The sequence below is a fragment of the Neophocaena asiaeorientalis genome, unplaced genomic scaffold (genome assembly GCF_003031525.2).
Source record: "Neophocaena asiaeorientalis asiaeorientalis breed wild unplaced genomic scaffold, Neophocaena_asiaeorientalis_V1.1 scaffold134, whole genome shotgun sequence".
NCBI classification, from domain to species: domain Eukaryota; kingdom Metazoa; phylum Chordata; class Mammalia; order Artiodactyla; family Phocoenidae; genus Neophocaena; species Neophocaena asiaeorientalis.
This window is the reverse complement of record NW_020185339.1, coordinates 4,639,071-4,864,695: the sequence shown is the minus strand read 5'-3', so window position 1 is coordinate 4,864,695 and position 225,625 is coordinate 4,639,071. Positions and strand designations below refer to the sequence as shown.

General features: G+C 36.6%; 1 protein-coding gene and 1 pseudogene across 6 annotated transcripts; one reads left to right on the top strand and one right to left on the bottom strand.

The window, feature by feature from the left end:
- Positions 1–44,079: 44,079 nt before the first annotated feature.
- Positions 44,080–193,038, bottom strand: PPP1R12A (protein phosphatase 1 regulatory subunit 12A). 5 transcript variants are annotated; one of them, XM_024737127.1, is made up of 25 exons: positions 192,802–193,038; positions 134,357–134,487; positions 115,693–115,811; positions 105,908–106,067; positions 101,339–101,483; positions 99,872–99,946; positions 98,948–99,036; positions 98,625–98,782; positions 93,295–93,419; positions 85,719–85,934; positions 84,363–84,457; positions 83,407–83,511; positions 82,321–82,488; positions 81,747–81,923; positions 75,307–75,397; positions 73,686–73,886; positions 73,275–73,443; positions 70,614–70,735; positions 66,551–66,616; positions 60,893–60,909; positions 59,501–59,636; positions 57,388–57,492; positions 52,036–52,083; positions 49,024–49,074; positions 44,080–46,260 (listed from the first exon to the last, which is right to left on the bottom strand). In XM_024737127.1, exons 1-25 carry the CDS (start codon positions 193,036–193,038, stop codon positions 46,174–46,176), a joined length of 3,093 nt encoding a protein of 1,030 aa, XP_024592895.1. In that variant the 3' UTR covers positions 44,080–46,173. The 5 variants fall into 5 exon arrangements, with proteins under 5 accessions (XP_024592895.1, XP_024592896.1, XP_024592898.1 ...); XM_024737128.1 differs by having other exon boundaries at positions 82,321–82,452; XM_024737130.1 differs by lacking the exon at positions 81,747–81,923.
- LOC112394351 (protein S100-A11 pseudogene) lies at positions 177,456–178,015 on the top strand (annotated as a pseudogene). Its single transcript, XR_003002117.1, has one exon. The product of XR_003002117.1 is annotated as a protein S100-A11 pseudogene (transcript).
- Positions 193,039–225,625: the final 32,587 nt, after the last annotated feature.

Sequence of the window (225,625 nt, the reverse complement as noted above, 5' to 3'; positions counted from 1 at the left end):
CCTCCAGGAAGTCTGTGGTGCTGCCGCCGCTGCCGCCGCCGGTCCGGTAGCCACCGGTCGCCATATTCCCAGCGGGGCCGGCCGGGCTCTCACCTCAGGCCGCCCGCCCCGACTCCGGCCGCCGCCCCCTCTTCCTTCCCGCCACCCGGAGGAGGCGAGGGAACGACCCCCGGGCGCGGGGGTGGCCGCGGCTCCCCCAGGGACCGGCTGGTCTGCAGGGAAACACAAAAGGGGGCGGAGAAGGGAAGCGTAAGATCCTCGCCCGGCCCGAGGGTCTGCCCCGCGGCCGCGCCCCTCGGAGTCCCACAGAGAGCGCGCCCACTCAGCCCCGCAGGCGAGGAGCTGCAGAGTCCCCACCCTGCAAAGTTTCTCCGACGCACCTACACGGCTGGCCCGGACGATCACCGCCCCTCGAGGGGTGGAGAGAGGCACGGTCCCCACCCCCGGCCCGCCTGCCAGCCCGCCCGCCCCATCCTCGCCGGGGTCCGAGCCTGCGGCGGTCGGGGGACACGGACCAGACCCCCCACCTGTCGACCCGTCGCATGGCCAACCCTCGCTCCGGTCCGGGGTCCCCGCGACCGACACACTCATTCCCGGGACGAGGCGCGGAGTCCCCTAACCGACTCGCGGAGGAGGCGGGACGCCTCCCGACCCAGCAGTCCAGCCGAGTCCAGGGGGACGGGTGCGCGTGTGGAGCGCGGACCGACCGGGCGGCCCCTTACCTGGGAGGAGTTGAGGGGACGAGGAGCGGGACTGGGTCCTGGCGCCCAGGTGAACCGAAGCAGCCGCGCGGAAGGACCCGTAGTGGGGGCAGCGGGGCCCGCCGACGCCCCGCCCCCGGCGCTCAGGTGCGCGGCGCCGCGTCCAGCCCGCTGCTGCCGCCAGTCCCGCGCCAGCAGATGCGACCGCACATTCCTGGGCGCGCAACCTCGCGGCGGCCGACCTGCCGGCGCCTCCGACGCTGGAGCGTGAACCGCCCTCCACGCCCTTCTCCCCGTTCCTCTTCTCCGCCTCTCCAATCTCCCACCACTCTTCCTTTTAAGTACAAGACATATTCTTCCAGGGAAAATCTCAAATACTGCTGGCTGAGGGGGAAAGTGCATGATTCAGGGCCTGACTAGCTAGGATGGAAAAATACTCTCGCGTCCCTTTTCCTAGTCGCTGCCCCCTTTTCAGATGTACTGGGGTGGCAAGCAGGAGAGTGGAAAGGGCTGAAACCCAGGCCCCTCCTTCTAAGTCTGTGGTCTCAGGTGAACGTGTCGCCTGAAAGGAGAGACTTCAACTGTACGTGTATTATCAAGGCTTTACTGTTATCTTAGGCTTGCAGCGAAAAATTTTAAAGCTCATTTTAAAATGTATTGTGTTGGCGATCCCAGTCCTACTTGGAGTTTCCTCTTAACCCTGTCTCTACACCTCCTCTTCACAGGGAATTTAGCAACAAAACTCCCTACCAAAGTCCTAAAGCTGCATTGAGGCTGATTTGATATGAGCTGGGGCGGTGATTGTCTCTATTCTTCTACCCTTGACACGCCATAGGGTAAATCTTATCTTCAGAGGCAAGTCATCTCCGATTTCTGGATCAGGGCTGGGTGGACTGCCACTGTCAAGCACTTGAGCAGACAGACGTCACTGTATCCGAGTAACGCCAGGGCACATCACTGTCATAGGGTACAAATGCCTGGTCACCATTTTGCAAAAAGTAGGCGAGCCCTGAGTCACATTCTTACCTAACATAACTCTTTCTTCCTACTTAGTACCTGTTTTGCCTAGGTGGCACACGGTGGGTGAGCCGCCAGCCTTTGCCTGCTCAGGAAGGAGAACAGGAAAATGTGATTCACATGCTATTTATTTATCAGAGGGGAAGGTCACACAGTTCTCGTCTTTTGTCTGCCTGCTGGAGTGAACTTGTGGATAACCCGGATTGAGTTCTGGAAAAACTCTTTAAAAAATTAAAGGCCTACGTTGGGAATCGGTTTAAAAGGCTGAGCCTGGCTGGTACCAACCTGGGTGTGCCATCTGAAACTCCTCAATTAATGATTCATTACTTTGTTTTCTGAGTTTTAAGGTGGGGGGAGGGAGGGTTGAGCATTAAAGAGATTCACATTAATAATCTTTATAACTTACCAGAGGATTTTCTTTTGGAGGGACTGCAGGATATAGTGGAAAGAGGATATAATGTGCCTGAGTACAAACATCTAAACAGCTGAGAGATCTTGGGCATGTTGTTTAAATTCTCTGAAACTCAGCTTTCTTTACTATAAAACCAGTAATAACAGCATATGTTTTTATGTTGTTATAAGAAATGACACTGTGTGCTTGGTCAAGGAAAGCACTCAGTAAATATAGTCTCTTTTATTAATAGGATATTGAACAGAGTCCTGGGTTTCTAAGGGGGGCGCAGACGAAAAAAGATAAGGTACTAAATACACAATATTAACTTGAAAACAATAGACTTTGAATGAACTAGGATAACACTCTGCCACATAATTTATCAGTGCATCTCTTTGACCAGTTCTCTTGGTATATTAACAAGCGCTGAGTCAGGAATGTTGGCTACTATGGACTTGTGTGACTTTCGGCAAGTTGCTTACCTTTTGTGCCTCTGTTTACTTACACATAAAATGGGGATAATAATACTTCCTACATTGTGAGAGTGTTGTGAAAGTGTCCGAGATCCTTAGGTAAAAGGTAGTATGGGAGTGCCGGAGTAGTTGTTATTAGTCTATAAAGTGCCCTAGGAACCATGGATGAAAGAGATTACTGAGGTACAAAGCGCTGTGTATCATTATTGTTATCGCTTATTATACCTTTTGTCTTTACCTTACCATTCTCAATATTCCCAAAGGTATATTTCACAGCCAGACAGCTTCCAACATTGCATCAAGATATTTAGCTGAGTCAGTTCTAAATTGCTGTGTTTGCATGTCGTCAGTCTTCATGTACAGCGTTCTGATGAAATAATCCTTAAAGACTCTGAGCCTGGTTTCTCAACTGCAGCACTACTGAAATTTGGGACTGGATAATTCTTTGGGGGTGTTGTCCTGTCCATTGCAGGACGTTTAGCAGCATCCTTGGCTTCTGCCCACTAGATACCTCCCAGGAGTGTCCTCCACCCCCAGTTGTGAGTTTGCCAAGTGCTTCCTGGGGGGCAAAATCTTCCCCAGTTAAGAACTTCTGAGCAAACCTAAAACAACTAATTTGGGTGATACACTTGCCCTTAATAATAAAGGGAAATAAGATGATGATAACAAAACAAAGATTCATTTTAATATGTCAGAGTCAAACTTATTCTAAATGTTAAGTCTTACTTAATGTTTTCCAGGCAGTGGATTAGCTATATGTGAAATAGCCTGTTTGTATGTGTTGGAATAATTAATAGGATATTAAGAAATAACAATTTGCCTGCAATGCAAATATTTCTGGAAGATATGCAATTCGCCCTCTAAAATCAAAATAATACGTGCACATCGTCTTAATGGTTAAATACTTCAGTTCTACAAGGATTATAACAAAAGACAGCAATCCCCTACCTAAAACCCTACCCAGAACTTTGAACTCTTATAACTGTTTCTGCTAATATAGATCTTCCTATTTATATTTTAATGCCCTCACCTGCTATTCTACTTCTTGATTTCTCCATTTTTTAGACATCCATTTTTGGCTTGCTGATACAGAAGAAAATTTAGTTCTCCTCTACTTAAACTACACCTACACGTTTCTTACTCCTAAACTCCTGCTATACTTGTATTGCAATTTTTATTGAATAACCATTCAATGTTTATAGTGTTATGACTATGCAAATATTGTTCACAGCTGAGCCAGGCAGTGTACTATGTTTGCTTTTCTTTTTTTTTCTCCAACTTATTTTCTTGTTACACAAATATTTCTTTTTCCTGCAGTTAAAACTTGCCCCTTTTTTGCCTTATTTTTCTGTATATCAGTCACAAATTTACACCCAGACTTTCTTCCTGTCGATGCAGTTCACCACGTCAGATGATCTGTCAGTTCTATTTCTCTTTTTCTTGGAGGTATCTCTCCTGGAGCCCGCCACCCTCACTCTAGTCTGGATTGATTTTAAGGCTCATTGCTCTGTGGTTATTCTGGGATTATACTTCCCTAACATCCTGGGAATTATTTCCTGTGCAGACTCCTTGTTTCCTGAATCCCATATTGTCCTCTTTCTTTTCCCTTATTTTAGTTGAGTACTTCTTCAGTATTCTCTGGAGATCGGATTGCACATTCTTCGAGACCATGTGTGTTAGAAAATGTTTTTAATTTATCTTCACACTTGGTTAATAGTTTGGTGAGGCATAGACCTCTACGTTGGAAATCATTTTCCTTTATAATTTTGAAGGCATCACAATATTGTCTTCTGGTTTCCAGAGTTGCAGTTTGGAAAACCAATGGCATTCTGATTCCTTTGTATTTTCTCTCTGGAAGTTTTTGGAACTTCTTACCCAGATCTACTTGAATATCTTAAAGATTTGCCATGATTTGTCTTTTTTTTCTATATAATTTATTTATTTTTGGCTGTGTTGGGTCTTCGTTGCTGCACACGGGCTTTCTCTAGTTGTGGCGTGAGAGGGGGCTACTCCTCATTGTGGTGCGCAGGCTTCTCATTGCAGTGCGTAGGCTTCTCATTGGGGTGGCTTCTCTTGTTGCAGAGCATGGGCTCTAGGCGCGGAGGCTTCAGTAGTTGTGGTGCACGGGCCTAGTTGCACGGCATGTGGGATCCTCCCAGACCAGGGCTCAAACCCATGTCCCCTGCATTGGCAGGCGGATTCTTAACCACTGCGCCACCAGGTAAGTCCCAGCCATGATTTGTCTTTTTTCATTATTATGTTAAGCACTCAGTGGGCCCTCTAAATCCGCCATGTGCCTTTCACTTGGGAAATTTCTTTATCCTGTATCTTTGGTAATTCTTCCCTTCCATTTTCTCTTTCTGGAGCCCCTGTTAAATAGATATTGAACTTCTAAGTGTTTTCTAGTAAATATTTGTCTTTTCTCTCCTAGTTTCCGTCTCTTTGGCATGTTATTATATTTTCAGTGAAACTTCCTGTCTTATTTGCCAAACCTTTCTGTTGAATTTTCTGTTTCTGCCACCATTTTTTCTTTGATCTATTTCTTAGACTCTAAATGTTCTTCTTCTATATTATCCTATTTTTGTGTCAGATTCATCATATTTTCTCTTTCTAAGGAAATTCCTTTAACTTTTCTTCTGCTGGTCCTACACTTTGTCTCATATTTATTTGCTCCCTTTTATCTTTTTGATTGTTTTAGTCTTCATCTTTCATGTTAGAGGATTTCCTTGTCAGTCTGCTGTTCATTCATTTTTTTTTTTAATTTTTTTTTTTTTTGGCCGCTCTGCATGGCATTCAGAATCTTAGTCCCTCGACCAAGGATCAAACCCGTGTCCCCTGCAGTGGAAGTGCGGAGTCTTAACCACTGGACCACCAGGGAAGTCCCTGTTCATTCATATTTTAGACTGAAGCACTGAAAAGTTGTTTGAGGGACTTCCCTTGTGGCACAGTGGTTAAGACTCTGAGCTCCCAATGCAGGGCACCGGGGTTTGATCCCTGGTCAGTGAACTAGATCCCACATGCATACCTCAACTAAGAGTTTGCATGCCACAACTAAGGAACCTGCCTGCCACAACTAAGACCCATTGCAACCAAATAAATAAATAAATGAAAAGTTGATTGCTTGCTCTTCTTTCAAAAGGCAGAGCTTGTTGACTGATGGTCCCAATTTAGGGAGCTGGTGTTTGGACCCAGGCATTTTGTGGAGGCATGTGTCCATTGTCAGCCTCTATGAACTGATCTTGGCCAGATCAGTTTCCTTGAGAGAAACTGTGTTTCTGCCTGTATTGCTAGTTGTCAACTCTTTCCAGTTCCAAGTAGAAAAAGGGGAACTGGGGGAGCCTTAGTACTCAGCATGCAGGTTTCACTCAGTCCCTATGCTTGGATGCCTGGGGTGCTCAAGTTCAGTACATTTGTAATTCAGCAACTTCAGAGTGTGAACTTCCAGTCCTCTGCCAGGATCAGGAGAGACAGCCTCCTTGCTCCTGGGCCTTACAGTGGGGACTTGAGAATCTAACTGTCCCTTATATAGATTTTTAACAACTCCAGCTGTTTTCACCCCCATTCTTTCCTCTCTTTCAATATATGCTGCTGCCTCTGATTTCTGAGCTTTCTTCAGGACAAAAAGGATTCCTTCTGGCTGGCTTTGTCTCTTGCAGGTGGTTAGAATTCACCTTTCTCTTCTCTGCTAATGTCTATCTGTTTTTCATCTTCCATCTTCCAAAATTTTGCTCTCATTTCCCATCCTCTTGGTTGTTACTGGTTTATCACTTTACTTTTATTTTAGTGAAGTTACTTGAAGGTGTACAGGTAAACATGTGTGTTCAATCTGTTATGTTTAACAGGAGGTCTAATCTGTCCATTTTGCAGATTTCTAGATATTTTGAAATCTAATCTGTGATGAGGCTAGATAAGTAGAGACCTCTACCTCTTATTACATCTTAAGCCCCTATTGATTGACACTATTAGGAAGAGTTCTGTGAAATGTATTGTGTTTTCTGGAGGCTGTTTATGAAGATGTGGCTCATTACATTACATAATGTCCCCAGGAAAAAAATGTCTGACATTACTACTAAGAATAGTTGTATGTATTTCTCTTTTGTTACTTTTTTTTTTTTTCATTTTTTCCAAAGCCTTTTTATTTTGGATGTGGACCATTTTCAAAGTCTTTATTGAACCTGTTACAGCGTTGCTTCTGTTCCATGTCTTGGCCCCTTGGCCCCGAGGCACGTGGGATCCTAGCTCCTAGACCAGGATCGAACCTGCCCCCCTGCCCTGGAAGGCAAAGTCCCAACCACTGGACTGCCAGGGAAGTCCCTTTTTGTTACTTTACTTTTTTAACCACAATAAAACTATGTGTTTTATAGCTGGTAAGTTTTCCCTTCTTCCATCAACTGCTGTTAATCTTAGGCCAGATTTGTGGCCTATCCAGGAAAGATCTAGGTTTTGTGGTGCCTGAAGCTTATAAAACTTAGGGCACCTTCTTTAAGAAAAAGAATAGGTTAAAAAAATAGTTAGAATGAGCAATTTTAAAGATTATAAATTTTAACAAATTGAAAAGTGCCATAAGCATCACAAAAATCCAGAAAAACAACCTAAATTATTCACTATTACTCTCTGACATATTTCTATAATACTGTTTTATCTGCATTTTTACTATTTATTTTATTCTATTTTATTTTATTTTTGCCTGCACCACACAGCTTGCAGGATCTTAGTTCCCCGACCAGATATTGAACTGGGGCCCACAGCAGTGAAAGCACAGAGTCCTAACTGCTGGACCACCAGGAAATTTCCAATTTTATTATTAATTGATGCATAAAATATCTGACTTCATACACAGATGTATCCTCTATTTGTAGTACACAAATATATATATTTGTGCATCATAAGCACAGGATCTCTATTGATCCTACCAGTTTTTCATTATCTGTCACTCCTTTCCATGTCCTAACCTCCTTACTCAGATTAAAGCTTATCATTATTAGCCTCCTCTGTGCCTACTCTTGCTCAGCTAAAATAAGGCTAATTAAAAACAGCGCGGTGGGTGGGCTTCCCTGGTGGCGCAGTGGTTGAGAGTCCGCCTGCCGATGCAGGGGACACGGGTTCGTGCCCCGGTCCGGGAGGATCCCACGTGCCGCGGAGCAGCTGGGCCCATGAGCCATGGCCGCTGAGCCTGCGCGTCCGGAGCCTGTGCTCCGCAGCGGGAGAGGCCACAACAGTAAGACGCCCACGTACTGCAAAAAAAAAAAACAAAACAAAAAAAAAAACAAAAAACAGCGTGGCATCCTTCCTAACTCTCCTTCAAATGCATGACCATAGTTTCAACTGGGCAGTGCATACTATCTGGCAATCCTGCAGTCTTAGTAAGCATGTTCACCTGTGCTGCAGAATGACTAGTTCACATCAATCCCTTAAACCTCCAAAACCTCCTTATCCAACCCTCGCTCTCAGTTGATGAACTTGTTTGTTGACTAAAGTAGGACCTATGTGAGTGGGGCTCCTCATCTTGCCCCACACCTTTACCCACCTTCCTACATCTGGATCTACTCTCTGCCTCCTTACATTTAGATGAAGTTCTTAGCTCCTTTCGAAGGCAGTCCTGGCAACTGTATCTTTCCCCTTGCAAGAGCTTTGCTCCTACAATTAATACTCTTCTCTCATGCATGATCAATTTCTTCTCTTTTAAATAATTCCTTTCAACATACAAATGCACTCTATATTAATTCCCTCTGTATTAGTCTTCTACTTACTGCTGAAACAACTTAACATCTTAAACAACACAACTTTATCATCTTACAGTTCTGTAGATAGATGTCCTACAGGGATGGGTCCCATTGGGTTAAAATGAAGGAAGCAGCAGTGCTGCACTCCTTTCTGGAGGCTCTCTGGAAGAATCCATTTCCTTGCCCTTTCCAGCCTCTAGAGGCTGCCCACATTCCCTGGCTCTTGGTCTTCAAAGTAAGTAACGTCCCATCTCTCTGTGCCTTCCCGCCAGAGCCACATCTCCCTATGAGTCTCTTCTGCATCCCCTTTCCACTTTTAAGGATCCTTGTGATTATATTGGGACCACCTGGATAACCCAGGATGCTCTATTTTAAAATCAGCTGATTAGCAACCTTGATTCCATCTTCAACGTTAATTCTCTCTTGCCATATAACTTATATTCACAGGTTCCAGGGATTACGGCCTAGAACTCTTTGGGGCCATTGTTCTTCCTACCACACCTTCTTAAAGAAAAACATTTTCCCAGACTCTAGAATCTAATCTGGTCCATGTCCTATTTCTCTGTTCATGTTCACAGTCAAAAGTCTTGGAAGAGTTATCTTCATTCACTGTTGCAGTCTTGTGGGAATGAGCCATTAACCTGTGGGGTCTGTGCTAACTCTGGCTAGCTAGTGTTGTAACTGAATTGTAGGACATTCAGTTGGTGTCCAGAGAGTGGGAGAATTGGTTAGTGTGGGAAAACCACGCACACATTTGGTGTCAGATATGTTGAGAGAAAGAGCACAGTGTTTCCCCTTTTACCTGGTTGAGATGAAGATGTGATTTCCTGACAACCCAGCAATTGCACTCTTAGGTACCTACCCTAGAGAAACTCTGACATGAACACAAGGACACATGGACATAAATGTTCATTGCAGCACTAATTATAATAGTGAAAAAATGAAAAAGTACTTGTAGTTAGCAGGAGAGTGAATATATAAATTATAGTTTATTAGTATAATGGGACATTTATACCATTTCAAACCAGTTTCAAATGGATATGTAGGGACTTCCCTGTCAGTCCAGTGGTTAGGACTCTGCACTTCCATGTTAGGGGGCCCAGGACCTGATCCCTGTTCGGGGAACTAAGACCCCCCAGTGCAGTGAAAAAAAGCAAAAAGAATATGTAGAGTATGACGTTGTTCATATAAATTTCCAAAAGTTACAATAGTATATATTTTTAACAGGTACACATTTGTAATATAAATACAAACATACCAAATTCAGCTTATTAGTTACTTCTGAAGACAGATGGAGGGAAAAGGTATAGGAGCTGTAATGTTGCTGTTATTGATGTTTTATTTCTTTAAAAAGGAAAGAGATCTAAGATAAATGTGCATTAACATTTGTTAAATCTCAGTGTAGGGGGTACCTAGATTATTTGTTATATTACTTTCTGGACTTTTGTATATTTGAAATATGCTAGAATTTAAAATAATTTTTAAAGGAAAAATACTTGGACTTGTATAAATAGTTTCATAAGAAAAGTTTTGACTTTAAAAGTCTGAAACTTTAACAAAATTGGACTTGCCCAACATGTCTTTGGGCAACCTTAAAATGTCCCCCTTTTTTGCCAAGCAAAAGAAGCCATAAAATTGTAGAAAACTTAATGAAGCCATGTACCCTGGAAATATTTGAAATGGTTTATGGCTTGGGGCAAAGGAAGAAAACTGAAGCCATGCCGATGTCAAAAGTCACAATTCCCTTTAGAATCACCGATCTTTCTTCTAATATCTGGACACAGATCCTTAAAATGGCTCCTAAACCACTTTCCTTCAACAGGCAAACAACTGCATGAAACTGCTGATGCCTCTCATTTTAACCAGCTCTTCCACTATCATTCTTTTTTTCATACACGGGTGCCACTATTTCTTCCACTAAAAATTGGAAGAAATATTCCAATTTTTCTGATCCCCTTTTGGAGACTTGGCAAGCCCTTGACACTTTCCGAATGGTGAAAAAACGTCTTTGTCCAGGAAAACTCTGTGTGAATGGAACATTTTGGTTCTCTGGGCACAGATGGAGCACCTGAGCTCAGTAACACGCCTGGTTGAGCAGCTTTGCTGAAGACGCTCCACACATTGTCATGACTCATTGCTCTCAGCATCAACAGGAATTGGGCTGTGCCAGCAGATCTGAAAAGAAGCTTGTCTACTGCTGTGAAAGTCGGTGACTTTCACAGAGCCTGGTCCTGATATCAGCCTTTTCAAGAAAATTTAAATAGAAAAGAGATCAGAGTAGGAAGCTCTTCTCCATTACACTTAGTCCACTTGTGACTTTCCAAAGAACAAATCTTAAAGTATGTGATTGAACTTCATGCCTAAGTTGTATGTGTGCTCAATAGAGAGAGAGAGAGAGAAACAGAGAGAGAGGAAGAGAGAGAAAGAAAGCCTTCTCAGAACAATTTAACTGGGAGGTGTTCATTCCTAGTTTTGTTACGTCATAGGTGTTTTTGACCATGAGACTAAGATAAATCTTTTGATCCAAGGTCCTACATATAGCATTCTGGATGCTGCTAAAAGAACCCCATCAACTCTTATAGCTCAGCTGCCATGTCAGGAAGTGAAGATAGAAAGCAAACGACATGTAAACTTTCCAATAAAGAGGAAGGACTTTCTGTGGTCTGAAGCTCAAAGTCTTGTTTCTCTGCAAGCAGAAATCTTCAATACCCCAAAACACAATAAAATTCTTTTGAATGTTACTTCTGCTTAGATAACTTTAAAATTAAATCATGAATTCATCATCCTTTTTGGCCCACAGAAAGCTTCAATGATGTACACCTCACCCAAGATGGTTCCATTGATTCACAGTGGTGATGAGGCATGAATTCAACTCAATCTTGGAGTATGTACTTTAACGTATAATTAAGCTAATATTTTCAGAGCTTATTTCCATTAAAAAAAATTGAAATTAAATGGATGACATAGATGACATAACATGACTTCTTATTCAAATCAAAAGCAGCCTTTCACTGGAATTCACTATTGAGTAAAGCTGAGATTGCCTTTTATTTTGTAGACACTTGGGTTTAATTTAAATTAATGAAGATAACATTTTGCATAATAATACTTATAGCAGTTATTTATTGCTTACTACAAGCTAAGCACCATGATATTACTTCGTATACAGTGTCTAACTTAACCCTTTAAACAGTCCTATGAGGGGAGCATCAATATTACGTCCCTTAAACAGATCAGAGAATTGAGACATTAGAGATTATGTAACTTACCCAGTGTCCCACAGCTAGTACATGATAAAACCAAACATTTCAGCACGTATCTGTCTGATTCCAGAGCCCATCCTTATATGTCAAAGGAATTAATTTTAATGCAATAAAATAAACAGCTTGACCAGCTCAGTTTCTGTGCATTTTCCTGTGAAAGATTTCTTTTGATTTTATCACAAGGTTAGGGCTTCGTAATCAGTGAATCTTAGGGCTACGAACAACTAGACCAGACAAACCAGGCAGCATGGGCTCCCTGCACAGCCCCTCCCCTCTCTGTCTTTGCATCCTTGTGTCTGGCGCACAGCAGGTATAAATGTTTGTCAAATGGCACACAGGCAGGGCGGCTGTCCTAAGGTGGCCCTGGAAGTAAGCTGACTGTCTCCCAGGGCTTTACTTGGGAGGTGGGGACAGTTTGGGGTAGGGAAGTACTCCTTGGTGTTTGTGCCCTAGCCAGCCTTTGATCCTCAGCTTTGCAGATTCAGAACTCTGATTTTATCAGCATCTGAAGCACTTATTAATGTCTCAGGGACACACAGTCACGTTAATGTAGCCCGCTTGCCTCGGCTACATTTGTCTAAGAGCCAAATAACTCAATTTATAATGAAAAATATGAAGGTCAGAAACCCAGGAATGTTAAAGTCATCGTGAACAGTGTGCATTCTCCAAGAAGGCAGACCTACGTGGGAGTGAAAGCAGGACTGTAAGCTTACTTGGTAAATATGGAAAATGAACAGGAGGGGTTAATTAGAGGAATCCAGTATTTACTGGCCTCTGCTAAGAGAGCTTGAGACATTTATCTCCACAAATAAGGAGAGCCCTGCCAAACTGAACAGAACAGAATGGCTCTCCCCAGGACCTTTGCATTCCAACTCTTTTTTGCTAAGGAGGCTGCTAACTCTGCTACCGAGGGACACATTCTTCCTTTGCATATGCTAATGACTTTAATCTGCTTACGGTCCTGTTTAATTGGTCAGACCTCTTTCAGGTGAATTTGCATATTGCTGCAAAATCCATTTATTGAATTTTTTTAAAGTTTAATTCCCTCAAGGCAATTTTATTGGTGGGCATTCTACTATAACTTCAGTGTACTAATGACTAGCATTTTCTAAGGCCACTCAATAGATCTTCCAATAGAATTTGCTCCTCCTAATTTTAAAGTCAATATATAAGCTATATGAAGAAGAGGATTACAGTCATTCATTCAATGAACATTTAAGGGGTTACACCTACTATCTGTCAGGCTTGTTCCATGCAAGTTACTGTTTAAGCAATAGAGTACAAAGGCAAATGACATCTCCTACCTTCAAGGAGTCTGCAGGTGTGTAAACACATATGTAAACCAAAACAGATACCATAAAAGACTACCTGAATAAAAAGACTTATAAACAAAAAGGTGGTGTTTAGTTCTAAATAGAAATAAGAACAAGTTGTTATAAAATAGAAAACTAATAAGGACCTACTGTATAGCACAGGGAACTCTACTCAATACTCTGTAATGACCTATGTGGGAATCTAAAAAAGAGTGGATATATGTATATGTATAACTGACTCACTTTGCTGTACAGCAGAAACTAACACAACAATGTAAATCAACTACAACTAAATCCCTGGGGGCGCAGTGGTTAAGACTCTGTGCTCCCAATGCAGGGGGCCCAGGTTCGATCCCTGGCCAGGGAACTAGATCCCACATGCATGCCTCAACTAGGAGTTGGCATGCCACAACTAAGGAGCCCACGTGCCACAACAAAGGAACTGGTGAGCTGCAACTAAGACCTGGCACAACCAAATAAATAAATATTAAAAAAAAAAAAAAAAAGACCAAGTTGTTGTGCAAGCACAGACTGAGGAGAGATGCCTTCACCAAGAATGAATGGGAGATTTTTTTAAGTAGACAGGAGAGGAATATGCATTCCAATAGATGGAACCACTTATGGAAAGGTACAGAAATATAAGTGCCTCCAAGGAATGGAGAAGGTGCTGCCTCTGGAAGGTTGGGAGTGGACACAAAGGTGGGCTGGAGGGGACACAGGCATAGGGATGAGTCTACTTGAGTCTTCAGGACCAAAGGAGACCTTTCCCACCTTCCCTCTTCCCGCTGGAATTCTCACCTCTCCATGTTTGCCTCTTGTGCCTCTGGCTATTAATTCTCTGTTACTTTCAGAAGCCTCTGCTTTCCTCAGATAATTCTTTAAATCAGCGTTTTTTAAAAATTAATTTTTTATTACATAATGCATAAGTGTGGTACAATATTCAAAAGATGTAAGGGCAAAGTGTGACAAATCAGGTTTCCCTTTGACTTATGATGGCCAGCCACATAGTTCTGCTCTTCTGCTCCCAGGGACTACCTCTGGTACCAGCTTCCTGCATATCCTTCCAGAACGTCTCTGCATAGGCATGTATATGCACATGTTTATACACAAATGCATGTATGTATATAAGTTTTTACACAAATAATAGACTACTGCTACATCTTGCTTTCTTTGCTTTACAATAGATTTTGGGGATCTTTCCATTTTTATTTATCCTTTTATTCATTCATTTGACAAGTCTTTATGGAGTGCCTACCATAGGCCAGGCACACTTTGGTGGTGAGGATACAGCAGTGGGCAAAATAGGTAAAATGTCTGCCTTCGTGGAAATTATATTCTAGTAGAAGGGGTACAGAAAAGACAGACAAAAATCAAATAAGCACTGAAACATATAGTGTGCCAGATGGTGATAAGTACTATGGAGAAAAATAAAGCAGAGTCCTGAGAGGGTAGAAGTTGGAGAGTGGCTGCAATGGTTGCAGGAGAGACAGAGACTGACAGATCTTGTTCCCTATTGGTCCAATAGCACTCTGTCAGATGAATATATCATAATCTGTTGAATCAGTCCCCAACTGATAGAAATTTACATTGTTTCTAACATTTTGCTGTTACAGTGATGCAATTCTTGCACATATGTCATTTGACACATCCAAGAGTATATTTGTAGCTTAAATTCCTAGAAGTGGAATTGCCAGATTAAAGTCATTAGCATATGCAAAGGGTCTGTGCAGTTTTAATTTTAAGAGATTTTGCCGAATTACTCTCCGAAGAGTACCAATTTACAGCCCTTTCAGCAATGAATGAGCGGACCACATCTTCATCAACACAGTGTGTTGTCAAGATTCACGATGTTTGCCTATCTGATGAGTAAATCATGAAATCTTATAAGTCTAATTTGCATTCACTTTTTATGATTGAAGGTGAGTTTCTTCTCATGTATTTAAAGTCCATTTCTACATCTTGTAAACTATCTGTTCATATCCTTTGCCAAATTTTCTATTATGTGTGTGTGTGGGGGGGTGGGGTTGGTTGTTTTGTTTTGCTTCATTTCTGATTTGTAGAAACTCTTTTCAGTAAAGAATTTACATCCTCTTTGGGATGTGAGTAGCAAATATTTTACTGAATTTGTCAGTTCTTTTGACTGTTTATAATAAACGGCTTTAGTGATACAGAAAATTTTTGTTATTATGTAGCTTAATTAAACCATCTTTTTAATGGCATCAGAAATTATTATTCTTTTTAACTTCCTGTGTTTTCTTCTAGTACTTTTACAGTTTATTTATTTATTTATTTTTGCGGTATGCGGGCCTCTCACTGCTGTGGCCTCTCCCATTGAGGAGCACGGGCTCCAGACCTGCAGGCTCAGCGGCCATGGCTTACGGGCCCAGCCGCTTTGTGGCATGCAGGATCCTCCCGGACCGCGGCACGAACCCGCGTCCCCTGCAGTGGAAGCACGGAGTCTTAACCACTGGAGTGCCAGGGAATTCCCATGAGTACCATATTTTAAATGTTTCAGCTTATAAAATATATTTTACTGTCTGATAGAAAAACGCATCTCATTTTTCTTATTTTTTTTTAGACTTTCCCTGGCTCTTTTTATTTGCTTGTTTTTCATTTGAACTTTAGAATCAGTTTTCTAGTTCCAAATAAATCATCTTAGTGTTTTTCTTGGGATTACCCAAAATTTTATAGATTAATTTAGGGAGAATTGACATCTTTGTCATGCTGAAATTTCCTGAACAAGAGCATGGGATATCATTTAGTATGTCTTTTTGTGTGTCCCTCACTAGTTTTCATTTAAATCTTTCACATGTTCTATACATTTTATCCTTTCTTTCAGTTTTTGTCTTCTTACTGGTTGTATAATAATCTTTAGTTTCTATGTACTAATTTTGAGTTCTCTTATTGTTTCTGACAGTTTTTCATTTGATTCCCTTGAGTTTTCTGGGTAAACAATCATAGCATTAACAAATAATGATGATTTTGCTTCACTTTTTCCAATTTTTAAATTTTTATTTATTTATGTCATCTAATTATGTTGGCTAAATAATAGTGGTTATAAAGAAGACCCTTAACTTATTCTTGATGTTACTGGGAATGCTGCTCTTTGTCATAGCTAGAAGCAGGAGTCTCCATTAGGTATTTTAATCATAAAAATCTAGGGTGCTTACCAGAGATCAAACTCTTTGAAAGAGATGAAGTTTATACAAAGATTCTTTCTAGTGATGGGGAGTTATCATAAGGCTATATTTAGACAAATGAGGGAGATAAGAAACAATGATGGTGTGTTTGCTAATTACTCTGTTTCACCCTTTTTTGTTAGCCCAACACTATTCTAACAATTTTATATATACCAGATTATCTGAAATTAATCTCATCAAGGATTACAGGCTTTACACAGAGGCAAAATGCCCCAAAAGGAAACTTAATTGATAGAAGTTTCAGTGTCTTGCTCTGACATTGCTCATTCTTTAAGGGATGTACCAGAGGAGAATTAAATAGCCAAACAAAAAGAATAGGAAGGGAGTATGAGATCCAAATCACCTGGTAGTACAATAACTCATCAGCCAAAATTTGGCCTTAATTTAGAGGCTATTTTTTTTTCCCCAAACATACAAAAATTTGGCCCCTGCCTGTCTATCAATACTCAAGTTTTCCTGTCTAGAAAAGTTGCTTTGAGATTGTGCAAAGGCTTTCACCTTTATTTTCCACATCGCCTTAAATAAAACAGATCTTTAAAAAGATCTGTTGAGGGCTTCCCTGGTGGCGCAGTGGATGAGAGACCGCCTGCCGATGCAGGGGACACGGGTTCGTGCCCCGATCCGAGAAGATCCCACATGCCATGGAGCGGCTAGGCCCGTGAGCCATGGCTGCTGAGCCTGCGTGTCCGGAGCCTGTGCTCTGCAACGGGAGAGGCCACAACAGTGAGAGGCCCGCGTACTGCAAAAAAACAAAAACAAACAAACAAAAAAAAAGATCTGTTGAATGTGTGTTAGGTAATTAGTGCATCCTATGTAGTTTTATATTACCAATATGTTGCAATGTCTCTTGAACAAAGGAAAGGCTTTAGTTAGTCTAAATATACATCAGCTTTTAAAAAGATGATGAATGTAGATAATTTCCAAATGTCATATTACTAGAAAACTATGTTTTTGGATTACTAACACTTGGATTTGTACTGAGTCTTTATCAATCACTATGGTTAAAATTTACTCTTTTGCTATTTTATTTTTCATTTTCCTTTTAAAACACCCAAAAGGCACTGTAACCCTCTAAATCTGTTATTCATTAACAAAACACATGTTGAGGTTAGGACATTTCTAAAGCCCCAAATTGCTGACTTTAAGAGGGTTTAGTCTGTTTGATTTTTTTCAAGGATGCAATGGTGGGAGGAAAGAGTTGAATAATTTAAGCACTGTTCTACATGTGATAAGACAAAACTAGGACCATTTTAACAGCCTGGAAAAGGTTTGTCAAAACAACCCCTTTGCTTTCATTCTCCAAACTCTATTTAGAAGATCTGATTAATTGTCACAATATAGTATCACTTTCCTAAATGGATTAATTCTCATCTCAGGTTCCTGGCTAACCTGTGGATCAGCAGCTTCCAGGCATTTTGACCACAATTCATAGTAATAAATATATTTTACATTGTGAACTTATGCATGTATGTGTATAGTTTCTTAAGATGATACTTAATCGATCTACAGGTTTTACACTCCTGTATTTTCTGTTCTTAATCTAGCCTATCCCCTTCTGCTCTATTCATTAAAAAAATTGCTAGCTGTAACTTCTAACTCTGCAGTTTGAAAAACAATGCTATAGTTCACTGCTTCTCAGATTTTAATCACCTAGCGATCTTGTTAAAGTGCAGATTCTAATTGGGTAGGTCTGAGATACTGCATGTCTAACAAACTTGCAGGTGATGCTGATTGATGCTACTGGTTTGTGGAGCACGCTTTGGAGAAGTAAGCCTGAAGATATTTATCTTTGGTTCTTGTGGCCCAGTCTCTGGTTTATTCTGCTGAGGCAACGGTCTTAGAATCTTATTAAGTCCTTCTTTTTGTATTTTACATTTTGTTGGGGTGAACAATTAAATCTATAATTTCAGGTTGTGTTAAGTGCAGTGAAGAGAAATGACACAGGCTGAAGGGAAAGGTCATGGCAGCGAGGGACGTTGGATGTTTTAGGCTGGGTGTTTAGGCAACACCTAACTGGGCCAGTGACATTTGACAAAGACCTAAAAGAGGGGAGAAAACTGTGGGAAAATCTGGAGGAAGGACAGTCCAGGCAGAGAGAACAAAAAGGACACAGGTCCTGAGGTGGGAAAATAATGGATATTGTTGCCGGGTACACGCTTCACAGACAGCGTAGGGACAGGTCTGACTAGAGGGGGGTAAGAAAGGAGAGTAAAAAGATCAGCGCACTTAGGTGAGCAGCCCTGATCATATAGGACTCTGTAGGCTGAGTTAAATTTGGATTTTATTCTAAGGGTGATGGGAAATACTGCAGAGTTTTGAGTAGGGAAATGACATGAAATTTCGGTTTAAAGTGATACGTGGTGAATATACTATAGAAGAATAAGAGTAGAAGTATGGAGACTGGTTAGGACATTATAGCAGTGGATCGTATTGACTTCTTTCCAATGACAGAATTGTGCTTATTTATTTTCTAGAACAGCTAGAGTTTCTACTTCCAAAATCTCTTAAATTCTTGCCCCTTCTCCCATTTTGGAAACCTCCTAATTGTTCTAGCCTGGATGACTTCCTTAATCATTCAGGTTAAACAGAATGATATTCCAAAATATAAATCTGATGATTAGACTATTAAATAAAAATCCTTCATTTTTTTCTAGTTTGCTTCAGGATAAAGTCCAATCTTAACATAACCTAAACATACTTTTGAATCTTGTCTCTGATTCCTTTTAAAGTAGGTTCAGGTACATGCAAACAAGCTAACATAAAAATTTTATTCTCTCCTTCTGTAGTATCTTCCTCTGCTCCCTTTTCTGCCTTGAAAACACCTACTTATTCTTCGTAAATCAGTTCAGATGTCGCCTCCTCAGACTTGGATACCCTCTGTGCCCACTCTCAAAGGAGCTAGGTGCATATTCCTCTGTAGCAGTTGACTCACAGACCCCTACTTTAGCTTTCATCATATTTTATAACTGTTTGTACTTTGGGATTGTGAGCCCCTCAAGGTCAATAACTATATTCTATCCATTTTTATGTCCTCAGCACATAGCATTGGCCCTGGCACATAAACAGGCTCTTAGCAAATATCTGTCAAATGAATAAGTGATGGACAACTGAAAAAGAGTCACCCTTAATAAACAACATGAGATGCAAAAGTTATGCAATATCTATCACTCTAGCTTTGAAGACGGAATCAGGCCAAAGGGAAGGCTTGGTCCCTCTTGCCCTCCTCAGCCCGCACGGCAAAGTCCACTGATACTGTCCCAGAGAACTATGGAGCCCTGATCTTGGGACCCTTTGTGTCTACAGTGTTCCCTGAACCCACATTTGTGAGGCCAAGCAACCCGGGTGACCACAGACCTTGAAGTGCCTTTTTGACAGCCACCTCCATATTCAAGAGAAGGAATCTAGATTTACAACCAAATTATTTTAACTATCAACCACCATTTCAAAAAATCAAAATCGGTAATTTGCAAAGTTAGTCAACAGTAAAGGAAGAAAGCAATAGCCCCTGGCATATTTTTCTGTATACATAACTCTCCCCTAAGGACAGAGGTCAGAAACCAGAAAATTCCAAAGAAAATTTGATAGTTAAGTATATAAGCTGTCCTTTAAATTCTTCTAGAGCCAAGATGATGATTTTTTTCCCCATTTTAATCTTTCTATACCCTAGTGCCTCATAGAGTGCCAGTACCTTGTGGGTACTTAATACATGTTGATTAAAAAATGTTGAACGGAGACTCTTACTTTGAAATTTTTTTCCAACTTTATTTTTGCCTTGGGCTTGTTTCTTTCAAACTGTATAAATAACAAGGAAAAACATACTCAATAGTTTCTAAACCAGTAACATCACAACTGGTATTTCTGTTGCCTTATGTTACTATAAGTATCACAATAAATGTACAAAGCAGTGTTCAGAAAGAAACAGGCCTGTTATCACAGGGAAGCAAGGCCCAAATTTCTTATTCTTCCACGGTATTAATCTAGTTGTATGGCCCATAGTGTCGTTAAAGATTTGAACAATAAGACATAGTATAGGCTATTCAAGAAGACAAGGGAGGGGAAAGAAAAGAGTTATACTGAGAAAGTATGGTATATTTGGCCATTTTGTAAATGGCTGAATATCACCCGTTTCATATGGTTCAACCTAAGAGCAAAAAGGAAGGGAAAATTGAGGGAAAGTATTTCTAAAATAAAAGATATGTCCATGCCACGTTAATGCTTTGAAGGACTCAACAAAAATGAAGATGGCCCTTCAGTATCAGAATCACCCAGGGGCTATATAGCATATTAGTTAAGATATGAATTTCAAAGTCAGACTTCATTTAATTGAATTCTGCGTATACGTATACCACTTACGGCGTGATCTTGTCTTCTGCATCAGTTTCTTTGCCTGCAAAAGGGAAAAATAATAATACTTACCTCATTGGGGGTTTGAGTAGATTAAATAGAATAAAACTGTAATGAGCTTAGAAATGTGCTTTAGTAGAAACATTTCCGGGACTTCCTTGGTGGTGCAGTGGTTAAGAATCCGCCTGCCAATGCAGGGGACACAGGTTCAATCCTTGGTCCAGGAAGATCCCACATGCTGCAGAGCAACTAAGCCCGTGAGCCACAACTACTGAGCCTGTGCTCTTGAGCCCGCGAGCCACAACTACTGAAGCCTGTGTGCCACAACTACTGAAGCCCATGTGCCTAGAGCTCGTGCTCCGCAACAAGAGAAGCCACCGCAATGAGAAGTCTGCACACAACGAAGAGTAGCCCCTCTCGCTGCAACTAGATAAAACCCATGAGCAGCAATGAAGACCCAATGCAGCCAAAAATTAATTATTTTAAAAAAGAAACCAAGTTTCTACTAGATGCGTGATGTTATTTCTATCAGTCTTCTTCAATCAGAAAGGAAACCATGATGTTAGCAGTCATTTATGTGAGGGCAAATATGAATTTGGAGTTCCTAAGTATTTTTATGTATTTACTAGAGGAGATCAGGCTTTGGGGTCAAAAGGATCTGGATTTGTCTTTGGGGGAATTTATTTACCTTTTCTAAGTATCATCTTTTTCATCTGAAAAGTGAACAAAAGATGTACCTAATTCATATGGTTGTTTTGAAAAGTAAATGAAATTATTTATGTAAAATCCTCAAAGAAAAGTCACAAAGTACTTAATAACTCATAGCTATTACTATTAATAGTAATTAACTACATTGACCTGAATGTTACAAATAGACCTTCTTACAGTTTTCTAAAATTAACCAATTCAAAAAAGAGGTTAAATTTTTGTTTATTTTACAAACTTATCCTTGAATATTATGTAATAGTCATTGCCTAGTTAATTTGTTTTAAATTGAATTAGAGGGACTTCCCTGGTGGTCCAGTGGTAAAGAATCTGCCTTCCGATGCAGGGGACGCAGGTTCGATCCCTGGTCGGGAAACTAAGATCCCACATGCCGCAGGGCAACTAATCCCGTGTGCCACAACTACTGAGCCCACACTCCTCATCTAGAGAGCCTGCGTGCCACCCCCGCGCTCTGGAGTCCATGCGCCACAACTAGAGAGAGAAAACCCGCACACCACAACTAGAGAGAAGCCCAAGAGCCACACGAAGATCCTGTGTGCTGCAAATAAGATCCGATGCAGCCAAAAATAAGAAATAAATTAATAAATATTTTTAAAAAGTGAATTAGAATTTTAAATAACACAAATTCTGTAGATGCATTCAGTTTCATATAATTCATCTGTATAAACAGTGTTGTAATTTCAGGATGAGTTAGATAGAAACATTAAAAATATTATTTAATGTATCTTAAAAATTACAGTGTCTAGTTGTAAAGTTCTATGCAACGAAAGTGTAAAAAAAATACAATGAAACAAAAATTGTTTGGTCTTTTGGTAAACAAAGGCGTATTTTGTTGTTTATTACAATAAAGAGGAGGCAACGAAAGGACTGACAGAGCCTAGTGAAAGGGGTGTCATCTATCTGAAGGGATAGCTTAAGCTCCATTTCCCTTCCTTAAATCTCCATTTAGCTCTGACACAGTGGTGCTGCCATTCATAGGCTTCAACTCTAAGGAGATATTCTTCCAATCAGAATGTTCTTATAAGTGATGTAATTTAAAAGGTGGGGAAGAAAGAGCAAGCATATTTGCTAAAATGAACTCAGAAGATTGAGAGAGAAGCAGATAGAATGTGAACAAGAAAAGATCAGCTCAGATTGAGTCTTCAAGTTGTTGTGAGAGGCATTTGTTTAGAAAGATACTCCTAGGGATCCATGTGTTCAAAGAGAAAAAGAATGAATTCAAAGATAATGTCATTGAGATATATTTGATTAATGTAAAGGACAACACTAATGGTTATAGAAAAAGTGCTTTTCTATAACTTGGAAAGATAGAATTGATACACAACTTCATAAAACTTCATTGACCAGGAATGTATTTTCCCCTGAGGCTCAAGAGCTTTAAAGCCACATAAAATATTTCATTGTTTTGTGATTCATGGTGCTGGCACATCTTACATCACATTCAATTAAAGAACAGTGCGGTTTCTTCACATCATCTTCCCACAGAGAAACTGAGGAACACGAAGGCAAGTGACATTGTCAGGAGTAAAAATCTTCACTTCTATATTAAATATTTTTGTTCATTTCTTGTTTGGTATCTCCATACTCACTTTGAAGCTGTTGCTTCCAATGTGACTCGGTACTCATATTTTTCAATGTCTATCAGTCTGCAACAGTTTAGTTTTGGTCTGAACTAGACAGATGGTGCCTGAAGGTTCCTTCTACATGCATTGTTTTGACTTTGAAAGGAATGAGTCAGTATGACAGAGTGGTTAAAGTTCAGTATTTGGTTTCAGACAGGGCCAGTTCAAATGCAAGACCTGGCTTATTTAGTTCAAGTCTTTAAGTCTCACTTTCCTTAACTGTAAAATAGATAGCTTTTATAATGCTTACTGCATTTGGTTATTGAGAGCATTAATTGCATATAAGACAACCAACATAGTGCCTGACACATGATAAAAACTAAAGGTGCAATAATTATTTTTGAGCTCTTTATTAGATAATGTTTGGAAAATTATAGGACTAGCATTTACTTATTAGGATGGGAACTTAAGTCCTTCTTGATTCATGAAGTGTCCTTAAGCTATAATGATCTCTTCTGCATTTGCCACTAATTGCACACTTAAGATACCTTTATTATTATTTTCCATTGCAGGGTAGAGATTATTGCCTCAAAGCATGAGATAAAAAGACAAGCAATGAGACTTCTACTTCTGGGAAGAGGGAGGAGATAAACTTTTCCCTACTTCTCTCATTAAGTATAGCTTAAACACTCTGCACATTCTCTGGAAAACAAACATAAATAGACTCTGAAAGGTGGAGAGAAGAAGCCAGACCAGATAGGAACCTTGGGACCCAAGGAATGACATGGCGGTAAATACCCTGAGTTTTCTTTTTGCCTTATGTATGCTGGACTGGGTGATGGAGAAGCCCACAAAAAACAGAAACACCAGTAGGTACAGACCATATATATATGTATAACTGAATCACTTTGCTGTACACTTGAAACTAACACAATATTGTAAATTAACTGTACTTCAATTTTATTTATTAATTTATTTACTTTTTTTTTTTGCGGTACGCGGGCCTCTCACTGTTGTGGCCTCTCCCATTGCGGAGCACAGGCTCCGGACGCGCAGGCTCAGCGGCCATGGCTCACGGGCCCAGTCGCTCCACAGCATGTGGGATCTTCCCGGACCAGGGCACGAACCCGTGTTCCCTGCATCGGCAGGCAGACGCTCAACCACTGCACCACCAGGGAAGCCCTGTACTTCTATTAAAAAAAAATACCATAGATAAATAAAAATGGAATTCTAAAAAAAGTTTAAGTAACCTATAGGAAGACAGGAAAGAGAAAACAGAAATTGTGCATGATAATACTTTCCTCCTAAGATCGGGAATAAGGAAAGGATGTCTGCTCTCCCCACTCTTCTTCAACATAGTTCTAGATGTTCTAGCCAGTGCAATAAAGCAAGAAGAGGAAATAAAAGGCATACTGATCAGAATGGCAGAAGTAAAACTGTTTCTATTTGCAAATGACATAATTGTCTACATAGAAAACCCTAAGAAATCTACAAAAATCTTTTACAACCAATAAGTGAGTTCATCAAGGTCACAGGATACAAAGTAAGCATATTAAAATCAACTTTGTTTCTATATACTAGCAATTAACATGTGGACACAAACATTAAAATATAATATTACCTACAATAACTCAAAAAATTGAAATACTTAGATGTAAATATTACAAAACATGTCTACATTTTCTATGCTAAAAACTACAAAACACTGGTGAAAAAAATGAAAAAAGATCTAAATAAATGGAGAGACATACTGTTTTTGTTGATTGGAAGAATCAACATAGTAAAGATGACAATTTTCCCTTATTTGATATACAAGGTTAATGCAATTGCTATCCAAATTCCAGTAACACTTTTGTAGATATAAACAAGATTATTCTAAAAGGTATTGGGTTGGCCAAAAAGTTTGTTTGGGTTTTTCTGTACGAACTTTTTTTGCCAACACAATATACAGAAGGGCAAAGGAAATAAAACAGTTAAGACAACTTTGAAAAAGAAGAATGAAGTGGGAGGAATCAATCTTTTCAATTTCAAGATTTATCATGTAGCTTCTTTAATCAAGACAGTGTGGTGTTGGTGGAAAGATAGATACATAGATCAATGGGATAGATTAGAGAGCCCAGAAAAAGACCCACATAAATATGCACAACAGATTTTTGACAAAGGTACAAATACAATTCCATGGAAGAAAGGTAGCTTTTTTTAAAAATGCTGCTGGAGTAATTGGGACGTTCATTTTATTTTCTTATTATTTATTTATTTATTTTGGCTGTGCTGGGTCTTGGTTGCAGCATGTGGACTCTTAGTTGTGGCATGCAAACTCTTAGTTGCGGTACGCATGTGGGATCTAGTTCCCCGACCAGGGATCCAACCTGGGCCCCCTGCATTGGGATCATGGAGTCTTACCCACTGGGCCACCAGGGAAGTCCCAGACATTCATTTTAAAAAAAGAATCTCAACCTAAACCTCAGATCTTATCCAAAAAGTAAGATCATGGACATAACCGTAAAATATAAAACTATAAAACTTTTAGACAAAAACATAAGAGAAAATCTTTGAGATCTAGAAATAGATAAAGCGTTCTTAGACTTGACACCAAAACCATGATCTATTAAAGGAAAAACTGATAAATTGAACTTCTTCAAAACTTAAAAATTTGCTTTGCAAAAGATCCTGTTAAGAGGACGAAAAGACAAAGACTAGTGTTTAGAATACATAAGGAACTCTCAAAACTTAACAGTTTTTTAAAAACTCCAGTTAGAAAATAAGCAAAAGACACAAGGAGACATTTCACCGAAAAGAATATATAGGTAGCAAATAAGCACATGAAAAGATGTGTAACAACATTAGCACCAATAGGGAAATGTAAATTAAGATAAATCACTACACACTTACCAGAACAGTTAAAATAAAAAAGAAGTAGTGAAGATCCTGGTGAGGACAAGGGAAAACTGGATCATTCCCAGATTGCTGGTGGGAATGTAAAATGGCACACGCTCTGGAAAATAGTTTAGCAGTTTCTTTAAAAAATAAATATGCAACTACATAATGACCCAATAATTGTGCTCCTGGGCACTTAACCCAGGAAATAAAAACTTAAGTTCACACAAAAACTTGCACACAAATGCTTATAGCAACTTTATTTATAAGAGCCCCAAACTGAAAACAACCCAGATGTCCTTCAATGGATGAGTGGTTATAAATCTGTGGTACATCCATATCATGGAATACTCTTCAGCAATAAAAAAGAATGAACTCTTGATACATGAACAATCTAGATAAATCTCCAGAGAAGTATGATGAGAAAAAACATAAATCATAAAAGGTTATGTACTATATGATTCCATTTATGTATCATTTTTGAAATGATAAAATTATAAAATGGAGAACAAATTAGTAGCTCCCAGGGGCTAAGGAGGGGTTAGAAGGAGGAGGGAAGTGTGTGTAGTTATAAAAGCACAACATAGGGATTCTTGTGTTGTTGTAATTTTTTTGTGTGTGTGTGTGTTGTTGTAATTGATCTGTATCTTGACTGTATTAATATCAATATGCTGGTTGTGAAATGATACTATAATTTTGCAAATTATTACCATTGGGGGAAACTGGGTAAATTGTACATGGAATTTCTACGTTGTTTTCTTACAACTGCATGTGAATCTGTAATTTTCTGAAAGTAAAAAGTTAAACTGAATAAAAAAAAAAACACCAGAAGTCCTAGATTCTGATCCTATGTCTAGGTGATTTTTATAAAGACATTACATCACTCAGCTTCAGTTTACTCATCTGTAAAATGGAGGAAATGATACCTGCACTATATCCTGGAAGTGGGCAAATAAAGAGAAAAAAATTTTAAGAATTTGCACATAGCCACATACTCGGAATCAGACTTCTAGAACAGAAGGGACGTTAGTAATTTCCTATTTCATTGGTCTCCAAATTATTTTTTTCTGGACCATAGTCCACAGGTTGGACATTGTGCAGAGTGATGGGAAGCTCTTTCTAAAGTCCCACCCCCACTCCCCTCACCACTTAGCCTTGTTTTCCTTTGTTTTCCATATTAGAATTCTGAGGGATTTTGTAGGAGAAAAGTGTTTCTTAAGGCATTTTGAAAACAATTCTTCTAGTCCCAATCTTTCATTTTACTGACCAGGAGACTGGTAACCAGAGAGGTTTAGTGACTTACTCAAGACACTAAGTAGTTGGTGGTGGAGCTGAGAACAGAAATAGGGCTATTGACCCTCAGTCCAGTTTTTTTTTTTACTAAATCATGGTGCAAATAGCTTAATCAGGTAATAAATTTGCTAATGTAATAACATGTATTGTTGTTTAGAGCCGTAACTTTATACAGTCTTCCTTAAACAGATGGGGTGAATTTGTAGACATGTTGGTAACGGTGGTGCTGGATATTGTTTATAGGTGGATGGAATTCAAGGAGTGTCTTAAACATACATCAGTTAGAGTACATATTTGGAAAAAGCTTGTTGGTGCCACCTAGTGGTTCAAGTGATAGATAGTAATAGTAGTACTTCAGAAGACATTTTAGAACCCCACTTTTGTTAATGCTATTTTTTTAAAAATAATATTTTATTTATTTATTTATTTACTTATTTATTTTTGGCTGCTGTTGGGTCTTCGTTGCTGCATGCGGGCTTGCTCTAGTTGCAGTGACTACAGGCTACTCATTGCGGTGGCTTCTCTAGTTGCGGAGCACGGGCTCTAGGCGCGCGAGCTTCAGTAGTTGTGGCACGTGGGCTCTAGAGCGCAAGGCTCAGTAGTTGTGGCGCATGGGCTTAGTTGCTCCGCGGTATGGGGGATCTTCCTGGAGCAGGTACTGAACCCGTGTCCCCTGCATCTGGCAGGCAGATTCTCAACCACTGCACCACCAGGGAAGCCCAATGCTATTTCAGTTGATACACTAAAAGTCATTGCCAGCTACCTCAGCCACTTTATGATGTTTTAGGTGAAAATGCTTTTCTAAATACAAAATAAGAGGCTCACTTTTGGTTTAGCTATAAAGTTTATCTCTGCTAATTAAAAAGTTTCTTCTTGATAGAGCAAATAAATTATTTTCAAGCCCAGATTACTTGTTAATTGCAACTAATTTTTAAGTCAGAATAGTGAATCCTTAGTACAGATCCTTAGGATTCCTGTAAAACTAATAGTCAGGCTTAAAAGTATTAACATTCTTTTTTACAAAATCTGCAATTTGGATCTTTTACTAAATCAAGTATTACTCTGTATAAAAAAACCTTGTGACCATGTTAAAGACTAATGTCATAAGGCCTGCAATTAGAATTAAGTGCACAATTTAACCATTAGAAGGGTTTCAACTCTTTGAAGTTTTCTAATGAACGTATATTTCTTTCAATGAAAACTTATACTTTAGCAGATATAATCCTTTTCCTAACATCAAAGCAATTATTTGAGCAGACCAATACCTCCCAACAACTGCTGAACACTTAAAACACTTAATTACTTCTACATTGTTCACCATATAACAATTTTCTTTCTTTTATGAGGGGTCATGAAAGGAGTGAATCATAAAATAATTTGTTTGCTAAAGGTGTTATTAACTTTGCAAATTTCTGGTCTTCTGGGCTGGCCCACTTACCAAAGCTATTTTCGGAACAGTGATGACAATGATGAGTAAATACACAAGTACACAAAAGATATTTGGTAGACAAGGATAAGGGAGGTTGTTAACAAGCCTGTGGTGGGAACCTGAATAAATCTGAGAAAAGCAGGATACAAAAGCAGACATGGAGAGAAATGGAACCAATGACAGAAAGAGAAGAGAAAAATATTTAAGGAACAGAGGTGAGGTACCATCATGGCAAAAGCAAAAAAGGTCTGAGATAATGCTGAAAAAGTTTAACGAACAGGAGAAATTTGGAAAGCAAATTTACATTCCCATGTAAAAATATCAACCTGTGCAAAATTATGCAGTTGTTCCAGATTTTAGTAATTGAATATTTTTAACTATTGAGTAGAGGTACATTTTCACAATGCCAATTCAAAAAAGATTTTTTAAGAAAACATGCAAATGTAGCCCATTTCCAAGGGCTTGGATCAGAGATGAAGGTTATGGGTAGCACTCATTAGTCATGTCAGGTAATATTAAGTTCTTCATTTAAGTTACCCACTGACTAATTGAAGCTCTTGCCTCCTTAAAAAAAAAAATCTGGACTCTATTGGAATACCCTCAGTTTTTTCCCGCAGAAACACTTCAGACTGAATGTTGAAGACAGGTGAGAACAAAAGGTTTTGAAGGAAAAGTACATGAGGGCTTTTATGTTGACTTCCTGAAGTCACATGAAGTGGAATGTACATTGAGTCAGATATTATTCTGATTCTGGCTTCAAAAGCCCTCGCTCAGCTCATGACTTCAGTTTCTTCTTCTGTAAAGTGGGCATAATACAGCCTCTGATGGTTGTTGAGAGGATTAAATCATATATAGATTAAATCATAGGATTAAATCATATATATGTGGGTAAGGTGCTTATCAATGCTTGGCACACAGAGGGTGATTAAGAAATGGTAATTTATTTTTTCAGACAATATTTAGTAAAGCAATCAGCAAAGCATTCCAAGTTCTTTCCATGGTCTTTTGGTTTCACTGGCAGCATAGACTTGAACTGGCAAAGAAGTCACGAGCTATTTTTAATGTCTCACATAAAATTCTTAATGCCCCAAGAATCTATTATTATATATAATTATAACAAGTAGATTTTGTACCTAGGGACATATTTTAAAATCTTTTAATAATTACGAGATAGTGAAACTCACTTCTTCCATTTTAACTTGAGGTCGCAAATTTTTTAGTTTAGAGCCAACGTGGAGCTTTTTAAAGAATAAGGGAATAGTAAGTACGTAGGCTACAAAAAGAGCACTTCTATTTTTAGGATTAGTATCGACCAAATGTGAAAAGCTGGTGACTTCTAAAGAGATTTTTGTACCAAGATTTGAGAAAATACTCTTGCTCCTATTAACATTTACAAAGATGTATAAATGAATACAGACTATAACTTTTAAGAATTCTATTTAAGACTCACTACCCCTTCCGTTATTACTGTCCAAAATCCAGAACATAAACATGCCATAATTGATAAAGTGTCACTATTGAGATGTAGTGTCTACATGAGGGCTCCTCAACAACAGTTTAAAACTCACACACTCTCACATTAATAAGTTGTGCCTGTAGGCATCCTTTCTTAACTCAGGGGTTTACTGATGAAATTAGCAAAAGAAAAAACAATGGTTGGCATATTGGTAAAGGGCAAGTTCAGCCCTTATTTAAAAATCTGGCAATTTAAAGTAAAATTATAATGGAAAATTTAAATAAACTTTAAAAATTTTGAGTACTAACTATATGTAAGAAATAGTACCTAAGCATGCCCGTTTATATAGCTTTGCCATTTGAAATCTTGCTTAATATTTCTTATTAAGCCACTAAATGTATTTTGTCTGTTTTTTCCAACTAGATTATTTAAAAAATTAAAGCCCTTCAATACTGTTCTTTGCTTTTTCAAATTCATATTATTGTCACTTTATTTATATCTAATATTATTCTATTTAGTTTGTTATTCAATCATTCATTTGCTCACTCAATTTGGGCAAGGTTTGGATTTGCCTGTGTTCCTTATGCACATATTCTAGCCAGGGCTGCAGGAGAAACACTTAGAAGTGCATTTCTTTTTTTTTTTTTTTTTAACATGTCTATTGGAGTACAATTGCTCCACAGTGGTGTGCTAGCCTCCGCTCTACAACAAAGTGAATCAGCTGTACATATACATATATCCCCATATCTCCTCCCTCTTGCATCTCCCTCCCACCCTCCCCATCCCACCCCTCTAGGTGGTCACAAAGCACCGAGCTGATCTCCCCGTGCCATGTGGCTGCTTCCCACCAGCCATCCATTCTACACTTGGCAGTGTACACATGTCCATGCCACTCTCTCACTTCGTCCCAGCCCACCCTTCCCCCTCCCCATGTCCTCAAGTCCATTCTGTAGTAGGTCTGCATCTTTATATATTCATCTAGAAGTGCATTTCTTTAATCTGAGCAGTTATTGAACTTTCCTTCAGCGTGGTTACAGTTTACCTCTTAGCCTCCTCTCTCTCTTCTATCTCAGGGAAAGAAGTATGTATGCAAGTGAGTAGAAGGGCTTCCAAATGTTGCTCCATTCCCCAGGTCCAGATGGAAAGAAAGATGGGGTGAGCTGCACAGTTACAACCACAGCCATGTGCTCAGGGGCTCTGAAGGTATGAGAACAGAGAGGGCCTTTCACACCTGTGATGTAAGTTACCAGCACCCACTGTCCTCAGCTCTTGCTCTTCATTCATCACTTATGCCTCTGTGATATCCTAGCCTATTTGCCCAAGGATTCTCTGGTCTGATTAGGAGAGGCAAACTAAAAGGCAATCCCAACTCTGCAATTCTATGGTGTTCACTAAATCTTTTTATTAAATTTCATCAATGACAAAATGCTTCATTAAACCTAGATATTACTATCATATTTTTTGTTAGATTCAATGAATATATTTTTTTTCCTATGTCATTGAACTAGTTTTACCTTTTAGTATATCATACACATTGTTCTTTCATGCTTAAAATAGCCCCTAAAATGGATTCAATTTGCACAAGTGTTAAGGGGAGGAATGACTCATTTCAGGGCCTTAGACAAAAATAAGACGTGCTGCTTACTTATGGTCTAGTGAGAGGAACTGATGTACTCATGGCCAATTATAACTACTGTGGCGGAGGCAGAAAGTAGTGCCATGAGAACCCAAAGAAAACCAGGCTTCTTGAGAAGGGTGCTATTTTAGATGAGTCTTGACAGCTGCCTAGGAAACAAGGTACATGGTGGGCAAAGGCCTGGAAAGTCTGAGGCCTGTTCTGAGAACGTTTGGTTTCATGGGTGCAGTGTAAAGGGGGCAAATCAAAGTGGGATCAAAGAAGTAAACCTGGCACAGTGCCTGGCATATGGTGGGTGCTCAGCCAATGTTGAAAGAAAAGAAGATGCATATGTCACTCCTGTGCTCGAAAACTTCCCATTATACTCAGAATAAAATCCTGGGCCTTACTCTGGTTCATGGGGCCCTGTGTTTCCTGCCCCCTTAACCCTCTCACCTTATTTCTTACCACTTGTCACCTTGGCTAATGCTGCCACTGGCTCCCTTCTCTTCCTCAAGCATGCCAAATCTGTTTCTGGCTCGTGAATGGCAGTTCCCTCTGCTAATACCACTGTCCTTTCAGATATGCCCACAGCTCCATCTGTCACTTCCGTCAGGTCTCAGATCAAACACCTCCTCCTCAGAGATGCCTTCCTTGACCACCTCTTCTGGAATAGTCACCCCAGTTACTATCCACTTTCTCTATTTTGATTTTTCTGTGTAGCACTTATTCATGCTTGATACTACATCCTTGGTTTATTTGTTAATATTCTATCTCCCCCACTAAACTATAAGTTAATTCAGTGAGGATAGGGACTTTATTTTCTTTACCTCTGTATCTCCAGTGCCTCGTATATAGTTGGTTTCAATAAGTTATTTAGGGAAGGAAAGGAGAGAGCAAGGGGCCAGTTGATGGAGGGCTTTGAATACCATGTCCAGTTATTCTGCAGGACACTGTCTCACTAGCCATACCTCTTTACTCATCTCTGGGCTTACATATGGACCCTCCATAAATTCTTAACATCTTTTTCCTCATTAAAGAGGAATATATTAAATACCTAGCAGGTAGTTAATATATTATTATGCATGCGGGAGAAAAAAAAGAAATCAGTGGATGATTCTTTAAGTCTATAAAGGGCACTTATTATTGCCAGGTGCTGGGCTAGGTGCTGGGAGTATAGCAATGAACAAGACAGATTTGCTCTCACAGAGCTTAGAAGCAAGTAGGGAGAGCTGCAGTGAAGCATGACCAGCGTTTTGTATAAGGGAGAAGGGTAGGTACTCTTATCTGCTCTTATTAGAGGAAAGGATGTTCATGCTGAGACCTGAGAGGTGAGTTAGCCAAATAAAAGGGGAACAATAAAGAGTACCTCAGAGTGAGGAAGCAGAATGTGCCAAAGGGGGTGGGAAGAAATCAAAGAAGTCTGATATGCCTGGAGCCTTAAGTACTCTGTCTTCCAGGTATTTACATTCCAGTGGGGAGGAAAGACAGGCATTTGAGGCAGTTAAATAAGAATACAAGGATCTACAGGAGGAAGACCACTGGTCATAGTAACTGAGTGAAACAGATCCTATAGAAGAGTCTTAGAGGAGAGAAATGAAGGGAGAGTGTGGGCTAAAGGTAACTACAGGTCTTCAAGGAGAAGAAGGGATGCAAGAAGAACATGGAAAGCTGGTTGGGATGTAGCTAGATAGACAGAGGGAATGGACCTTCTGATCAGGAGAACTGGTGTTTGGAGGAATAGGATAAGACAGGACTGCTTAGACTGTTAAAGTGGGAGAGGACGAAGTGGTAAGTCTTGGTAGCTAGATTTCAAAAGGAGGCCTTGGAATTTATTTGAGAATGATCAGGAGATAGAGAAAGTAAAATGTCAAGGAACAAGTCATTTAATAACAAATATTTACTGAGCACCTACTGTGTGCCAGATACTAGGCGGTACCAATACAGCAGTGAATAAAAGTTCCTGCCCTCATGGAGGTTACATTATAGGAGAAAATATTAGGTGATAAAAATACACAGGTTAAACCAGGCAGGAAGGTTACGACTCAGAGCCAAGAGAAAGTGATGCAAATGAAATACTATTTAAAAGTAGGGAAAGAAGGACTTGAGCAAGAGATTAAATATGTTGAACAAAGGCGAGACAAGAGCTCTGGATTTTTGCTTTGCTTTACCTTCCTGACTTCCAGTTTGTTTATCCTCATTATTGAGAAATTAGTCTGAAGTTAAGACTTTTAAGGAATCCAGTATTGACTGAAGCCTGATATATTCTAGGTTAGTAAAAATCTTAATTTATTTTGCATGCAACTTCGTAACAATCTAAATGATTTAAAACAGGGATTCTCTCAGTCTCTCTGCTGCCTTACATGAGTGCCTTACCTAAACCAGTCATCAATTCTGCAGTCAATAATTCTCAATAATAGTTGAAATAGAACTAGTATATTGCACGTGGTAGGCAGTCAGTAAATATCTATTAAATGGATGAATGTTTACACATGCACTGACCACATGCTAGTTGAACAAATCTCTGTAAGACCCTGTAGAAAAGGTTTTGATTTGAAGCGACAAGATTCTGGATCTTAAAGGAAATTGGATCTTTGGAAAAATCATATTGCAAAAGGAAATACTGGAATGTTTCCACTGCTGCTTGGGCTTGAGAGTGAGGAGGTATATCATGAAGTGTCCAGTTTTATTGAAACCACATGGAAGAATTGCAGGACAAAACTGAGGAGTATTTTCCCTCCTTTCCAAAACAAGTGTGACTCAGGGAGGGCCCCTTTCTCTAAATCTTCTGCTCAGCTCGAGAATTTGTGAGCTGCAGTCTGTGCACTGAAGATGAGATTCACTAACCTGTCCCTAGCCAACTTCTGGATTCCTATTAAAAAAAAATCCTTTCACTCAAAGGAAAATAATGGACATCATGCTGCAGTTTTCAACTCCTTACATTTGTGAACAGGCTTATTTATTTCAGGTGAAAATGAAATCTGTCCTTGTTCTAAGTTCATGCCAGAATTGAGAGCATACTAAAGCACATTATAAGCAACACATGCGGTCTAAGAATCTTATAATGATATGGTCTTAATTCTCCTCTTCCATCTTTTGTGCTATTGTCATACATTTTACTTTTACATGTTATAAACCATCAATATATTGTTTTTACTTTTCATATAGTCCATTATTTTAACAGCTATTAAGTATAAGGAAAATGTCCTTTATATTTACCTACATTTTAAGCACTTTCTCAAATCTTAATTTCTTTGTGGAGATCCAAATTACTGTCTGATATCCTATTACTTCTGCCTCAAGAACTTCCTTTAGGACTTCCCTGGTGGCACAGTGGTTAAGAATCTGCCTGCCAATGCAGGGGACACAGATTCAATCCCTGGTCTGGAAAGATCCCACATGCTGTGGAGAAACTAAGCCCATGTGCCACAACTACTGAGCCTGTGTGCCGCAACTACTGAAGCCTGCGTGCCTAGCGCCTGTGCTCCCCAACAAGAGAAGCCATCGCAATGAGAAGCCCACCATACCGCAGCAAAGAATCGCCCCCTGCTCGCCACAACTAGAGAAAGCCAGTGTGCAACGAAGACCCAACGCAGCCAAAAATAAATAAATAAATATATTAAAAAAAAAAAGAACTTCCTTTAACATTTTTCTGTAGCATAGATATGCTATTGCATTTTCCCAGTTTTTGGCTGAAAAAGCAGTTTTCCTTCATCTTTAAAAGATAGTCTTCTTGGGCATAGAATTCAGAGTCATCAGATTTTTTCTTCTCGTACTGTAAAGACATCACTCCACTGTTGTTTGGCTTGCACAGGTTTGTATATAACACTTTTTCCCCCCCTTTGTCTACAAGATTTTCTCTGTAACTTTGGCCTTTCAGCAGTTTGAATATAGTGTGTCTAGTTTTTGTTTGTTTGTTTTTTAAATCCTTCTTGGCATTCTCTTGAGCTTTGTGCAACTGTGGTTTGATACATTTCAACATTTTCAGAAAATTCTTGACCACTATCTCTTCAAATATTTCTTCTGTCTCATTTTCTCTCTCCTTCTGGAATTCAAATTACACATATATTAGACCACATGATTTTGTCCCACATCTTTTGAGTGCTGTGTTGTTCCTGGGTTTTTTGCTCTTTTTTTTTTTTTTTCTTTTTGAGCTTGAGTTTGGATAATTTCTATTTACCTACCTATCAACAACTTCACTCTTTCTTTCCTTGGCTGTGTCAAATCTGAATGTGTCTGTAGAAGACATTCTTATAATTTGTTATCCTGATTTTTTTATTCTACCATTTCATTTGACTCTTTCTTATAGCTTCTTTTTTTTCTTTTTTTTTTTGGCCGTGTCACGAAGCATGTGGGATCTTAGTTCCCTGACTAGGGACTGAACGTGCACCCCCTGCAGTGGAAGCGTGGAGTCTTAACCACTGGACAGCCAGGGAAGTCCCTCTTCTAATTTCCTTGTCTGTTCATTCCTGTTCCTCACCTTTTCCACTGAGAGTTAACATGTTACTCACAATGATTTTATTTATTTTTATTTTTTCTCATAATGATTTTAGATTTCCTATCAGATAGTTCCAATATTCATGCAACCTCTAAATCTGGTTCTGATTGCTTTGTCTCTTGACAATGGGTTTGGAAGAGCTTTTTTGCTTTTTTCTATCTTGTACTTACTGATATCTTGCTGCTCATAATGCGTAGAACGGTAGAGATTGAGATACATAGTATTTATTACTGGATATGACACCTCTTCTGCTGGCCTGTAGAGGTTGAGTCAATATAGTTAGGAATTGAGGTGGGTTTGTCTTTTGTTGTTGCTACATTTACCACTGGTTTTAAATTTCACTGGATTTACCTTGTGGTTAGGGTGAGAATTGGTTTACTAGAGACTTTTTCTCAATGTTCTGCTTCTACCTTAAGTCTTCTCTATTAGTTTGTTCCTCACAAGTGGTCTCTCCCTGCTCTTGCGCCTTCCCCCCACCATACACTTCTGTTGCTTGTTACCTGGTACTTGTTATTTGGTGCTTGCCGGGGGGTGGGGAGGGCAGTGAGAGGCTGGAAGAGCTTTCTGTATTCCTGCTTCAGCCTCAGGTTCAGCCAGACCCTGTATCTCTGGTCTCAGGAATGGAGTTTTCTCAGTGATCCTGTACCTCACCCAGAGGTAGGAACCTGTAATGGACGGAAACTTCACTTTTACTTGATAAGCACTGAATAATAAACTCATTTTATAGTATAACATTATCTTCCCTCAAACAAAAATCTCCTGTTGGATTCCTTTTGTAGGGATCCATTAAAGGTGATGCTTTCTTCTTTGAGGTGAATCTGCTCCACTTCAGATTAATTTTATCTGATTATGAACCTCCCCACTCCAGTTTCAAGAGTAAAAGTAAAATCTTCCTTAGTATTTTTAAGATTGAGTGGAACCAGTAATATGCTCCCAACATAGCTAGAGATTTCTCACTCCCCACTGATAATCCTTTTCATTCTCTACTAGTAGTCTTTGAGAATTTTTTTTTTTTTTTAACATTTAGTTCCATTTCAGCCCAGGTGATCTAGATTTGAAACCTATAGGCCTATAGGCTAGTAGTTCTCAAATTTTATCTTGCATCATAATCCCTTGACGGCTTGTTGAAAAAGACTGCTGGGCCCTATCTTCAGTTTCTGATTCAGCAAGTCTGGAGTGGAGCCCCAAAATTTGCATTTCTAACAAATTCCCAGGTGATGCTGACACTATTGGTCTTGTGAAGTTCTCATGATGATCTACTGATATAGATTAAATAAATATACATATATATATATGAACTGGTTAAGTCCATTTTCCTTAAAGGAGTTTAGCTATAGTAAGTAGTGACCCTGGTATATCTAGTCACTTAAGATATGCAGCAAAAATGGATGCATATTTTTAGATATAGCTGAGTCCCTTCAGAATGCTGTGCAGTGTTTATGATGCATTGTAGGGAATGCAGGCAGCTTGGGCCTGAAATGTAAGAAGGCAGTTGTGTTGCCTTTCCTAACTTAAACTTGCAAGAGACTTGTATTTTAGGACATTTGCCGCCCTATACCTGGAGTTTTAGGCTTTTTATCTCTCTAGCAAGAAGAGAAAAGGCAAAGTAAGGCGATTGGCTACCCCTTTTCTGATCAAATGTATGCACCTGTCATCAAGGTGCTTGTTTCATATGAAAAAAAAAATCCTTTTCCATTTCTATTTGACTTCCTGGTAAACTGGATTCGATTGGTCTGCATGTGTCCTTTTTCCCAGCCAGGTATATGTGGTATGATTGGACACATGATCTTCTATTTTTAGACTATCCCTGGTGTTACTCAAGGTTTGGGCTATATGATCTCCTTTTAACTATTAACATAGGATATCTACATTTTAGGTTCTCACAAGGGATTTTACTTTTGAATTCTCCATTTCCATTTAGAATATGAACACGTGATATTGCAATGCAGTAGGTCTCAAAATATGGTCCCTGGACTAGCAGTATCAGCACCATCTGCGAACTTGACAGAAATACTAATTCACTTGCCCCATCCCAGACCCTAAATACTGAATTAGAAAATAAAAGTGGGGGGCTTCCCTGGTGGCGCAGTGGTTGAGAGTCCGCCTGCCGATGCAGGGCACACGGGTTCGTGCCCCAGTCCGGGAAGATCCCACATACCGTGGAGTGGCTGGGCCCATGAGCCATGGCCGCTGAGCCTGTGCATCCGGAGCCTGGGCTCCGCAATGGGAGAGGCCACAACAGTGAGAGGCCCACGTACCGCAAAAAAAAAAAAGAAAAAAAAAGGAAATAAAAGTGGGGCCTAAACTATATTCGAACAAGCTCTCCAGGTGATTCAAGCTTGAGAAACTGCTGTAGGGGAATAATTAAGCTAACCAGTCCTGGGACAAGAAAGATAGTGAATACTACACACTTGGATTATAGTACTTTGATCTCTCTTGCAACTATGTCATAACATTTGTGGAAGCATATCTTATATTCTAGATTTTTCTTTTGAAAGCAGAAATAAGAAACGACCATCTGAAGAGAAATACTACCCCACAAAGTAGAAACAAATGAGGACAATGTACATTTGGTATATAGACCAACTGTAAAACCCATAAGAGAATTCCTTCCTGAGAAGTGATCCAAAATGTTTATTTTGCCCAATGAACTGATGGGCTTCTTTTACATAGTAATGATGTTTGTAATAATCCATTTGTCCATTTCTAACTTGGTTGTCAAAGAGTTTTAGCAAATGTTTTACATTTAATTGAGTAAGTTTCCCCTTAGGAAACTGAGCCTAGATTTTCTAATATAATTATCCTCCCCAATTTATAATCCAATTCTTATCTCTTGTAAAAAATAATTTTACAGCTATAGAGTATGTGGCTTTATTATAAAGAGCTACAAAATATTCTTGAGAAAAGGGTATGGACAAAGATAGTAAAGCTCTTCAAGGAGCAAGTCTAGTGCACAGCATGTGGTCAATACATGTCTAAACAAGTCCCTCATCCAGCTCTCGCTGCCTCTCCGACTCTCCGACGTTCCCTCCTACTATTCTACTTCTTGCTCACTTAGCTATATAACTACAATAGCCTTACCGTTTGTCAAAACACTCAAGAACATCTGCACCTCAAGGCCTGTGTTTACGCGGCTCCGTCTGCCTGGACATGCTCTTCTCCCAAACACCTGCAGTTTTTGCCCTCCCCTCCTTCCAGTTTTGGCTCAAATGTTACCTTCTCAGTGAGGCCTTCTCTGACAAGCTCTCCCTCATTCCTGAAATCTCTTATCTTGCTCTATTTTTTCCATAGTATCTGTTGTCTTCTAATATTGTGTAGCTGCTTATTTTCAATCTTCCCATTCCTTGAATGTAACCTCCACAAGGCAGGGATTTATCTTTACCTGTTTGCTTCTGGGTGTATTCCTACCCCATAGGGCAGTCTGGCTTGGAAGCGCTAACAAGAACTTGAATGACTGAGACAAAGTCTGCAGGAATCAGAATGCTTACATTTAACACGTTACAAAGCTTTCTTAAAAACCTGTCAAGACTTTTTCCTCCACAAAATGTAACACAATTATTGATTCACTCTTCCCTTTGAAAAACATCAAGTAAACATCTACTATGTGCCAGGCACTATACTAACTGCTGAGAACGAAGATGAAAAAGACTTTGTCCTTTTATGGAGCTCATAGTACAGTAAAATAGAAGAAACAGATTAAAGAGAATTTAAAACCAGAAAACCAAGGTATGTATAGGGTGTCTGGAACATAGAAAATACTAAAATTTAGCTCCCCTCCTCTCTGGTTTTTCTACTACTGGTCACAGTAAAGGAAGTAGTGTACATCAGAGGTGCAGTCTAGCATGGAATAAGAATGAGATGGGCAGGACTCTAAATTTCAGACCAAAAGAGTAGATGAGATTATACAACTCTTATGCAGAAGATCATTATGCAACAAGGTTAGCTGCATAACCTTGCTCTGTAGGCTGATAAATGGCCCGGATGACCTCAGGATATTTTCTGGGAAGTATTATGTAAACTCTAAAAACATCCAAAATTAGGGATAATCCTGACGTTCCAACAACTATGAATTTTAATGAAAACAAGAAATATGGGGTAGCGACTATCATTAAGTATTTACTAAAACACTTACTAGCCCATACTTACCAGCTGCCTCTTCTGTGGCAATTGCATTTTGCATGGCACACCTATCCACTTCTTGACACATCCCCCCACTTTTGGTAACAGGAACTGGGGTCCACAGATGGATTAGATGCACACGAGTAGAGAGTCAGTGTTCCTGGAATCTGTTAGGATAGATGTGGCATGGTTACAGAGGTGTACTTTTTCCTTCTTTCCAATGGTTGAAGGAGGTCCTCTGAAATCCACCTCATTTCTTTCTCCCTTACTGACCCAGAGTAAAAAAAATAGGTGTTTATGGTTAATTGGGTACATTATTCTAAAATTTTGCTTTAATATATTCTAAGAAGAAACAATCCTATTAAAAATGTTTACACATTAAAGGATTCTTTGGAAATACGTTATAAACATTTATCAAATGATCCCAGAAAAAGTAAATTACATTCTAAAGTAAATTAGTACTTTTAAAAGCCACAAATTATTAATGTAATTTCTTCAAAGTAATAATATAATAATTACATTTGTTGGGTATCAATCCACTAAGCTCAAGAACTGTTCAAGGCACTTTACACAGACATGTCATTTACTTGAAAAAACTGAGTCTGAACGGATAAATGATTTGACCAGCATCAATTATAAAGTAGTGTAGGTGAGATTTACATCTACATCTGACTGAATCCAAAGCTCCTTCCACCCTGTCAAGTGTTTAAAAAATCAGTACCCCATAGGTTTTGAAAAGATATGCTATGGATCCCACAAAATTTTGATTCAAATTGTTTGCTAAAATGCTTTCCTCAAATTTATAAATACACTCACATACATGTCAAATTGTAAAACACTGGAGAGCACATACACACTAAGTTATATTGTCAGGTTATCTCATTTTTGTGTGGAGCTTATGTCCTGTACTTGGTCTTGATTTTCTTTAGGTCAGAACATACACTAGAGTATACTGCTAGAGCACATGTTTAGCACGGTTATTGTGAAAGCAACTGAAGTTAAGATGCATCTGCTCAGTAAGGCTCTGATCCTAAGAATTATATAATAACAAGTGAGAGTCATGCTGTTGTCACACATATCTAATACAGACCTATTTTATGTTTTGAGTACAGGCATCCTTCAGTATCTGTGGGGGACTGATTCCAGGACTGCCATGGATACCAAAATCTGTGGCTACTCAAGTCCCTTAAACAAACTGGCATAGTACCATTGGCCCTCTGTATCTGTAGATGCAGAGGGCCAACTGCACTTTCTTTTGGGTTGGGGTCATATCTGTGAGTTAATGTGAATACAAATTTTATCTGTTTTATATATTGGTATTCCACACATTTTCAGTGGGGGAGAAAAATTTGCTGCTAAAACCACAGCACTATCAATGTTGCCTATCTTACTTGGGAATAAGAAAGATTCTTGGGAATTAAGCTCCCATCACCAATTAAAAAAATCTATTTTTGAAGGATGCAAAGTTTCTTTTGCATGTAGGTATATGAAAATCTTTTACAAATTTATGGTCTACTGGGCATAGGTAGAATTTGCACCAGGAAATCAACTAGACACTTGAGCATTAAAAGCATTAATCTTTTAAAAAATCCCATTACAGGGCAAATGGTTTAGTTAATAATAAGTCCTAAGGAGAGAAAAAATTAGTGGGTGTGGGGGCAGGGATGTGGGATTAGAGAAAGAATGTGGAAGAAAAAAACCAAGAAATGCCATCCTCAAAGTGTAAAACGATCAAACTAAGTGATATAGGGGGAAAAGTCCTAGATTAGGATCTGGGGAAAAAACAATGGCAACCACCACTAAGTCTGAGTAAGAGCTCTGCTTTGTACTAGGCTTGGGATGTTGACCCAGTTAATAGTATGTACATCTCAGCTTTCTCACCTGAAATTTCTCACCTTTATTCACCCAGCCTGTTGTAAGAATCAAATGAGGTATCCTATTGAAAAAGACTTGTATCAGAACAAACCTATAAGAATAATTGAGCGTGGGGAAGGGGAGAGAAGGTAAATTCTTCTCTTTCCCACTCCCATTGTCACAGACCTGTAAGACAAAGTACAGGCCCTACAAGCTGAATATTATTCAGGACAAAATCTACTAATATTTTTCATTTCTTTACACATTTCCTCCGTTTTTTCTCTTCAGCCTTTTAAAATTAAAATATAGTTAATTTTTGTGACGTAAGTTTATTGGAATTTAAGCAGTGACAAGCTGTGACAGCCGGGCTCAAAAATGCTTACTTCTAATACACTTTAGAAAACTTGTAGTAAAATTTCAAATTATAGCAATAAGATAGAATTATTTATGTCACATTATAGAATTTAAAATTTCTGACTCCTGTGTTTTTAAATTTATTACGTTGTAATCTGCTCATTTTGGGGGTTTGGAACAGCAATATGACACTATGTCACTTACCTAAGAAAGCACTCTGTTGTTTCATAGCACATAACCCCAGAGAACCTTTCTAAAAGGAAAGCCACGAAATGTATTTAGGGACTTCCCTAGTGGTCCAGTGGTAAAGAATCCACCTTCCAATGCAGGGGACGCGGGTTGGATCCCTGGTCAGGGAACTTAGATCCCACATGCTGCAGGGCAACTAAGCCCGTGTACCACAACTATTGAGCCCGCATGCTGCAAACTACAGAGCCCACGTGCCCTGGAGCCTGTGCCCCGCAACTAGAGAGAGAAAACTCACACACCACAACTAGAGAGAAACCTACGCACCACAACGAAGAGCCCAAGCCACAACAAAAAGATCTCGCATGCCTCAACGAAGACCCCATGTGCTGCAACTAAGACCTGATGTAGCCAAAAAAGAAAGAAAGAAAGAAATGTATTTAGCTATTTAGAGATATATAATAGGAAAATAAATACTTCATTCTACACCCAATCCTTTTTGGACAATGGCTCTCATATGTACATTACCCCTGTGGAACATGCAAATTCAGACACACAGAGACCACACACAGCGTAAAACATGGAACATCACAGAAGAGACTGCTTATCAGTCAGCTTTCATCTTTTTAACCAAAGGTTTTCTCTAGCAAGATATGGCTAATGGATTGTTAATAACTGTTAACAGAGTTTGCTCTGTTTTCTGCTTATAATGACAAAGTGAAGGACAACCTACAAGGCTGTTATTTCCTACGGGAAATACATTGTCCTAGTTTGGAGACAATTTGACCTCTGGATATTTTCTTCTTACAACAACACTCAGTGAGTGCTGACACTGGGAGTCATGACTGTTTCAGATTAGCCAGGAAAGACTAAGTGGTAATAAACCTTTAAGCAAAAGAATAAAGTAGCCTAATGGATTAGTGAATATCTACTTTACGTATGAATACTCTCCTAGATAATTCTATCTTTTTTTTTTTGATAATTCTATCTTTGCATTTGGTTTGAAGTATTTGCATGTGAAATTTTCTGTATGGAGGACAAAAAACAGTTAATATCTATCATTCTGTGAGCATGCACAGGGAAAGTACTGGAAGTAGAAACAAGAGACACAGGCTTACTACAAGTCTTTTACCAAAGTTCCCAAATCAGAAATGCCTCTTATCTACTTACAGATGTGCAGTAGATGGGGGTTGAAACTTGGACAAATCTAGGTTGGAGAATGATCTACTATTTTACATTTCAATGGAATATTATCTTTATACGTATTCCCAAGCCTATGTTTGCAACTACAAAAAAGCATAGGTTTAATTTGGAAGCCACAAAATATTTAGGTAAATGAAATCTTTTGCTACAAAGCTACTATCTTGAAACTCACTTTTATCATTATTTTTTACCCACTTATTATCATAAAAAAACTAGTTCTCAGATTCTGCACACAGACAGCTTTATGTAAAATATATAAACATTTGTCCAAATTGATACACAGATTGCATAAATACGGCAATTAAGGTTGCATTTACAGATGTGCATGTACAATGTTGTGCAAATTATCACAATATTACAATTTCAAAAATTATTCCAATTGGAATCCAAGTAAAGCAATTAGTGAAAAAATACCCATGCAGAATTTAAATATCTCAGAACAAAGTTTTAAATGTTTTCAGTAAAAGTTCACACATTTAAAATAGTTTTATTCATTTTATTTGTATATGTCAAAATACATTTTTATTTCCAAAATAGTGGGTTTTGCAACTAGTTTCATGCAGAAACAAGGTCTGCTCAATACTACCAATAAAATCAATATAGCACAGTAGCTGTTCAGTTTTAGATACAAAGAATAAATAACCTAAATACAAAACACTAAAATATTAGAAACATGTATTTAATCATTCTTCACAGGCATCCAAACTTCACAAATATAATCCTTAGCATGCCTAACTGTTGTGCAACCAGAACATGTTGCAGTCACTCAAACTGACCAATTATCTGTATATTTTACGTCCACATAAGACCATGGAAATTCTTTATATTCAGACCAACCATTCATACAGTTCAAATATAACCAAAAATAAAATTCCCACAACTATCCTTGTACCTTTAAAAATCAAGAATCCTGAGCTTGGTAGTAAGAGCATAACCTTATATCTTCATAAAACCAATCAAGAAAGAGAGGACTTAAAATCCTGCTTACCAAAACACCTTTTCCCAACCCCAAAGTAATCTAAAATAGGCAGTAGAACACAATGACCTTTTAAAATGAAGGGGGTACAAATTCACATTTAATATAGTATACAATACAATCAATAATACAATTAGCTACTATAAGCTTTACAATGTACAATTTATTCAAATGGCTGAACTGTTCAGTGGTTAAGGAGACAGTTATGTGCCAGAAAGAGTATTTTTTGCATGATTTAATGAAAATATAAAAGCTATTTGTCCAAATAAAAGCCATCTTCATATGTACTTGGTTTTACTTTTTTTTTAAAAAAGGCCACTGAAATGTATAAAATGGTCTGAACATGATGGTGGTATCAAAGTCAATGCCTCTTCACATGGCAATAACAGTGCATTTAACACGAACTCACGTTAAGTCTGCAAATGATTTCATAGCATTACTTTGGCTAGCACAACAGTTATAGACAGCACTCAGATAAATACAGGTATGTGAAATGTGAAGCAATTACCTTATGGAACTTTAATTATGGTTGAATACTATCAAATGAAAACTGCAAATAAAAGTAAAAGCATTTTACAGTAGAAAACTTTTGTAAAGATAGGGCTCCACATAAACGTGTTATTTTAAAAGTCTTTATATCACATTGTTAGCAAATTTTGTTTTTAACACTATTATGGAGTAGCCTACTTTGCATTAACAGACATTTGAAATAAGAAAACAGTCAAGCATGCCATGTGGTGGTCTAAAAATCAAAACAATACACTTATTTATATATACAGCATCACTCAGTACCTGCTAAAATGAATGTGAAGATTAAAGAATCTAACATCTTATACTACAATAATAAAAAACAAACAAAACAAAAGTGACCAATGAAGGCAGAAAACAGGACTTAAAAGAATCTAATCTCAACTGACTTTAAAGCATTCATATAAGGAATAAATGCATATTGCACAAACAGTGAAAGCAAATGTTCCACCAAGCAATTCAGTTCCAGGTGGGGGACAACACAGCATTAGCCTAATATATGACAATGATCTCAGAAGAGCAAGTGTTCTTTTCTGTAAATGAGAAAGCTGTGAGACAGGAGAAGGGTCTGCCACATGAAGAGTTAGAAAGAAAAAATACAAACCCAAACTCAGATGTAAAGCAAAAAAAAAAAAATTAAATATCGAAAAACTGGAAACTGTGGCACATCAAAAAATGCTGAATAACTGTCTTCTGTGAGAGCTGAGTTTTTGTTGACACAAAAGTATTTATGTACAACTAAGGCTTACTGGTTAAATATCTGAGGCATATCTGGCCTTGAACACTTTCCTTATATGCTGGAGCTGTAAACAAGTTTTCTCAGTCATAAAAAAAAAAATCTTCTCAGCAGCTGCATTAACATGAAACAATGGTCTTGATACAAGGAAAAAAAAAAAAAAAGAAAAACACCAGAAAATTAAACAAAACAAAACTCCTAGATAAGAGGGCATTTGGCAGGATATCCAAAAATGACAGTCTCCAAGGATTCTTCCCAGGCTTCCAGTGACTGTCAATTATGGTCCACTGGGTTACTAATATGTGCAATTCCAATTACTTGCTGCTTTTTCTTTTTTTATTTGGAAAGTTTGCTTATAACTCTGATCAAGGCCCCATTTTCATCCTTTAGCCTCTGGTTGTCTGCTTTTAGGTCTGGTAACATCTATGAGAGGAAAAACAGAAGAGAAAGTTTTAATTCAATAAAAAGATAAAATATGATTCTTAATAAATGTTATATTTTTACCACAAGACACATGAACAAGCTTTGTCAGTTATATATACTTCTAGTGACTAAAACATGTATCAGGAAGAACCTCCCCCATTTGTGAAGCTAATTAGTTTAATAAATGATGAAATGAAAGGTTTATTCTCCCAAAGTTATCAATTGAAATGTACTAAATCACTTGACATTATGAGTCACGAGCACACCATATTAGAGCAGCCAAGGAAAGGAAGCCTATTTTTGTTAGGATAGGCTCTTAAAGGGAATTCCTTTAAGAGTTCCTGTCAGCCTAAATTAAGGCCTTTTGCTTTATTTATGTCAGACCTCAAACCATACTGTTATTCCACAAGAAAACCAGCTTATTTAGGGAAGTTTTGAGGGAATTAGACTTGTTCTAAATTATTAAAATTCCTTAAATGATTTACCTTGTACTAAGTTTAAGTGCCTAGTACAATGTCTGATCCAAGATAAGTGCTCAATTAAATGGTAACAAAGCAATTATTACTATCATTAGAATAGTATAAAATAATTTATAAGCCAAAGTAGTAAGTCTGAATTTATAAAAATTTTCAAGCATAGAAAAATATAAGCAGTATTTGGAGTAAATAGAAAAACACACCCTTACATCCTGAAAACAAAACTATTTTTTGTTTTACAGACAAACTGAATGAGGGGTGGAATTATTATAAGTTAATTGGATTTTCTACTAAGAATGATTTAAATCACATGTGCTCTGCCAGATTTGCTTGGAAATGGAATAGCTTATATTTTAGACATTAAAATATACTTTCCAAGATATTTAGGTCTCTTTCCTCAGCTTTCAAAATGTACTAGGTTATCAAATTAGATAAAAGTAAAACTACTTGCAAAATTACCTTAAGCAAAATCTTTATGAAGAGTTTAATATTATGTGGAACCAATCAATTCTTACCTGTGCTCAGAATGCAGGGATATAAAATACAGTAATCTGAAGTTTATTAGGATAAACTAATAAGTTTATTAGGATACCGCTGTTCATAGAGAACTACGTGAATATTAACGAAGATGGTTCTGACTGAAAATGACATTATTTTGAAAAGCAGATAATTCATGTTTAATCTTCGGCTTCAACATATATTATGTGTAAAATACATGTTCCATTTTCTTTCTAGTAAAGAGTTTTAAACAGCCATATTTTTAAGTGCTAAAATATTCGTAGAGCCAAAATGTGCACTAGCTTTGCAAAAGTGCAGACAAGTCTTTTATCTAAATGCCTCGATCATTCCCTCAGTTTACTGCAGTTTATCAGTCACAATACACAATTAGTGACACTTTCTAACATTCTGAGAAGCCATGCATAATTAAACAGTTATATGATAAGCTCCAGACACAATGGCATTAATTTGTAAAAGTGAGCTCAAGACACGCTTACTAATACAAAAACACCTGCCTGGCTCTACTAAGAAGAAATGATGAAACTATAAATTATAGATTCACAGACTGCAGTTGCCTACAGAACCCTGAGCGCTTGGCTACCACTCTTGTCAAGGCCCTATTCTCAGTCAGCAGTCGCTCATTTAATTCTCTCAGAGTTTGAATTTGCTTTATTTGGTGCAGATTCTGCAGGAATCAGAACATAAAGAAATAGAAAATAAAAAATAAGAAAGTGGAAAAGAGTACAATGAAAACATAAAGAATCACAGATAACAAATGTAAGAAGAAAAAAATTAAGAGTCTTAAAAGAATATTTCATGAAATTTGCAAAAGTAAACAGTGTAGTTCTAAAATTCCTTATCAAACAAAATACACAGGTAAACAAAATCCAAAAACATTTTCTCCAAAGCCATTCAATAATGTTTTAATAAGAAACTAAATAATTCAATAGAAAAACATTTAAATCTTGAAATTCTAATTCTATGGGCATAATTTCCTATGCATTAGTCCATTAATTCATAATGTGATAGATACTTTATGCAAGACAATGTAATAAGAGGTAATCAATTAACTATGTCATTCTTTTTTTTCCTGAGAAGAATGTACCTTCCAATATTCAAAATGAACTTATTTTCACAGGTGATGCAGAGTTTGATAAACTGTACCTCTGACTGCCCACTACTCTAATGTCCTTTATTTTTATTTATTTATTATTTTATTATTATTATTCTTTTTCGCGGTACGTGAGCCTCTCACTGTTGTTGCCTCTCCCGTTGCGGAGCACAGGCTCCAGAAGCGCAGGCTCATCGGCTATGGCTCATGGGCCCAGCCGCTCTGCGGCATATGGGATCTTCCCGGACCGGGGCACGAACCTGTGTCCCCTGCATCGGCAGGCGGACTCTCAACCACTGTGCCACCAGGGAAGCCCCTAATGTCCTTTATTTTCAAAAGAGAACATTCCTATAGTGATCCTTCCTCACCAGTTATTCTCCAAGGAACAGAGTATTTGAACTGCAACAAATAAATGATAAATCCTAAATCTTATAGTCATTATTGTCCAATTTATTCTATACCTGAACATCAAAAGTGCCATGAAAACTGATTAACAAAAAGATTTGAGTTTTAAATACTTTTCTAGCTCACCTAAAACCTGGATTTAGGAAGAAAGAAAAGCACAAGATATAGATAACTCACAAATTGTATAAGCGGCTTTAAGAACAATTAATGTAAACATAGTATCTGTAATGGTACTGTAAAATTTGAGTTTATACTGCAGCATGATTTACTTACTTTGAGCTCTTCTTCCATTTCAGATATTCTTCTTTCTAGAGCTCTTCGTTCCTAGGTGAATTTAAGGTACTAATGTTAATGATATAAGTATTATATTCTTAAATTTTCTTCTAAATTGTGAAATAGTGACACTTTAGAATAAAAAATTAAATCAGGAGCAGTGTAGAAAAAGATGCGATGCCAGTGATGTGTAAAGAGCTTTCCAAAATTTGAGAGAAATAAATATGAAGATCATTATTTTGTTACTTCCTGTAAGCTCTTTCTTTAAAGCTTTGACTTTCTGGTAAGATGCTACATAACACGTTTAAACTGTTTTTAGTTCACATAAAACTTAGGTTAGGGATAGAGTAAACCAATACTCAAGACTGAGGATTGAATAGAAAAGAAAAAAAAAAGGAAACTCACACAAAGATGCAATTACTCTATAGTGATAAAAAGCAGAAAAGCAAGAAGCAAACGTGCCTAAAATATCTGTACTTTAAATTTCAAAAGGATCTAAGAGATGTTCATCTCCTCCACCCACAATGTTAACTAGTCATTATTTGTCCAATCGACTTTATAGCTTTGTATTTAGTTTGATACTCTACATAGCATTAATGCAGTGAATCTAATGAAGAAGCAACTGTAGCATTTATTTTAAACTACCTTGTTTCAAAGAGTGATAGGCAAAGGCAACATACAGTATATTACTGCAGTGTACAGTTTTATTCTCCCTTAAATAATAAGCATTCTAAGGTGTTATGCAAAAAGCAAGCAGCAGTAATTAATGTGCTTAAAACTTTGGTTAGGTCATACCGCCCAGAAGATACTGACTCTTGCCGGTCACCTTTCAGATACAAACCATTTAAATTTAGTTTAATCACACTGAAACTATTTCTAAGACATTCTTTCCCAGATTAATAATTAATGTTGATATTTAGTAAAGCAGTACATTTACTGTAAATGTTAACGTTTTTAGAGTATGTGATTTTAAAAAATAGATGAAATCCTACCCATAGTCTTATAAGTACTGTGTTATTCTACTATTAGCATGTTTAAACATTATTACACAGACAAAAATGTTACTTTTGATAAACAGACCTTTCTCCTATTTAACAATACATCCATGACACATTCATAAAAACCACTGCACTTCTCAAAATACTAGGACATATAGTATTATATTTGATCCTCATAACTTTGTGAAATATCAGCAACAGCATTATTTCCTCCAACTGACAGGTAACAACCCCATCATTCTCAATTTTATTATGTGCCTTCAAGATTTTAACTATGTAGTGGTAAAGCTAGACAAGAGCACTATACTGAACTGCCTCACTGCCAAACTGACAACTGTAAAGTTGCAGGAAATTTCTTATATTTAACAAATAAACTTATTACCATTTAAAAATATGGTTAAGAGGTAAAAAATGCATATAAAGTGCTTAACTCAGTGCCTGCCTGGTATGTAAAAGAGTGCTGAATAAAAGTTAGCAGTTATTATTAATACTATGATTACCAATGTCTATTAAACTGAAAGTAGATTAGCTACTTCATAATTTATCTGCATTTGACAGGCAGAAAGAGGAGGTCAGGTGAGAATGTCAGAATATGAACATGTATATATTGTAGGTGTATAAGCCTAGATGAAAAAGAAAAAGATAAACATTAAACCATCACTTATCTCTACATGATAGGGAGATTTTATTTTCATCTTTTGTTAAAATTTTTGTAATAAATACATTACTTTCACAAAAATAAAATATTCTTAAAAATGTGACTATCTCAAAAATAAATAATAATTTGATTAAGTATATGGTTATCTATGTCTTTCATCTCAACTATTAGTATGGATAAAAGAGAACTGAAAACATTTCTTTACTGTTTCACATATCTTGGACGTAAAATTCAGTAAGTTATATTGTGGTATAATAATCAACATTAAATTTAAAAAAATAAGTGATTCCAAATTTTTAGCAATTATAAGTTAGATCAATAGTTTTTTAAATGGCCCAGAACAATGATTTTTAAAACCTCATGAAATCATAATAAAACTAGGAGTTATTATACGTTACAATTTAGTAAATGACGTAGACATTAACTATTATGTTTATATATTTGGTATTTTTATCATTTCTCTCCTTTTTTGGGGTCAACAAGGTAAATTTTTAAAATGGAATGGAAGAAAATATTCTCATATCAAGTGCTCTTGACTATTTATATTCTTTGATCTAGAGATCAGAGCTCCACAGTATGTAATTTCTTCTCTGGCTGAAACCTTCAAAATCTAGCCACTGCTCAGCTGTACTACAGGTACTCTTTGAGTTAATTTTTCCACTAACTTTTGATCATTTATAGATCTTCAACTGCTCAGACTAAACTTGTGGAGTTTTTCTTATGCCCACTGCCAAATCCCTGGGCAATAATAAGAGGAGAAAAATACAAGTGAATATATCACAGCCAGATAAAAAATTGTAGAAAGACATAAAATGGTAAAAGGATTTTCTTGTAATCTTTTTTTTGTTTTAGAAGAGCCTACTTAAGTTAAATATTTAAACTCAAAATTAAATAAAATATTGTTAAATTAACTTTAAAAAGAATTTGAAAATTTGGTCCCCAGATCTTTAAAAACTTTAAGAATGGAAGTATTTTAATTTTGTAAAGAATTAAACTAAATGTATAGATGATTAAAGTGTTTTAAGTATATCACCAGAGAAAATCAAAGAGATAAATGGCATTTTAAAAATATCAGATTCACTATCACAATGTGTACATTTCATAACTAAGGCAAGATTTTTTTTGTACAAAAGAATAACATGGTAAATTAAATTTAACAAGGTAATTTCACCCCATAAGACTCTATAAAGAAGGTAAGCTAGAAAACATTCATAATCAAATTATTGAATATTAATTTAAACTAATTAAAACTACCATCTATAAAAACAAAACTAAAGAAAACCAAAAAACGTACCATTGCTTATATAAAAAACAAAGGGGGAAATTGATTACTTATTCAGTAAGATGGACACTTACCCTTTTTTCCATTTCCAGTAGTGACCTATCAGCAAATCTTTCTTGTCTCTGCAAGGAAGTAAGAAATATAGAAGAGATGTAACTGCAATAAAGATGGGGAAAGGGAGAGGACCACAGTAACTCTCCTCTACTGGTATTCAAAGAAATCACACTATTCAGGAGTAATACACAGGTGTAAGCAAAGAACAGAGAAAACAGGATTTCTACTGAAATAATAAAGAGCTAGAGGAATGCTTAGGAATACAATGGTCTCCACAGTTCTCATCGTTTATGTATCGTTTTTCCTCGGGTCTTTACAGTTGAGCTGAGAGTAAGGATGGGTGAGTACTATGGAGCAAAGCCAAAAATATCCTAGTTTTCCCTCCGATGTTCAAGCTCTCTCTTTTCCTACACCAGGAAGAATGGCTAACCTTAGTGCTCAGATTCCACGACGTTGACTGAAATGTACTTTGGACCAGGTTGTGTGACTGTATCCATGCAGTCAGACTAGTAAACTGGCCTTTTGGTCCTCTTTCACAGCTACCTTAGTTTTTTGCTCACTCCTTCTCTAGAGTATTTTTCCCCAATCATCCATGTTCCAAAATTGGTCAGAAGGTTCATATCCACTGTCACTTATAAGAAATCCTAGCCATATAGCTTTTCTTCTCGTAAGGTCAGGTCTCATTTGTTTCTGCTTCGTGTACTATACAATCAACTAAAGTTGATAAATACTGAGATCTGGGGGATGAAAAGGGCCCTTGGGGTTTTAAGCCACATGCTGCACTCAATACCAGAGAGCTGTGCATATGGGTATTGAGAACAGGACACAAGTGCTTAGTTCTCATTTACGTTGACCTCTGTTCATACATCTCCCTTGGGATTCCTGGTCTACTTGCTGAAAATGAATTCATCAAAAGGCTCATTCCCCAGAAGCCAATCTGCTGAATAACCAATTTAAAAAATTTACCAAACATGGTTTTTGACAACTACTTAGTAAGAATGCTCTGCTATGATCATTAACCACAAAATATACTTTAAAAAACTCTCTCTACATACACATATATGGTTCATCACTGATTAAGCACAACTTCACTGTTTACTTTGGTGATTTAAAAAACATTTCTTGGGACTTCCCTGGTGGCGCAGTGGTTAAGAATCTGCCCGCCAATGCAGGGGACACGGGTTCAAGCCCTGGTCTGGGAAAGTACCACATACCGTGCAGCAACTAAGCCCAAGCGCCACAACTACTGAGCCCACATGCCACAACTACTGAAGCCCTCACGCCTAGAGCCCATGCTCCACAACAAGAGAAGCATGTGGAGTAATAAGAAGCCGTAATGAGAAGCCCACGCACTGCAATGAAGAGTAGCCCCCTGCTTGCCACAACCAGAGAAAGCCTGCACGCAGCAACAAAGACCCAAAGCAGCCAACAAAATAAATAAATAAATAAATTTATTAAAAAATAAATAATTAAATAAAAACCATTTCTTTAGGGGACTTCCCTGGTGGCACAGAGGTTAAGAATCCACTGGCCAATTCAGGGGACATGGGTTCGATCCCTGGTCTGGGAAGATCTCACATGCCGCGGAGCAACTAAACCCATGCACCACAACTACTGAACCCCGTGCACCTAGAGCCCATGCTCTGCAACAAGAGAAGCCAACGCAATGAGAAACCCGTGCACCACAACGAAGAGTAGCCTCTGCAACTAGAGAAAGCCCATGTGCAGCAACGAAGACTCAACTCAGCCAAAAATAAATAAATAAATAAAATAAATAAACAAAACAAAACAAACATTTCTTTATATAATTTTCTCTTCTGTCAACCCTTTCAACATTCATATTTTTGTATCATCAGGGCTTGTAAACCAAGTTACTTTTTGACCCTTTTTTGCACAATTTCTTTTTTAACGTTATAGTACATAAATAAAGATCTAAATCATGGCCATCTAACTTGTTTTATTTAATTTTTTTTTTCCCACACTGCACAGGTTGCAGGATCTTAGTTCCCCAACCAGGAATTGAACCCGTGGCCTCAGCAATGAAAGCATGGAGCCCTAACCACTGGACTGCCAGGGAATTCCTAATCTGTTGTTTTAAATGATTTTGTTTTTTTGTGCTTACTCTTCCTGGAAAAATAGAAGTTAATGTATTCCCATTGCTTACTGTTAGAAATCAAATTCAGAATTTCAAATAAGATGAGACTTTCAGGGATTTCCCTGGTGGTACAGTGGTTAAGAATCCACCTGCAAGGCAGGGGACACATGTTTGAGCCCTAGTCTGGGAAGATCCCACATGCTGCGGAGCAACTAAGCCTATGCACCACAACTACTGAGCCCGCATGCCACAGCTACTGAAGCCCACGACCTAGAGCCCGCGCTCTACAACGAGAAGCCACCGCGATGAGAAGCCCGTGCACTGCAGCGAAGAGTAGCTCCCACTCACCGCAACTAGAGAAAGCCTGTGAGCAGCAACGAAGATCCAACACAGCCAAAAATAAATAAATAAATTTTTAAAAAGATGAGACTTTCAGCTAATTCTGATATACTTTTGATTTTTTATTTTATTTTTAATTAATTAATTAATTTTATTTACTGTTTTTATTTTTGGCTGCGTTGGGTCTTCAGTGCTGCTCGCAGGCTTTCTCTAGTTGAGGCGAGCAAGGACTACTCTTCGTTGTGGTGCGTGGCCTTCTCATCGCGGTGGCTTCTCTTGTTGCGGATCACGGGCTCTAGGTGGGCATACAGGCTCAGTAGTTGTGGCTCACGGGCTTCGCTGTTCTGCAGCATGTGGGATCTTCCCGGACCAGGGCTCAAACCTGTGTCCCCTGCATTGGCAGGTGGATTCTTAACCACTGCGACACCAAGGAAGCCCAACTTTAGTTAATATTTTTGGTAGATATTCTAGTTAAAGCTGTTAAAATAACAATTGGTAAACCTGGTGAATTGACATTTGACAAAATCATTATTCATCAACTGGTTTCTGGTAAATTAACCTATTTCCCTCCCTTGGAGACTGTACAGGGAGTAGGGTGGCTGGGTTAAGGCAGGATTCAAGGATTCTAGAGTCCTTGGCTAAATACTATCACACAGACCTAAACTTCAACTTTAATTCTTTTGGCTGTGCTGCACCTTTTGCACGATCTTAGTGGATCTTAGTTCCCCAACCAGGGATTGAATCCGGGCCCACGGCAGTGAAAGCACGGAGGCCTAACAACTGGACCACCAGGGAATTCCCAAGATTAATTCCTAACAGGATGATCGTTCCCTTGGAAAAATTCCACATGACTATCAAAACTGCCACTACTATGTATATTCATGAACAGTTACAAAAGAAATGTTAAAAAAAACCCCCAAAACATCAGGTGGAAAGATTCACAGTAGACTTAAATGCTCAGGATAAGTAATTCTAAAATTGAACAGAAAGTTTAATGTCCTATCAGTTTTACTTTTACATATATCCCTAAATTTTTCAAATGACATTTACATAGTGTAAGATACTAACTTTGAATATTTACTCAATATCTCATACTCTAATTACCCCTCCTATTATTAATTCAGTATACTGGGCATGATACTTAGAATGCCTGCTAAGGCAGAAGCTGTCATACTCTTTAATGCAGTGACTTATTTCTCTGGTGACAGTCAATGGGATCAGAAATTGGTACCTGACCCAAAGGAAGCTTGCAATAGTTGTCCAGTGTCCTATGAAATGGTCACTAATAGGTCCATGGGCACTAACAGGACTGCTTCACATTGATGATAACTGGCTAATTCTATCAGTTCCCCTTTCTTCTAGAGTTTGAATGAGAAACATATAGGAAGAATTAGATGACAAGAGAGTAGGTAGAAAAGCAGAGAAACATATAGGAAGAATTAGATGACAAAAGAGTAGGTAGAAAAGCAGAGAAACATAGAGATGGCAACAAGCAGTGGAAACACAGATTAGCTGAATCACCATAAGACAGAATACTACAGTAGGGAGCAGTGGACACTTTTATTTAGAAAATATTTATTTAGAAAATTTATTTAGAAAATATTATGACCAAATCTCTAGAGCTGAAACTAGTTATAATATTTTGCAGCGGCTCACTAAGCTACTAATGCAACCTGAAGAATGATGACATTCCAGTTTACCATGAAGCCTAAGTGTAAGACAGCAAGTTTAAACTTGTGTGACAGTCCAAGTTTTTATGACACCTCACTATGAAACGTGTTCTTGTTCTGTACTTCACTGTGTATCTTCATAGTAAACCCTCATTACCTGATGGAATCTGAGTCTTCATAACCTCACAAGGTTAGCGTGATACCTGCAAATTTAGCACAGTCTCCACTGTACATAGACAATTGCTTCACAATGTAATAGTGGTTAACAACAAAAAAGGACCTGGTAATAAGTGTAAGTTCAACATAGAGAAGTAATTTTAAAAATTATGAGAAAGATGAGTATAAAAGAATGGTCACAGAAAGTATGCAGTCTCATTTATAGAACTGAGGATGCCATTTTAGATCTGTGTTTTCAAACTGGATTCTAAAAGTTTAGTGCAGAAATGTGTTTATGCTAGAAAGTCTTATGTTAAAATTAAACAAGTTTGTTTCCTTAAAAATTACAGGACTCGTTAGAGCCTTTAACATATAAATAAACCCTGTAAAATCTCCAAGATATAGAACATATAGTATTTCTCAGTTTCTTGGATCACAAAGCTCTTTCCTCTTTTTTTTTTTGTTTTGAAGGGGGGCAAGAGAAGGAAGAGGGAATGTTTTATGAAAAAAGAGCTTGGGAAACAATTCTTAGATCATACACATCCTAGATCATATGTACAAGGCTGTGAGTTCTGCTTGGCTATCCTAGTTTTCTTGTCTAAAATTATCTCTACTAGGTTGTTGCACAGAAGGAAGGTAAAAGGAGTTATGACTAAAATTATCTTCTTCCAGAATTATTGTGTCAAATTATGTCAAATTATTAAAAAGGTTCCTTTTATTAAACAGGAAACATTCATAATGAATAAAAATTATTATACAAAATTTTATGGCTTTAAGAAGATTCTGTATAGATAGATGCTTTGCCTTGCTACACTTGGTATGCTGTAAATAAGCATTTAAAATCCTCCATGTACCACAACATGGGTATTAAAAGGCTTAAAAATACTTTGACTTTCTACCGTAAGGCTATATACGTTCATATTTTAAATTCACTTTAGAAGAAAATAAATTATCGGTAAACTGTATTATCTTGATTCTGTCCTATTAATAAATAAGCTTTTATCAATAACCAAACTTATATCTAGAACACAAGAGAACATTTCAATGCAATTTTCAGATAGAATAAATCACAACCATTATCTTTAGAGTAACAAAGAGAAAAAGGTACAAACCTGGGTGGCCTTTTCCAATTGTAATTTAAGATCTGTCAGTTCCATATTTGTATCATGTAGTTGTGCTTTCAGCTTTTCATTTTCAGCTAGAATTTGTTCATAAAGCTATACAAATTAGGGGAGAAGAACAAATTACTTTTCTGCTTTTTTACTATTTTAAGAAGATTTCCCATTGATTACAATATTAAAACAGAAAGATTAATGTAACATATGAACTATTAAAAAAAGCATTAAAAATATTTTAATGCTTTGTGGTCTCAAGGCAGAAATTTTTGGTTATTCAGGTGTATTTATCCCACATAAACTCTTTAAAAACTAGTTCTGGTATTTAAAATTTATTACTTCACTGAAAATCCTGACTTTTCAGTTTGATTAAAAAAATTCAGTTATCTGATAAAGAGGGACCACACAGTGACCACAGCTGGAGTTCAGGAGCATTATGATTTTTATTTGGGGCCTCTGAGCTTTTCTGCCTATCATTCACTCTTTAATTCCTGATACTGAGATGGGAGTATCAGTTGCATTTATCATTATACTTGTATTATTTTTACTAAAGGTAAAAGGAAAACAAAATATTTCTTGAACACTTTCAAAGCACTTGAATCTACTACTTTTTTCCTCATCTCTACTACTACAACCACAGATGTCTACAGTCATCTCTTACTTAGATATTTCTATTATTAGAATTGTTCTCCTGACCTCTCTTTAATCTGTTTTATACAAAGCAGCAAGAGTTAAATTTTCAAAATGACAATCTAATAATTTTCATAGGCCAACCATTCCATTAACCTCCATATATTAAAAACCCTTGAATGGCTTCCCAATGTTCTCAGTATAAGGGAATCCTTAAAACAGCCTGTAAGGCACTGATGGTTTGGTCCCAGCCTACACATCTGTAGGTGCAAACTCACACCACCATCCCCTTCGCTCTACTAGCCATACTGAAAATTTAATTACTTCAATACATCATGTACCCTCCCACCACCAGGCTGGTTTGTGTGCTTGCCCTTCTCTCCATCTGGAACACTTTTTTCTCCCATTTTTGCCAGTTAACTACTAATCATCCTTCTGTTCTTGGCTGAAGTGTTACTTCCTTAGGAAATCTATCCTTAGGCCCTGTCACTTTCTTTTGTTACACAATTTTATAAAACCGCTTATTTCAGGATAATGGTTTCAATTTAAAGATTATCCATTGATTTGTATCATTATATGATAAGGTCTGTCTGGAAGATGCTCATAAGAGCAGGGACAGGATCTCCATCTCCACTGCCCATGAGCAGAACTTCACTAATTTAAGCACAATTCAGTGTTCAGTTCTTTACTGAACGAATGAATCTTATTCCTAACATAAACTGACCCCCTACCTTCCTTTTCTTGTTGATTTGGCTTGTAAGAAAGTGGGTGATTCAAATAGCTGCCAAATACCTGGGGACATGTACAAATACCACACACCTTTTTCCTCCACAACAAACTTCATTAGGTTTATTCAAAGCTTACAATATGAAGAATCATGATCTTCAGAATTCTAGATTATTTTGTTGCCAGGACTTATTTCTTAATTAGTTCCATCCTTAACCCTTAACAGCACTTGAACTATCTCACAAGTTTTTCGGTTACCTAGGAAATACTATACTGTCCTGGGAAAAGCTATATTCTTTGTTTGGCTGCTTCCTATTAACAAATAAAGAAAAGATTTCACACGCACGCACAACACCCTCCCCCCCCACCCCAAATCTACTCAGTGCCCCCTTTTAGCTCAACCACAGTATTACAGTACTGGCCTGAGAGACTTAAATGTGCAGGAAGTCCTGGGTACTTTCCCTTTTCCTTCAAATAAACAAATAGCTGGTTTTTTTGTTTTTTTTTTTTTACATTTAGGAGGTGGGTCAAAAAGGATCTTGCTGTGATTTATGTCATAGACTGTTCTGCCTATGTTTTCCTCTAAACAAATAGCTTTTTAAATTCTACTTACCATTAATTACCAAAAACTGAAAATTTGAGTAAGTTATTTCAATAAACTGATTTAATTATGAGTTTCCAGGAGTAATATCCAAACATAAAAATCTCAACAAAAAGATTATTTTAAATTAAATATAAATAAATAACCCAGTACCTTTTTAAAGTCAGTTGAATCATCCTTTTCTAGCCTGCTACTGTAAGGTTTTCTTTCTTCTGAGTAACTGTATGATCCAGAGCGACCCAGCAAGGAATCATACCGATCACTAGCTGATGTAGAACTGATTTCATATCTTCAAAAGATGAGTTTGAGTCAAAATCTTTATTATAGGCTTTCACAACTTACATTAACATGCATCCTAGTATATTAAACTAGATATTCCAAAATAGTAGGTAATATTCTCCTTCATCGGTTATCTAATTAACTTTCATGATATATAATAAATAAATGGGAAGTTATTTTTAACACTAATTTCCCTTAACTGAGAAGGGAAGTTCAAAATCTCTATATGTGAAAGTCAAAACTGGTTTTACATCATGATAAATTATTTCAACAATTTTAAACTGTACATTTCCCCCCCCACATTTTAACATCTCTAAAATCAGAACAAGGCTTACAATTGATGGGTATTATAGTTTAACTGGTAGCACTTTTCCTTTTTTTAAGTGGCATACAATTGTATTTTAAAATTAGTAACATTTTAGATGATGAACTAACTAGAGTCTATCCGAAGTGATAGATAGTACTATGCCATTTTATATAAGGGACTTGAGCGTCTGTGAATTTTGGTATCCGCTGTGGAAGCCAGGGCGGGGGGTGGGGGGAGTCCTGGAACCAATCCCTTAGGGATACCGAGGGACAACAGAACAGTTTGTCCTAAACAAGAAGAACATATCTCATTTGAAAATGAGGATCCTCTTATTATCTAGTTCTGAATTTGCGTTACTTTTTCTGATAAATGCTACTGCCTCTACACTTCAATTCAATAGAATCATCAGTATATAAAAATTTGTTCTTAGTTTTTACAAAGCTTTGGTTAACAATTATGGGCAAGAGGAACAAAAATTAGATTCAAGGGTATTGTGGAGGTTCTCTGAAAAGATGAACAATTTGAGCTAGATGACACTTTTAAAAAGTGTCTTCATTGGTTTTCTTTTATCTGAAGCAGGGATAAGAGAGAAGATTCTGAATACCTAGTGAAATAAATTTCTGGTGGGTTTCATCAGTCTCTGATGTGAATAATGAGATGGTCAGTGTTGAAGTAACTTAGGATGGTTAGGAAAACTAAGAAAAGTTATCACTGTTGCAAAGATCTGAGAAAAAGTCTTTCTTAGTGACTCACTATAACTATTGAACTAGAAGTAAAGCCATTGATAAAGAAAGCTATTAACACTTATCAGGTCATCTAAATATCTACAGATTTTTTTATTATTAAAATAATTCTACCAACTTAAAAAATTTATAAATATCTAGCAATATATTTTTAGAAAGGACAAAAATGAGAAAAAGGTCAGTAAAAGAAAAGAAGAAAAAAAAAGTAAAACATACCTAGAAATGGAATCCGTCTATAAAGAGAGAAAAACATAAGCATAACTAAATTTTTATGCTTTCATTAAAGTAACTTATTGATTAATCAAGAAAATTTAACATCAATACTATTTTCACACTATTAAACTAACACCTATTTATTATATACACTTTAATGTAGTTGTTCTTACAAAGAAATTCTAGAACAGTCACTGTATATTTCTACTTGTCTAATGTTATACGATTACATTTGCCAATTTATAGTCATATTTTGTGAATTTCTACAAAATGGCACCATACATTATTTTTTTAATTAGAAGGAAAAAAAAGAGAGACTAAGACATATCCATTACTTACAACCTGCTTAGCAGGAAAAAGCAACATTTATATTAAGAAATGCAAGTTTATTATGGGACATCTCAAAGCAATTATCTTTCCCATTTTTGTTTTTGAGGCCATCAGAGACAAACAAATGAATGCCTAAAGTATTTTATGTATGACAGTATATACATATTTTGCTTAAAATTTATTTTCTGGAAATCCAGCTATACGTTCCTTCAAAGTTTAGCAATTAGGAGACAGGAAATTATAATTAATTTTCTTAAGCAAGTGGTATGCTATACTGAAGTTCCAAAACTCTTCTTATCTAAATGGTGAAATGATTAATAGGATAAAATAGTCTTATTGAAGTCAAAGAATTTTGGGGGGATGGTCATCTTTATCTCTTTCTCTTTCTACTAAAACACGCAATCTATAATTTTCTATAAAATAACTGTTCAGAAATGGTTTGTTAAATTTCTGAATTTAGATATTTATACTTACCCTTGAATGCACTGTGAAATTACTGGGGTCCTTTGGGACTGTCTGAAGTCTCATTCAGACTAAAAATGTCTTCCTAAGTCTACTTAAGTTTCCTTTGCAAAACCAATTTCTTACCTGCTTCCTATTTTTTTGATGTAATGCTTTACTTTATTGATTTATTCTTTAGTTTTATAATAATGAACAATTTTGAAGTTAAATTTCAATTTTCATGATATCATTCAAATTCATAAGCTGCTATTTTGAAAGTTCTTATCACAAGAAAAAAAATTTGTACTTATGTGTGGTGATGATGTTAACTGGACTTATTGTGCTAATCATTTCAACAATACACAAATATTAAATAACAACTTTGTACATGTGCAACTAATATAATGTTATATGTCAATTATATCTCAATTTAAAAAAGAGCAGAAACAAACAAAAGATATTATTTATCCAAATTCAGGAAACTAGCCACACATGAAATAAAATGTATACATATCAAATGAAAACATCACATCTCACCTCACAGTCTGCACTCTGGTTCACTGATTTAAAATTTAAGAATAAATAAAAACTCCAAGTAGTCACAGAAATCACTCAAATTCTATTTCTTTGCCTTTAAAAAGCATGGTTTTTAAAGTATTGGTTATGTTTTATATTTTAAAAATTGTAGTAGAAAGCACATAAAACAAAACATACCATGTAAGCCACTTTTAAGAGTATAGTTCAGTAGCGCTGACGATATTCACACTGTTGTGCAACAGCTCTCTAGAATTTTTTCATCTTGCAAAACTGTGATTTTATACTCATTAAACAAATCCCCACATCCTCCTACCCTTAGCTCCCGGCAACCACATTCTACTTTCTGTTACCCATGAGTTTGAATACTCTAGGTACCTCATTTAAGTGGAATCATACAGTATGTGTTTCTTGTGACCTGCTTATTTCACTTAGCATAATGTCCTTGTGGTTCCATGTGTTTTAAAATTATTTTTCCAAAGTAAAAATGCCCTTTAAGTTTTTCTGATTACAGTACCATAAGCTCATATAAAATACCACAGTATAAAAAGTTCCTCTATAATTCCCTATCTCTCAAACACCCTAGATAACCACTGTTAATCTTTTCTGTATACATATCTTTGTGAACACATAAAATATCTATCCATGCAAATACATTCTGATATATTCCCAACTAATAGACAATGAGGATGCTTTCAATATTTTGCTTCAAGAGCCATGGTGCTGTTAACACTTTAGACTTGTTTTTCCAAACTTAAGTCATTTCATTGGGAATAAATTTCTCAAAGTGGAATTGCTAAGCTAAAAGGCACGAACTTTTTCTCAAGCCTTCAGATTTATACTGCTAAATTGATTTCCCAAGAAAACATATTATAATTCCAAAATCTTATATGAAAATGCCTATTTCAATACTAATCACGCCAAACCTAAGCATTATTAACCTTTGCCAATTTCACTTTTGTATTAATTGTTCGGTTATTAATGAGAGTAAATGTACTTTAAGCTTGTTGGCCATTTATATTTCTTCTTTTGTAACATTTATAAATTTCATGGATTCTGCCTCTATTTTACTGTCTTTTAAATAGTACAAATATCTTTTAAGTGTTACAACAGAGGGCTAAGCTTATTTACTTTTAAAAATTTTATTTATTTATTTATGGCTGCATTGGGTTTTCATTGCTGCACACAGGCTTCCTCTAGTTGAGGCAAGTGGGGGCTACTCTTCGCTGCGGTGCGCGGGCTTCTCACTGCGGTGGCTTCTCTTGTTGTGGAGCACGGGCTCTAGGCGCATGGGCTTCAGCAGTTGTGGCTCACGGGCTCTAGGGCACAGGCTCAGTAGCTGTGGCGCATGGGCTTAGTTGCTCCACGGCCTGTGGGATCTTCCTGGACCAGGGATCGAACCCGTATCCCCTGCATTGGCAGGCGGATTCATAACCACTGCACCATCAGGGAAGTCCAGCTTATTTACTTTTTTTTTTCTTTTTGTGGTACGCGGGCCTCTCACTGTTGTGGCCTCTCCCATTGCGGAGCACAGGCTACGGACGCGCAGGCTCAGCGGCCATGGCTCATGGGCCCAGCCGCTCCGCGGCATGTGGGATCTTCCTGGACCGGGGCACGAACCCATGTCCCCTGCATCAGCAGGTGGACTCTCAACCACTGCGCCACCAGGGAAGCCCCAGCTTATTTACTTTTAACTGAGCAAATGTGTCTCAATTTTAATAAGGGCGTCTTTTTTGCCATTTTCTAGCTTTACATGTTTAAATAATCAAATCTGCTAATCTTTTCTTTTTAGTTTCTCCCCTTGGTGTGTCTTACTTAAATTTTTGATTTATTACTAATGTTCTTTTCATGGTAAAAGTTTTATCATCCAATAGTTTTAATGAAAGCAAATTATAATAACCCAAGCAACAGAAGCCTCATTTTTGGAAAGAATGAACCATATTATGATAAAGTAATTCAAATTTCACCTTAATTTTAATTTATATCCTGAAGGTAGCTTCACAGGTAATTCAAAATATTTAACAACTTTTCAGCAACTTACAATTTAGTTTGAAGCGAAAAAGTATATGCCACAAAGCCATTTTTCAAATTGGTGAACTGGGATTCTATAAACTGAATACAAGTTTTGTTATCAAACACACTTCTGAGGTAATGATAAAATGCACCGAACAATTGTATTGCTCATACTTTTTCACAGAAAAAAAAAAGGGCTGATGCTACAAATTTTCATAAGAGAGCAAGACTTATTTAGTGGAAGCACTTTTCTAGTCTATTGTAAAGACACTATGGGTTAGTGTCTTAACCTCCACTCTTCATTTTCCTCATGGTACAGCAGTCATTAAGTTTAGATGAGATGGTATGTAGCCCACATTAGCAGCAAAACGGCTGCAATATATCAGTGGTAGGCCTTGTCTGACATAGAGGGTTGTGTAATATAACTGAATTATAAAAAATTCTCTTTGCTTAATCCAGTTTAAGCTGGGTTTTGCGTTACTTGTAAATGAAAAAAATGCTAGCACAAAGTAAGATCGAAACAATCCTCTATTTTTAAAATGAACAAAGACTATTTAAATTGTTTGGAACTAAGAAAAATTTTCTTCATAGAAACAATATTCTACTCAACCTTAATGTATCTCATGTATAATTTTAACAGTAAAACTTAAATACAACATATATCGATATGCTTCAAAATTTGTAAGCCAGAAAACTTTGTAAGCCAGAAAATCTTTCCCCTCCTATCCCAGCCTGCTGGGATAGGGGATCTGGGTGATGTGGCAGTGAGAAGGGTCAGCTGGAGATGGTTTACTAATTCCTTTGCTTTTGTTTACCTGTCCATTGTTTTTCCTTGAAAGATGGGAGTTCATAGTGTACCAAGGGGCAAGGAAGATGATGGACAAGTTTACAGAATATAATAAAGAAGAGGTATAGGTGAAATGGGGGAGTGCTGACAACTGATAGGCAAAGGGTTTAAAAATGACAAAACTTTTGCCCTGCAAATCATTTACCCTTGTTAGTAATTAATTTCTCAATCTGTCTGGCTATCTAAAGGTAAAATAAAAGTCACTTTTGGGTCAAAATAGGCCCTAAGAGTAATGTCCAGAGTCACCTAGCACAGAGAACCAACTTCTGGGCACTTCACATTATTGTAGATTCCTGCGATTGAAAGTAATTTTAACAGCTTTATGTAGGAACGCCAAGTCAAAATGAAGAAAATATGATTAGAATACGATTTCAGGCTAGACAGTGCTAAGTTTAAAAGATTAAGACTAACTTATGTTGTACAGATCTACCCTTATGTGAATACAGCTCTTCTAAGTATGTCAGCTTTGTGCACAGCCAAACAATAGGGAACAGAGGGGCAAAAAAACTAGTGGGAAGAAACTTTCATCATTTGCTAGCTATGCAACCCTGTCATTCAAACTTGCCTTAGTTTCTTCATCAATACTGAGGGGGCGAGGTGGGGGGGCTTTTCCTGAAGATTATTGAGGAAGATCAGCTGTGATAATGAATGTAAAATCCTTTAGACACTACATTTCTAAACAAATGTAAAGCAAGTTAAAATGACCTATTATCTTCTCCAGAATACAACTTTGCCATCTACAAAACTAAAATCTGGATCTGGTAAGGTATGCACTACTTCTGGATATTCTTTAGATACTTTTCTTTGGTCAAAGGTTATTACAGGTAGCCCCTGCTTTTCAAAAGTTCGTTTACGCCACTTTGCTTTTACGAAAAAAGGCAAAAAGTGCAAACAGTACTCAACATGTTTTACAGCGAGCCATTATAGAGGCAGTACACCCTCAGCAGCAAAAGAGGCACCGCCAAGCTCCTTCCCTGGGAACTACACTCAGTTTAAGCTGCCACAGCTTTGGACTGTGTCTTTGAGCACCGCGATTTATCTCAATTTATCTCTTGCATCCGGTAGCAAGATGTGTCGTAAGGTAATTCCCTCTTCACATTATGTGGCTTACTGAAGATTATGGAACACTCTACTTTTGGACAGCAGTGGAAAACTGTATTCTCTTCTTTGTTTTTTCTTTTCAACTTTGAAGGTTAATTTACATACAATAAACTACATCCACTTAGAGAACACAGTTTCATGAGTTTTGACAGGTGTGTATATCCAAAAAAATACCTCTACAATCAAGATCTAGAACATTCCCAATGTCTCTAAAATACTCTTTGTGCCCCTTTCCAGTCCCTCCACGCCTGATTCCAGAAAACCACTGATGGTCTACCCCCAGCAGGCAGGTACAGTGTGCAGTAACTGTCTGACATGAATAAATATAAACACAAGTAAAAAGTAACCCTTAAAAAATACGAATACTTCTAAATACAAAAAATAATGTTATTTACCTGAGTTTCTTTCTTATTGGATCCCTCTTCTGTATCGGATTGTTGTTCTTGCTCATTTTCATCACTCTAAAATAGATTTTAGAAAAGTAAAGATAAATTTCAAACGGTTAATATTTAAATACATTAGGGTTTTTGTAATTTAAAATGACCCTTGAGAAAAACCTAACAGGAAATGGATCAAAAGGAAAACTGTTTTTTAAGTGTGACTTTTTTGGCCTTATTTAGAGGAAGGCTATTTTGTCTGCATGTACAATATAAGTAGGTTAGTGTATACGGTGAAGAAAGACCATCTACCTAACATTCTGATTTAGGAAACACATACTGGGGATGAGGAAGCTGGAGGCTTAGCATGAAAAAGATGATACTCAATTTTATATTGTAATGTTACGGCGTGTACTTTAATAGTCAATATAGATACTATGTAGCTGCTCAACTATAATGAGGGAGCAAAAATAGGAAACTCATTAAGTAAGAAAAACTCTATTCTATAAGCTTGGCAAGATTTATACAACGGTCCTATTATATTTAGGTAGTTCAGCTATCTAGAAATTTTTTGGGAATTTACAGCACACCAAATGGAAAACTAAGGTCTCAGTAGGCTAAAAACCTAGACTCCCAGACAATAGGAATGTTCTACTAGAAGGTCTGAACATCTCAACAAACCATAAAGGATTGAAAGAAAAGGGAAATTTGCAATCAAACATATCTGGCTCAGGCTCACTATAAAAATACCACAGGCTTTAAAACTAAATCATCCTATTTCACACTGGTACAGCTATTTTCAGCTCTGTGACTTAGTGTAAATTTATTTAAAAAAATTTTGAGCCACAGTTATCTCCTCCACACGTGGGGATAAAAACCTTATAGAACTGCCCTAAGGATTATAGAGGATCTTTGTACAAACTATCATGTGGTACCTAGCAAAAATGATATGTGAAGTTACTAAGTGAACGGGAGAAATTAATGCTCCTAATGCCAGTATTACTTATTAATATAAATGTATTAATTCCGCAACATGAACTAATTGTCTTTATGCGTTACTGTTTCATGGAAGAACACAGGAACTGGAAATTTAAAAAGTGGGGAGGGGGACTTCCCTGGTGGCACAGTGGTTAAGAATCCGCCTGCCATACACGAGTTTGATCCCTGGTCCAGGAAGATCCCACATGCCATGGAGCAACTAAGCCCATGCGCCACAACTACTGAGCCTGCGCTCTAGAGCCTGTGAGCCACAACTACTGAGCCCACATGCCTAGAGCCCGTGCTCCACAACAAGAGAAGCCACCGCAATGAGAAGCCCGTGCACTGCAACAAAGAGTAGCCCTCACTTGCCGCAACTAGAGAAAGCCCGAGCGCAGCAACGAAGACCCACCGCAGCCAAAAATAAATAAATTTATTTAAAAAGAAAAAAAAAAAGAAACCTAATAATATAACAGAGTAAAAACACTACCTTATCTTTGACAGAGCCCTTGGTTCTTTTTGTATATTTTCTGACATAGGTTCAATCATGAGGCCATGAAAAGGGAAGGAGACTTGTGCTGATGGTTGATTAGAACACAATTCAATGCAAGCTCAAATTAAAAAGATGAGTATTGCCCATATGGATCTCAGGAAGAATTCTTATAATGCTGGTTAAGTGTATGACTCCAGAAAGTGGATTTTTGAAGGGAGAGCTGGTATAAATAAAATTGGGGAAAAATAAATACTATATAATAAAACTTTGCCTGTTAACCCCCTAATACATGTAAGTTATTAAAAAGATAATTTTTAAGTAGTAAGAGTTACTATGTTAAGGTGCTAAGACTGTGAGGTTTTATGTTACTCCTATTAAAATGTTACTGGGCAATCAGTGAGAATCAACCAGACATCATGTACTTCCTGACAGAGGACAAAACACCCTGCCAAGAAAATACTGAACCAAAATCTGATCATTTCTCTACCTCAAACTACCAATTCATAGGAAACATAAAAAGCTACATGACTGTGTTAAACTACAGTTCAGGGATATAACCCAGTTCATTAAAAAATAACTGTAAGAAAAAAAGAGATGGAGGACATAACTGATTACAAGAGACTTTAAAGAAATAACTAATCATAATGTATGGTCCTTATTTGGTTCCTACTCAAATTAGCAAAGTATAAAATTAGAACAGGGACTTCCCTGGTGGTCCAGTGGGTAAGACTGTGCTCCCAATGCAGGGGGCCCGGGTTTGATCCCTGCTCGGGGAACTAGATCCCGCACCCATGCCACAACTGAGAGTTCACATGCTGCAACTAAGAGTCCTCATGCTGCAACTAAAAGACCCCGCATGCTGCAACTAAGACCTGGCGATACCAAAATAAATAACTATTTAGGACTTCCCTGGTGATGCAGTGAGAATCTGCCTGCCAATGCAGGGGGACACAGGTTCAAGCCTTGGTCTGGGAAGATCCCACATGCCGTGGAGCAACTAAGCCCGTGCACCACAACTACTGACCCTGTGCTCTAGAGCCCCCAAGCCACAACTACTGAGCCCACACCCCGCAACTACTGAAGCCCGTGTGCCTAGAGCCTGTGCTCCATAACAAGAGAAGCCACTGCAATGAGAAGGCCGAGCACCGCAACAAAGAGTAGCCCCCGCTCACCACAGTTAGAGAAAGCCCACGCGCAGCAACCCAACGCAGCCAAAAATAAAACAGTCTATGGCAAAACTGAGAAATCTAACACTAAATGCCTACTGAGGAGGGTCTCGCAACAGAGCAAATAAGTTCTAGTCATATGCCCAGAAAGATTCAGGAATTGTAGATTTTAAAAAAAACAAAAATAAATAAAGAAATAAAATAACTATTTAAAAAATAAAATAAAATTACAACAAACCATTTATGGCAATATGAGTCAACAGGACATTAAAACTGACTGAATATTCAATATTAAGGATTTATTGTCAATTTATTTAAAAATAAACATGATCATGGTATTGTGATCACTTATTATATGATAACGTATTGTGGTTACTTTTATTATTTTTTAAAAATAAAATTCTAATATTTTTTAAAAAGGTGTCCTTATTTCTTAAAAATACAGACTGAGGGCTTCCCTGGTGGCTCAGTGGTTGGGAGTCCGCCTGCCGATGCAGGGGACACAGGTTCGTGCCCCGGTCCGGGAGGATCCCACATGCTGCGGAGTGGCTGTGCCCGTGAGCCATGGCCGCTGAGCCTGCGCGTCCAGAGCCTGTTGCTCCGCAGCAGGAGAGGCCACAGCAGTGAGAGGCCCATGTACCGCAAAAAAAAAAAAAAAAAATACAGACAAGTTTTTACATATAAAATGATATTACTAAGATTTTCTTCAGAATAATATGGGAGTTGAGAAAGTGGTGGGGATTTAGCTTAAACAATAAATACCTGGGGTGGGGCCATATACTTTTTTATGTTTGAACTTTTCTGTATTAAAAAAATTTTTTAATGAAAAAAAAAATCAACTGGCTAAAAAAACAATCCTCCCAAAACCAAATTATTTTTGCCTTCATGTAGGTATATGTTGTATTGAAACAGTATAAATTTCACTTTAACCACGTTACCCCACAGCTCTTCTTTCTCTTGCATATGAGTATCAATGTCAGGCATACAATCAGGGATCAAGAAAAAAAATTAAATTTATAGGATTGTTATAATTTGATAAGTAAAGCACTGCATCTATCCAGCATCACTTGAGATGGAAATAATTGTTATGTATATCATAATCATATTCATGAAAATAGGATTAAATATAAAGCATCTTTCTTTCAAGAACCGCTAAGATAAATGAGCAGTTTAGCCATTATACAATAATCAACATTTGTACACTGAGCTGCAGCCATTATTATTTTTATACCAATATTGGGACAGTATTCTTACTTTTAATACCAGAAATCTAAGTAGTTGTTTATTCTTATAAAGGAGAACTCTTCTGATTTAAATAAGTCAGCTCAAACACATAGTGATGATCTAAAGAATATATAATCTGAGGCATATAAGAAATCATTAGTGTACATTCTTGGAAAGATTAAGCATACTATCAAGTAGTTATATTTTAATAGGTTCTCACATCTTGTGTCCAGAATGAAACTCCTGTAGATCTTCTTTTCTCTCTTGGTCGCCGTCGTTCTCTGATTGATTTAGGTTGTGATTTATCTTCTCCCTCTTTTTCTTCTTCTCTCTTTTCTCCCTCTGTTAAGGATTAAAATTATTCATATGGCAGCCATGTATCTTGATAGTATTTTGCAGTGTGACTTAGAAAATAATTCTAAGTCAACCTCCTTTGTGAAGCCTTCTAAAATTCTCTAATCAGAAATAAATTTTGCCCCTCCCAGTGCTCCTATAACACGTGGCTTAAACATGTATGTGTATCTCTCATTAGATACGTTTTTGAGAATCAAGATAAGAACTGATTTAAATTACTTCATTTTTCTAGTGCCTAAAACAAAAATTTTGCTAAAAAGACACACTTACTATTTGCTGAACAGAAAATAATTGAATCCTATGAAGAGAATGGGGTCCCAGTTATTAACATCTGACAGGAAGATAGTTATTATACCTAACATTAACGCTTCAAGATGAGTTATTATAACCAAACAGTGCATAATGATGGAATAGCTAGTGGGCATCATACAAATTTATCAGTTTCCGCTTCTACCATTCCCAGTCCTCCTTCAGCAGTAGAATGAATACAGTAGTCATTGAATTTTCTATTAGTATCTAAGAGCAAACCTTTTTTTGTGTTGCTGGGAAAAAAATTATCTTTTATTAAAAACAAATCAATGTAAACAAATGTTAGTCTTCAAATTTGTTCCCTTCCTGGGATAGTTAAAATAGCTTCAGAGTCACATACTAGAAGAATATTAGGCCCTCTGAATATGCTGTAAAAAGCAGACAGGGCTTCCCTGGTGGCGCAGTGGTTGGGAGTCTGCCTGCCAATGCTGGGGACATGGGTTCAATCCCTGGTCCAGGAGGATCCCACATGCCGTGGAGCGGCTAAGCCTGTGTGCCACAACTACTGAGCCTGCGCTCTAGAGCCCGCGAGCCACAACTACTGAAACCTGCGCGCCTAGGGCCCATGCTCCAACAACAGGAGAAGCCACCGCAATGAGAGGCCCGCACACCGCAACAAGGAGTGGCCCCTGCTCACTGCAACTGGAGAGAGCCCTCGCGCAGCAATGAAGACCCAATGCAGCCCCCAAAAAAAAGCAGATTGTAAAAAAAAAAAAAAAAAGACATATGGAACAAAGTAACGTTAAAAATGATTTTTAAAAGGCTCCTTGTGTCATTGTCTCCTTGCTGTGAAGAAAAAGAAGCAAAAGAAACCCCAAAATTATAGTATTAAGAGGGGTTTTAAAGTTGCTTTTAGAATTAGTTTACAGCAAAGGTCGCAAACTCCAACATAGAGAGTGGCCATCCAGGTTACATAAAGAGGTAAAATGGGCCAGGAGGGCACTACTCCAAAGGGGTGGGGGTGGGGCTGCTACTACTTGGCTCTAATCAATTGTTGACCTGTGAGAATTCAGAGCCAGCGTTGCCATATCTTCCAACTTTTCAACAGAAGACAGAAATATGAATTTTTATGCAGACACCCCTAATTTTAAATGTTTGCTCAAAATTTTTACAAACATTAGATGGGTTTCACACTTAATGGTTTAAAGAACTGAAATATCTCAATGACCAACAAAAGAAAAGCCAGCTGGAAGTTGAAAAAAAATTAATTTTCTGAAGTTTATTCCTACATGATTACTGATATTATCATGACTAATACTATGAAATTTTGCTTTTTTTAAAAAAAATTTTAATTAATTTTATTTTTGGCTGCGTTGGGGCTTTGTTGCTGTGCGTGGGCTTTTCTCTAGTTGCGGCGAGCAGGGGCTACTCTTCGTTGCAGTGTGCAGGTTTCTCATTGTGGTGGCTTCTCTTGTTGCAGAGCACAGGCTCTAAGTGCATGGGCTTCAGTAATTGTGGATCACGGGCTCTAGAGCGCAGGCTCAGTAGTTGTGGCGCATGGGCTTTGTTGCTTGCTGGCATGTGGGATCTTCCCAGACCAGAGCCCGAACCCGTGTTCCCTGCATTGGCAGGCGGATTCTTAACCACTGAGCCACCATGGAAGCCCGAGATTTTGCTTTTAAAATATTAAATACCTACAATTAGGAATAATTTATTTAGTAGCCATCTCTTATTTAAAGGAGGAGTTAATTAGTGTTTACATAGGAAGCTTATATGAAATAATAGGAAATGTTAATAGCATCAATATGCCAATATACAGCTGAAAAAGAAATCTATTTCTCAAGAAATAAGCATAAAAATAAGTTTTTTTGGCAAAGACATTACATATGTTAAATGATTTTTGTTTAAAACAATTTCACAGAAAACAGTTAAAAGATATCTACATAATATGCAAGAAATGACTTGAAACATTAATAGAAATAATCAATAAACTGCTCCTAGAAATAATCACCCCACCAGTTTTTCTATACTAACTTTTCTATGTTGATGGACATAAAGATTTTTGAAGGCAATAAAGATATACATATCAATGCCAGACCACATTATTTTCTGTTTTTATTTTCTACTTTTCTCATTCTCAACCATCATGTTGTTTCTGGTTAGGTAGAATGAGTCCCAGTTTAGGATGTTGTTACTCTTCTGTTAAACTACTAGGAAAAACCAAGTCAAAGAATTCATCTGAAGGAAACAAAGTGTTTTCCAAATCTGGTCTTCTTACCTCTTTCATTTTCCTTTGTTAATCCTCTGGAGTAAGCAGAAGTTATACCTACAAGACTATTTGGCCTGTTTAGTTGACTTGAAGCATAGAGTGAACTGCTCATGGTAGAAAGTGAAGAGGATGGAGTGGTTGAACTTGAAGTTGATACTGGTCTGTAGCGTTGATAAGTCTGTGAAATATTAAAATTAACAACCATTTGAAATATAAACATAGATAAAAACATATAAGACACTTAAATTCATTTCAAAGGAAAAGTAACGTTCTAATCATGTCAAAATAATTTAGATTTCCAGTTAAAATCCTTATGAATATTTGGTATATGGTTTGTTAGTAAATAAATCTCTTGCATTTTGAGAATCACAAGAACTATCCATGCTACCTGACCTAGTGCTGTTGTTGGTATACTATTACCTCATCATATGTTCTGGAGTACTTTTGTTTATATTCATCTTCTCTAGATGTTTCTGACTCCTTCTTTTCTTCTTGCTTCTCTTTATCCTGTTTTTCTTTTTCCTCTTTTTCTTTTTCTTCATTTTCTTGTTCTCTGGTTCGGGTAGAACGACTCCTTCCTATCGTTTTCTCAGCTTCCTGAAGATCAGTCAATGTCACCCCCTGCACACAAAAAAAGATAAATTTAATTATGAGAGGCATTAAGGCTCATTTCAAAGGAATATTTTATAAGTAGATATATTAAATACGAATGTATTAAAAGTCAAATATGCATGTTTGGAATTGGTTTGCAAATTGAAACAGAATTTCTAGTCACATTCATTCTATGAAGAATCATCATGAGCAAGCACAATAATAGGTACTGGGAAAGAAATAAAATGTGTGCAAGAAATTGTCTCTGTATTCAAGAAATTAACAGAATAGCACAGGAACTGACCATATGAATATAAATATTCCCAAGAAGTTCAGAGAAAGAAGGAAAAGCCAATATATGCATTATTTATATATTAAATTTATATATATTTATGTTTCTATATATGTATATGCACACAGAGAAGATTTCAGTAAAGAAGTAATTTTTGAAGGTTAAGTCTTGAAAAGAATAGGTTGGATTTCAAGAAGCTAAGGCACGAAGATAGAAAAAATATGTTAAGTAATGGCAAGGATTAAACACTTGAATCTAGGGACTTCTCTGGTGGTCCAGTGGTAAAGAATCCGTCGTCCAATGCTGGGCATGTGGGTCTGATCCCTGGTCGGGGAAATAAGATCCCACATACCGCGGGGCAACTAAGCCCGTGTGCCACAACTACCGAGCTCGCGTGCCTCAACAAGAGAGCCCACGTGCTGCAAACTATTGAGCCCATGCACTCTGGAGCCTGTGCGCCACAACTACAGAGCCCATATGCCCTGGAGCTCACGCGCCATAACTAGAGAGAGAAAACCCGCACACCACAACTAGAGAGAAGCCCACACGCTGCAACGAAGAGCCCATGTGCCTCACCGAAAAGATCCCACATGCCTCAATGAAGATCCTGCGTGTTGCAACTAAGACCCGAGGTAGCCGAAAAAATAAATAAAATAAATAAACAGTTGAATCTGGACTTTGGAGCCCCTCAACTGTAGGAAAGGGAAGACACGAGAGATATAGGAGAGAGAATGGCAAGTGGGTAAGAAGATGATAACTAGCTTGAGTGACATTTTTCTCATACTTGTATATCAGCTTTTTGATATACCTAATATAAAAGACCTATTTCCCATACCTTCCAAATACGCATAGAATTCTTTAATAATTATGCGACATCATATATGATTAATTTTAACACTGATCAAATATCCTGAGCCAGACACTATATTAGGAATAGAAAAATAAATACTTAAAGAGATATAAAGGCATATGCTACTTAGATGAAATGTAACATTAACAGTATAGCCACATAAAAAGGCTACGGTAGGATTACTAAGGCAACTTTTATCTTTTAAGATTTACTCATATTATATAGTGACATCAGTATTTTCACAGAAATGTGAAAAAGGGAAAGATAATTTATTTTGAACTTTTATATATTTTACACATTAAATATACCTGTGTTGATCTTCTAGACTGTCTTGCTTGTCTAGATCTTGCTTTTCTTTGGGATTCAGACTCTTCATCTCTAACAGGAGTGAGGTATGATCTACAGTAATAAATAAAAATTGTCACTTGGAGATGCAATACTTGTGAATATAATTATACATGAATGTGTGTAAGTGAAACATTTAAGTTTAGCATTTTAATGGATTTTAAGAAAGAGTCCTCAGAAAATGGTTAAACCCACTCTGAAATTCAACAATGCAATTTGATAGTTTTTTAGATTGGAACTACTCATATTAACATATTTTTAAAGTTCTTCCTAACCACAGTTTTGGTTTTTTTTTAAACCATGTAACATCATTCCTCTTAGCTCCTTTCTTGATTTTCTACAACACCATCCTAGATGATATGTGAAGTTACAAGGCTAAACTATAGACTGTCAATGTCTTCTTATGGTAAAGGACTGAATGTAATATTTAGGATATGGGATGACTAGTGAGGAAGCAGCACTCCCTGCATTCTTGTCATTGTGCATTTACTAATAATGTTTTTGGCAGACATCGCACTCTTGTTCATACTTTAAGTTCTCTAAAAATTCAAGTGTTTTTATATACGAACTGCTTTAAAATCAGCATCTTATTCTTGGGTCACTGATTTTCTGATACAGAGAAGAGGATTTGGCATTTATGTTCACTAGATTTTATACTATAACTCTAAGCCTATGTTCCATCCTGTCACACGGTATGCACAACTTCAAAAGCATGCAATCTATGTCAAGAGGTAAATAATGAATTAAAGGGTTGAACAAGCAAAGACAAGACAGAGCCCTGCAACATAAGAAAACTTCCCTCTAATGAACAATATTATTCGGGAAGTTCAATAGTTAACAGTTTATCTAGTTATACTACTACCATCTAGCTCACATTTCTCAGAGAACATTCTGAACTTGAGTATCTCTATTTTCTGTTGTTCATTAAGTTTATCAATAACCTATCATCATACCCCTATCCCCAAATGCTATTTTTTAAAAACTCTCATGTTAACTTTAGTGTTCTTCTCAATTTGTAATTCATTCTGCTCTTTAACCTCCCTGACGCTATTCACATATTCATAACAAACTTTAGAATTTATTCTTTGTTTTATGCCTTATGTTTTATTTCTTCTGTGTCCTTTAAAGCTCTAAGTTCAGAGAGTATAACACATCTTCAAACACCTTACAGTTATTCACAGTTCCTTCAGAATTCTTTTTAGAGAACTCTCATTCTTTTTGATACATAGGAATGTGTCTTTCCCTCCAAAGTCTTGAATTTTTTGGAATCTGTCTCTCTAAAACTAGAATACAAGATTCATTATTCCTAGGATTTGTCTCCTTGGATAACTAACCCTAAGATGACATAGTCATTTCTCACCCAAGATCCTGGTTGCCTCAATTTCATCAATTAACTACTACTTATTGGTTAAAGTTAGTTCTAGAGGACTGGTTCTTCTTGCTTCTACTCTAATCACAGATAAACTGTAAAGCAAGGTAAGTCAAGAAATTCTCAAGAGGGTGTTTTTACTTGAATGAGACATCCAGCAAACTTAGATGAAAATCCCATCACTTCTATATTCTGACTTGTTTTTATCACCTGCTTTGAGAAAATATCACTTGTGTTCTCTATTCGGTTGAATAACTTATGGCACTATATCATAAGGATAATATGTTTTTTTTCTCTTTATCCGTATGTTTTCTATCACTTTTTACCTCTAGGTTTCTAGAATATCCTGAATGATTATGTCTTTTTGCTATCATAATAGCACTACATTTATCTCACCAATAGGCACAGCTCATCAAATTGAAGCATTTCGAAATTGAAGCATTTCATTGAAGAGCTCTATTCTACCAAATTTTGATTCTATTAAAAACTAGTACTGACTTAAGTTCATAAAATAAAATTTTAATTTTTTTAATTAAAAAAAATTTGTCTCCCTAAAAGTGAAAGGCAAGGGAGAAGTCACTAAATAAAACATTTTGCTTATCACCATTTCCGTAGTTTAACTTTCTAGTTGAAATTCTGTATGGCTTCATCTGTACCAACACACAAACCCAGAGATGAATACAACTGGTAGGATACCTGCCCTCTCTCCATTCTATGATGCTCAAAAGCTTGATATTCCTTTTTCTCCCATTGTTTTATTATTTCTATTGTCTATATATCAATTTTCTTGAGTTTTAAGGTTTTTATTCAGCTGTAACAGATACTTTCTCATTTTTATTACAACTCCAGTGATTTTTCTGGGACAAGAAAGAGGATAACCAATAAATTTGTTATTAGAGTTTAAGAAACATTAACTCTGGAATACGATTTTTGTATTGTTTGTTGTAGAAGTTGATTATATAAATGTGGAAAATACTATACATTCTAACCTTCTCCAGGAAAATAACAACATATTAAAGGGTCTGAAAAGGACTAAGGGAAGAAACCTGTTTAACTGTGCTTAACTCAGCATTTTCCAAGACCATTTAAGCAGGAAAAAGTTTTTTTTTTCTTTTGTGGTACATTTTTAAACGTGTAAAAGTTCTCTGTGAAATATTAGCCTGTAAAATGGCTATTTTTTTCATCCATTCATTTAACACTTATTTATGCATCTACTGGTCCTATGCAATTTACTGCCTTTTGGACTTCCACCAGATGAGGAAAAAAAAATAACAGAAAGAGAAGAAACCTAAATGTGATAGCAAATCTAGTTTAACAAAAGTTTATAGCAGCCTAGACAGCTGCATGTATCACTTCAGCATTTCATGAGCTGCTCTGAAAGTACAAATGGACATGAAAGACTGAATTCTTATTTCCACTATGTACAAAGTTTTCATATATAGTTTAAAACAACTGCATTGTCACTATGCCCCTTTACCCCATGGCAAATAGCACTATCAACCATCACACTCTCTCCCAAGAAGCCTAGATTGTTTTTCAATACTTTCAAGCTGCCATGAAAGTTAATAAATCTATTTATCATATCTGGTTTAACATATGCAGGTTAGGGGCATAAAAATTACTAGCTGAAAGACTTGTAAAATCTGTTCATTTAAAATTTCCATACAAACATTTGCTCCAAATTAGCATAAAAACCTAACCTATCGATTTGTAATATAGGAAATATATTTGATAGTCCCCATCTGAAATTCAGTTCCTTTCTCCTCCTTGAGGTGTCTATACAGAGCAGATCTCTAAGAACAGGATGTAGAGAAAACAAATAATTCATATTTTTAATATGTGTTTAATTCCAAAGAGGTGATCATCAAAAAGATGGCAGAACATACCAAATTGCATTACTATATCATACTGTCACACTGATCTCTTTCGTGTAACTGTATAGGGTATATAATTTTACTTACTAGTCTTAGATTGCCCACTATTTTCTGAACAATCCAAAGGTTATTCTTAAATTAAGGTTTTTTCCCTCAGTAAGAGCAATTATTCTATATATTATTTCCCTGACATTTATTGGTTGAAATATTTATATTTATTTATAATATTTATTTTTTGGTTAGTCAACCAAAGTACATCTCTAAAAAACTGAATACCAGCCCTTGCTTCTCATTCAGCATTTTTCCTTCCAGAGGGAAAAAATAAAGTAGTCAAATGGGAGCTGGCTGAGCCAAGGGAAAATGGTAGAAAAGAGCAGTTGTACCGAACCATGTGAACTCATACTACAAATAAGAAGTTATTAGTAAGGTACTGTTTTGCAGTTTGAAAAGACTATAGAGAATTAGAAATGCCTAAATAATGAAAGAATTTGCCATCTTGCTCCACCTACCTACCTATCTATCTATCTATCTATCTATCTAGATATTCTGCCACCCCGCGAGGCTTGCTGGATCTGTTCCCTGATCAGGGATTGAAGCCAGGCCATGGCAGTGAGAGCCCGGAATCTTAACCTCTAGGCCACCAGGGAACCTCACCATGCTCCATCTATTTAAAGCTAGCTTCTCCTCCCTGCTCCCCAATGCCTCCTCCCTCCAATTAATCAATTGGAAATCTTTATAAAAACAGAAAATTTTCATCCAAACCTGATCAATAAAAACAGGAAAATTCAACAATAATGTGGAATTTAATAGTGTACACAGTAACTTTACATAATATCTAAAAGTACATATGTAAGGGTACCTAAAAATGGCATAAATGTATTAGTATCTTTTTCAGCCACAGTATATTCTTAAATCACCATACATACATTTGGGGGCAAATTTTCAACTATATACATTTTGAAACCATTAATGAAATTTAATTAAAAAGACAAACAGGGGAATTCCCTGGCAGTCTAGTGGTTAGGATCTGTGCCTTCACTGCTGAAGGCCCTGGTTCAATCCCTGGTTGGGGAACTAAGATCCCACAAGCCAAGCAGCGTGGCCAACCAAAAAAAAAAAAAAAAAAAAAAGACAGACGAGGCCAAAATTGCAAACAATTATTTGACATGAAACAAAACACAAACATTAATATTATTGCACACATCACTGAAGCAAGTGAGACAAAATTTCTGTAATGTAGACCCGGAAAAATGTCAATAGACATATTTTATTTCTTATGATATGAGAACCTTCTCTGTCCTAACAATATCACCAAATATTTAATTCTCAATCTTAAAGTCTTCCAGGATTTATTCTAAAAGATGAAACTCAATACTTTCCAACAATATAAAAAATAAAGAAATCTGAGGTTAATCATAATTTGCTTGTTCTGAAACAACTGATGATTTTGGGGAGACATTCACTGGCTTTGTCATTGGAAAACCTTTTTTCAAGTATGGAATGCTAGATAGAAAGGATTCTAGAAGTTAAAAACTATATAAATTAAATACCTCATTTTACAGAAGAATAAATTCTAACCCACAGAGAACTCTTACCTTAGGATTAAGGCACAGCAAGGAGTAAAAAACCAAGACCTCCTGAACCTTTTCCCCTTCAGCTCCCCACCTCCCAAAAAACCAAAGCCCTCAAATTCATTTTCACTACAAGAGAATGATGAGTGCCTATGAAACTCTAATTTCTGTAGGCTATGTGGTCTCATTGAAAACACCTCAAAAACCTAAAACTGACTAAATTTAAGAGAAAAACAAGAATAATTAAAATATGATATGACCTATACTGGTATTCAAAAATCACAAAATGCTAACTGCTTGTAGTGCTGTTAGAGAAGTATCATTAAATTTCACCATAAAAATAGAAATGAAGCATAAATATATTGACAGAAACTAAAGATGTAATGATAGGAAAGAAAACATTTTTTTAATTAAAAAAGTTTTCAAAACATTTAACATTTTGTTACTTTTCATATATTCACCACGAATATTACAATAAGGATGCTACTACTTACAACAGGCCACGCACTTTGCTAGGCATCAGAGACAAAAGATGTATAAGACTGTATATGAATACTATGTGCTAGAAATAAAACCAAATTAATCTGGTTGGTATTTTAGTTAAGGAAAATATCAGCTATGTAGCTAATTTTTCAAGAATAAAATATTTAAAGAGGTTACGTTTAGTTTCCTAAGATGTTCTTTCTCAAGAGGGAAAACCAAATTCAAAGCTAGGGACTATGCATGATATAGCAGACAGAACCCTGGACTGATTCTCCTGTAATATTGGGCCTAGCCTTAGCTCTCATACTTACTAACCACATAAAAGTGGAAAAGTCACTTAATATCTCTGGAACTCAGTTTCCTTCTGTAAAGGATATCATAAAAGATAATAGGTAAATTCCTTTCCACATCTATGATTCCATACCAATTGGCTGCAACAGGAAGAAGTGAGCAATGCTCATAAAAATGTTTTAAGCACATAAAACAAATTCACAGACCCTTTAAAAAATTTAATTAACAAGTGCCTTCTATGTACCAGAATTAAAACTAAGTGAATGTAGTTAACATACTTAAAATTATTTGGCTTACACATATGCATAAGAAGCCATTCTTCACCAAAAGAATTTTAAAATGAAATTCTCAAAAATAACAACAAAAATCGCTAAACATGCATCAAACTTCTTAATAATGAGGTGGAAGGGGGAAACAATAAGAATAAAAAACCTGTTTTTGTCATGTTACATCTAGTTTTCCATGAGTATGAGTTGTTTAATATGTGTTTAGAGTATGCGCTTAGATCTTCATCACAAAAATGTTTTGAATTAAATAAACCATTAAAACTAAGATGGCTAAGTATGAAGACAACTATCTGGCTCAGTGCCTTTAAACAAGAACATTAATTCTGTCAGAGGTGGGTTACCAAGCCTAAAGGCGAATAATTGCTAATTGTATCAATTTACATAGTTCTGAGCTGATCTAGGTTATCTCATGTATTAACCTACTGAAGAGATAGTCACCAACTTCCCAAGATTAAAAAAACAAGCAAAACAAACAACTTTCATCATTGGGCAAGATATATCAGTAGTCCTATTAGGACCTTTACACACCTGCGTCTCTCCCTGACCTCTGAAGTGGAGGAGACAGTGCCAGCAGTAGTTGTAGTCAGGGTTGTGGTAGAGGCTGCAGCATTTACAACAGTTGGAGCAACAGGAATGGTCACTGCCGTAGGAACACTGTCCTTTTCTTTTTCAGTACTATCCTCAGCCCACAAACGATTTGAGGTACTATAGCATCATAAGCAGCAACACAAAAAAGAGAAAAGGAAAACAGCTAAACAAGGAAAGCACTTTCTAGCAGCTGAAAACATGTGACTACAGGGATGGATTTTTTTAAAACATAAGGTGAGACATCTTTCATCTATGAACCAAAAAGTTCACCCAGAGCTGTCAAAGAGAAATTTACACTTTAAGCAGCTTAATGCAAGGAAAGTTCATAAGTTAGGAACTTAATATTTTTTCCCCAGACATGCATAATTGCCTCTTTTTGGAACCAATTTTTGTTTGTAAATCATTTTAACAAGGTCAATGAAAAAATCCAGAGCCCCACAATCTTCTAAACAAAAATGCATGCACATACATAAGCACACAGTAGGCCTGAACACAAAATGTATCTGTGACTCACCTGCTTTGTGTGCCTGCTGAGGAAGAACCCGTTGTAATCTTTGTAGTAGTGCTTGTGCTGGAAAGCAGGCTTTTCTGAAGCCCAGCTGCAGAGGTAACTGTTGGTGTTGATGTGGTGCTTGGAACACTAGAACTAATCAAATCATCTTGTCTTCTACCAAAGGAGCAACTAAAGGAAAGAGTCATATCTATATAGAATGTGTTTGTATGTGTATTCTATAGTCAATGCCTATACATTATACAGATTCACAAGGCTAGGAAAAAATCTAAAAGACTGTGTTCCTAAATACGCCACCGGCTCCAGCACCAAGAGTTGCATCTACAACTTGCTAGAGTCTAGATGACTTCCCTAATTTGGTAGTGTATCATTTTACTGCATCCCCCACCCACCAACAAGATTCAAAGATGATCTGATAGTTTACATTTCTGGAACTGTTCCAGGTCATATGGTCACGCCAGGTTGGGTCTGGAAAAACACTTTGGTTTGGTTTTACTTGGGGAAAGTTAAGACTTAAGCATTTTCTAAGAAATTGTTTTGGCAATGGGTCACATCCCTAGGGGTGACCCATGCCTATATTATATTTGTTGATCTTTTAGTCTTTTTTTGGTTGCTTTTAGCAGAGAAAATAACACATAGATTTTCCACCCCCTCTCCAATATGATATTACCAACATTCCAATTCAAGGCATTTCCATTGCTCTGAGTTCTAACACAGGTAGAAACTTTCCAGGTCACCACATGAGATCAATTAATTAATCTATTTCAACTGCTCTAGTCAATTATATAATTGACTTATATATAATTACATACAGAGTTCCTTTTTTAATATGCTATAATCTAAAAGATACTTCTTAGCATATCAAATTTAATTTAAAAATATATAATATAATAGGAAGGCATAAGTAGGAGCAAATTTTCACCCATCTTTAAATATATATTCTGTGTCTTTAAATGAAGTTTTATTTAAACAACAAAAGATATATTTAATAAAGGCACATTTTTAATGTTATATTAAATTGAGAGCTCCAAACTGGCTCATATTTTGATAAAAGAATACACAAAAGTTACTTAAGAATTATATTATTACCTTTTATGATAAGCTGATCCTTCATTAATTGAGCTATTCTTTCTGAGATCATCTTCCCATTTTCTTCTTGTATATGAACTACTTGTTCGCAAACTTGAAGAATCTCTGTGAAAAAAATATCTTTCAGATTCTGGTAGATAATTTTAAAATAGGGTTAAAGAAGCTGTATTTTAATAAACATCTGTAGAAGCAGAAACTAGTAAAATCCCTTAGAAAAACAGTCTGGAATACTTATTAAGAAATGAAAGTAATTCACTAAGATTCCAGTTCTAAGATTCTATCCCAAAGGTATAATCCTAACTATAGGGGGGGAAATTTAAATGTTTGCAGAAGTTTTATTTATGATGACAAAAACATTAGATAATTTAAATGTCCATAGTTTGGGGAGGGGAAATGGCTACTTTAACCTCAGCAAATCTACTCTATGGAACACTATGTACTAATGAAGAACAATGCTTATTGAAAATACATACTAACATATAAGACATTACGAGATCTTAAGTGAAAGAAAAAGTCAAGACACAAAATTGAATATTATAACATGATTACAATTATATTAAAAATTCTCATACTCTATATGTGCTGAAAAGTAGGAAGAAACAAATTAAAATGTTGACAGTGATCAAGTAAGGGCTTTTTCTCCCTTCTTCTTTCTCCTTTTCTATTATGTTCCAAATATTTAGAAAGCATATACTAGTCTGTGACCTCATCTGCCACCACTGCCCCCTCACTCCGTTATAACCATAATGCCTTCATTTTTTTGGCTATTTCATGAACATACCAAGCCTGCACCTCCTCAAGTCCATGTACTTGGTGTTCTTCCTATTAGGAATACCCTCCATCTCTTCCTGAAATCCATATCCCACATAATTACAACAATGCTCATGTTTTAACTCTTATGCTAGATAGTAAAGATTTTATAGTTAAAAAGATAAAACAAATCATAATGAATCCACCTGTTTTCTTTCTCTTCAATGTCAGATGTACTGGCTAGTCGTCTTGGTATTGTAGGTGCAACATACGCAAGCCTAGTTCCTTTACTATCTTTCTCCTACACAACAGGGAGAAAAAAGAGTGAAAATAAATCTGTGATGACTATAAGTGCTGCTAAAAGTATTAGGTAAAGAGTATTCAACAATGTATAATTACACAGCCATCATAGTTTATTTTATAATATTTCCGTAATTCCTAGCTAAACTCCAAAATTGATGTCTATCAATATTCAAGTACTATAAACACTAAAAGACAGCCTGTTCAAATTAATTTTCTTTTCCCTCTTCTTTAATCTAGAATTAGCTCTTTTTTAACATAAGAAAAATTCCTCTACATTTTAATGACTTTTTCTGAAACTTCTAACATTTACTGTAATGTAGTATTATAAGATAAAATATCTTTACTTCTTTCAGAGAAATAAGGTCTCAAATACAGTTCACTGATAAGTCTCAATTACTTACATTATACAAGCTATTTACTACCTTGATATACTATGTTTTAAAAATATAACATTAAAATATACAAAACAAAAGGTTATTTAAATTATATTTAACCAAATCTGGCTGAGAGTGTAGTGACAATGACATCTGTTACATTCTCATTATACTGGCATCAAGTACTTGGAAAACAACTGGAAAATAAATTTATACAAAATAAAAAACATTAAAATTACTTAATGAGAAATTCATTTCTGAATTTCTGATACATGTAAACACTCCTGTATAGAGCAAGAAAACTGTAAGGAAAAAAATGTCCAAGCACTAAAAATGCAATAGAAAATAAATAATCCAATTATACAAGATAGCACTGAATGAACTGTGGTGCATTCTATTTAATGCAAGTTAATACTGCCTTTCAAAATATAGTTATTAAAATTGCTCACTAGGACAAAGCTGTGATGTATCAGATGAAAAAGTAGGTAAAGAAATTGCATATATTGGATAAATTTAACTTATGAGTATAAGCACATTCTAGAAAAATGTGTTCCTAAACTTTCAAAACCCTTCTTAATAAATAAAATTAGCTTGCTCCTTGATACGTTTTATTGTAAATTCTCAAACAGAATAAAGGATTCCTTTAATTGAGTATAGTCTCTTAATTTATGTTTTGGGCAAATACATCTGATCTTCCCAATAATTATATCCCATATAGATATCTGCGTAAGGTAGGTACATTTGTATTATCATGTAACTCATTAAGTCAGGTGAATTAAGTTGATACATAGATCTAATGATACATAGTAGAAAATCCAACACATCTGATTCCAGGAAAACAAATTATCATAGTTTTTATAGAAACCAAATTGTGAAACAGATTACCTTTTCTTTATTATCCAAAGAGGAGGAAAGTCTGGGACTTGAAGCTGAACGCATAACACCTGCAGTGTCTTTTTCTTTCTGAGCCTCTTTAGATGCTGTGATTTCTGCAAGTGCGCCATAACTACCAGTCTTTCTAAGTCCTAACCTCCAAGATGCAGGAGACTCATCTTTTCTCTCTTCTTCTTTGGGAGAAATTTTTGTAGCTGAAGTTGGAAACTGTTTTTATTTTATTTTATTTTTAAGGAAAAGGAGAAAAATTATACAATACTGATCAGTCCTTAAACTGAAAATGAGAAGTTTACAGATAATATGTTTAAAATTATAGTTAATAGTTTCAGGAGAAACACTTTTACTAAGCAGGTTAATGTCTTAGTAAAAAATGTAAAGATCTAAAACTGAAGAAGGAAATACTACCTTTCCAGATGTTAGATTTAAGAACACACACTCCACACTTTGTATCACACAGAAAAATTATGATGCAAATACAGAGAACAGAAATGAGCACACCATAATGACTTAAAACCATGCATCTTTGAAACCAATATTCATATTAAACTTGTTATGTTGTAACCTAATATAAATCCTTGCACATCGAAATGCCTCACCATAGATTTTTCACCTTTACTGGGCACAAGAACAATGCCAGTTTTGCGCAAGCCCTGCCTCCATGATGCAGGATCTACTGATTCCACCACAGGCATGATAGGAGCAATGAAATCATACTAAAGCCAATTAAAATAAGACAGGTAAAGAGATAAAGATTGAAAGCATGAAAACAGAAAAGGAAGTTATGAGCAAAACAGACTTTTCTCTTTTTAAAAGAATTTTATAATAAATTAAAACCCAACAACTGGGTAATTATCCAATCTTTAAAAGTCACTGGGAACAAGTTCCAGTTTTAGCATGAGAGAATCTGAAAGAATCTAATACAGAAACTTCCAAGGCAGTTAAAGCCACATAGAGCTGATAGTATTATAGTATGAAGTGAAAAAACTACTGCCCTTGAATTTTGTTTTTATTCATTTTGTACTTGGGTTAAAAAAATTTTAATCCATCATCATCAACAAAAAAGTAATCAACAACAAAAAAGTAATCATCAGTATATTTCTAATTATAATATTTAATTCATTAATATTTTAAATATCATAGCCTTAAATTTACTGTTTGATTTTTCCACTAAACATTAAACATTTCAACTAAAAACTGTTTTTGTACAAATATTTATTTCATTTTCAGGGCTTTCCAACTAACCTAAAATGAAATGTCTGTTGTCTGTAACTAGTTCACCTCATTAACTTCACTTACAGAGTTTAAATATTCAACCACAGTTAAATATAGATGGTAAATAGAGCAACTATCTAGTTACTACAAGCATAGGATATAGATTAAAAAACAAAACAAAACAATCTTTCTTTCACACCTATTACCAAGGTTTGCCATAACAGCAGTTTAATAGAGCTTGTTAAAGCACCCATAATGTTGGAGGGCTAATTCCTAGACAAAACTGCTACAAGATACCTCTAATAATTCCAATAATTAATTCCTAACAATAAGGTTGCAAAGAGACTCAAGATATACAAGCATTTTTCAGTTCCCAAAATGCACACTGAGGCATTCCAGGGCGCAAGAACAAAATCACAGGGGTGCTGTGGGATATTTTAAAGTTTTGAGAGAAGTACAGTGACATCTGTCGGACACTGCACAAATTGCCATTATTAACTTATTTGTACCTAACTACTTAATAAATGAAACGAAGAGGTATTTTTTTTTGGCCAAATGGCACTGTGAAAAAAAATCAGTAAAACACTAAGGTCTCCATTGACTGAAAAAGTCCAGGAAGCTGTAATATTTTACATAATATGATAGGCATTGAGATGATTCCTTACTGATTTCAGAGTTTAAAGTCATGGTACTCGAGAACAGAGGTTGGCAAACTTTTCCTTCTATAAAGGGCCAGACTGTAAACTTTAGGCTTTGTAGACTATAGAGTCTCTGCTGTAACTACTCATCTATGCTGCTGTAGCACAAACCCAGCCATAGGTAGTACACAAATGAATGAATGTGGCTGTGTCACATAAAACTTTATTTAGGGGCAATGAAATTTGAATTTGTGTCACAAAATATTCTTTTTCTTTTCATCCTCCCCTGCCTCTGCCGACCATTTAAAAGTATTAAAACCATTCTAACTTGCAGGCTGTACAAAAAACGGGTAGTGGGCCACCTTTGGCCCACAGACCATGGTTTGCCAATCCCTCCCTACCCCAGAACTTTCCCCAAACTGGAAACAAATGTTATTCCTCCATGATAAAATCATCATATAGCAAATAATATTTGCTGAGTGTTACAACAGAAGCTAACATTTAACAAATGTTTACTTGTGTGAGGCCCTAACCTAAGTGCTTAATATGGGTTATCTCATTTAATCCTACAATCACCCAATGAAATAGCATTTTACTATTATCCAATATTTTAGAGTTGAGAAAAATGAGGCAATATTATCAAGTTTGAAATTTTGTTGCACTGTTACGACTGATATACCTCCTCTCCACCTCACATGGATTTAAATACTGGTTTATGTGTTTAAAAGCATCTTTCAATTTTTGGTATATAAATAAACCTCTCTGAAAAACTCAAGTATACCTAGTCTCTGAAATTCTTCTTTTGGTTTTTATAACCAGGACACTATTTTGACTTTCCTACTCTCTGATTACCCCTTTCCTGGTCTTTTTGTTGTTGTTGGTAGCAACTATCCTTGTCATAGCCCTGTAACATAAGCACTCCAAGAGTCTGTTCTTGTATCTCCTATCTTCTCTTTATACTTTCTTCTGAATGTTGGGAGTAGGGTCTTCTTATATCCTGAGGCTAAATATTAATTGTATTCAGCTTATTCTCAAATTTGTTATTCTCCAGCTCAATCTGACTCCTAAATTCCTAGTCCTGAATTTCTATTTACCTGTAGAATGGACTATATGTAACTAAAATTGGAACCTGAAACTCAACATGTTTAAAGTCAAACACCTTTCTTTCCAAACCAACTCTTCCTCAGTTCCCTATTTCTGTTACTGGCACCAAAAATCTCTTCAATCCCCTAAATTTCTTTTTTTTTTGCCCGCTCTGTGTGGCATGTGGGATCTTAGTTCCCTGACCAGGGATCGAACCTATGCCCCCTGTGCTGAAAGCACGAAGTCTTAACCACTGGACACTGGGGAAGTCCCAACTCCCTAAATTTGAAACTTCGCAGTCATGTTAGACTTCTTCTCTGTCATCTTCCTCCATCTACAAGTTAAGTGCCAAGTCTCTAAATCTCCTCTCCTTTATAAGTCCACTGCCACTTCTCTGGTTTATATTCTTATCATGCTAGGCAACTTCAATGACTTTCTAATAAACCTTCTCTCAGTCAGTCTCTTACCTTCAAATACACCTGTATGTTGCTGCCAGAATAACATTCTAAAATTCTCTCATGGCCTTGTTCAAACATCTATGATCCTCTACTATCTATCAAATTATGAAAATGTTACCATAGTAATGAAAACATTCCAATTTGGCTCTACTTTTCCTGCTTTACTTCGTATATATATCCTATAAATCAATCAAACTAGACAACTCATTTTTCCTGCAACACTCCACATTATCCCTACTTTTTTTTTTTTTTTGCGATACGCAGGTCTCTCACTGTTGTGGCCTCTCCCGTGTGGAGCACAGGCTCCAGACGCGCAGGCTCAGCAGCAATGGCTCACCGGCCCAGCCGCTCCGCGGCATGTGGGATCCTCCCGGACCAGGGCACAAACTCGTGTCCCCTGCATTGGCAGGCGGACTCTCAACCACTGCGCCACCGGGAAGCCCTATCCCTACTTTTGATCACACTGTTTCTCTTCTCTCTTTTTCAACAGACTGTACAAACTCTCCTCTCTGTTAGTTGAAATACTACCTCATTCTTCAAGATCTATCTCAAATGTTCTAACTCCATTACCTCAAATTAAAAATGATTTCTTCCATTTAAAAACTATCATTCTACAATTATACACTTTTACCGGTATATTTCATATACCCACAGCACATAGTAGTCTTTTACTGAATTTTATTATGATGTAGGTTCAATTAGCAAGAACATGTAATTCCAAGAAAACTGAATTTTTACCATCTAGCAAAGAAAATATAGTTTATGCTTATTGGAATATATGTGTATACAGCAGAGTAGGTAATCTTTTTCAGAGATCCCAACAATATTTATTTTGACTAGAGAGTTATATATAAACATTGTTAGTTAAACTTAATGTTAGTTGAAACTTTAACTAACAATAAACTTATTGTTAGATAAAAATTTAATATAAAATGTATATTATTTAACTTACTGTAAGTTAAATAATGTGATAAACTTACTATTTTTAGTTAAAATAAATCATAAGATCAAACTAATGGTTTTATAGATAATATATCCATAAATCATAGGCCTGATCTCACTGCTACAGAAATAGTTCTATAATTTTAGCTGACAAGTTAACAACTTAAGAGAAGATCATTTAAAGTGAATATACCTATGTTTCTCTGTAGTTATCATGAGTTATTATAGAATATAAGTGATATTTAATACTGTTTTAGAGCTTCCAGTTTCGTGATCTATTCCTTGCCACGAATGTTAGAGAGAGAGAGAGAGAGAGAGAGAGTGTGTGTGTGTGTGTGTGTGTATGTATTTATATACATAGTTTATGTACTGCTGGAGGAAGCTAGAGAACTTAAGATAACTTGTCTAGATAATAGAATCAGAGTAGTAAGTGGCAACCTAAAAATAGACAGAACTCTTAATTAATTACAAAATCTTTTACGATGCATTTACAAATTAAGAATTCATCCAAGGAAATTTCTGTTAGGTCTGTAAGTTGCAAGGAAAATCTTGAAACAAATGAAAAAAAAAAACACTAAAATGCTAAATTAAAGTAAATACAGTACCACTGGCACTGGTACCATGGTAACAGGCTTTAAAAGTCATATAATACTGATAAAACTTAAAAATACTTCATTTTTTTGTACACCATGACTTTATTACTTTGAATAAAATTTGCCCATAAAACTCTAAGAACAAAGACTGAAACAATGTAATCTTTAAATGGAGAATAAAATGGAGTTTCTAAATATGCAAATTAGAGAAACAGTTGTCATTAGATCAATTTAATTACAGAATCAAAGTAATTCTGAATAAGAACTTTTATAGCAAATAAATTACTGGCCCACTAATCTAATAGAGCTATTAAGTATTTGCTTTCAGTGAGGGCAGTTGGCATAAACTGAGAAGTAAACTGCCATAAATCTAGGGTTATGCTTGAGAAAAATATAATTGATCATAAGAACCCTACTGTAATTATTTGACTACAGTAGGAAAGAGATTGCTTAGTTAAATACTCAAAAGACTGACAGCCGGTTTCTTGGCCAGCTATTCCAGGGGGGATGGGGCTTTTGGGAACTTGATAAATCTACAGTTCTAACAGATAATCAAAAGAGCTAAAGTTTAGTATTCACTGAAGAAGTATAAAGGGGTTCTAGAATTAATAAATCTTTAGTTAAAGCAGCTCATGGTGACACCAGTTATGGCATGATAACTATCTTGAAAATTTTTCAGATGACTGCTTCTGGCCTTGAAAAGGCCAGAAATTCTCCAGAAATTCTGGAGAATTTCATTTTAAAGCATATGAAATTATGACCATTTGAGAATGGGTTCTAATTGAATTCAAGAAACCCTCAGTTCTAGAATACAGCAGGTAATAAGATAATTCAGTCACAGAGTCTTCTGATATTCAAATTGTACCAGTGAAATTCATATATTTCTACCACTAAGAATTCATACTACTGCTTTCCTTTGGAAGAGTTTTAGAGGAGGATTATTAATAACAGTATGGATTTTTAAAGAATTCTCTAGTTTATGATTTTAAAAGGTTCAAATTTTGACCACTTGGAGCCAAATCCAAAGATTAGCAAAACTGACAATATGGTAGAAACACTGTGGGGATTTAAAATCAGTCCTCAAACCCATGCAAACCAAATAACGTCAGATAAGCAACAAAACAAGAAGTCCAAAGGCAGAGACTTAATAGGTAAACACAATGTATAATCCCTGAGTGGACCCTTAATTTGAAAAATCAAACAGCTAGAAACATGTTACTAGGAGGACAACTGGGAAAATTTTGAGTATGGTCTGTATATTAGTGAACGTAAATAATGGTATTATATCAATGTTAAATTTTCTAAGTATGATGATTTCCGTGAGGGAATGAAGGATTAATGCCTTTGTACTTAAGAGGTACGTACTCAAGTATTAGGAATAAAGTGTTACAGTGAGAGCAGTCAATTTTTTTTTTTTTTTTTTTTTGCGGTACGCGGGCCTCTCAGTGTTGTGGCCTCTCCCATTGCAGAGCACAGGCTCCGGACGCACAGGCTCAGTGGCCATGGCTCACGGGCCCAGCCGCTCCGTGGCATGTGGGATCCTCCCGGACCAGGGCACGAACCCGTGTCCCCTGCATCGGCAGGCGGACTCTCAACCACTGCGCCACCAGGAAAGCCCTGAGCAGTCAATTCTTAAACGGCTCCAGGAAAAAAAAAAAAAGTATGTGAGTGTGAATATGTCTACGTGTGTGCATGCGTGCATGTGTGTGTTACACAGAGAGGGAAATGAGTTTACTCCTAGAAGTTAGGTAAGGGTGGGGAGAAGCCTTTAAAAAGAGACCAGTAGGTTAAAAAAACCCCACAGAAAACCCTTAATCTTTAATTAGAGTTAAAAGAAGTATAGGTTCTGAAACAGCAGGGAAAAGAAAAGTCTTTAACAGATCAACAAGAGAGTAAGGATGAAGAATAAATGGAGAACAAAATAAGGAAGAGGAATAAATGAAACTAACAATTTGGGAGCACTCAGTCACTAGCCAAGCTCTCTCAATTACCGCTTAACAATGTTAACCTATTTTCTCTTTGTTATTATTTTTGTTTTGTCCTTTTTAGGAGGAACAGATAAGGAAGATAGTCACTTGCTCAAGGTCACAAAAACTAACGAGGTGGGGTCAGCAGTTGACCTCTGGTTTGTTCTGACATACCTGGTGCTTTGTAAATGAATTAGAAAATCTAGATTCCAGTTCTCTCAGTAACTTGTGGTAGTACTTTTCGTGCTTAACTTATACACATGTGAAATTACCAAAATGCACCTTTACTCAACAGAAATAAAGGATACAAACCCCATGCTTCTCAAAAGTTCAATGAAAATAAAAAACTACCATGATCAGTAGTTTTTCATATGAAAAATTTTATCTTTCTGCTATTTACTGGGTTGGCCAAAAAGTTCGTTTGGTTAATGAATATGTTGCTCAATAAAGTTCTTGGTGAAAACCGAACAAACTTTTTGGCCAACCTGATATTTTTGTTAATGATCAACTGCAAAAAGTACTTGAGAAGAAGAACATAATAGATTCAGAGGAAATAAAGAAAAAGACATTCTTATTCTAAAACCTTAAATAAACTTAGAACTGTCTTAATGCTTTAGCTCAAATGGTACTTACACAGAATACATTTATTTTTAACAAACACAATTTTGGCTTACCTTTTTAATAGGTGATGTAGGTGTTGCCTGACCAGATGACACAGTAGGTGTTGTAACAGCTACAGGAGCTGCTTGAGTACTAGAAGTATTGGCATTAGTTACAGAAGCCATGGATTTTGTCTTATCTTTAGGGAAAGGAAAAGGAAAAAAAAGAACACTAAGAGTCATGATTCTAGATGAATTCAGTTTCAATGGTATTGAAAACAGCATTTTATACTGTATTTTTGCTTAAGGTTTTGTTAACTCAGTCTTTTCCCACTATTATCCCTTTTAACAAGTGACATTTTCAAGGAGTTTCTAGAAATGTCTCAGTAGGTATGAGACTTAAATAAGAACACGACACACAACCAGACTTTTAAGAATAAAAAGCACAAATAAAATATGACTATATGACTTGTGTACTTTTAACACTATGGAAAATTTTAAGTTTTAAATTAATATTTAAAACTTGAATATACGAATACAACGTAACTTCAAAAATGCAAGAGCTATGCAGTTTTCCAATGAATAAACAACTTACATTGCTTATCTAAAACATAGCTCTTCTTTATTCTAGGAAATCTAAAAGTGCTCTTTGTCGATAATGACTTATATTCCTGTCAAACAGTATGCTTAAATGTCACAAAGAGCATTCCTTCTCACCCCCCAAAAGTCTAGAGTTAAATGGGCACAATATCAGCTAAATTAGGTTAAATCTCTTCTCACAATGTATCAAGACAATTTCCAACTAGTAATTGATCACTTAGAAAAAGATTTTTGAAATATTAGGAAAAAATCAATATGATGCTAGCAAAAATTCAAAGACTGTATTTGAACACATAAACTGGCCTTTAGCAAAAGTCACATATAAATTTAAACCTTTAAATTAACTGTAATTTATAAATGGGCTAGAAAAGTTCACTTTTCAAATGGTCAAAAGTCATTTTATCCAGTTTTAAAATAGTCCTTTAGTTTCAAAATGGGATAGGACAGGTATCTTTCGATACTTTTGTGAAGAAGTATACTGCTTTTAAAGCCCTATGAGATACTCATTTTCATTATACTACCTCTCTCCCTTCTTTAGGTCAGTTGTGCAAAGAATCTTCCACCATAAATTACCATTATGAGTAAGCAGACAACATTAACAAATCCTTATCTTTAGGGCAAATACAAACTTCCCACTAATAATTCTGAATTTGCAATGATTCATTGAGTCCTATTTGTGACTAAGAAAACATCTGTAAGATGTTAATAGGGTGAAAAGCATAATCTTAAACTGCATCAAAAGACAAGGCCAAACTGGCATATTTAAAAATCACTATAACCACAGCTTTTCAAATAAACTGAATGAGCGAAACTCAGTCTAATAAACGTTTTTCTTGTTGTTAAATCCCTCTTTTCATTCAATAGAAGCTAAGCCTATTCAGCACAGTTAAGTACAAATCATGTATACTCTAATTAGACCATCCTCCTGGAAAACAATCCATCCAACCGGAGAGAGTAATTCAACAAATATTTATTAAGTGTCTGATACCTCAAGTACTGTCCTAGGCACTGGGGATATATATCAGTCAATGAAAAGACAAAATATCTTAACTGCATAAAGCTTACAGTCTAGTAGGAGAAATAAGTAATAAACTAAAGCTCAACATGTGTTTTTTTCATTTTATTTTCTCCTTCTCCCCCTATTTTCTCCAGGTGTAAAATTTTTTTATATTATTGAAATCTATACATCGAAGAATGTATATGCACGTATGCAAACATTTATGTTTGGTTAAAGAATAATAATTAAACAAACCTCAGGTGTTCACCATCTAACTTAAGTAAACATTATCAGTGTTACTGAAGCCCTTTCTATCCATTTGATTTCAATGAAGAATAAAAACTTCACGTCCTAGAGAAAAAAAAGAAAAAACCTAAAAGCAAAACTATGCATCCCTATTCTCATTCCTTCAACTACCTCTGAAAAATTTATATATCATTTGGAAGGAAATTAAACTTTTGGTTGAGTTCCTATTTTCAATCTGATTTATAAGAAACTGATTAAAATATGGTTTGGAAAATATTTTATGAAAGAAAATTCAGCAAAATAGTTATTTAACATAAAACAGTTTCCCAAGGAAATAACCTTACAAAAAGAAAAAAGAAACAGCTTAGAAATTGTCAGATCAAGCTATACCTCTACAGGGAAATGGCTGCTTTCTCAAGCTTGCCAAATAAAGTATGATAAAGCCTTGTTGATATTAAAAGAGTGAGAGAGAAGGAACCACACAGCATTTACATGGATTAATTCTTGAGATAGAGTTAAATTTTCCTGGCACAACTGGCTACTAGCAACAGGAAGAACAAAATTATCAAGTACAATGCTTCAGAGGAACATTTAAAGTTAGCGCACTGAGAAGAGATTGGTATGCTTAAAGTCCAAATTGGGAAATTAATACAATACAATTTGATGGTAATTAATTCTATTCATACTTATAGAACAGTTTAAAGAACTATCCAGATAGCCTAGTCCAATACTTCTCATTCTACAAGCAAGGAAATTTCAACCAAAGGTCAGGAGACTTGCTAGTTAGTGGCAAGACTGGCCTAAATCTGAAGTCTTTTTCTGTTTTAAATAGCTCCCTGGTGCCTAATACTGAACAGTGAACTGTATAGAAGGGACAAATTAAGAAAACATAGGTAGAAGAATCTCAGGAATCTCTGTGAGATATCTGGACTTCCAGTTCTTGAATTCTACTACATGAGCTAGGAGAGGGTGCTGGTCCTGGCTTTCATGTGCACATGTGCATATAGTTTAATTTGTAATGATATATTTTACTAGAGACTGGGGGCCAAGGCATGTCTCACAGAGAGGAGATTAACTACATAAAAATAACTTTAAATACTTGCAAAAGTATCTGAGTCAATTTAAATTTCAATGATATCATTTCATCTTTCAAATGAACTGAACAAATTTAACTGAATGTTATTAGGTAAGCATGTACATTAATCTTATTTAAATTAGTAGACTTTAATTTTATACAATTATTACATGAAAATTAACATTCATTACAAAGCAATTGATTGTTATATAATATCCATGTAAAGCAGGTATTATTACCCTGATTTTACAGAGAAATCAGAGATTAAATAACTTACCCACATCTACAGTTACATGCATGCATCAGTCCATGTTCTTGAACACTGTACATGCTGATTCTCATATAATTTGTTTTTATAGTTAGAAATATTTTAATTAGCATGTTATACAAATAAATTATAATATTCAATGACTACCTGTTGTTCTACTGCCAATTTTACCTATATTACTGTGTCATCAAGGCAAAAGATATGCTGACTCACTTGATCAGCAATGTCACAGCAATAAATAAAAAATTAAATCCCTAAGTGACTAGAATCTAGTCATTTATAAATTTCAAAAATTCTTTGTGTATTTCCAAAAAATAATTTACTTGTAGCATTAGTAAGCTTCAAGAAAATAAAGGAATCCATAACACATCACCTGGCAACAAAGCTAGCCTGTGCCCATTTAGCAATATCTTGTTTTTAATGGAAAACAGAATTATTAGTACGTTCCTTGACATGTTTATTTAGTAAACTTTAGCTTCTCACATTTTCTTAGAAAAAATATTTTATTGAGTGAGTAAAAAACCTGATTCAAAACTGTTGCTGTTGTGTCTAGAGGAAATATGGGAGTCCAAGAGATTCTAGGGCTCCATTTGTGTTTACTAATGATTACCAAACTGGTCCTGATAATGATGACAGTTTTTTCATTGATAAAAACCTTAATGAAAATGAAATACCTTTTCTGATAAATACGTTAAAATGCCAAAATGCCAGGTTATACAACTCAAAGATAGCAATCCTGGAATCTTATGCTCTCAGAAGGTTTTTTTTTTGGTTTTGTTTTTCTTAAGATTTTTTTGATGTGGACCATTTTTAAAGTCTTCATTGCATTTGTTACAATATTGCTTCTGTTTTATGTTTTGGGTTTTTTTTGGCTGTGAGGCATGTGGGATCCTAGCTCCCCAACCATGGATTGAACCCGCACCCCTTGCAGTGGAAGGCAAAGTCCCAACCACTGGACCACCAGGGAAGTCCCTCTTCAGAAGTCTGAGTGATTAGCCGATACAGAATAAAAGCAATTCAGTAAACAAAATCTATAAAAACATGTGACCCAGAGGGAAAAAAAAGCAGAAAACCTATCCTTGATAATAAAAAGGGAAAGAACGTAAATTGTTAATTGTTATAAAAAGGGAAAGAATGTAAATAGTAAAGCAATTTGGCAGCATCTATGAAAAGTGAAAATATGATTCAATAGTCCAATGTTTAAGTGTATCTATTAGAGAACCTCTTGCACATATACACAGGGAGGCAATTATAAAATGATTGCTGCAGCATTATTTATAACACAACATTGGGAACAAGGTAAATTTTTATCAAAAGGGAAATTAATGTATTTAATGAATACTATACAGCAACTAAAAGGATAAGTTACATACGTAAAGACATAGATAGATACAAACAAACCTAAAAAATACAACTTTCAAATAAAAAATGCAAGTTGCATAACAACTCCTAGGGAATAATAAAAACACAAAACAACCTTATAATTACTATATATTACTTCTGAATATAAGATAAGAGTATAAAAATAGACTAGAAGATTCAGAAAAAAACTCATGATAGTGATTTGGGAAAGAAAGGAAAGAGAAGTAGATTAGGGTTGATGGTTAAAGAAGACAATGGTAATGTTTTAATTTTATTAAAAGAAAAATTATAAGCAAATACAGCTAAATGTCAACAGCTGTTAAGTTTTGGTAGTTGGAATATGAATGTTTATTATATTATACTTTTCTGCATCTTTAAAATTGCTCAAAACAAAGTAAATTTCCCCACACCTCTACAGGAAAAAATCTTGACTCCGCCCCAGCTTTCTAAAACTTTAGTATTACTGAGGAAATATTTGGGATGCTGTTGCAGCCAGCTTCCTGTACTTTCAGGTCTCAGAAAGCAGCAGGAGCATTCTTGAGCTGCTGGGAACCCATCTAACCCTATCTGCACCATCCAAAGAGAATCTTAGAAGCCGCTTCATTTTCTTCAAACCTAAAAATATAGGTCAGTAAAATGCAGAGGTGATCAATTACCTGCCTCCAGGTAAGCAGAGAACAATAAAATCACAGCTATACTTAAATTTCTAACACTCCCTGAAAGGCAATTTACTGGCTTCGGAGGTATCTTAACAAGTAGCATGTCAGTCTGAAAAGTTTCAAAATTAAAGCCTGACCTCATCTTACTTTAGACTTCATCAAAATTCACTGAAAATCCCTTTATCCTTCAAATTTTACCTGTTTCAGCTTCTGATTCTGAGTCGTCTTCCTCATCTTCTTCACTAGAGCAACTAGATTCATCTTTTTTTCCTTCTTCTTCATCATCAACCTTTTCTTGTTCCAGAGATTCAATACGGGATGCGTTTTTCTCAGGCTCAATAATCAATGTCTCTTTGCTGTGAAAGGAAAAAAGCCTTGAAATAATTATAAACACAAAAGGTGAAAATACATAATGAATACATTAATTTTTCCCAGAACCACAAAATCTAATAATCATACTTGTGGCTATCATGACAACTCATTTAAAACAATAACAAAACCTACTTTAATATTTTACTTACTTTTTAAAGGTTTTCTGTGATTGATTATTGTCCATATTGGCTGTTGATTCAATCAGTGGAGATTTCTTCTCCCGTTTTTCACTATGGAGCTTTATAAAAGTTATGCAAAGGAAAATAAGAATACTATTAAAATAACATTAATGAGCAAAATACAGAATTTAATAACAAAGTAGCTTCCCAAACACTAAATGAAAACAAAACAGACAAAACAAATAAAAGATTTGTTTTACCTAAAAAGAAAAGGGCTTGGATAAAGAATAAAAAGAACTAGACAATTTAAAAGCTCCACAGAGGGGACTTCCCTGACAGTCCAGTGGTTAAGACTCTGCACATCCCCTGCAGGGGACATGGGTTCGATCCCTGGTTGGGGAACTAAGATCTGCTGTGCGGTGCAGCCAAAACAACAACAACAACAACAACAACAACAACCACTCCACAAAGGACGAAGTTGGATTTGTTTTTTTAAGATCCCTCCAACTTTAGTTTACTGAAAAACCAGGGACCATTAACCATTTAGGATGTCTGATAATATTTTACTTAAACATCTGCTTCCTAGTTATGTAACTCCTTGCTTATCTAGCGTATGCTATTTTAGAAATCTGAGATTTTATAGTCTCCACCCTCTAAGCAAACTTTCTTATGAAATTACAAAAAGATACTATTATTGAGAACATACACATTATAGAAGTATTCATTTTGGGAAAGGGATGCTAGAGAAATGGGGATAAGCAACACAAAAGGCCAAAAAAAAACCCCACCACTACCCCTTTATTCTCATTCACTGTCATTTAATTTGATCGCTAGGAATAACTTAAAACCAAACAGTACAAAACATCACAAGAATACTTTTCCAGCTGTCTAAGATTCAAAGTTATTAAGAGAATTCACTAACAGAGACAATTTTTAGACAATCATCAAACATACCAGATTTTGTTTCTTTTGCAACTCTTCTAAATATCCTAAAATGTCTTCATCTGCTACATCAAAGGCTGTCTGGCCCTACGCAGGAAACAAGAGCGTTGGTGATAATAAAAAAATCAATAAATTATAAAATGCTTTCGGTGATTCTGTATGATTATACAGAAAGAAGTTAGATAACATTTTTAATGGTAGGTATAAAACATGGTACATATGACTTGAAGGAGATGTATGAGAAATCCCTGTGAGAGATAAGCAGCTGATATACCTCCCCTTACTTTTTTTGGTAACAGCTTTATTGATCTATAATTCACATACAAGTCACCCATTTTAAAGTATGCAATTCAATGGTTTCAGTATATTCACAGAGGTTTACAACCATCGCCACAATCAATTTTAGAACATTTTCATCACCCCAAAAAGAAATGACATACCCATTAGCAATCCCCTCCCCACTCCCCCTCCCCCTGTCTGAGGCAACCACTAATATACTTTCTGTCACTACAGACTTGCCTATTCCAGACATTTCATATAAATGGAATCATACAATACATGGTCCTTTGTGACTGGCTTCTTTCACTTTGCAAACTGTTTTCAAGGTTCATCCATATTGTAGCATGTATCTACTTCATTCTTTTTATTGCCGAATAATGTTCCATTGCATGATCTACCACCTTTTGCTAATCTCTTCACCAGATGATGGACATCTGCTTTTGCTTTCTGGTACACAATCAATAATACTGCTATGAACATTTGTGTATAAGTTTTTGTGTGGACATCTGTTTTAATTTTCTTGGGTATATTGTTATGAGTGGAATTACTAGGTCATGTGGTAACTCCAAGTTTAAACTTTTTGAGATCTTATTTCTACTTTACCGCCATAAAAATTAATTATAAATTCTTAGTAGAGTAATAAAATAAACATATGTATTTCTAAACTACTTAAAAGTTCAGCCAGCCACAGGTATGACTTAGTTTCAAAAAGTAGTCCAGGTGAACATCTGTCAATCTATTTTTATTCATAGTGGAAAAGAAAATTTCAAAGAGCTGTTGACCAAAAATAGTAAGGATTTTTCCTGCTGCCAGCTTAGTCCTTATAATAACCCTACTGGTACAAGTCTCCAGAATGCCAGAAAGTTCATTATTTAGAATATATTCTACCTTATATGCATGCAAAATTTCTTAATTTATGAATTTCTAAGAATATAATATCAATGGAAGCACCCAAATCTACTCGACACATATGGTAATACTATTACAGAAAGAGTAATACTTCTTTGTCGAACAAGGCCAAATCACCTCATAAGTAGCTGGAAAAGACTTAATAATAAAAATGAATAAATGATTCACAAAATGTTTTACACAGTTAATAAACCTTAATAGAATTAAATAATTTATATTCTCATAACATTTTTTAGACTAAAACTATATTTCTAGAAGTTGAAATATTTAAAGTACATTTGAAAGGCCTACCACTTTGTTGACCATCTCCATATCACACAGACTGTCCACTAAAATTCGACATGCTTCTTCTTTACCCCAATGAGCTGCAGCATGAAGAGGTGTCCAGCCATCATAATCTTTAATATTAACATCATAGCCTGCCTGTATTAAAAGTCTAAACAAATTACAGTGAATTACATCATCATTAAAATCTAGAAATGATTGGACATAATTAACAGCTATATACCATGCAAGTTAACAAAAATTTGCAATATATTTCTTTTCATAGTTCAGAATCCCTCCTCCCCTCAACAAATTAACTAGGACAAAAGAATTCTCAGAAAACACTGGCATAGAGGATCTTGAGTTACTGCCATAATAATGAATTCAGTTTTAATTAATTCCTAATGACTATGAGTCTTATGGTTTGGTATGACACTGATTAATTCTTGTTAATACGTTTCTAACTGAAAATTTTGCAGGAGAGTCTATCATTTTTCAAAACTATTGGATCAATTTGTATGTTAAACTGATTTATTGTAGGGAATGTCTTCAAGTGTCCATATGATATATCATCTCAAGCTGAACATGTTCTAAAAATATACTGGGATCAAACAAAGTTATTTGTAGTGTCATTGTTGCCTTGTGATTAAGGAACTGGTTTGTGAAAGCCTTCATGAACCTTTATGATCTACCATTGGAAATTTTCATAGGAAAATGACTGTTAGAAACAAAACAAAGCAAAACAAATATTCCGAGGGGTCGAGTCTACTTTTCTGTAGCAGTAGAAAGCAGATATTCTAATCAACAAAGCTAGAAAACAGGAATACATTTTAATACAATGAAAAGAGTTGCATAAATGTTAGTATGCCCTTATAACTGTATATTGACAACAACCTTTATTTTATTTAGAAATTAAGCTCACAGAGAGCAAAGAATGGGTCTATAAATTGCACACAGCACAGCGCCACACACAGAGGCGAACACTAAATACTTTATAACTCAAATCTGGTTAACCTTAACCTTACTTTCCAAGATGCTGACCTTGAGAAGGGCTTCTTTTTACCTACAGGAGGTGGTAGTGATAGCTAATATATAACCATTTATTTATGTTTCAAGAACTGATCCCCTATTTCCTAACAATATCTAAAGCAGATGTTTTTAATTATGGCTCCATAGCAGAACCATCTGAAAAACTTGCTATTAAAAAAACGAAAAAAAGTTTTCCCAGCTCCACCCCAGTTCCACTGAATTAATCACTATCTTGGGAGATGGGCCCTGTCAATCTGTACTTTTAATAAGTTCTGCATATGATCTCACATCACTGCCTGTCTCCTGCCTGCAGATCAACATTTAAGAGCCAGTGATCTAAAAAACACGCTAATAGATATAAGTCAGAAGATTTAAGTTAAAAAAATATGGCAACTAACATAAATATTATCAGATACTTTATTAATAGAGACAGAAATAATACTGGAAGATAATAAAAATATACCCCCAATAGGAAATATGAACTATAATAATGTTAAATATCTTGAGCAATACAAAATTCTAAGTACTTGAGAGTCTGTGCGGAGAGAAAGGTAGACACACACACCCCGCCCCCCAAACATAAGGCTCTCTATATGCCAGGCCATGCAAGGATACTCAAAAAAATAAGACAGTATTTATTATGCTCAAGAAACTTCTAATGGAGGACAAAAGTTAAGTAAAACAACAATCAACCCTCACAGACAGGTTCTAAGATGAAGCTGCAATAGGAGTACAGAACTGAAAAGCATAAAAATCAACTGAAAGGGGTTGTGTGTGTTTGGGGGGAGGGGTAAGTGGGGAGACAGTTACATTTGAAATGGATCTCTTCTATTTATCTTTGATTTAATATTTTCTTTCCTAAGTAAAATATTCACAAATTTCAAAACTAAAAAAGAATAAATGGCTAGATAGCAAAGTCAATTTCCCACTGCTGACCTTTAGCCAACCAGTTTCCCTGCCCCAGAGATAACCATACTACTACTTTTGATTAGATCCTTACAGAGAGATTTTATGCATATATAAATAAATACAACTTAAAGTTTTAAAACATAAACACAAATGAGGCATAGTTCTTAACACATCCTAGTGCTCTTTCCATATCTATAAGTAGTGTTTTAATCACTATAGAGTATTCTAGTGAAAGGATGTATCATGATCTATTCAACCATTCTCCTACTCCAATTACAAACAATGCTGCTAGCACATACCTATTTCCTATGTGAGTGAGAATATCTGTAAAAAAATTCCTAGGGATTTCCCTGGTGGCACAGTGGTTAAGAATATGCCTGCCAATGCAGGGGACATGGGTTCGAGCCCTGGTCCAGGAAGATCCCACATGCTGCAGAGCAACTAAGCCTGTGCACCACAACTACTGAAGCTTGCGCTCTACAGCCCCTGCTCTGAAACAAGAGAAGCCACAGCAGTGAGAAGCCCGTGCACCGCACAGAAGAGTAGCTCCTGCTCGCTGCAACTAGAGAAAGCCCGCGTGCAGCAACAAAGACCCAACGCAGCCAAAAATAAAATAAATAAATAAATAAAAAAAAAAACAATTCCTAGAGGTAGTGCTGCTAAGCCAAAGAATAACTGTTACTTCGATAAAATTTGCTCAATAGTCATTTATACTTCCACCAATAATGTAAGAGAGTGCCTTTCCCCAAATTTGCCAACAGTGTGCCAAACATTTTGATCTTTGCCAATATGATAGATGAAAAATGATAATTCACTGTAGCTTTATCTGCACTTATTATGAATGAAGTTGAGCATTTTTTTTTCATGGGCTTAAGAGCCTTGAACTGAGTCAAAGGATAGAAAGGAACTTGCTTCCAAGTTGAAGAGATGGTGAATGAAGGTATCTAGATAGAAACAAGAGTAGGCATTAAGGCATCATGAAAGAACTTCAAGTAGATATACACAGCTGGAATCATGCATGCCTGAGGAGCAATGGTAGCAGCTTAGCTTGAAAGAGGAACCAATGGCCAGATGACTAATGGTCTTATGTGCTAAGCTGAGGAGTTTAAAATTCATCCCAATTCCTGCTGAGAATCTTAATAAAGGATTTTAAGAGCCTGGACAACTGAATTACAAAGACCACTTGGAAGCAGTCTAGAAATCTATTTTACAGTGCAATCCAGTACTCATATATGTTTATAGAAACAAGAATTTTAAGAAACAAAATACCTTTACCATATGTAATACTCTTTGATATTTTCGATTTTTTTCTTTTTAAATGCTGTTCACAGCTCACTAAGTTCATTTCATGACCCACTCTGATGGGGTTTGAAAGTCTGAAAAGTTTTGGATTAGAGAGAAACAGATGGGACAAGGAAACTAATTACAACTTAACTGTAGCGGCTTCCTAGTGGCACAGTGGTTAAGAATCCGCCTGCCAACGCAGGGGACACAGGTTCGAGCTCTGGTCTGGGAAGATCCCACATGCTGCAGAGCAACGAAGCCCGTGCACCACAACTACTGAGCCTGTGCTCTAGAGCCTGCGTGCCACAACTACTGAAGCCCACATGCCTAAAGCCAGTGTCCACAACAAGAGAAGCCACTGCAGTGAGAAGCCCGTGCACTGCAATGAAGAGTAGCCCCTGCTCACCGCAACTAGAGAAAGTCCGTGTGCAGCAACGAAGACCCAACACAGCCAAAAGTAAATAAATAAATAAATTTTAAAAAAAGTTAACTGTACTATTCTAGGAGAAGGCTTAAATTACTGAAGTGAGTAGGGATTGAAATAGGAGGAAACCCGGAATAACTGACCCACTTAAACTTCTTCACTGTTTTTACTGAGGAGAGGGAATAAGGAGAAGGGATTGATATAAGAAACCAAAGTGGAACAAAGGTAAAATAGAGGGTGCAGTAGATTTTGCTGAGGGCCAGTCTTATTAGCCTTTACATAGATATAACAAAAGTTATGCACTGAATTGTTTTTTCCATACAGTTGCCAACACCTTTGCACTGCATAAGTAAAAACCAAAACACAAATTTATTGTGACATAAAGGAGCTTTGCCCCAAAGATATTTGTTGATCAGTATATAACCCTATATTGTCTAAGTTGCTTATGGTTTAATATTTAATATTATGCTAACAGCACTCTGAATTCCAGTGTTCATGTAGTGAAAATCTAAAACAAAATCAGATAAGTTACATGTAAATAAACAATCAGTAGGAATCAAGCTCTCAGAATTTGATAATATGTTTATACACAACATTGTTCTTAGTCTCTGTATCCAGAGCTAACCTATCTGGGAATCTCAAAGTGACTCTAATAATTTACCAGGCCAGAAGGTAACATATAATGGTTGTCTGACACTTAAATTTCACTTATTGGAAAACTGCAATGGAAGAACAGTAGAATACTCAAAATTTGAGAGTGAAAGAAAGAACTTTAGAAATAAAGCAATAACATTCAAGGTAGTTTTCTCTTTCTCCCTATAGACAGACATTAAATAACTTACAAAAGCTGTTTCAAAATAATGTTAGCAGGTATCTTAAAAAAGGAAAAGTGAAATAAAGAAAACAAATCAAAGCAAAGCAGAAAAACAACTGTGAGAAGCAATACTTACTTTAAAACTTCTGTATAGCCTTTAGCGGCTGCAACATGAAGTGCTGTACCTCCAGATTTTGCATGCCGGACATCATTTATATGGCCACTATTTAGCCATTGTCTTGCATCTCTAAGCATTATTCGTTCTTCTTCTTTTCGAGCTGCTTCTATATCAACCCCTGATAAAATAAAATATTTTTTTTCATTTTTTTCTCTATAGTAAATGTTTTTGTTCGGAAATAAAATTATCCAAAACATTCCAAGTTTAATTGAAAATTAAAAGTGAAATTATATTTTTGAAAAATGGGCTGCTTAGAACAAGCTGGTTAAATAAAGAAATGTAGGAATACTGTAGATGTTTTATTAGCATTCTCTATTGACTATTTAATTTTTGCCCTACAGTATTATTTTGGCTTTCTTTTTACCTTTTCTGCTTATTCCTTTTGTTTTTGAAGATTTGAATACTCCCCAAGGTATTCCCCATCCTTTGGTCTAAAAAAAAAGTTTGTTGTTTTAAACAATCATATGTATTTAAGTCTCAAATTTTTATCCACTGCTTTGACCAGTTCTCTGTACTCTAGCCTAGTAGGTACAAATGTTTATTGAACACTTCAACTTGGAGGTCCTGTCCTCATCTAAAATTGAATAGACCTTAAATCAGATTATTTTTCTACCAACATCCCTTTCTTTTTCCAACATAGTACACTGTTCATACCATCAGTATCAGTTTTATAATTTTAGTAAGTTATATAGATGTTTATTCATTTAAAAGCATTAAGCGCTATGCTAGGTTGAGGTGATGAGTGGGGAGAATTCAAAAAGGGAAAGGACCTTCAAAGCGCTCAACATCCTGAGAAAAATATTAAAATAGAAATGATAATCCTGAAATTCCTCAGTGATCTCATGTTATCTTATGGCTTCAAATGCTGGTTATTTAATAAATAGCACATACCATGATGCATTTATACTCCAGAAGACAATGAGCTTATTAAAAAAGGTAAATATACTGCTTTTTTATCTTGTATCCCCACCATATGGATGGATACCTGATACAAAGTAAAAGGGATCAGTAAATGTTTACTGAATGAACGATGAATACATAAATACATGAGTAAAAAATAATTACACATACACACAACTCCTCAGCTAAGATCTCTTCTATAATTCATATCCATGTATCCAATTGGCTGGCTGGAATTTTTCATTCACTCATTCATTCAATCAATCAGTCAATATGTACTGAGTCTCTACTATATGTCAGGTACTTTATTAGGTGTTAGGGGTTTAGAAGTGAACCTATTACATGGCAGATGATACATCTGTGAAGGAAAAAAAAGCAGAGTAAAGGTATAGAAGGTAATGAGAAAGAGTTGTTATTTTATATAGGTTGGTAAAGAACAGTCTCTTTGATAAGGTGACATTACAGCAAGAAATAAAGTGACAGTCATACCATAATCTTAGAGAATATTCCAGACAGAGGGAAGTACTACAGATCTTCCTTGACTTACAATAAGGTTACAACAAAAGTTGAAAATATCCTAAGTCAAAACTGCATATGATATACCTATCCTGTCATAGCTTAATGTAGCCTACCTTAGACACGCTCAGAATACTTACATTAGCGTACAGTTGGGAAAAATCATCTAACACAAAGCCTGTTTTATAAACAAATTATTAAGCGCTGAATATCTCATGTAATTTACTGAACACTGTATTGAAAGTGAAAAACAGAATGGTCATATAGGTATAGAATGGTTGTTTAAGTGTATCAGTTTGGTTGTTTACCCTCATGATCATGTGGCTGACCAGAAGTTGCAGCTTGCTGCTGTTGACCAGCATCACTAGGGAATATGTGCTGCATATCACTAGCCCGGGAAAAGATAGAAACTCAAAATCTGAAGTATGGTTTCTACTGAATGTGCATTGCTTTCAAACCATCATAAAGTTGAAAAATCATTAAACTGAACCACTATAAGTCAGGGACTTTCTGTATTAAGCACTGAGGTAGAAGTCTGCTTGGAATGTTCTTCTGATTAGGAAAAGGCAGGTTGTCTATAGAGTAGTGAGGACAATGAGCGGGGGCAGGGTGACAACATCCCACTCAATTTAAGAGGATCACTTAAGCTGAAAAGTTAAGAGTAAAAACAGGTAGAAACTGGGAGGCTATAACAATAATTCAGGCAAGAGATGATGGTAACTTGAACCAGGATGGTAGCAGTGAAGGTAGTAAAGAGGTTAGATTCTGCATTCTTCAAGGCAAACCAACAGAATTTGCTGTTAGTTTGGATGCAGGAGAAAAAGAGAAGTCAAGGATGAATCAAAGGTTTTTAGCCTGAGCAACTAGAAAAATTAAATTTTCAATTTCGGAAATGCGAAGTTTGAAATGCACTAACAGACATCTAATTGAGTTAGCTGGATATCTGAGTCTGGAGAACAGAGAAGAAGTCAAAACTAGGGATGTAATATAATACATAATAAAATGATATAACACAGTCACCTCAAACTCAAGGCTAAAACCTTAATTTTCCCTAGCCAATCTGCTTGCTGTCTGTCTTATATTTCCTATATTAGGTTCCAATACTTACCCAGAAACCCGGAAGTCACCCTTAATCCCTCCCTTTACCTTATCCCCAGCCTCCATCCAATTAGTCAGCAGATTCTGAGTTGCCATTCCTAAAATGTCTTCTTTTCCTAAAATGTCTTCTGAATGGCCCCTAATCACTATTTTAGTTTGTCTTATGTCTCTCACACTTTGACGACTATAGCTGGCCCTTAATTCATTCTCCTCAGTTCCTTCTGAGTCATTCCCCACATCATCGCCAGACTGGTTTTTCTGTAGCAAAATACAATCATCTCTCTTTTCTATAAAAATCTGTCAATGATTGCTCACCTCCTGCAAGACAAAGCTCAAGCTCTTTAGTGCAGCAGACAGAGCCTTTTATGATTTGGTCTCAATGCATTTTTAATCTCTAGTCTTTCTCCTCTATCATCACCCAGTGTTCTAACCATATAGATCTTCACATAGATCAAGTACATCATGTGCCTGTGCTGTTGTGCAAGCTAGTATCCTCTATCTGGAATGTATCCTTACCTTGCTTGCTTAGTAAATTACCATTTATTCAACATACAACTAAACTGTTCAATTGAAGCTCAATCTCAAAAAAGGAGGCCATGACTGAAAAACATTTTTAAAATCCCGAGATTAGGGGCTTCCCTGGTGGCGCAGTGGTTGAGAGTCCGCCTGCCAATGCCGGGGACACAGGTTCGTGCCCCAGCCTGGGAAGATCCCACATGCCGCAGAGCGGCTGGGCCCGTGAGCCATGGCCGCTGAGCCTGCGCGTCCGGAGGCTGGGCTCCAGAACGGGAGAGGCCACAACAGTGAGAGGCCCGTGTACGGTGTAAAAAAAAAAAAAAAATCCCGAGATTACAGAAGTGCAGGTTAAGTCATCTTCAAACTAGAGATCTCATTGTTTTTTCCCAAATGTTTGCTCTTGGTGCTAGAACCAACTATTCTCTTGAATTTTTCTTTTTTTTCCTAAATATTTACTTATTTATTTATTTGGCTGTGTCAGGTCTTAGTTGTGGCATGCGGGCTCAGTAGTTGCGGCGCACAGGCTCAGTAGCTGTGGTGCATGGGCTCTAGAGCGCATGGGCTTAGTAGTTGCGGCATGCAGGCTTAGCTGCCCCATGGCACGTGGAATCTTGGTTCCGTGACCAGAGACTGAACCCACGTCCCCTGTGTTGCAAGGCGGATTCTTAACCACTGGACCACCAGGGAAGTCCCTCATTACTACATTTGAAAGAAACTTGCAATAAAGTTTTCCAAATAGACTTTATAAAAACAATTATATACACTATATATGTAATGGACAAAACCTATTATAATCTTTAATTACAAAGTATCACCATTTCTATAATAATGCGATTTTATACATATATAAATTTCCTTTCAAAAGATAATCTGCCCATCTTATTTAAAATGCCTTCTAATGTTATTCATAAAAGAAATTATAAAGCTGTAATTGTTAATACATTAAGAATAATCTTTCTACTAAATGACTTTTCTCAGACTGATTTATTTTCTTATGCTTAGTTTTTTTTTACCATGTCTTTTAATACATGAACATCTTTATTATCATTATCCCTTTTCTCTTTATCATCTTAAATAGTCTGACTTTTATTGTCTTTTATTATTCTAAATTTCCTCTGGACTTGAAATAAAAAAACAGCTACTTCTTCTGGATTTATCTAATTTCATGCTATCTTCACCTAATTACAAAGCAGTTACCCTCTGCTGCCACCAAATTGTGCCTTTATATGAATTATATATAAATACAACTCAAGTTTAAAATTAAAGTACATGTGAAGAGAAACTTCTTATGCTTAAGAAAATCCAGTTAGAAAAAAAAAACACTCTTGTTCTTAAAATCTTTCAAAAATACCACTGATTAGAGCAATAGACCATTAATTTTTGTTTAAACCCCACTGGACTATGTATTACGATACCTGTTTTCTAATTCCAGTGCTTTAACTAGGCTAGCAACCTTTGAGAAAGCCATAACTTCTTTGAATATTAGTATAATGGGTTAAGAACACAGACCTGAACCTAGGCTGCTGGGTTTCAATCCCTGATTTGCCACTTACTAGCTCTATTATCTTGGGCAAGACACAATCTACACTAATATTCAGTTCTTTTATTTGTAAGATAGGAGTAATGAAAGTACATACCTACCCACAATGTTGTGAGGATTAAATTAATTAATATTGTATGTGAAGTGTTTAGATCAGGAATAAGCACTAAGGTGTCAATTATCATGATCAGTTCTAAAAGTCTATGATTCTGCTTCTCTTTAACTACATTGTGGTCTAATAGGAAGAAGATCTTATAATGAATTTAACTGGTCCTTAATCCACCTATAATTGCAAGGTTTTTAAACAACGAAAACAATGTATATTGAACTAAATTGGGTGTGATATAATAAAGTGATTAGACTATTTAACATCTGTCACTGCTATAAAAAACAGTAGGGCTTCCCTGGTGGCGCAGTGATAGCGAGTCCGCCTGCCAATGCAGGGGACACGGGTTCGTGCCCCGGAGCGGCTGGGCCCATGAGCCATGGCCGCTGGGCCTGCGCGTCCAGAGCCTGTGCTCCACAACGGGAGAGGCCACAGCGGTGAGAGGCCCGCGTACTGCAAAAAAAAACCAACAAAAAAAACAACAAAAAAAACCCAACAACAGTAAATGTTAGCTTGAAATGTAGCCAATTCTCATTGGTAAGAAAAAATAAAATCAAATTGGAATTTTGTTAGCTAAGAAATGCAAAAATTGACTTGTGTCCCACACTAACTAAAGAAAATTGCATTAAAACATAAATCAGAAATACTTTCATCTACTATTCAAACATTACTACTTTCAAAGGCAATCTACTCAAGCATGACTAGTTGTTAATCAAATATATTAGAATAAGAAATAAGAGCCAAAAGAGTGATTAAAGAACTTTAAAATATTAAATAATAACTTTCTTACCAGGATAAATAATTTGAGAAATCTTGTCATTACTAGAGATATATTTAGGGTGCTCTTTTTATAAATGTTAAACTCTATTAGAGATGCCTCTATCTTTTGTTTCTTTGGAATAAAGTTATGCTATATAAATTCATGTACTCCCATTATATGAATAAAATGAATATCATGAAATATTTTCTAAGAGATATTCCTAATAAAATGCAGTATGGTACAGTGATGAAGAGTGTGGGCTCAACGTATCTGTTACACTGTTTGGGACTGAACTACATACAGCACAACTTCCTACATGTATGACCTTGGGCAAATCACTGAGCCTCAGCTTCTCATCTGTAAAATGGGGTGATAGTAGTATTAACCTCTTAGAATTGCTGTGAGAATGAAATGAAATAATGCATGTAAAGCCTTTTGCTCAATGCCTGGTAAACAATCGGTATTTAATAAGAGTTAGCTATTATTTTTAGTATCAGCTCTTTACTTTTCAGTTTCAGGGTCACACTATATACTATTTTCTAGAATTTCCCCATACCTATTATTTTCCCAGATTTACATTTTCCATCCTGACATTTCCTAAATTCCAACAGTGCACTGAACACTGTCATCTAGATGTGCTTTAGCAACCAAACTCAATATATCCCAAAACAAACTCATACATTCTCTAAATCCGTTCCTGCTTTGTCCCACATTTTCCCGAGTGAATTTATCCAGTCATCACTTCTTAAACTGGAAACTTCAGGAGGCAAATTAGCTTGCTTCAATTCTTCCTTCATCTCCACATTCAATTCTCCACCAAGCTGTTTTAATTTTACCTTAATATTTTCTGAAAAGTCCTGGCTCTTTGCTCTTTTCCATCTTAAGTGTAACCATTTTGGCCCTTTTCATCTTTCACCTGGATTAAGTGAAGAATCTTCTTCAAGAAAGGCATGCCACCATGTATCCCCCACTCTAATACATCCTCCAGATTACCATCAGCTGCTTTATTACTAAAAACCAAATCCAATCAGGTTAATTTCCTGCTTGGGGATCTTTGTTGCATCTGTCTAATGCCTACAAAAGAGATGTCCACCATCTGGCTCCAGCCTAATCTTTTCAAGCCTCAACCTCATACTAATTCCATCCTGACTTTTTTTTTTTTTTTTGCGGTAGGCGGGCCTCTCACTGTTGTGGCCTCTCCCGTTGCGGAGCACAGGCTCAGGACGCGCAGGCCCAGCGGCCATGGCTCAGGGGCCCAGCCGATCCGCGGCATGTGGGATCTTCCCGGACCGGGGCACGAACCTGCGTCCCCTGCATCTGCAGGCGGACTCCCAACCACTGCGCCACCGGGGAAGCCCCCATCCTGACTTTTTACTCCATTCCAATTCTAATGAATTCTCCACGTATGCTATGTCTCCAATTCCTTTTCTTTGCACATGTTGATACCCCTGTCTCACATGCCTTTTTTGTCCACTACCCCCCTTCTTTGCCAAGTAAATTCCCTCTCAAATGTCATCTCTCAAACCCTTCCTGACTACTGCAAACAGTTACTCACAGGCTTTTCTGTTCTCCCACATCATTCTGTTCCTACCTATATTTTAGCACATAGCACACTGCATTGTGGGGCTTTGTTTATATATTTGTCACTTCTATACATTGTGAAATCCTTAAGAACAAAGTGTGTCTCTTAAAAAAAAAATACCGAAAAATACCCAGCACTCAGAACATATGCTGGCACCTTAATCAAAACTGACTGAATCATTACAACTAAAATCAGCCTTGCTAACAGTTTCCTTTATATATAGAAGGAAACTAAAGACAAGAAGTTTTCAGTACATATCCATCCCTTTCCCAGTTCATAATAATTGCTAACTACTATTAAACAATATTGTTGCTATCTATCTGGGCACTCACCAGGGCAAGCTGGACAGATAAGGGACTCTTCATCCAGGCTGATGCTTTATACCCATTCTTCCAGCTTCTTCAAGTCTTGAAGATCCCATTACTCCAAAATTGCTTGCTTAGGACACAGCTGTTAAAAGCTCTTCTGTGTATCTATCCAAGTTCCAGTTATGACTACTTTCCTAATGTGTGCCTTGTTTCTCCTGAGCTCCAGGTACCTTCAGCCACTTGTTACAATGTCTCAACTCTATTTAGGCATTTAAATACTTCTTCAGTTTCAGTGCCTAAGATTTTTTTTTTAACAACCAGGTAGTCATGAATTTTCCTAATCCCAAGGAATAAAAATCTCTTTTCAAGGAACTGACTTAGCTTCTATTTCTCTGCTTTTATTTCCTGATGAACCACATTTTAGCTGGAGTCAACCTTCTGAACCAATATCCCATACCTAAGGAAAACACAGTTCTCTTCTGATAATACCCATTTAATCACTGCCTAGACATAATATAGTGGAAATCACACAGTAATTTATATATATGTGTGTATATATATATATACATATGTTTTTTAAAGTTGTATATTATATATATAATATATATATTAGTTTTTTTAAGTTGTAGTAAAATATGCATAACAAAATTTACTATCTTAATAACCATTTTAAGTAGACAGTTCAGTAGTGTTAAGTACATTTACACTGTTGCTCAATCAATATCTAGAACTCTTATCATTTTGCAAAACTGAAATGCTATGCTAATTAAACAAGTCCCCATTCCCACTTCCTCCTAGCTCCTGACAACCATCATTCCACTTTCTCTATGATTTTGAGTACTTGAGGTACCTTATGGTAAGTGCAATCATATAGTATTTGCCTTTTTGTGACTGGCTTACTTCACATAGCATAATGTTCTCAAGGTTCATCCAGGCTGTAGCATATGTCAGAATTTCCTTCTTAATGCTGAGCAGCATTTTCTGTAAGTATATACTACATTTTGTTTATTCATTCATCCATTGATGAACACTTGGTTTTCTTCCATCTTTTAGTTATTGTGAATAATGCTACAAACATGGGTGTACAAAAATCTCTTTGAAACCTTGCTTTTAATTCTTTGGTATATGCCTAGAAGAGGAATTGCGGTATTATACAGGTTTATATTTATTGAGATATAATTCACATATTATTTAAAGTATACAATTCAGTGGTTTTAGTAAATTCGCAGAGCTGTGCAACCACCATCACAAACAGTTTCAGAACACTCATTACTCCTGAAAGAAATTCTACCCATAAGCAATCATTCCTCATCTATAAATTGACATCTCCCAAATTTATATCTCCAGCTTGTATCTCTCTCTATTGACATATTCAACTGCTTGGATACCTAATAGGCAAAACAAACTTAACATATCTGAAAAATGAACCCCTGAACTCTCCCTACAAAACTTACTTTTCCCACAACATTCACACCTCTCATAAAAACTTCACCCATCTAGTGGCTCAAACCAAAAATCTTAGAATCTTCCCTGCCTTCTTCTTTCTCACACACTGTAGTTTTAATCACTCTATAATCTTCTTGGCCAAACCTTCAAAATATATCTAAAATCCAATCTTTTCTCATCACTTTGTCTACTACCACCCTGCTCCTGCCCTTGCCATTCTCCTACTTCTGCCCTCACCTTCCTATAATCTATTCTCAACACAATAGCCCCAGAGATCCTTTCTAAAGCAAGTCAGATCATGTCACTCCTCTATCTCAATCCCTCCACTAGCTCACTGTTTCACTCAAATTAAAAGCTAAAATCCTTCCAATAGACCACAAGGCCCTATGTGGTATGGTCCACTGCTACTTCTCTGACCTCATCTCCTTCCAGCCTCTTCCTTGTTCTGCCTGCTTCAGTCATACTGATCACACTCGCTGCTTCTCTGAAAACACCAGGCACCCTCCCATCCTTGAATTCATTGGTTCCTCTGTTTGCAATGTTCTTTCCCCAGACCTACATGATTTATTCCATCACCCCAGTAAGACCTTAGCTTAAATACCACCTTATCAGTGACAACTTCTTGACCACTCTTTAAATTTGTAATGTGTCTCATTCACCCCATACACTTCCTTATCCCCTTTGCCTGTTTTACTTCTCTCCAAAGCTTTTACTGACAGATAATTTTATGCCTTACCCTACCACTCATGATACTTCTTTCAACTTTAAAAACATTAAAAAGACGTAGAGTTAAGAATCATATATTTTTTCAAGTAGAACCTTACTTCACATACTGTTAGGTAAACTGATTTTTTTTCCACTCAAATTAAGATTGCCCTTCAATGTCAACAATCATTTACTGAAAAAGTCAAGTATCATGTTCTTTACAAAACAGTTTTAAACATATTTTACATCTAGGTTGGTTACATTACCTTGCCGATTAACTTCATTTTGAAGTAGCTCTTCCATTGCCTCCTCCTCAGCTATATCTAAAGGTGTGTCTCCTTCACTGTTGACAGCTCCTACATGTGCTCCCTGACCAATCAAAAACCTGTAAAATTAGAGGGAAGAGAATTAAGCAATGACGGTATCATCAAAATAAGACTGAATGCATAGCTAATGAGGCAAGCTCCTATGCAAGAGCAGCAATAAAAACCAAGGATAGCATAGGTATTATTTAAGTTTTAAGAAACTACCATAAAGCATGTTTTCTTTCCTTTTTAAAATTTTATATTTCCTAAAATTTTTCTATAATGTACACACATTAACTAAAACAAAAATGTTATTTTAAAATAATTACAAAGTCTTTCACAGGATTATTTCAGACTGTCTCCATTAAGATTTTTCATTATCTCCATATTGACTAGTTTCCTAACTGAACTTCATGCTCCCAGTCTCATGCCATAAGCAATAGTTCTTAACTTTGGGCTCATGGGCATAATTCAGAAGGTCAGCTGATACAGATATATTAAAATACTGTGTATGTTCATCACTATTTTGAAATTAAGGTAATTATTAGACCAACTACTGAGTCTTTTTATTTAATGTGTTACTAAAGAAGCACATACATACTTTGTACTCAATATTTTATTTTATGCATCCAAAACACAATACTAAGAACATATTCACAGGCTTCATCAGACCTGACAAAGGGATCCAGATACAAAATGGTTGCTAATCTCTTTCACTATGCCAACTGCACATCTCCCAGAATCACCTATTTAACACAACCAGAGTCAATTTCCAACTTAAAATTCTTTGAATGATTGTCCATGCTAGGAGAAAACATATCTACATGGCCCTTACTGATCTGGTTTTGTCTTCTTTTCAGCCTCATTCCTCTTCCTTCTTGTACCACACTTTAGACTCCAACAATATGGAACTGTTTGTAGTTCCAGATTAAGCCATGTTCTTTTGGCATCCCTGATTTTACTTTTCTATATATAAAGAATGGCTCCCTTTTTTCCGATGTTCCTAATCAATCTAACTCTTATTTGTATATATATATTTTTACAGGCTACATGACAATATTCGCATTATCAAAACAGTGAAGGACAAAAAGCCCTCAGAGTTTTAAAAAAAGAAGAAAAAAAGAAAAAACTCCCTTATATCTCTCCTTCTGTTATCATGTTCCCTCCCCAGAGATAAACACTATCAACAGCATGGCAAATATCTTTCTGGTACCTTTGCTATGAATTTATATGTGTGTCTATAAAGAAATATATACAGTCACTTTTGAGGTTCTTTTTGTAAAACAAAAATTAACGGGATTACTTTAAATGTACTGGAGTGCAACACTTGCCTTCTAATAGCTGAAAAATATTCCACAATATGGCTGGATCATACTTTTATTTAATGCCACCCTCCTAACGGATGTGTTCTTAAATGGACATTTGACATTATCAATCTTTAAAATTTTTCTCAACGTGATGAGAATAAAGCATCTTATCATTGTTTTCTTTCCTGATTACACATGAGTTTGAAAAAAAATCTGGATATGTTCACTAGCATTTGTATTTTCTCCTTTTGTGAACTTCTTATTTACTTCTTTTGCTTGTATTTTTAATGTGTGCCTTAACTCAACAAATACTTATGGGGTGTTGTTACAGATTGAATGGTTTTGTGCTCCTCCAAAATTCATGTTGAAACCCCAAACCACCAATATGATGCTATTAGGAGGTAGGGTTTTGGGGAGGTAATTAGGTATAGATGAGGTAGAGGTTGGAGAACCCATGATGGGATTAATGTTTTTAAAGAGGAAGAGAACAGAGCTCACTGTCTCTCTGCATGGAGGGCACAGCAAGATGGCAGCCATCTGCAAGTCAGGAAAAGAGCCCTCACCAGACACAGAATTAGCCAGCACCTTGATCTTGAACTGTCTAGTCTCCAGAACTGTGAGAAACAAATGTCTGTTGTTTAAGCATCCCAGTTTATGGCATTTTCTTACAGCAGCCAAAGCTGACTGAGACAGGTGTCTACTATGTATCTACCACTATGTTACATGTCAGGCATATAATAGTAAGCAAAAACAAATGCAGATCTTCCTCTCAAAGATCTTATAATCTAGAAAGAGAGCTAGATTAATTCCCTAAATACATGTAAAACTTTGATGTCTTATAACAGTGAGTTATGTCTACAAGTGAATAACAGAATAATTTGATTTAGTAAGGTCAGAAAAGGATTCTCTGAACAATATATAGGTACTAGCAAACACAATGGAAGGAGAGTATGTTCCAGGAAAGAGAACAAAAGGCACCAAAAACCTGTGACAGGAAGTGTGTATGGCTAGACAAGGGTTTGGTTCATTCTCCTGAGAGTAAATGAAAGAATCAATCTCTATATGTCAGGTACACCCCAAAGTCAGTGAATGTTTATGTTGTAAGATCTGTAAATGATCAACTATGTGTTTCAAAGAGATCACTTTTGTGAAGTATGGAAAATAAATGAGAATGGAGAAAGAATGAAAGTAGTCAGACCAGCTAATGAGCTACTGCAGCAGTAGACAAAAATTATGTTGGAAGCTTGAATTTGATGGAGGAAATGGATAAATTCCAGAGATATCTAGGAGATACTAGAGATCAGCTGGATATGAGAAGCGAGGGTGAGGAAGGTGTCTATGATACACTGAAGTTCTTGACTTGTCTGTGATAGATGGACGGTGGTACTAATAAAAGATACACAAAAAAATAAGTTATTCCCTCCTTCTGACAAATAGATGTGCTGCAAATATTTTTTCCATATTGTCACCACATTAAAAAAAAAAGCAAACCTTTTCTTACAGCATTTTGTATTTGAATGAAATTTAAAGGTTGTATGAAGTCAGGTCTGTCAATCTTTTGCTTTAAGAAGGACTTTACCAACTAGCTATTGATATCTGTGTGGAGATGTAACTTTTACAAGACACACACACATAGAAAGAGAAAGATAGAAAAAGGGAAGAATATACACTATAAAGTTAACAGAGGTAGCATTAGGAGGAATTTGCTTTTTTAATTTTTTTAATTTTATTTTTTAGCCGCACTGTGCGGCATGTAGGATCTCAGTTCCCGGACCAGGGATCAAACCAGCGTCACCTGCAGTGGAATTGTAAAGTCTTAACCACTGGACCACCAGGGAAGTCCCACATTAGGAGGGATTTGTATTAGTTGGGGTTTTCGTTGGGGGGAGGATTTTTTTGTTATCCTAGTTTTCTGCAGCAAGTTTATTTTGTGTATGTATATTAGACCACAAAAATGGCTACCATGCCATTTTGTAGCCTGGTATTTTTACAATTAATAATATGTTATAAACATTTCTCCTTGTGCAAAACAATTTTTATGATCTTCACGGGGACTTCTACAAACAGAAGTCATATTTGAATTGAAGAAACTTTTTCTGTTTCACAGTTTTAAAAAATGTAATATAAAACTAATGAAGAACATTTATATACTACAAATAAATAAATAAATGAATCTGGAGCCAAAAAAAAATAAGATATTATTGGAGTAGAACCTGTGCTATGCTCCAGGGGAATATGTAGGTATTCTGCTAGGCAAAATCTCAAACAATCAGAGATATTTACATAAAACCACGTATATTTTGCTTAGGTATTAGAAATCATTCACAGGATGTAAAGACAGAATAAAAGGAAGACCTCAGAGTGGCTGCAGTGCTAGCAGAAGGAAGCACAGTCTCAAGGAAATAACAGGTCAAAGCCAAAATGAGACAATCCAAAATTTATATAAACAGGAAGGATGTTAAGAGAAACTAACAAGAGTAAAGTTCCGAAAACTGCTGGCAGGAAGTAGGGCCTGGAGCAATCCCTGAGCCAAAAGTTTAGGTATAAATATGTATGCATACAATTCACAAACCTCTCCATGACTCAAGAACTATTATTTGCAAATATAAATAAAATAAATAAATAAAACCCCATGGCATTAATTCTTATTTACCATGAATAATCTCAAAAAGCCATTCAAAGATTGGTTGGGTGAAAAAAAGCATAAACATTTAAATTCTGCGGACTTTGGGTTTGGTTCCCATCTCTGTTTCTTGACAGCTGTGTGATATTCATCAACTTAAAACATTTGAAACCTAGCTTATAGGTAACTTACAGGGCTGTGTTATGTTTAAATGAGTTAATGTCTAAAAATAAAATTAAATTCTATCTGTTATCACATCATGCAAAATCATCACACTTAGAAAGCAATATTTAAGATAATGTGAAACAAAATACAGGCTATCTGGAATACCAGAAACTCACTTTGTGGGACCCTTGGAGATACTGAAAACAGATGGTCAGATTTCCTTCAGAACAAAAAGGGCTGGGGTATTAAAAGCAGCTCATGGGACTGCTGATTAGGAAAAATACACTATATTTACTGTAAGATTTCTTGGGGGCGGGGGAACTATGACGATTTCACACAGGAGTCCCAAACTGAAAGTCAGAATATTAGGCTGTTTTTCAGATGGGTAACTTTTTTGAATGCTTCAGGGTTTAAAAAAAAAAGGGGGGGGGGGCAGGCTTTTATTTGCTTAACAATGGTTAATGATGTCCTTAAGCAATACAAAAGAGGTCAACATAGGAGATGCCACCTATTGAATGATGAAAATCGTTATAAATTACTTAAGTGAAAAATGGTAAACTGCTAGGTTTACTGAGATTTATAATAACCTACAGCTTGGAGTCAATAAATAATTTTGGATAATTAATAAACCTCAAATTCAAGACATGATCCAAATGGATTTCTACAAAATTATTTGCATATGTGTGAATTTAAAAATCTAATAAAAGGTGTAAAACTTGTTAACCAAATTATCGGGTGCAACTTGGATGTGGTATATTAGATGGACAGGATTCTATCTGGATTAGAATGATTCAATGTTAACTGAATTCAGCAGACAAATTTGACAGTCTCATAATTATCTTGGATTCTGAGTTTTGTCAAAAGCCAAACCACAGAAGAGATTGAGAAGGAGAAATAGTTCATTTTAAAAATTTGATGTGTTAATTAAAGCCCTTGTCTTTAAATTAGAAGCTAATGAGAACATAGTAATCAAAGAGACAAAGAAATTTCATCAGCAAGAGTTGAATATATTTAGTGTTCAAACTTAATGTACATTGTTTTATTTACTGTAGAAAAACTAGTATCAAGAAGTTGTTTTAACCAATACATGGATTTTTCATGTATTCAGTACATGAATTTTTAAAATTCGAAACGTCAGTGCAGCCTTAAAAAAGAAGTTCTGGCATACAGGTGAATCTCAAGGCCATTATGGCAAGCAAAATAAGCCAGTCACAAAAGGCCAAATGCTATATGATTCCACTCATATGAAGTGTCTGAAGTTGTCAAAATCATAAAAACAGCAAATAGAAAGGTGGTTACTAAGGGCTAGGGGAGTGGGGAGGGGAAATTAGTGTTTACCAGGTAGTTTTAGTAGCACAAGATGAAAAATCCTAGAGATCTGCCGCAAAACAATGTGAATATGCTTAACACTATTAAACCATACACTTTAAAATGGCCAAGATGATATATTTAATATTATGTTTTTACCACAATAAAAAAAAACCCCACAAAGTCAGAAAACCACTGAAATAGTTGTTTCTTGAAAATTCAAATGAATTACTCAAAGCCATCCAATGAGACAGAAATTATGAAAACTAAGCTACCTGAACTTTTCAAAGATGGGTAAGAGAACATTGTACTATTAACTTCAAAAATAAATGCAGACTTCCTTGGTGGCACAGTGGTTAAGAATCTGCCTGCCAATGCAGGGGACACAGGTTTGATCCCTGGCCCAGGAATATCCCACATGCCGCGGTGCAACTAAGCCCGTGTGCCACAACTACTGAGCCTGTACCCTAGAGCCCATGAGCCACAACTACTTAGCCTGCGTGCCATAACTACTGAAGCCCACACGCCTACACAGCCCGTGCTCCGCAACGAGAAGCCACCGCAATGAGAAGCTTGCGTACTGCAACAAAGAGTAGCCCCACTCGCCACAACTAGAGAAAGCCCACATGCAGCAACAAAGACCCAACGCAGCCAAAAATAAATAAATTAATTAAATATATTAAAATATATATTAAAATAAATAAGTAAATAAATGCTATTTTCTTTTGGAAGCCTCTGAGCAACATAAAATCAGTGTAAATAACCTTATGCATCTTTAGTGGGAATGCACTTTCCTATTTCATATTTGAAGTTCTATATCACAATAAAAAACAGTTGAAAGTAACTATAACAGTAAGAATCCAAACAAAAGTTCTGACCTGGAACTTTTGAAAGTTTTCTTTAAAATAACAGTTCTTTCCTTCAGCACCTGACAAATGTTGTGCCACTTCCTTCTGGTCTCCATGTTTCTGATGAGAAGTCTGCTTTAATGCAACGCCCCCTGCCCCAATGTTATAGTATTTCCTTTCTCATTGCCTTCAAGATTTTTACTTTGTCTTTTGTTTTCAGAACTGCTTTGGTTTATCCTGTTTGGAATCTGCTAAACTTCTTGAATCTGTAGGTTTATATCTTTTGCCAAGTTTGAGTAAGTTTTTAGCCATCATTTATTATTTCTTTAAATACTTTTCCAGCCATGCCCTCTTTCTCTTCTTCTGGGACTCCAATGGCAAAAATGTTAGCTCTCTGGTATACTCCCACAGGCCCCTGAGGCTCTGTTCATTTTATTTTAGTCTATTTTCTCTCTGTTGCCCAGATTTGGTAATTTCTGTTGTTCTGTTTTTCAGTTCACCAATTCTTTCTTCTATCCCCTCCATTCTGCTGCTGAGTCTATCTGCTATTTATTTTGGTTACTGGATTTTTCAGTTCCAAAATTCCCATTTGGTTCCCCTTCATATCTTCTATTTCTTTGCAGACTTTGTTTGGCTGAGACTTTTTTTCATTTGTTTGAAGCATACTTGTAATTGGTTGTTGAAGCATTTCTGTGATAGCCACTCTATAATCTCTGTCAAATAATTTTAAGATTAATATCTCTGTAATCTTAATGCTGGTCCCTATTGTCTTTTTTTTTTGCAGTATGCGGGCCTCTCACTGTTGTGGCCTCTCCCGTTGCGGAGCACAGGATCTGGACACGCAGGCTCAGCGGCCATGGCTCACAGGCCCAGCCGCTCCGCGGCATGTGGGATTCTCCCGGACCAGGGCACGAACCCATGTCCCCTGCATCGGCAGGCAGACTCTCAACCACTGCACCACCAGGGAAGCCCCCTATTGTCTTTTTCATTCAATTTGAGATGTTCCTTGGTATGACAACTGATTTTCAATTGAAACTGGAACACTCTGGGCATTATGTTATGAGACTCTAGATTGTGCTTAAATCTTCTATGTTAGCTGACTATATTTGGCCCTCCTCTAGCAGAAAAGATGGGGAGATGCCATCTCATTATTACAAGGTAGGGGTAGAAGTTCAGGTTCCCCACTCAGCCACCACTGACACTAGCGATGGAACAGCTCCTTGTTACTTCTGACTCCTCACCAAGCCTTCACTGATACCTCCCTGGCTAAGGAGGCTATGGGTGCCTCACTACTACACCCTATGTGGCCTCCACTGACATCATAAGGGGAGAAAGAGTTAGGCCTCTTTACTGATGGGTGGTGGTGAAAGTATTTACTCTCTACCAGGCTTCTTCTGACTCCACCCCAGTGGGGAGGAGTAGGAGCTCCTTTTTACTGCCAGGTGGGGGTGTAAGTCCAGGCTTCCCACGTGGTCTCCAGTGCCAGTTAGGGTAGGGCTAGTTAACTATCTGATGGGGATTAAAATCTCGGCAGGTTCTGTATCTGGCCTAATCTGACATCATGACAGCAGAGGTGCTAGGATACCTCATGATAGTTGGAAGTCTACGCTCCCTACCTGGCCTTTGCTAGTGAGGGTATGGGTGGGACCAAGGTTTTTTTCTGCAGTGTTTGGCTGGAGTAGTATTTTTTTTTTTTTAAAGGTTTTAGGGTGCCCCTCTCCTAGTATTTGGCTAAAGAGGTTAGGGTTTTGTTGGGGCTTTTTTGGGGGGGCAGTGTGGGGCCATTGGTGCTTCTGGGTTATCAGCTTCCTCAGTTCCAAGTGTGGTATATCTGAGGCAAAGAGAAAAGCCAGAAACTTACTCCTGTCATTCTTTGGATCCTGAGATCCGTAGCTGTTCTGTCTTCTATCTATCTTATAGAGTCTTTGTATATTTTATATATCATGTTCAGGGTTTTTAGTTGTATTCAGCAGGAGGAAAAACAGGAAAAACGTATCTATTCTATTTTCCAAGAAGCAGAAATTCTCATTTTTAATTGTCAGGAAATTGTAATGTTTATAACATTACCAATTTTAACCTTTTAAAAAATTTCATTTTGTCAAAATCCCACAGGTAGAAGTATTATTTTTATATATAAACCCTGTTACTAGTCCAGTTAACATGGACTAATGTACCTTGCCAAATACTGTGCTAAATTTCTGACATTGTGGTTTCACAATTATGCTACAGATACAATTAATTATGCCGATAGCAAAGACCAGGCTATTGTGTTGTGTGTGAGAGAAATGAATCTATCTGTGAAAGTGGGCTCTATTTTCCAGTTATCTAGGCACCCGGATTGTCAAAACAAAACAAAACACAAAAACAAATTCAAAATGTGCAGAAGGATTTAAATTCCTCTCTTCTCTTTGCAAAACCACCTTTAAATACAGGAAATTCTGTAGGTTCTGTCTTCAGCATTTCTTATTTCTCTTAATTATTCCCCAGAGCAGTGACTATACTTCTTTGACCATGCACTAACTCCTGAAAATGCATATTTATTTATTAAAATCAATTACATGCACTACTGTCTTACTTTATTACTGTATCTCCCAATTCCCAGAGGCAAAAGTCCTACTCATTGTGTAATAATTCTAAGATATACATTTTCCCCAAATTTAATATTGCTGAAATCTTCTACAATCTATTGACCTTACAATCAATGATGTCTCAGCAATGGACAATGGCCACGATATGGTTGTCATCATCTGTCTTCATGTAACCCCAGTCACAGCTATTCATATTGTTTTCAACTTCAACTGATTTATGTGCGTTCATACCTTTGATACCTTATTTACTGAGCTTAACTGTTACTTAAAATGTCTTCCTGGATGGTGTCTGAAACTTTTTGCTGATACCTTGTAGTAAGATCAAGAAAGCATCACCAACAACACTTGCAGAATGCTATCAGTGGCTTAGAAGAAAACCCCAAAGGCAACAATAAAACATTCTTAAGCAATGCTGCATCCTTGACACTACAATTAGATAAAGAATGATACTGTGTGTGTGGGGAAAAAAAACCCCAAGGTGCTTAAAAACAAAAAACCACACACACTGTATTACAGGTTTTTTTTTTAACCTTTTAAATTGGTACATAAAATAATGACAATGTGTTATGACGATGGCATCTTAGATTTGATGAAATTCAGTTTACACATTATAAACATACCCAAAGAAGTCATGGCTTCCTACTGCACCTTTTTAATTGGCATCTCAAACTAGGCTTATTTAAATTCACATTCCACTACACTCGAATTTCCTCTGCTTCCCTCAATCTTGCTCTTTAATTCCTTAATACTAAAGTTAAAGGGCATCATTTTCTCAATTACAAAGGCTAGAAAGGGAGGCAGAATGGTGTAGTGTCTTAAAGTGCAGACTTGACAAGTTAGACTGTCTAGGTTCAAATCCTAGCTCTGCCAATTATCGTGTGATTTCTCTCTATGACTCAGTTTCCTCACCTATAAAATAAGAATAATAATATGGGCCAACCATCACTCATCCAAACCCAAATTTCAAAACTTTTCTTTTTTTAAGATAAATAAAGAAATAAGTAAATATTTATTTATTTATTTATTGCTGCATTGGGTCTTAGTTGCTGTGTGCGGGCTTTCTCTAGTTGCGGCAGGCAGGGGCTACTCTTCATTGCAGTGCATGGGCTTCTCACTGCAGTGGCTTCTCTTGTTGCGGAGCACAGGCTCTAGGCACGTTGGCTTCAGTAGTTGTGGCACACGGGCTCTAGAGCGCAGGCTCAGTAGTTGTGGTTCATGGACTTAGTTGCTCCATGGCATGTGGGATCTTCCCAGACCAGGGCTCGAACCTGTGTCCCCTGCACCGGCAGGTGGATTACTAACCACTGCGCCTCCAGGGAAGCCCTCAAAACTTTTCATATTTTAGAAATACAATATTGTAGATTACGCAACACCCTTATTGCGTCTGAGGCAGTACTCCATAACCAAACATGTTAATATTTTTGCAAAAAATAAGTTAAGTGGGGGAGAAACAAAGACTACAATAGCCTTGTATCAGTTCAAGTCATGGTGAGTTGCCAAATGAGCCTACACCAAACTTACAATTTATTTTGTCATTTTTCAGAGTTTTGAGGGTTTGGAATTGTGCTTCTGGGCCTGTGGGGTGGTGGCAGCAATATATTTTCATGTAATTGTTAGGATGACCAAAATTATGTATATTAAAGGACTTAGAGCAGTGACTGGCACACAGTAAGCACTCAATAAATGCTAGCTATTATCAGCATTATAACTACCTTTGATTTTTCCTCCCACCTTACTATCTAGATCCAGTGAATCACACCAAGCCTTATTAATTTTATTTTCCAAATTTCTTTCAGATCTGCCCCACTTCCAAGCTCACTGCCACTGCCCTGTCTCTAACTCCTTAATCCCTAATCTGTTCAAACTCCCTAATCAGTCAAGAATTGTCTTATTAAAATACAGAGAAGGATCATCATGTTCCTAAAAACGCATCATCACTAAAGGTCAGTTAGCAAGGCATACAAATTCCTCTGTGCTGTAGTCTCAGTTCCCTCATCCTGTCTTATCAGTTACTCTCTCCATATACCACTAACACTCCTCTCCTCAAAAAACGATGACTCCAGGGGGCTTCCCTGGTGGCGCAGTGGTTGAGAGTCCACCTGCCGATGCAGGGGACACGGGTTTGTGCCCCGGTCTGGGAAGATCCCACATGCCGCAGAGCGGCTGGGCCCGTGAGCCATGGCCGCTAAGCCTGCGCGTCTGGAGCCTGTGCTCCGCAACGGGAGAGGCCACAACAGTGAGAGGCCCGCGTACTGCAAAAAAAAAAAACAAACCAAAACAAAAAAACCAAAATACATAGTCTGCTTTACACTAACTATGTATCATTCTTGACAAGAAATATGTAAATAACTGAAATGCATGGATTTGCCAACTCTTCTTGGTGCTCAAATACCCACATATCAAAGTAAATAGGACAAATGACTACTTCACTCTCTCCTGCTCCTCTCATCTAGCTAGGTCTGCTCTAAGACCAAATGATCAGATGATAGTTTTCTTTATTAAATAATCCAGGAGAACCAAGAGCTTAGCTATTTTTCACTAAAAGTGGTGACCAAAGATAGAATTATGAATAACAACAACTAATTCAGCTAACTTTACTGATAACTAAATATATGCCATAGATTGTGCCAAGTGTCTTATAAACACTATCTCATCTAATCTTCACAATAATCTTATAGAATAGGGATAAGCGTTAACATTCCTATTTTAAAGATGAGGAAACAGAGGTTCAGAGAAGCTGGTAATTTGTCTAAAGTTAATAGCAATTAACTAGCAGAGTTAAGATTAAAATAGAGTTGTCTCATTTCTGAGCTTGATATTAGGAATATTGTAACATTTCTCATAGGCATGGTGGTGCAATTTATATAGTTCTTAAATTGGTAGGAATTTCTGATTCTTTTACCAAAAATAACACCATTATTGAATTCCAGGCAGAGGAATCAGCAGGTGCAGACTATGAAGCAAGATGCTTAGTTTGTTTAAAGGCTCAGCAAGGGGACCAGTTTGGCTAACAAAGAGAGCCTGGAGAACGTGGAGAAAATGACATCAGAGAGGTAACAGAGGGTCAAACCACAGCCTGTAGGCCACCAGAACTCTGGTTTCTAAATGCATTATAAACCCACTGGAGGGTGAAGGGCTTTGAATTAAAATGTGATGTTATTCCACTTGCAATACTTTAAAAAGGATCATTCTGGCTGCTGTGCAGAAAACAGATGGGGGGAAGAGGATGGTTATGGTTAGAATGATTCCAACTGCAATAATTTCAGTGAAGAACAGTATCCAGGATCAGGGAGAAATGAAAGAGGTGACGAAACAGTTAGATACTGGATATATTCTAAAGGATAAGCCAAGAGAAATCTTGAGGATTCTGTTGTATGTTTATGAAATAAAGGTTATAGTGAAAAAGAAAAGCCATGCCATAAATAAGCCACCACAAATATTTTTTAAAATTATATCCTTAAATAGCTGATTCTTTAATGATCAAATAACAAAGCTAATGAAACTTTTTCCATGCTGTAAATAAGACCATGAAGATGTCACTGAATGTCACTACCAGTATATTATAATGATATGAAATCTTCAGCAATGTCTTCAAAACTACTCCAAACGTGAAGAAAAATATGTTAAATGTACTAATTAATCAACATTCCATTCTATATATTATAAAACTACACAATGCTAGCCTAACATAGGGCTAATTTTCTCTGCTATTGAAAAAGTTTAATACAAACACTAAAGCTACTCAAGATAAAAGCATTCCTTAAACATCTGTGGCAGAAGGCTAAAAGAGAAATGTAGTGACAAAATTTAAAAGAGACAAAAGAGATTATAACCACATCAATAACCAAAGTGTTAATAAAACAAATCATTTAAGTTTTATTATTCAAATACAAAATTTTTTTTATAAGTCATAGGAATTTTTGTTTTTATGAAAAATAAAGACAATGCCAAGGCTAAAGTTACAGTCATTCAAATAAATAACATTCACTGGTCCATCAAGAAGGACAAGCTGAATAAACTATAATGACACTGCACAATAGAGGACTAAATACTACACCTGAAGAGAACAATGAGAAATAGCTCTATAACCCACTATATAGTGGTCTCCAGGATAGACTGTTAAGTGAAAAAAGAAAACTGGAGAAATAGTGTATGATAGTCTTTCATTTATCTGCAAAGAGGGAATAATACTTATATTAAAACACAAACTGGGATAAAATATAAAATTTTAAAATGTTACCCATAGGAAATAAGGTGGTAGAGTAGGGACTGCCGTTAGAACCTGGTATTTTATGTAAATTATAAAACAAAATTAAACTAAACAAAAAACAAACTTAAACAATGAACTTAATGGTATATCTAGTTAGTGGCATAACCACACAGAAAAGAATTATTCCAAGTGACTTCAGCACACACAGTAATTTGATGGTATATTCCAAGTGGGATACCATAAGGACAAAAAGAAATGTTACCCCCCTCACCCCTGCCAAAAAAACGAAAACAAAACCCCAAACTTCAAACTGCTTTCAGTAATCATTATTATTGTGGTACTGTTATAAGCAATCTAATGTATATGTAATATATGATGAAGCAAATTAGTATTATGTGTTATTTTAATTCTACAGTTCTTGGCAACAAAGTAGGGGAGAAAGGAAATATTGATACAAGATAGAAGAGGTTAAAGAAAGACACCCTGATGCTGAATTTGAATTTGAAAGAATGATCAATGCAGCAGCAATGAGCACTTCTAGCACCCATTACAAGGAACAGGTTTCCTTAGAGAAATGGCAATTCCAGACCCAGGGCAGGAAATATAAAAGATGAGTCTGGAACATTTTTATACTACTAAAGAGCAAGGAAGCTTTTAAAGATCACTTTATTTGGTCATGTCCCAAGGTCTCAGAAGCCAACATGAAGAGACTCTTGTAGACCAAAGATGGTACAATTTGCTAATCAATAAGGGCAATAACTGCAATGGATTGAAATACATCAAGTACGTTTAAATGCATGTGCTCAAGTTATTTAGATCTCAAAAAAATCTATTAGTCCTTTTTGAAGGTAACTAGTAAACCAACTCATTATTTTAAAAATCAGTATATGCAGGGAAAGAATAAAGAATATATCCTGTTTCCCTATAAAACTTGTACAAGGGGTAACCAAATAGTAGATATGAGGCAGTTTCCTTTACAAAAATATTTCAGCTAATAAAAAAGAAAGACAAAGTTTAAATGCTGCCATCGTAAAACTCCTATGTCTTCATCTAATTATTTCTTCATCTCATTATTCTTTTATCTATTATTTCTTTATTTTGTTATTATTTCTTGGTTATTGAAAGCCAAGTCAGAGGACTTGGTTTTCAATGTTTTGCACATAATTTAAATATATAATTCAGTTATACTTAATGGCTAGAGTTATAATTAACCGATCGTTATAGACTGGAACAATAAATTGAAAACATAATTTCTTGGGCTCCATAATCATTCTAGTATGTCCAGAAGTCATAGTTCCTAGTATGTCCAATTTTACTTCTAGTCCATAGCCCAATGACATTCAACTACAACTTTTAGGGAAGAATACCTTGATGTGACAGTGAGAATTTTATACTGCCTATATTAGTTTGCTAGTATTACCATAACAAAATACCATAGACAAAGTGGCTTAAACAATAGAAATTTATTTTCTCATAGTTCTAGAGGCTGGAAGACCAAGATCAGGGTGTTGTCAGGTTTGGTTTCTTCTGAGGCTTCTCTCCTTGGCTTACAGATGGCCACCTTCTAACAGTGTCCTTACGTTGTCTTTTCTCTCTGTGTGCAAGACCCTGGTGCCACTTTTTGTGTCCAAATTTCCTCTTATAAAGATACAGTAAGATTGGATTAGGGCCCACCCTAAGGGCCTCATTTTAATTTAATCATCTCCATCTATACAGTCACATTCCAAGGTTCTGGCGCTTAGGCCTTCAACATATGAATTTTGTGGGGACATGATTCAGAGTGTAACACTGTCAGTTCAGCACCCCAAAGGAAGAGAATAATGTTAATGCATACATTTCAATATCTGATCCATCAGTAAATAGTAAAACAATGCATATACTGACCATTAACACTATGCTCCCCAAACTCACTTCATTTATTCTTCCTCTAATCCACTCTGGTGAAGGGGCATTATTAAACAATCTCTATTTTTGGTTTTCCCTAAGACTTCTACCTTATTCATAGCAGGGAGATGTTGAAAGTAATTATTTTGGTGAAAATGTGAGAAAATTGAGCCAGAATATGAAGAACTATCATTCATCTATTCACTTGGCTTTTGCTAGGCTAGAGACCAGATGTGAAATTGTTAATTGTCTAGAAACTAAACTGCAACCTCACATTCTTTGTTCTACTGTCTCCAATAGAGGTCAAAAATTTGGAACTCGCTGTATCCTACCTAATCATCCACAAATCCTCATAGTGAACTATCTGTGCTTCACTGTTTTGTTTTACCTCTCAGTTCAATAGGGTTCAATTAGTACTATTCTGTGCAAAATGTAGTTGGTAAAGAAGCATGTAAACAACTGATATGTTAGAGATGATGATGAATCAGCCAGGAACATTAGAAGGGTTTCTGGAAGAAGTGATTCTAACACAAACTGCTAAAGTCTGGTAGTAGCTGGTCAAGTAAAGAAATGAGGCAAATGAATCACTATGAGCAAAGACACAATGATATGAACCAGCAGGGAATGCTGGGGAACTGAATGTAGTCTATATTGACAGTAAAAAATGTAGAAAGCAATATGAGAAACAAGAGCTAGGAAGAAGCCAGATCATTCCCATTTTATAAATAATATTAATCTACATTCTCTACAAAGGTAGAGAATGGCAGAACCAGGATTTGCAAACAAATTTAACTCCAAATACATCACTTAGCAGAGTGACCCCATGGTTTACAACTGTTGTCTCTACGTCATTATTAATAGGGCCTTCCTTTACCCTATAAATGCTCTGATTTGGTAGGTATCTTTCACCCTACCTCTTAAGCCACCATGCTATATGTTTTCTAGACCCAAGAAAACTAGGATTTTGGATTTCATTAACTTCTCTCACTCATTAGTGAAATTAATTACTGAAAGAGATAATGCTGGTGAAAATAATCATGCATTTAGAAGGGTTTTAGGCAATCATCACCTAACAAATAGCCCAGTATATACGAGAGTTGAACGGTCTTTTATAAAAATATTATCATTATTTAAAAAAAAGAATCTCAGAGGGCAGAAAGAGCAAAAAAGGAAAAGTCATCATTCTTTTAATTTTAATTTTGTTCAAAAAAACTATAAATTTAAATATAGTTGACCCTTGAGCAACATGAGGGTCAGGGGTGCTGACTTTCCCTGCAGTTAAAAATCTGTGAATAACTTATAGTTGGCCCTCCACATAAGCAGACCCCCTGTACCTGTGGTTCCTCAGTATTCCTGGTTCCACAACAGTGGATTCAACCAACTGCAGATCACGTAGTACTGAAGTATTTACTGTTCAAAAAAATCCATGTATAAGTGGAACCACGCAGTTCAAACCTGTGTTGTTCAAGGGTCAATTATACTTCAGTTATACCACAGCCATTAATGCCATAAATGCCTATATAAAGGTAGTTAGATCAGCAAAACTATAGTCAACCTTGGTCAAAATAGGTCATTTTTGTTTGTATAAGTCCTATGAAACACATATTCCGTATCCCACCTTCCAAAAAGAAGAAAAGTTGTATTACTCTACTGAAACTATTAACACCTGCAGCAGACTGCCCAACCCTCCTCACACTTATTTCCTGGCATTAAAAAAACTGAATATGCCAGATACTTGCTTCTCCCAGCAAAGACATGGGCAAATTACCAAGCCCAGGCCAACATAAGTTCCTTAAGGGGAAATCTGCTATAGTCAGAGGGCTCTCTAAGGAAGGTTTCCTTCCTTGACAGTCACAGAATATGGAGAAGATACTTTCCACTCCCCAACCACTTTTTATTTTGCTCTTGGATGTGCATATGTAAAAACACAATTCAGGAGTTGTGGCAATCATCTTGTAACCAGGAGGGGACAAGGCTAAGAATAAAGTCTATATTTGGGAAAGGCAGGAGAAGAAAACACCTGAAGACTCCAAGCCCTGATGACAGCACTGAGCAGCTTAATAAATAAACCTGAATGCCCTTCCTCTAAACTGTGTATTATCCTGTACAACAAGTACCCTTTCTCTTTACGTCAGTTTAAGTTTGATACTGTTACTTGCATCTAAAATCATCCCAACTGACACAACGGGTTGTTAATCAAGTCTACAAGAGGAAATTATTCAGGACAATTATTACTGTCTTTTCAAACTCAGAAGCATGAATTAAAAAGGAAACACAGGATTACACATCTGAAGAAAGCTGGGTTTTCATTTTCCCAAAAAGATAATGGTCAAAAGTTAATACATACTGAGTATTTCCTATGTGCCAGGAACTATATTTGGTGGGTTATCTCAGTTAACCCTCACAACAAACCTAGAAAATATTATTCCCATTCTACAGAGGAGAAAGCTGACGATTATAAAAGTTAAGCATCTTGCCCAAGGTCATACCCCTTGAGAGTGGTTGAGGAAGCCTTCATAATCCACATTAGTTGACTTAAGAACCTAAGTACCAAATATTTAAGGACAGCTGAAGATAAATGCACCTTAGCTATTTTTTTCTATGAAGATGAAATCCAAGCCCTTTGTTGAGCATGAAAAGAACAGAAAGGAATAAAGAGAACCACAATTAAAATTATGAATAACCACTGTTGATTTACAATGGTAAAAAGAATCCTTCATTTTACACATAAAGAAATCAAAGCCCAGAAAGAGGAAACAAATTATCAAAAGGTGTAGCACAGTCAGTGTTAGAGTCAAATATCTCAGATTTTCTGATTCCCAGAGCACTTTTCATTTCACCAAACACTGCCTCTCCTTTAAATTGGTATACTGTATCTCCAACATACATGGGGACTCGGTGGGGGGGGCAGGCAGTGTATGTGTGCATGAAATGTACAAAGAAATAAAACTATGAAGACTTACTAAGAGAGATTCACTGAGTAGGACTACCATATTTATTCAATATTTATTAGCTGATAAGCTTTGATGCGAGCAGATAGACATTAAAAATGTTTATGGTGCTGGATACACAGCAACAAGAAAAAATAATGTGATGAAAAAATTATTTTGTCAGGACATGTATACTTCCTTGTTAAATGTTTCAAGAATCAAATTTTCTCAGAAAGTACTCCCCTATTAAAGGTAGTTAAGAATACAATGACTATTTTTCACTAAATTTTCATGTTTTTAGAAAACAATCTTAATAAAAACTAAGCATAAATATACTGAATAATTGGAGAATTATGTATCATATTCTTTCTTTAGCAAAGTAACCTAATTCAGAATTGTTGTTAATTTCCCCTAACAATTCATGATTACATAGGGATATACTAGATTGCTAAATATTAACCTTGAATCATTTGACAATACATGTACTCAAAAGAAAAGGAGATGGGGCTGGAGAATGTGTACAATTACTGATATCAATTTAAAGTACCAAAAGTCAAAGATGGTAGGGAGACAAGAAGATGATCTCACACCAAGAGACAATATTTGGATTCCCATGATCTACTTATTCTCTTTCCTGGGAAGAATTATTTTTATGAATTAAGGTAATATAAGAGTTCACTCATTTATCTATAACAACAATTTCTATAAAATCTCAAGTCTCTAAATAGTATTTGGATAAAAACAAACACAGAATTAGCTTACTCTGCAATATCAAGATATCCACAAGAAGCAGCTGCATGTAGTGGTATCCAGCCTTCATTATCAGGTTGATTAATATTTGCTCCATTTTCTACCAGAAACTTCACCATATCAACATTGTCATCAATGCAAGCCTAAAAACAAAACAGAAAGCAGGATTAGAAAAATTTTGAATACTCCCAACAACACATCAACAGAATAAAATTCCTATTTTGAAGCTTTTATAACATATTTTCTATAAGGTAGTCTCTTGCCATCTTGATTGTACTGCTATGAAGTAGGCCAATGGTACTACCTAAATTTTAATAGTCCTTGCTTAGATACCCATATAACAATACTGTATGTGACTAGACTTTTTATGCCAACCCCACGAGGAAAACAAGTACATGTCAACATGGAAACAATCAAAACATTATAATTAAGTACCAATCATATCCTCTATAGCAGTGGTCCCCAACCTGTGGTCTGTTCAGGGAGTGGGATCCCTTCAGGGAGGTGACAAGGTCAAAACTATTTTCAAAATAATACTAAGATGGTATTTCCCCTTTTCACTGTGCTGACATGTGCACTTGAGGATGCAAAAGCACTAGTGGTAAATATGTTTCTGTCTAAGAATAAATCAAGGCAGTGGCAAAAAAACCCAAAAAAACCACCCCACAGCACTTTACTGTCCTTGTATTCACCACTCTGCACTCACAGGTTTTTTTTCTTTCCCAAGCTATTTTTACTTATGAATGTCCTTGACAATGCAGTAAAAACTATGAATTTTATTAAATTTTGACTCTTGAATATACATCTTTTAAGTACTCCGTGGAATAAGGAAGCATGCATAAAGCATTTCTTCCAAATATAATGACTGCCCTGAGGAAAAACACTTGTGCAATTAATTTGCAAGCCGATCTAGCCACTTTTTCCATGGAACATCATTTTTTAAAAAAATTTTTATTGGGGTATAGTTGATTTACAATGCTGTGTTAGTTTCAGGTGTACAGCAAAGTGAATCTGTTATACATATATCTACTCTTTTTTAAAAATTCTTTTCCCATATAGGCCATTATGGAATATATTTTTACTTAAATGGCAAACTATAGTTAGTCTAACTTGGATGTTGGCAGAAATTTTCTTGAAAATGAACAAAGTCTGTCAAAAAAAACTAACAGTATTTGTTGCCAATGATAAAATTCAAGATTTCAGGAGTAAATGAATTAGTTATTTTAATTAAAAAATGCCATTTATATAACATGGGTAAAGTATTGCTTTAATTCATTTAAAAATGAATTAATAAATATATAGAGTTCTCTGTTTTATCCTCTAGTACTGTAAATATTAATATATACAACCCACAGAAACAAAGCTCTTTGAAGTCCTTCATAATTTTTAATAGTATAAAGGGGTCCTAAGATGAAAAATTTTGAGGACTGCAGCCTATAGTAAATAAGAAGGGAACTTTTTTCAATGCTTACTTTGTGCCAAGTAGTATGATTGGTGCTTTATCTATTTTACTGATTTGTATATATTATCCTCACAAAATCCCTCATGAGAATGGGAATTTTGCTGTATCCCCAGCACCTTTTACCATTCTTTGCATGTGGTAGGGGCTCAATAAATGAATAAATGAACAAGAAAGCTAAGATTCAAAGAGATCAAGTAGCCTGAATAAGCCACAGAGATGGGAAATGATAGAGCTGAGATTCTATCACAGATGTTCAGATTCCAAAAAATAAGCTCCTCCCACACTTAACACCATATCCACAGATGTTCCTATTTCAGCAACTATTTCTCACCTATTTTGCAGTCTCTGAAACAGGATATCATATACTCTAGGCACTTAATAAGTGCTTGCTGTATAAATAAAACCAATTTTCCTATATCTATCACAGAAGCAAAAGAAAACAGTTTTAGTAGCTTTTTCCTAGGGGGGAAAAAATGACAAAGTTGGTGTCAAGAAAAGCACTAAGGACAAAGTACTTTACACCTAAAGTGGAAAAACACTGACAAGTGTTTGGCTGTAGGCTCTAGTTCTGGCTCTGCCACAGATTTTATAGCTGTGAACAAGTAATTTAAACTTTTGGGGCTCTGTCTTTCAAGTGGAGGAGAGAAGCTGGTGGGTTACATATCTCTAAAATTCCCTAACATATTTAACATTCTTATATATCCATGATTCTTCCCTTTGGAACAAGTTACAGGCAATCTGAAGGCAAGATCCCAAAGTGCCCAAACAGTACTTTACACATAGCAAATGGTAAATGAGTATATATAAACAACATTCATACAAAGTTTAAGTATATACTGCTTGGGAAAAGAACTGTGTTTTTCAAGGAGCAGTGGTTAAAGGGTAGGAGAGATTTGAGAACCACAGCTATCTAATAACAAGAAACATCAAAATTCTACTGTATTATGAAGTAGTTTATAAAATGTTATTTGAGATAGCTAATGACTCACAGTGGCTTGAAATAATATTAGATCTCTTTATAAGTTTAAGCATTAATTTTCCTTGAGAAAAGATATTAAATTGTATTCTCCTCTCTCTCAACCTCTTTTAATTCCTACAGGCTCCAAAACAGTATTCTGATTTTATCATTGATATAAAAATATAAAACTCTACCTGATAAATGTTTTCTAATACAAATATGATTATTGTTTTTAAAAAATGGAGAAAAACATTAAAACAAGAAATTATAATATATATGGGAAATGCTCACAATATATTAAGTTTTTTAAAAAGGATACAAAACAGTTTGCCTAATATGATTCTAATTTTACTTTAAAATCTACACAAAAGACTAGAAGAATATATAAGTTAATAGTCATTATCATTGGTTGTGTGACTATGAATAATTTTTATTCTTTAAATTTTTCTTTATTTTCAAAATGTGTACAATGAATAGGCAGTGTTTACATAAAAAGAAAATCTATGTATAGCTGATTCACTTTGTTATAAAGCAGAAACTAACACACCATTGTAAAGCAATTATACCCCAATAAAGATGTTTAAAAAAAAAAAAAAAAAAAAAATCTAAGCCTTGATTCTTAAATGAAAAATATTAAATCTACTGTATGGATATGGAGAAAAAACTAATTGCTGATAAAAGTATAAAATTCATATAACCCCTTCAGAAAACCATTTGACAGTATCTACTGAAGTTATATAGAATTGATAAATAAATGGGGTGGGATGTATGTATATATGGGGAGAGTCTACTCATGTAATAGAATCCTATACATCAATGAAAAAAGAACAACAAACAAAAAGAACAAACTAATGCTACCTTCAACAACATGGATAATCCCTGCAGACATAATACATGAGCGAAAAAAGTAGACACAAAGGATACAAACTGTAAATTTCCAGGCAAAACTAATCCCTGGTTATAAAGCTCAGAATCCTGGTAAATTTGTGGGGAAATAACAGGAGGGGCACGAGGGAGCTTTTTGGAAGACTGGAAATGTTCCCTACCTTTCTGATTTTTTACATAGGCATACATATATGTAAAAATTCACTGAATTATATGCTGTGTACTTCATTGTATGCAAATTATACCTCATTTAAAAAAAAAGAAAAAATAGGCTACCATGTATTAAAAGCCTACGGTATATTATCTCCAGTATAAAGCACTTTATCTTTCTCTAAATTGCACATGCTAAAACATGTCTTCCTTTAATTTCTATCCCCTGCCTCCCGAGGCTCCATGTATCAAATGGAATCTCTCTTTTAACTGATAATCTTTAAATATTTTGAGTTCTCCCCACTGCCCAAATTCTCACATATTCTTTTATAGGCTAAGTATCCCTAATTTCTCTGGCTATTCCTCATATTATATATGCTAAAAATTATATATGCTAAGGCCCTAGAAATACAATGAAGGGAAAAGATCACATAGTATAGGAGGCTAGTCCATAAACAACAACGTAAGGGTATAAGAGCAGTGGGTAGAAAGTACTAAAATATCACTGGGAACATAAAGAGATCTTGTGATTAAGACAGTCCATAAAGGAGAATACATTTTTTGAAGATTACACAGTTGTTGTTCAATTCGCAATTCAACTAGAAGGAACTTCACTAAGCAGATGCACTATGACTTAAACAATGTATGGAATAAATGAACAGAAAGTCATCCAGTGGTAGATAGTATCTGCAAGTTATAAAAGAGAATAAGGCTAGGTGGTAAGAGGTCTGAATGTATTGCAGGTAAAAAAATCTGAACATAATGCAAAGATGACAGGATTTGACATTAGAGGTGGTTTTCAACCTACTTTCTAATCCTACTCATCAAGAAAACCTGCTACACTCCCATCAGTAATAGTGGCTCAATTCAGCAGTAGGAGTAAGTAGGAGAAAACACTGTAGAATTTCAGGTAGATGATGTTTGAAAAACCTATTCAGAGTTTAAAAGCAGAGGGTTGACATGATCAGATCAGTATTTCAGAAAGATTACTGGAAGTGGTATGAAGAGAGAAGAGCCTGAACTGAGCAACACCAGTTACTCAGAACGGATATTAAGAGAAATCTGGGAGAAAATGTACAAGGCTTAATTAAAGATTGGATATGAAGGGCGAGGGACAGGGAGAGGTCATTCATGAAAACAAATAGCACACGTTCGAAGAACAGGTTGGAGGAAGAAAGATAACTTTAGTTTTGGATATGCTGAATTGATTATAGTTGTCTGTATACTTATCTAACGATGCATATCCAGTAGCCACCTGAATACGCAGATCTACAGCTTAAAAATGAATGTGGGATAAAAATATCTATTTGGGAATTACCTGCATTAAGGTAATAATTAAAATAATGGGACCTAAAATCACTCAGGGAAAGAATGTAGAGAAGTGATTTCCATGAAAGTAGTAAGAGAAAGGTTAAAATTAAATTATAATCAGTATATTCTACTTGGAGGACAAAGACATTTGTGGTATTTTATTCAGTCAGTTATAGAGAGTTCTCAAGAAGCTCATCATCTAGTATGGAAGACAAATACACAAGTAAATAAAAATATCAAAATGAATATGATAAATACAGTTATATGGCTGTACACTTCTTACCATGGAAGTCAAGAAGAGAGGAACTAAAGAAGAATGGTTGTAGTCAGGTAATACTTCCTGGAGAGGCTCTACACCTAAACTTAACATATGAACAAGTAACAAACACTTCCTGGTGTATGAAGATGCAAAATCACATATGGGGAGGATAAAGGTAGGGCAGGATCCAGAACAGAGTCTTATTTGCCATCTTATGAGTAATTCTTTGACAGTGAAGATAAAAGATCCTCAGGACAAATGGTTAATTTTTAAAGTTTCTCCATTTTAAGAAGATGACTGCCCTGGCTCTTTGAAAAAATTAACATATAGGAATAGCTATTCCCCAGTAAATGAAATGTTGCCGATTTTGATTTTAAATGTTTGTTTTTAAGTCAGTATAACTTAAGAAACATCAAATACCTAAAAGCAGTTAATACCTAAAGCAGTTAATGTTAAATGTGCTTGTGCCTTTATTTTGTTTAAATGTAATAAGTTTTTGAAATGTTTAAATATAAATTAAATGCCAAAAACATCATTGTAAAACATATATTATAAAGGAATCTCAAGTTTGTGTTGTAAATTGTTCAGTGTTCTCCTGAATATTACAAAGCATACACAATAAACTGGCAGATATGCCCATGAAAATATTGTTGCTAAGAGAATCGAAAGCTAACACATGCAGCACATTAAGAGACACATGACTTGCTAACTTGAAATATCTGACTAAATATGGTCAGTCTATTAAGCCATATATGGAAAGAAACAGAGTGACTCAAATATACTTCTAAAATCTTATCTGACATGATTTATCTTAAGTTTTTCTTAAATACATATTCCGAGCCATTACCAATAACAGATGATTGTGTGAAGACACTTTTGTCATTTAATCCCAGGTACAGGCAGCTTTGTCAACTTGAACTATAAACTATCTCAATAAACTAGTTCAAGTACATAAAACATCTGTTTTTATTGAAAAGGGGGCCTAGTTATTTTTCTCAGCAAGTTAGCGCAAGGACAACCTTTGTTCCCCACTCATGTTTAGGAAAAAGTTCAAAAGCCTAATTAACAAAGAATTGAATTATAAAGGGGCTACACAAAGTTGGCTCTAAGAAGACAGAGTCCATGCCTTAAAGACAGATTCTGGTTGAGGCACGTGGAGTTGAAAAATCATTAAATTTCATTCCTAGAAGAGATAAAAACAAATGTGTTTAGCAACCATTCAATTCAATTGAGTAAAATCACAATTACAAAATAAACAGCATTTGAAATAAATTCTAACACTGTTATATTCCTTTTCATGAACAGACTCTAGAGCCAGATTGTCTGGGATTAATCTAGTTCTGCCAGTAGGCTGGTTGTTGTTGGGTCTATTATATAACATCCTGTGTGCCACAATTTCCTCTGGAAAATGAGGACAACAATAGTACCTACTTCAAAAGTTTACTATGAGAGGTATATGAATTAATATATAAATCACTTAGAGTAGTATCTGTCGAATAGTAGGTACTATTATGTTTATATCAATACATAATCCAAATGTACAATCATCCCCATTAAAATTTTTTTCTTTTTCAATTCTCATCTAAAACTTACTATTTCATCCCTTTAAAATTACAAAACAAAGTTAAATGGTGGAAACTTGTCAAATATTCTTTGCAGTACCACTTTTGGTAAAAGTTCTATCTACTAATGATTTCTAAGAGGATGATTAAATTTTTAAAGATGCATTAAGAAAATTTTAGGGATCAAACCTCCTTCCAACAAACTTTTACATATAGAAGTTTTAAATAAGCTCATTCATACAAATTACATACAACACAAGAGAGTAAAACAAAGGAAAAGATTTAGTTGTATAAATGTAATTATACCAACTTAGGTGAAAATATAATTATAGTCAATTAGATGAAATGCTTACAATTTGCACCTAATCATTACTAACACAGTTAGTTATTGAAAGGTAAAAGACAAATTAATCTGAATACAGAAGTTCCCTAAAACAACTTCTACTTCCTTGAAACAACTCTTTATGACTCTTAGCAAGGAAAACTCAGTTCTACTCAACTGATAGGAACAGAAATTTGTAGATATACCAGAAAATAGTCCATGCCCTAAGCATTCAGGGTGACACAGATGTCAGTGAGTGTGTAAAGAGGAAGTAAACTGGAGATGTCCAAACAAGTTTTTGTTCTATTTTAAAGAAAACTTGGACATATCAAAGGAAGAATCACAGGTGTAGTTTATACAAGAAAAATAATGAAGAACTCCGAGCAGCATTCCCATACTAAACAATAAAAAATATCGAAAAAAAAAAATCGATAAATACCTTGGTCTTGCATTGAGACTGGCAAATAAATGAGCATGTACAATCTTAGGAGATCATCTATTATATTTAATAATGAAAACAAGTAAGTTCAGCACTGCATTTTAGTTCAATGATTTTTTTTTTTGCCTTTCTTATCTTATTTCTTATAAGCAGGTAGGATCTCTAGACATAAAAATAAAGACCTGGCCTTACAATAAATCATATGTTCAAATGATAAAAATGATTGGAAGAATAAAATTCAAAACACAGATTATACACAATGGCTAAACCATGGGAAATTCTCTATTGGGATTAAGAAAAATTCAGACTTACATAATATATATAGTATCCATAGGAGACACAATGCCTGACAAGGAGAAGATCCAATTTATCTTTGTGGATTGAATGAACTGGACAAGGCAAAAAGACTATAACAAAAATCTGAAAAAACTCTTCTGAGAAAAAATTTCTAGGGGAAAAGTCATTGGTATCTGTGGGAGACTGGTTCTAGTACTCCCTGCAGATACCAAAATCTGCGGATGCTCGAGTCCCTTATATAAAATGGGGTAGTATTTGATTATAACCTACGTACATCCTCCTGTATACTTTAAATCATCTCTAGATTACTTAAAATACCTAATACAATGTAAATGGTTGTAAATACAATGTAAATGTTATGTAAAGAGTTGAAAGCTTGCGGCAATTTCAACTTTTGCTTTTTGGAACTTTCTGGAATTTTTTTGTGGACTATTTTCAACTCTTGGTTAGTTGAATCCTTGGATGTAGAGGATGGCCAACTATAATCGACACATTGCGTAAACATTCATACTTCATCTAACAAGTACTAAGTATTTGAATGAGAATGCCAAAAACTGGAAACCATAATTATTCCAAGATTAAAACACACCCTTTATCTACTCTTATTACACAGCTGTTATTTCCTTTATTGATAAAGATCTATAAAGTAGTAAGTCAAACCTAGATCTTTAGAGGCCAAAGACTTTTATTTGAGGACTCAGTAAGGGAAGAATATTACTTCTAGAGTTTAGAATCCTTATGGATATAAAAATGTTAAACTTCAGGATCATTCTTTGACAAATAACTTTTATGGACTACCTACTATATATAAAGCAATGAGCCAGCCACTTTGGTGGATACAAGGACCAGCAGTAGAGAGTATCTTCTTTTTGTTTCCTTTATGCACGCTGCTTGTCATATAGCAAGTGCATAATAAATACATGTAAAATGAATCAAAATAAAATGCAAACCTCTCCTTAATGAGGAGGTGTTTATGACCTAGTGTATGTGTACATAAAACTGTACTAAGTACTGTATAAGATATGCTGCCTTTATTACTGTTTCATGTGTTCCAGTCTTTTCTCACTACTGGATTATAATCTCTTAAGAATAGAAATTGTCTTATATATCCCACAATACCTAACAGTGCTACTCAGCAAATTTTTCTTAATGGACTAAAACAATTGATCATGTAGTACTGTTCTCAGGATGCTTATAATCTACTTAGGAAAATAAGATAAGCAGATAAAGAAAAATACTAAGCAATTTAAAAGCAACATAGCATCAGTGCTGGGAAAACTGGACAGCGACATGTAAAAGAATGAAATTAGAACACTACTTAACACCATACACAAAAATAAACTCCAAATGGATTAAAGGCCTAAATGTAAGACCAGACACTATAAAACTCTTAGAGGAAAACATAGGAAAAACACTCTGACATAAATCATAGCAAGCTCTTTTTTGACCCACCTCCTATAGTGATGAAAATAAAAAAAAAAAAAACCAAATGGGACCTAATGAAACTTAAAAGCTTTTGCACAGCAAAGGAAACCATAAACAAGACAAAAAGACAACCCTCAGAATGGGAAAAAATATTTGCAAATGAAGCAAGGGACAAAGGATTAATCTCCAAAATATACAAACAGCTCATAGAGCTCAATATCAAAAAAGCAAACAACCCAATCCAAAAATGGGGAGAAGGCCTAAATAGACATTTCACCAAAGAAGACATACACATGGCCAAGAGACACACGAAAAGATGCTCAACATCACTGATTATTTTTTAAATTAATTAATTAATTAATTGATTATTTTTGGTTGCGTTGGGTCTTTGTTGCTGTGCACAGGCTTTCTCTAGTTGCAGTGAGTGCGGTGTGCGGGCTTCTCATTGCAGTGGCTTCTCTTGTTGCAGAGCACGGGCTCCAGTAGTTGTGGCATGCGGGCTCAGTAGTTGTGGCTTGTGGGCTCTAGAGCACAGGCTCAGTAACTGTGGCGCACGGGCTCAGTTGCTCCACGGCATGCGGGATCTTCCCGGACCAGGGCTCGAACCCATGTCCCCTTCACTGGCAGGTGGATTCTTAACCACAGCACCACCAGGGAAGCCCCCAAATCACTAATTATTAGAGAAATGCAAATCAAAACTACAATGAGGTATCACCTCACGCCTGTCAGAATGGCCATTATCAAAAAATCCAGAAACAATAAATGCTGGAGAGGGTGTGGAGAAAAGGGAACCCTTTTGCACTGTTGGTGGGAATGTAAATTGATACAGCCACTATGGAGAACAGTATGGAGGTTCCTTAAAAAACTAAAAATAGAACTACCATATCACCCAGCAATCCCACTACTGGGCATATACCCCAAGAAAACCGTAATTCAAAAGGACACATGTATCCCAATGTTCACTGCAGCACTATTTCAATAGCCAGGACATGGAAACAACCTAAATGCTCAATGACAGATGAATGGATAAAGAAGATGTGGTACATATATACAATGGAATATTACTCAGCCATAAAAATAAACAAAATTGGGTCATTTATAGAGATGTGATGGACCTAGAGACAGTCATACAGAGTGAAGTAAGCCAGAAAGAGAGAAACGAATACCATATATTAACGCATATATGTGGAATCTAGAAAAATGGTACAGATGAACCTATCTGTAGGGCAGGAATAGAGACGTAGACATAGAGAAAAGACATGTGGACACAGGGCGGGAAGGGGAGGGTGGGACGAACTGGGAGATTAGGTTTGACGTAAATACGCTACCATGTGTAAAACAGCACAAGGAGCTCAGCTCAGTGCTCTGCAACGACCTAGATGGGTGGGATTGGAGGTGGGGGAGGGAGGTCCAAGAGGGAGGGGGTATAGGTTATACATATAGCTGATTCACTTCATTGTACAGCAGAAACTAACATAACGTTGTAAAGCAATTTTACTCCAATAAAAAAAAAAATAGTTCACCTCCTAAAAAATAAAAGCAAAATAGCATTAATAAAAGAAAAGTGGGTACGTGAGTAGAGATGAGTTAAAGAAATCTTTTCATACATAATAAATCCTTTGCCAGGTTTCATTACTGTCTGAGCTCTGGAGATAGAAAGCCAGCTACAGGTAGCTGTTTTCCTTGTTGAATTCCTTTATCAGACATGATCACACACTGACCTAGAGGTGTTTAATCAATGAATATATACCAATAAGAAAATAATTTAATTTCAGGGGAAGTAATAAAAGCTTTTACATACTGTTTTATGCAATTCAATTAAATACAACAACAACAACAACAGGTTAAAAAGGAGTATGTATAATACGATTCAATTCTCTTCATTGATATTCCTTTTCAAGACTCTGGAAGAATACATGTATACCTCATTTTATTGTGCTTCACAGATACTGAATTTTCTTACATTGCAGATACTGCATTTTTTTTTTTCAATCTGAAAGTCTGTGGCAACTCTAGGTCAAGCAAGTCTATCAGTGCAATTTTTACCAACAGCATTTCCTTACTCTGTGTCTCTGTGTCACATTTTGGTAGTTCTCCGAATATTCCAAACTTTTAAACTATTATTATATTTGTTATGATGGTCTGTGATCAGTTATCTTTGATGTTAATATTGCAAAAAGATTATGACTTGCTGAATGCTCAGATGATTGCATTTTTAGCAATAACGTATTTTCAAATTAAGGTATGTACACTCTTTTAAAGACATAATGCTATTTCACACTTAACAGACTACAATATAGTGTAAATATAACTATTATAGGTACTAGGAAACCCAAGAATTCATGTGACTTGCTGTATTTGGATATTCACTTTACTGCGGTGGCCTGGAACCGAACCTGCAATACCTCCGAGGTATGCCTCTATATGCCAAAATGTTAATTAATAGAAGTCAAAGTCATTGAGTTATTTTCCAAAAACCTTAAAGGACATAAAATTCTTATGGTTTTCCAAAACAAAAAAGAAAATCACATAGTTTTTAGCTATCTGTTTCTTGATGAATTTCTTCAGTGCTCAGCAAAATAAGTGGCCAATAAATAGCACACTCTTCACTAATTCAATAAATATTTATTAAGTGCCCACTACAGCAAGATACCATGCCAGCTGCTAGGAATACACTGGGGAAGGATATAAACCAGATTTCTATACTCATAAAGCTTACACAGTCCAGCAAGCAAGAAAGATAACTAAACAAACAATAACAAGAGGCATGATAAATACTATGGACTTTACTAGAGAACTTAACCTAGATTTAGGAGAAAGAGAGGAGAAATCAGAATATCTGAGAATGGCGTTAAGGAATTTCCACTTTAAAAAGGCTCGCCATTTAAACCGTAAAAACACACTAGATTGAGAACCACTGATATCCCCAGTAACTGAAGCTAGAGAAATAAACAAGGCACAAACAGCATATGTAAAATATGATCAGAAAAGCCTATGTCAAACCTGGAGAGCTATGAGAATTTAATAAAGGGTAGACAAAATAAAGGGGAAGAAAAAATAAAATAAAAAATTTTTAATATACATAGGTATGTAAGTAAGAGAAAAATTCAGGTAGAGAAAGCAGTATGGAAGAAAATGCAACTTGACAAACTAAAGGAAATGCCCCATATTTTGGTGCTACTTAACAAGACAAATGAAGAAAACACGAGATCAAAAGGTAAGAAGATAAACCCTATTTAACAAAAAATTCAGCCAATTAAAATAAATTCAGAAATCAAGACACAGTGGTCAAAACTCGTAACAAGTGAATCAAAAATAATGTAAATATTATAAATTCTAACAAGGTAGAAATATTAATACAGTTAACAAAACAAGATTAGGAGAGAGAAGAGCAAAAACGAATGAGTGCTGATTTCCTAATCTTTCCTAATGAGTAGTATGATCCTTCTAAAACTGGAACATGGTTCATTAAAAATCCTATTGCAATGTATTGATATTATGCATAGCCTGTTTTCTTAATCTTAAAGGAATATTTAAGGAAATACTCTGTAGTTATAAAGAAAATTTATCTAAAATTTAACCATTACTTCAGTATTCAGGTTTTTTTCTTTTGGCAAATTAAAGCAAAACTCAATTTTACACATTTTAATTAAAATAGTATATGTAATATGTCCTTTTAAACGAAAGTATATCAAATAATTTGCACAGATATTCTAAAATAATGTTTCCTAAATGAATAATGGTTAGTTAATGGATAATCAACATCCACTAAGCAACTATTATTACTTTTTTTTTCAGCATATAGCACATTTCTTAAAGTTAAAAAAAGAGCCAAACACTTCCTGCAATATATTCAGTCTAATCAGAAATAAACATATATATAGATAAAATTACAAACAATAAAACCTCTCTAAAATTCTCCTCATTCCAGTATACAGGGATTATTTCAGTATACCTTTTCTAAAACCTCAAGAATTAAAACTATATGTTAAAAATCGAAATATATATATTTCTATATATTAAAAATATCAAATTCAGGGGAAAGGGAGAGGTTTGGGAAGGGAAAGGCAAATTTTTTGATATACCATGACATGAATGGGTGGAAAAAATTAGGGAAAAGGCAATCTAAGCCTTGGAGTTATATTTCTACATCCTTTTCAGAAACGAAAGAGCAAAGATATGTCTAACAAATGTTGAGAACCTGGTAGCTGTTCTGCTATATTCAGACATGCTTTGGCAAAAAATATCAAGGATGAAGTTAAGAATATATGAGTCTCGGTCCTGATGGAAAAAATTGAAAAAAAAATCTTATTTGGTTATTTTAACCAAATATTATTTTCCATTTTAGCCTACCAAGCTAGCCTGCATTTCTGGAACCATTAATGGAAGACTTAAGGGAGCAGGAGTTAATACTTCCAAGTCACAAAATAAGAGGAGCACCAAACATTCAAATGGAGAGAAGAGAGAAAAAAAAAAGGTGAAGATATAAATGATTTTCAAGTACTCTGCTGAACAGTAAGAAAAGGAGAAATAAACAGTTCCTAGGGAGCAAGGCATAGTAAATAGGAACGAATGAATTAAGTATTTACTAATACAAGTTGAGGAATGTAAAATACCGCAAAAATTATTTTAATTTGATGCTTGTGTAAGTAGCCTCTAAAATAGCAATGATTCCTGCCTCATCCTCATCAAGTTTACATCCTTGTGTAAACTCCTCCCCTTGAGTGTGGACCAGACTGAGTAACTTGCTTCTAATAAATGGAATGAGGTAGAAGTAATGGTACATCACTTTTAAGACTAGGCTATTAAAAGATCATAGATTCCATCTTGGCATGAACCCTCTCTTGCCCTCTCCCAAATTGCTCACAACTTGGGAAAACTCAATTGCAGTGTCAAGAAGCAGTCTTATCTCTAAGAGGCCCATGTGGCAAGGAAGTAAGACCCGTCAATAATGAGCTTTGAAGTGGATACTTCCCCCCCATCCCCCCCGCAAGTTAAGCCTTCAGATGACATGAAGTCCCAGCCAATAGCTTGAAGTCAATCGAAGTACCTAGATAAACTACATCCAAATTCCTTAACCATAGAAAATTTGGTAATAAATGTTTGACATTTTAAGTTTAGGGGTAATTTGTTATGTGGTGATAAATAACAGCTACATTGCTGGATTATTGATGAATGTAGAAGGCATTTGTATCAGTTTTCATTGCTTCCGTTTGTGTGTATCCAAATATCCTGTTCCCTTCTCTACTTAATCTCTCATCTGTCTTTTCTCCTGTATTTCCACTTCTCTTAAATGTGGTAAGTTAGTCCTTCAAGTTATTATCTAAATTTAGACCTATCACTCTAATTCCACAAATTCAAAGCTCTAATCACAATGGACCACGCTCCATTTCTTGAATATGCCAAACAATCTGAAATTATAACTTCAGAATAAATAACAATCACCTGGTAATGTACCAGTACTCATGCTTGATGAGTAAAAACGTATTTGATATAAAAGAAAATAACCTTCTAACTAACCAGAGCTATCCTAATAAACAATAAAAATTATTACTCTTTCAATATTTATTTTTGAGGATGGAGGGCATATGAATAGCAAGAATTAAAGTCAGCTTTTATACATTCCTTTGCATTGAGGGAAAAGGATATGTATAATCTTCTACTGCATAATTCATTCGTTTGATCATTTTCCCAAGACTGTTATAAAAAAATGCCAGTATTTTACATTTACAGATTATGGAGGTTTGACATTCCTTCAAATGTAAATAACTAGTCAAAAGAGAAAGTAATAAGGCAGAAATAAAAATACGTAAATTTTCAATTTGCCTCCTGAAACAACTGTCAGCATGCAGCCCTTCTGAATGCAATTCATCACAAAAATTTACTGTAGTATTTCCCAAACTGTTTCCATGAAATTACTAAAATGAAAAGGTTAATAAACGGTCTTTAATAAAAGGTTCTTAAAAATAATTAAATTTAGGAAATACTGGATTAAACAGATTTCTTTACTGCAGAACTTGTCAACAAGTCTCTTTTCCCACTGACATCTATTTTTATCACCAAATTTTTTTTTTTTTTTTTTTTTTTGCAGTACGCGGGCCTCTCACTGTTGTGGCCTCTCCCGTTGTGGAGCACAGGCTCCGGAAGCGCAGGTTCAGCGGCCATGGCTCACGGGGTCTAGCCGCTCTGCAGCATGTGAGATCTTCCCGGACCGGGGTACAAACTCGTGTCCCCTGCATCGGCAGGTGGACTCTCAACCACTGCGCCACCAGGGAAGCCCCAAACTCTATTTTTATGTCCAAGTTAAAGCAGTCTGGGAACCACTGTTCCATACATACAATGTATCTGTAATATAATAAACAAGTGTACCACTGCACTGTGAATTCCTAGTCTCTCTCACAGAATGAACTAATTTCATAATTTTACACTATTTTTCACCTCTAATGGAAAAACCTTGTATGCAGATTTTGTGTACCAATAACTGCATGGAATCAAGAAACTGCTGAAAGGTTTTCTGTTGTTGTTGTTTAAACTAAACAATCAATAATTAACATGGCTAACTCAACACATTACAAATGAGATTTTCACCTTTGGGGATGGTTCTCCAGCTACCTAGAAGACGTTGACACACATACGCATCTCTGCCAGAAAGACAGAAGCTACAAAACTCTGCTAAGACAGATGTGACAAAGGATCTTTAGATAAAACAAAACACAGTGCTAAAAACCCTACAAAGCACACGCTCATGCTCCATCACAAAAAAAGCAGGTTGGCAGGAGTAAGGGGTTGAGTTCAGTTGCCAAGAAAAGTAACCTGGTAATAAAAATTCAATTCTTTCTGATCATACGAATTAACTAAGGCAGTTTGGGACTTCTCGTGAAGAAGACAAAGGGAACCTACGAGTAATGGCTGAGGCACTGCTAGACCTTATAGGTTGCTCCTCAATTTAGACTTCTTTTAACCATCTTAATCCTTTATTTCTGACAACTTTTCCAGCCTATGTTCATGTAGCTAGAATTAAATCATTCTCTTCTTCCATTTTCTGTAACACTGTGAACACACCTCTCCTAACACACTTAGAACACTGTGTGATAATTATCTACCCATATGTACTATTTCTGCATTCATTTTCCTCTCCTTCTGCTTCCACTACTGGGAGTTCTTAAAGGCAAGGACTCCATCATGTATTCAGAGCACAGACTACATTAGGCAGTAATCAAACGTTGAATGGAGGAAACAGTAGGATTTAGCTTCAGTGTAGGACTCAGAAATAGGTTGCTGATTCTTTGTTACCTGTAGATGACTGTATCAGAAATTAATTTTTCCATGTCATATCTGACTTACTACAGTGGATAAGTGAAAACACATTTTGCAATCTTCTTATGTTAGGGGGAGTAATACCTTCCCTTTTCCTACATGAAAAATCTATAACTAAGAATTTTAGTATCTACAAAGTATTAAACTATCTTGCAGTTAAAGGTACAATTGAGCGACACAGATCACTCAGAAAAATCACATTCTTCAAAGCAGAAAGATGACTAGAGCTGAATAAGATCATACCAGGATAGAAATAACTTATTGTTTTAGCGGCCCTTTGGTGGTGATCACTGCTGCTCCTGAATGTTTACACTTTTTTCACCTGTGTCCCCTAATCAGGTACCAGGAGTTCCAAGGTAGGAAAGACTCCAAACAATTAATAATTTCACTTTCACTTACCCTAACGCCTGCCTTTAGTGAAACTTGCACTTCTTAATTGTACCATATGCAGATATGATCCCTTCCCCTCATCTAAGAGTCAGATAAAATAAACCATTTTATTTTTAAGTTTCCTTTTAGAAAAATCAAATTATATAACCAGTATCATGTAATGTTTTGTTAAAAATAACATTAGCATTCTAGCATAAAACTACTGCCACAAAAGCAATTCCTTTTTTGTGTAAGACAGACTCCCAATGCACATAAGGTTCCTAGTAATTTAGCTGCTGTGGTAATAAAGGCAGCCAAGAAGAGAGCACTGAAGACAAAGTGAAAGCCAGCTAGTTTTTTTTTTTTTTTTCTTTTTCTTTTTTTGGAGTGGTGCCTTGCATTTCACTGAAAGTCTAAAAGCTAAGTCTTGACCATATAAGGCTTTGGGATTCCCATGGATAGAAATGCCTAGGCAACAGTCAAATCTAATAACCTTAAAATACATGAAAGACAGGTACTAAACTACCATGAGAGGGTTCTTATTTTTTGCTCTAGTTTCACTTAAATATATTCTTACAGATAATCCCCAAAGTGTTCCTGCAAAACATTATGATCAAATTCACAAAGCTGAAATATATAAAAAGTATATATAACTCACAGAAAATTCCTTAAAAAATAAGCAACTTTTAATGGAAATCCTCCTAAAGTTGGCTCACGGGCCCAGCTGCTCTGCGGCATGTGGGATCTTCCCAGACCGGGGCACGAACTCGTGTTCCCTGCATCGGCAGGCAGATTCTCAACCACTGCGCCACCAGGGAAGCCCTCTTCTGTCATTTTAAACACATACAAAAAGATGCAATTTTATTTCTCTCCATTAACTCATTACGGTGTCAACTATTAAACTCTTGATGTTATATAACACTGTCCTTCTGGACAGTAGTGTATGCAGCTAAAATGATACCTAACATGCTTTTTGGGAATCGTTTGCTTTTAATAGGTTTTCTGCTTTCTATATTGCTTCCATCTGTCACCTCCTGAAACTACATGATAGCATCCTATCTTCATCTTAATTTGTAGCTCTTAATTTGCGAAACATTAAAAAAAAAATTGAGCCTAAAATAAGAGTACATAGGGAGATTGGTTCAAGATGGCAGAGTAGAAGGATGTGCAATCACTCCCTCCTGCAAAAGCACTGGCATCACAACTAACTACTGAACAATCATCGACGCTGGAACTCACCAAAAAAGATATCCCACATCCAAAGACAAAGGAGAAGCCACAATGAGATGGTAGGAGGGGCGCAATCACAATAAAACCAAATCCCATAACCACTGGGTGGGTGATTCACAAACTGGAGAACAATTATACCACAGATGTCCACTCACTGGAGCGAAGGTTCTGAGCCCCACATCAGGTTTCCCAACCTGGGGGGTCTGGCAACGGGAGGAGGAATTCCCAGAGAATCAGACTTTGTGTGCAGCAGGACCCAAGGGGCAGGAGCAGTGACCCCATAGGAGACTGAACCAGACCTACCTGCTAGTGTTGGAGGGTCTCCTGTAGAGGCTGGGGGGTGGGGGGCTGTGGCTCACCATGGGGACAAGGACACTGGCAGCAGAAGTTCTGGGAAGTACTCCTTGGCATAAGCCCTCCAAGAGTCTGCCATTAGCCCCACCAAAGAGCCTGCAGGTGCCAGTGCTGGGTTGCCTACAACCGACAGGGAGGGAACTCAGTTCCACCCATCAGCACACAAGTGGATTAAAGTTTTACTGAGCTATGCCCACCAGAGCAACACCCAGCTCTACTCACCACCAGTCCCTCCCATCAGGAAGCTTGTACAAGCCTCTTACATAGCCTCATCCACCAGAGGGCAGGCAGCAGAAGCAAGAAGAACTACAATCCTGCAGCCTGTGGAACAAAAACCACATTCACAGAAAGACAGACAAGAGGAAAAGGCAGAGGACTAAGTACCAGACGAAGGAACAACATAAAACCCCAGAAAAACAACTAAGCGAAGTGAAGATAGGCAAACTTCCAGAAAAAAGAATTAAGAATAATGATAGGGAAGATGATCCATGACCTCGGAAAAAGAATGTAGGCAAAGATCGAGAAGATACAAGAAATGTTTAACAAAGACCTAGAAGAACAAACGACTAGAAGAATTAAAGAACAAACAGAGATGAACAATACAATAACTGAAATGAAAAATACACTAGATAGAATCAGTAGCAGAATAACTGAGGCAGAAGAATGGACAAGTGACCTGGAAGACAGAATGGTGGAATTCACTGTCACGGCACAGAATAAAGAAAAAACAATGAAAAGAAATGAAGACAGCCTAGGAGACCTCTGGGACAACATTAAATGCGCCAACATTCGCATTATAGGGGTCCCAGAAAGAGAGCAGAGACAGAAAGGACCCGAGAAAATATCTGAAGAGATTATAGTCAAAAGCTTCCTTAACATGGGAAAGGAAATAGCCACCCAAGTCCAAGAAGTGCAGAGAGTCCCAGGCAGGATAAACCCAAGGAGACACATGCCGAGACACATAGTAATCAAACTGACAAAAATTAAAGACAAAGAAAAATTATTAAAAGCAACAAGGAAAAAACGACAAATAACATACAAGGGAATTCCCATAAGGTTAACAGCTGATTTCTCAGCAGAAACCCTACAAGTCAGAAGGGAGCGGCACGATATATTTGAAGTGATATATTAAAGTGATTTAACGTGAAAGGGAAGAACCTACAACCAAGATTACTCTACCTGGCAAGGATCTCATTCAGATTCGACAGAGAAAGCAAAAGCTTTACAAACAAGCAAAAGCTAAGAGAATTCAGCACCACCAAACCAGCTTTACAACAAATGCTAAAGAAACTTCTCTAGGTGGGAAACAAAAGGAAGAAAAAGGCCCACAAAAACAAACCCAAAACAATTAAGAAAATGGTCATAGGAACATACGTATCGATAATAACCTTGAATGTAAATGGATTAAATGCCCCAACCAAAAGACACAGACTGGCTGAATGGATACAAAAAAAAGACCCATATATATGCTGCCTACAAGAGACCCACTTCAGACCTAGGGACACATACAGACTGAAAGTGAAGGGATGGAAAAAGATACTCCATGCAAATGGAAATTAAAAGAAAGCTGGAGTAGCAATACTTGTATCAGATAAAATAGACTTAAAAAAATAAAGACTGTTACAAGAGATAAGGAGGGCCACTACATAATGATCAAGGGATCAATCCAAGAAGAAGATATAACAATTAAAAATATATATGCACCCAACATAGGAGCACCTCAATACATAAGGCAACTGCTAACAGCTATAAAAGAGGAAATCGACAGTAACACAATACTAGTGGGGGACTTTAACACCCCACTAACACCAATGGACAGATCATCCAGACAGAAAATTAATAAGGTAACAGAAGCTTTAAATGACCCAATAGACCAGATAGATTTAATTGCTATTTATAGGACACTGCATCCCCAAACAGCAGATTGCACTTTCTTCTCAAGCACACAAGGAACATTCTGCAGGATAGATCACATCTTGGGTCAAAACTCAAGCCTTGGTAAATGTAAGAAAACTGAAATCATATCAAGCACCTTTTCCGACCACAATGCTATGAGATTAGAAATGAATTACAGGGAAAACAACGTAAAAAACACAAACACATGGAGGCTAAACAATACATTACTAAATAACCAAGAGATCACTGAAGAAATCAGAGAGGAAATAAAAAAATACATAGAAACAAATGACAACGAAAACACAATCCAAAACCTATGGGATGCACCAAAAGCAGTTCTAAGAGCGAAGTTCATAGCAATACAATCCTACCTCAAGAAACAAGAAAAATTTCAAATAATCTAACCTTACACCTAAGAAAGAAGAACCAAAAAAACCCCCAAAGTTAGTAGAAGGAAAGAAATCATAAAGATCAGAGCAGAAATAAATTAAATAGAAACGAAGAAAATACTGGCAAAGATCAATAAAACTAAAAGCCGGTTCTTTGAGAAGATAAACAAAATTGATAAACCAATACCCAGACTCATCAAGAAAAAGAGGGAGAGGACTCAAATCAAAAAAATCAGAAATGAAAAATGAGAAGTTACAACGGACACTCCAGAAATACAAAGCATAAGAGACTACTACAAGCAACTCTATGCCAATAAAATGGATAACCTGGAAGAAATGGATAAATTCTTAGAAAGGTATAACCTTCCAAGAACCAGGAAGAAATAGAAAACATGAACACAAGAATGGATTAAATGCCCCAACCAAAAGACACAGAATCACAAGAAATGAAATTGAAACTGTGATTAAAAATCTTCCAACAAACAAAAGTCCAGGACCAGATGGCTTCACAGGTGAATTCTATCAAACATTTAGAGGAGCTAACACCCACCCTTCTCAAACTCTTCCAAAAGACTGCAGAGGAAGGAACACTCCCAGACTCATTCTATGACGCCACCATCAAGCTGATACGAAGACCAGACAAAGATAGCAGAAAAAAAGAAAATTATAGAATAAATATAGATCAATGGAACAGGACAGAAAGCCCAGAGACAAACCCACACACCTATGGTTAACTAATCTATGGCAAAGGAGACAAGGATATACAACGCAGAAAAGACAGTCTCTTCAATAAGTGGTGCTGGGAAAACTGGACCACTACATGTAAAATAATGAAATTAGAACACTCCCTAACACCATATACAAAAATAAACTCCAAATGGATTAAAGACCTAAACGTAAGACTGGACACTATAAAACTGTTAGAGGAAAACATAGGAAGAACACTCTTTGACATAAATCACAGCAAGATCTTTTTTGACCCACCTCCTAGACTAATGAAAATAAAAACAAAAATAAACAAATGGGACCTAATGAAATGTAAAAGCTTTTGCACAGGAAAGGAATCTATAAACAAGATGAAAAGACAACCCTCAGAATGGGAGAAACTATTTGCAAATGAATCAACAGACAAAGGATTAATCTCCAAAATATATAAACAGCTCATGCAGCTTAATATTTAAAAAATAAACAACCCAATCAAACAATGGGCAGAGACCTAAATAGACATTTCACCAAAGAAGACATACAGATGGCCAAGAGGCACATGAAAAGCTGCTCAACATCACTAATTATCAGAGAAATGCAAATCAAAACTACAATGAGGTATCATCTCACACCAGTCAGAATAGGCATCATCAGAAAATCTATAAACAACAAACGCTGGAGAGGGTGTGGAGAAAAGGGAACCCTATTGCACTGTTGGTGGGAATGTAAATTGATACAGCCACTATGCAGAACAGTATAGAGGTTCCTTAAAAATCTAAAAATAGAATTACCATATGATCCAGCAATCCCACTACTGGGCATATAACCAGAGAAAACCGTAATTCCAAAAGACACATGCACTCCAATGTTCACTGCAGCACTACTTACAATAGCCAGGTCATGGAAGCAAGCTAAATGTCCACTGACAGACAAATGGATAAAGAAGATGTGGTGCATTTATACAATGGAATATTACTCTGCAATAAAAAGGAACGAAATTGGGTCATTTGTAGAGACATGGATGGACCCAGAAATAGTCATACAGAGTGAAGTAAGTCAGAAAAACAAACATCATATATTAACACATATATGTGGAATCTAGAAAAATGGTACAGATGAACCAGTTTGAAAGGTAGAAATAGAGACACAGATGTAGAGAACAAACATATGGACAGCAAGGGGGGAAAGCGGGGTGGGGATGGTGGCGGAACGATGAATTGGGAGATTGGGATTGGCTTATATACACTAATATGTAAAAAAGAGATAACTAATAAAAACCTGAAGAGAAAAAAAAAAAGAGTACATAGAAACTATATGAGGACTTCTAAGTAAAATAAAAGTACTTGTGCTTAAGCATGTGCATTCTGCAACATCTGTTCCAGTTCCATGAATAATGCTTATTTTCTAGTTATTGTTTAGGTCATAAAGTTTCCAATATGAGAAAAAAAATGATTAGAGAAATTACGCAGAGGACAGACCTAACCAAGTAACATCAAAACTGACAACTGTTGAAAAACGGGGAAATAATATATGTTATTGGCAATGTTTTCCTTGCATAGGGGTGATTAAGAGAACAATCATGTGATGCAACTAGTGTTGATCATTTCAGAGCTCCTGGAAAAAATAGTGACCCTAAGAAAACGAGCAAAGATCCTGAGATAACAGTTCACTTTTACATTACTTATATTTTACTTACAACATTGCATGCTCATGTCTTTAGAATAATAAGATATCGTGATAGCTTACTTTGTGATTTTAATTTTCAAGAATTAAAGAGCAAACACAGGGAAAGTAGAAGTTCATTTCACAAAACTTACTGCGTAAAGCTCAGTGGAGCAGTCATGTCTAATACAGATGGAAATCTTTTTGTTTATTAAAAAATAAATTTATTTTTATTTTTGGCTGCGTTGAGTCTTTGTTGCTGTGCACGCATTTTCTCTAGTTGCAGCGAGCAGGGGCTACTCTTCGTTGTGGTGCATGGGCTTCTCATTGCGGTGGCTTCTCTTGTTGCGGAGCATGGGCTCTAGGCGCACAGGTTCAGCAGTTGTGGCTCACAGGCTCTAGAGAGCAGGCTCAGTAGTTGTGGCACATGGTCTTGGTTGCTCCATGGCATGGCATGTGGGATCTTCCCGGACCAGGGACTGAACCTGCGTCCTCTGCATTGGCAGGCAGATACATAACCACTGCGCCACCAGGGAAGTCCCGGAAAATCTTTTCTGACAGCAATTTCATGTTAACAAGAGAACAGATTATATAAATAAGACATGAAGGTAAACCCCCAAGCTCTGTTTTATCACAATAGTCTTCCTTCTCCAGAAAATATCTTTCAGAAGAGCAAAAACAGTTTCTGGACTTTAATACCCTTCACCAGCATGGTTCAGATCTTTTCAATAACTATTGAACATTTATCATTTATTGTGATACAACATGCTGGGCATACAAAGATGAATCATGATTGATACAGATCCATATGAAATACACGGTTTTAATTGGGAGCCAAATAGGAAATACTTTAACATGGCAAGTACCTTACTTTGTAGGAGCTGAGAAGATAGGAAGAGCCTAGAGAGAGAGGAGTCAGAGCTTCTAGGAGTATGTGTCTTTAAGAATATAGAAATGGTGAAGGCTAAAACAATATTCCTAAAAAGTAGGGAGTAGAATATCAGATAGAGCGTGTGGTATTGCGGAAGGACCATAAAGTTCAAGAGATGATAGGTGATGAGGCAGAATGAAGTGGAGATAAGAGGGGGAGATGGGCTTCCCTGGTGGCACAGTGGTTGAGAGTCTGCCTGCCGATGCAGGGGTCACAGGTTCGTGCCCCGGTCCGGGAAGATCCCACGAGCGGCAAAGTGGCTGGGCCCGTGAGCCATGGCCGCTGAGCCTTCCAAAAAAAAAAAAAAAAAAAAAAAAAAAGGTGGCGGGGGGCAGACTGTGGCTCGCCTTGCAGATCAGGCTAAGGAGACTAAATGTATTCTGTACAACAAACAATATGTGTCCAATGAGTAATATAAAGGGATTCCTCGAAAATGAAAAAATAATTCCCACAAACTTCCCTAAAATTAACTGAAATTATTTTTATTATGTTATTTAATTAGCTACTAACATAAACTTAGGCCGTTATACATGCCTTAGTATATATGTAAATCTAAACAAATTTGTAAATTTTCTCATGACTTTTTTCTTTAGTTTGTAAAGGGGTCTGTGATGTCAACTGGCTGGGAATTTACCCCCATCCAATTGCAAACATGACATTTTCAGTAAATCCATCTTGGTCTCTCCTCATTTGTTGCTGACAGTTAAATCTGTTATATTTGGCACCAACACCAACGCAAATGCAAATGTCTTCAACTGAAGCTAAGAAGCAGTATTCAGTTGTAAAATTCAACTGAAACTAAGAAGCAGTATTCATGCGTAGCTAGAAATACCCATCTTCCTGGCTACCCATGATCATATATTTTAGATTATCTTCACAATGAAAACTCAAGAATTTAGACATTCTTATTGAGATAGTGATTAAGAGAAAAAGCATCTTAAGAATGCCTCCTAAATTTCTGGCTTATGTGATTAGATGGAAGACAATGCCACCATTTCCAAATGTGTCACCTCTACGATCTTAGAATTCTGAAATTCCCAGAGAAGAATATGGTGTCCCATTCTACATCTTCCTCCCTCTTTGGACTGAATCTCTTCTTTTTTGGTGCTCATTGTGAATTCCTGATTCTTGACCCCTTCCAATTCTCCCCAGTCCACCATTCACAGTCTTTACTTGCCTACTCTATTTCAACTATTCATTCAGCACCCCAGAATTTCTTGCCAATCTTTAGGGCTGAGTAGTATCATCCATTTGCTCTCTGTGCTCTTATAAAGATGCTGTCAAGCAATGCTAGAAATATTATGAAACCATATTAATTTGGTCCATTATAACATCACTCTAACCTATTATTCTACCCTCCTTCTCTTTTCCCTGAATTCCTATCACATTGTATTTACCACTCCAAATCCCCTCCAGTCTCCTTATATTAAATCCTACTGCTCCACAATGCCACCTGAGATAAATACCCAATAGCTATACTTTTACACTATAAAGAAAACTGAAATGGTCAATGGCAATCTTCTAAGATCTCACTGTTCCCACATTAAAAGTTCTTACATCTCCCTTCTTTTTCTCTTTTTGGTTTGGGAGAAGAAATGTCCCACCATTCCAAAACTAATTCCTAATGACTTATTACACAAATGTCTTCTACTTTTCTATATTTATGCTTCAATATTTTACCCTATGCATCAGCCAACCTGAACTACTCACTAGTTCAATTCTTATCCTGGCATCTCTTGTAATGTTGCTCCCTCCTCCTATAATGCTTTCCCTATACCTCTGCCTAGACCGCACCCCCGCCCCAACAAAAATTCTTTCCATTCCTCTACATCCTAAAAACTACATAAAACACAAAAATATTTATCGACACTACCTTCCACGTATAGTATTTCCCGCTTTTCCTTTACATTTTATTATAAAAATGTTCAAACATATAGCAAAGTTGAAAGACTTTTACTGTGAATACCTATGTATCCATCATTTAGAATATATTATTAACATGTTATTACTTGCTTGGCATATATAGGTATCTACCCTTTATCCATCATTCCTTTATCCATCCATTAATCCAGCTACTTTAAAAAGTATCAAAAAAGTAAGGCTGTAGAAATTAGTATAATTAGTAAATTATCTCCCTAAATACTTCAGCATGTGTATCATTAATTAGAGTTCAATATTTGTTTAGTTTTCTTTTGATGCAAAACTTACATACTATGAAATGCAAGGAGCTTAAATGTACATTCACTGTGTTTTAACTAATGCATAAACCTGTGTAACCCAAACCTCTATCAATATTTAGAACCTACCATCACTACAGAAAGTTCCTTCATGTCGCTTTCTACTCAACTCCCACACCCCCATCATAGAAGCAACCACTACTGTTTTTTTTTTCACCATAAATAAGATGTGGCTATTTAAAAATTTCATGTAAGTGGAATTCTAGAGTATACCCTTATTATGTGAAAGCCTTTCTGTAAGCAAGATGTTCATGAGATTCATTCATATAGCTGTAGGTATCAGTGGTTTGTCCTTTTAATTGCTGAGTGGCTATTTCCTTGTATGGCGATATCATTATTTATCCATTCCTCTACTGATGAACACCTGGGCTGTTTCCAGTTTTCAACTATTAAGAATAAAGCTGTTATGAACATTCTGGTATGAGTCTTTTCAGAACATATGTTTTCATTTCTCTTAGGCAAACACTAGGAACAGAATTTCTGGGCAGACGTATATTTACTTTTATAAGAAATTGATGAACATTTCCCCAAAGTAACTGTACTAATTTATATCTCCACCAATAATGAGTTCCCATTGCTCTGCATTCTCACCAGCATTTGATGATGTGTTTTGTTTTGTTTTCATTTAGCCACTGATTGGTGTAACATTCCCCCTTTCTGAAAATAACTGGCAATGTGTTTGCACCTTTCCTCTTATCCTGTGCGGAATTAGTTATATTTGCACTTGATTTGCCCCTATTAGACTATATACACGTCTTGAAGTTACAAATTGTTAGTTCCCTTTCCCCCTACAATGTTTATAGCAGAGTGCTTTGCACATGCCAAAACAATAAATGTCAGTTTAATTTAACTGATTATTAAAATTTATTTGTCCTCCCCATTCTGGATAAGCAACGGCACAAACAAAATCTAAAAGGCACATATGTGATGAGGCTACACACAATCAAGGGTTGGTAACAATCTTCCAGTTTTATCGTAGTCCTCTGCTAAAATACGAAACAACCCTAAAACCATTTGTTATGCTGTTTTTCCTATAATAGTGTCATATCTAGACACATACATATAAAAACATACAGAAACAGAACATAAGCTCCATGTAAACTCCACAAGCAAAGGAATTTTTGCCTGCTTTGTTCATTGATGTATCCTAGTGTCTAGAATAGTGCCTACCAGGTAATAGGCACACAAATATTTGTTGAATAAATACACATACATGTTTCTACAAATGTGCCTTTAAATCAAGAGCAGTGAACTTAAAACAATGAACAACAAAGCTTCTTACAGTTATAGCTTTAACAGCTTTAAACCCTAATACCCATGAATATATCCTTTTATAAATAGTTAAGTTTCTGTCTGGGATTTTAAAATATTTTCCAAAGTGAATCTTCACACAATCTGGAATGGTAATTATCTTTAACTTAAGTATACAAGTTAGGGAAGCATACACACTGAATTTTACAGAAAGAAGGTGGCTCCTGAATAGCCTCCGCAGATGTACCAAATCAAGCCGGCAATCAATGATATAGTATAGGATTGTCCACTTACTAAAAATCTTAATTTAACTATCCAACCTGTATACTTATGCACCAAATAAATTAGGGAGAGCAATTTCATAATGTCCACTTCTATTCAAAGCCCGAAGATGAAGTCTTTGAAATTGGTCATTGTGAAGACAATTCTTCATACCATTAAACATTTCCTGAATATCTAGCAATCAGTATTCTATGTACTATGCTAGGTGCTCACTACAAAGACAAAATTAAGGAACTTATATTTTAGTGGAATAGGCAGTCAAGTAAATAAACAATTACAGAACTGTTACAGAAATATGCAAGAGTTCAAGGACAACACTCAAGACGGCTCTAGATTGGGAACAAGTTAGGATAAGCTTCTTGGCAGAAGTAGCTGCTTGAGATACCTAATCACATGAACCAGAAAAATAGAGGTCATTTTCTGAAGTGAAAACTCACTAGTAATCATGCTCAAGGGTCAGTTTTCTCTACAGCAATTGATCCTGTTCAGGAGGGTTCCTATAGTTTTTGAAGAACAGTTGAAAGCTATTTGGATTGTTGACATGACAGTTGAAGGGCATTTGATTTGCTCTCAGTTCTTAATGATTATAAATAAAGTCATTATAAAATCTGCATACGAGTTTTTGTGTGACCAAATGTTTTCACTTCTCTTGCAGAGGCAAAAAACTTGCTTTAACTTGCTCCTCACTTTTTGGAGTCATTACAAGAAAAAAAAAAAAAAAAACCAGACAGTTCTTGGCGTACTCTGATGCTTTTGCAAAAATGTTCTTATAAAAGGGTTTCATCTTCAAGGAATTCATGGAAAAGACTCTGACAAGTACAGATTTCTGGTAACTGACTATACTGATGAACTGAATGAATAAGCATTTTCAGAACTCTAATGGAAAACTGATGAATTCATAAAAGTGCTAACAAAACATCAAGATGAAAAAAAAATTAATTACATGGGACTGAGTGAACTGATGAGGATGATTATAATTTTTGTAACTTTGTTTGAATAATAATAAAAAATCCCACAGGGACTCAGAGGCAAAAAATATACAAATCAATTTTCACTGCAAAGTAAAGGAGCTGCTACAGTGGAGGAATACTGGACTGAATGTCAATATTATGACATAGTATGAGCGTGTTTCATGTTTGGTAATTGCAATCATTGTTGCTTTTGTTGTGGTCACCCATTTACAATGCTTGGTGTCAGTTTAATCTCTTGTAAAAATAAAATACAGTGTGTGTGTGTGTGTGAAACAAAAAAAGAAATACTTCTATTTCACCATAAGAACAATGTTTGATAGTTTTTGGTGGCTATTAAGACGGTCCCTTCTGGGCTTCCCTGGTGGCGCAGTGGTTGAGAGTCCGCCTGCCGATGCAGGGGACACGGGTTTGTGCCCCGGTCCGGGAAGCCTGTGAGCTATGGCCGCTGAGCCTGTGCGTCTGGAGCCTGTGCTCCGCAACGGAAGAGACCACAACAGTGAGAGGCCTGCGTACCAGGCAAAAAAAAAAAAAAAGAATTTCTATTTGATAAGATTTTTTAAGTACCTAATGCTTTTTTAATCAAAAGATATATGTCTCTATTTTGTTCATTATGTACTTTTTCTACCTTTTCTTAATGTGATTTATTATGTTGGTAGATATTCTAGTATTGAATTTTCCTTGCCTTTGTGAGATAAATCTTACACGGTTCGTCATGTATTATGATTTTAAACATTATTTGATTCAGTTTGTTAAAAAAATTTTATTCAACATTTTTACATCTCTTTTTATGAATGAGTTTGGCCTGAAATGTTTCCTTCTGTATTATCCTTGTTTGATTTTGGAATAAAAGTTTTGGAAGCCTCATAAGTTGATGAGTTTTATTCCTTTTTCTCTTGTTCAAAACCTTTTGAGGGCTTCCCTGGTGGCGCAGTGGTTCAGAAGCTGCCTGCCGGTGCAGGGGACACAGGTTCGAGCCCTGGTATGGGAGGATCCCACATGCCGCGGAACAACTAGGCCCGTGAGCTACAACTACTGAGCCTGCGTGTCTGAAGCCTGTGCTCCGCAATAAGAGAGGTCACCACAGTGAGAGGTCCGCGCACCGCGATGAAGGGTGGCCCCCGCTTGCCACAACTAGAGAAAGCCCTCGCACAGAAACGAAAACCCAACACAGCCAAAAAATAAAAAAATATAAAAGTAAATAAATTTAAAAACAAACAAACAAAAATAAAAACCCAAAACCTTTTGAATAAGATTGAAATTATTTATTCTTGAGGGTTTGGTAGAATATGCCTATAAGACAATCTGCCCCAGGGATTCACCCACCCCCAGAATGGGTTTTAACCACTGATTTAATTACTTTAACAATTAGTGTATATTCTATTTTTCTTGGGTCAGTTTTTATAGGTTTTGCTAAAATATTGTTCATTTTATTTAGACTTTCAATTTTGTGATTATAAAATTTCATCCTCTCTTCTTATCTAATACATACATTTAAGACTAGAAATGTCCCCCTGGAACAGTTTCCAGAACTTTTGATTTGTAGTGATCTCACTGTCAAAAACATTTTCATTTTAAATTATTTTATTTAAAAATATTTGGTTTTTTCAGCTATACTGAGATATGATCGACATATAAAATTGTAATATTTAATATATGTATACATTGTAAAAAAGAAAAAAAAAACCATAGGACAATTGCATAGCTCTCTTAAAGGTAAATACTACCAAGCAGTAATAATAACAGCTATTTACTATCTGAATCTGCCAAAAAAGAAAGACAGTGAGAAAGAGAAAAAGAAGCAAAGTAAAAATTGGATTTAAATCCAAAGAGAAGCTACTGAATTTTAAAGTTAAATCATTCAACAATTACTTACTGAGAATTCACTATGAGTCAAGCACTAAGATAAATGCTTGGGCTTCACTGGTAGATAAATAAATAAATGCACAATTACACCCTAAAAGAAGAGATATGAAAGAACAGGGTGGTAACAGGGAAAGATACGTTTGAGGAGAATAAGACAGGGAATCAGCGAAGGTTTGCTTCAGAAAGTCACAAAGCTTAATGAATGAGTTAGCCAAAGGGTAGAGAGACTGTTTCAGACAAAGGGAAAATGTACAGGGACTAGAGGTATGAAAAAGCTTAGATAATTAAAGGTGTGAAGGAAGTACAGCTAGAATATTGATGAGCAAAGGGAAGATACTACAAAAGTCAGCTGATCCTGATAGGTCTAGTTAGATTTGGGATCTTTTTCCCTAACAACTTTGTTCAACTTAGAGTGTCATCTACTTTATACTCATGATAATTCCTCTAAGAGAGATATAAAATTCAAAGTGGATTTCAAGTCTATAATTAGTGTTCTCTATCGAAAACACATTTCCTCTGAGCTTCAGCTGTTACTGATAATATCAATACCAATGTTTAGAAACACTGACATTTCCTCTTAAGCCCTTTTATTAGTATTGCATTTTATACCTCATTTTTATATAGTATTTCATCTAATCCTCACAGCTGGTCCAATTTTTCTAGCAAATGCTAGGTTTTTGAAATCTTTGATTCCTAAATTGAAAAAAAAGAGTATGAGATTCTTATTCTAAATTATAAAATTCAATTCAACAAGCATTTATTTACCTGATACAAAAAAGACAGTTTTCGGGGCTTCCCTGGTGGCGCAGTGGTTAAGAATCCACCTGCCAATGCAGGGGACACGGGTTCAATCCCTGGTCCAGGAAGATCCCACATACCGCGGAGCAACTAAGCCTGTGTGCCACAACTACTGAGCCTGCGCTCTAGAGCCCACAAGTCAAAACTACTGAAGCCTGCCGCGTAGAGCCCGTGCTCCACAACAAGAGAAGCCACCACGACGAGAAGTCCACGCACCACAACGAAGAGGAGCCCCCCTCGCCGCAACTAGAGAAAGCCCGCGCACAGTAACGAAGACCCAACACAGTCAAAAATAAATAAAATAAATTTATTTTTAAAAAGACAGCTTTCAGAGGTAAAATATGGAGGTTGAACTTTCAAAGTAACTTACTCTTTTTTTGAAAGTTTGCTTCCATGCTGTTAACCTTATAAAGTAATTTTTAACCGGTTCTACCAAAGTATCAGTCAAGCAGAACTTAAATTTTTGTATTATTCTAAATACCACAGTGTGGGCCTTGATAATTTAAGTCCACTGGACCTTGATAATTTAAGCCCATATCTTGTTTTCCAGTTTCATGTGTATATGCTGTATTTTATCCTTTTTGCTATTACAGTTAATCCTTCAAGAAAATGAAGGTAAATACAATCATGAATTCACAGCTCTTCAAAAGAATGTGTGTGAAACCACACTACACAACTATTACTGTCTAGCTGACACACTTTCTCCTCTACTCAGTAACTCTGCCTTTCCACCCACACATTAGACTTTTTCCCCTGAAAATCTGCTGGTGTATATCATCTACAAGCAGGAAAGTAATTACCTTTATGTAAAAGTTCTTCCCTTTCGTCCCAATTCTGCTAGAATAGAATAAAATGATTCCATTTATATGTAGTGCTTAATTAAACAGAGTAAATGTTCTAAATGACTAAAGTCATATCAGATACATTCATTATGGACCCACAATTAGATATAAACTCAAAGGCAGGTACTTTCTATTTGTCCTCCAACACCTAGCGAAAGGTCTGAAACAGCAGTTATGCAAATATTAGCTCCCTTTCCCCTTTGGTAGGAAAGGCTGTACTAGGTACTTTCATTTACACTACCTCATTTCATCTTCCCAGAACCCTGCTACAGAATATTATTATCCTTACTCAGCAGACTCTGAAGGGGAAAGGACTCCAATTGTACAAGTTATTCCTTCTATATTTTACTAGCTCTCTATTTTTTTAAAACCTACACCACTCTACAATATAACATTTTATTAAGCAATTGGCTGTTTAATAAACTTGAAAATATCTGCATACTTCACTTGCTTCATACTCAGCTTTTTGAAAGGCAAATACCTCTAGATACTTAAAAGGGCCAAATAAAAAGTGTGGTATAGATGTAAAGCAGAAAGCAAGGTGAAAAAAGAACTATTGTTTAATTCTTCAAGACACATCGAAGCATCTTCACTTTACTTGAAGTGAATACCAAGACCACCCAAGTTTAAACACAAATACAAAAACATTTCCAAAACCTAAAATAGCAAAAATTCATGTTTGAAAATCCACTTTAACACGTTATGCTGTAATTCAATTCACAGATGGCTTGGCTAATCTTTCTTCCAGCTGCCATGTTACCAAAATAACCTTTCTTCACTAATTCTATTCATGTTTTACTACAGCTATTATATTCCTGCTTGGTATACTTAAAACCCATCAAACAATTTTTACAGGTCATTCTGCAAATTTCTATGTAAATATTCTAACAAAATAAAATTGAAAAGCTCACTAATCTAAAGATAGCACCACTAGAGCTTAATAATATACACTAATGGTAACAACAGTTGAGTGCTGGAATGTATCAACAGTACAATTGAGAGTATATAAAAAATACACACAAACACAGACATACACCTATGCAAGGCAGAGGGACTGCAAGGAAATTCATTAACATAGAGTAAAGGGACTACCTTTTTTTTTCCTTTTCTCTCTCTCTCTCTGTTTTCTTCTTTTTTCAGTATTTCCAAGTTCTCTATAGGGCTTATGTATAACAAAATTAAAAAGAAAAAAAAAACTAAAAAAAGTGAACATTTAGCAAATATCAATAGAAAATAATCAGATGGCTTTTCATTGCTTATTGTATATAAGACTGATTATACTTCATAAATTATCTAAGTTTATTTTTATTCATGCATAATTCAATTTTAAAATGTATTTCATTAATATGTAAATATAGGTTAAAATAATTCTCTGGCTCCTCTCACTCAAGGTCTCTAAGTATATTAGTACAGGAGAGAGGCAGGTTGGAGGAGTGTAGCTGCCATCTAGAAGGCAGCCCTTGTGAAAAAGATAACAAAGAGAAGTAAAATGCCTTTTGATAAACTTCCCAATTACCCTAAGAAATTAAGACAAGTCCTAATGCTTTTCTTAGTTCTACTGGAACTCATTGCTCATGATTCTTCATTTATGATAAACATACTTTAGCTTTCAAAGACAGCTAACAACATAAAATTTACCTTCAAAATTGGAGGGAAAAATTATGAGTGTCCAAAGATATTCAGCCTGTACTAACAAAAAAGATTATCAAGTTTACAATAAAAATTTTAAAGTACAGAATATTTCCTTGGGAGGAGATGAAAACAAGAAATTGGTAAATAGAGCAAGCACCTTTATTCTACTACTGTCTACTTTCACTAATGGCTGACTTAACCTCATTTTATTACTGTATATAAAAATAAACCTATTTTCTTTAAAAATTGGAAGACTGCTATACTCTATGGTGTATTGGTTAATAAGGGTTCATAGCATTTTAAAGGGAGTGATCTCCACTATTAGCCTCAGGAGCAATCAGACTACTTGCTACAGTAAATATCTGAAAGAATAGAAGGCTTCTTCATATAAATGGGTCTCTGGGACTGGAAATGTTTAGTTAGGATACTAACTCATAATTCATTTCTCCTATATAAAGCTTTCTTTAAACAATGTTAAATTTTACAGTGTCTTGCAGAGTAAAGAGTAGAATCTTTCCTAAAATTTACTTCAATTTAAAACAGGATGATGATCCAAAGCACTGTATTTAACTATTCCAAATCTTCAAAGAGCATAATGCTTGTGGTACTGTAAGTATCAATGATAACTGCCATACCTAAACTAGGGTCTAGTTTTACTTTTATTCCAAAATAGGAAGACAACAGTTAATAACAGAAAACAACAGATGCCTTTGAATTTTCTAATGAAACCAGTAACGGCTTTTCTTGTAGTCTTTTTTTGTTTTTTACCTCCCTGTCATCCACAGTTCTGTAAAACGCAGAAGTTCTAAACTTGGAATCAGATTATCCAGTGAAAACAAACAAGCTTTTAGTAATGGAAAAAATGACTTAATAGAAGAGCAGAAGCTAGCAGAAAAGCAGGTATATGATCCCATTCATGTAAATTGAAAATGAGACAAAAGCATTTAATGAGGCTTTTTACATGATGTCTTGACAAAAGGAACATCTTAAAGAACTTAACAGAATCATAAAATACTAATATAAACCAGTGACCTGTTAGTTCTGTGTTACGCTTTAGTCATTATATGTTCAGTTACTATACTTCAGGTAAAGTTATTTAGAACCAAGGACTGATAATTCAAAAATTAACTATACCACTTATCAGTCAGGGTCCTACAATTCTTGTCTAATAGCACCTACAATCATAAACAGCAAGCTCTGGGACAGTAGAGAATATTAGCTGGCAAAAGCAAACCCTGGTGTTCCCTGGCTGTATAAAGGAAGCTTCTTGACATACCCCACTGGTACACTTTAGATAACTGACCTACCAGATCTGCTCTAGCCTATCTACTGAACTATAATTAGCTCCAGGGATTCTTTAGGATACCAAGAGAGGTAGAATCTGGTGATTCAAGTAGCCCAGAGGCACTATAACACAGTGTTTATGAGAATAATGTTGAGTCAAACTACCCAGATCCAACTCCCAGTTCTGCAATGTATAAGCTTTGTTGTGACTTTGGAGTCACAACTGCATCTCATTTTCTTCATTGGTATAAAAGAAAAATAAGATTAAAAATATTTACCTCATATGATTGTTGTGAGACAATACAACTGCCTAAAACAGTGTTTATTATATAGTTAAACATTATTATTTACGTTTACTATTTATTATTCCCATGAGATCAGTCCCTCTGAAGATGGAGAGATGTGAATTCCCACACTTTTTAAAAGAACCTGTTACAAACTAAAAGTTCTATGCCCTAACCATAGCCTCTGTTTAATGTCATATCATTTTCACAATAAAAAGGGGAGGAATCATTTTGTAAACTGACAACGAATCATATTTATCATTTGGGTGGGACTAAAGGAGAGAGGAGCTTACTGGGTGAGAAAAGGGCCTATGTGAGTTAGTCTAAAAGACCCAACTCAAATAGAACTGGATGGAATAACCATGACAACAATTAAAATGAACCTTCAAGGTATATTTCAAAATATAATACCCATTAATTACTTTGTCCTAAAAAATTTTTTTCTGATCTTTCTAAGAGCTACACAAAATTAAAATACTTTAAATCTTGTTTACTCCACTATGAACTCCACTCCTAAAAAAAGAGAGTTAATGCATTAGAACATATGAGAGTTAATGCATTAGAACATATGAATAAAAAAACAACCCTCCAATTTTGAGGGTTAGTCATTGTACAAAGCTGAATACTACCAGTTCAAATTATTTAAAAATTTCTCAATTTAGTATTCAGTATATGCAACTCTATTACAACAGAAAATGTAGCTAGTGGCTAAGAAAGTTAATATTACTGACTTGGAAAGCAGAAAAAAATGCATCAATTCCTAACTTCTTACAATGTCTAATAAAACTCACTTTGTAACATTAGCAAAGAATTCTAAAGATAAAAATGATAAAATACGGATCCAAAACCCAACTCTTTCTTGGTAAATAGGAAACCTACAGTATCAAATAAAATCAAAGGGAGACTGGAAGGAATATTTTCATCTCTGAGCTGAACTACTGAAATGGCTTCCAAGCTGCTATTTTCCATAACTATCAAATAAATTTCCTCCAATAGACCTTAATTCATTCACTCCAGCGTTATATTCTTTTTTTTTTTTTGCAGTACGCAGGCCTCTCACTGTTGTGGCCTCTCTGGTTGCGGAGCACAGGCTCCGGACGCGCAGGCTCAGTAGCCATGGCTCACGGGCCCAGCCGCTCCGCGGCATGTGGGATCTTCCCGGACCAGGACACGAACCCGTGTCCCCTGCATTGGCAGGCAGACTCTCAACCACTGCGCCACCAGGGAAGCCCCCAGTGTTATATTCTTTACCAATTTATACACCAAGTCTATACTTCTGGGCTTGCCACCACGCATCCTCCCAATCTTCCTTCACAGGCTATACTCCATTTCCTAAAACTAAACCTCCTTCAGGCCCATAAACCCTGATTGCATTTCCATCACCTGGGTTCAGCTCCTTCCTCACTCGCCTCCTTCAGCACATTTTGAAGACTGTGAAAAATTCTACCTTACCTTCGTTTTAAGAATCATCTCAAACATACAAACCACAGAATTCTTACACCCTCCCCCACCTAGAATACCTTTTAACATCTTGTAAAATACCAGTGTTCAACTGAAGAGCCATCTGAGGAAAGATCTGTTGTCTGAACTACTGCAATAGCCTCTGGAATTGGCCTCCTGGTAGAACTCCCTCTTCCCTCCTCCCCCACACCTCAATCTTTTCTATAGGCAGCAGTTGTCTCTTAAAAATGCAAATCTCATTATATTAAGGCAATTAAATATCTCCAATGCATTTCTAGAGCTCTCAGTATGAAATGGATTTAATAGGACTTACTGGGTCCTACTAGATCTGACCTCGACCTACCTCTCTATACCTCTTGTGGTACCATTCTTCTCATCAGTGTGCTCTGGTCACACTTCCACTGGGTTCTTCCTTGGGCCTTGCTCCCTCCCTCCTTCCTATGAAGGGCTTTTATATGTTGTTTCCTTTGTCCAGAACCTATTCCTCAAGATTCTACCCCTCCACTCTCTACCAACTTTACCAAGTCATACCAATTCATCCTTCAGCTTTCAGTTCAACCATCACTTCCACAGAGATCCCATCCAAACTCTCAAAACCTTTCGTTCCCTTTATTATGTATTTTTAAATGAAATATATTTGACATATACAATATTTTATGCTTTTCCTTCAAAAGACTCAACACTGATTGATCATTCGATTAATGTGAACAAAAGTTTGTCTATATTCCTTAGCTCCTAGTACCAAGCCTGGCACATACAAAGAACTCAACAAACATTGTTAAATTCATGAAATACTCATAGTTCAATCACCAACTAATCAGTATAAGAGAATCTCTGCCCTCTACAAATGTAAATTCTAACAGTTTTATAATGAATCAGTTTAATAAGGAGCCTCAGCAGTCTCTTGTGAAATTTCAGCTTTAAAAGATGTAGTAATCCAGAGACTTCCCTGGTGGCACAGTGGTTAAGAATCCACCTGCCAATGCAGGGGACACGAGTTCAATCCCTTGTCTGGGAAGATCCCACATGCTGCGGAGCAACTAAGCCCATGTGTCACAACTACTGAGCCTGTGCTCTAGAGCCTACGTGCCACAACTACTGAAGCCTGCACGCCTAGAGCCCATGTTCCACAACAAGAAAAGCCATCACAATGAGAAGCCCATGCACCACAACCAAGAGTAGCCCCTGCTCGCCACAACTAGAGAAAGCCCAGGTGCAGCAACGAAGACCCAAGGCAGCCAAATATTTTTTTAAATTTTTTAATTAAAAAAATTTATTAAAAAAGATGTAGTAATCCAGAGTAAATGTTTCCATTAGTATTATACATGTCTAACCTAGCAAAAGAGATAACTTTTAAAAATATTTGAATTCATTTGAAATCTCACATACTTCTTATACCAGCAGTGTATAAGAATTCTTATTTCTCCACATCCTTCTCAGCATTTAGTATTATCAGTCTTTTAAATTTTAGCCATTCTGGTGGATATGTACTAACACCTTACTGTGACCTTAACTTGCATTTCTCTGATGAACGATACTGAATAAGTTTTTGTCATTTAATACCATTTGAATATTAATGGTGAACATTTATCACCATTTGAATATTTCCTTTTGTGATGTGCCTGATTGTGGATTTTTTCTTACTCATTTGTAGTTTAATACATACATACACACATACAGACCCCTGAATGTAAGCCCTATGTCAGCTGTATGTGAGACAAATATCTTCCCATTTTGAAGCTTACTTCTCTTAATGCTATCTTTTGAGGGACAGAAATTCTTCATTTTAATGCACTCCAATTAATCAGTCTTTTCTTTTATGGTTAATAATATTTGTGTCCTGTTTAAACATATTTTCCCTACCTGAAGTTTATAAAGATATCTTCATATGTTACCTTCTTCAATATCTATTATTATATATTTCACATTTAGATCTACAATCCATCTCAAATTGATCTTTGTGTATGGTGCAAAGTATAGGGTGTCAACTCTTTTTCCATATGGATAGGTTGACTGAGTTCCATTTATTTTCCATCAGAGTAAATAAGTCCTCTCACCTTTCTGTTCTTTTTTTTAATTTTTATTTTATATCAGAGTAGGGTTGATTAACAATGTTCGTTAGTTTCAGGTGTACAGCAAAGAGATTCAGTTATATATATACATGTATCTATTCTTTTTCAAATTCTTTTCCCATTTAGGTTTTTATACAGTATTGAGCAGAGTTCCCTGTGCTGTACAGTAGGGTCCTTGTCGATGACCTATTTTAAATATAGCAGTGTGTACATGTCAATCCCAAACTCCCAATCTGTCCCTCCCCTCTCACCTTTTTGTTCTTAAAGATTAACCTGGCTATATCTGGCCTTTTTCATTTATATATCAGATTGTCATTTTTCACACACACACACACACACACACACACACACACACACACAACTAGGATTCTGGTTCAGCTTGTGTTGAATCTGTGATTGGTTTGGAATTAACTTCTTTATAACAGAAAATCTTCCAAACCATGAGCATGGTATTGTGTATATCCCTTCACTTATTCAGCTCAGAGGTTCTCTGAAACCCTTACAGGAAGTCTGGCAAGGTTAATACTCTCATTCTCTCACAAGTGTATGGTGGAATTTTTCAGAAGCTAAATATGTGAAATCGCAACAGACTATGTGCAGAAATAGTTACGAGAATCCATTTATCTTCTATTAAGCAAGACATTAAAATCTGCAGGGGCTTCCCTGGTGGCGCAGTGGTTGAGAGTCCACCTGCCGATGCAGGGGACACGGGTTCGTGCTCCGGTCTGGGAGGATCCTACATGCCGCGGAGCGGCTGGGCCCGTGAGCCATGGCCGCTGAGCCTGCGTGCCTGGAGCCTGTGCTCCGCACTGGGAGAGGCCGCAATGGTGAGAGGCCCGCGTACCGCAAAAAAAAAAAAAAAATCTTCAAAATGTAAAACAATGCCCTTCTTAAATTTTTTGACTTGAAAAATGCTTATCTTTCATAAACATGTTATTTAGCTTCCCTGGTGGCGCAGAGGTTGAGAGTCCACCTGCTGATGCAGGGGACATGGGTTCGTGCCCCGGTCCGGGAAGATCCCACATGCCGCGGAGCGGCTGGGCCCATGAGCCATGGCCTCTGAGCCTGCGCGTCTGGAGCCTGTGCTCCGCAACGGGAAAGGCCACAAAAGGGAGAGGCCAGCGTATCACAAAAAAAAAAACAAAAAACAAAAAAAAACCAACGAACATGTTATTTACATTGGCATATGAGTTATTATTTTTAAATAAATAAAATTTTTGCGCTTTACTTTCTAATTTGTTAAATACTGGAAGACAGCCAACATAAACAAAAAAGGTCTTTGGGTTCTTCACTATTTTTTTACATTAAAATAATAATAGACAAAAAATAATAAACAAAAATTTTAATATTATTTTATTAAGTTAATTACAGATTCACAGGTAGTTGTAAGAAATAATAGAGATATTCCTTTGCAGTTTCTCTTAACGGTAAAATTTTGTGAAAACTGTGTACAGTAATATTATATCCATGACATTGACATTGATATATAATCCATCTATCTTATTCAGATTTCCCCAGTTTTACTTGCCCTGTTGGTGCAGTCTGTTCTCAAGTTTTAAGAGTATAAAGAGGGCCTTGAAACAGAAAGGTTTGAGAACGGCTGATTTAAGATTTAACGTTTATTTATGCTTTTTCATTTTTATAGATTGTGCATTTATACAATCGATATTTGCTTCTTTATGAACTCACTTATTAATTCCAGCTTTGTCTTCCTCATTTCCTCATAATACATTATTTAGAATGCCAGAGTAGGTATGTTTGCTCAGAGGCACCCAACCCCACCAGCTACTGTTTATGACCTCAGATGATATATGAATAACCTAAGGTGGATCAATTGGTCCCTTTCCTGGGAATCTGGAATTAGAACTGAGAAGGAGATCAATCTCTCTGGATATCTAGACCAGATACAAATTCTGAAATTGTTGGTGCCCTTTTATTTTGCCTGCAGAACTGGGAAAACAAGAAGTCTAGTTTGCTGTAAAAAAGAATAAAGTGGATTTGGTGGAAACAATGATGAGAAACTTAGAAGACTTCCCGGGTTGCATATACTTCCTGGCTCTAATTCATTCCAGAAGCCCAGATTCTGTAAGACATCTCTATAATCTTACAGTGAATTACTTTATTTAGGCTAGTTCCAATGGGCTTTTCTTACTTAAAACAAAGAATCCTAACTAACATGTGCAAGAGGTCCTTCTACCACTTTACTACTAGTGGCTCTCCTAATACCACGGCTAAGTATGTGGCTTTGAAAACTGGCTCCTTTTTTTTTTTCGAGAGGCTCAAAAGAAAATAGTTGAGCTGATGATTTGGGGGGTCTTAAGATATATGAAGAACTGCAACTGTGTGTATATAATTATGTATACATTTGTTAACAAATCTAGAAAAAGGACTGGAATATAGGTTTTCCTCAGTAGAAATAATTTTATTATACAAAGCCATTCCACCGGTGAGTAATCAAAAAAAGGCTGTAACTGGTAAGATCTGCCGAAACAGTAGACAAATCTCAAACTGCAGAACTAGACACAGTTCTGCAGATGTGATCTAACAGTGTAAAGGAACGGATTTTTTTAAAAATCTAGACTAAATATTAATTTAGCTTTACACTGAATTAGTACATTTTAAAATGATTATACTGTTGTCAGACCCTGGGCTTCCTTTTAAACTTTCAAGCAACATTTTTCTCATGTTTGTCAAAGATGGTCTCTACCAACCTATAGCCATCAATATTTTAATGCAGAATTTTACATTAATATCCATTATCTTTTCATTTTACTGTTTAAAACCTACTACTTCACACTTTTAGAGTTCTCTCTCAGCTTCTACAGTTTAATCTACTAAAATGTTGAATAAGATAGGGTCAAGAACACAAGGACCACTACACTTTAGTCCTTCCTCTGGGTTGACACTGAGTGATTAATCAGTAGACTGACATGTATACAGTGGTTCATCCAGCGGTTAATCCATCCAATCCTGCTAATATTCATGTCAGATTTTTGTCATGTTAACCGCAAAGATCTAACAAGAGCCTGTCCAAGTGCTGTACTACAAAATCAAGCTACACTAGGTTTGCAACATTTCCCTCATTTGAACTTACCAACCTTGTCAAAAAAGGAAGTAAAGATAGGTCAACACAAAACTTGTTTTCAGAAAACTCAAATGGGCATCTAGTGATCAACATTACCTCTTCTAAAACTATACGCTTAATAATGGATATTAGAATTCTGCTGGTTACAGTAGAAGACCATTTTTAACAAATGTACATGTAAATTAAGGGCTATGCCATCAGTTATTTCCTTCTTCCTAGTCTTGCTCCATTTCACAACTCTTAAAAGCCCTCTTTTCACTGTCTTGAAAAATATTTTCACAAAATTCACATAACTCTAAGCTTCACCATTCCTGATTCTATTCTTAGAGATTTGAGGCCATTTTTTCAATTCATTCTTAAAACAGATATTCATCATTAAATTCATCATTTTCATATTCATACAAAACAAGTCAAAAGAGCTCACTGTATAAAAATTGCTCTTCTATCTTTTAAAATCCCTTTATTCCTCAAAACTATCTGCTTTTTTGGAAATTATGCTTATCTTTTCTTGGTAGTCTACTTGCCAAAAGCTTCAAAATACATCCAACTAAACCCCTAATTCATTTTCTTACTTGTAAAACTCTCCCAAGGTGTACATCATAATGACAATCAATCTTTCCTTATGAAATAAAAGGTTCAGAGAAAAGATAGGCATAATATAGAAATAAATATTTAAAACACCAGCTTCCTTGAGTGGACAAAGACTAGCAAACTAACATTCATTATGTCAAAGTCTCTACATTTAATCCTGAATACATTACTGGAAGTAGCCATTCAGGCATTTTTCTCCAGTTCAGATTCATCTTCATCACTTCTTTCTGCTTGTTGTAAATGATTCAAAGATGACATAATCCAGAATATCCATAACCATTAATAGTTGGGGTAATTTCCCCAGATTTTTTTCTATGCAAACAACATTTCCCCCCAAATGGAATCACATCATACATACTGTCTTGCAACTAACTTTCTGACACTTAAGTGTAATTTAACAGGGAACAATTTATGTATCATCAGTCCATTTCACACATAAAACAAACATACACATAATCTCCCCCCACTCCCCAATAAGACTGGCTTTAAATGTCAAGGGTGGGTTAAAGAGCAGAAAAAATGCCACAGTAATTTTGAAATAAGGTTTAATATGTATAGTAACCAGGCTCGCCACGCCACTCCCCACTCGCAGCCCCGTGCCTCGCTCCTCTCCGACATAGCAAAAATATCCAGCCCTATAGAGACTGAACGGTGCATCGAGTCTCTAATTGCTGTTTTCCAAAAGCATGCTGGGAGGGACAGTAACAACAGCAAACTCTCCAAGGCCAAGTTCCTTATCTTAATGAATACAGAGCTGGGTGCCTTCACAAAGAACCAGAAGTACCCTGGTGTCCTTGACCGCATGATGAAGAAACTGGACCTCGACTCTGATGGGCAGCTAGATTTCCAAGAATTTCTTAATCTTATTGGCGGCCTGGCCATAGCTTGCCATGACTCCTTTATTAAGTCTACCTCTTCCCAGAAGTAAATCGGAGGAGTCTTTGGGCCTGGCCTCCAGCCCCACTCCCTTTCCTTCAGCCTCCCAATTATCATCTACCCCTCACAGCCCACACATACCCTGAGCCTGGCGCACCCACCACCCGTGCAGGCCACTCCGGCTGGCAGTAATAAAAGCATATTGTTTTTTAAAGCACATACTGGAGAGTCAGTAAATTTGTGCAAGGGAGGGAGATGACTGGGAGGAATATAAATTAGATTGATGGAAACAGTTACTAGAAGTTGCAAAGTAAATAGTAAAAGTGCATCTTGGGTGTATTCATAATCATGATTAATGATACCAACATAATCACCTCTAAGTTTCTCAGACTGATGGAGAGATGTCACTTACTGTTCACTCATTAAATGTCTATACACCCCTACTACGGTACTGTCATAGGCTCTGAGGATACAGTCAGCAAGACAGACAAGGTCCTGCCTTCACTGAGGTTACCTTCTAGTGGGGGGAAAAACAACAAAAGAATAAACAAACAAATAAACAAAGAACTATGAGAGTACAAAAATATATATAATAACCATTTCCTATTTCACTTAAGCTAAAACAAACCCAATGATGCTTGCTCAAGGTCAAAATAACCCACACAACCTTTTTATAGAACTGCTACTTTTCTTATTACCTGTGCAACTTTAAAAAAACATTAAAATATGCAAGAAAAGTCACAAATACTCAAAGCAACTCTAGTAATATTTTGAGCAAAAAAGAAAAATATATCAATGTATAAGTTTTTTAGTTAAAGCTAATATTTTACCTTTATTTTCCCTGAAAACACAGCTTACTAAATTTAGACACCGAAAAAAGTCAGAGGATTTTTTTTTTTTTTTTGGTTGCACTGTGCGGCTTGCAGGAGCTTAGTTCCCCGACCACAGATCAAACCCGTGCCCACCGCAATGGAAGCCCAGAGTCCTAATCACTGGACCACCAAGGAATTGCCAGAGACTGTTTAATGAATTCTTTTTTTTTTTTAACCCGGGCCTCTCACTGTTGTGGCCTCTCCTGTTGCGGAGCACAGGCTCCGGATGCGCAGGCTCAGTGGCCATGGCTCATGGGTCTAGCTGCTCTGCAGCATGTGGGATCTTCCCGGACCGGGGCACGAACCCGTGTCCCCTGCATCGGCATGCGGACTCTCAACCACTGCACACCAGGGAAGCCCTGAATGAATTCTTTAACTGTACAATTCTTAGCAAAATCCAACATGCTCTGAGAAATGTACTCTCACCTCTCATTTTAAGCTATGATCTTATTTTCACAGAGCATTATTTCAGGCAATGAAAGACTTTTAGATTGTTACAGGTACCACTCCTTTATTGCTCTCCAACAGTTCTGCGCTCTACCTCTCCACATCCCCATATCCCTAAAAAGACACACTCTGCCCTCCTCCACAATATCATAAAAATAAATCTGATCTTACTTAAAAGTTCTTAATTAATTCTTCTGAAGTGAAAGGCAAAGAAAATCAAACACAAAACTTTGCATGTATTTTTGGACAGTTCACCAAAGCCCTAAAAACTCTAATCATGAATCCTTATCCTGTGGTTTTCCTGTAGCCTCGTAAATTCTTTTCTATTTGGTATTCAAATAGATCTAAGAAAACAGGCTAACTCCAAGACAAAACACCCTCCAAACAAGATTTTTATATATTATTTATAAGTAGGCCACCTCTCCTCAATATCCTATATGTCCTTTAGCATACTTCACAGTTGATTGTAATTTCTTGCTTACTGCCTGTCTCCCCCAATAGCATTCAAATATACTCTGCTCCTGACCTATACAGTAAGCACAAAGTATTTACTGAATGAACACATCCTGTGAAAAGCACTCCATTCACCTAGTCATCCAAACCGGAAACCAAGCGCACCCACATCTTTGCCTCTATTCCCTCACTTCAAACCCCTTCCAATTCCTACCAATTCTATTTCTTAAATATGTCCTGAGTTCATCTACTATTTACCAACTTCACCTCCACTAAGCTAGTTCATCTCTCTTAGACTCCTCAAGTTCCTGAACTAGCCTCCCTGCCTCCAGTCTTGTCCTCTTTTCAGTTGCATTCTCCACGCTGCAGCCAAAGTGATTTTTCTTAAAGAGAAAATTTGTCTCATTTAACCTGATTAAAATCCTTCAACACTTCTATACACCTCCAGCTCTTTGCACATACTGTTCCCTCTCTCTGAAATAGTTTCCAATACCCTTCCCTCCCTTACAACTTTGGCTAACTTTTACTCATCACGCAGCAGCTTAAATAATAACTTTCTCCAGGAAGCCTTCCCCTTCCCCAAATCAAGGTGAGATGTGCCTTCATCAACTTCCACACCACTTTGTACTATAACCATTACATATCATTACACATAACTGACATAAATGTATAATTTCCTTATGTTTATCTATATACCCTAATACACTGCAAGCTGTGTTAGGGCAGGGACAATGACTGGCTGTCTTCTTTGTCATCATAACTACAGAGATGAATACCAAGCCTCTGCCAGTGCCTCAATTTTTTGTGGTGAACACTGATAAATACCTAATTTCATTCTTTAAAAATACAACAGCCTATTGTAAATTAATTCACACATTACATAATAACCCATTCCAAGTATATAATTAAAAGGTTTTGGTATATCCAGAGTTGTGCAACCATCACCACAATTAATTTTATAACATTTTTATCAACCTAAAAAGAAATGCTATACCAGTTAGCAGTCAATCCCCATTTCCCCTCAATACCTCCAGCCCTTGGCAACCATCAATCTATCTTCTGTCTCTATAGACTTACCTACTCTGAACATTTCATATAAATGGAATCCTACAATATGTGGTCTTTTGTGACTGGTGTCTTTCACGTAGCATAACGTATTTAAGATTCATCTATGTTGCACCAAGTATCAGTACTTAGTTTCTTTTTATTGCCAAATAACATTCCACTGATTTCAGTAACAAAACATACCACATTTTATTTATTCATCAGCACATTTTGTGTTGTTCCCACTTTCTGGCTATTTTGATAATGATGCTATAAACATTAACATACACGTTTTTGTGTGGGCATGTGTTTTCAGTTCTCTTGAGTATACATCTAGGAGTAGGACTGCTAGGTTATATGGCAACTCTATGTTTAACCTTTTGAGGAACTGCCAGACTGTTTTGAAAGTGGTTGAAAATGGTTGCACCACTTTACATTACCACCAGCAGTGTATGAGGGATGGAATTTCTCCATACCCTAATCAACACTTGTTATTATCTGTTGTTTTTATTATAGCCATTCCATTAGGTGTGAAGTAGTACCTCATTACGGTTTTGATTTGCACTTTCCTGATGGCTAAGCAATTTTACTCTAAACTCCATGAAGGTAGCATTGATATCTCTTTTGTTTAAAAGCATATCCCCCCCAGTACTTAATAGTGTATGACACAAAGTAGGCCTTTAATTCTGTTAAGTGAATATATAAAAAAGTAGTATGGGTTTGGGAGTATTTCTTTTTCAGGTGTGCACGATAGGAGTTATTGACTGTATGTTGGAAGCGGAAGGAGTAAACACAAGAAGACCCTGAGATTGTAGTTTAGTAAGTGGAAGACTGACGACATCAAAAATAAGATGTAGATTATACAAAAAGGAGAACAGATCATATAAAAAGAGAACAGTTGAAACTCTAAGAATGAATGATATGGAAAAGAAAAAATAGAGACACAGAGAACTTTGGAACATTCTTCTTTAAGAAAGAAACAGATCAGAAAATGAAACTGAACAGGAGCATTCAGAAGACAAACAGGAGGGAACAGAGTCATGAAAGACTCAAGACATCTCTTAAGTTCCTGTAACTTAAACATAGCTTTCTCAGGGATGTCTACCCTGACATTCTAGGTTAAGTCCTCCTAGTAAAAAATTTCATCTTACCCTAGATCTATTCTAACACCCACTAACACCTCCTCTAGATTACACACTACATGCACACAGGGACCTTATGCCAAGCATATGATAAATAATGATTTATATATTTGTTCATGAATGAGTTAATCACTAATTGAAACAAATAATAGCAACATTTACGTGCAAATACAAATACTGTTTAATATTTCAAACAACTTACAAATTTTCTTAACACACAGAGTAAAACAGATTTTTTTATGGGTGCCTCAGAGAAGGGAGATGACTTCATCACATTATGAATGTAACATGCGTGTCAGCCGGAGTACTTTCAAGGTTAGTCTTCTATATTAAATATACTAGAGACTTTACTGAAAATATCTTTTGCATAACAAGCATTAAAACAGCATGTTTTCTTGGGCAAAACATATAAAATTGCAGGTGAAATCTCTAAGATAAACAATCTGAACGATACAATATCATGAGTAAGCAAAGATATACATAGTGTAATATCCACCAATCATGAGAAATTGAAAATATACTAAATATTCATCATCAGACAACTGGGAAAATAAATTTTAGGATGTACACATGTACTCACACATGTACACACAAACTCACACAGTGGACCCAATATTCATTAACACGGTAATATTTCTAAAAATGTGTAATTTAGAAAGTAGGTTATAAACCAGAAAATTAAATATAAACTCACTTTTAGAAAATTATATATTGGATAGAGATGGATAAAGAGAGTCTATTAAAGTTTTAAATGGAGCTAGCTAGCTCCATGCCTGAAAATCTGAATAGCATTTATTTTCTTTTTTTATATTTTTCTATCATGCTTTAATTACTTAAATAATTATTCTTCTTCAATTTCTGTTTGGGATAAAATACATATAGAACAATAAACAAACTTGAAAGTAAGCCATGTTTAAAATTAAAAAGGAGATGGTGAAGACAAAAAGCAAGAGTAGAAGGCACTGAAGGCCTAATAATTACTTGAGGCATTTTCATGTATACCACATTGAGAAAATCAGAAATTTAAAGACATTTTAGTGTTTTTTTTAAAGATGGCTAAAAGTTAAATAGCAATAGACATTTTAAAAGGGAAAAAACTTGAATATTAGGCAAAATTTTTATGCAGATCATTCCATGTACTTGGAAAGGATATAAACTGTTGAACATGTCATCTGTTCTAATCTTTTAATAAAAACTGTACAAATTAACTTATCTTTGAGAAAAACAACAGCTCTTAATGAAATACGGTGTCATGATCTGGCAACAGCAGCACCAAAATCTTTTGTGGAAAACACAAAAAAAGACCATGGTTCAATTCACAAGCTATATAAGCTATTGACTTGTTTCACGCAAAATTCAGAACACAAAGAGTGCACTAAGTTAATCATAAAGAAATTCTGAAGCATACTCTCAAGTCCAAGCAAGGTAAAAAGAGTTGACTAAAATCCAAGATGGACTCTTTATAATCATGTTCCAATTAAGAAAAAGCTTTTTAGAAAATATCATTTAGTCACTGATAGTATTTATTAACCATGATTACCCAGCATCTACTATTTTCATCCGACATGTCTCCAGTGACTATCATTTTCAAAATTTACAAACTTTCCTGAAAGAAAAAAAACAGTAGCACAAACTCAACTCAACACAGAGGATATTCAAAAGAATCTGCTGGAACTGAAGCTCCGATAGAAAAGTTCCAGAAATGTTCCAAGCAAAAGTACAAATATTGGATTAATATTTAGAACCATCTAAAATATAATTTTGAAGGCTAATAAAATGTATACACTTTAGTTTGTTTACTACAAAGTAAAGGTAATTGATGTGTGTGTGTGTGTTTTAACAGTTAATCCAGGAAAATATACTTTCCCGTGTGGTTAACTTCTAAACGGTATCAAGTCACAAAATTTCTCCAAGTATTCAAGAAAATGGTACAAACTTTCTACAACCTTATGATTTTTTTCGTTAGGAAGCATGTTAAATATGTAAAACATGCATTTTCAGTTCATATGAGTTAATAATCAAATTAAAGTAACGCTTTTTAGTCACTGAAGCTCTCCCTGCGGAATATCTCACTCAGTGCACATAACGCATTTAAATAGATTACTGAAAAGGTGACAGCTGAGGAATGCCTTCATTTCTTTCCATGGTTTCTATTGAATGTCATTTCAGAAATGCCTATATAACACATGACAATGTGGAATGTCTCCACCCATGAAAGAGCATTCAAGTCAAGCAAGCACATTTAGGGCAGTAACACAGAGCTCAACTTTGTCTTTTTATGGTTAGCCAGCATAACAATGAAAAGCTAAACAACCAAAATACTAACAAGGTCAGAAAAATAGTGACATACAGGGATCCATAGTGAAAGTGTTATTTAGGAAAAAAATATGATTAAGATCATTAGAAAATATGAGTTAGCTTCTAATGACATATGCTAGGGATTCCTCTTCTAAGCCAATACTGGATGTTGTTTAAAGAAATTCATTTTTAAAGTATGTTACATAAACTGAGCAAAATTCTACTTGGTAATCAGGAACACATTCCATTTCAAAAAAAAATCTAAGATCCTGCTAAATTTTCACTGTAATAATGGTTACCTTTACATTATAATTATTATAAAGTAAGTTATTGGTATATACTTTTTAATTAGAACATTTTAATGTTTGCTGGTTGTTATATTTACCCAAACTGTCATCATTTTATTCTCTATGAACTCTGCTCTTCACAAGATTAGTTTACATTGTGCTCATTTTTTAAAAAAATCAACAAACATCTACTGTGCACCTGCTAAAATAAAATGCAGATACCAAAGGGAATTTAAAGAAAAATGAATCAAAGTCCCCACTTGAAGGAATTCACTATTCTGTCTGGAGATAAGATATACTAACAATAGCAGGTAGTGTGTAAGTGCCAAACTTAGGGTTTAAATAGTAAGTGAAAGAATTACTGTGCACCCCCGTGGTCAAGCAAGTCCACACTTTATGCTTTGAGCTGTGTCTTAACACAAATAAGCTAGGAAATGCATTCCAGAGAAAGATTACATATGCAGAGGCTTATGGAAATATAAATATGAAACCAGTGGTTCCTCAAGAAAGCTTTCACGAATCTCTTCAGGTAAATTCTTTTCTACTTCTTACTGAGTGATCAGGGACCAGGCACTTGCATCCTGATGATATGGCCTGCCACCACCTGCACTCTCTCATATCCTACCAAATGGAGAACATAGGGAATAAAGTTTTAAAATCTGCTCACCCTTAACTACTCTACTTCATGGAAGAGCATCAAGAACATCTGTTGTCAATACAGCAATAATCTTATAGACTAATATATGAGGCTCCACTGTCCTTTATTTGGATACTATATCCTTTTCTTCTTGTTAAAGTATTCTTTCTTTTATGAAATGATGATGGTAGAAGGTTACCAAGTTGTTTGTTTTTAACGCCCTAACATGACAACATAAAAATTAGGTTCTCCTTTTTTAGTCATCATAATTAAAACAAAGAACAAAAACCAGAAACCATTTCATTGGTCCATGAAATGTACAATTCTGGGAACCAATGATTTCATAGGCAACAAGTAAATCACATTTCAGATGGTGCTCTCACTTACTACCACTAAGAAAAAAAATTCTATTGCCTTTTCTAAGGTGACTTGAAATATAATTTGGCTCAATTCTGCAAAATGATTTGAGGAATAGAATATTCTTATGACTTGGATATTCCTACTAACAAAAGGCTTCCAATTAAAATCAAACATGATAAATATTAAAAAGTTTGTTTTACTAATTCAGAATTTAAATTTAATTCAGGTAACTTTGCTAGCATTTCATGTAATGTCTCAAGTCCTAATTATAAATAATAATAATCATTGTACAGAAAGTAAATTTCAGAAGATTAAGCTAAATGGTGGTGACAAGCTGGAGCTTGCTTGCTTGCTTGCCTTCCTTCTTTCACTATCAGTGATATGAGTTTACCCATAATTTATATCTTTTCATTGAAAAAGTTAAGTCTGTGAATGTATAAAGCATTTACTGTAAATGAGTATGTAAAAATGCCTAAAGCGTTAATATAACTTGTTATTAAGATAAAGAAAAATGAAGATGTTTAAAGACTAAGTAAACCCTGTCCTTAAAAAAAGAGTTCTGTTGCTGTTGTAACTTCCTTTGTAACTACCGAAAGCACCTGATCAAATATTATGCACATAATGGTCAGTCAAAAGTAATCTTGGGGGGCTTCCCTGGTGGCGCAGTGGTTGAGAGTCTGCCTGCCGATGCAGGGGACACGGGTTCGTGCCCCGGTCTGGGAGGATCCCACATGCCGCGGAGCCTGCACATCCAGAGCCTGTGCTCCGCAACGCGAGAGGCCACAACAGTGAGAGGCCCACGTACCGCAAAAAAAAAAAAAAAAAAAATCCTGGCAGTTCCTAAAGTTTAGGACAGATTTAGAGATTAATTTAAATATGGCATTACTGCATTTCAATTACCATAGAAAGCTCTTAAAAGTTTTGACTAGCCAAACAACAGCAGATGAAGAAAATAATTAGATCTATGTGTATGTGTTTCATTTGATTCTCTACTGATTAACATGGAAGAACTTCCAACTACTAATCATCAACCATAATGACTGGAAGATTTAAGAATACTTTCTTCTTCAGACTTAAAAGACATGTAGCATAGTGTTAAATTTGGGCTCTGGAGTCACATAAACCTGTGTCAGAATCCAGCTCTGCCACTTATTATCTTGGTAACACTGAGCAAGAAAAAAGGGACACTGTGAGAATTAAACCGAGATATTGGTTATAAAACTAACATAATGTTTCACATGTAGCAAATCCTCAGCAAATGTCCACCAGCCAATTCCTTTCTTCAATATAACACTGGGATAAGGCATGGCTACTACATATCCAACCCTTATTTAGAAGAAACTCAAAAATGACTGTTGGAGGTCTTCGACCTTTCAAAGAGATATACCAAAATGCCAATACTCCATTTGCCAACCCCTGTGGAACCTCACAAACTTTCAAAAGAAAAGTGGGGTGAAAATCATCATTTTTGGCAGGCAGAAAGGCAAAGAAAATAGCAACTTTGGGAAGTGTCAAGAAGTAACATGTTACAGCAGTAACAAAATAATGTTCTATATTTTACCTCCCTCCAAAGGTTTCTAAATAGTTATATTTTTTAAATTATCTAACTAGACAGTTTTTAAAGTACACCTCTTATGTGAACAGTATTGTAAAATGTGATAACAAACATAATGAAAAAAATTTTTCCTCTATTCCATCTAATGTTTCTACCTGGCTATACTAAAAAGTACTCAGTCACAGCTTGCAATCACACTGTAGCTGAAGTACATGAAAGATGGTCTTGGTTATGACACTTCAAAGTCAGACCACAAAACTGCTGCCAGGAAGCACAGAGGTATCAACTGCAGAGAAGGCATTATAACAACAGCACTGTGGGCACTGGTGCCCTACCAGAATACCCCATTTATGGCTAGGGTTGTCCATTTATTTGTAGGAAGTGAGGGGCCAGTTTGGGGTTAGAAATTTTGTTCAGGTTTGTTCTGTTTGTTTTTTATGGTTAGGATGATTTCAATAAAAAGTTTGAAGAGCCATCAGCCATTTAAATAAGATTATGTAGAGAAAATAACTTATACTGTGTATTTTTTAAACACAGATTTTAATATTAGTTATAAGGTATCCAACAGATTCTTCCAAGATCTTAATATCCCCCACCAAAAAAAAAAAAGTAAACAATTATAAACTCTACATTCAGTTTTAAAGAGATTTCTCATATACAGCAATTACACTATTCTCTAACAAGAGACTCAATATCAGCTGCTTCCAGTCTCTTTTTCTTTTGGTTGGAAAACACTTTAAGTAGCCCCATTAGAATACTTTTTAAAAGAGAGTTACATTTCAGATTATGATTCAGTTAAATTGACTTGGCTGAGAAGGTTAAGCACTTGAGAAAAAACTCAACAAAAGTATTCCTTTTACTGACAAGAGGGGAGTCACATATTCCTCAAAGAAGCTTCAAATGGCTCCCTCAGAAGTAGATAAAATTTGTATTTTAAGAGCAAAGGGATGTAATATTAAACTTACCTGCAAGTCTGTATGTATTGAAAATCAAAAGGAAAATCTTTATTTTAAAATTATAATAGCAAAGAACATGGATTTAATTCTACTCTCTGTATTCCTCTATAGGACCTAGTTCAGATCTTTATAAAGAAGGTAGCAAATTAACTGATGACTCGAGTGAATATTTTTCTATCTCTTAATCAATAGTTAAACTGGTTCAGAATTTTTTTGTATTCTGTATTCCTCTATAGGACCTAGTTCAGACCTTTATAAAGAAGGTAGCAAATTAATTGATGACTCGAGTGAATATTTTTCTATCTCTTAATCAATAGTTAAACTGGTTCAGAATTTTTTAATAGGAAGGAGGTTAATATTAAAAAATTTTTTAAATCTCAAGACATTAAAAATATCTGCACAGAAGATCCACAAGTTCTACCATGTGCAAGAACTGTACTCTAAGTAGCTGGGTGTGAATGTTTTAATGATTTATCTTACAACATACAAATGACTATAAAACTTCCTATCTATGATACGAGGTAAAAGATAAAATTCAATAAATCTTTAGTGAGCACCTACTGTGTGCCAGGCTCTGGAAATACAAAAATGTGGAAGATTGGGTCCTTACAGTCAGCCAGGAAAGACAAACTTAAAAACACACACTACTCAGTAAGAAGCATTTTAACAGCAGCAAAGAGGCAAAATGTAAGGTAAAATGAGCACCCCAGAGGAGAGTCTCTCCAGTGACATAGTTATTATACAAATTCAAAGGACAGAAAGATCCTTTCTGGAGGACAACTGGGTTGAACCCTGAATAATGACCAAGATTTTGATTGGCAAAGAGGGAGGGAGTATATTCTAGCGGTGGAAAAAGCAAGGCCATAGGCATGGAAGTAAAAAAAGTAAAGGATATAACACAGTGGGGATATATCAGGTCTAACCTAAGTGGTGAAACACTTTAAATCTGAATTTATGGAGAGGAGTGACATGACTGAAATGATATTGTTAAAAGATTAATGTGATAGTAGTATGAATGCTAGATTGGACCAGGGAGAGAAGAGGAAGGGAAAGCAATTAGGCTATTACCTTACTCTAGAGATAAAAATAATAAAGGTATGACCTAGATTGATAATAAGAGTAGCAAGAAAAAGAATTGATGTGAAGGCAGTTATGAAGACTGATTGTCTATATGTAGACAAGGGGATGAGTAAACAATAATTAAAATGTTTAAAGCTTAATCTAGAGATTAATGACATCATTTTCAGAAACAGGCATCGATGAGAAGAATAGGTTTGGTGAACAAAGAAAAATATTCATTTCGGGTTGAATTTAAAGAAATTCCTGATATTGATGTAAATAAACAGTTGCTATTCTACGGCAAAGGGGGTAGACCTCTATTTACTACATCACTACTTGAAGATATATTTTTAAATATAAAATCACAATATATTGAATAATATTTTACTTTAAATCAACAGTTCGTCATCAGTAGAAAAATGGAAATGAGGGATTGGAGCTCTGCAGCAATGTGAGAACTGGAAACTGACTTGGAAGTCACAGGCACAGAGGAAGCAGATAAGATTTTAAGGTAAAATCAAAAGGCTACACTCACAACTGTTTGAAGAAATCTCAGCTCTGTATTTTATGCACACCAGTATCAGTAAGCATCAGCAATAAAGCATTCTATAGAAAACTATTATTACTCTCCTAAAACCTTTATAAAGTATACTGAAATAAAGATACAGATCATATAGTATTAAGACTCTACCAGGTAGCTCTTAAATCAGAGCTGATTATTGCCCACTGATAAAAATGAAATTCTACTCTAGACCTCAGTTCTAGAAAATCAGAAGTTTATAACGTAACTCCAGTACTGTTTTCTAGCTACTGGAGGGGGTTAGGGGAAGGGAGGTTATTCTAGAGACCAAGATAGGAAATTTGACTAGAAACACTGCTTTTTCTCCTATATGAATGACCTATTTTTACACACACACAAAAAAGGAAACTATCTTTCGTAACTTCTAATGAGAAAGAACATTCAACCAATTAAAGGAACTTTTAAATATAAGCTGTTTATATTAAAATGGAAGTAAAATATTAGATTAAGAAGAGGATTTGTAGGTTGTAAAGTTCCTAAAACTCTTCTCCTGACAGTGAAATTTAAGACACTCCATCCAACTTCCCTGGCGGCCCAGTGGTTAAGACTTTGCCCTCCAATGCAGGGGGTGCAGGTTTGATCCTCAGTCGGGGAGCTAGGATCCCACATGCCTTGTGGCCAAACCCCCCCCCCAAAACCACAAAAAACAGAAGCAATATTGTAACAAATTCAATAAAGACTTAAAAAAAAAAGGTCCACATTAAAAAAATCTTTAAAAAAGAAAAAAAAAACACTTGATCAAAACCAAAAATGGAAATGAATATTCCAAAAGACTAACCAATAATTAAACTGGCAAAAACATTCTGGTTATTCTATGAGCTTTCAAGAGGTTAAATTAAAAAAAAATTATTCCAGGGCTATTAAACAAATCAATGGGTCAATTTTGGTTTTATAATTTAAGTATTTAAAGCAATCAGTATTCAAGAGATTTTTAAGGTTAAAAATTTTTGTGATTCTTTTTTTAAAAAGTTTTATTTATCACCTTTCACTATCTGTTGTTCTGAATTTGCCCAAAGCGAACTCCTTGTTCTCCGTCACAATGGCAAAAAAGTACAAGAGTCAATAAATGAGAAATGAGGGTGGAGAAAACATAATAAAAATTTTAATGGTTGATATTTTAAAGACTTTGGCTTCACTGAGTTAAGGAATGTGCAAATAAATTACAAAAAGATATTATGCAAATGATTATGCATAAACTTGGCAACTTCTGCTTAAGTGTTTGTCAGCTAAAACAAAATATCTAATAAAGACAACACCTAAATAATGCCAAACTTACCACTGAATTCAGTTAATCAGGAAGACTTTGATAAGTCTGATAATTCTTGCAACATGTCCAAATTTAGAGGAGAAAAAAAAAAAAACCTCTAAGAAGCCTGTTAGATGTATTTTCTCTTTCTACCTAAGCCAGTAAGAATATAAGTATTAGAAGTTTTCCTCTTCCTCCAAGCCAATATAATTGGGTTCCTCAACAACTGTAATAACTTTACATTTCTATATGACAACTTTAATAAAACATACTGATATAAACCATTATGCAACCTTATACTGACCTCAAGCATACAATAATCTGTCTTTCTGAATCAATTCCATACTAAACCATGTAAATTACACTTGAAAGAAATATGAAGAGTCATCCTACATAATTACATTATCATTTCTAATGCCGAAAGTTTCTTTCATTTCAACACCATGTTTTTAGCATCTAGAGTTATGCTATAGCTTAAAATAAACCTCAGCCAAATAAAAAGTTTGTTATACATTAGAGACTCTAAATTAATGGAACAGATAAAGAGCTAAAGACCATGCTATATTTTTACTGGGTGCCACACGCTAAATTCCAGATTTGTCCTGCAATTTGTCAGTCATTACAGTTCATCCAGTCAACTTTGTAAACAAAGGCTATAAGCCAAGTTTGATATGAGAATTCAATTAAATAAAATTTAAAACAGTCATCATTCACTAAACAGGAAGGAGTAAAAGGAAAAATGCTACCACACACCTCTTTTAAAAAAGCAGCAATATGCATGAAATATGAAACCGTAAGTTTCAACCTTCCAAACAAGTTTTTGTTACAGCATTAACCAACATCTTCCACATATAACCAAGGCAACTTTGAGTTAGTTTACAAGTCTTTTCATTGTAAGGGGAAGCTATTGCTGTTAAGTCGTTTTCTAGTAATTCCAAGTTGTCCACTAATAAAACGGAAAGAGTTTATGTTTTGACACCTATTACCATCACTGAAAAACTGCTTTTTAAGAAGAACTCTAGTGGTTGTGTTGCTTTTGGCCTGTTAAAGGCAAAGCAACATTATCTCCGGATTGCCAATAGTTTCTCCTTATTTGGCTAACATTGAGAGATCCCAATCAGACTACTATAAAACTTTAACATGCACAAAGCATCCATTTTGAGAAAAGTTCGTGAACAGCTTTCTTTTTTCCCACCCCCCAAAAGAAAAATGAGAGCTTGGTAACCGGCTTTGAAAAGAGTGCCTCGTATTTATTCTTCTCTTTTTAACCCCAATGCACACCCCTGGACGTGGGGCCAAAGGATCTCTGACACTGCGGCAAACGCTACTCCGAGTTAGAGGCTCTTTCGTACGTTCTGGCCCCGCGGTGGGCAAGCCCTTTAGAACGCTTCCTCACGCTACCCACTTTCACCCTCTCCCCTTCAGTCGGTGCAGATCAGCTAAATTACACCGCTTCCCCCTCCCCAGTGACCAAGAGTAATAAAGGAGAAAACAGGAAACCGTCTGCTCAGGGCACTCGGCTTAGGGCGTTTGATTACTATTATCATCATTTATAATCAAGTCCTAAAAACTACAATAAATCCAACGCCCTCCTAACAAGCCAAAGACGTCCCTCTACCCAAGTGTCCCCAGTGCCTCTTGTTCGTAGTTTTCTTCAGCATCCGCCGTCCTCCGACTCTGACATCACTGACATCGGAGGCCCAGGCACAACTCCACCACACCGCTCCCCATCTCGACCCCAAATCCCAGACACACGTCCACAAATGGCCCTGGGGCCCCAAGCGGACCACAGTCCTTTTCCCCCTCTGCCCCGGAAATTTCCTGGTTCCCTTACTCCACCACCAACTGGTCTGAAGGGGGCCCCAAGCCTAGGGCCCTCCCTCTACCAGTTCTCTCCCTCCCTCTACCAGTTCTCTCCCTCCCTCCTTCGCGGGAAGCCGCCCCCTCACCCCGCGGCAGGGAGTCTCCCGCCGCCCCCAGCCTCAGGAGACCAAGAGCCGAGAGGAGGCCCAGGCGGGAGGCTAACGAGGACCCGCAGGGTCAGGAGAGCGGCGGCGGGGCGCACAGACCTGGTGCAGGGCAGTGAGTCCGTCCACATTGGCGTAATTGATATCAGCGCCGCGGTGCAGCAGCTTGAGGACCTCGTCCGTGTCGCCGCTGGAGCAAGCAGCCAGGAAGACGGCGCCATCATCGAACTTCACCTTGGTCTTCTGGCGCTTCACCACGGGAGGCTCGAGGTCCGTCTCGGAGCCGATCCAGCGCTTCAGCTGCTCGTTCCGCTTCTGCTTCGCGTCCGCCATCTTCATCCCCTCTCCTGCCGCCGGGTCTTCTTATCGCGAGGGGGGGAAAGGGGAGGCGGAGAGGGAAGAGAGGGGAGGCAGGGGGTGTGTGACTGTTTCTATGAGTGCTGGCCAGAAGAGGGCTGGGAACCGGGAGGAGACGCTCGAGACTTCCAGTATCCCACAGAGCACTGGGGCGGCGCGCCCGGCCGAACGGACCTCCCTTCCTACTTCAGAAGCCCTCCCGCCCCCCGCCCGGCAACCCGTCACCGGCGGCCAATCTAACGTAACTTCGCGAGATCCGGGCAGGGAGGCGCCCTTCGGCCAGTGCGCATGCGCCATGGGCCTGTGCCCGCCCCAGGAAGAGCGCTCCCGCGAGCCGCGGCGGGGGAGGCTAGGCCACCGGAGGGAAACGGGTGTGGTCCAGGCCGCCTGGGCAGCGGGGGTTGGGACCAACCTGGAAGGGCGGAGACAGGGAAGGAAGGTTGTCCTGCCCCGCTGAGGGCTCCTGGGGTTCCGGAGGCCAACAGTCGGGTTGTATGGCAGCTCTTCGGGGCAGACCTGCCTCCAGGGCTGTCTCAGCTCTGCCGAGTCGTTTGCTCAGGGCGGAGGATTTTCCTATTGGCTGCGTTATTTGAATGGAATGGAGGATAGATAGGTCGTGAATTAAGCGCTAGTGATTTCCCTTTCTGAGGAACTCAGATGAATTTGCTAAGAACCTTTTAAAAGCAGGGTCTGTGTGTACAGCCGAGGGATTTGTTGGTAGTTACGCCAGATCTCAGCCCAAGGTGACCGCCTTGTGACAAGGGTTGACCTGCAGTAATTGCAGTGGCTTTTTGCCAGCCTCCACTGTAGAAACGTCTTTCATCTTATGCTTATTTTTTCTTGCTTTGTTGTGTGTGTTTGTTGTTTTTTTGTTTGTTTTCTCTCGCTCGTATTTTGGGTCCTCTTTCCCTTCTTTCAATGCTTTAATCCTGTCTGCTACTACCCCGGAGTTTAGCTCTGCCTTGTTACTGGTCCTGACCTTTTAAGGGATTTCTGGTTCCTGCTCCATCGCTTTCTAGGGGTGGATAAAGACCCAGCTGCTTCTAGAGTTCAAAAGGAATGTTAATACTACGCAATTGATTTAACCGGTATTTTGTGAATACTTATTATGAGCCAGTCATGGTTCCAGGTACTGGCGATACAATGACGATTACGACATATTTAAACCACCTTTTGAGATCACATGTTCAAAATATTTCATAATTTATCATAATCATAAAAAGGCTTTTGAACTTTTTCATGTATGAACCGAGCGCGCGCGAGCGATTTGAAACAAATACTAACGTCTTTTGAGCCATCTATTTGTAATCTTCACCAACTGATATTTTTCTAAACAATACAATATTCTCATTCACTATTTTCTAGAACATTTAGCGCCAAAATAAGAGAAGTCATAAAAGGTTAGCATTGAATGGAACTTGAGGGATCATCTGTACTGAGTCTCCAAAGAACTAATGGACTTACCTCATTTTTCTCAGCAGCAGGATTAGTATTCCTTCAGAAATATTACGCACCTGTACTGAGTTAAGCATTGTTCTAGATGCTGCAGATACAGCAGTGAAGAATTAAGCTTCTCTTATTTTCCAGTAGACTACATTACAGCTTATCATATTGAGAAATAAAAAATGGGTAAAATGTGATTAGGAAACCACCTGCCTGTAAGACCAAATTTTCTGAATAGCAATTACTAGGATAGTAATAGAACCCAGGTGTGCTTAAAAATATTTCCTCTAAAAATATTGTAGAAATAGAAAGTGAGTGTAACATGCCTAAAATGCACCAATCAGAGCTTTGAATAATGACAGTGTTAGGTGCTGGAGAACTCTTAGCACTAAAATACAAAATTCCTATTCACTTAAAAAACTCCAGAATACAGTTCTTAAAATAAAAGAAAGGAATTTGAAGATTGCCTTGTCAGCTCTTCTATCTACCTAGAAAAACTGACAGCTTATCTTTATTATTTCCCAGGAATGTTATGGTCTATTTGGTAGCTCTTAAAAGTGCCTTGGAATATAGATTGATATCTCAAGTTTTGATTTGGGCAAGAGTTTGGTAGGAAGTATGTTATTTCTGATTCAAGCACTTACTTTAGGATGTAAAATTAATAAAACAGTAGTTTATTAATAAATTGTTAAGTATCATTTCCCAAAGGCTACCAGACAAAAACAAAACAAAATAAAAACCCACCAGGGCTGTTAATATATGAAAATTTCACTGAGGTTAGCTTTCCTTCTCCAGATCTAAGGGTCACGGAGTTCTGTGTTAATCTCATTGCAAGTGCTGTTAAACTGCCACCTGTTTGCCTTTTTAAGGAGAATTTTTTAAAATGTTTTGAATTAATGATACTGAAGACCTACCACTAACTGCAGAAAAGGCAAAACTTTTTGTTTAAAAAACAACACAAAACCAGTCAGTTCATAATACCTTAATAGCAGAATGAACTTAAAAATTTATCTAAGCAGAAAAAGAAATTGAAGAAATGCAAATATTTTCATTTCTTAATGCCCTCTGAGTAGGTAAGGGTGTCAAGATACTGTTCAGCTCTTTTAATGCAAATTAAGCCTTAAAATAGAAGTGCAAATTACACTGTATTAATTTGCTAAATGTTTTCCTTTGCTGCTGCAAATCATTAATCAGTTGGGGTCTTTAGTTATTACATGCAGGAGATTTTCAGAAGAGGATCTGTACACATCTTTTTCAAAACTTAAGTACATTACAGATATCCCCTACTAACCATTAGTTTACTTGTTAATTATCAATTTGAAGACATTTTTAGTAAATCATAAAATTTAAATCTTCACACATGCACACACACACAAAGCTTAGAATTTTTTCTGTGTTCTCTGATGTACCATCATCTAAAGAGTGTAGCATAATATGTTATTATGCTCCCAGTCAAGTTTATTTTTAGCAAAATAACTAGAGAATGTAATAATATAGGATGCTTCAACATCTGGAAGGAGAGTTTAGGTGCGTGAGCTCCATCTTGGAACACTAGCATTTAGTTGAAGGATTCATTCAAATGTCCTTAAACTGAAATTCTGAAAAAAGCTTCTAAATTCCTCCAGAGACTAGAATGCAAAAAAAGGACAGAGTAGGATATTAGAATAAACATGTGCAGTGATAACAGACACAACATCACTGGTAAAGACTATGCTCAGTTTTGGCAGGTGGGAATAATATGAGCCTCATGTGGTTGTTTTAAGATTAAATGAATAATATATATTAGAAAGAAAAAAAATGAGATTTTGTTCTCTTGTATTTGCCTCTTTTCCTTCCCTCATTAAAGCTGATAGCAACTCGGCTTCCTTGCCTCAGGGGATGTTTGTGGCAAGGAAGAAAGCAGAAGTTGCTTTCAAAACACTTTCCTTCCTAGCTTGAAGTGACCACCCCCAAATATCTATTGAATAAGAATTTAGGGCTAGTAATCTGGTTGGAAGTAGTGTACCAGTTGGCTAGGAATTTATTGAAGCTACACTTGCATGGTATTACAGATCAACACAAACAGGAACATTTTCTAAAATTGCTTGTATTCTCACTTTTTAAAAATGTTATTTCATAGTATCGTGTAATATTATTTCTATTTAGGGTGGAGAAGGGGGAACCAAGCAAAGGGAATCTCCCAAGCCATTTTTGGGCACTTCTGTGGAAAAGAAGGATTTCACTGAGAATAAAACGTGATGCATAGGCTAAAAGGATGAGAAAGAAGTTGGTGGGCCTCTGGAGCAGTGGGGATTTGCTCCCTGATCTCTGGAAGTGTCCCTAGAATGTGACAAGATCTCAGAATGAATGGCTTAATGCTGCATAGAGAGGCTGGAACCTAAGCATTGGAACTCCCACTAGCCAAACATAGGTGTGCCCCAGACTTGGTCTATACTATGGTCTGAATGTTTATGTGCCCTCAAAATTCGTATGTTGAAATCCTAATCCCCAAGGTGATGGTATTAGGAGGTAGGGCTTTGGGGAGCTAGTTATGTCACATTAGTACCCTTGGCCCCTTCCACCATGTAGCGTCACAGTGAAAGGACTACCATCTATGAACCAGGAAGCAAGATCTCATCAGAAACTAAATCTGGCTGTGCCTTTGATCTTAAGACTTCCCCGCCTCCAGAACTGTGAGAAATAAACGTTTGTTGTTTATAAAGCTGCAAGTTTATGGTATTTTGTTTTAGCAGCCCAAATGAACTAAGACAACCGGAATACAGCAGTTTGATAGACCAGAGGTTGATGGGTCAATACATATTGATTAACATCTATTATTTGTCAATCATCATTCTAGGTTCTAGGCATATAGGAATGAATAAAACAAATAAAGTGCCTGCCTTTAATAAACTTACATTCTAGTGGGGAGGGACAAAAAATGAACACATTTTAAACGAATAAATAAATTCAGATACGGTTAAGTGTAGTGAGGAAAAAAATTAGGAAGAGAGAAGGTAAAAATTGTCTAAAGTTACTGGCAGTTAGGCAGATGTGGGGTAGGGAAGAAAAGTTTACTCTGATTAGTTAACCAGGAAAGTTCTGAGCTGAGGGGGTGTCCAGGTTTTGTGGTGCCTGACATTTATGCAATTTGGGGATTCCTCTTTAAGAAAAAGGATATAAAATTACACTCAATTAAGTGTAGGGCCTTGGAAGGGACCCACTGAAGTTAGAGACCCTGAAGTTTTGCAGTAAATCTGCCCCCAGCTGGAACTTAAATGTCGGGAAGCCACCTGAAGGGATCATGCAGGCTAGGACAGATGTTCCAGCATTAACTAGTGTGTAAACATGGCTGTAGCACTGTGTAGTATGACCTCAGAAACTTGACACACACCCTGGTGGAGGTTAAAGACCACCAAGAATGACTGATATAGAATTCCCTAGTGGTCAGGAGTTTAGGTTGAGATTAAGTTATTTATAGAAAATTAGGCAAGATGAGGACTCTTTAAGTGAGATTCATTCCCAATACATAAATAAAGAGTCAGCTTTATTTATGTATTATAGCTGACATTGCATATAGCTGACATGTAGTTCATTTTCTATTGGTGCCATAAGAAATGACCACAAATGTAACACCTTATAACAATAACTATTTATTATCTCACAGTTCTGTAGGTCAGAAGTGCAGGTGGGCTCAGTTGGGTTCTATGCTCAGGAGGCCAAAAACCAGGTATCAGCTGGGCTGGGCTCTTAGCTGGAGGCTCTTGGGAGCTCATTTAAGTTGTAGTTGCAGGACTGATGTCCCCACTTCCTTGCTAGTGGTGGACTGGGAATCACTCTCAGCTCCTAGCGACCTCTTTCTGTTTCTTACACATGGCCCCCTCCATCTTCAAAGCCAGCCACAGTGTGTCTAATCCTTCTCATGCTATGCTTCTTCTCTTTGACTTCCCCTTCTGCCATCAACCTGAGAGAGGTATCTGTTTTTAAAAGTTGCTGAAATTAAAAAAAAAAAAAAAAGTTGCTGAAATTAGAAAATCTCCCTATTTTAAGGTCAACTGACCATATAAAATAACCTGATCATAATATCCTATTTGCAGGTTCCAGGGATTAAATCAAGGACATCTCTGAGGGACGGTTTTAGAAATCTTGCCTGACACAGGACTCAATAAATAATAGTTTCTTACTATCTTACATTTCAATGAACATTTCTTAATCACCTACTGCAATCCAAGAACTAAGAAAAAGAATGACATTATCCTTTAGGTTAAGGAGTTTACACTTTAGTAGAGGAAACTGGTATTGAAATAGGTAATTTAAATACAATGATAAGAGCTAATACTTTTACAGAATTTACGAAGGGCCCATTCCTGTTATAAGCACTGAATGAATATATTACTGTACAGGGTAAAGAAAGGGATACAGATAAAGGGAAGGATACAGTTAAAGCAGTGTATACTGTTGAAGGACAGAAGAGTGTACTTTGGGTTGGGGGTGGGGGCTGAGGGGAGGGACAGATAGGCACAGCCTATCAGGGAGATCTTTGAGAAGGAGTGATACATGAACTCATCCTCAAGGAAGAGTAGGAACTAGCCAGGCACAAACATGATGTGTGTGTGAAGGGGAGTGGGAATCTTGTATGTATAAAGGCAGAAAGAGGGACAGTTACATAGTATCAGAGCACAAAACATCAAGAAAGTCATAGCAGGATCCAAAACTGGAGAAATAATAATTTTATAATGGAAGGTCTTAGATAAAAAGAAGGGGGACATATTTATCATTAAAATGATGGGGATGAAAAGGAACACAGAATTGTTCAGAGTAGCTCAGACAGCCCTAGATAAAATGTGAAGAAAGCTTAATTTATCTTTGAAAATTTCTCTCCTCCCCATTTATCCTGTGACTCATTCTTGCTATTAGCAGATGTAATCCATCATTGGCATAAACTGAGAATTAAGATCTTAGCTAATAAGGCTTAAAATATGACCCGTCTATCTCATTTTAAAAGAAAATTCTCAAAGACTGAAAAATCATCAGGGCAATGACAAGCCACCAAAGCCCTCATATGTTTAGGCCAGAATGGGCAACACCTTTTCTACTTGAAAGGCTAGTTTAAATGGCAGCTGGTGTTGTAGAGGGAAGCTAATGGGATGATGAGGACTGTGTGTCCTGCTGTTTTCTTCCTCTGCTCATTTGTCCATTCTGATAGCATCTTGGAGCATTAGGCATATCCTACTGCGTTATCCCCAATTATGCTTCAGTGAAAGGGTTTGGCTAGACTAAATGACCTCACAGTTCCTTGGAATTTACAGAGAAAATTTATTTCTACTCCACCATCACAACTTAAATATAACAAATAAATGAAAACTTGGAATACCACTATTAAGATGATGGAGACTCGTGGTTAAAAATTAATACTAAAAATTGGGGAGAAATTAGATATAAAAGAATACATAGATAACTAGTTAACTTATTCTAAGTTAAATATATATATATATATACACACACACATGCATACACAGTATAGTAGATGTCTGTTTTTTAATTTCACCTATCTGGCATGCCTTCCCTCTTCTATTAATAGTGATGCGTAGGTTTTCTCAGAAGGGGGGAGGGATTATTTGTTTCACTGCACAGAGTCTTGGAATTATCAAGTTTCCCTACCCAGCAGTAGATACATAAACCAGTTAGGATTCTTGATTGCAAAGAAGACAATGCCTATTTGTACTAGTTTTCTATTGCTGTGCAACAAATTACAACAAATTTAGTGGCTTAAAACAACACAAATTTTTAATTTATTTTTTAAACATTTAAAAAATTTTATTTATTTTTGGCTGCATTGGGTCTCCGTTGCTGCGCGCGGGTTTTCTCTAGATGTGGCGAGCGGGGGCTACTCTTCGTTGCAGTGCTCGGACTTCTCACTGCAGTGGCTTCTCTTGTTGCAGAGCACGGGCTCTAGGCACACAGGCTCAGTAGTTGTGGCGCATGGGCTTATTTGCTCTGCAGCATGTGGGATCTTCCCGGACCAGGGATCAAACCCATGTCCCCTGCATTGGCAGGCGGATTCTTAACCACTGCACCACGAGGGAAGTCCCACAAATTTTTAAATCATAGTTTCTGTGAGTCAGGAGTCTGACACATTTTTGCTTGGTCTTCTGCTCAGGGTTTTTTGAGGCTGAAATAAAGATGTTACTAGCTGTACCCGCAGCTTGGGTACCTTGAGGCTTGGGGTCCTCTTCCAAGCTCACTAGTCATTTGCAGCATTCAATTCCTTGTAGTTGTAGAATGGAGGTCCCCATATTCTTGGTGGCTATCAGCCAGAGGCTGCTCTCAGCAACTAGAGGCCGCTCTCAGGTCCTTGCCCTGTGGCCCCTTCCATACGGCTCACGACATGGTGTCCAGGCCAGCAGGAGAATCTCCCTCCAGGAAGGGCCCAGTCACTCTTTAAAAGACCTTTCCCCATTAACTCAAGCCCACTCAGGATAGTCTCCTTTATTAAAAGAAAAATATTTTTTTCACATTTTAAAATTTTAAATTAAAAAAATGTTTTAATTGTGTTAAAATATACGTAATGAAAAAGTTACCATTTGAACCATTTTCCAAGGATACAGTTTGTGGCATTAAGCACATCTACGTTGCTGTGCAACCATTACCACCTTTCATCCTCGGAACTCTTTTCATCTTTAAAAACTGAAATTCTGTACCCATTAAACAATAACTCCATCCATCCCACCCCCAGTCCCTAGAAACCATTATTCTACTTTCTGTCTTTATGAATTTTACCACTCTAAGTGTCTCATATGAGAGGAATCATACAGTATTTGTCCTTTTGTGACTGGCTTATTTCACTTAGCATAGTATTCTCAAGGTTCGTTTTGTTTATCTATTCATCTGTCTGTGGACACTTGGGATGTTTCCACCTTTTGGCTATTGTGAATAATATTGCTATAAGCATGGGTATACACATATCTTTTCATGACCCTGCTTTAAATTCTTTGGGTATATACTCAGAAGTGGAATTGCTAGATGATGTGGTAATTCTAATTTTAAGTTTTTGAGCAACAATCATACTGTTCTCCATAGTATCTGCACCATTTTATGTTCCCACAAGCAGGATAATCTGCCTTTGATTAACACAAAATCAACTGATTTGGGTCGTTAATTACAACTGCAGAATTCCTTCACCTTTTTCATGTAATGTAATCACAAGAGTGAAATCCATTGTATTCACAGTTCCTTTCAATACTCAAGATGAGGGGATTATACATGGTGTTTACACCAGGGACAAGAATCTTGGGGAGCATTTTAGAATTTTGCACACCACACTTCCATAAGCAGAAAAGACATTTATGGAAAGGATGTTGAATGGTTCCAGAATTAGTGAGAAGGCCAGAGAATGAACCCACAAAATGAGCAGGAACAAATGCAAGCCCGGCAATAATAACATAGTCAAGATCACATTATATGAAAACTCTGATAGAATGACATTGGTGGTGCCACCACCAGATAGTAATTGTTGTGACAACTGTGGTAAACAGCCTCTAAGAGGGCCCCCAATGATCCCCTCCTTGTGGTATTTATCATGCCTTCACATTGTCCCTGTGTTGTTCTGAGTGACCAGTAGCATTCAGCACAAGTGATGATCTGTCACTCTTAAGATTAGGTAATAGAAGACACTGGTTTCAGCCTTGTTTGCTCGATTACTCTCTAGAATCACTCATTCTGTGTGACTTGGGCTATCATGCATGAAGACACTCAGGCACCTTTTTTGGACAGGGCCACTTAGTGAGGAACTGGCACCTTTTTTGGAGAGGCCCACTTAGTGAGGAACTGAAGCCTCCAGCCAAGGGAATGAGCCGTCTTGAAAGCAGATCCTCCAGCCCCAATCAAGCCTGCAAATAAATGACTGCAGCTCTGGCTGCCAGCGACCTAAGAAGAGCCTTTATTTACATCTTTAGAGGGTTTTAAGCAAACAAAGACAAATATGGGAAAGAGATTATATGTACACACAATAACTAAACTATGTACCATCTAGTCCTTTACAGATAGGTTTGCTGACCCTTCTACCACCATTACTGAGGACAACTCAACTTCCCAACATTTTCTCCAAATTCAAAGTCCTTGGTCTGAATGCCCGGTTGGTTAAGCGTAGCTCAGGTGCCCAAGATTTAACTGCTGAAGAACTGGAAGAGAGAATGTCTAGCCCCATGTAGCTTCTGTAGTGGGTGGCATGGTCCTTTCGACCAACACGACTCACAAAATGGGAATTGTCCCTAATTAAAAAGTGTTCAGATTCTAGGTAACAAACAACAAGCAGAAAAATGATTTAACTCCATTGAAACCAATCACATTAGCTCTCTTTAGCATTTAGCAGACAAAGTTGATTTGTCCAGATGATGATGCTCTAAAGAGACTGTCTAGTATTCTTGTCATCACCTATGTCAGTTCCTGTACTACTTGCTTTCTTAGCTTTTTTTTCAATTTTGGGAACTACACCGTATCCTTCTAACAAACTGATTTTTTGCTTAAAATTAGAGTCAATTTCTATGCTGGAACAAAGAACTCTACCTGATATAATATTATTGCTATTGTGTGAAGAAGATCATCAGAGAAGAATTTCAAATTTGTTAATAATATTTTATTTCTCCAAGACTTTGCTATTTTATTTCTCCAAAAGACCTTTTCCCCACAGGAAATATTTCAATATTTCAAACCCTTCATTTCTCCCAAGCAAATGACATCAGAATATGTTTCTGAACACTGGCATAGGGACTTCCCCGGCAGTCCAATGGTTAAGACTCTGCAGTTCCCAATCCAAAAATGGGCAGAAGACCTAAATAGATATTTCTCCAAAGAAGACATACCGATGGCCAAGAAACACATGAAAAGCTGCTCAGTGTCACTAATTATTAGAAAAATGCAAATCAAAACTACAATGAGGTATCACCTCACACCAGTTAGAATAGGCATCATCAGAAAATCTACAAACAACAAATGCTGGAGAGGGTGGGAGAAAAGGGAACCCTCTTGCACTGTTGGTGGGAATGTAAATTGATACAGCCACTATGGAGAACAGTATGGAGGTTCCTTAAAAAGCGAAAAGTAGAATTACCATACGATCCAGCAATCCCACTACTGGGCATATACCCAGAGAAAGCCATAATTCAAAAAGACACATGCACCTCGATGTTCATTGCAGCACTATTTACAATAGCCAGGTCATGGAACATCGACAGATGAATGAATAAAGAAGTTGTGGTACATATATACAATGGAATATTACTCAGCCATAAAAAGGAACGAAATTGAGTCATTTGTTGAGATGTGGATCGACCTAAAGACTGTCGTACAGAGTGAAGTAAGTCAGAAAGAGAAAAACAAATATCATATATTAATGCATGTATGTGGAACCTAGAAAAATGGTACAGATGAACTGGTTTGCAGGGCAGAAGTTGAGACACAGATGTAGAGAACAAACATGGACACCAAGGGGGGAAAACTGTGGTGGGGTGGGGATGGTGTTGTGCTGAATTGGGCAATTGGGATTGACATGTATACACTGATGTGTATAAAATTGATGACTAATAAGAACCTGCAGTATAAAAAAACAAACAAACAAAACAACTAATACTAAACTTTCTTTGGGTTATTTGTATGGAAATATGTTAATATAAATGTTTCATGAAATTTCTAAAAAAAAAAAAAAGACTCTGCAGTTCTACTGCAGTGGGCATGGGTTCGAACTCTGGTGGGGGAAGTAAGATCCTGCATGCTGTGCAGTATGGCCAAAATAATAAAATAAAATAAAACGCTAGCATAATAATAATAATGAGTCGAAAATTATATTCTCATTATGAAACATAAGATTTAAAATTATAAAGAATACTCAATAATTTCTTTCTGCAATTAGATCTATAACCAGCTATTCTAGAATTTGTGTATCAGAACTCAACTGCCTCTTTTTTGTTAGCTATCACTTAAAATCAGTTTATATTATTCACTTATTCATTTGTTCATTCACCAAACATTTATGAGCACCTGCCACGTGCCAAGCCCCTATTAGTGCTAAAGTTATAACAGTGTAAAACATATATTCCCTTAAATCAACAACAATCAGTAACTCAACTCTGTGATCAAACACAGCACCATAAATAATAGAACAGCCTCCATTATGTGCCCTTCCATTATCTATGATATATTTTTGCCGAAAATGAATAGCTTGAGTCTAATCAAGCCTCTTAGATCAGATATCATTTTATAAGAAATAAGGGGGCTATAAGAACATATTAAATTATACCATAAGGATTTAATCAGAAAAACCCAAATGTAGGATAGTCTACAGGACAATTGGCCAGGCCTCTTAAAAAAAAGTGAGGATTTTTAGATTAAAAGAGACTGAAAAATATAACAACCAAATTAAACATGTGAATTTTGACTAGGTTCTGATTTGGAAAAAAAAAGTTACGATTGATTGTTGGGAAAATTTAAATATGGATTGGGTTTTAGATTGATACTAAGAATTTTTTTGTTATTTGTGTTCTGAGATGTGGTAATAATGTGATTACAAAATCTGTCCTTAATTTAAGGAGATGCATGTATAATTTAAGGAGATGCATGTATAAAGTGTCATCATGTTGACAACTTCCTTTCAAGTGGTTTGGCAAAATAAAAAAAAATAAACACACATAAAGTAGATAAAGGAAATTTGGCAAGATGTTAACAATTTCTGAATCTAGCTAATGGGTATCTAAGTGTTTGTTATACTATTCTTTCAACTTGTCTGTTTGAAATTTCTCATAACAAAATGTTGAGAGAAAAAGAGCCCATTGCAGGGAGACTGTGCTGTGATTCCCTAATGGGGTCAATACTATTGTCCCAGAGGCATTTGGAAGTGTGGTGGGGGTATCTTTGGTTATCAAAATGTCTGGGGAGCATTACTATGATTTGATGGGGAGGAAGGTAGCAGGGATGCTAAATAACTTGCAATGTGAGGGAATTCTTCACCCAACAATGAATTACACTTCTCAAAATGCCATTACCTTCCCTGTTGAGAATTACTGAAAATAAACCAGTCAGTAGCTCTTCCCCCCCAAAATCCTTCCTTAACCCCATATACAATTCTAGTGTTTCTTCTTCAATCTGCAAAAAATAATCTTGATAGAGGAAACTTCATTCATGGTTTCCACTTCCTCATTTTCTTTCCATTCCTTAATTCACTCTAGTTTGGTTTCACAACCACCATTCCTTAAAAACTGGTCTTATCAGGATGACCAGTAATGTTATTGTTAAGTCCAGTGGACGTTTTGCAGTATTTGACCATGACGAATACTCTCTCCTTCTTGAAAATTTCCCCTCATCTTTCATGACACCCCTCACTCCTGGTTTTCCTCTTAATTCTCTAACTACTTTTAAGATTCCTCTCATACACTCCTTTTTCTCTGCCTACATTTTATTTCACAGGATTTCATCTGTAGCCCTTTTTTCTTTTCACTTTACAGAGTTTTTTTTTCTCAGATCCCCACCTGAAGGCTAGATATTGCATCTAAGTTCCATAGTAATTTATACAATTGCTTACTGACAGGAAATATCTGAGCCTAACAAATGCAAAATGGAATTTAACAGCTTCCCACATATACTTGCTTCTTCTCTTAGAGTCTTTAAGGCAATGACTGGGATCTACTTAATGCTTTGGGAACCAACCTACTGTAAAGCCATCTATCCTAGGTGGCAAAGGAGGGAAGGTGTAGGACAGGGACGGCTTATGGAAGGAGATGACACTTCACGGACACAATTAATCAACGAGGAATTGGATGAGGTGTTTGGGGGTGATGCAGTGTAAGTTAGGGAGGAGACTCCATCAGAACAGAGGCAGAAACACAAAGGCAAGTAAAACTACACTTCTCCTGGAAGTGAATGTAATTCACAATCGATGAAGCATACATGCTTTTTTGGCAGGAAGAACTGGCAAGGGATAGAGTTGTAAAGGTAGGAAGGAAGTAGATCATGTAGAGTCTTTTATGCCATGCTAAGGAGTTTGGCTTTTATCTTATCAGGTCAGAGTTGGCAGATTGATTGCCCACAGGCTACAGAAGTGATGTGTTTTGCTCCTGCTGTGTTTTAAAAGAGTAGAATTAGTTGTCAACATTTAAAAATTGAGAAATTTCACATACAAGTTTGGACTTCTAGCCTGTTCTGAAGATTTGGGAGTTCTGGCCACATTTCCCCACATTTGACAGACTCTGCTATCGCCACTCTGCAATAGTACCTATTCATCTGCTTTATTCAAATGTCACTTATGCCACCTGCCTGGACCCTGTGGCCATTGGCAATTGCTACTTTTGCTTCAGATGCTGGTTAGCCATTGAAGAACTGTTAGCAGGGAGGTAGTATGATCAGACATTTGGGTCAGAAAGATCATTCTGGAAGAAAAATATAGGTTAGATTCTGGGACATAGGAAAGGGTACCATAAAGAAATGAATCTATAAATTCTAGAGCAAAAGTGGGCTGTGGGTAGGGAGAGATAACAGACTCATTACCTCTCCCCAGACACCATTTACCCTCCTAAACCACTGGGTAAGTCAGAGGAGGTAAGAACTTTGCAGTACTGGAGTGACAGTTGGAGATAACCTCAAATAGGGCAATGACAGTACAGATGGAAAGGAGGGGCCAAAAATCAATAAAGCTTAACCATTGTATGTGGGGTGTGAAAAATGGGAGGAGTGTAGGATAGTTTCTGAATAGATAATGAATGATAGGGTCTAATTTTGATTAAAAACCGTTTATCACACTGCCTAGGAGAAGATAAGTTCTCTTGCATCAATTAAGTAGATTTGCTTTTCACAGTGATCACTTCCGCTAGATGTATTTTCACATATCCCTAGTAACCATACATCAGTAAATTATACACCATTCCTGAGTAAAACTCTAGGAAAGGTAATTGAACATAAAGTAAGTGAAAGTTTTGACAAGAACTTGGTGGTCACTAAGAACAACTAAAGGTTCTTGAAAAATGAGCCAAGCTAAATTAAGCTCATTGTTTTATTTTTTGTCTGCTTGTTTGTTTGTTTTGTTAAGCATGTGGGGCTAGGTCAGGATAATGTAGACAGAGAGGCAGAGAGAAGGCACAAGCTCTAAAGTTTCTCTAAGCTGCTTTGCCTTGACAGGAACATGACAGACACTGGATTTCTTAGCCTGACAATTTCTCCAACTCTATCAGCTTTCCATTTTCTTCAGTATTCTCCACATTATCCTAATCTCTCTTTTCCCATTTTTTTAACCTCTTCATTTTCTTTTTAGTTACCAACAGAGTGACTTATTTTTTCTTCTTGTATCTGTTGGACTTTAGATATTTCTAATTTTCCCAACTATATGACTTTTACTTAAATCTCCAATATTATTACACCCATTGTACATATCTTTACCTGACTCATAAACATTCTCATTCCTGATACACACACACACATAAACACACATATATAGTGTGTATATCTATGTATATATATATATACACACACACACTATATGTAAGTTATATGTGATTTCTCTTATTTCTCAAATAATTTTAATTCACTTCATTTTAATCCTATTTCAGATTCATCCTTCTAAATTTTATCTTCTTATATCTTACTTTTACCTTTTGTAGATAAAATTCTATAACATGCATTTCATGCCTTTTAATACCTATTACGTCATTATCTGAGTAGCTAAGGATAAAGAAGCTTGTATGTGCTCCATTCCCACTTATGGCTGTAAAAGAAAATATGAAAGATGTACTGAGAGGGGTGAGGGTTATAGTTGCCAGATATGTGTATTTAGATAGATAGATAGATAGAGATATGTACGATACAAATACATGAAATTATGAATGAGAATGTCTTTATTCTTAATTACATCCAAGTAGGCAATCAGCTAAGATATTTCTATCTGGAAGGGTAGCTGATTTTCACTTCTCTTTAGGCATAGGTTAAAAACAAACCCTGGAGTGGATAATAAGGCCATTCTTCTGCTCACTTTCATAAACGCCAATGCAATGTTCTAATCCCTCAGGTATAGGAAATATTGGTACAGCGTCGGATTAGTTCAGACATGAGATGAAAGCTTGAAAATCGGTCCCTATAGCATTTGTCTTGTACATGTATAGTCATTCTAGTGTTTTTACTGTGGCACTCTCTCTGGCTTCCTTCATCTCCACCACTTCTATCATAGTTCAACCCTGTCTAACTCATATCTAGAGATGAACGTGAACAAAGTGTAGTTTTCTCTGCTGTGAAGATTTCTGCTATGTTATGGACTTAATTCTGAAGACAAATATTTCTTCTTGCCTGGGTAAGGGAAGAAAAGAGAAAAAGAGAGTATTAATATTTTGAACTGATGGAGTTGTTCTATATCTTGATTATGGTGGTGGTTACATAATGGTATACATTTGCCAAAAATCATAGAACTGTACATGAAAAACAATGAGATTTATGGTCTTTAAAAAAAAAAAAGGGAGCGAGAGAAACCAGTTAAGTTCTAAGACTGTCAAAGTTACAGCCAGAAAAAAATATATCATATTCATAAAGTCACTTTCATATTCAGATGATAATATTCCTAAGATAGTAACTATTACTAATATAATCTTCAACATAGCTTAGTTACTCTCTTCTTTAAAACTTTGAAAGAAAACAGTTGAGTTCTCAAAAGTCATCTTATATTCTAATCATTTGTTTTTCAGAAGTTTAGATTTAAAATTCAGTTAACAGTATCAAACTGGTTAACTAAGTGTGGTAGAGAGCCAGCCTCCAAAATGGCCCCAGTGACTCTCACCTCCTGGTGTTCATGCTTCTGTGAAGTTCACTCCCATTATGCAAACAGCTGACCTGTGTAACCAATAGGATATTGAGGAAATCACAGAGTGTGATTTCCTAGCCTGGGTCATAAATGCTTTAAAGTTTCTGTCTTGCTTTCTCAGGGATCACTTGTTCTGGGAGATGCTAACTGTTATGCTGTAAGGACACTCATGCAGCCCTGCTGAGATGCCCGCATAGTAAGGAAATTTCCCATGTGAGGGAGCCATCTTTGAAGGAGGTCCTTCAGCTTAAGTGAAGGCTTCATTGACTAATGTCTTCAATGCAGCCTCATGAGAGATCTAGAGCCAGAGTCATCCAGCTATGCTGCTCCCAAGTTCCTGACCCGCAGACACTGTGAGATAATAAATGTTTATTATTGTTTTAAGCTGCTAAGATTTGGGGTAATTTGTTATGTATCAGTGGACAACAAATACACTAATATATTTTATTTTTCTGAAATATATTCAAACCTAAATATTCCAGGCTATACTGCATTGACATGGAATAATATCTGCTTGAATTTTAAGCTCAATTATATTAACTGATAAAGTGAGGATATTGTGATATGTAGATTTGCACTGAGTTCAATTTCTAGAAGTGAGAAAATGATCAGTAAGTGATCATTGATTGAGAATTTTTAAAAAAAATTTAGAGCCTGTTTTTTTGCAAGGACTGAAAACTAATCAAAGTAGCTTAAGTAAAAACAGGATATACCGAAAGGATAGAACCTCATAGAAAATATGTTCAAGAGGAACAAATTTGGGTTCTTGGGAAGTGGAAAGTTTTCAGGTAATATATCTCTCCCTCCCTCCTTTTCCTCTTTTTATCTCTCTATTACTCTGTCTCTATGCTCATTTTCCTACCTCCTTCTCTCTATATCTGTTTCTCTTTCTGTCTGTCTTTTTCTCTCTACATCTCAGTTTCTCCTCTCCCTACTGCTGCTTTAATTTTCTCTCCTCCCCTTTTCTTGTCCCCTTTTCTCTGCATCACTCCTTCCCTCTGTCTCTTTCTTTTTCTAAATCTTTCCATCTTTCCTTTCCTCTCTGTCCCTCATACCCTCGCCTCCCATTCCCACCTTCTTGCGTTTCCCTCTTCCTTCCCTTCTTTTTTCTCTCCACTTCCCTCTCCCTTTCCTATTGTATCTCTTCCTTTCTTTTTCTATTTTGCATCATCTCTCATCACTTATTCTAGGTATCTTCTTTACCCTTCTCTTCTGAAGGATGCCTGCCTTCAAACTTAAAATATTATGAAGATTCTAAAATCAATGTAATAGATTCTGTTAAAGTTTTCTGAAATACAAAACATCTCAGAAACCTGGAGGTTATGAAAACCTCAGCAATCTTGGTAGTACTGAGAACGTGGAAAACACAAAAGTCTCAGAGTAGCTGATGTAAACATCTCAAAGTGCAGGGGTCCATGTACTTTACATATGAGATCTCCTACCTCTTTCTATCCACGTTCTCATTCTTAGCCTGCAGCAAATTAGGGGAAAAAAAGCCAGAGGAGGGATGCTGCTAAAGTCAGATTGTTGGTACCAACAGAGTGTTGGCACCTCAAGAGCAAAAGACTACATAGATTAAAAACTACAACAATGAAAAGCAAACGCAAGAACTGAGAAAACGTAACAGTGTGGATCCAGTCAAAGAAAGGGCAAGCAGTCCTATACTTTTCAGTAGTCTGGAACAAATCTCTAATAGTGGATATTCATTATAATAATTATGGAGAAATTATACAATTTTATTTAGATATTTAAGAAGGCAGGAACATACTTTGTGAATATTTTGGTAAAATATTAAAAAGTACGCCCTTTAAAATGTAAACTTTGGACATTAAGGAAATTTAGATATGAGCAATATCAACTTTTAGATGATTCTTTTTTTTTCTCTATACGTTGCTCCGGACGCGCAGGCTCAGTGGCCATGGTTCACGGGCCCAGCTGCTTCGCGGCATGTGGGATCTTCCCGGACCGGGTCACGAACCCGTGTCCCCTTCATCGGCAGGCGGACTCCCAACCACTGCGCCACCAGGGAAGCCCTAGATTATTTTAAATAAAAATTTAATTATATTAAATAATGTCTGTTAGGTTTTTTTCCATTGATGCAGGAGAAAAATTAATAAATTTAACTTTTGGTACAATAGAGTCCAACAGATCCTAAATACTAATAGCCTTAGAAATTTTAAATGATACAAAAATATTAGAGGTTTGTATCAGCCTCATCTTGGGTACAAGCATGAAACTGTTTCAACAAGCAGTTAAAAGACAAACTTCCTTCTGCCCAGGAACATACGTTAGCAAGTTTTTCTTACTGGTTAATACATACCTTACTAGTTAATAGTGAGAATGGATCATGTGGGTATGTTTTCATTCTCCAGCTAGTTCTAAGATCCTCTAAGGTAGACTCAATTTTTTCTATTTTCCTGTGTTGTGAAGGACCATGTCCCTCACATTGTGCATGCTTAACAAATGCTTATGATTGACTCAACTGGCTGATACTGTGGTTTCCAACTGGGGCTATGGCAAACATAATAGTTTTATTTCAAATATGCTGCTTAGATTAAACTCCCCACAAATGCTTATTGGAGTTATTTTGAAAAGTTTTTGTTTTCTGATTATAAAGCTAATTTATTCTCCTTGCAATATTATCAGGAAAAAAGTTTAAAATCTAAAGAAGAAAATAATGTCACATAATTCCATTACCCACACATCTGTTAACAATTTGGAATACAGCATATCTTCCAGATTTTTTTCTTTGAATATACTCATGAATACATATACAGTTTTACTTTTTTAAAAAATATAAACCCCAAAAAAGTCACTTTATACATAGAAACTAGTAGCTATCTTTTCATTTAGCAATATATCATGGACATGTTCCCATGTCAAAGAATATAGGTGTGCAGTGCATGAATATCATTCTATGTACTTCTTTTCATCAATCTTCTTTTGGTGATTTTCATGTATCTTATAAATTTTCAATCATAAAAAATTGCACAGCTGAACATATTTGATTTACCTTTCTTAAGAAAATACCCCTAGAAATGGAATTGCATAACAGAAGTTTGAGCTCCAAGCATATCAGTAAATATTTATTGATCGATCATTAGACTATATGACTGATTATAGGGACACAACTATTTAGATAATTTGGAATGGTTAATCTTTTAGCCATATGAAGATATATTACATAAGTATATTTTTGAAGGACTTCTACGTAGCTCCACTGACAAGTATTTTGAAATATCAATAGTTACTTAGTAAAGAAACTTCTGAGAATCTTTGTGGTCTCAAGTTTTGGATAAACTCAATAAACTGTTAACTATCAAAGTCTTGATATCAGCAACTGCCAAGGGGAAATACCAGACCAAAGTTGTTTTTGTGGTAGGTACTAGCAGCAGTGTTAAGCATTAGTAATGTCCCTACCAGTGACAGAGTGATTCTTTATCGTTGCAGTTTGGCTATCACATATCAGGGGAAGTGGTAAATTCATGTTAGAAATTATAACCATTCTTTGGTAACTCAAGGATCTTGGGCAGATATTTTACCCTTAAGGGACTTTACCCTTAAGGGATCTTTTACCCTTAAGGGACTACCTAGTTAGCTGAATTTTAGAGAAAGCTTTTTGATAAACTCATGGTTAGACAAATTCATGAATTCTTGAATGTATTATGTAAGGCAGTTAATCTAACAAAGTTGATACAGCATGGTGTTTAGGAACATGATGGACTTCGATATCTGACAACCTTGGGATGGAATTTCACTGTTTTCTCTGGGGCACGCAGCGACTTCTCTAAGCATTAGTCTTCTCATTTTAAATACGGAGATGATAATAATCTTAGAGTTGTTGAGAGGGTTAAATGTGGTAATGCAAGGTGCCTATCATGGTAATCAGTTCAAAAATATCAGTCCTTCTTCTTCATAATCATAGCAATGCTCTACATCCAGCAGGTACTTGTTAATGCTGTTGAAAAACGAGTGTTTAACCTCAAAATATTAACAATGACCACTAAAATTACTTCCATATTCATGTAGAATTCTGTATAATTTTGTGTGTAATCATATAAATATGTAGAACCACACTAATTTTATTGATTGTTAGAAATAAGCCTGAATTAGTAAAAAGTATGAATTAAAGGTTTTTTAAAAAGTAAAGATAGTTACATTACTTTTAAATTCATTTAATAACTAAACTAAAAGGAGGGTTTTCAGTGAGTTCTTTGGGGAATACATTTTGTTGTAGATGCAAAGCTAGTATTTTTTCACTTATACATTGTTAGTTATTGTATGCTATTAAAACTTCTTGAGGTACCCGCACAAGTAATTTAAAACATTTCCCCCCACTGAAATCTCATTCTCTAAGAGAATCCCTTACTCAAGATTAAAGGCAAAATTTGTCAACTCAGATTTTTAAAAGTACAGGTTGACTTGCTATGATATTTTTCCCTGTGTGTTTTTTATATAAGATGAATAAAGAAAAATGTGGGAAAAATAACCTCTTCTCTGAGACCATTTAGTTAATTTAAAACTTAACACTGAAAGGAATGTTAGGTTGGAACTAAAACGTTGTAAAGCAATGTACTAGAGACCCTGGGGCAACTTCAATCTAATTTCACTAATAAATATTAAGCTCATATTATGAGTCCAGCATTGTGTTAGGAATACAAAGATGAACTTAACGTGGATGTTAATGCTGGGAGGTAATTTGGAGATAATTTAATACAAACCTCTCAAGAGACAGAGGAGAAAATTAAGGCCTCCGAGAGATGAAGTGGCTTTCCCATAGTCAATAGATAAGTAGCAGAGCCAAGAGGAGAATACTTCAAGTTTCGTATTCCTTGCGCTCCCTGCCCCAAAGGTTTTACAAAAGATACTTGGTACAGTTTTTACATTGACTAGAGCTCTTGTGGTTGGGCAATTCCAACAAAGCAGGTCGGGAAAATTTCCATGATAGTCAGCATCTCAAAATAGCAGCAGGTCCGCGCAGCTTTGTTCCTAACTCTGCAAGAATGAAAGAAATTCTAATTATACAACTAGCCCTGGACAAATAGTCCCTCTCAACAAACATTTGAGTGCTTACTATGTGCCTCGCTCTGTGTTATATCCTAGGAATATAAAGTAGGCTGAAAACAGTTCTTATCTTTAAGAAGCTAGTAGTTTCTTAAACTACAGAGGAAACAAACACGTAAGGAGAGAATTTCAGTGACATTACACAGCCCAAACCAATGCCTAGAAAAATGCATCCCAACATTAAAAAATTTTCTTAGTTTTAAGGTGGTTTGGCCAGGGCACAAATACCCTAATCCTACTTCAACACCGTTCCATAAAGTTCTTGTGGCAGAAACAGATAAAAGAAACAAATGCAAAGTAAAGCAGAGTTCGCACTGTGACTCCCAACCTCAATGCAGAGGAATATGACATACTGACCTATTGTTTCAAGGGAGCAACCGTTTTTCTAATCTAGTTAGATTTAAATGGCCTTAGGCCAAAGCACCATCAAACACTTAAACCCACATTTATTCTGGTCACATGGAACAAAATTAAGTATGAGACTGAGGGTGATCTAGCTGTTTAAAGCCCCTGCCATGCTGGGCCAGTCCCAGCCTTATGCTCTGATAGCTCTGGAAAGGAGAGAATCAGAGAGCCCTACTTCTGATATTTAACACTTGGAAATCCCACCCACTGTCAAATATGGCCTGATCAGTGACTTTTTCTTTTCCTTTTTTTTGGCTGCGAGGCATATGGGATCTTAGTTCCCCGACCAGGACCCGTGCCCCCTGCAGTGGAAGTGCGGAGTCTTAACTGCTGGATTGCCAGCGAAGTTCCTGATCAGTGACTTTAAATTGAATCAACTCCTCCTCTCTACTTGGACAGTTTGGTGCCCTTGAATAGGCATTATTTCCTCCCTTCTTCCTGTCAGATAATCTCCTCAAAAACTTCACCTGAATTTTATTTACAAAACTTTTTTTAATGTTAGCAGATTTGTATCAATCTGTTTCATTATACCCTATCACCCATTATGTTCATATATAAACATGTAAACACCTAAGATACTTAGTCTAAGTTTGCTCTTCTAAGTCAACAGAAGATTTGAAAATTTGGACAGAGGAGCTGATCATCCATATAAGAGCTTTAAATAGTTTTAGATGGGTCATGAGAAGTGGCATAACCATTCTGAATGATTACAATGCTTCAGTTCTACTGTAAACCCATTTTTATTTTTGAAACTCATTCGCCCAGTTAACCTTGGCATTGCCCAAGAAAAAGTCTGACGGAATCTGATGATTATCTCGTAAGGAAGTACAGAGCTACATACAACAAAAAGCAACAACATAGCAACTCAGGTCCAGAAAGCTTTGCTTTTAATCTCATTTTTCCATAAACATGCTCAAATCCATAATACAAGGTGTTTGCTTTTTTAAGTTTATCACTTTTTTTTAACCCCCAAATAAACTTCTTAATGCGTTTATTTTAAATTTGGCGGGGGTGGGGTGGGGTAGGGTAGGGGAGGGGCGACATTTGAGTTTCCTTGCGAAAAAATTTAAAAAAAAAAAGAAAAAGTGTTGTGTGTCCCATTCCTTCTTCCATCTCCACCAGCCAAATAAGTATGTGCTGCGACAGCATTTCTGTTGCTCTGAAATGTTGAAATAGATACGAAAAAAAAAGGCACCGAAAAAAAATAAAAGGAACCAAGCGTTCATGTCGAGCCAAGGCACGCAGTGGGCTCCAGAAACCTGGCTGGTGGAGCATCTCGCGTCTGGAGAGTCTCGCGAGGTGTCGTGAGGCGAACTTGAGGCTCGCGGTTGTCTGGGTTACCGGGTGGAAGCGGGTTGCTGCGTCAAGACCTCCCTGGGCGGAGGGGCTGCGGAAGAGCGCCTACGTTCTGTCCCGGAAGTTGTCTGGCGCTGGGATGCCGTCTTTCAAGCTTTTGTGCTTGCACGTATCCCCCACGACCTGTCTGGGGCGCCTGATGTGGTCGGAGGAGTCGGCGGGCAGGGTGTGGAGGTGCCCGGAGGGGGAAGGCCTGGCCGCCCGCGTGGGCCCTCAGGTCGGCTGTGAAGTCAGAAAGACTTGTCGATGGGCCTTCACGACAAACATGGGGGTGCCGACCACCTGGGACCCCTCTAACACGTGGCCCCGCTTCCTATGCAGGACCCCTTAGATGGCACCAGCCCCTTGTTGCAAACACTGGATCTCCGCTCGTTGACGTGCTCCACGGGTCGGGGCTGGCGGTCAGCACGCGACGTAGGGGCAGCGCCGTGATGCTCTGGATGGATCCGCGAGCAGCCGTGGAACACAGTCTTCGAAGCGTACGCCCCGCGTGTGCTACTCGGTGGCGCCCCTGCCTGGTGGCCACCTGGAAGCCGGCAGCCACGCTGTCCTGATCTTGTTGAGGTACTGCATGCCCTTGGTGACGTCGGGGACGATGATGGGGCTGGCGCTGGCGGGTCCAAAGCACCACATCCTTTAGGCGTCGGCCGCGTCCCACTCGTACTTCTCGGTCACTTTGAGGCCTGCTCCTTGAATTCCTGGCGGGCAGACACCTCGACCTTGTCGGTGTCCTTGGCCAAGCAGTCGGGGAAGCGCCGCACCTTCATGTGTAGACGATGGTGCTTATTGGTGGCCTTGGAAAGGCGCAGGTAAGTCTATCACTTTTGAATGGTATCAGGCTCATAAATTTTTGTGTCAAAGCTCAGTGGTTCCCCCCACCCCAACCACATTTTTATACTCCCATGAAAATAAGCATTTAATTCGCTTGCTTTTCAGATTACAATATGTAGGAGAGTTATTCCTTCGATTTAGGTATTCAGTTGAATTGAATACACGTTGATTGAGAGCCTGCAGTGTGGCAGGCCCTCTGCCAGGTGCTGGGAATACAAAGGTGGGGAATTCATGGTGTGCAAGGGCAGATAGAGCAGACAGCTATAATAAAATATTCATCAATGCTCTAGGAGCAGTTGGAGCACAGTGCTAAAAGAAGGCAGAACATGGAGGCATAATTCTTCCTGGCTGAAAGGGAGAGCAGTGCTAGAGGAAAGCAGCTGTTGGGCTCGTTGCCACTACAATACGGCGTCCAATTTCAGCTCCCTCCACAGTGCTTCTTGACATTCTGACTTTAGACCCTATCCAGCAGCTTCTTCCATTCCTTTGGCTGACTATTCCAACATTCACAGTCCTTTATGTCATTCAACCCTTTTCGTTTGTTTCATCTTCCTTTGCTCCTTGCCCTTTTCCCTTACAGCAAACCACCAGACTTCCTTGTTCACAGAGCAAATAATTTCTCACACGAACTCCCTCAACTTTCTACTGTTCTTCTCCGTTTCCCCAGCCCTGGTATTTCAAATGACACTTTTTTTTTTTGAGTGAATGCATGAATAAATAAACATATTAGGCACTATTTGTGCTAGATGCTGGGGATACACATGTCAATAAGTTAGGTTTCTCTCTGCCATCAAGCCAGTCACAGTGTAGTGGATTCACATCTGTTACTCCCAACTATGCTTTACGCTTGAGTTCTAGACCCATATATTCATTGCTTTTGCGATATTCCCATCTGTTTGTCCTCCATGTGTCTCCAAACTAACATGTCCAGTACTGTATCCCCTTGCTCCCATGTTTGCTCTTCCTCCTATTTTACCTGATTCAGTGAGTAACTGCATCATCTGTCTAATGGTTCAAGCCAGAAATGTGGTGTTCTAATTAATCACCAATAGCTATTTATACAATTCTCTTAATAGCGCTCATTCCCTTTTGTCCACTCCCTCTGCCTTTGTCTTAGGACCCTTATTCATTTATCTCTTGCTTGAATTTTTGAAATTGCCAGCCTGGTGGCAATTACTTTTAATTCTTTCATCTAATTCCTTGCTTATCAAGCTTTATATCTAATAACAAGCTTGTATAGCTACTTCCTGATTTTCCAGATTTAGGCTTTATTTATTTACCGGTCACTTTAAAAGGTGGAGATTTAGCTCTTTTTTTCATCTTCTTCATACTTACTACACACAGGACTTCCTTCTGAACACTGAGTCTAGCAATATCATTATACTTTTACTCTAATTAAATCACTATTCAGTATTTACAGTATTATAGCTATGAAAATGTTAGTCACAACTGAGGTTTGTAAAATATCCATTATTGTGTTTCCTTTCTGCACAACTCTTTCCCCCTGGAGATAATTTCTACAACTTTTTGATCCCTTTGTTTTCTACTAAATTGAACCATATGAAATTGCCACTTTTATTAAATATTAGCATTATGTGTTTCAAGGTAGAATGTTCTTTTTACGAATCCAAATTCAGTTCTCTATCAGTTATCCAAATACCTCAGTACTTTTAGATAACTGAAATGTTCTGTAATTTTCAGCTTCTTGATACCTTCTGATGGATTAAGTTTCCTTTTCATTGTCGTGCTCCTGAAGAAATCTCTCCTGGAGTCTTCTGACTTGCCCTAATCTGGACTAGTTGTTAGCTAAACCAGGGAGACAACTATCATCCTAGGGCTTTTTTCACTGGAATCCTGAGATCTGTCTCTTAATATACTGCAGCTTCCTATTGGTTTATTCCCTCATTTTGGGGGATCACATCTTCTGATAGCTTCCTGAGATAGAGTGCACAAAAGGTAAAGTTTTCAGATCTTGCCTGTTTAAAATATCTTTATTTGGCCCTCTCAACTAGTTTGGTGTGCTATATCATTCTCCATTGAAAATCTTTTTTTTAAAGAATTTTGAAGGTATTGCTGTAACATCTTCTAGTCTCCAGGTTTGCTGTGAAGTCCAAAGCCATTCTGTTTCTTGATCCTTTGTTTCTGACCAGATATTTTCCCCCAGAACCTTTTCTTTTTCCTAATTTTCTGAAATTTTATGGTATTGTACTTTGGTGGGCATCTGTTTTCATCCACTGGACTGAAAACTTAGCGGACACTTGAATCTCACTGGCCTGGCCTGTGTTTCGTGTTCACCTCTAAACAGATCATGGTGGACAGGAGGATGCTGTGCACTGATGGGCCAGTTCTAGGTCATTTGTCCTTCCTTGGAACTGATAGCTGAGGTTGGGGGTACATGGACTGACAATACAGGAAGGGTGGCTTCCCAGGGAAAGCCAGGATGTTGTTACTAAAAGAAACACAAAAGATTGGGCAGACAAAACTAGAGATGTCCGCTATATAATGTAAAACTCTCTGTTTTTTTTTAAAAAAATTGTTCTATATCTTTATTTATTTATTTATGGCTGCACCACACGGCTTGTGGGATCTTAGTTCCCTGACTGGGGATTGAACCTGGGCCCATGGCAGTGAAAGCACGGAGTCCTAACCACTGGACCACCAGGGAATTCTCTGTATGTGTAACTTGATGGAAGCCTAACATGTAATTGGGTTACTGAGTTCTGAATGACTGAATTTGCTGTGGTCCAGAGGGTGTGAATGACTGGCATTGGTGGTATAGTGGTGAGCATAGCTGCCTTCCAAATGGTCTGAATGACATCCAGTGACTTACATTCAGCATACAGTACTAAGAATGCAAGTCATGATAGAGTGAAGTAGTTACTTATATTTTATAGAGAGCATATTAACTTTGATTTGTTTTTTCAGAAAATATTTTAAAATGTCTAATTAAATGGATTCTGCAGATATAACTATAAATTTATCTCTTTCCCCAAAACCTGAAAATCAGTGATCATTTACATAATGCTGGTTTACAGAGTAAATTGTTTGTGTGAAAGAATTGGGACTATGTTCCCAGTTTAGGCCAGGAGCATGTTTACCACTGTCTCTTGCCAGGCCTTGTGTTTGCAGAGTCCTCGTACAACTAAAGGTTTAATGTGCTGTTATTTCTCTATATCATTAGGGAATGAAAACTCATATTAAAAAGTTACAGGACATGCTCTGAGAACAGTAAACCTCACAGCCAACCAACAATCTTTATTAGAAATGCTGAAATAAAAGTAATGACTAAATTTGCATATAAATCTTCCATAAATACAAAAAAAATTATTCAAGTATTTATTATCTCCATTTTATAGCACATTTGCCTTTGTTTAGGTAGTACATAAATCCAAGAGGAAAGCCTGGTGATTATCACTATAAAAAGCATTTATTGAAACTTCCTGTGATAGATACTTGAAACAATAGTGAACATGCATAAATGACATAAGTTAGTAAATGTTAAGGGTAAGCGAAGATAAAGTGCCTTTCATGTTAGGGTTGCCAGATAAAACACAAGAGACTTCATTAAATTTGAATTTCAGATAAAAATAAGTAAATTCTTTAGCATAAATATGTCCCTAGTATTTCATGGGAAATACTTCTAGTAAAAACTTTATTTATCTGACAATCTAATTTAACTGGGCATTCTGTATTTTTACTTGCTAAATCCGGAAAATCAGCTATTCTAGCATAATGACTTAATTTCACATAGGAACACAAAGATTATGAGAAGTTCTGTGTCTATGGAAGCTGTGGCTAGAAGGAATTTGCTGGCAAATTTTCAATCGGTTAGGCCATGTTCCCTTTAAATTCAGTTCAATTTAAGCAACATTTGCAGATGGAGACCTTGGTGCTGGATAATGTAGAGATGGATAAACTGTTTTCTCAAGAGAAGATGATTTCAGGCCTATAGGGGCAGGTGGTCCAGAAATAGTGTGTGAGGAGGAGAAAGCAATAATGCGATCTTTGAGCAAATGGGAATTTGAGCAAATGTGACTGTCAGGGAATAGTTGGGTGGATAAAATGATGTAACAGATGGTGAGCAAGTAGAAACATCACTTTGAAAATGTATAGCAGCAGATATCAATAATGTGCTACCTGAGAACTCTAGGTGGTTATATCCATGATTTTTAGGCTTGCATCTAGAAAAGAACCTCTCAGGTATTTATTTGCATAGCAATAAGCCTGACAGTTTAGCCTAACTTAAGAGTTTCTTCACACCATGGTCATAGTCTGAGAACCTTTTGTCTAAATTATCAATTTTGGGGTTTCAATATGCTCTGCAACTTGACTCCAGCAATACTGGACAGCATTTATGAGGCACTGTTCTAAGTCTTTTCATGAATTAAATTATTTATTTCTCACAACAACTCTTTGGGGCGAGTGCAGCTGTTATTTCCATTTTATAGTTGGGGCAAATCAGGAGTAGGAAACTGATGTGCCTATCAGACCACGTAGGGAATGTAAATGTCGGGGGGCAGGCCAAGCGTAAGACAGTGAATGCAAGTGACAGACTCAGAGTTGGGATGTAACAGGGAGACTGGTGAGCTGGGAAGCAGGTGACCTATCTCCAGCACTTTCTGGATGGCTCAGACTTGCCAAACCATCTATTTTTTCTTGAGAAGCTGGAAATCCAAAATTTAAGTGACATTTCCTAATTTTTGAGTGTTAGAAACTAGTTTAAATTTACAGCACTCAACTTATCAAACTAGAATTTGCTTCTGAGCAAATTTTGCCAGCAGTTTGTCATTTCTGCTTTAGATATATTTTGTCTTTACAAGCTGAAAAAGAGTAAATTGTTTTTATCAAAATTGAAAATTGCTGAGCAAATCCTATTATGTAACACCAGCCCCAAATAAACATATTTTTATACCTTAAGACTAGGTTGGGGGCTTCCCTGGTGGCGCAGTGGTTAAGAATCCGCCTGATAATGCAGGGCACATGGGTTCGATCCCTGGTCCGGGAAGATCCCACGTGCCGTGGAGCAGCTAAGCCCATGCATCACAAGTACTGAGCCTGTGCTCTAGAACCTGCGAGTCACAGCTACTGAACCCATGTGCCACAACTGCTGAAGTCTGCTTGCCTAGAGCCTTTGCTCCGCAACAAGAGAAGCCACCTCAATGAGAAGCCCACACACTGCAATGAAGAGTAGCCCCCGCTCGCTGCAACTAGAGAAAGCCCGTGCGCAGCAACAAAGACCCAGCGCAGCCAAAAAGAAATAAAAGTAAATTAAAAAAATAAAAAAGACTAGGTTGTAGCAGTGTGTGATGATCAATATTAAACATGAAAATTGAGCAGCTAGTACTCAAAGAAAACAGCTGTTCCTTTTCTATAAGGTGGTGTTTCTCGATTTAAAAAAATATCACGATTCACCTTAAGAAATTAATTTGACGTAACATGTACTCTTACAAATCTCTTATTTTATATATAAAAATATTTTCAAGAAAAAATATTCACTCTTACTACCTGTCATACATTCTGATACTTTTTTATTCTATTCTATTTCATATTGTTTACTACATGCCGAATTGATTTCATAACCCAGTAATAGGTCATGTCCAAGTTGAAAATCTCTGCAATAGAGAACAGTTTTTCCTTCATAAGTATAATACAACTCTTAGCACTGAGTGAAGTAAAACGTAAAAACTATCAAGGTAGTGTGTATCCAATTTCTTTTGTGAAAATTCTGGCAATGAGAGATACCCACACTTAGGTATAATCTAAATGCTTCCTTTGCAGTTAATTTTGTCTCCCTAAGGGAGTTAGGGCAGGACAACTACTTTTTAAAAACTCATTGAAGGCAAGCGAATACTACTTTTTGTATTCTGCCATAATGCCCAGGTCAAAGTTGTGACTCAGTTAAAACTTGTTGCTTTGATTGAAAGGATATACTATGGCTATTGGTATGTAGGTTATTGGCTCCTGGCTGATTATTAGAGTTTTCTGGAAAACTTTAAAAAAATACGAAATCTTATTCAGGAAAATTATATTTGTATTTGTCCTTTGACACAGAAATTCTACTTCTAGCAATCAGCTCTGGTGGCTAGTTGGTTAATAAACTAATGGTGATACCACCATTTTAATTATTATGCAACTATGAAAAGGAATGAGAGAGATCTCCATGATATATGGCTAAGGAAAAAAATCAAGGTGCATATATTTTTGCAAAAAGAAACACTGGTAGTATAAACAAGGAACTAAAATAGTTGTTATCCATAGGGTGATTTTGGAATAGAATGGAGGGGAAAGGGAGAGATGAGGCTTAGAAATCTAAGTATGCTTTTTAATTTAATTTAGGTTTTAAATCATGTAAATATTTTATATATTAAAATCATAGAGTTAATTTAAAAAGAAAAATTCTAAAATTGAAAATAGAAACAAGTAAACCTTGACTGTGTATCAAATTGCTAACATAGCACAGAGAAAAAAAATTTATTTCCAGTGAATTTTGAATGTAATACTCTATGCATCCTTAGTGAGATATAATCTAAGGGCTAAAAGAACTATGAAGAAAACTTAAGGGACTTCCCTGGTGGCACAGTGGTTAAGAATCCGCCTGCTGACATGGATGGATCTAGAGACTGTCATACAGAGTGAAGTAAGCCAGAAAGAGAAAAACAAATATCGTATATTAACGCATATATGTGGAACCTAGAAAAATGGTACAGATGAACCGGTTGGCAGGGCAGAAATAGAGACACAAATGTAGAGAACAAAGTATAGACACCCAGGGGGGAAAGTGGCAGGGGAGGGGTGGTGGTGGTGTGATGAATTGGGAGATTGGGATTGACATATATACACCAGTATGTATAAAATGGATAACTAGTAAGAACCTGCCGTATAAAAAAATAAATAAAATTCGAAAGTTCAAACAGAACAACAAAAAAAAGAATCCGCCTGCCAGTGCAGGGGACACAGGTTCAAGCCCTGGTCCAGGAAGATCCCACATGACGTGGAGCAACTAAGCCCATGCTCCACAGCTACTGAGCCTGTGCTCTAGAGCCTGTGAGCCACAACTACTGAGCCTGCGTGCCACAGCTACTGAAGCCTGTGCGCCTACAGCCTGTGCTCCGCAACAAGAGGAGCCACAGCAATGAGAAGCCTGCAAACCGCAGCAAAGAGCAGCCCATGCTCACCGCAACTAGAGAAAGCCTGCGTGCAGCAACGAAGACCCAGTGCAGCCAAAAATAAATAAATTAATTAGAACAACAAAAAAAGGAAGCTTAAACATCACTTAGTGATTTTTATCGTTGGTAGTGATAATTGGTATTATGTATTTTAACCATTATTGCATATTTTTGGGAAAAAATAAATGTTTAGGGTGATAAGATTTTTGTGTAAGAAGGACATATGAGTATGAAATCAAAGAAGTTAAGAAAAAATCCCTATAAAGTTAAATTTGAATTGTAAATATTGATATTAACTCATTTTGAATATATGTATGTCCTATCTCTCTTTACTGAAAGGGTCTAGAAACAGTGACACCTCTGTAATGCCCAGATTCTTTTTGTTTGTTTAAATATTTATTTATTTATTATTTATTTAGGCTGCTCTGGGTCTTAGTTGTGGCATGTGGGATCTTTGTTGCGGCATGTGGGTTCTTAGTTGCAGCATGCATGCGGGATCTAGTTTCCTAACCAGGGATCAAACCCAGGCCTCCTGAGTTGGGAGCTTGGAGTCTTACCCACTGGACCACGAGGGAAGTCCCTGTAATGCCTAGATTCTTGATTATCAAATTCCCTAAAAGGAACCAGATTCACTTAAAAAATGGCTGATTCCAAGTTAAGTCTGAGGCAATTAGGTAAAAGTTGAACTTGCAATATCTTGTGTCAGAAAGCAAGAAAGTCCTCAAATATTGGAGCCATCTTGAAATAACTTCTGTTGATCAAATTGGAACAAAATAAGCATCCCAAAAGAATAACTAAATGATTATAAAATGTAAAATAAATCAAAAACTATTAGTTTTCAAGAGAGAAAGAGAGGGAGAGAGAAAAACACCTTACTTTGGAAATAAGTAAGACATTATCGTTCTTTTTTGAAGGCACTGTTGAAACCAGTTAATGTGTGAAAGCTCCCCCACCCCTTTTTGAAACAAAAGAATGCCAGCTCATCAATATGGAAGAAATAATAGAATTAGAAAAAGCACCATTTGGAACTCCTAGTGGAAATTGATTCAGACAAAGTTCATCAATAGAAGCCAAAATACATTAGGTGAGAGATTAATGGGGAGGAGGATATTTGTGTAGTGTCCAAGTATCACTCCATAGATTACTTGTTAATTGCAAAGGGTAAAAACCTTACCTTTGCAATGGAGATACCTGATCACCTAGCATAGCTATCAAACCTAGTGTCATTGACAGACAAGCTGAATTATGTGGTTTCAGGTGTGGTTACAGGATTATAGTGTCAGTATGAATTACTTGTGTCAAAAATGTTTAAACTAAATTTAATCAAGTTTTTAGATCTAGTTTATAGTTTACAGGGAAAAGGTGAATAGACAAAGAACAAGTTTAATGACACCAGAAGGCAGGTCAAATTGCCAAAAGGCCATTTTTTTAATGTGTAGCTACCCAGGGGTTTGATCAGAGAAACCTGAAAGAACTTTTAGTTTTTTTTTTTTTTTTTTTT

What these genes read in the sequence shown, in the direction of transcription:
- PPP1R12A (XM_024737127.1), bottom strand. Translation starts at nt 193,038, where the DNA reads ATGAAGATGGCGGACGCGAAGCAGAAGCGGAACGAGCAGCTGAAGCGC. An exon ending in CTTTGGATAATAAAGAAAAG is followed by an intron (nt 84,458 to 85,718) that starts GTAATCTGTTTC and finishes CCTGTTGTGTAG; the next exon opens with GAGAAAGATAGTAAAGGAAC. An exon ending in AACAAAGGAAAATGAAAGAG is followed by an intron (nt 70,736 to 73,274) that starts GTAAGAAGACCA and finishes AATCCTTAACAG; the next exon opens with AGGGAGAAAAGAGAGAAGAA.